Source organism: Camarhynchus parvulus, chromosome Z, assembly GCF_901933205.1.
Source record: "Camarhynchus parvulus chromosome Z, STF_HiC, whole genome shotgun sequence".
In the NCBI taxonomy this organism is placed as follows: Eukaryota; Metazoa; Chordata; class Aves; order Passeriformes; family Thraupidae; genus Camarhynchus; species Camarhynchus parvulus.
In genome coordinates this window covers 52,976,333-53,264,690 of record NC_044601.1, presented here as the reverse complement: position 1 = coordinate 53,264,690, position 288,358 = coordinate 52,976,333, and the positions used below count along the sequence as shown (strand labels likewise).

Genomic DNA, 288,358 nt, shown 5'->3' with positions numbered 1-288,358 from the left:
GTTGAGTTGTTTAAGTTAGGGTTAGGTGTTTTCACGAGCTAATGCTTCCATGTATTCTTTGCAATATAGCCTGGATGATTTCCATTGGCAGAGAAAAGTCAATTTGAAGTAATTGACTTAGATATGCAAGTATATAAAATTTATATCCATCATCATTTTTCTTTTAGGAGAAATCTCTCCATTTCATAAGTACTTGTCTTTGAAATATAGAAGTTTTCCAGAATAACTAGGTGATCTCAAAAGGCCAGAGGAGAGCTTCAGCATTTCCTAAGGAACACAACTTCAGGGAAGAACCAGAGAAGGTCTGAAAGGAGTAGGGACACCAATGGGAACTTTTTTTCAGATTTTTTTCCAGTGTTAGACATACTTTCTTTCCTTGGGATGAGTGGCTATTTCATTCTTCCTTCTCTCTGCCACACAATCTCTTTGGCTCAGCCTTAATCCTCATTATACTGTTTTTCTCTGTTATTATACTGTACATTCTTTCTGATCTATGTGCAAGTTTTTGTGGCACACACAAAAAGCACCCTAAAATAAGAGCTCAGCAGACTATATTCCTTTATTCCATCTTTATTACTTTCTCTTGTTCACAGCTCTCACACTCCATTCATATTGTCTGTCCCAGCTGAAGCCTCTGAGACTTTGGATTAACAGGAGTAAAGCCTTGTTAAAGGAGACTTTTGGCAGTTGGTCCTTGGACATTTCTGTGCTGCATGAATTGGTATCTACTTCTGTGAACTTCAGGTTTGGAAACAAACTGAATTAATATCTTGGCTTCCATGGAAAGAGACACAGTCGGGGTCTCCAAGAACAATGCAGTTGGAGGGGCCTAAGACAGGACCATTTGTTTCCCCAGCAAGGCAAAAGGATTTTCATGCACGTTTCCTACATCCTTTTTCCTTTGTTCCACAGATCTTATGGCCCTGTTTGCAAATATATATGTTTTTTCTTTCCCTGGAGCACACATATTGTGGGTGAATGCTGACCCCAATGACATAAGTGCTGTGTCACTCATTTCAGCAGGGTCAGGATTTCACATGATGCTTTCAATGTTTTATCATCTCTGCTGTGTGTTTTTTTGCTCAAAATATGGAATGTTTGCAAACAAGCTCTAATCAGAAAGCAATGAGTAACAACTGCATGTTTGCCATGATAAATTTGGTCTCATTAAGAAACAAAACTGTTAGAAAGCTTAAAATTAGAAGCTATAAACCTACAAAGTGCACTTCCAAATCCATTTTGGCATGTATTTCATTTTTTTCAGCTGTATTAATGTATTGATAAAAGAGGTGTAATAGCTAGCAATATTTCAAGTGCAGAACACAACCTTGCATTTTCACTCAGAAATGTGGTAATTGATATGCCCCTATATACATTCAGCATATATGAGAGAGAAAAATATAATACACAAGTAGTCTCTTTAAAAATTTTATTCATTGATCAATGCTAGTTATTTGATCAAAGCTTGATGGTAATTTTCAGTCATTTAACCAAATACCCACAAGATTTATTCTTTAAGAAAACTAGCTGGGAAAAAAATATGAGTGAAATATACAAAGCTGGAACTATCTTTCCAAGTTGTGAATCTGACAGACTTAATATGTGATTTCTCCATAACGGCACATTACTCTTCTTTTTTTGCTTTTTCTTCTGAATTGTCATGGACTGAGCATGAGCTATTTTAGATATTTCCTTGACCATGATAGAATAAGCTTTTTAAGCCAGAGATATTTCTGAAATAGTTCACAATCAGATGCACTTTCTTAGATTATTTATTTAAAACCAGATAGTTGCTACTCAATCCCATGTTTTAATTGTGCCCTGCCCTGTATTATGGATCCTGTTCCCGTGCTATAATGTTTTGGACTACGAGCACTGGCTGGGTGCTGGGTAGGTATCTCACCCAGACTGTAAAGAAGCTGCAAAGTAAATAAAGAGGAAGGTCAGCTGCAGATATTTGTTGACAGTAGGAAACAGCCCCCAACACCACAAGCTGTGGTGTACAACATGTTCCCTCGTGGATCCCAGGAGGCCACTTGGGCCAGAACTGGGCAGAGTACCTTCAGCGCTGGCTATGGTGGCTTTTTCTGTTTTATAAAATGACAAATGTTTGGTTTTTTCATTTACGAAGCATTGGATGTAAAAATAAAAAGTTCATTTTCAACAGCCAACATAAAGGGAAAGGGGTTTTCTGTTTGCCTATTGCCTAAGATAAGTGCCCGAAACAGGACTTGGAAACCACTGACTGTGCAGATGGAAAACCTTTCAAAGTCACTGGAAGCGTTTGTCTGGGCAGACACTTCCCAGGATGGCTAAACTGTAACCAAGCACCATGAGGAGGGAAAAACCGAACCCAGCCCTGCTGGTGGAATAACAAACCCTTCTGGAAGTTGCCATCCAAATATGAATATCAAAATGGGTAACAATTACTGTGACCCTGACTTCAGTAACTGGGTGAAGGAAAAACCAGGGGAAGGAAAGAGGTCTGGAAGAAAAATAATTTAAATATGGCTTTAGAATTCAATCTAGCTTTTGTGTTTTCTTACCACCAGCAGCGCTCTCACTTTGCTCAGGTACTCTCAATCTTTCTACTCAATGAGGCAAAGACTGCTTGATAACACCATCATTCATAAGACAGAATAGTCTGTCATAAAGTAAGGTGGTTTTTAATAATTCAGGGCTCTGATGTGCAGTCCCTGTCAAATCTCAGTGTGGCACTCCCTGACTGATTGTTGCTGCATCAAAGCCTCATTCCACAGGACAAGTTAACTTCACCCATCCATTTCTGCTCCTGGAGTAGCACAAACTCCACTCCACTGTGAATGTGGTAGCTTCTGAAATTGATGTACCTAGAATCACAAGCACCACAGCACTCTGTATCACCCTTTTCAGCACCCTGTTCTCACCTACCTACATTTGATTATAGATCCACACCAAGGAAAAGTAATATTTAATCTTTTTGTTTATTGATATTGCTTCTGTTCTAACTATTCCTATCTTGATTTTCTATGTGGCTGCAGAGAGACTTGTTTTTTTAATTGAAATAAAGGTGTTGTAAGAATGTGTTAATAGGGCAATTTTTCTTGCTTTTTACCAAAAAATGTATTAATAATTCACGAGTGCAGTCTCTGAAACCCTATTGTTTATATATTTAATCTAATATATACCTTTATAAATAGCTACGGTATATAAGGTCCTATTGTATCTTTATATAAGGGCTTTTTTTAATAAAGGCTTTTTTGCTTATCTTTCTGTGGTTCCTTGCTTTGAAAAAACCTGTGCCATCTTGTATTGAATTGTGATTAAATTAAACCTACTTGTAATCTGTTAGACGTTAATTATGAAGTGCATAAGTCAATGCAAAAGAAGCTTGTTCAGATGATTGTGGGGTTACAAACATACTGGGGTAGAAGTGTCTGAACCAGCTGCCAGGTCGCTAATAAGCTTATGATACATTTTTAAATTAGCAATCTGTAATTAGAAGATATAGCAGACATATGAAAATGACTTGATGTAATTTGTCTGGCTATGATGAACTGATTTTTCTGGCAAGTATTCCAGAAAGTTATCTTGAAAATCTGATGGCATGTTTTGTTTTAGTTCTATTTTCTAAATGTTTCTTCCTGATGCCCGATTGCAATTGCCCAAAAGCAAGGTTACTTTTACAGTTTGCTAGATAGCAGGCAGTCAGACAATAAAACAAAGGCTTTGACTAGAAGCTGTGGAGGCAGTCCATGCTTCAAACATATCACCACAGTTTCAGGAAACAACAGTTGTTGGCAATAGATAATGACACCCTCTGTACTGAGAAATAGAACCTTGTTTAAAAAAACAGTTAACAAAAAATTGAACATGCAGCGCGTTATGTGTACAGCCAAAGCTAAAGCTGTAAACATCAGGCACTACTGCCTAGCACAAGAGCAGTGTGAACCTAAGGACCAAACCTGCCTGGCCTCTGCACCCCAGTGTGATGTGTACGAGCTGTCAGTGCCCTCTACAGATGGAGGCAAGGGCTGTGTGTCAGCCCTGTGTGCTCTGCTCAGTGACATACATCACCTGTCAGTGCCACTTTTCAGCTCTTTGCACAGCCTGGTCAGCCTTAGGGGCTGCTCTCTGTGCCCAATCATGACTATGTGACAGGCAACAAGCAAGTCAGACCTCAGAATATAATCCTTAAGAAATATTGCTTACCTGGAAGACCTCAGTAAAAACAGATAGAGAGGCAAAAGTGTGATAGAGGACTCAGCTCTGCACAGACAAAGCTGAAAAGTGTGAGCATAGACAGGAACATATGCCTGGCCAAGGGCAGAAGGATTCCTGAGGCAGGATCCCTTAATCCACTCATAAATTTCCAGTGGGGACAAAAAAAGCACAGGAGAGCTGGTCTGATAGAAGAAGCCAATGTTTAGGAGCTGGGAGGTACTGCCCAAGGGGGCGCCTCACAGGCACCTAGAGGTTAGTGCTAAGGCATGTTGGGTTCAGAGACAAGACTCAATTTCTGTCACTGCGTGAAAGCGGACTAGCAAATGCTGGTTAGTAAATATGTTTAGTAAACTCTGCCACAAGCTGCTGAAAATTAGCTCTTCTGAATCTGGTAAAGAATGTGTTTCCAGCATAATTTTTTCAGGCTTTGTTGGTGTCTGTGTCCTGGGTTGACTATATGATGCTTTTATCCCCAGCCGGTCTAATTTTGTTTATGCCAAATAATAATAATAGGTTTTATACCTTTAAGACTTGTTGCAGAGAGTGAAGAGGAGAGAGAAGAAGCGCGCAGGGTTTTTTTCAGACACTGCACTCACTCCTACACATTCTTCCTCCTGACTTGTTGTCTGCGGATCAACAGACAGCTGGTCAGAGCTCTTTTTTGCTTTTAGTTAGTTAGTTTTAGCTGGCTGAGGCAAAGTTCCCTGGACTGTGTTTTTTCTTTCCCTTTTCTTTGGACCTCTTAGAACCTGCTCTGGACTGAATACCCAGGGGAGCACCGGCAGCTCGCACCTGTGGCCACCGGGCCGGGCCTGGCCTGGCCTGCGGCAATTCCAGCACCAGAGGGGACTGATCAGAGACTCAGTGAGCTGGGCTGCAACCCGGGATCAGGGGTTTTCTCAGTTGGTCATCTCTTTCAGAGCGGCAATGGGTTTTAGGAGGGGGGGGGGGAGTGATTGAATTTGTTTTCCTACCAGAGCCCCTTTGGGATTCTCCCCAAATTTGCTCTAAACCAGGACAGTCTGTCATTGCAAGACTGTAACATACATGGAGCTACTCTCTGTGGCTTTCCTGCTTTGATATCAGTTCTGAGAATCAGCCCAGCAGTGCTTTTAGCAGAATTACACCCGTGGTCACCTCCTTTTCCTGGACCTTCCTTCTGCCCATCTCCAGCTGCAGAAACAGTTATCCTCCCACCATGTGTTTTCAGAGGTGCTAACAATTGTAGGACACTTTGCAGGACTCCCGCCACTCTCCCTGGCCCAAAGTGCCCCTCCTCACACAGAGGGCAGGCACTCTCTCAAGACACTGATGTTTCAAAGCTAGCAAAGACTTCCCTCCTATTACATGGGGAGGAAACACAGCCTCAGGGGGGACAGAAATTGAGCCAAGGCTGCTGCTTGATGCTGGGGGAGGGGTTGCTGGCCCTGAGGGCTGAGATGGGTTCTGGTAAAGGTGGGGGCGAGCCACAGGGGCTTGGCAGGAGCAGTCAGGCCTAGCAGTAACACCCTTCCACGTGCTCCATCACCCACAAACAGAAAAAAGATGATGTGAATGAAGTAATTGCAGGAGATCACGCACAGGAAGCCCAGTATCTGAACTGTAGTGAACCTGCTGGGTTATGGTTTCCAGATTTTATCACTCACTTTTTTCAGCCAGTGACAGAGTCAGCCACTGTTCACATCAGTGAGGGAGTGAAAGTCTTGCCTTCGCCAAGTTGAACACCCGTTTGTGGCCACTGGGCTGCATGGTGTGAAAAGTCTCCTGTCATTTACCTCACAAAGTTAAAAGGGACTAATTTGTGTTGCAGCATCCTCTGAGACCCCCAGCTGTAAAGTGAGAACAATGGTACATTATTCTTTCCACTTTTATATATCTTTTGCTGTTTTCCCTCAGTTTTTCACAGTTTCTCTGTATTCCAGTACTGAGCCAAATCCCACTGACATCTTCTAAGATCTTCCTTCCCACAACCTTGGACAAGAACTGGTTCTAAGCCCTCCCACACCACAGTGACAGGTTCTATTGCACTATGGCCAATGACTGATCCAGTTTTGTGGTGTTCTGTTGCTTCTTTCCTGCGTATATATCCTCTATGAGCTTATTCTGCTCTGCTCAGAACTGTGGCATGGCTCCTGATCAATAATCAAGGCCAGCAGGTTGTTTTTCTGGAGCAATTTATTCCTGCCTCTGCAACATCTCAAAGTTCACAGTATTTGGTGCGTGTTAGTGCACTAAGCACAGAAGCAGAGAAACTCTGCAGATGGTCACTTCAAAATTGTTAGTTAAAAAAGAGCTAGAAAATATTTGGAAGGTGATGGAGTACAGCAAGCTAACCACAGATTTCTTCAGAAACACACCAGGTCCTTCTGTTACTAGAAGTCTGTTGAAATCCATAGCCAGAGTCCTGTTTGTTTTGGCAGATGTTAGGAGCTGTGTTAAAGAACTATAATTACATCTATTACAATCGGTATTTATATTTTTTGAGTTAACAATTAACTGAAAGAGTGAGATTATGAGCCAAGCTGGGAGGGGATTTAGCTGATTTGATCAACAAAACAAAACACAAAAAAACAGAAAGCAACAACAGACCCAACACCCACCCCCACAAAAAATAACCCACACACATAAATTTAAAATAAAAAAAATTTAAAAAAGAAGGAAAAAATCTAGCGAAAAAAGACAGACATTATCTTATCTGTATATTTGTATCTTTATAATGAAGACTAATTGGAAAACTGTTTCTCTGTGTTTAATATTTTAACTCTTAGAAATTTAATTTAGATAAATATTGAATAATGATAAAATTAAGCATTTGGGATTTAATAATTTCACAGATAAATATTTAAACATTTTAAGCTTTTGTTCTATTTTTTCTCATTCAGCAGACCTCTCATTCACTATCATTCTGAAACTGAATTTTTGTGTAATTACATGTTAACAAATGTTGCTTTATCCCAGGTGCAATGAATACTTTCCCATCCTTGTAAGAAGTAGAGCAAAATCCAATACAAATTATGTTTTCTACGTGGCAGTTTCCTGCTAAAGCTTAGTAAAGGTGTTATCTGTACAAATGTAGATACTTTGAACTGTTCACAAAAAGCTGTGGTGGTGTCAGCAAAGCTGTAAAGCTGGGAGGTACATTTCAAAGGTGGTGCACTAAAGCAGCAGCATCCAGCTCTAATGCACAGCACAGTATTTATTAAAATGCTCTTGTTCCATGGATCTATGTAACTGGAAGTTGTTCTTTTTATCCAGTCAATATATTCTTCAGTCAGCCATGTATAAACTCCAGATATGCTTGAATTTTTCACATGCTTCTCCAAAAGAAACAATCCCCCAGTACTGACCAGCACAGATTAATGGCCCACCTGAATCTCCCTGGAAGACAAATCAGAAGCAGCTGTCGGTGTGTCGATTTCTCACCAGAGGAGCATGCAGTGCCACCTGCAGTGCACAAGCATGTTTGGAAATGTTGTCTCCAACCTTTTCCAGCCTATGAAATGGGGCACTTGGCTTACATCATTTATAGGAGCTGGGTGAGGAATAAAGAGATGTTGCTTTTCAAACCTGAGGGAGCCTTCAATGCAAATGCTGTGGAGCAGCAGGGTGTTATCATAATTATATTTCAGAATACATTTCTTATTGTTAGCGTAAATTTATTCTCACCTCCTTATCAATTATCCCATCTGGATTCAGCACAGAGAGCATCAAAAGCAAGATGCAAACAACCCTCCTGGGTATACAGTTAATTCTGTACTACGCAGATGTTGACTTCTGGAAAGGACCAGATGATTGAGACCCTGATAGCTCTGCTTTTTCTCCCATATCTACAGGTCTAAGGAGATCACAATAGTTAATGAAATACACCTGAAGTTAATAGATAATCCCAGCTCAAATTGCCATACTCTTGATCTTGATTGGTACACTGACCTAAACTAAACAAAGGTTTAACAAGTCTTTTTTACAGCAATAAAGTCTCTCACAAATGTGGTTAAAATCACTTAAAACACGATCAGCCTTCTAAGATGTCTAACACTGCTTTGCTCCCAGTGAAAAGGGAACCATGGTTAAATATATGTCCCCAGCCCTTTGTAACTTTGCTTCTTACCTCACAAGTATCACTCAGATATCATTTTCTTGTCCCTGTAGCACACATGTTGGTTATTTTTGGGTCACCAGCATAATGTTTGTCAGAGCTTTTTCTATTGACAATTTTAAGAGTTTCTTCCAGAGACATTTCAGTGGCTTTCCTGGTGATTTGTCTCCCCAGCCAGCCACCTGGCAGAGTGTGCCAGGTTCAACATCTTCAAAAAAGTCAGGCAGAGGCAAAAGTTGCACATATTTATTCAGCTTGGCAGTACCATTCAGCTAAAAAGGAAAAAGAAAAAAGAAGGAAAAACAAGGAAAAACTAGATTTCTTATGCAGAAAGGAAGGGAAGCATCACATAGTTTCAATTATCTTTTAGTCTCATTTTACCAACACCTCCCTTAAAAATCACTTTTCACTACGTAGGAACTGATCCTGAGCTTAACTGTCCCTTTGAAAATTCACCAGACTTTCCATAGTAGCAGTACAGCAATTTCCCATCTATGGTAGCTGTAGTGAGTTCAAGCCCAGCTTTCCATTGGATACAGTGGGAAATGTAAAATCTACATGAGAGTTAGGTTGTAGGATCTATGTTCTGTTCACAAACCTAACTTGCCACTAAACCTCAGTGTTGAAACCAGATTCTAGTGCCTGACTGACACAAAAGTCTCAAACCACAGTGCAACGTGCCCATGAACAAAGATGAAAACAAAAACTATAAGCAATTAGACACAAAAGCAGCAACATAATTGAGGGAAAATCAGGTCTCAGTCTATTCAGACTGCCAATTTTTGCTCTGAGACATTCTAAAGGGGTTAAATGATTCAGATTGTCTGTGTTTTGTTGGCCTTTGCCTGACACATCCATCCTTCAGCAGAGGTCAGTAAATGAAAACACAGCCAAACCCTGACATATATCTTCAGTGTGCTTGGTAAGGGCTCATAGGTACTGAACAAACATTTTCAGTCTTATGACCACTGCACCATGGTTCATTTCACAGGTTGCTGTATGGTTCTCAACAGAACAATTCTGGCTTTATACCTTTCAAAAAATTCATTCCAACAAATCAAAAATTTATTAAAAAAAATAATCTGCAGTTATTGTTGCCAGTGCTGGTGGAAAGTGCCAAAGATGGAAAGCTTATTCCAAGCCATTGAATACTGCATTACTGGAGGAGTGTAGAGATGGGAGTAAGCTCTGCTACTAGTACTATCCTTGCTTCTGTATTAAATTCAAAGGATTTTGAGATATCTGTATCATTCTGGAACAGAGTTGTGATTTTCAGCTCCAGAAATATTACTTCCTCATGATCCATTTTGGTGTTGTGTTCACAGATACCCTGGTGCTCCTGACAAGTGGCCACAGGAGAAGCCAGTGAGATGAGCCTGGTCTACACTGACAATGAAGCAGAAGTAGAATTCTCACAAACACCTGGGGGAAGGAGCTCCTCAGACATGAACCATGATCAGGTGCTTGAGCCACAGATGCCTGTAGGTGTACCTGCTAGCACAGAGAGGGACACAGTTACCTTCCTTCCCATGTCATTGCTATGTCAAACCAGGGATACCAGCTAAATAATAAATACCAGGTTCTGGTCACAGAATAATAGAATAATAGAATGTTATGGTTGGAAGGGACCTTAAAGAGCATCTAGTCACAACCCCCTGTAAATTCAAATTCTTACATCTCCGCCCTGCTTTGGCATCAGATGATAATGTTGGCAAGGACATTTTCCGTGCTTCATTCTGCACTGTCCTGAGCCTCCACCACTTTGTGACCACTCCGTGCTCCTAGAGCTGAGTCTGTATGTCCTGTATGATCCACATTTTCACTTTACCTGCTTACACCAGAAAATTAACAGTAAGTTTCATCTCCATTTTTACTTAGTCCAGCACAAGCTCTAACGCTGGGATAGAGATGTGAGCCAGACTGCATAGCATACATCCCTTCAGCATTGTCTTTGAAAAATTACTGGAGAATGTGCTTTGTGGTTTGGAGGGGTTGCTGCAGTGAATGGATTAAAAAGAGAGTTTTTTAGAGCACAGAATGGGCTTGAAATATCATCTCTGCTCACAGAGCCAGTGATCCTCTAACTTCATCCAGATTAATAGAACCAAAAATAGACTATTCTGTGATACTGTTATCTAAACAATGTACTCTTCAATACCAAAGAGTAGCCAAAATGATCATCAGCAAAATTCCTTTCATAAAAATACAGCAGTATTTAAAACAATACCTTGAGGAGCATTATGTCATTATCAAAGGGAGGGGATCAAACTGACAATGAGGAAAGGTTTCCATAATCCCAAATATCTGCTGTTCTTCTTCAGGAATGGATGTCCGATGAGCTTCAAGAACAGCTGTCTTCCAATTCATCTATTCTGGATCTTACAGAAAATATAGGAAGAGAAAGTCACTACAGGAACTGAACAACATTTCTGAGGATAATCAAAAGACACTTAACACAACACCATTTTGTTTTACAAAAACATGATTAAAATCATTCATTTCAATGTTTTGACATGAGGTTCTTTTTGCCTCTATAAAATAATGTTTCTTTACTGCAAATGTAGTTTAGTGAAATAATCGTGTGATAACTGACCTCCAGAGATTTTCAGAGTTAGGAATTAATTTTGTGAAAGAGCTTCCCATCTTTATAAGGGGAGTTGCTTGCACAAGGACAGCTGCTACTGATGCCTTTCATTAATCTCTGAAAGGTCTCCTTTGCATCTATGACCTCATCCTGCAAAGTACTGAAACTTTGCTGGCATCAGTAGCACATCAGAACACATATTGACACTCAATGCTTATCCTGAGCATTATGCATATGGGTAAATGCTCTGCTAAAGTGAGTATCTTTAATAAGCTTTTTGTCCTTAGTTTTCTAAACCCAGGATTCAGCACATTAAGGAATAAGAATGTGTGTTGCCTAACCGAAGATATCCCAGTAGTGAATATTAAAAAAAAAAGGGAGAATGTTAAACTTCAAAGAGTTATACGTTCACTTCCTGCTAATAAACATTAAGAGTTAAGCAACTAATAAATTCCACTATGTTTCAAGCTCTATAAGTGTCATTAGAAATGTATTTGTTAACATTTGTCTTTCTTCATTTTGCCCTGCTTAACTTAATCCAACCCAAATATTTGACATTGCAGAATACATTCTGCTGGTTTCCTGTGCCTCATGTTCAGAACATAATCTCACTATAAGTAGGAACATTTATTCAAGTCAGAACAAAGACTTTATCAATACGAACTATAAATAACAATTTTCTTCATTCAAGATGCATATGCCACTGAAAGACATGATTCATTCATTTATACATGGCAGTTTGTTTGTGAAAATATCTGCAAAGGCAGTTCTGTAGTCCAAAAATTTCTCGTTTTATCTACAAAGCACATGTCCTCAGAGAGAATGATATGTCTCTCAAAACTCCATCTCTGTGACTCCAACAGGTGGTTCATGGGCCACACAGAGATTCATGTTGCTGAATTCATGCTACTTTGCCCAAGAAAAAAGTTATTTCAGACATTACTAACACATGAGATCCATTAATTAAGTTTTACATGCACTGCAATTGCACCAGGCATAGAACATGTGTTGGTGGGTTTTGTGTGAGCATTGTCTTACAGCTCAGGAGGAGGAAACCAGGCTGGTTCAGTTTGCCCCAACAACAAAGACTTAAAGTCAGACCAAAACAGTGTGCTGTAAGAAACGCAAATCAGTTACCAGAGTGCATTCTCCACAGAATCAGAGACAGACAATGCCCTTTCCACTGAACAGCTAACGAACCTGAATTTTTATAAATGTATCTGACTGGCTATCTCTGACATATTGACTGAAGAGTAAGAGACTCCAGATCCCATTAAAAAACCTCTAATTCCAAAGAGGAAGACTTGGTTATCTTTTGTAAATTTGCTAAACAGAGAATGCTAGGAATGAATATTTCTACCCTTACAATCAAACCTGATTCAGCTGAAAAGTAATGAAAGTCAAATTCACTCTGAAGAAACTGTGTCCTCTGTTTCAGACTAACACACAGAAGAAGGCTGGCCAACCTGCCCACACTGTGTTTAAGGAGGTCAGGTTTGCACAGGTTTACTGTAACTGTTTTCCTTTTAGATGGTCAAAATAAGAATGAAAAATTACAGAACTAAAATACAATTCAGGGAACATTTTAAGAAAAATAGGGCATTTTACTTCCTAATGTGAACAGTAGATGTCCCCCTTACCTCGAGTCAGCTGTTCAACAGCAGAGCATCCCACCGGGGGAAGAGGCACTTCTGCTCACATTTGACTTGTCAGGAGGACAAGGTTCCTGTTCACAGTCGTGAGTGACATTCTGGGTTTGTGAGCCTAGGTCACTCAAAATGAGAGGAATATTGTCCACACCTAATTCAAATTTATCTCTCAGGATATTTTGAGGCTTAATTCCAGGCATGCACATAAGATTTGTTTAAAATCTTTGGGATATATTCCCTTCTCTAAGACATTGCTTTTTCACATGCATAAAGAATTAATTTGGTCTTTTAACAGCACATTATTCATGCTGTAATTTTGGCAGGATCTCACTAACAAAGGTAACTCTGCAATGCAGATCAGTAGTTTATGGCAACTAAAAACAATGACGAGTTCTAGATCATTCCAGGGAGAGAACTGCAGCTTTTAACAACCTATTAAAAAAATCCATACTCACAATTCTTCACTTAGAGGCTTGCATACTGTGCCTCACTTCAATGACGAACTAAAATTGCCCCATTTTAAGATACTTACTCACAAGGTGCTGTTGTCAAAACCCATTGTTTTTCCACAAGAGTTCCTCCACAAAAAACACCTAAATTCTTGTCCTGGATAGCAGCCATATAAGGCCAGGAATGAGGATGCACTTCATGTCCTCCAACAATGTCCATGCAGCCACCTGAAGTGCAACAGAAGTGCAATTACTTTATGTGTTATCCAGAGGAACAGGGCATTTGAATATTTTTACTCTTAGGTGAGTACTTGCATCTTTTTAGTAGGGTAACAGCAATTAATGAGAGCAGGAGAGCAGAGGAGCTGTCAGGTGTCATAGCTGCTGCTATTTGTTGTCAGGAGCACTGTAAATTGCCATGCACTCATTTGTATTCAAATGTCCCCTACAGGAAGCGGGTTTGAAAGTTTTTACTAATAGCTCCCTCTCTTGAATTTTCCCTTTACATCATTAATATTGTGTTATTTTACTGCAGATTCATTTCTCAAGATTCTCTCTTCCAGTTTCTTTAAAACTTGCCTGATTCTTGAAACTCCTAATAAAACCAAATAAAGCCTAATCCCTGAATAACACCTAGATGTCTCAGGGTGTTCAATGCACTTGTTGGCTTCAAATGGAAAAAAAAGAAAAACAAAGAAAAAAAAAAAGTGAGAATAATTAAACTGGCCATCTTTAAGCTGGTGGAAAAAATGGGAGGATGAATGTAAGGGCAACCTGAAAAGGCTTCAGAGAACACCAGTGTGAAGGAATAGTCAGGGCATGTGGAATTCAAAAGTTGGTCCTAAACTGTGGATCCAGATTGAGTAATCTCGGGGCACATAAAGTACAAAAGTCACTCCTGTGGACCAAGGTACATCAGTGGCCAGCAATTGCTCCACAGAATTCTACTGCCCAGGTAACATCTTCAGTTGAAAGTCTGAAAAATATTCATATGTAAATTAACAAAAGCCACTGAAAACTGTCAAACATCGGTTATTTTACAAGCTATGGAATGTAGGATATAAAAGACAGACCAAGACCAGCCACACATATGCAAGACAAAGCAATTTGTATTTTGTTAAAAATAATTTTATGGGGTGCAGCTTTCAGATACAGAAAACCCTAGACTCTGAAACTGCCAAACACAAAACAAAATCCAATCTGTGGTCACAAAAAAAGATAAATTGGTGAGAAAGACATTTCTGTATGGTAGACCTCTGTGTCTGCGTGCATGTCTTGCACACTTTGCTGGTAAACCACTACAAAAAAACCCTGTCTGCCCTTGCGTGAAGAAGTTACAACACTTGCTACCCAATTCATTATCTTTAGAAATAATCTGAAATATAACCTGCCCAATATAACTAGCTCTCATTTTTATTCAAGAATTAAAGAATGGCAGCTCTCAGTCTCAATCTCATTGTTGAATGAGATTGTAGCATAGAAATGTTTATTTCTGCATCACAGAATCTTATTAGTTAGAACCCAGTTTGAAAACATGCACATGGTGCAGCACAATTCATGTTTCAGAAGACTCTTCCAAAGCTCTTTTAAAAGAAAACAAAGTACTATTAGAATTCATCACCTCTTAAAACAGCCAGCTCCAGTTCCCCCAAAGTCATTCTCCATTCTCCATCTAATCCCAGAATTATTCACTCCCTGGAGACAATCCATAGGTAATCTCTGCAAAGAGAGTCCTAAAGGCATAATTATGTTTGTCCTTTATGGCTTTGCCCTCCCAACAAATAGCTGGATTGGAAAGCAGCATAAGAGACAAAATAGGAAACAGATTCATGCTCTGGCCAAACAATAGAAGGCTTGTGTTCCCAGAGCATAGTATCTAATGTTGGATTCTTTCTGGCAAGTACTAGCAACATCGTAGAAGAAATGCTGATTTGCTGCAAGGCTTTGAGGACTCCCTGAGTTTACTATATCTACTTGTATTTCTGTGCTACTACATTTTCCACTGGTATCACGTAGCAAATAAATGGAAACAGGGACACTGAGTGAATAGCTGAGGCAGAAAAGAAAACCAGGTTAAGTACCATGAGGCACTGGTATTGGAGAAGGAAATAAAATAGGTATGCCCCACTCTATATTCTGCCCTTTCCCCAGCAAGTCCCTGGGAATTTGTCTCCCAGCCACTAAGGGATGTGTTCAGACACGCTGGGGTGAGACTGGGGATGTGGTAGCCCAAGCAGAACACAGGGAAAGTGTGGCAGCTCTGCCTTACTGTGCTCCTGGCAGCTGCCAGCTCTGCACCTCTGTCCTGCCCTCCCTTCCCAGATCGAGAAAACAGCCCTTCAGTTGAGCTGAGACTGCCTGAACTCAGTGCCAGCAAACCTGGAAGGTTTAGAGGCGCAGTTTAAATTGGTCTCCTGAACCAATGTCCTAAAATCACCTCTGGTGCTCACCTCAATCACCAAAGAAAGCAGCATGGAGGAAAAAGGAACAGAGCCACTGTAGAAGGAAAAGGGTCAAAATGACAGAGTATAAGATAATGAAGACCTCAGCACAGTAATGCACAGAAAGTGATCCTGCAGCCCATAGGAACCCTCCCCAGAGGCAGAGGCTGGTCACAGAACTGCTTGCACAACTTGTTCTCTTACTCAGGCAGCGGCTTCTGCCGAGCGAGTGGCTCTGCTTTGCAAGCGCTGCAGGGAGAAAGGACAGTGATTTGCTGTTTTGCTTACAATACCTCTCTCCTCTTGAAGACCAATTAAGTAAGCAACAGAGGAGCTAATAAAAGAATTTGACTTGAGAAGGAAGCTTTGCTTTGGGGTTTCCCCTTAAATGCAAAAGGCCAATAGAATCTAAACTTCACCATAAATTAAGTCTTTGCCACAACCAAAGGAGCCCAGCCAACTAATTGCACACCCTAAAATTTTATGTGAAATTTTCAGCCCCAGTGATGTAAATTACAAGAGGAAGATAACTCTCTGACAAAGCATTTAGGTACAAAATTGGTACTGGTTATGTGCATATCAATCTGATGTTTAATAACCGTGCCATCGGGGATTTTGCAGATTGTCACAGAGGTCATTCAGGAGCTTTCACAGAAAGTCATCAATTGATACTGAACAATAGTTAGGACTCCATATTTCTAATTCTAATTATCAATGTCAATGGATCTCTCAGAATTGGAAGGGATTTTTGAAGAAGCATGGATATGCTAGTACCTGTGGACTTTCAGAAGAAACATCTTTACAAGTATGATTTAGAAGTAAATAGAAGTACAACTAGAAATTGAAAAACAGCATAAACAGGCCATAGAAATTAGGTTTTAGATAGGAGGCATAGATTTACCTGTATCTATTTACTTGGAAAACATCTAGGAACATTTGCTAATGTTTTATTCCATGTCTTTCAAAGCAGATCAGGCAAACATAGGATGATACATGACAAGCCTCTTTTTACTGGCCATTGCTCCTCACATAGGTCCATCCAAGGATGAATCATTGTAGCACTACAAGATTAATCATGTCTGAGCATACAGGATTTTTGCTCACAAGTGTTCATCCTGATCATGCCTCTGCATAGTCCAGACAGGAAACATCTTCAATATCATAAGAGTGCTAATTAAAACATCATCAAATCAGACTTTGTCAAATAATTGTGACTGATAAAAGAAAGAATTGTACCTATGACACCTGGTGTCCAGGAGAACAGTGTAAAAAAGAATATCAGTGCTACAAAGTGATGATAATTACGGGGAATGTCCTAGTAATGAGAAGAAAAATTTAAGAAAATTAAATCTTGGTAAATCTGAGCTTTAGGAGTGCATGGAGCTGTCACCTTGTCACATAGGTGACTGTGTCTCAACAAAGACACATCAGTGACAAAGAGCTCCACAGTCTCTAAAATTACATCTACACCGGCCAAGTTATCCTCTGTCCCAGAAGGGAGAGCAACAGCAAATTTGAGCAAAGTCTATCCAAGGTCTTCTACAGGTGAAACTCACATGATGTTGGGCCAATGAGCTCAAGATATGATACAGCAAGAACGCAGAAGATTTCTGCAAGCTCTTTATTGTGGGCTCCTTTCTGCAGGTTGCCTGTTGTAGGGCTCAAGTCTTCAAGAAACCTTCCAGTCTGCGTGACAGTGACATTTCACTAGTCATAGAATATATAGGTTATAGAATAGTTGATACTCCAAATGATTTAACATTGATGCAAGTTATTTTTATTATTTGGGGATATATTTGCAAGACAGAAATTGTGCCTTTATAAGGCCCTAGATAAGACTTATTGGCAGAATCATAGAATACCCTGAGTTGAAAGAAGCCCCACTAGGACCATTGAAGTCCAACTCCTGGCTCTGCACAGGACACCCCAAGAACCACACCATGTGCTTAAGAGGATTGCCCAAACACTTCTTGAGCTCTGTCAGGCTGGTGCTGTGACCACTGTTCTTGGGAGCCTGTTCCAGTGTCCAATCACCCTGAGCTTTCAGGACTCAATTCAGTTGCCTAAAACTCAGCATTTAGTCACATTTGAGATACTGTGGGCTTTCCAGACACAGACGCAGAGCTGGCAAATCTGGCACGGCATCTTCAGAAGACTGACAGCCTTCTGCACCAGACCTAAAACACTTTAAGACACTTTAATACCCTTAGCTATAGGCCATGAAACCACACTCAGTGCTTTGTGAAAGCTCGGCCACTGCAAACCTAATGAGGTAGGATCAGATCCTGAAATGAGAAAACATCGTATTCCTTGGCCCTGAGGGTCTCCTGAGCAGAACAGATACTTCATTAAAGGAGAATGGACTGGAATCCATGTCTGACCTGGAAGCCACCTGAGGTGTCTGGAATGTATACAACTTCATGTGGACAACTGAATCAGCCTAAATTTATGTGAGCTGAGTCCCACTGTGTTTCACCCCTATACTTGTACATCAGTTCTCTGCAAATGCTGCAGACAGAACACAAAGAAGGGGTAGAGCCTGTCTTCACACCACAGCAGATGACGCAAATTCTCAGTAACACTTCTGCTGTAAGGTACATCGCTGGGGAGGGTTTCCTTGTCATGGTTACCCCCTTAAGAGGAAAAACAAAACCCACATCCTCTTCATTGATGCATATATATTGATAGATTGATAGATAGACATATATTAAAGAGTGAACAAGAAGGAACATCAGACAGAAATCATGGGTGCTTTCCTCCCATGGTACACCTTCACTGCTCTTATTCTCCTGGCAATTCATGGAGGTAAGTACATAGTTTAATACTGTTGGAGGTAAGTCCTGATGTACAGAATTCTAGTTAAACTAAAATGTATTAATGTAAAGGAAGTGGTCACAATTACTATTTGAATTCTTATAATTAGTTCCTCTCCACTGTCTGCATGTGTTTGGTCTTTTACACAAACAAAATAATTTCTGAATGGGTCTTAAGTAAAGCTGCAAAGCCCAAGCTGTTTGGAGGAGTTCTGGGTAGAAAACATAACGACTATCTCGTCTTTCTTTCCAGAGCCATACACATACCTTAAATGCTTGATTTTCACTTTTTCTGGAAAACAGATTCACATAATGTGGATTATACTACATAGTCTAGTTTCCCTGCACAATATTTAAGATATGAGAGATATGGGAGATTGTTAATCACTAATGAAAGCTAAGAAATTAACCATGTCAGTAATCTTCAAGAAAACAAATTTATGCAAAAGCAGCAAAACTTTGGTGTGGGGTTTTTGCCCAAGTTCACCCCACTGATCTAGTTTCTGTATTATTGAAATGTAATGAAGTAATTCTGCTGAGCGGTTTTAAAATTCTACCCTGAAGACCATCATTGTGACATAAGTGCATACTTGTGTGTCTGTATCCTTTCTAATTACAACAGCCATGTTTTCTAAGAGACTTGGAGTGTTTACAGCATTTGTCAGCTCAGCTGTGTGTCTTGTGACTTACATTTTTAGGTTTGTGTGTGGATATCATTGGAGGAAATGAAGTAGCACCACACTCAAGACCATTCATGGCCCAAATCAAGGGAAAAAGAGGAATTATTTGTGGAGGAGCTTTAATTAAGGAAAACTGGGTGTTAACAGCTGCACATTGTAAAGTGTAAGTTCTTACTCTGATTCAGAGATTGTCCTTAGTGGGTGTCTGATATCTCTGTTCAAGCTGGAGATTTAGCATATCTGGAAATTTTATCCATTTATCATGACCATGGTCATGTTCTGATTACTGTGCTTTGTAGGTTCTATCAGAAAATTTATTACAGTCAGTAAAAAAATATAACAAAGTGTACTGATCACATCTATTTCTGAAGAGATATCTAAAAACTTCTAGCTGCATATTAGCATAGAATAGCAATACTGAAGCAGCGAATTTGAGGAAAAGTTTTATCCCTGTTTTCTCAGTCAACTTGTACACTAGGTGAGAGGAGTGTCCAGCCTAAACTGCTGCTCTGAGAAAAAAAAAATTAATTCTTGTAATTTTATTCTATAAGAGATACACAGTTCACTGCAGAAAAGACAGCATGTGGTTAACACAGGAGCAAAAATCCTCCAAACAGATGACAGGAGACACTGAGAGATCTCTGCCTTGCTTGGTATGTTGGCTTGCCAGCCATCTTTTTTCTCCTGCCCAAATCAAGATGTAAATGGATATTTAGCTGTACTGAGTCCTTCAGCAAGGCAAGAAGTGAGTTTTGAATTACATCCCACCCCTACTTGCTTTTGTGAGGAGGACTGAAGCTGCGGCTGAGCCAGACCTCACACAGGCTCTGTCAACAGCCCGACCAGGACCAGCGAGCCACTGGAATCTGCAGACATCAGAGAAATGTATCCATCTCTCCTGACCTTGTCCAGACAGGGAGATCTGTGGGACCTACTATAAAGAGAGCACTGGGCCCAAAAGCTGTGTATTAACAGAAAGTAAAGAATGTTTCCAAATGAGATTCCATTTAAGAGAAAATACAATTAATTATTAACCTAATGATGGCTCAGTCAATAGACAGCTCTCAATAGATGAAAGAAAGGAGCGTCTGCTTCCCCAGGGTTGCATTTTCCACAACAAGACATGAATGAGTGCCAATATACACATCTCCTAGAATATTCTCCCATTCAGCTGTAGGATGCATTGTTTGCCCAAAAGCAGTTGTACCTGTGGTCAGTTAGTAATGTCTTCTTGGCCAAGGAGTGCTAGACTGCTGGTCTCTGTCAGAGAGCCACAGCAGGCACAACTCTGCCACCACTTAAGGATCTTGGAAGGACAGGAAGTTGCAGAAAAACCTAGAGAAGAGGAATGAGCTGTGTTCTCACACAGATTCAGAAAATGGTGTTGAAATCTGTTAGAGTAAAGCAATGGTACATTTTGATACAGTTAGAATATCTGAACTAACAGTGCTGTGGCCTATTTTCCTAGATTTTCAGCACAAATTACAGAGGACACAGTTGGTGAGACACGTACCCACAACAAATCTGGTGCATTCACCACTCTTTCGGTTCCCAAAAGGGAACAATAGGGATGGATACAGAGTCAAGTACCTGAAACATTTCTGTGCTCCTGGGAAGATGAAAATAAGATAGTATGAAGTTTGATTCACTGAGTCATATTTTTCTTTTAGCTGTTGTATGAACAGGGTCACCTTTTAGATATTTCTAAATTACTGTTGCTTTTCAGGCACAGGAAAAGAGACTGTAGCAGCTGGTCATCATAGCACCACATTATTACCAGGAAAAAATTTAGGGTTACATCAAAGTGAATCCAAATAACTATGTAGTCCTCTCCTCAGGAAAAAAAGCAAAGTTATTCTTGGAGCCCATTCATCGAATAAAAGAGAAAAAGAACAGCAAGCTTTTCAGATTGCAAAAGACATTCCTCATCCATGCTACGACCCCAGTACCAAGGAAAATGACATTATGCTGCTTCAGGTACAGATTTATATATCACTTATGGAATATACACACTACATTGAACTATTTTCTTCCTTCTTCTCATCTAAGGAGATGAGCCAAGGGAGTTTCTGGGGCCTTTTTTTCTGGGTGATATAGTCTGGTCTGCTAATCCAGCAGCCTGGGGAATTGGGGATGCACTGGTAACTAAGGCACTCAACAATTCCTGTAATGGTTGCCACGGCTCGTATATACATTCTGGAACTTGATCAAGATATTTCCGTTTCTGGCTTTTCCATAAAGGAATAAAAACACATGCAGATACAACATTTGGTTAAAAGTACTAACTTTCTGTCTGAAAAGGAGATCTAATTAAAAATGTCTGGCTTTTCTGATCTTCAATTTTGCCAGCATCAGTAATAACTGTTATTTTATCTTCTAAATGGTCTGAGAGCCAGAGAAGTAAAATAAGATGTTTTTTAGAGCTAATAGATCAGCAGAAGGTAAGTGAGTTCTCATGAGACAAAGAATACTCGTTTTCCCACTCTTACATTGATGACATAACTACTGTCACAAAGAATTGAGGAATCTCAGAAGGGATTGCATTAATTACCATAATGAGAAAGATCCAATGGTTAATATGTAAGGACCTCTGTTAGACTCTGTGCCATAGTACCTATTTTCCATATCTTCTACAGCTTCAGGGAAGAGCAAAACTTAACAAAGTTGTGCAAACAATCCCCCTGCCTTCTTCAGATGATGATCCCAAACCAGGAACAGTTTGCTCAGTAGCAGGATGGGGTATGACTACAAATCATCCAGTCAAGTACCCTACTGCCCTGATGGAAGTCAATATCACTGTCATCAGGAGGGAAATATGCAACGATAAAAAGCATTATAATGGCAAACCTGTCATAACAGAGAGCATGATATGTGCAGGAGCTAAGAATAAGGATTCATGTCATGTAAGTATATCTATTATGACTGCATAAATTGTATAATAAAAATAAAATATAATGTACCAGCATTACACATTTACAATCTCTGTCTCTCTTAAAATCAGTGAAGAATTTTATCAAATGTCAGTGAATTTACCAAGGCTTGTTCTTCGAAGCCTTAAAATCAAAACTTAAGATGAGTAAATTCACCTTCACAGCTTTTCAATATTGCAGATGTATCCAGGCATGGCAGATAGCTATCCTCATCTTCAGCAAAATGAGTTTAATATTAAAATGTCCACAAAACAGCTTGCAAGCCCATTTGCAAGTAGCTAATCTCAGTGGAACAACTTATTTGATGTCAGAAGACTTTGAAATAGGTTTTGCTGATAAAAAGCATTTTAGCTGGGTCCCAAGTCAAGTACAGAACTGTGTGAGAACTACCACATTTTAAAAGATTTAAATATTGCATTTTAAGAGGTTTGAATTTCTGGAGGCTTATACTTTCCATGAGGAAAGTTTTCAGCTTTTTTTCTTCATTTTGAAAGAGACTGATTCTTCCCTAGCACTGAACTAGATTCATTCCCCATTATGCACACTTGAAAGATTAGATTGAATTCTATGAAGCCTTTTTTTCATTTGTTTTGCTGCTGGAAATCCTAGTTTCCAAGGAGGAAAAAATGATCCTTAATAACACTGGCTGGCTACATTTTTATTTTCTCCATCTAACTAGTGAAAATTTTATTTAAAGGAAACATTTTTTAGCTTTTGTTGATTTGAATGACTGTATTTTCCCTTTTTTCTAGGGGGACTCTGGTGGACCTTTAAGATGTAATAATATTATGAGAGGCATCACTTCATTTGGGAAGAAGCAATGTGGCAATGCTCATGGCCCTGGTGTCTACACTCGACTCACAAAGCAACACCTTGTGTGGATAAGGAAAACCATAGGAGGGGCCTAACAGATTGGGTTTGGGCCACGTGATTTCTGTAAATGAAATGGGCTTTTAAAAACAGCTTCACTAGTCTGGTAAAAGAGGTATTCTCACACTGAATTTTGGCAGCTTGATGTAGTTCTGCTACAATGGCATTTATAGCTTACACAGTCAGCCATGGAGTCATTGGGGGTATTTGGGACTGAGGATTCCAACATCCCTGTAGTGCATGTTCACACTGAGCTCTACACGGACTGGTATTTCAAATCAAGGATCTAATCCTTGTTTGGGTCCTCACTCCTTGTTGAGTACATATAGCACTCTTCTGTACCTGGACTTCTGAAAGTTAATGGTGTCCTAGGTACAAGTACAGACACCTAAAAATCTTTGTTTTTCTGCAGCAAAGCTCTTGGTTTTATAGGTGTAGTGGATTGTTAAGCTTCAGAAAATTAAGTTGCTGCAATTGTGGGACATAGGTATTAATTTTCTAACTGTCTTGTATTTGAAACCTCTAGATTTTATCCCTTTATGTATGTTGCATTTAATAAAGCAATGGCAATAAAAATCTGCTGCTTTCAGCTGTCAATTTGTGTGGAAAGCTCTGTCTCTTGCAGCATAGATAGTCTATGTACTATCTGTAGGATCTGTTTACTGCCTTGTAATGTTCCATACATGTTAAATGTTTGCAAAACATACCAAAATAAGCAGCATTGTGTTTAAAAAAATTTCTGAAAACCCATGCTTCAGAGAAATTACATGACTGTATCAATATGATACAGCACTGTTGATAGTATAAAGCACTCTTAATTTTATGATGCCAGTAGTGCTGTTTCAGACATGCAGTGAAATTTTTAAGTGCTTCAACAAGCATCTGTCAAGTAGCAAATAGACCTCTTATGAAAAATGTTTTTGCCTGCTTCTGTATTAACAGATGGGCATGTCAATGCCATAAGCACCTCAAAAAGGGCTTGGATTTATTTTGTGTTTCTTCAAGAGGTGTTTACTTGGAGATAGGCATTATCTAAGAGAAAGCAGGGAACATTCAATGGTGGAGATATTTCGCATTGATTTTAATTTTAAAATTATTTCTCCATGCTTCCTTAGTAATTAAGCACTACTTACAAACACAATGGCACAAACTAAAACTTTTTTACATAACTGCATTTACCTGATGTCCGAGACAGTTATTTTCTCACAGAGAAGGAAGGGTAAAGATAAAGAAGGCCTGGACTGCAGGGTTCTCTACTGGAAGTTTTGATCAGGAAAAACATCTTTTTTTCCCTTTGTTACAAACGTTACACAGTCAGAACTTTCCATATTCCTATTCTTATTCATAAATGCTTTTTTTCACTCTTGGTCTGGACATACAATATGTACACACAAAGGGACACACAAACACAAAAGCAAAGCAGGAGCAGAGAAAAAGGCACTCAGACAAATAAGATTGCATCAGTGAAACTGAGAGGAGAATTTGACCTACTGACTGCTACCAACACCCAAAGCAGTGACTTGATTCTATGTTTAAACATGCAGGAAATAAGATATTTCAGATTTTTTTTATTCCTGCAAACTACCAAACCCCTTAGGCAAAAACTAATTCTAAAAATCTTCAGGAAACAAAATTGTCCTTATCAACTAGTAGCCCACCTAGGCCTATCTCACCCTTCCCGTACACAAGTCTTGCTTCATTTCTTTGCTCACATTTTCACTACCTTTCTTTCATCTTGCTGTTGCATTATTTCATCATTCTGCCTCCTCTTCAGCATGATTTTTCTTTCTCCCCAAAAGTCACAAACAGCACCCTTGTCAGTAGAAAACCCCTCTCAGTTCAAGTATTTCTCCATTTTCTAGATGGTGGTTCTGAGCCAAGTGCTGGAGAACCTTAGAGATCAGAAAGGATAGGTTCTGACCAAGGAGAAGTTTTTAATGCATGAAGAAATGAGCTACAGAAAAATGTGCAGCTTTCCTCTTCTATGTTGAAATTTAGGACCTACCCCAAAATACTTTAAAAATAGTGGGTTTTTTATGCGGATGTTTTTAGTGAATTGCATAAAATAAGCCTGTAGAATTGGACTTACACGGTAAAAACAAAATTTCACCCTCTGTCGCTACTGCCAGTAGCATAAACCTGTAAAAAAAAAGAAGCAGCAAGAGCAAAAGAGAACTGCATTTTCCTCTAGATGGGGAGGTCTGTGCTCAAGAGGCTTGATATGAGCCCATTCACCACAGACTTTCACCACTATGGAACGGAGCCCACACTAGCTAAGAAAAATGCTATGATAATTTGATGTTACTCTTTTCTTCTCAGTCTGGCTATATGAGATAATTGGAGGGAAGTAACAGGTATAAAGTGCATCATAGAAACTCACAGAACATGTACATAGGTAGCATCAAATCAGGTTGTGTAGGGGCAGAACTGGGCACATCTGCCAGACTTAGTGCTTTTAAGTGTGGGAACAAATGGATTCCTCAATCATAACATTCCAGATGATTGTTTTGTCATATTGATTTGCCTGAGAAGAAAGACACATGTACTGTATGAGCAATGAAGTTATTCTTCAGGCAAAAACTATTTTTGACCTCTGTGCCACCCCTGGAGACTCAGCTTTCAGTGGATACAGACCACAGACAAAGAACAAGTCGAGTTCTTAGAAATGGGTTCTGATTTCTGTCTCATCCTGGGCCTGAGCAACATTCCAGGCATGTAACTGCAGTGAGCTAAAAGAATGCCATATTCTACAGGAAGGAAGTCAGGATTTCAAATTTTGACCAAGACTTCATATGTTAAGACCTCTGCACTGGCAGAATGAGGAAGCTATGCAAGAATGTGGTGAACTTTCAGCAGCTTCACACTCTGCACATTCAGGAAAAAGCACTAGAGTATGCATTTTATTTCACTTGAAATTAGTTACAGTCTAGAATGTACACTTAGATGTCTTCTCAGACATGGTCACATAGTGGATCTACATGTCACACAAACAAGGTCCTCTCGTAGTTATGGGCTTTTGAAATCAGTGGCTTCTCCCACTTTTAGATAATGTGCTTAAATACATCTGGGGCTATACAGCTTGACTAGTCAACACTGAGCAGTTAGTAACTAAGAGATGAGAAGTTCTTAGGCTGAGAAACAGCCTTTCTTATTTTGACACTTCAGCATCCAACAAAATGTGTGCGGTTTCAGTATTAGTCAGGTCCTTCCATGCTACAGCCTCCCATCTTGTGTCATGCACCTCTTCCTATACTGGATATAAATGATATAAATATAATTTAGGTGCTGCCAAAGGAAAGAGAGAATTTCTGGGCAAATTAAAGAATGCATGAGCAAAGAGACTAATTCTACTAATTTTTTTAACATTCAAAATGGGTGGAAATGTTTTTAATATTCCTAAAACCTTTAAAATTATTTAAAATACTATTTTGAGAATATAAATCAGATTCTAATTGTCTGATAAAATCTCCAGAAACAAACTTGTTCATATTAGAAGATAGGCACAGTATAAACTATTTCCCACACTTGGACATCAGCTTCTTGGTAGCAATTTCTCAATTGACAACCAATATTATCATTTTTTGATCTTCTTTGAAGACCACATGAGATGACATGAGAATCCAGCAGCTGAGTAGCAGGTTTATTGCAATCTTTTACTAGCTAAAACACCTGAGGGGTCTCAACCTTCCAGAGCTAAAGTTAGCGACCACATAACTTGTGAGCAGCACAAGACGAGGTTTTAAAAATCAGGAGAACTAAAGACATGATGGTTTCACATTCATTTACAGAGATAACTTGTGCCCCTGTCTGTTTCTGTTCCTGCATTTGACCACAGTGTAATTTTTCACAGACTGGCACTGCTCAAGTCCCCTAATATCCTAATCTTTCCCAGCTACAGGAAACATTCTAAATAAATTTTCAGTTGTGAAAAAAAAAAAGTAAAGAAAAGAAAGGACTCCAAACAATACAAGTTTCTGAGCTCAGAGGGCTTTTAATGTAAAAATACAAGAATGAATCCTTACCCCTTGCCTCTGATCATTCCTAACAATGAAAGCAAAGGTGTTTATAGGCAGAACACAATGAATAGCACTACTGATCTGTATCTGAATAGCTTCTGAGGCCCAATCCTGACAGCCTTACTCTAGCTGTTGGCAGTCTACAAATGTTTCAAGGCAAACATATGTTAAAGTCCAAGCGTTTTATTCCTTGTGAGCACTAAATAAAATCCACAATACAGTGACAGCTGCACAGTTTGCTGGCAACCAGAATTGAACTGGTACCCTTATGAAATGAGCTAACAGTTGTGTTCGGCCCAAATAGCATGCTCCTATGCCCATCTGAATTCTTAATTGCTTATTACAGAACTATGCAAAATAATAGAATTATTATGCAATGGTTTTGTATTTTAAATCACTGTCTAATATAGTTGGTGGGTTTAAGGAAAGGAAGCAATTAAAAATCTAGTTAAGACATTTTAATAATTATGCTAGTTATTATTACCATTATGAAAGCACTAAACAATTCCCTGTAAATAATTTCTATTTAATTACATATTTAACGTAGAACTCTAGGAGTATTTAGACAGATTCCATACGACAATTTATGTGATACACAGAACAAGGCAGACCCATGAATTTGTCTGTGCTCATCATATTCTTTGAATTATTCAAGGCAATATACATGAATATGTGGTTATCAATGGGAATGCTACGGTAATGTAAAATTTATTGCAAGAATCAAAGATAAAAACAGGACCAAACACTTTATGCTGGTGCTTTACACAGGTTGGATTCCTTCCATGTTTGCTAATATAATTGAAATATACATTACATTATTCTTCAGTTAGGATATTTTTTCTTTAGGGTAAGACAAGCTACTAACATTTCACATAATAGACTGATAAGAAAATTTTGTTTTTTTAAATAAATTGTACTGTCCTTTGCCATGTTTTTATTGGAAGGAGGACACATATTTTGAATTATTGAATGGGCTGAACACATTAATCACTGGCTTTCAAGAAAAAAGTCACAAGAATGAGCTCAAATAGTTGTTATTAAAAAGCTTTGTTGCTGTGCATGCTCTCCCCGGACCCATGCTGTTTCCACAGACAAGACATCCCATCCACTGCAACAAAAATGAACCTGCTGTGATCTGAGCTTGGGGTTATATGCAAGACTCTCCCTTTGTTACCTATAAAATAAAACATGTACAAAAGAAAAGGAAAGATACATCAGAATTCTACACTGATTATGCCAGTCATTTTCAGCACCCACACTATGGCTTGTTCCACTTTACTGCAGCAGAGAAACATGCTGCATAGGATGCGGGAAGCTATCATGCTCTATTGACCGCTTTCATATTAATAAGGAGCTGAAGGAAATATATTCTTAATAGGGAGTAGGCTTTAACTGTCTGCACCACTTCAAGGAGACATTTCTGCCAAAGGAACACACTGAACCTGAACTATTGTTGTCCATGCATTCAAAACGTCAGTCTCATCTGTGCTTGGTAATGTCTCTCACTGCTGAGCTTTCCCATCTGGCTGCACAGGCCTTGCAGACAGCTTGTAGCAGCTGATCCAATAATGAGGTACTGTCTCCAGCTGCTCAGTTATTACTGCTAAAGACATCTTTTAACAGTGACTCTGCTGAGCCATTTAGTGGAATTGTGTTTTGAGTTTGTCTGCAGTTGTAGTAAATCTTGGGAGCTACACATGGAAAGCAGAAAGCAACCCAGTCTAGCAGCGCAAAGAATGTACCAAACTCGTTAATGTGGTTGTACAAAAATCTCACCCACAAGCAGACACTGAACTTGAACTGAAGGTAGAAGGAATCTGCACCTAAATTGAGACTCTCAAGAGCTGCATTTACCTCATAGACTTCCTGTAACTTTTAGGGCTGTGCCAATGCCAGGAAAACACGTGAGGTTTTCAGGCACATGGCAGCAAGAGAAATTTGAAGCTTTTTTCCTTGAAGTTACTGGACTTTGCCTTTTCTGGCTGCGTGAGTTACTGACAGTCACATTGGTAAGCTAAACCCCCAAGAGAAAAAAATCTTCTGAGTAGTAGTTTCTAAAGCAGATCAGATAAACCACATCCTTAAAGGAAGCATGAAAGTAAGAAGTCATGTGTGACATGCTAAAATGAATGTGAGCAACCTGTGTCCTCCCATCACTCATACCTGAGTTCTCCTTGAACACAAGAGAATGGCACTCCTTAGTTCAAGATACTGCAAAGACAAACATGTGAGGAACTGTGCAGCCCTGTGGTACCTGATGAAGGCCACTGTTGCCAATGCAAAGTCTGCCCTTAAATTGTGAAGCTGATAGAATGGCTCTCTGGAAACACTATGGCTAAATGCAAATACCTGCTGTCCTGGTGCTGAGCTACATGAGTTCCTGCTAAACTTTTTTGCTTGAATTTCAACACCACTAAATTATTTCAGCAGAGGTCAATTTTCTAGCTTTGCTCCTTCTTAAGTTATTGAAATATACAGAATCTTTGTCAATATTTAGGATTGAGATTTTACATCTCATTGAATTCCTTATGCTGTGTCTGTTCAGCGTCTGTAATGACTGAAGGAGGATGTTGAGTTGTAATCTTTGGAGGCACCCAAAACTATCCATAACACTGATTGAAATTTGATTTACAGTGTAAGTCAAAAAGCAGTGGAAGGCAATAGGGAGAAATCAGACAAGTTGAAATTATTCATTTTTATAGGTTTTGAGTGGAGTTTTCTGGGTTTATTTCATTGTTTCCATACCATGTCCAGGTCAGGTAACTTTCAAAGCAAATACATATTTTGCCTGCCTGTATCTTCTCAGTGATCTACAACAACTTTCCTAAGGAGTGGACATTACACCCAAAATTATTCTTTTCCTTTTCTTTTTTTTTTTTCTAGTAGATTACTCTGATAGTTCTATCAGAAGCATCTCAAAAACTGACCCAGTGCTATAAAAAGGTTACTTTTTATAACTAACTAAATAACTAAAACTAAAACTAAAACTAAATAACTAAAAAGGTTATTCTGTTCTGAATATGCTAAGTGACAGTAAACCTTAACTACTAAAGTGCCCAACTGGTGCTGATAGGTTTTCATTCTTAGCTGGGGTCTTCAGCATTTGCAAGAGGTTTATAAAATGAAATTCAGTTACAGTTTGTCAGATCATTTCTGTTGGTGTAAAACTTATGTGGTTAAAAGTGTCTGAGGTTGACTTAGAACCATCTAAGTCTCAATCATCCACCACAGCATTAGTTCTGATCATAATTTGATACATCCATAATTTTTTCCAGTATTTAATTTCTTATAGTAAGTTATTGGGAGTCTTCATAAGCAGGAATATGTCTCTGTAGCAATGATCTGGTCTTTTTTGTTCATTAATAACACCAGAGAAAAGGAGGCTTAATAGCAAGGAACAACCTCTGCATATGCTGTAGCCCTACAGCACCATGGAACAAGACAGGGCTATAAGGAACTCCAGTTTCTCTGTCAGAGTACAAGGGAAACACTCTGCGCCACATTTCTTCACAGCAAAATCCTTCATTAAAGCACAGATATGTCTAAATAACACATGGAGATTTGATTTAGATATCATTTGAAAGCTGATTCAGTATCCTTACATCATGAGATGCAAAATCATCCATCTATCTATCTATCTATCTATCTATCTATCTATCTATCTATCTATCTATCTATCTATCTATCTATCTATCTATCTATCTATCTATCTATCTATCTATCTATCTATCTATCTAATCTATCTATTTCTTTAGAAGGGCTGTTTACTTGTTTTCAACTCTTCAAAGTACAATTGCTTTATTGTTCCTATCTAAGCATGGTAACAACCTATTAGTATAAAAAAGCCCTCAAAACACATCCTCAGCTAGGTAGTAATAGCTCCAGCAAACAAAGTTATGCTGCTTTACTACAGCTGAGTACCTGTTCCTTTGTCTCCTAATATTCAAACTCCAGAAACAGATGTTTTCTCTCTGACTCTTACACCTCTCCTCACCCCAGTGCTCTGGGAATTTTTCTTCCCCTTCATCATTCTCTCTGCATTTAGAGTTTTGGCCAAGACTATTATTGCCAGCAAGGAAAGATGATGAAAAGTGTCTGGCTTCAAGACTATCTCCTCTTCCATCTCTTCTGCGTGGAGACAGAAGTGGTGAATGAGAAACAACAAACTGCTTCTGAGTCAATCACACATGGTGATGCTGAGCACAGCACAATTGCACATCCAGAGAAAATCCTGCTGCTCCTCTCACTGCAGAACCACCCTCAAAGTCAGTGGGAGTTTGCCAAATCAGCGCAGCTTTACAAAAAGAGCATAGCCAAAGTATGCAGACATTTCATAATTTCACCTGTGAATCTGCAATTGCACTTTGGATTATTTTCTCACAATTCATGTGCCAGACACACAAAATCCCATCTTTCATTCCACCTCGTGTAGCAAGGACTTTTGACTGCCAAGGACTCCAGGTCATAACCTAAAAAATAAAAATAAAACAGACGACAGAATAGATTAGGAGGTCAGATGAAAGAACAGAGGCATTTTAGCTTGGAGTCTAGCTGTTAAAATGAACTACAACAAGCACCCAAAATGTGCATTCAGGGCAGAGTAGGATCCCAAAACTCCAAATGCTGCTTCCCTTGCCCTTGTTTCATAGCCTACGCTGTCCCACATACCCTCATGAAACTACAGCTTCTCTGCTTGCCTTTCAGAGGCCACGGACTCACACGTCAGTATCAGAACAACCGAGTAGGATAGAGCCTTACTGCCTGAGCCAAGCCATCACAGAAGTCTAAGGAAAGTGGCCCACAGGGCTTACAAGAGACCTGGTTTCTCCCAGGGTATTTCCAGGATATGTCTAAGGCCCAAAATCTACCTAAAGAAAAGCTTCTCAGAGCTCAATTCCACATGTTTCAATAAATTTCCCTGACCCTTTAACCCCAGCACTACAGTCCATCCTCGGATCCTTTTGGGAGAACAAACAGCTTGTAAATACTCTACTCTTCCACCTATTATTAGTATTACCTGACCTATCTCCCACACAGACAGACACTACATAAAGAATCTTAAATAATTTCATTTAAAATTTCCCTCTTCAGATTATTTGTCACCAACAATGGCATGAAAACATGGTCAGGAGGGCAAAAGCAACCTCACATATCAAATTAATTGCAGCAGAAGTAGTTTTCCAAAACTCCAAAAATCAAAGTATCTTGTTTTCAAACTTCTATTACACCACCAAACTTTTCTGTGAAGGTACATTGATAGAAGAAATTGTGATAAACATTATTTCTGTTTGGCAATATATTTACAAAGGCCTACTAATCCAGTATCAAAACCTAGTAAGCGTATTTATTAAGACAACTGGTTTAAAATTAATTGAATTACAGACAGAGGAAACTAATAGACATCAGTAAGATGATTTGAAAAATTGCCTGAACAACATGCCTTCTTCATAGACTTCAACTGCTAAGAAAGGAAGGAACTGGTTTTCAGTGTCTGTGACTGCAATTTCACCCCAGGGTTTCTAGGCCAGATATTCAATGTACCACCTCTGGACCAAATTGCCAGCAACAGGTTGGCTAGAAAAAATTTCAGGCTTCAAATGATTTGTTTGTTTTGACAAAGACTCCCAACATAGTGCTGAGCAACCTGAACCTCACGGTGATGGGCAAATCCTAGTAGTGAACCACTGCAGACGAGAGCTGACAGCCTAGGTTTAATGTCAATGGAACATGAAAAGCAACTCCATCACACCAGTGTTTCTTCAGAAGCAAGCCACATCAGAGTGAAGCAGCAGAACAGCAGCATTTCAGTAAGAGGAAACACAGAACAGCTGTCAAAGCACACCCTGACTGCAGAGGTGACTGACAGCAGGAAGGAGCCAAGCAGCTGCCCCATTCCAGCCTCATGGAACACCTGCTGACTCTCAAGTTTCTTTTCCACAAGCTGTCTATGCCACTAATCTACACTCTGTTCAACTGCTGAGCCATTTAATGTAAACTATTGCCTGTTCTTCATGAAAAATCCTTGTGAACAAGGTGATTTTTGCCAAAGCCAGGTGTGACTCCACGCCCAGCTGAGAAGCAGTGTAAAACTGCATTGTTCTGTTAAAGGGCTTTCTGGCAAGTTATATGTATTCTTTGGTTCTGTCCCTTTCCTTGCCTTGTTTCTCCCTCCCACTCCAAGGTTTTAGAAAAATCTGCGCAGCTTGACACTGCTGCACCAGCTGCTTGCTAGGAAATGGATTCACAGTTCTACAGTATCATCAGTCTAATATACTGTTCCAGTATCATCAGTCTACCAAAGGCAGGAGGGAATATCCTGCCTGGAAGCACGGCTACTGATAAAGTTTAGCTCCTAGATACGGCTTTTGCACATTGATATGGGAGTTGAACCGAAAACACTGAAAATACCTTGTAATACATTTTGCCATTCTTTATTAATATTGCTTACATTAATCCTATGACAAGTCAGAAGAGATTCCTGCTGAAATTCACACTTAAAACTAGTATGACACTGAAATAAAATCAGCAAGTTTAATACAATCCTTCTGGGTATCTGAGAAACAGGTATCTGACATTATTGCAATAGATTTATTTAAGGATTTTAATTGTATTAATAAGGGTTAGTAAATGGAAACTTTCCCACAATGGCTCTTAAAGATTTCTCAGATACATATTGAGTTACTTAGATGCACTAAAAATGCACACACAAACCTGACTTACTGCAAGAAATGTCCTTGTGCTGTGCTTGTGTAATGGACTTTATGGTACTGAAATTTATTTACAGATTCATGATGATGTGCTGTTGGACTATTTTTAACCACAGCAATTACAATGTAATCCCAAAGTCAGTTGCTACTTTGGAAACTTCCACAGTGAAGTTTAGTGTAAGAATGCTGCTCTAATTTTAGTAGCAATTAATATTAACTCCATGCTTTTTTTTTTCTCCTTGTGCAGTTATTTTAATTCTCTCCTAATATTAGAATTATCTGGTTAATTTCAAACCTAGTAAAAGAAAATCTAATGCATCAACCATAACTGTAGTTCACAGGTTCACACTGAATTTTGTCATCAGTTTCTGCTCCAAAGTTCCTGCTGTTCTCACTGCTTTGGCCAGGAGGAAATGTGAACCCAAACTATTTTTTACTGCAGTGAGGTTATGCCACTTGGCACTGGCAGGATGTTACACCTGCATCCTTGTAACCTAACCCATACAGCATAATTGCAACTGCAGTTTATTAACTGTTTGTTCAGCTGGTATGCCTGTACCTCCTTGCACCTCCACCTCGCAGACCTCGTACAATCACAACCAGAACGTCTCGTGAAACCAAGAATAAATCTACCAACTGCTGCTCTTATCAAGAGATACTAGTTTCATTGTGAGTTACCAATAAAGTCAGCCTACCCTCGCTATTATCTTTCTATTTAAGTAAAACAGAACACTAACATATCATTTTAAAATCACAGAAGCATTCATCACGCACAAGTCTCTCCTCAGCCCCTTCATGTGTGAGTCAAAGATCTGAAACAGAAAGTGAGATGGAAAAAAACCCACAAGAACACATCTGATCTTTGTCATCTGAGCCCACATACTGAAATGATACCTAAATGCAAAATATTCACCTGCTACTAAAAATACACCCTTGACAATGCAAAGGTCAACCACTCCATCCCTTCTTGGGTTGCAGATAGCAATGAGCTGGCCTTCCTTTGCAGATACACAGCTAGAGACGTGTGCAACTCCTAACAGCTGTGCTTTGCTGTGCATTTGGGAAGACAGATGGAGTCTTGGTATCAACGCTGGGGCCATCTAAGTCACACACTCTTTCCCCAGCACAGGGCAGGCCTTGTTATTTGAAGTTCAGACCCACTGGAGACAAAACGATTTCAAGCTCGGGCTTTGCACAAAGCCAGTCACAGTCTCCAAGGCATAGTGAAATTCTGCAAGTGGTGACAGATTTTTGGAAGGAGAGTAAGAAACAGAGACAGCAGAAAGAGGTTAAATCCTCTTTGGCTGCTTTCCTGTCATACAATAAATCTACTACTGATTTCTATGATGGGGGAGAGATGGGGTAAGAGGTAAATCACATTTGAATAAAGCCAAGAAAATCAGCTAAAATGAATGGGTCATTTGCCTGAGTAAAAGCAGCAGGGCTCTTTCTGGGAGTAGATTTTACTACTCACCTGCTCAGAATACAATGATTCCATCCTCAATTACAGACAGGTGGCCAAACATATTTCTCAGCCTCTTTCTGGTTTCAGTGTTCCACAACTGCCAATCCAAAACAAACAAGAAATAAAAATTTGACAGCAGGAAGAAAGAAAAATTTGTTCCCTTCATTTGTTTACAATCTGGCCACTCCCCATTTCTGAATTGACATAAGGAAAACTTCAAGCTCATTTATTTCACAAGTAAGACAATGAGAACTTCCAAATTTCAATACCTTTATCAGTGAGGCAGAAGTCAGAGTGAATTGAAGGGGTACATACCTGTGAGTTTAAAGCTATTTATTTACAAGTCAGTCTTTATGAGTTCATACATGGAAGCACTGTACTTCAGTACCTTCAGAGTGCTGATTCATGACTGCAGCAGATAGGGACAGTACTTATCTTAGCATCTCAGCTACAGTCACACAAAATCCTCTTGTTAGTAATAGTGTCACATAACAGTAGGTACAGATAAATGTGTATAATCAGATTGAAGTCAAATTCTCAAATATGAACCTGTAAGGAGTGTTTTGAATGGTACTGTAAAGACGGTGACTGCTAGAGTGATCTTAGCAAAAGACATAGAAGAAAAACATAGCCTGTGCTAAAGAAAGTTTAATGAGAGTTCCTCTTACTGATGGAAAAATAATCTGGCTATCACTGGAAAACTGAATCATTGATTCAGCCATCAGCTTTTTTGTTTTAGGAGCTTCATTACATGTAGCTAATTCTGGATGTCACTAGGTCTGGATGTTCAGTAAGGTAGAATATGGTACTGGGAAGTGCTACATATGTTTTCAGCAGAGTTCTTCTGTAGTCTAGTCAACCTTTTCCATTGTTTCCATTAAAAAAAAAAAACAGTATCAAATAGTTTGGTAGCCACTTTAGATAAAAATGGAGAAAGACCAAAAAAAAGTTATCTAGTACTTGCAGCTCTCCATCACTGATCCAAACTGCAAGGCATATTCCTTTTTTTATCCAAGCCAGACATGAAATGTGTTTGGAACTGGGATTCAAATCAATGCCTTCAACGGCTTTCAAATCAGGAGTTTGTCCATTCCACATGTGTGCAGCAGGTCCTACATTGGCAGCAAGGCTCCAGCCCAGCATGTTTAGCTCTAGAAGAAAGCTACTAAAAATTACTGAAAAAAAAGTAGATAATAAGCTTGGGTAAGGGGCAGTATGGTTTGGGGGAGAGAGACTGTGGAAAAACATCTAGAGAATTCTTCTATGAAATATTTACTGGCAAGCATTCCACTTACGTGAAAGAGAATATCTCTGACAAGCCCCTGTAAGGGGCTTTGTAAGTCTAATCTCCTCAAATGTGTGTATTTACACAGCAGCATCTGAGTTACAGTTTACCCACTAGGATTTTTTAATCTCTCACCCAGGATTTTACATTGCCACATCACTCACCCTAACTTCTTCCACCAGAAATTAGGCTCCTTCTCCAACAGATACAGACCCAAAAGCACCCTTGTTCCAAGGTGATTTTTGTGGCTGAGAAAGACATAGGACAGAGTCTATACGGTACAGTTTATTCACCATCTTTGAGTTAATAATAACATTTACCCCGCAAATGGCAGGGGAAAATGCAAAAAGTTATTAAGGAAACTCTGCTCGTCATCTTCAGGGCTTGCTCAGTAAATGTATGATGGGATTACTGTTTCCATTGTCCCTGACACTGGGTACATTGCACTTGCAACATAAATCTCAGTAATAATTAGCTGCAGAACACCCTGTTATGTCATGTAGGTCAGCAGCAGATGGTGTACAACATTTAATACCAAACCAGGACATTCTCATTTTGCATGATCCCGAAGCAAAGAATGTGCTACCATAATCCAAGTTCTGGCATCATTTTTTGGTAACTGAAGTTTCTCTGGAGAACAGCTGAATCCATCAGCTGTTTAATTATAGACCTCACTGCTGCAGCAGAAATCATTTCTGTAGACCACTGTTGATAATGTTGTCAGTCTTGGGACATACTTTGTGCATTATCAGTGTATATCATACGTGAACATGAACCTTTATCCTGTTCATGGATATACATGAACACCTGCAAATCTATGTTGAAAAAATCTTCCCAGGGACAATTATAAACACATACACATAAATAGTTTGTTAGACCTTATGAAGCGCTCAAAATCTTCAGACATGAGATTTACATGTGTAACTTTTGAGTGTTTAATTTTTGCCTCCTCCCCAAAAAGACATAAGTGAGAATTTACAAGGTGTCACCCAAACCACAAATTATGTCACTGCTATCTTCCAAAAAAATATTTCAAAGCCCACTCAATGAAACTGCTGCTGTGGTTACTGGCTACTAGATAGCCAAGGCTGATTGCTGAAACATTTAACTTAATTTTAAGTGGAGGTAGATCTATTTGATTTGGAAGCTGTATTGAGATCTATAGCTGAAGGAAGCTGTATGAGGGTTATGTCCTGCAGCTTTTCCATTTTCAGTGAAGGGGACATAGAACCATCTTTCTTGAAACACACAGAAGAATTCACAGTCTGTGAAAAAAACCAACACATTGGAGGAATTAACTTAATTATTGCACCAGTCAGTAGTATGAAGCCTTCTTGCTCCAAAGGTGTGGATGGCTTCATGGTGGTAACATTCCTAAGCTCATTTTGGGTCCCCTCTTGACATCCTGTATTTGAAGATTCATCACACACAAATCAGTAACACAAAAAAACACCACCATTTTTTCTAAGGCCCAAGCCTTTCACATTCTCATTCTATTTGCCTCTACACAGCTCAAAGGAGGCTTGAAGGGCCTAATTTGTCCTGGGTAGGCTCAAAACACTAGACACACTAGACTAGGTAGAAGCCACATTTCACCAGTTTTTTGAAACCTCCATGCATTCAGCCAGGTAGAACCAAGAATAGACTCCACTATATTTTGTTTAATGATTCATATAAAATATGGTGGTTTTTATCTTTTTTTTTGCCTTTTGCAGAAATTGCTAGCAGCAGAATTGTTCCTGTGTGCCCTCCTGCTCCGAAACCCCCTTATACAGTAATTAATTATTTTACTGTCTGGGGTTTATTTCTCACGAATGTCTGTCCCACTGACACCTAACCACAGGAAAAGGTTTTTAAAACAAACGCCCTTTGATCACACCACACTGAGCTCACGACAGCACAGTAACGAGAAACAAAAGCCAATACAGGTGTGAGAAAGAAGAGTCATCTTTTGTGGTCAGTGCCCACATTAGGCTGCAAAGATTCCTCAGCACTATGAAAAAAAGCCAGATCATTAGTCTTTTTAATGATTTAATGCTAGATTTTTATGTGTAAGAAATTATATTGCGATAGCATATAGAGCAAAATGCTGAAGACCCACATTTTTGCAATTTTCTCTGTTTTATTTTCCTTCTTCAAATTATTCCCCAGAGAGTAGTAATTACAATGAGTCTTAAAAGTTTCAAGGGCAGAATATGATATTTATCTCTACAAATAACGTCTTTGTTTTAAAAAAGAATTCAACACTGATAAAGTGTTTGTGCTCTGTAAATATACACATACACATCCTACATAAAATTTCAATGACAGTTGTGGAAAACTTACATCAGAAATCCCTTCCATACTTTGTCCTTAACCTTATCCCCTATTCCAAAATTCAATTGGACAGACAGCAAATGTTTCTCCTCTTAATTGTAGTATTTCTTCTTCTAAAGATAAGCAAGTAGATTACAGTGGTTTTCTTCTGTGTCTAAAATTCTGTGGAGTTAATTAAGAAGGTTTGCAGGAATGACCTCAGGTCTGCACAATGGGATTTGTAACACTGCATTCTAAGCCTAAAAAGGCCTAACATTACTGAAATGAAACTTTGCAGTACAGAAAAAACTGTATTTCCAATATCTAGATATTTTATTACTTTTGAAAATTTTTCAAAGGCTCTCTGAATCCCAACAAGTAAAATAATTCATAAAATTTAGGGCACTTAATTGTAATATTCAATGAAGAGTAACATTTCTGAAACTCTGTATATAATTTTCTTCTTTAATGCTGGTAGCTGGAAATACACAATGAGACAGCAACAGATTAAATCATCTCTAACTCATTTCAGGATTCTCTTCTCTTGTGAGTAATTCATCTACCCCAAATCATACTGGTTACCCTTTCAGCTCTATCCACCTACTTCATGGGTACATTAATATGCACAACAGGCATGTTAATATGCATAACAGGCATATGTTAACAGGCATTTCTTAGTGGAAATTAAATTTCATTGTGTCATTTTGTTATTTTGCTTAGGTAGTAGTGAATATCACTGATTTTGATAAGATTTTGGCACTCACATGCCTGTGTCAATTCTCAAAATGAGACTTAGGAAGTGATAAACATCAGTACTGTCCCATCAAGCTACTCAATTAACAAGTAGGTAGGTGGCATCAAACCTGATATTCTTAAAGCCTATATTCATCTGTCATCAAGGGAAAAAAACACTGGGATTTATCCCTATACTCTTGTTATTAACTGCTCTCAAATGAGACTTATTTTCACTGAGGAAAGCAAGGAAAGAAAATACAAATCTACCACATAAACCCTAATTTCTTCTACAAGGGTTGAAATCCAGATTCATAAAGAGAAATAGCCAGAGCACAAAAACAAATCATCTGTCCAAGACAGAAGACACCAAAATATTAGTCTGATATTTAATGAACTGTATCACGCCCAAATAAGTATGGGAATGCCTGTATAATTTGTCTTCAGGTTCCCCTTGTTTTCAAATCACTTGATCATTCACACCCCCTAATGCCCAGTCAATCATACAACATTTTATGTAGTAAATTATCAACTCCCCCACAGATGAAACCAGCAGCAGTGCTAGGGAAAGTTTGGCCTTTCCCTGCAGGCGAGAGCAACAAAACTCCATGCAACTACCTCTGCATGCCCTGACCTCATGTACTCAACGTGACTTGTATCCCCTGCCCCTTCCACAGCACAGCCTTATACTGCTTGTAGTGTTCTGAAAGAGAAAAGCTAAGGGAAACTAATGTTTTAGGACCACCAGTGTATCAGATGGGCACCAAAGGAGGGCCAGGTAAAAAGCTAGGTGTTAACCACAGTGAAAAAGCTGGAATATTGTGTTCAGAGGTTGTGAGAACTCTAGAAACAGCTGTGGGCAGGCAGCTCTCAGCCACTTTGTATTTCTCTGTAACACTTACTGGAAGAGGTAGATGCACTTGCTTTTCCAGGGTAGATGCAGACTGTACTATCTTATTATTCAGTGTTCCTGAAAATTGGAAGGTACCTTTCCAGATGCAACTAGTATTTTCCCAGAACTTCACATCACCACTTTCTGCAACGCTAGAGCCAACCTCTGGGATCATTGGAAGCTAAGCTGAAGTGAAAATATGACTGAATTAAGTCAGTTGAAAAACATATTTATGTATAAATAAATATGTATAAACATATAAAACATATTTTAAAACACCAATCCCATCAAAGGACTCAACAGTCATTAAATAAAAGCCTCAAAACAGCCTGTGTCTGGGACGGGAAATGAATAACAAATACAGAATATCATATCATGTTCAAATCATATTGCTCTAACCTGAGAGACTCGAGACATTTTTCCTTCCATAAAACATGGTTTCACTGCTAATGATCACACACACTTAAACAAAGCTCCTTGATCAAGGCCACCTTAGCAGTGGAAGAAAGTCCAAACCTGTACATCTGGAGTTACTGCCTGATTCGCCTCTCAAACCTTAGTTACCTCTTGTGCTCTTCTGAACTGGCATTTGGACTAGTGTTATGAGCTTGCAGTGATGTTTCCTGGATGCTGTCAATAAATCTGTCTGGGAGGGAAGAGCAGTTCTGTGGTGCACACACTGCAGGGCCATTGATTACAGCATCACACCCCCTGGATGTCAGAGTCCTCCCTCAAACCAGGCCCGCAGACACTCAACTCCATGATCCCATTCCCTAAACCAGTGCTACAATATAGAGTGGAAAATAGCTACAAGGTATCTCTGAGGAATATGATCTTAAAAATTACATTAGCATTTCCTTGGGTATGAAAGAAAGAGATGATGCAGCAAAAATAAGGAGAGATCTGAATCATTAGGTATTTAACCAAGATTCAAAGACTCAGATCAACTCACACAGACAAGAATATCTTCATCAATTCCTAGCAATATGCATTTCTTCACAATGGTCACTGAGATTAATCCTCTGATGCCAATTTTCTGTTTGTTCTGTAGTTATTTATATATAGTAATGTGGAAATGCAGTGGATATTTTTACTAGCCATTCAAGATTAGTGAACTCTTTCTCTCCAATGTCTGTGAAATCCATCCTTCCACACACAGTCTGTGTCACTCTTCTTCAAAACCCTGCTGCAATCATGACAAGAAAGGTCTTGGAAAAACATAACTGGAAAATAGAAATGTTTCTCCTTTATATATTCCAGCTGTTCTACAGCAGGCCTACAGCTTTGGGAGGCATTTTCTGTATGATTTATACAGACAACTTGGCAGAGAGCTAATCACATTGCTTGGATATGTGTCCCTCTAAAATTAGTGCAGACGTTTCTGTGGAAAATTGATTGTGTATGCAAGGAAGTAATATTCTGTCCCACAGAGAGACCACACACACTCACTGGTATGTGAGAAGATTCTATTTTCAACAGACTATTCTCAACAGATCCCATTCCTTTATACTAACAGGCTGCACAAAGTAAATAGTCATTTATTACTGTATTTGAGAAGACAAGTAGATTTTCATATGGGTTTAGCCAAGACTGACTTTCAAATGGTTTTAGGAAGAACTTACATTTTGGTCACACCACAATGTATTGCAAAGATGCCCTATCAAGATTTAGGAAATGGTTGTAGTCCTGGATCTAGAACTCTGAATGTATTTGCTCTAACTCAGTTTCTACATGTAAGTTACAGCATAAGTCTAGGTTTACACAGAGTCCACATGAACCTCAGCACCAAGTTCAAGGTGCTGCCCATGGCTCAGGGCAACCTCCAGTATCAACACAGGCTGGGGGATGAACAGATTGAGAGCAGCCCTGCCCAGAAGGATTTGGGGGCATGGATGGATAAAAGATGGACCTGAGCTGGAAATGGGCAGTTATAGCCCAGAAAACCAATTGTATCCTGGGCTGCACAAAAACCAGCAAATTAATGGAGGTGATTCTGCTTCTCTGTTCCGCTCTGGTGAGATCCCACCTGGAATGCTGTGTCCAGCTCTGAGGCCTTTAACACAAGAAAGACCTGCTGGAGTGGGTCCAGAGCAGACCCACAAAAGTGATCAGAGGGCTGGAGCACTCTTCTGTGAAGACAGGCTGAGAGAGATGTGGTTGTTCAGCCTGAAAGAGGGACCCTGGGGAGTCCTTGTTGAAGCCTTTCAATATTTACAGGAGGCTGATAAGAAAGAGAAGTACAGACATTTTAGCAGGGTGTGTTGTGATGGGACAAGAGGTAATGGTTTTAAATTAAAGGAGGGGAGATTGACACTAGGTATAAGGAAGAGATTTTTTACAATGAGGGTGGTGAAGTAGTGCAATATGTTGCCTGAAGAGGGGGTGGATGCCTCATCCCAGAAAACATTCAAGGCCCAGTTGGACAGGGCTCTCAGCATCTTGATCAAGCTGAAAATGTCCCTCATCACCGCAGGTGGTTTGGACTAGATTATATTTAAATGCCCTATCCAACCCAAATAATTCTATTACTCCATTTGAACAGAACAACACGTACTCATCTTCTGAAAGATGTTCATTATAAGAAAAAAATGTTTTCTCTACAAAGCTTCATGGAAAGAGTTTATTATCTCATCAAAAAAGAGCAGTTACATTCAATTTCTCTGTTGGCTAGATTGACCTAAGACTATTAAAACAATTGGGTTGTTTATTTTAAGAGTTCTAAAATTTACTGACTCTCCAATCAGTTGATGGAGGGGAACGAGAGCAAAGAAAGCACTGTTTCCTCTTGAAAGGAAGAATTTCAATGTGACGGTGGTCACAAGGGTTTCAGGGTGAAGGAAGAGACAAGATGGGCTCCATGATCAGAAGGCTTAATTTATTAAGTTATGATATATATATCTAGTATAACTATACTAAAAAGAAAAAGAAAGAGGAGTTTCCAGAAGCTGCTAGCTACCTAACAATAGAAAGTAAAGAATGAATAACAAACCAGCTCTCTCAGACTGTGTCCGAGAGATCTCAGTTCTGGATTGGTCACCAACCCCAAACATCCAAACTGGGCCAATCCAGGCAGACCTGCCACACTCCACAGCAGCAGATAACCCACTGTTTATGTCTGGTCGCTGAACTTCTCAGCCTCAGCAGGAAAACCCTAAGAGAGGATTTTTCATAAAAGAAATGTCTGTGACATTTCAAGACTAGTTTGTTTATTAAGAAAATTAAGTGATAGTCCCAAGAATCAGGTTTCCCAGAATGGTATAAAGGCATGGTCTCTTTCCAGCATCCAGAGATGTTCAAGAGTACCACTATTACAAAGCATCAGACAACAACCCTAATTAGTCCATCAGTGCTGACATCACCTCCTTTTGTTAGAAGTTCAGCTTAATACCCTCACAGAAACATCTCAATTATATGAATTAAGGATTACAAAATGCTATAAAAAGGCTTCAGGTATGCATTTCTGAAGCAAGTTCACTCAATAGTTATGGTCAAAAGAATAATTATGTGAAATCAGCTACTAACCTCTTCATATAACTTTGGAACTGGTGCAATCCATGGAAGGAAAGAGCAGGAGAAATTGTAATCACTGACTAAAAAGCTCCATTTTAATATTTGAACAGTCACAAGGAGATAGCAGTAAAGCAGAGAAGAGATTTTGAGTGTCGTGTTATGGTGATAGATTTTCTGAAGAGAAACTTCTTCACTAATGAAGGTGAGTAGCTGAAGCATAGATTTATAGTCCAAAAAGGCATGGATACTGCCTTAAAAAAAGAAAAAAAATTGTGTGCCAGTGTTCACTACAAAGAATAAACTGATAAAATGTACAGCAATAGAAAATAACACTTAAACAGGAAGTGTTCTGAAGTCTTTGTTTCACATGTTAAGCAGATTCCTTGTGCTCTTTCAAACTTGATCAAAATCTGACCACCTATTTTCACAACAATATTCTCAGAAAGGTACTTTTTGGTAACTTTTTGGCATTTTTTTCATAGCACCTCCTTCTGTCTGTGTGATAAAACCAACAGCTACATCCTGAAGAACTGAAGCAATTATCTTTACACACACAGTGCTTATTAAAGCAAGTGGAAAACTGAGTTCATTCATGTTCTTCATGGATATTTATTTCAATATATGCTTTCTCTCAGAGGTAAAAAACCCATCTTGGGGGCTTCATTAGTTTAGTTTTGATTTTAGTTTACAGGATAATAGCCTAGAGAAAAAGAAGAAAAGCTGAATCAAATAAACAACGAACAAGTTACTCGTAACTTTTCTCCTGCAGACATTTCCTAAATGGACCTTCTCATGTTACTGTTATCCATGTCAATAAGGTAGTGCCCTCATAACTAATTCCAGGCCAAAGACAAAGCAAATATCCTGTCTGTGCATTTGAATATGGCATAACTCACCTATCACTTTTCTGTTTCAGCTCTCCTGGTATTCCTTCCTTCCAAACCTCTTGTAGCATGACTGCTAGGTAGAGTTGCTTTCATCATGAGAATTTCTTAGGCATCTGAGGTGTTAGTGTAAAAACAGTTTTAATGGAAAAAAATCCTTTTAAAAATGTGCATGGGAATACATGTCAAGCACTTTAGCACTGATTGTATAAGAGCAGTACTCAGAAAGCAGATCTGCACACTGAGTGGGACAGTACCAACACTGACATTTGGAGCAGTCACCCTGCTTTCCCTTTGTCAGTGAGAAAAAGAGATATTTCTACAGCGCTATTCATCTCCTTAAAGAGACATCTAAACAAGATCAGATTGATCATTCCCTTTATAAAGAATGCCTTACTACTGCAGCTCATGTCTGGCCTTAGGTTTATTGACTAGTTACATAAAATCCTGCTTGTTAGAAAATTAGCATCTGATTTCCCAGGACCACACAGGCTTTCAGCGCTGCTTGTAGAGGCAGCATGAAGAGCTTTCTGCTCTAGAAGACAGAAGGACTTCAGACTGTTTTAGAGCCAGAGTTTCCTAGACCTGAGCATGCATTACTGAAAAGCTTTGGTATTCTCCTTAGCAGAAAATAGAATTACGCTTTCTGACCATAATCATAGGAACATAATCCAGAACACTTAGGAGCATCTTTTATTCGTGTTCTAAATATTTCGATACTATAATGAAGAAGTCAACCATGTAAAGTTCCCTACATCTTCCAGGAAGCCCTTTGTGGACATGCATCATGCAAACCCTTCCCCACTTTCTCCTGGCGCTGCTGGAAGCGGCAGTCAGCACTCTCAGAGCTCATTCGACGTTCCATCAGCTCCCTCTGTTGCTGACGGGGAGAAACAGCCTCCCCTAGAAGCGTCTGCCCTCCAGACCGACTCAGAGTACTGGAGTTTGATCTGCACTCCGAATGGCCCTCCAGTAGACCCCTCCTAGGGTGTGTAGAGTGTGGGTGACCCCTGGGCAGTGTCCCTTTGTCAATTCGTGGAGCGTGTGAGAGGAAACAACCACGCGAGGCCAGCTCCTCCTGCCGTGGGCGCACACCACACCAGAGCCAGGCCTCCCTCCAGACTGGTCTGCAGCTGTGGCTGGGCCTGCTGGAGCTGCACACACGGTAAAGGAGAAGCAGAAGGAAGCAAACAAGAGGCCTGTATGAGCTCTCCTACCCTTTTGTCAGTTGTTGATAGCTTTTCCAGACATGAAGGTGCTGGTAAAGACCCTGTGGCCTCTTGCAGTCCAACAGAACTGAAAACCATTCCTTTGTGTCCCACATCACAGCAAAAAAAGGCTAGTATGCCAAAGACACTTCTTGGCTAGGGATAAGACTAGTTTTTTCCTCTTTCCTTTCATCCTTTCACCCCACTCAGTGTCAGCTGTCTGTATGGCCTGCTGCCCTAAGCTGTCTGCACACTGGGAATGGGAATTGTGGGTACAGCTTTCCTTTCATGACAGCAGCATGCTCCTGTGAGAAAATCACAGAATCAATTAGGTTGAAAAGACCTCTGAGATCATCAAGTCCAGCCTATAACCTAAACCACCATGTCAACTAGACCAGGGCATTAAGTGCCATGCCTAGTGCTTCTTTAAACACTTCCAGGGACACTGCCTCCACCACTTCCCTGGGCAAACCATTTCGATGTCTAATCACCCTTTTTGTGAAGAAATTCCTTCTAATGTCCAACCTAAACCTAATGGCTTGAGGCTATTTCCTCTTGGCCTGACACTGGTTGCCCGGAAGAAGAGACCGACCCCACCTGGGCACAGCCTCCTTTCAGGCAGCTGTAGAGAGTGATGAGGTCACCCCTGAGCCTCCTTTTCTCCAGGGTAAACACCCCCAGCTCCCTCAGCTGCTCCTCGCAGCACTTGCGCAGCATCACCAGCTTTGCTACCCTCCTCTGGACTTACTCCAGCACTTTGGTGTAAATTTAAGAAAGGAGGGGATGCTGTCCTGGCGCTTGCTGTGCCTGGGCAGCCCGCGCAGTCTGCAGCTCTGCACTGCCACAGCCCCGGCAGCGGGAGACAGGAAGCACCGACACTCACCTGGCGCAAATTCCCCGCCGCGGGCTCTGTCGGAAATCCCTGCCGGAGGATTTCCATCCTCCCTCTGCCCTGGCGCGTTTCCCTGCGCGCTGTCCCGGGGCTCCGCTGCCCGCGCTCCCGCCGCACCGAGCTCTTCCCGGAGCGCCCGCTCCCGCCCGCTCCCAGCCTGCGCGCGCCGCGGGACCCCGAGAGCCCAGATTAGCCACGGCTTCATGTCAGCCTGCTCTTAGCTCGGGCTGGTTTGGTCCTGCCGTGCCCGTGCCTAAGAGCAGCAGCCGCGGGTGCTGGGCTGGGCACGGCTCCGGCAGACTGTCAGACGCGCCAAGAAAGAGCGAGCAGACGGGGGGAAATAGTGCAAAGCAAACGTTTCTGTTCAGATATGTACAGCTGAATCAACGCCGGCACAGAAAGCCTGTGTCAGGAAAGGAAAAAGAAACTAAAAGAAAACCACAAACAAACAAACAAACAAAAACAGAACAAAAGATCTACATTTCTGTCACTCATGCACTAAAGCTACATGGCTGGCTTTTGACGACCCAAGGCACCTTCAGCCACATAGCAATGTAGGTTTAGGGGTATGGTGGCTCCTGAGAGAGGGACTGGTTGTCTGCCTGGAACCAGGCAGGTTCTCTGATCTCCACCCATGAAAGGGGACTTAGATCTCTTCTGATTCCTGAACCTTCTCACCACCACTGCAGCTTACTCATATCATTATTTTTAATGTTATCTTGTATTTTTAATATATTAAGGGATACTAAGTAAAGATTAAGTATTTTTATTTGCATTTTTTAAAATTCATTCATAGAGCAATTTGTGTCAGAAAACCATAAAATTTGAAAAACTATTAAAATGTAAGAGCCCGGACAATATTAAACAACATTTTTTGGGTTTCAGACAGATTTTGAGCAAGGTTTTTGTTGAGAGTAACAAAAGGAGACACAGTTAATATAATGGGCTTCTGGGTAATTATTATGTACGCCAGTATTATAATATATTAAGGGGTTTCTGTTTGTTTTATTTTGTTCTGAAATAATATTAGATGCAAATTGCAAACACTTGAGATGTAGCTTAGACATCAGGATGTTACATGGATTTTCTGTAACAAAACACATTTGTTCTTGCCTTTAAGGTCAGCATTAGTCACCTGTGCTTGCTTGTTGAGTGCAGCTTTGTTCATTTCAGCACACAATTATGTGTGTTTTCTTCCCCACCATCAAAACACCCGGCTCACAGGCCTCACTGCCAGGCAGAGACAGAGCCTAACATGTCCTCATATACAAATACTGAAACTTCACAATGTTTCCCAAGCATCTCTCTGTTTTGTAGAACAATGTGAAGCTGTCCCTATAGTCTTGTTAAACAAAATTAATGTGGATTTTAGCTATTTAGAGATTATAGAAAGAGTTGAACCCACCACTATGGTATTGTACAATTCAGTGATACTGGTAGTAGTACTGAAGTCACCAAAAAGGAAGAAACAACCAGATCCCAGGCTTTACATTCAGAAAAGCCCATTCTATTTCCATCCCTTAAAATGCATCATCTAAGTGTAGCAAGAAATGAGGGTGACAAAGAAAACTAACTGAGGCAGAAATGACTCTTCAATGGTGGTTTGCACTGGGAGGGAAAGAGTAAGCAGAGACTCACAAGCAGCAAAACACCACTGGGGCTTGGCTTAGGTCTGAGACTTTCAGCTAATTCTTCTCTCATGCAGACCTTCAACCTTACCATCTCAGTACAGCTCGTTGCCAGGTAGCCAGTAGCAATTAAGAAAGCAACCCATTTTCCATTATCATCCCCACTCTCAATGCAAAAAAAATTCCACATTATATTATCTTCCTTTATTAGGACAGCCTATTACCAAGGAGTTTTTCTCTGCTCCATGTGCTGAAAAGAGTTTTACACAGCTGTCTGTGATCCCGCAGCAGCTGATGAGACGCAGCGCTGAGTTTGTAAACAGGGTGGCTTCAGCCATCCTGCCTTTTTTCTACCTGAACAGTTGTCCCCCAAAATGCTTCTCCAAGCCTGCCTGCTAACACAGCTGCCTCCTGCATAGCAACTCCCCAGATACATCTGGGGGCCCAGGGGATGTGCTGGAGCTGCGCTACAAACTCAGTCTTGTGCCCAGCAGCTCTCATGACAGGGCAGACACACACAGGTCAGTTACACAGAGCAATCAGCCTCCTTAGGTGATAGTTACACCCTTTTCACTCATTTCTTCTCCCCCCTTCCATCCCTCTTCCCCCTCAAAAGATCCCGAATACTTTACATAAGTGCTCAGAGGCCCAGCAGGCACTGTGATATGTAACAGCTCTTTTGCAGCAGGGACAAAAATGAGCAGCTTGTTCTTTCCGGTCTGAGCCGAGAGTCTCATGTTTCAGCTCCTCCTTCGCATTCCAGGCCTGCCCAGGCTCCGCTCCAAAGATTTCAAAAATGGAGCCTCTCACAACTAGTTATCCTCTGAAATACTCAGTGCACAAAGCCAGGATCTTTGTTGTCTTCCTGTCAATGGTTTTGTGCACCACCATTCTCTGCCTGCTGCAACTCAGGTTTTTTAAACCTAAAATCAAAGATTTTTATTCTTTTGAAGTCAAGGATTCACGAGGAAGGATTATTTCCTTGGAGAAGTACAGAGGGAAAGTAAGTCATTATTTCACTTTTTCTGTCTTAAATGCATACTGACAAAAAATGTGCATGTTTCTAGGTAAATAAAAGGCTTGATTATGGGAGGTTCTGCCAGAGATTTGTGCTAAATTCCTGTTCTTCATACAGAAAGCTGGAGAAAACTTATTTTATCTATGCCTGTTCCAGGAATCAAGTATTAGATCTAGCAAACCAAGAAAAGAAATTGTATTATTTAGCACAGGGCAATACAGCTTAACTGGCAAATTGGTGGATTTTAATCTTAGTTAAGAATGTTGGTTTTGGATTTTGGAAGTTTATCTAGTAAATACAATTTTAGTGCATGTCCTAAATATCTGCTTTTTTAAATACTTATATATAAACAAAGCTGTAAGATTAAGTTTATGAGTTTACTATATATTTACAACAGATTGTCTGAAAGCAAATATCTTCAGCTGCTTTCATCTTTATCTGTTTAATGAAATGGTGATCAGACACATTATGTTTGGCCTTCTGACAGGAACCATCATGATAATGAGAAATGTCATTTTAAGGTTTAATTGTGATCTCTACAAAATCTACAGGCTTTTTCCTTACTAGACTAAATAATAGCTAATAACTAAATAGCCAATAACTAATAACTAAAGTTATTCTAACTTTATTTTTCTGAAGGCAACTTTGGTTGTAAACGTGGCCAGTTACTGCCAATACACAGACAAAAATTACATCGCGCTGCAAGAGCTGCACAGAGAGTTTGGTCCCTCCCACTTCACTGTGCTGGCGTTTCCCTGCAACCAGTTCGGAGAATCAGAGCCTAGTTCAAGCCAGGAAATAGAATCCTTTGCCAAAGGGAACTATGGAGTAACATTCCCTGTTTTCCACAAAATCAAGATCCTAGGATCAGAAGCAGATCCAGCCTTTAAATTTCTGATAGGTAACTGTTTTCTTTTATGTATCAAGCTGCTTGTAACCCTGGTAGTCTCATTGAATCCAGGCTGCATGCTTTTGTCAGGAAACATTAAAGTCTTCATAAACTATGGAGAGAAACAAGAACTTAGCATACAATTTCTCTCATTTTAATTTGGATATCAAAAATATGGGCTAAAGAATTGTGTCCTGAAAACATCAGTTTCTCCTCACTTCTTATAAAAATAGTCTGCTCTGACCAGCCCAGCTAGAAACATCCATTTTGCTAGAAATGCTAGAGCTAGAAACTCCCCCTTACAAAACCCTATTTCAAAGTACATGATTTTTTTATTATTAAAAAGATTTTTCTTATGGACGAAATGTAGTTATAGGAGTCATAAAATTACCAGAAGATTTTACATAACCACATGCAGATGAGATTTTTAGCTGGGTCCTATGTCCACCTTTATGTAAATTGTATTGTAAAGCAGGTTTACATATACTAGTTAGTTATAACCACTGATTTGTATTAATTTGTCATGTGAACTTCAGGACCTAGCCTGCAAAATCCTGCATGAGTACAGGGAGCATTTACAGACTTAGAACCTCATATTCTGATGAGCAAAATGAAATTCTCTCTCCCTTCAGTTGACCAAAGTTTCACAGACTCAAAGCCAACTTGAAAAGCCTCTCTGAATTTTCCTGATCTTTGACCAGGTTTTGAACTATATTGATATATGAAAGAAAAAGATAGCTTAAACATAACCGCTTTCTAACACACCACTTTACCCAGAAAATAAAGTAGCAGAGAGCCCAAACATGTATTCCATCTCCTGGCCTTCCAAGTCTATTTCACTCTCTCATAGTGCCTCTCGTTAGAGAACTATTTCAATATCTAAATGAAATGTTTCCCAGAACTCTTATGTGCTATATCCCCCAAGCACATACTTGGAAATTTTTTTTATTGAGGAATAATATAAGAGCCACCATTGTCATTGTAATTGTGTTTGCCCCTACCTCCACTTAGGGATGCTAGTAAAAACCTCAGGTAACTTTGTTGCCCTGAGTTGCCAGATGTCCTGTGGAATTATTGAGAGTTTTCCCTCAGTTCTTGATAGAAACGGCTTGAGGACAAAAGCGCCTGCTTCGTGTGATGAATCCAGATTCTGAATATCAGTGCCACCAGTGTTAAACATTGATACCTATAAAGAAAAAAGTTCTACTCAAATTTTCTTATTTGACATGCTGTTCACCTACAAGAAGGAGAAAGATCTTTTGGTACTTCAATATTCTGAAATAAACTTTTTATCTTTCTGCATTCCTGTGTTTCACATTAAATTCATGTGCATTTTCAATTAAAGTACCTGTTTATTCATGTTGCTATTTTGACAATCAGAAGGCTGAACATCATCCTATACCACCCTTTTGTGCCTGTGACTACTAGCAGCAGGATGGCAACAGCACTGTCCAATAATCTAGTGCAAAATTAGTCCGCTTGCAGCACAAGTGTGGTGCCAAACTTCAATCCATTGCTTTAAAAAATCCATTTAGGGTTCAGCACCATACCCAACCAAACACTTGTCCTCCAGTCAAAATCTACTGGAGCCTTTTTTGAAAGAAGCTTAATTAAGCCATCAGCAGTACAACTTCCTGCTCCCATCTCACTTCCCAAAACTGACACAAAAGTAGGGATTCCCTGAATAAATAAGTACCCCTCTTCCCTAGGAAGTATAGAATAGTAAAAGTAGGAACTCTTTAACAGTTTCACAGGAAGGGGGGAGCATCACTGAATTCTAGCTTTTCAGATCATTAGCAGCAATCAGTAAATCCATGCCCAGACTACTAGCAAAAAGTATGGTGGGGTTACTTCAACCTAAATAGTCAAAGAGTCAGTGTGGGGCCTGGAGACGATTCAAGGTGTAAGTTGCTAAAATTATCTGATTTCATTCTTTCAGATTCTTCAAAGAAAGAGCCTCGATGGAATTTCTGGAAGTACCTTGTTAGCCCTGAGGGTAAAGTTGTGAAATTCTGGAGACCTGAAGAGCCAATAGAAAGTATCAAACCAGAGGTAACATCATTAATCAGGCAGATTATCATGAAGAAAAGAGAGGACCTCTGAAAGAGCCATTAAACACCATGGGTATGCAGCCTGTCTATTCCTGAGAAATGTTACTAGAATCTAAACCATCAGGTGACTTTGCTACTTTTTAACTTTGGTGTTTGCAATTTGTCTGCTCGTTCTGGATTGGCTCCTGCTGCGGCCTCAAGAACAAGGGGGGTTACTGACACAGCGAGGCGCTCAGTGCACTGCAGGGAGGGACCATCAATTTGCATAGAGGGTTTATGATTTCTTTTTCTGAATTGCTGACAATAGCTAATTAAAATTGTCACCAGCAGGTAAATAGTTAGAAAGAAGGTTTATTAATAAATGACTCATATTTACACAGTTTTTTTTTTTCCCCATTACACCAGTAACACAGAGATTTTATACTCCATTAACATGTAATTGCCCTGTCATGAAAGACATGGGATCCAGAGACATCCATAGCAGGTTTTCACATACATAACTGAAGATACCAACTTTGCAATATCTTCTCAAGGAAGACTACTGAATTGAGAAGCTGCCAGTTGCAAAAAAAAAAATTGTACGTAGAAAATAAAATTATTAAAAGAAGTAAAAAAATTGAAATAAAGTTTGCTTGCTGCTTCATATTTTGCATATTTTACATTTAAATTTTCCAACACCTTTAAAGTCTTCAACATTCTCCATACATTTGTGCTGCAGTACAGTGCCTCAGATGTGAGCTCCTCTCCTCCTGGATTATTTCTCTTCTGACCTGGATGAAGGCAGGGCCTGTGTAAATATTCATGGTTGCTTACAGAAGGATTCAAGGGGCAACAAAAATCGAGAGCCTGGCACTCTAACAGACATCTTTCTGAGACTATTGAAAACAATGCTCCCCAGCCACCCATCTACCTCTCATCTCTAGAATAAAATGGCAATCTTCAAGTAGAGGTAGAAGAAGGGGATGCAGGCTCCTGGCTCAAGCCCCACTCTTCTCACCTTGCAAACCCCCCAGTCCTGCATACCCATTTCCAGTTCTGTTCCACTCTTCCATTACAAACTGCCAAGAGTTTTGATTTATCTGTTTGAATGAAGGGAGATATAAAATTTTAGTAAGAAACCTCACTCCAGCTGTCCATGCCTTGAAGAAGGGCTGATATAATAGGAATGAGAAAAACCTGTGTCTTAGTAGAATAGTGAAATTTTCTATATGAAAAGGATGGGTAGAATTAGTGTTGTTCTTTTGTAAGACTAATATTGGTTGAAAATACCTAAAGTGCTTCAAAATACCTAAAGTGCCTCAAAATTTTTCCAGTAAAGACAGCCACTCAACTGCATAAAAAAGGTGAGAAATTCAAGAGCAATTTTCTTAAAGGGAGAGTTTTTTTCATTCACTTATTGAATTAATAGAGAATGTCACAAAAAATCTATGAAGATTGAGTAATGATACTGATTTGGAAGATTAAACAAAGTCACTCTCAATAATGGCAAACACCTTTTTGGAAAGGAAATTAAACTTAATGCGTGACAATTTTATCCACCAAACTTCAGAATCCAGTTAAGGACTATGTAAAAGTCTCATTAGACCAAACAAGCCTGGTGCTGGTGTTTTAGACTAGATCTGCACTGCTTGCCATTGTCCTGCAAGATTCCACATCAAATCTGTGAAGACAGTGCCTATTTTTATGCTGAGGTTCTGCACTTTACTCCTGTCTCTTCCTGCATGTACAGTGTGAGAGCACATAGTGGGACACGTCAGGTGATTTTTGTCACACATCTGTGCTGCTTTGATGGAGCAGGAAGGGAGCTGAGATATGGACCCTCTCCCCTCACTGGGAGCAGTCAATAGGAACTAAGTGTCAGGACACAGTGTTTTGCCCATAAATGGTTGGGTATCTTAATTTGAAAATATGCAAGTTTAAAACATGCATGTCTGTTAATGTGAACTACCAAAGCTCCCTGGATTTTGTATCACTGAATAAAAAAGGGTAGGTATAAGGAAATGTTGGGTGCTGTTAGTGGAAGACTCGATGCCTGCTTTAGTCCTGGTACTGCCCGAGAGTTATTCTGCACATGAGAAATTTCACCTGGGTCCTTAAAACGCTTAAGATAAACAGTGAGGCATGATTTTCTTGTTTGAAAGGGAGCAGGAGGGAAGGAAATGTGTGCACCTTGTTTGTGACTCACTCGCTAAAGCTCATATTGTTTTCCAGAGGACACAGTGTAATCTTGAATATCTCAATGCCAGCATTAAGATCAAGTGTCTTTCCTGGTATTCAGAAATAGCATGTGATATTAGCTAACAAGCAGACAGAATTACTTAACTCACAGCTTCCTGAATCATATTCACTCCAGAGTCCTAAAGAAAGAAGATTTTGTCTGAGAAAACAGTCATGGATCTTCTCGTTCCACTATTAAGTCACATTGCAGTGGCACAACCATCTTCTGAAGAAATTTCAGTATAGGTACTGTTCAGTCCTGATTCTACACAGTTTAAGTTTTCCAAAATTTACTGTTAATTAACATTACTCAACAAATTAACATTCCTCCTTAACAAAAACTCCGTGTGTTTGTATTACTTATACATCATGAGACATGCCAGCTCTTGCAATATAATATTTAGGGCAGACCATTGAGAAACTAATCATTCTTTTCTTAAAAGTATGTTACAAGTTATCTGGTAAAAATGAAGCACATAATGACCAAATCTACACAAACTTGGAGAAGCAAACAAATAAAATGAAAGTCAGAATATGTTATTCAAACAAGCATTTATCTATAGTCAGAAGCCAAGGAAGTAGTGTGAATGTATGTCTATATAAATACCCACTTAGAGATAATTTAAACTACAGCATATAAAAATATAAACTCCAACATTTTAAACAGATTGAAACCTATTTCTTGGATTCTTGAACAAACTCCCCACTTTAAGATTAAACTTCCCTCCTATGATGCTTAACAAATGTCAGTCCATGTGTATTAAAGTTATTTTATTTCCATTTGAGCATAACTTATTGCATCTTTCATCCTAATCCTTCATTCCCATCTCAAGATTCCTTCACTCCTTCAGTCTGACATATCCTTATTTTCTAAAACAAATACCATTGAACTGTGAGCTTCTCTTTCCAAAAAGTTGCCTGGCAGTGAAAATATTCTAAATCCATTTCAGTCACCAGTATGTTCCTGTAAATTCAAGTAAAATACTTGTTTGCTGAGCCAACACATCAATGTTCCTTCAATACTTAGTGGTGTAAGAGAAACATGCTCATATAGGGTTCAAACCTGAAACTGTTGCTTAATATTTACATAATTCAGTAGATTGTTTATAAACCAGTTGGGGTTGCTATATAACTGCATGAAATACAACTACATTTACTTCTATACTCTCAGTTACACCCTATTTTAAACCCTGCATTCGCTCAGTCTGCATAACCTAGCGCACCTCACTTAGGTCAGGCACTGGACCAGCTAGGGACCAATGAGATATTTAAACAGCAGTGTTTATATTCTTGTCTGGACTGTGATGTGCTAATCTGACAGTGTAGTCAGTTGCTGGTGTGTGAGGAACAGCTAACTAACAATACACTGCCTAATCACCACACACAACAGTGGCATGGCTGTCACCCTGCACACCTTCACCAACACTGCTGCTCTTTCTCTTCACGGTCCATGGCACAGACAGCAGCTCCTAGATAAAACAAGAAACAACAAAGAGTGTCTTTGGCACTCTGTAGATGCCTAAAGGACCAAGATGAGGATAAAATTAACACTGATGGCTGTGGCAGCAAGTTTGGAGAAACTCACAGCGTAACATGAGTCAAAAAGATCAATGTGCTTCCAGCATCCATCCTTCCACACATAGTGCTATGTCCTGTTCATACTGTGTGTTTGGTGAGACTATGTGCAGTTGTTTTAATGTATTAATGTTAACAAATTAAGTTATCTGGAGAAGCAATGAGAGAGGAAAAACTCTAAGACTGACTTTTTAAATCACATACAATGGAAAGGTAATTATTTTTCAGATATAGTACTTAGAAAGCTAGTGAAAGTGACTTTAAGACATTGAGGACTCTAATTACTCAATTAAAAACAAAAAAAAAAAGAAAAAACCAAACAAACAAAAAAACACCTCTCAAAAACTACCAAGTTTTTTTTGTATTTGTCGAATATTACTATTAAAAATTAAAACATAAAATGCATGTGAAGTTTTTAAGTGTGCTGCTTTTGCTTTAAGTAAGCTCCCAAGAGCTTAAAACTTTTTAAAATATTTGAATTATTTACCTGGTTCAGGTATTTAAAAACTGCCTGTTACCTTGGTATCTCGAAGTAGATGAACACCAGAGTCTAAGAAAAAATTCTCACTGTTGTTAGAATAAAGGAAAGATACAAAATACCGTTTGTATTTGCCTGGCAGTCAAAGAAAGCAATAATCAGGAGAAACGAAAAGATTTCTTATACAAAAGTAGTAGCTCTCAATTTTGATGACCAGGGTATGTGGGAAAAGAGAGCAGATGCATGTTAGCTGCTGTCGGAACTTCAAGCAGCCAACATACACTGCCATCCCATCACACACAGCTGCACCACCTGCATGAATCCCTGCACCTTCCAAGGGAATTGCCTTGACACAGCGGTGAGCCAGCCCTGCAGCTGGTGACAGTGTAGCAGTGACTGCTGCATTAGGTACAGCAGTCGACTAGCAATACACTGCCTGCCAGACACAGAGCCCTTATGAGGGAGATGCCTCCTGAAATAATATGCCTGGAAATAGTCCTTAATTTTTACCTAAATTCCGCATTATTCACCTGTTTTAAGGTTCATGTTTCATATGTGTGTATATACAAGTTCAAACAGTATATAGTGTCAAGAGATAAATGTCACAGGTAGGTGTCTGACTCAGGAAGACCAGAGTAGAGCAATAGTATAAACCTTGTGTGAAGTTCCCTGGCTGTCCAAAACGAATTGGATAGTGTTGCAAACAGTTTCTTACCTTAGTTGTAGAAACATAGACATATTACCTCTTTGTAATGTTGCCAGCACTGGTAGTTTGTATCATATAGACCTGCTCCAGTCCTTTTCTCCGTGGGACATTTGCTTATGGCCACTGTTTCAGTCCTACCCTTAGTCTAGATGAGCCAGAGTCAAACTCTGAGTAGTCAATTTTATTTTGAAATTAGAGTTATCATTGGTTACTCCATGGTCCAACTTACCTACAGGTTACAAGCCACAGCACACCTCTCTTTACAGCCACCTAATGGAAAACAAACAAAGGTTTCAGGACTGAAGCTTATGAATTTAGTCTAGATGGAGGTAAAATTTTACCTCCAACATCCACTTTGAATGAAAGTCCTTTGAAGTCTCTCTGGAAAGAAGGTACTGATTTAGACACTTTGTATAAAATGCAATTAATATTGTGTTTGAAGCCTTCACTTTGTTTCTTCAGAATTGGTCTTAAATCACTCAAAATAAATCTTAACTCGATACAAAACAAAACATGAAACATTTACTTCCTTGAGTGCTGTTGCTGTTAGCAGCCACAGCAAGTATGGGCTAATTGAGTTCCTCTTGTTCCGCAGCAAAAGGCGGCCGCCTCTGAGTTTTCTGTGATGCTTTTGAATGAAACAATATGGAGTGCAGCTAGCAGCTGTGGACACATCAGGGACAACAGCCAGCTAACGTGCACTGCCAGACTGTTGCACTCTCTTCAGTTTGGGCCAGCAGCTCCCCTTCACCACCAAACCCAAAATTTTGTCTCCCAGAGCTCAGTCGCTGCTCACTTCAGCAATACAGCTTTTCCCTAGAGGGATCACTTACATAAAATACATATGTTGAAGCAACATTCTCAGCATGTTAGAGATTACATTTCTATACTGTCATATCTAATGGCAGTATGACTTATCTTCTGCTTCAGTGTTTTCCAGCAAGGTCAATCCCAAAGACACCTCCACTTCCCACTCCATCAGTTTGCATGTTACAGTCTTACTTGGTTTTGTGATTCATGTCAACTCCTTAAGGCACAAGCTGCCTGTATTTTACCTATTGATTACTGTTCAGTGATTATTTTTGTGATTAAAAAGTTTCCTACCTGGGTTCCTACTGTATTTGTGAGCTCTTTGTTGTGTCCCTTATCATATACCACCCTCTAAATGTAGGTAACTGAGTTTGCAGTGCAAATGGGAAGAGACTTCTGCAAATCTATACAACCCCTTCAACCAGGTCAAGTAACTTTTGCTTTTAAAGAGTAAGCAGTCCCTCTAGCGCACCAGGAGAGAAGCCCAAAGGTGTTTTTGTTTCCTCCCCTGAACGGATGTCTATTGACCGTGACTTGTGGTTTTTTGACATTGCAGATGCTACGCTTGAGAAAGTGTCATAAGGATTAATAGAAAACAATAGAAATTACATGTTCCGGGGGTTTGTTCAAAATCACCTACTTTCCATAGTTTCCTTCCCTCCTTCCTCCTTCTGTCCCCCAGAAAGGCGCAATGGAACTCTCAGTTCAGTGCGTACCAGGGAGTGCAAGGGTCTGTGCCTGTCCTTACCTTAGCGGCTCGCCGGGGGCTTTGCTTTCTGCTCCACTTCAAGTCCTTTCCAATCCTTCTCTTCTCGTCATGCTTGAAAAAAACCACAGAGACACAACACTTAGCAACCGCGCAGCTCAGTTTATTCACCCTAAATCACCTTCCCTCCAGCCTTGCTGCTGGCGAGGCTTCCCTGGGAGCCACGGCCCCGGGGCCAGGACGGAGGCACCGAGGATGACCGGTCCTCCCCAAGGCACCGGCAGCCCCTGCACCCCACTGGACGCTGTTACCAAAGCAAGTCCTCATCCCTCCTGCTCGTCCTCCGGGCGGGTTTTTCTAATTTCCACTCCGTCTCTGCCGGGGCTGGCTGAAGCCGCTGCCGCCACCTCAGGAGAGGTATCCTGACTGGGGCAGGATCCCTCCCGGGGGGTGGGCTCCTGGCGGGTGCGTGGCAAGCAGCCACTCTCATGGCAACCTGTGCGGAGGGAAACTTATAGCCCGGCCAGCCCTCGGGGCGCCGGTCCCCGCGGGGAGGCGGTGCCAGCTGCTCGGCCGCCCACCGCACCGTGCCCCGGCGCCGCACGCCGTCCTTTAAGCATCCCGCAGGGCGCCCGCCGCGGCGGGAAGCGCGGTCCCGTCCCGCCGGCGGGCCCGGGCTGCGCGGCGGCGGTCCCAGCTGGCGGCAAAGCGCCCGGGCTGCGCGGCGGGTCCCGCGCTCCGCGGGCAGGGCGGCGGCGGCGGCCGGGGCCGAGGAGCCCTGGCTCGGCATCGGGCACTGGCAGCCCGCCAGACCGACGCCCCGGGCGGCCGACACCTCGCCGAGGCCGCTGTGTCACCGCCCCAGCCGTGCCCCTCGGGCTGCCATCGCTCGGCCGTGCCACGGTCTGGGGCTGCCATCACCCGGCTCCTTCTGCCTCGGTAATGGGGCTAGGGCAACTTCACAGAATCACAGCTTCACAGAATCACAGAGTCAATTAGGTTGGAAAAGACCTCTGAGGTCATCAAGTCCAGCCTATAACCTAAAACCACCATGACAGCTATACCAGGGCACTAAGTCCATAGCATCCAATCCATTCTTAAACGCCGCCGGGGATGGTGTCTCCACAACCTTCCTGGGCAAACCATTCCAATGTTTAATCACCCTTTCTGTGAAGAAATTCCTTCTAATGTCCAACCTAAACCTAATGGCTTGAGGCTATTTCCTCTTGGCCTGACACTGGTTGCCCGGAAGAAGAGACCGACCCCACCTGGCCACAGCCTCCTTTCAGGCAGTGGTAGAGAGTGATGAGGTCTCCCCTGAGCCTCCTTTTCTCCAGGATAGACACCCCCAGCTCCCTCAGCTGCTCCTCACAGAATTTGTGCTCCAGCTTCACCAGCTTTGCTGCCATTCTCTGCCGTCTCTTCAGCACATGCTACACAAACCCCTCACGTCTCACATCAGCTGCTTCCCACTGCCACTTCGCTTGCTGTGAGGAGCCGGGCACACCGTACAGGGAGCGAGGTCTGCGGGGCAGCGCCGTTCTGAGGCACCCAAGCCAGGCTGTCTGAGGCTGAGGGCTGAATGCAGGGCCGCTTTGTCAGACTGAGCAAACGGCATCGCAGCCCTGTACACAGTTCTCCTCCGACGCAGGTCCCCAAACCCAAAAGCGAACAAAAGCCACACTACTTCGCCACCATCTTACACTACCAGATTCCAGAAATAACCTGCTATCATTTGATTTACATGGCAGGCAAAGGGAGAAGTTGTAGGAGAAAGTGTGAAGCATCGCTTAATGCCAGCAGATGAGTTGTTCGTGCATGTGCTTTATGGAAGTTTGCATGCCGAAGGGACAGCACACATACTTAGGCACTCACTTCATCTGAGAAAACCTGAGCACAAATTTGATAGGAGAAAGGTAAAACAGTTTTTCTGGGTTTTTGTTTGTTTGTTTGTTTGTTTGTTTGTTTGTTTGAAATATGGAGTTTAGTTAAACAAAAGAGGTAAAAAGAGATGAGTTGCTGGAATATGTAACATGTCTTTTTTTCAATGTAAGTTCATAACCATTCTTTTTCAGTCCTTGTCATAATGTCAAAATTCGGTGTGTCATCATCTAGGTTTTCAAGAGAGAGATTCAGGCAGACTCAAAGCATACAAAAGAGCACATTTTCCTCTTTCTAGCTTTTGGATGTTAGAAACAGCATTAAAAGTGCTCTCTTCTAAGACTAAGAATCAGAGTACCACCTTTTTAAAATATGCTGAAACTGTTCTTAATTTTCTTACTGTTTCTGGAAACCAGGAAAGATTTTCCTATATTTTATGGAGGAAAATAATTATTTGAACCAATAAAAATTTCTTCTGCAAAAAAGTTTCTCATATAATTTCTTATTTCCTACCTAATTCTATTTTGGAGCTGCATGCTTCACATCTGCAAGAAAAAACACCGTGTAAACAAGATGATGGAGGACTATACCGATGAATTTGTAATAAACAATAATTAAATATCAGTTGATGGAGTTGTTTTGCCAAAACAAAGTTAAACTATTTCAGAAACCTGCCACCTTATTAGCTCCCTTTGTGCTGGTAAGGACACAACAAAGCACGCCCTGCATACAAAGTGGCTGGGTCACTCAGCACCTTCTTAATGCTTTCTGTAAAACAAACAGCACACAAGGCTCTGCTAGCATAGCTTCACAAAGGGCTGCTTGCAATGCTTCAGTTCCTCGTTTAACTGAATGTGATTTTTTTTCCTACAAGACTTAACGTTTAACGAGAGCAGCCAAATATCGTCACCCTGCCTAACAGCAGACTCCGGCATGGGCTGCAAAGCCAGCTCGCTTGAACACTCAATAAATCAGCCACACTCAAGTGAAGTGTATTGAACTGTGTACCTATCAGACCAGTGTTTGAGGCTCTTGACAAACCTTTTTCTCACACTGAAAAGTTTCTTTCAGATGAGAAAACCTGTAACCGTGCAGTTTGTTTGACAGTGGGAGTAAAGAGGTTGCAGTTGAGAACTTTATGGCTGTAAATTGGAATGAAAATCGAAAATCTTTCAAAGTCAACAAGGTTTTATTTGAATTAATTAGAATTAGGATTAATAAATGCTGAGCAATTAATTAAAGAGGAAATAATATGACCCACTGCAACTGGTGTTACAAGCAGTGATTCCTACCTGTGAACCTTCAGCTCATGCATGCACACATGCACCATGAATGGATTATAATAAAAGATCTGGGGGTTTTTCTATAAAATTTCTACTGAACACTGATTAACAATGGGGTATATGCCAAGATATTACATTTGGTAGCAGCCTTAAGCTAAGTAGCTCCCTAGGTGAAGTCAGTGGTAAATAAATATAAGCAGGAGTGCCATGGAGAACTCTGAACTTCATGGTGTTTGTTGACGAGTAAGTGTTGGATTGTTGGGAAGGTATTATAACACCATTATAATGTATCCTTAATACATTCTTCTTCACTTGAATCACATGGTATTCTGGAAATTATGTGCTAGATAAGAGCTTTTTTGTCACTTTGAGATTGTAACTGAAATTTAAACAGAGATTTGTTCTAAAAAGTTGTACGTAGCTACGTGTATCACTTCTATAATGCTTCCAGCATCTCACTGATATGTCTACAAAGTGAAATGAAGTCATCTGAGTTAAGTGTCTTCATTTCTTTCTCACGATGGATTCATTTTAGGCTCCTCATTATGGAAGCTATACAGCCAACTGTCCAGTTACTTCATTTAAGTACTGGAAAAGTGGCTAAAACTTTGTAGCTCACTGCAAAACATTCCCAAACTGATATGCAAGAAATCATGTAGTTTGCCCTCACTGGCAGCAGATGGTGCTGATATCTTGTGCCTGGAACTACTTTGAAAGCTGGTATTCAGGTTATCAATACCATCATAACATTGCTTTTTCTCATCCATTATCCCTAAGGTTTTTTACTATAAAATTGCTGTCATCATCATGTGTCAGAATTTATTGAGATAAAATATAAGTTTGTAGTTTGAAGGTGAGGTTTGGACATCAGCAGCAATACTCACAACAATTAAGTACTGACTGAAACAACACGTTTTAGAAAAAGTTGGATTCATCACATCCAGGCTGCTGGAAAAGGACCACTAACACTTTTAGGACCCAAGCATTTCATGGTATGAAACTGAGGGTGCTCCTTGCCAAATGATTGCTGACAAGACGTGGTGGCAATTTACACCAGATCCGGGCAAGCAGGGAGATCTAAAGAGCTGGTCACAGAACATTGCCTTAAAAGCAGTAGATGGCAGATTGTTTCCATGACAGAGAAAGAGAGAAGTGAAGAAAACTGGTCTTTTACGTAAGTTTTTAAGAAACTTTTGCTTCAAAAAAGGCCTACTTTGAGAAACCTGGCTAGCTAAGGTGCACAGGGACTTAGATACCAAGGGCATATTGGATACTTATCAGAGATGATGTAGTCACTGCCTGTGACACTCAGGATAAACCAAGAAAGGTGTAAAAAATTGTGTTAAGAAAAATATCACCGTTTAACAGTGTGAGGGGTCTGATTAAGTTTTACCACCAGTGCGAGTTTTGAAATAGGTGGAAAAAAATGTTGAACATACAGAGGGGAAAATTTGTTACCATTTTGCAGTTGCAATCAAGATAGATTTCTGGGAACCAAGGCCTTCAACTCCCTGCCAAAGCAAAAAGTTATGTCCCAGCTTTGTTAAGTGCTCACTGAGCAGAGATCCTGAGACATGGGAACATCTTAAATTTTCTTCTTGTATTTCTTCACTGCTGTCTCTAGATTTTCAGCCAGTATACAGAAAGATCCCAATCTTGTTGCCTGCTCAGTGCTTAAGCTCCTCTGAGCGGGTCAGAGGAACATTTCTCACAGCAGTACGGACAAAGCCCTGGGCCTTTCTAAGTGGCTGACAGTTGTACTAGATGGTGGTTCTCATTTATTAAAGGGGGTTTTGGCCCTCAAGTATTTCTACCTGCAGCAGAAACCAAAGCAAGCAAGGGGAAGGAAGGAATCAGGAAAGAAATGAGGATTCAATTCATGTGGCTGTTCTCATCACATCATTTCACACTGCAGTGAGCAGCTGTTGTTTAGACTCCAGAATGAAATATTGTTGACCAGGTAACTGGAATATTCTGGCAATGAACTCAAAGCTTCCTTTTAGCTGTACAAGGAACGCAAAGCTTCATTTTAGCTGTACAAAGGAGAGGTAATTAAGAGGACAAGAGGAGGAAATAGTTCCTGCTTCTTTGCTGGGGCTTTCATTAAAACCAACAATTAACATCTCAATCCAGTACTCTGCTCATTAGAAATCTCCTATTACATTTATCTTTGCCTGCACAGTAAAAGTGACTGTGAACATGAGGGGAGTGAGCTCTAGAAATAACTATCCAATATTACTCTTCAGATGAACCCCAACACTCAAACATTAAGGAAAATTACATATCCTATGCAAACAAGTGAGAAAAATAAGGAAAAAACCATGTAACTATTACTTGTGTGCTGCATTCTGTCACAGTAAGAATGCATTATGTGCATAGACAGGCATATAAAAGACTGAATACTGGCTATATACAAATTTTTCTGACTTTTGCCCATTTGTGTCACACTTTTACCTGTATCTAAACCCCTTTTATTTCCAACACCAAATTCAGCAATAACAACCCTGGTTGGCAAGTATATAAGAGTGGATCAAAACTCTATTTAGGTCAGGGAGGAATTTGTGTCACCTGTTACTTTTTGGTTTTATTGGTTTAAAAAGAGAGAGGTGGAAACAAAAAACACCAATAAACCCAGGGCACCAAGGGATAAGTGCATTTTGATAAATTGTATTCATTTTCATGGTACACACAGTTGACTCCCAGGATTTCCAGTTTTAATGTGACCTTCAGCTTTCATAAAACAATAGTCTAATTCTTCATCAGCACACTACAGTAATTTCCTTGTTTTGCTTTTCTATGGACAGATCAAAAGCTGTCCTGCTAAGTCACCCATCCCAGGCCTTTCTGCTGAGTTTCACTCTTCAACGTGTTCTCCCTTTTTTTGTGCACACAGCTTATCCATTTCAGCACACCACTGCTACAGTTTAAGACACAGCTTACAGCATACTGGGATCCTGTACTGGCATTAGAGAGTGCATACAAGGTAAAACTACATTTTGTTTAGCCTTGGATAAACTCCAACCGAACAAAAGAACTTCTGGGTTCGTTGCCAGCTGCCAACTGTGTGGCTAAGCAATATTTCATCCTGGAATCCCGAGAGTCTGGATTAATAAACTGCCAAAATAGCACTCAGACGTGGTTCTTTCCAAAGATTCCCTAGCAGCTTCTATTGATAGCACAATACTTATTTCTACATTACTAGACCAAACTGTATGTTATTGTACAGTTAAGTATTGCAAAAGGTAATTATGCTCCGAATAATTATGAATTGCAACTATATCCAAGGCTTCAGGCACCTGCTGTAGGTGATTCCTCTCATGTTGTCTTGGACACAGGGCAAGGTTTCTAACACTCTTTCCTGGATAAGGGTAATTCACCATACAGTTAAAAGGGACTGTCATCTCTCAATGCAAGTAATTACTGACAGGTTCAGCTTCAACACCTATGAGTTCCTGAAATTCTGTTGTATCTCCATATAACTTGCCTTGGAAATAAGTCCCTGGTTTCACTTCCAAAGACTAATACTTAGGGAATCACGTCCAACTGTATTTTCAATATAGTTGAATGCACAATCTAAGTTTTCAGTTAAAGTGGTTTTTTAGGTTCGTTTTTCAGTTTCACTCTTTCAAAATGGATTCATTTATAATCATCAGATCAAAATAGTTCTTTACAATCTACAAATTTACAAAGATAATATCCCTCATCTCCCTATTGAAATAAGGACTTCAGCAAACCAGGTGTGCAGTTTTTAGATGAGGCAGGTTAAGTCATATTCTCAGCACTTACAAACTTAATGTCAAAGAAACCAAATTTGTACCTCATTCTGTAGGAGATGCTCATCTGTTTCAAGTCTTCCACTCTTTTAGGCTCTAAAACACTTCCTTGATATTCAGGGTGTAGGTATAAGTCAAATAATCTCTGTCAACACACAATTTGTAAAATCCCTTCCCCTCACAAGAGGTACAAGTCCATTCCAGCTCCTCTCAGAGACATTGTGAGTCTCTGGTCCTACAAGGACCTTGAAACTGCTGGATTCCTGATCCCACTCAAAGGCCCACTGAGAAAAAGGAGACTGTGAATTTCACCTGGAGATACAAATTTCTTCACAAAATTAAAAACAGAGGAGCCTAATACAAGCATACAAAAAATGGAAATACTCTAGAGACAATCAGACCAAAGAAGAATAAAATGGTATAACTTTTTGTTCCATACATATCTCTGTATCTTTTTTATTAATAACACCTTTCACACAGAGGCCAGTGTGAGGAATTCAGCTACTGATTTTACCCTCATCTCTTCCTTTCCTGTTTGTTCTGTTGGTATCCACTTGCTCTGCACTTCACACCCCAGAATATTCTGAAGTGTGTGTTGTCCATTGCTCCAATCATGTGAATGCATATTTGATAGCTTTAATTAGACTCTGAAGAGTAGTGTATAGAAGTGCTAAGTGCTTAGGGCACCAACCAAATGCAAAGAAAATAATACAAAGGAATTTCCTAAGAGAAAAAAGACCTTATTTAGGGCTATTAGAAAGCTGAGCAGTGGCATGTCATGGGTTCAGTAGTGATTTTTTAGCACTCTTTACCTCTCACTTTGAAAAATGGTGCAAAATGTCCCAAGCCCAAAACCTACTGGAAGTCAAACTGAAATATGTTAGGAAAGTTCCTTCACCTTTTTCTGCCCAGGATCCACCTGAGTTAGGGAATGACAAAGATAGAAACTTTAGTGACAGACAGAGACAGCCCATTAGACTACAGCGGTAGGCATGTTTATTCTGCTTTCAAGAGAAAACTCTGTTAGCCAGCAAGTAAACTGAAAAGTAAACTTCTCAGGCATTCAACATCAGCTGAAGGCTGGTTTTGCCATAAACACAAGGAGGTCAAGGGACCTGCCTGGGAAATTCAGTTTTTAGGAATAAATGGCAAGATGGACATTGTCAGATTTCAATGGATGTGCTCAATAAAATAGCAGCTATATCCCCACCAACCAACAAGAAGGAAACACAGGCTTTCCTAGGTGCTGTGAGGTTTGCAGAATGTATATTCAAGATCGCAAACCCTCAGATATCATGTGACATTTAAGAAGAATGATTTCAGGTGGGGTCTTGAACTACAACAAGCTTTTGAACACATGAAACAGGAGATTGTTCATGGAGTAGTCCCTGGGCCAGTCAGGACAGGATAAGATGTGAAAAATGTGCTCTATGGTGCAGCCAGGCAAAATGGTCCTTCCTGGAGTCCCGGTGAAATGTATCCAGGAGACTCAGGGATGAGCCCTGGTATTCTGGAGTCAGGGATGCAAAGGATCTGAGGCTTTCTATATCTCAGCTGAAAAAGAGATCCTTGCAGCTTATGATGGGATTTGAGCTGCCTCAGAGGTGATTGGTACCAAAGCACAGCCTCTTCTGGCATCCTGGCTGCCAGTGCTGGACTGGATGTTCAAAGGGAAAGTGCCTTCCACACATCATGGCACTGGTGCTATGTGGAATGAATGGATTGCTCTGATCACCAGTGAGCTCAAATAGGAAACCCAATCACCCAGGGATCTCAGAAGTCATCACAAACTGGCCTGAAGGTGAGAGTTCTGGATTATCATCACCAGAGGAGGAAAAGTTTGAACATGCTGAGGAGAACCTACCCTACAATCAGCTGCCAGAAAATGAAAATCAGCGCACTCTCTTCACTGATGGTTCCTGATGTATTGTAGGGACAATTTGCAAGTGGAAAGGCACTCTGTGAAGTCCTACACTGTTGAGGGACAAGGTGGATCCAGTCAGTTCACAAAGCTGAAAGCTGTCCAGCTGGCTTTAGGTATCACTGAATGAGAGAAATGGCCTCTGCTCTAACTCTACACTGACTTGCTGATGGTGGAAAATGGACCAATGGAAAAAGACCAGTTGGCAGTGCAAAGGAAAAACCATCTGGGCTGCAGAAGTGTGGCACCTCTGCCCAGGTGGAGAAGCTGGCTGTAAAGTACATCATGCACAATACCCAAGAGTTGGGCTACTGAAGAAAATCAAAGAGAAAGGTAGATTGAGGGGCCAAGGTTGAAGTATCTCAGGTGGATCTGGACTGGCAACAAAAGGGTGAATTATTTCTGCCTCAGTACCCATGACACCTCAGATCACCAGGGAAGAGATGCAACATCCAAATGGGCTCGTGATTGACAGGTGGACTTAACCATGGACATTCCCTGGTTATCCTATACTGTGGCAGATTGGCTACATCACACTGCCACAAACCCACCAAGGCAAGCTTTATGTGTTTACAGTGGAAACAACCAGTGGATGTCCCCAAGGGAAGGCATTTTGGATTAGTCCTGCCTCAAGCAAAGGCAAATACATCCATGGGATTGTTTTTTGCTTAAGGACATAGATGCACTTGCTGGGTAATGCAGAAGGATGGAAATATGATGTACCTCAAGGAGGGTTGATTTCTGGGGGAAAACAGTCTATAATACTGAATTGTATAATATTGGTTGCAGAATGACACTGCCACTGTATGCCACAACTACCATGGGCCACAAGGATGCTCCAGGTTCACAAATTGTGAGCAGATGCAGCTCACAACCAGCCAACAGCACACAAGCCCTCCTGCTCTGGAAGCTGTCTAGGGAGGGTGGAACACACAGTCATGGGCTACATGAACTCAACAGGCATCTTGAAGGGACAGCCATTGACTACAGAAATAATACCTTCACATGTACATTTTTATCTCTGTATCTATATAGATAGGCATATATATGTATACGTATACATATATATATGCCAGAGCCATGTGGGTCTCTCTGTCAGAGCCATGGGGGTGTGCCTAAGTTTTTGTCTGCCAGGTAAGGGATTCTCACATCCAAGAAGGAAAGGGCTGTGGGTGCCGTATTGGTCTCTGTCTGAGAAAGCTGTATGACCCTAGGTCTGCTCAGTCAGACACCGTGAGCATTTTTTGTGTAATCACCCTCTTTTATACATTGTTGTTAGTATGTATTGTTGCTGTTACTTTTCATTCTCTTATTTCATCGTTGTTTCCAGTAAATTGTTATCTCAACCTATAATTCTGCCTTCTCTTTCTCTCTCTCTCTCTCTTCCTCTCTCTCACTGGTGTGTGGGTGAGGTACTGGAGGACAGGGATCAGTTGCATGAAGCTTAACTTCCAGCTGGATTTAAATCATAATCCTCACAGGCAATCACAACAACAATTTACTGGGTGAAAAAGAGAATAGACTCAAAATCCAATGACTTGTTTTAGCAAGTGAGTTCTAATTGTAGCTGCATTATCCGCATTAGAAATCTGGAAATTTTACCAAAACTGAATGTTTTCATGTGTTTTACCAACACATGAAAAACCTTGAAGACTCTTACTAATTTATTCTTCATAGTATTTTATTTAAGATATAAAGTAAATATTGAACATAAATAGTCACTTGCTATCAGAGTTTGAACAGGTGCTAGGTGCAAGGCAGACTTTAAGACTGATTTTGCTGCAGCTATGAAATAGTTGTGCCAAAGCAAACTACAGCCTCTTTTGACCTCATTAGCTTCAGTTGTTTGTTGAGGCTGTGCAATGCAAAATGCAAATAATGGCTGCTGACCAGAAGTCAGTGTTTAGAAAAGATGAAGAGTGCTGCTGCTGTCATATGAAGAGGACTGAAAAATGCTTGCCTTTTCCTTGAAGATAGACATAGGGGTATTTTTATTTAGAAAAATATTCAGGAAAACAAGGGAATGAATGCCAGTGAAATTCAGTCTCTCTGCAATTGCTGAAGGGCCAACAGGAGTAGTTTAGTACTGCTGCTATCACTGATAACCATGTTAGAGTCTGGTCTCTACATGATCACCAAATGCCCAAGCCACCTCAATGCCTGCCTGCCGCCACACAGGATCTGTGGCAAACTGGCAGGAACATCAGTTGCATCTTTGTGATGGAATATGGGTGGGAGTTGCCTGAACCTGTGTGCTTCAGAAACAGTGACCAGAGCAATTAAATGACACCAAATGTTTGCCTGTGTTTACATACAATTTGATAATGAACATCAAAGCAAGAATATTTATATTACTGGCATGTGGAGAGTAGCTCAGACTTGAGAATGGGCAATATTTTCTCTTTATGATGCATTGAACAGCCCTAACAAGCCCTGCAGGAAAATACCATGCTGACACTCAGTCTTGGATATTGTCTTTTGATCAAGGGATGAGAAAATTGCTGATAAAAAAAGGCTTTCACAAATTCTAGCTATAACAAAAACGTTATGTCATTTCTAAATAACTCCATCCAGGTCTCTTCTGCCCTTTCCCCCCTTAAAATTACTAACTTAATTAATATGCACCTACTTACTAGAAGTTAGCTGTCTTTCTAGAGTGTAGTTTTAATCAAGCTGTCCCTTGAAGTCTGGTATCTTCCTGTAATTAACACCTAAGGGTTTTACCCACCAAAAAAAAAAGTTCCCAAGTATATATGAAATTGGTGTGCTTGTCTTCAACACATCAACTCACTAAACCCTTACCCTGGCATTCCAAAATTAAAAGGTATTTTTCTCTTTCACCTCAAAGTGTTCCAGTTGTCTGCAATTCTGCATCATCACACTTCCACAGCCACACATGCCATGGCTTGGCACCAGCAGGGAAGGGAAAGATGGAGAAAGCTTACTTAACATGAGCAGGTAAAACACTCATGAAATGTTATTACATCTATTTTATTTCTGCTGGGGACTTGGCTAGCTCCCTTTACCCATTGCATGGACAGTGCACCACCAGGGACAGAATATCACAGTGAGCATAAACCACAAACCAGGATGTTCTTCAGTTCAGCACACCTGCGTGTCCAGGGGTTCAGCACAGATCCTCTCCCAGACAATAAGCATAAAGCATAAAATATAAAACCACAAAATACAGCAAAAATTGGATGTGAGGGTTCCTAGAGGTAGTCTTCCAGCTTCTCCAAGGTCAGCTTCTGATGAGACAAGCATGAAACATGGGCATCAAGGGACCAGGATTTGCTCCCTGTGATCCCATCAATTCCTGTCTGACAGGAGTCCTTCTAATTTACTGTTGTCAAAACCAGTAATTTGTGCAAGAACTTTGCCATTTTTTATGCAGCTCCTGTATGGAAGTGGATGGATAAGTGTCAATTTAAAATGCCCTTTATAAATTAAAGGAGATGTATATAGTGTACTACTAGAAATACGTTTATAGCCTAACACCATGACCATGTTGCGTAACACTTTTTATCGGTGTCTATCTGTGTGTCTGATGGTGCTCCTGTGAGTCTCACTGAGAAACATCTTTGTAGGGGGAATTGTAAGGGGGCACAGTATTCCCCAATGAGTTGCAGCTGTGTTAACACCTGTAAGTAATTGAGAACCAGGGGCATAAAAGGGTGGAGCCGGACAAAGAGTCAGAAGACTGCAAGAAGAGCTAGGAGAAGGCTGCCCAGAAGATGACTGCAGAGGAAGACTGCAAGAAGCAGGAGAAGGCTGCCCCGGAGAAGACTGCTGCAAAGACCAGGAACCCCAGGAGAGGGTGAGGACCAGGAGAGTCCCAGAGATGGCTGCAAAAAAAAAAGTCCCAGAGATGGCTGCAGCGAGGACAAGGAGAGTCCCAGGAGAAGATGGTGAGTTCCCCTGGAGGGGATGAATAATCTCAGAAGAAGATTGACCCCAGGAGGGTAGACCCCAGGAGAGGGTTGGAGAAGCTTTGGACATGCCAGGGCTCTGTGGCAGTCTGGCAGCAATATCCTTCATTGGATCGCTGCTGGATTAGCTGCAGATGCTTCTGGCTGGGTGCTTCGGGAAAAGCCCCTGAGGGTCGAAAAAGGGTTGAGAGCCGGACATGCCAGGGCTCTTGGCAGTCTGCAGCAATATCCTTCATTGGATGGGTGGGGGGGGGGGGGGGGGGGGGGGGGGGGGGGGGGGGGGAAAAAGGGGGGGGTGGACTCTGTTGTTGTGATGTTCACTGTAATATATAAGTATGGTTGTAATGTTTAATGTATAAGTAAGTATTAGTGTAAAGTGTTTAGGGCTACTGTGACCCACTGGGACGGAGTGGGGGAGGCGGCATTGGTGAAGCTGAGAGTGGCAGGTGGAAGCCACAAAGAGGTCTAGACCTGATATCTAATCAAGACACCTGGGAATAGGTGAGCCACCAACAAGTAATGAGGGATTTGGTTTGGGATATTTAAGGTATTCATTTTGAGCTATGACCGCCTCGACAAGTAGAGATAGATGCTGGTGTAATGTAACTGGTATAATATATTACTATATATGTATAAGTATTGTCATATAATATATTACTGTAATGTATAAGTATTGTTGTAAACATGTTTAATACAACACATCTTGCTCTCATTAGCCAATTTTTGGCCTTTCTGATTAATATATCTTCAAATTAAATAGACTTAGAAGTACATTTATGATCATTTTCTACTACTTTTAGATTACATCTCAAAATTAACCAAGGATCCTCTTACCATAGAACATTATGAGTGAAAGTAATCAGTGGAAATGCCATAGCAGGTTCACAGAAAAGTGGGTTAAAACATATTTGTAATTCTGAAAAACTTGAAGTAGCAGCAAGATCAACAGTAGTCACAATCCAACAGGGTGGTTATTTCCTTTTTACATCCTACAAGATGTGTACACTTTTAGTGTGTCACTTCATTTCTGAGGAATTAATATTCCTATGAGCATTACATAATTGTACATATGTATATATATAATTGTACACACACACACATATATATATGTGTGTGTGTCCATATATATGCTATCTTTTGTTATTATTTTATTCCCTGCTGAACTCAGTGCAGACAGAAAGATTTTGTCTCTTCTATCTGCTGTCAAACCAGAGCTTTCATACAGGATTTTGGCCAAAGTGAGAAAGATCTGCAAAAATGTCTCTGAAGTCATCCCAGGGCTGAGCCCACAGCACCATTCCTGCTAGAAAAATGTCAGTGCTGCAGACATGAAGGACATCAGATACTCAATGACCACTTTTGCAGTCTCCTAGCAGCCATACAATTACATGTGGTGCTAGCAACAACAACCACTCACCTTCCAAATACACCTCTGCTTGCCAAAAGCACAACAGTACATGCAGGGTTTCAACTCCCCTAGGAAATCCCCTGAGGTGATAATGTGCTGTCAGCTTAACCATCATAGAGGCGTGTCACAGCTGGGCTGCTGTTAATGTGCGTGGACCCATGCAAGGATACTGGAAAAGCTGAATGCTGAAAAAATTATAACTTCACAGGGAGAAAATCCCTACCCTGGGTGGAGCAGCGTGTCACTTGGGTGCCACAGAAATATTAAAAAATCAGGTACTGTTACGTGAGTGTTATTACTGGCTTAGCTTTCAAACTAATGGGTGAAATGAAATGTTTCTCAGTGAGACTCACAGGAGCACCATCAGGCACACAGATACACACTGATAAAAAGTGTTTGGTATGCATCATGGTCATGGTGTTAGGCTATGAACATATTTTTAGCAGTACACTATATAAATCTCCTTTAATCTGTTATTCTTTAACATTTCTCTTTACATAAGTTAGTACCACTGACTAAGGTTAAAAGTAGCATGTTTTATTCCAAAACTTTGCATCACTATTCTGTCAGAGATGCTTTCTGCTATCTCTGCTCTAATTAAAGTAAATATGCATACTTGATGCAAAATGAAAACTACAGTAAATCTGCACAAAAAAATGGCAATTTTAAGCACCATTTAATAATCATAACAAGTACAAATATACATATACAGTTGCACACATGTACGATACAAGTACACTTTGTAAACATTGAGTGTAAAATTCCAGGATGGAGCAGCTGCATCGTGTTTAACCACCTGTGACGATCACTCTGCTTTCATACTGGCCAACTCCAGCCACTGTCTTGTCAGCTACACTTGTCTCCTCAGCTGACTAAAAACCTCTGGATAAAACCGGGCAGATCTTCGCTTAATTTCTACTTTCATTAGCAAGCTAATGATGGCAACCTGCCGGGCCAGGAGCCCCGGCGGCGCGGCGTACGAAGCCTGCAGCACAGGACCGTCTCTGGGGCACGGCGCCTCCGCCGCGCTCTCCCGTCGCTTCTCCGGCAGTCGGGGGAAAGCGCGAATACCCCTTTTCCAAGAGAAAACGGGGACCATGCCGAGGGCTGGGGTGCGCTGCAGAGGCCGCGCTCGCCCTGTCTGGCACGGGCGCCCGGAGCCGCGGGCTCTCAGCGCGGCACCCATCGGAAGCGGTGCCCGCCGGCGGCCGTGCGGAGACTGAAGGCGTTTCCCTGCGGGAAGGCCAGGGTGCGGATGGCGCCCGCCTCGCCGAGCGCGGCCCGCAGGCTGCCGCCCCCCTCCAGCTCCCCCGCCGGCGGGGCGCGGCGCGGCGCGGCCGGTGCGCAGCCCGCGGAAGGCGCCGTGCAGGCGCGGGCCCGGCCGTGCGCGCTTGGCTGTGGGGCTGCCTCCCGGGCTGTGTCCCGGGCTGCCCCCGGGGCTGCCCCCCGCGCTGCCCCCAGGCTTCGCAGGGCGGCGCGACACTTCTCCGACACGGCCCGCAGCATGGCATCCACGCCCTCCGCATCCTCCGGGCCGGCCCCGGCCGGGGCAGCGGCGGCGGCGGCGGCGGGCGGAGGAGGTAAAGGATGAAGAGGAGGAAGAGGAGGAAGGACTGTCCCGTCGGCGCTTTGCGGGAGCATCAGCGTCTGCCGGCGAGAGGGAGCGCGAGTTCCGCGATCTGCACCGCACAGCCCCGTCCTGTTTCGCACCACACTCTGCTCCGCTGCTCCATCCCACACCGTACGGCCCCCTCCCACACCCCACTACCCGGCCCCGAACCGTACCACGCTGACCCCCCCACTGCCCTGCTCCACCCTGCACTGCTTTACCCCACACCGTACCAATCCACGCTGCCCTGCCCCACGCCGTCCACCCCACACCGTCCTGCACCACACAACTCCCACAGCCTCACACTGCACAGTCCCATTCCACATCTCCCCCCATCCAGGCCCTGTCCCACCCCGTGCTGCCTCACCCTGCACCCGGTTCCCCCCTGCACCCAACATCACACTGTCCCCCAGGGACAAGACGGGCCACAGGGCAGCCAGGCTGGAATGGTGAGCAGCACTCACGTCAAGGACAGCAGCCAGCTGCCTGGCCTGACTTGCCAGCTCCTTCAGCTGCACGTTGCTCTCCCGCAGTGTCACCAGCTCTTCCTGCCTCTGTGTGAGGGTCTCCTGCAACTAGGAAGGACAAATGGGGAAAGGGGTGGTCGAGACAGCCACATGGTGCAGGAGCCAGGGGATGCTGCAGGCCAGGGCCCTGCAGCCGCCTCAACAGGATGTGACAGAACACAGTGTAGGCTGGGGAAGGCTTTGGGGTCCCTACCTGGCTGTTTGCCTCCAGGGCATCTCCCAGTGCTTTCTGGTGCTGGTCTGCCAGGTCCCTCCAGCGCGGCTCAGGGGAAGACAGGTTCTGTGGGGGAACCTGCACCAGAGCACTGCTCTGCAGCTGTGGGGTGCAGGGGGCAAAAGCCACCTCCTCACCAAGTGAGAAATCATAGTCAGTACAGTCCAGTGGTGGTGGCATTAGGGTGGCTACATCTGGAAGGAATAGCCACAAGTGTTAAGTGGAGGTATTCATGTCTGTTCACCCCAAACCCAGCACACCATTTCTGGTTCTAATCATCCCTCTGGAGGTTCCCTCTGGACATGTCCCTCTGAAATGCTTTTACTCTACTGTGACAGCTATGTATCCTGAATCTGGATTTAATTTGTCTCCTGTGGGAGAAAGCTCAGTGACAGCCCAGGTGTCTAAGGGGGTGAGCAAGAATGCACTACCTAACAGACTGTCCCATGGTGGGACAAACATGCAGTGAGTGGGCATCCAAAATTCTAAAAGCAAAGCAAAAAAAAAGAGGAGACCGAATGCAGCATGACTGCAGATGTGCACATGCAGATACATTTGGCTCAGATAAGGAAAAATATCTACTTACCAGGTATAAAATCACCAAGAGTATCCCTGAATTCCTGGAAATCAATCTCCGGCCCATCCTGGAAGCAAGGACCCTGGCAGGGGTGAAGGAAATGATCCAGTGAGCAGGGCCCAGGGCTCAGACCTGCCCACACCACTGCCCGTACTGTTTCAACAGTGTCTGCTGCCTGTGCTCAGCACCTTATCACAGTTCCAGCACCCCCAGGCACCGTCCCCTTGCCACTTGCAACCCATCTGACACATGGGATAAGACGCTGTCCTCTGCTGTGCCCATTTCACAGGTGGGAAACCTGAGGCTAGGGAAGTTGCCACCACCCATCTGCTTGAGAGAGCTACCCCTTCAGGTGCCAAGTGCAGCCTAGGCTGTTCTGAACAGTAGGTTTACCTGCTGCAGGGTCACAGGGCCAGCTGGGGTAGTGGGAAGGATGGGGGAAGAGGCTGCCAAATCCTGCCAGTTGATGGTGCTGAGCACTGGGGACAGAGACAACGGTGAGTAGCACGGGCAGGGGTGGACACAGCAAATCCCCGGGGCATGGCAAAATGAGAAGCACAGCTGGGGAACATCTTCGATGTGCATAGCCAGGTAATGCAAGGCTGGGAAACGGGGTGCAAAGGAACCAGGGAGGATACAGTGGGGTTCATGGAGAGGGGGAATACGGTGGGGGGTAAGGTGGAGGTATCACGGCTGGGGAACACGGTGGGGGAACACCAGAGGGGCGCAGAAGGGGGAACGGGGAAGGGTACACGCCTGGGGGTTAAGGCTGTCCGCCGCAGGCTCACTCACCCAGGGCGGGCACGGCGGCGGCCGGCGAGGCGCCGCTGCGGCGAACACGGGGCGGGGGAGCTCGGGGGCTCAGGGCGGCCGGGGGCGTCCACGCCGTGTCCCCGCCGGGCCGGGTCGGCTTCTTGGCTGGGCGGGCGGGCGGGCCCTGGACTGTGTTGGGGCAGATACTGCCGAAGGCTCGGCGGCGGCCGCCCTGCTCCATGCTGGCGCCGCGGCCCCGGCCTCGGCTCCAGCTCCGGTGCCGGCGGGCGCCCTCCGCCCCGCGTCCCGCTCGGCGCCGCCCCGCGAGCAGGGGCGCGGGGGCCGCGGCCATGGCGGGGCTGCCCGCCCGCCTCCGCCGTCCTGCGGGGCGCCGAAACCTCCCGCCGCCGCCCCGGGCCGCGCCGCCCGCTCCCGCGCCCGCGGAACCCTTCCCCGCGCCTGTGGAGCCTGGGCGGGCCGAGGGGCTGTCCCGCAGGGAAACACGAGCATAGGCGCTGCCTGCCCCGCCAGCACGGCCGCCCGGCCCCCAGCAGCTCGGTGCCGCGCTCAGCCCCGCGGCTCTCTGCCGGGCAGTGCGGGCGGCAGCTTGGGGGCTGGGCTGGTTTTTATAATGGTGTTTGTTAAACCTCTCTAAGGAATACGGCCCGTCTGTGTTGAAAGCCACGGGGGACACGGGGGAGGCAGGTGGAGGGTGTGTTATGTGGGAGAAAAAAGCCCGTCAATGGCATCTTGAATGTGCCGATCCGCGCACAGGAGAGGGTACCCTCGCACCGGCAGGGGGGCGCACCCGCTGCTGCGGCGTGTCCAGCCCGACGGGGTTGGCGGAGGTTCAGCTGCCCTTTATTCCCCCGTGGTGGTCTTGTAGGTATTTTTTATAACAGCAGCGTGGACAAGGTTTGCTCGTTCTGCCTCAGCACCTGAGGGCAGGCAGTACTTGGAGCGCCGCCCGGCGTCCGGGTCCCCCCTGCGCTGAAAGGTGAGCACTCCCTAGGGCAGCTCCAGGTGCTTATGAGGTCTTTTAACACGGCTTTTGTACACAGATACAAATGAAGAAAATGAAATATTTAACAACACAATGACTGTTTTCTGTCTTTGATTGTGCCAGCCAGCTCAGGAGCGTGCATCTGGATTATAGATCTGCTAGAAAACTAAACAAAAAAACAAACAAACCCAGCTGTTGTTATTATTCCACACTGTTTTCCTACACTTGTGTCAGTGTATTAATTTTTTTTTTCCCCGAGCCATGACCAAGCCAGCGGTGGCAGTTTGAAACGGGTGAAATAAAACCTCATTGACTGGCTATAGAGCAGGTATTTTTTTATTGCAGTACTGGAGGCAAGGGGGATTTCTTCACCTAACCCACCCACCTTTGCCAAGTGCTGTGGTTTATTTATACAGTAAGTATTGCTTAATATTGCTACGTCGTTATAACATCATCATATATGCACCGGAACTTATTTACATAATGTTATCTCATGGATATAAATTGTTCTGTACTGTGCTTGTGCTTCCTCAATTTAGGTGGTCTTGGAGGTCTTCTTCAATGAAGGCTTAAGGTGTTCCTCACATCTGAACTTTTCAACTTTGTCTTTGGAGCATACACAGTTGTGGTGTTCCTTGGTCTTTCTGGATCTAACTGGTCTAAAGTCTTCATTTTGTGGCTAATTTGCTTTACATTTGCTAATTACTAATCAGTACATCCTGTTGCTTCTCAATATAGCTATACCTGCCTATTTTTGAAACTATTTGTCTATTTTTGAAACTATTCACCTGGTGAGTTTCTGTTTATTTAAGCATTAAGCAACTAGTTAACCATATACTGGCTATTACATTGTCTAGAAAGTTATGATTCGGGTTATATTGGTATCTTATAACTCAAGATGTATAAGCATCTTGTAACTTTGACTCACATTACATAGGCATCACAGGGAATGACACTGTTGGGCATGTTTATTTTGTGGGGAATTGTGTTAAGTGACAAGGTGAATTCGTTATGGGCCAATGTGTTTCCTCTCCCAGCTGCATCTGCATTCTGCCAGCCAATAAACGTATAGAGGTAACAAGCAGAAAAGAGTTTACTCAATATTCAGTTGGTCCAGTTATCTTTATGGACCACCCTCCAATTAAATAACACAGCACGTGAGATTCAGTAAAATATTTACATGCTTGACTTAAAAAAATACAGCAAAGGGACAGTGTAGATAACATGACACATAAAATCGTTTGCAAAATGCCATCTAATTTTTAAGCTCCAATGACACTAAGGCTTAGTGGATCAGACTGCGCCGACTGTGGAGCACAAACGCCGAGCCAGAGCCGTCTCCACCACCACCCGCTGTCAGCGGTCATCCCCAAGCCAGGGGCACTTCTGGGCCACCTCCGAGGGTAGGAGGAGAGACAGGGACCGCCCGTTCAGACACACCAGGAGCTGAAGCTGGTCCATGCAGTCCCGCAGGAGCCCTTCCGGGTAGCCGCTGATTCGCAGGTCCAGGGGACTGCGGTGGCGCAGGAGCCGGTCCGCGAGCCCCAGGCTGCTGGCGGCCAGCAGAGAGGGCGCGTATTTGGTGAAGGCATAGTCAGCCAGGCTGAGCTCCGCGACACCCGCCGCCAGGCTCCGCGCGTCCGCCGCCTCCCCCGCGTCGGCCCCCCGAGCCTCCAGTCGCACCTGGCTGAAGTGCTCCAGGAAGAAGCTGACGGTGGGCGCCGCCAGGTCGAAGTCCAGGCGATGCAGGACGATGCACTCCAGGTTGCGGAGCTGCTGGCGAGTGAAGACATCGCAGCAGAGGGCGAGGAGCTCTTTCACGCTAGGAGGGTGCACCTCCACCTGCGGGTGGGGACAGGAGTGAGGGCGCTGCCGCCGGGAAGCAGTGCGGGGGAGCTGGCGCGGAGCCCGGCCTGTCCGAGGCCCCCTCAGGCCGGCCTCAGCGGGGGCAGCCGGGGCCGCCCCTACCTGTTTGCAGGCGATGAGCAGCGCTGTTACCCCCAGAAGCTGGAAGCAGTCGGCGGCCACCGGGGTAGTGGCGAGAAAGCGGTCGAGGATGTTGACGGCCAGGCAGAGAGCCTCCAAGGAGAGCCCGAAATGCCGGTGCACGGGGATGAGCCAGCTGACCAGCTTGCAGCGCGCCTCTGCCGTCACCTACGGCACCGGCAGTGGGGATCAGGCGCGGCCGACCCCGGGCTCCCGCCCATTCCCCGCCGCCGGCCCCGCTGTCCGCACCTGCGGCTGCCGGGCGAGCGGCTCCCGCGGCTGGAAGCGGCTCTCCAGCCCCTTGCGGGAGCGGTACCAGCTCTCCCCGTAGTCGCGGAAAGCCTGCAGCTCCTGCGCGCTCTCGCCCGCCGCCGTCCCCGTCCCCAGGCGCCGCCGCCGTGCCGGGCGCCGCGGGCAGCCCCCAGGGGAGCCGCCGGGGCCCCGGCGCTCCGGAGTGCCGCCGCACCGCCCGCTCGCCGCCGTCACCATGGGGTGGGCAGCCGCGCCAGGTCCGCTCCGGTCGCGGCACTTGCTATTTGAGCGGAGCGGTGGCCGCCAAAGGTGTCACGGCCCGCCTCCCGGGCACCCCGCCCCGCCCGCCCCGTCGCCTGGGCACTTAGGGGATCACCGTCTCCAAAACAAAATGCGAGCCGCCGAAACGTCTGTCTCTGCCGCTTGCCCTCGGGCAAACAGGCTGGGGCGGAGTCGCCATGTGGCCTCCCGACCACGGCCTCCTCGCTCTCGCGCGGCACAGAGAGCAAACCAGACAGCAGTGCCGTAAACCCACAAACGGCGCCAGCAGAAGCCGCTGCCTCGATTTTGCCATTACCAACGCAGGCGTCTCTCCAGCTCCTAGCAGTTCAACTCAGAACCTCGTGATCTTTAACAACTACCGATCACTGCCCGTAAGTAACACTTCCAGTGCAGGTCACCAGAAACAGCATAGGAGGACAGCAGGGGACAGATCCACGAATGCTGGAGCTCACGATGCAATCTGGGTCTCAGTTACGCTTTCATCCATGGACTATTTATGTGATGGGGCACTATTTTAAACAGTTAAAAGCAGGGAAATTAAAACAGTCCTGTACTCCAACCACCCATGTATAGTGTGTTATAGATGTGGAAAGACCAGGACGAAGAAAACCTCTTCTGGGTTAAGCACTGGGAAAGATGGCAGTAGGAAACAAGAGCTCCAAGAAGCCAACAATACAGAAGAAAAATGGGAGGAGGTGGGAAGTCTACAGCGTGAATAGCAGGAGGAGGAACTCCTCTCCAAAGTAAGGACAGAGATCAGGAGAACATGCTGCCTTTAAAAAACAGAAAGAACACACTGCAGACCACAGTTGAGATTATGGTGACAAAGATCCAGAGATACTGAATGGTCTTGTGTGTGACAAATGCTTTGAGAAAAGTAACACAGAAGTGTTAACACAAGTCTTTATTAAATAAATAGAGCAAAAGAGAAAGTTCATCCACCCAAAAGAATACAGGCACAAAAGTTGCTCATGTACACTGCAGAAGCAGAAAGCCAGTGTAGCATCTGGTTTTTTTTGTTTTCTGGGTTTTTCTTTTTTTTTTTTTTTTTTTTTTAAGTTAACTGTGCTTAACTGTACACCACAGTGTGACCTCCTTAATCTGTTTTACAGAAAACTGTTGCTCACACAGAAGATCGTGCAATTTCTCAGTTATTACAATATATCCCCTTGATTTATTTCAGTTATTTATTTAGAGGATTACAAAGCACAGCATGCTAGAGAAACACAAATAATAACTCTGAATTTCAACATTACCACCTATAAATGGAAAAAACCCTCTTATTTATCACAGCTGGATAAAGGAGAAGAACTCAAACACAATTCACACTTTCCCTAGGATTTAACCATTTAAGACCAACAACTCATTTGCAAAATTCAAAACCCAAATGAAAGAGCAGCTTGCTAATAACTGAATTACTGAGATATTTTTCTAATTCATGTTTCCAAAGGATACAAATAAAACATCTCAACCAAAACCAAATAAAATATCTCAATGAAAATAAAACATAGGAAATTGGTTTAGGGTACAGATTTAGTTTATATCTTCAATGAATAATATTTGCAGGTTTTGATTTTAGTGTGGGAATACTGAAGGCAAAGTTGAGATCTTAAAGTCTAAGATCAAAACTTCCTGTTCAAATGCTTCCTCGCCTAAATGGTGTTGTAAAAAAATCCCCAAAAGTTACTTCCTATCTCCTTTGAAATCAGGATTACCACTAAATTATCATAATGCATAAAAGAATAACAGATATGATCCCTGTTCCTTCAGAGCTGTTAGCAAACAGCTTTCCTTTTCCAGAACTGGTGTAAGCTAATGTGCACAAGATGGACAGCAATACCAGTTCTGCTGTGATAATCGAAATGGATAGGCTCCATGTATTTTGCATTTTTATGCATTCAATTTCCTGAATGCCCTTTCTGTACATGATTAACCTCTGCTGTATAAAATCTTTATTTTTCAGATTAAACAAAAGTTGTCATCTACAGTGTGCTTCTGCCTGTGGAGACAGTTCCCATTTAACTGCAACTGTCTAATGGCAGATCCTCCCCACCAATATATTCCTTATTCTTGAAAGCTAAGTTGGCAATCTAAAACTGTACTTCATAATTAGAAATAGTGTGGATAGGTGTAAGATGAGACCATCTGATTCATTAAGCTATTCAGTTAAGGATTATTCAGTATTAAAGAAACAAGAAACAAAGGATCACACACAGACATCCAGTCATTGTGAGCAAGTGGAGTAGGAGAGAACTGCCACTGGAAGTTTCCATTAGGAACTTCTCTGGTATTTCCTTGAAGACAGTCAATGTGAATTTTGATCAATAAGAGGAGAAAAAACACATAATCATCTCTTGAAGGGGGCCAGGAGAACTATGCAAAACTTAACATACAAAAAAGGGAGAGCAAAATATAGTACAGTTGCAGGAGTTGCAAGCATCAGGGTAAACAGGGAGGAATAACTGTGTGAAGAGGCACATCCTCTTCTTTGGGAGGAGCTGCTGGTCAGTACACATCTCGCTGAGCACTCATTCACAGCAGTCCATACTATCATCTTATAGATGCTTATAGAGCATCTTCTCAATGTAAATCATACAGAAAAATTAAGATTTCTCTAAGATGTCTTGGTTTAATACTGTAAATTTACAGTTCCAAAAAAAAACCCACTTAGGTAACCCATATGAGAAACATTTGTCTTCTGTTTGCATAAACAGAATTCTACTCAACTGAGAATCAGGATCGAATCTTCAATCATCAGTACACACTGTACTGATGCTATGATTAGCACATTAAGTTAAAAAAGAAATGGCTGTGAACAGGTCCTATTTTGAAAAAACTGCTTGCAGTTATCGTTCATACAGCCAAGACAAATGGCACCAAATATAGCGTAAAGGCTAAATATATCCAATGTTCATCTTAAAATTGATAAAAAGAAAGGCTGATCCTATGCAAAATCATGCAGTCTATCCCCATCATCGCTGATATCAACCACACTAAGAATTTAAATACTTCCAATTAATGTTGGAATGCCAATTTCCCCTGCAATTACTGAAGCTCTGTTTTGTTACTGATTTCTGATTTCAGTTACCATTTTCGGTTTTTATCAGCTCTTTGATGATGTATAAGACCTTGTCATCTAGAAAAGAAAAAAAAACCACAGAGTGTGAAAAAGAGCAACTTGATTCTCAAAATGCCAAAAATAGTAAGAGAAGTCTAGCTCTTGGCAACTTAAAATTCTAATGTTTTAGGCTATGCCAGAATCTACAGCGAAACACATGATTACCATTTGGCAAGCAGAAGGACAAACAGTATGTACACAGCACATCATCATAAAATTATCTGATGAACTGCTGATGACTATTTCAGTATTCCACAAGAGATTGGGAAAGTTGTGGGTTAACTCCAGATACATCAGCACACAGAACTCCCTTTCTTCCCCACCTACAATATGCTCCTGAATATCCAGTGTCCAAATTTTAAACTGCGCTCCGCTATCCCTTATTTTTGGGAACAACATGCCATTGGTTAACCTAGATTTTAAGACAACTCGCACAACACTTATAAATCATCTATGCCTAGGACTCCCTACACATAATCTCAATTCTATTTCGAGATGCTTGCCTCACCATTACTACCACTACCTTGAATGCTGTTACCAGGGATATCTTTAAAATGGCAGTTGTGCAGATCTTTGTACATCTGAGGTGAGCCACCCAATACATGCAGGGTTAGTAATGACTTTCTGGATGCTTCTTAATGGAACTTTCATGTCACACAAGCTACTGTGTGAGGATGCAGTGTACTAATTATTCCTCAGTTTTGCTACAAGGTCCATTTAACAAAGAGTAATGCCAGCAATAAGTTACCTTCAAGTGACATTTTGGGATTTTCAAGCTTCTTTTTCAAAACAGACTCAATGAGAACTCTCAGCTGTTTGAAAATTACTGCTATCTTAACAGGAGCCTATAGAGAAAAGACAAACATTTCATCATCAGACATTTCACACCAAAATACAGATAAAAATTTTGCTCTACATATAAACAAGAGTTTATAACAAGATTCCTGCAAACATGATGCACATATGTTATATTTAATGTTAATGATAATCATGATAGATAGTACACTCATTAAATGACTACGCTTACATTATGCCATAGCTTTAGGCACCAGTTCTTCACAGTATCAAAGCCTGAAGAACAGCAGCTGAGAAGGGTAACTTAGAATGTGTTCCCACACAACCAGCATAAGAGAAAATTATTACTTCACCAATAAGCTGCCCAATTAATTGCCTTTTTACCCGCCAAGGTAAAAAAGTTCAAATTACACTTACACCTGAAATAAAACAGCTATGCATTTGCCTCTTGGGAGGTCTGCCAGGCCTCCTGACAAGGCAATCACAAGCCTTTTCTACATCTCACTATGAAACTGGATATCCAAACATGAATCTGCTCCCAAAAATATTTCATTTTATCCTTTCCTCCCTATTTCAATCTTTATTTCATTTATATTCTGCCCTTGGTACAACAAGTAGCTGCTACAGCAGAAGCACAAAATGCAAGGTATTTTGCTTAGCATCTCAGTAGAAATGTAGAAATTTTGAAACACTGTAAGATATGATTAGCCCAGTGTCGTGGGTTTACAGGAAGCAGGTTTTCTGGGAATGGAGTGGCCAGAGGCCAATAGGTGTTCAGATTCTAAAATTGACACCAGGCTTGGCCACTGAGGGTGGATGCGCCTCTGAGAACACAGGGGTTAGAAGCAGAGCACTCCCTTGGGCTCTCTCTCTGATTTCCGGCCAGCAAAGAGGCAAGGCCTCCCCTGCCCGGCTTCAAGCTGGGTGGGGGGGGGAAAACCTGTGGCCCGGCAATGGTAGGCCTGACCCCTCAGGATGGAAGGGTGGTGGAGGCACCAGGAGGCGTTGGGCAGCCCCCCCCCCCCCAGGAGAGACAGAGGGAGAGAGGCCGAGAGGATTTGGGCAGCCCCCCCCCCAGCTAGAAGATGAGAGAGAGAAAGTTGGTAGGGGCCTGTGGCCTTGAAGTGATATCGGCTGTGGAGAAGGAGGGGGAAGGGGGGAGTGCAGCAGGGAAGGAGCCTGGCCGCGTGCAGGAGTTTGTTAACCCCTTTCTGGATGATGAAGACCTCACAGAGAATTTGGACCTTTCCCAGAGGGGAGATGGAGTGGATGATAAAGAGGAAATGGGCAAGTGAATGACAGTTGGAGCAGTGAGTGAGGCTGGGAGAGTAAAGAAGAGGCTGGAAAGAGATGATGGAGTAGCTGGTTGCTGGACTCTTTTTGGTACAGCCATGGACAGAACCATGCTTCCTCGCGACACAGAGGCTGCATGCAGGGGGGAGGTGATGGCTCAGAACTGAGAGGGTTCCGTTTTGGAGACTCCCCGGCCCCAGGGGGTAGACAAGTATGGGGGGGACAAGAGGTCCCGAGAGTGAGAGAAAACTGTGCTTTTTCGGAACTGGTCAAAGCACCCTTAAAAGGACAACCCTCGAAGCAGCTCTGATCCATGCGCAGTGGTGAGCGTGCTGGGCATGCAAGGAAGAGGTCACCATGGCCCCAAGAAGGACTCCTCTCCTCTTGATGGACTGAAATTGAGTATTTACAGGGTGATGGATGGAGACTTGAAATTTGGAAGATGTATTGGAAATGTGGTGGGGGGAGGAGGAAATGTTTTTGTGGAGTTTTCATTTTTCAGGTGTGTGTGTGTGTTTTGTTTTTTTTTTTTCCTTTTGTAGTTTAGTTAATAAACCTTTTTTTTTTCTAAGCTAGAGGCCTGCTTTGCTTATTTCCTGGTCACATCTCACAGCAAACACCAGGAAAGTATATTTTCATGGGGCACTGGCATTGTGCCAGTGTCAAACCATGACACCCAGCAACTGCACAACTGTAGCCATCCAGGGACCAGAAAAAGAATTTCTAAATCCACAAGGGACCTGCTTGTTAAAATTCCCTGTTCGTGAATATCAGTGAATTAAATTAGATGACGGCTTACTTGGATCAACAGACTGCAAAAAATTGTTTTGCTGCTTACAGTTGTCTTTGAGAGTAGCACAAGGCCCAGAGCACAGAAAGAGCACAGAAAATTGTAACCATGTAGCTGCCTGGATAACATAACTCGTCATTTATCAAAATTTACACAGGATCTTTTTATGACAACTATTTTGTCTGCAAAAATATGCTAGGAAAGTGCTCTTAGTTTTCCAGTTTCCAAGTAAAACTTTTACATGCAGAAAGGAAAAAATCAAATCAATAAAACCAAACACCCCAAAGCCAAGTAAGCAGCTATTTTACAATTTGGATTTTTTTTTCAAACAATTCTGTCTGCACTATAGAACAGTACATACAGTAGTGTGCTAAAGATAAATACGTAGTTACAAGATTGTAAAATTATAAGAAAGGGTAATATAAAAACAGTACACTCCTCTGCTTTTAGTACAAGCTTTATAAAAAAAGGTTTAGTCTGCATCCATTTTCAATACCTTTTCTGAAAAAACACTTTCTTCTTGAGAGAGGGAACTGATTTGTTGCACACTGCGTATGACAAGTCTATTATTTTGAGTGTGATTTATTAAGATTTCATTATGTCTATATAAAATTTCCCATCATTACCTTAAATTCTCTCCCCTTTCTTCCCTCTTGTCTCCATCTCCCATACACGGTGATCCGAATCAAGCTAATGTATCAACTATGTAGTATGAAAGCTCATGGAATCACAAAAGGTGATTAGTTATAACTCCAGCGCACCTGAAAATGGATCCAACCATCAACTGTCAGGAGACGCTCACGATGCTGGACTTCTATATCCCCACCAAAAAGCAAAATGGGAAAGGGGGATATTAAAGTAGTTTCTCTCAAATACACCTTGGCATACCTCACCTGCATATAAACAAACACAAACAATTTAAAACATCAACAAAAAATCCCAATCACGTAACATTCTACAACACTAAATTTGATTGCTACTTCTACAAGCAAGAAATATACTTTTTTCCTTTTTCAAGATGCAACCAAAACAAGTTATTGCAATCAATAGCTATTTGTCTGCCTTACACCACATAAAAAAACTCATTCTAAGTAAGTGACAGGTTTATATGCTAGAAGCTAGCTAAAGCCACAGTTATCTTCTTAAAGCTCAAATAGAGACATAACATTAACCTAGTGGTGTTCATAGAAGCAACACTAGCAGAAGTAGTAACTCTACTGAGGCAAAAGGCAGGCAAAGCTCTTTCATTATACATTCTTCTTGGGAACTATTTTATCAGTTTAACTATATCCACATATGCACATGCATAAATGTGGTACACAGAGACACACACACTGCATGAAGTATGGGGCTCAGCATATGCTGATTCTGGCTTTGGAACATCCTGAATAAAGACAGAATGGGGTGAAATGAGTTGTAGTGAGAAGAATGGACATAAAAAGAGTGCATCTTTATACAAAAGTGCAGGTTTAGTTTGCCCCACTCTTCATGGAATAACTTACCCACCCTTAGCTGCCGTCTTGTCATCACACTATGATGTTCTTGGGGGTCAGGAAATATTTTTAATTCTCAGAAAATACTATCACTTTATATGCATTAAAAAGTCTAATACTTCCTGCTTCTCCACAGTAAATCCAGCCATTAAACAACTGTCAAACTTTTGTTGTACCAGAAGTATAACTAGATACAAACACTTCAGTTTAGCAAATAGCTGACAAGATTTTCAGTTGAAGGGGAATAAGTTAAAAAAAATGCAACTCACTTAGGGAGTTTAGCTGTCCATTACAGAATTGGCTCTTTTATTTTATTACTGGTGTATGTCAGTACCAAGTTTCAAAACCTCAGAACAGTAACAAAGCAGACTTTGAAAAGTTACTATTACATATTACTGTGCTATTAAAATCAACAAGACTGTATTTAAAAAAATCAAAGATACTTTTAAGTTAAATGATACACAGAAAATGACTCCCATTTATAGCTACCAGCTTCACCATTAACAGATTTGTCCATGATCTTCAGCTTCACCTTCTTTTTCTTCAGCACTCAGTTGACCCACTTTTATGGACTTTAGGATCATTAGATAATAACACTCTTTAACAAAAAACAATTAGATATTAAATAACATACACTAGTTTGAAGTATACTAGAGGCAGAATTCCATCTTTAAACAAACTACTAGCTACATTCACTATCTTCAACTTACCTTCTCCTGGTAAAGCAGCCATCCATAAGTCTGCAAGTCACGATTTACAGAAGAGGGATGAACTTGAGCTTTACCCTGAGCAGTTTCTACCGTGCAAGCCAGCTTCTCTGTAATATCCACAGACTTTGCATATAGTATTTTTCCTACGTTGTCATACAGCCCTGCAGTCAACACAGCTTTAAGAAGAGCTATTTCACTGAGAGACAGGGACTGTGTGGCTCCATTTCCATCCCCTGCACACTGTGTTGAAGGTGCTGTAAACCCTGCTGCTCTGACCACCCTTATGAGTTCTTGCTTCACATCCTGAAATTAGGATAGTATTAGTAAAGTTTTGAATTAAAAAAGTTACATACTCCACTTCAACAGCAGGAAATGACAGTTCATCTGAATGATTCATGCTCTTCAGGGAAAATCCCTTACTAGAATAATCACTTGTATTTTCTGCAGCCACACTGGAATCCTAGCTATTTCTATGATAAAAATATTATTTATAACAATCTGATATTCTGCAAATACTGAATCTCTACCTGCAGTTAAAATGAAAAGATATATTTGCATCAAAGATCGAATTCTACTTAGAAGTATTCAGTCACCCAAACTTAAAAGGAAAGATCAATAAAAACAATTTCTCACCAAAAATAAGAGGCCATTCATGTACATTTGTGGCTCATCTTTCAAATTAACTGTTAATAGATATGTTATTTGATATCAAGAACAACATAAGTACTTTAATTCATGAAGTTTTGATTCTCTGATGAAAGTAAGGCCTAGCTTCTCCAAAGGCAGTGATACAAAGCTGTTTACCAAAGCGTGCATATCCGAAACTCAAATACAGACGCAGCTACCTTGATTGAGAGTGTGTATTTCATCAGTCCCTAAATTCCACTTGCTTTTATCTTGTCTAAATAGCAACTGCCATATATCATGCCTTTAAAAGGGAACAACATTTTCAGAGGGAAATTTTAACAAACAACTTTATGAGTACAGAGCATAATAAGTTTTACCTCCAGAGTTAACAGTGAAGTCCTATTAAGGAAATTCCTTCTGCAATAAGTCATTTCAGCACGATACCCCCCTTCCTGTCGGGCCCTTTTCCACCTAAGGAAAAAATAGTGAGTGTCTTATTAGAGCAAGAAACCCATCAAGACTGTAACAGCAGAAGAGGCGCTAAGTTAAAAAAGAAAAATGTGTTTTGAAAAGCATTCTCCACTCTAAAGTAAGCTGTATTAATGAAGATGAAGTCTGCTGGTCTAAGGACACTCTAAAGAACATGACTGTAAAGTAGATTTGACAGATACTAACAACAATACAAGGCAATTCACTCTCAACCCCCACACATTTCTGTCTCTCTTCACAGTCAAAACAAAATTCAGACTTAGTGGTAATACCCTAAAGAGGAAAAAATCTGTATGTCATTTTATACATTTGTGCTTTATCAAATACAAAATATTCTGGTCAAAATACCACAAACAGCAAACAAAACACTAGGATAAACTGACACAGTAAACTTCTGTATGTAAGCAGGCATAGTTAGAAGGTATTGAAAACCAAAACACTAAGCAAACTATCCATTTGTGTTACAGTATTTGGCAATCTATTGTTACTCTGAACAGAAAAAAAACTTGAAATGAAAGCAGTTTAAGAATATTAAGGGTTCTTTACATAACTGCATTATGTGTTATTTGCTACTAGTTATGAGCATAGAAGAATCATCACTTACCCTAGATAAGCGTTGTAGATTGTTATATGGTCTGAAACTGCCACAGCTAGAGATGATTTTGCAAGATTTGCTTCATCTTTTCGACCAATAGGTGTAGTAAATGGGGATTTTTCTGTCATAACAGCAGCCAAAGTTGCCTGCAATTTTTCAGTACACATCACTTAGAAGAATTTTGTTATAAGCTTACAGATTTATAACACAAAAATAGCCTGAAACTTTCTTGTATCATTATCTTGGAATTATGGGCTTGGGTTGCAAGGAACCTTAAAGATCATCTAGTTTCAAGCCCCTGCTTTTAAGCCCCTGCTTTAGACAGGGACACCTTCCCCTAAACCAGGTTGCTCAAAGCCCCATTCAACCCAGCCTTGAACACTTTTAGCAATGGGACATTCACAACTTCTCTGGGTAACCCATGCCAGCGTCTCACCACCCTCACTGTAAAGAATTTCTTCCCAATACTGAATCAAACCAAATGCTCCTTCAGTTCAAACCCATTCCCTCTTGTCCTGTTACCATATGCCCCTTTAAGAAGTTCCTCTTCAATGCCCTTCAGATACTGAAAAGCTGCAATTAGGTCATGCTGAAGCCTTTTCTCCATGTTGTACATCCCAAATTTTCTCAGTCTCCTCAAAGAAGAGGTACTCCAATCCTCTCTGATCATCTTTGTGATAAACTCTGGACTCACTTCAGCAGATCCACATCTCTTTTGTGTTGGAGCCACCAGAGCTGGATCCATCACTGCAGGTGGGGTCTCAGCAGAGCAGAGCAGGGTCTGTTCATCCCCAGCACGTGCTGCTATCTGGGGTTGTCCTGCCCTGGTGCAGCACCAGCACTTGGCCTTGTGAGCTCCATATCTGCCCACTTCTCCAGGTCCCATTGGATGACATCCCATCCTCCAGGTGTGTCAAGATCACCACTCAGTTTGGGGTCATCTGCAAATTTTCTGAGGGTGCACTCAATCCTTTGTCTTATGTCACTGATAAAGATATTAAATAACTCTGGTCCCAACACAAACTCCCAAGGGCACCACTTGTCACCGCTGTCCATCAGGTCACTGGGCCCTTGACCACAAGCCTCTGGATGGGACTGTACAACCACTTTCTTATCCATCTAATAGTTCACCCTCTGAATCCATCTCTCCCCAGTTTAGATGGGGGACCACAGTAAAGGCTTTGCAGAAATCCAGATAAACGCATATGTAGCCTTTCCCTTGTTCACTGAAGTGGACTCTCCAGCACAGAAGACTACCGGGTGGGGTCAAGCAGGACTTGCCCTTGGTTAAGCTCATGCTGGTGTCTTGAATTCCCTTTCCTCCAAGTGCCACACTATATTTCTAGGAGGATCTGTTCCACGATCTTCCCAGGTAGAGAACTGAAGCTGACAGTTTAGTAGCTCCCAGGGCCCCTCTTTTCTACTTTTTTTAAAAGACAGGTACAATGTTTCCCCTTTCCCAGTCACCTGGGACTTCACCTGACTGCCATAACAGTAGCTGCCGCAAAAAATCTGGAGAGCAAGCCTGATTATCCACTGTGGAGAGTATGTAGGAGTTTAGAATCATAGAACCACTTTGAGCTGGAAAAGACCTTAAAAATCATTGAGTCCAACCATAAAGAACACTTGTATTATTCCCCTTCATGATGTCTGGGTGCCCTCACCTTAAAGTAAACATTTTAACTTGCATCATCTTTTCAAAATACCACATTACAAGAAATCAGATTAATTGCAAAGAATAAATAATTTCTATACCTTTTAAAATACCATTTTTTTCACTCACCACAGGATCCAAGCAGCCAAATATAGCACCAAATATAAGCATTTTGCCAATCTTTACATTAACAGGAAGGGCTGCAAGGTGCTGGCCCAATGGAGTCAGCTTGGGCTCGTTTAACTGACAAGCGCCAATCTTCCTCAAGAGATTCATTGCATTACCAATTACTTGCTGCTGTGGTGGATCTAATGCTCTAGAAAGAAAATCTTCAGGAGAGCCAAGACTGCATTTCTGTGAAGTAAAGGGACATATATTTCAATATAAAATTTATTATAAAAAAGTAATCAAGTTATCTAACAGCTACACAAAAAACTGGAAAGCTGATGTTGCATCAAAAGTTGACATTCCCTCCCGACCGAACAAGCATCTTGCTTCCTGGAAGGCTGACATGCCTGACATTAGGTTAACAAAACTTCACAGTTTGGAAGGGCTTCATATGGCATGACCACTGTTCAGAGAAGTGTGTTACCAGTGATCACTGATAAGCAGGGGACTCTCAATCCTGATGGGCTGCAGTTCAACCCAGCACTAATTTCCCAGGTTGCCAGTTTTCCCATGGACATCCTACTCACTTAAGACATGGTGATAGGTAATGGAATTCCTCCCTTAAACAGAAATCAATTAGAAGGCTATTAACAGAGTTTAAAATTGTCACTCTGATGCAAACTGGAACAATATTTATTATCACTATTCTCTGAACAGCATGCTCGTATTTTACAGCAATCAAGTGCTGAGTTACTCCCTGACCTGTATGAGAAGCCCCACTAAGTAACTGCATTGGGCTAGGTTTGTAGTAACAAACCTTTTCAGCTACTAGGGTCAATAACTCCAAAACAGGCAACAGTATGAAGGTGTAATTCGCCCAGAGGCATGCATAGTATTTTTAGCTAACAAGATGTGTTGGGCTTGTGTTGCCAGGTTTAGGCAGTAGGCGCTGCATGGGTGAGTTTGGTGGGAAGCTGAGAAAGCAGCTTTCCCTATATCTAGCCAATGCCAGGTAGCTCCAGGGCAGACCCACTGCCCAAGGCTGAACCAATCAGTGATGGTGATCATGCCTCCAGGAGAAGTTACTGCCCAGAAACAAACTGCAGCCAGAGACGAGGAGGTGAGAACAAGTCTGAAGATACTAAAAACAGTGAATAAAGTAGGGGAAAAGGTTCTCCAGCTGCTACAGCCCATGGTGAGGAAGGCTGCTCCCCTGCAGTTCATGGAGGTCTGTGGTGGAGCCCACACTCAAGCAGGTGGATGGCCTGAAGGAGGCTGTGACCCCGAGGAGAGCTCACACTGGAGCAGGCTCCTGGAAGGACCTGTGGTGCCTGATGAGAGGAGCCCACACTGCAGCAGGTTTGCTGGCAGAACTTATGACCCTGAGGGGGATCCATGTTGGAACAGTTAATGAAAAACTGCAACCTGTGGGAAGGATTCACACTGCAGAAGCTTGTAAAGGACTGTCTCCAGTGGAAGTGACCCCAAGATCGAGCACAGGAAGGAATTCTCCCATTCTCTGAGGAGGAAGCAGCTGCAGAAATCTGTGATAAACTTACCAAAACTGCCATTCCCCATCTCCCTGTGCTGATGGAGGATAGGAGGCAGGGAATTGGGAAATAAAGTTAAGCCCAGGAAAGAGGGAGGAGTATTTTTTACTTCTCATTAACCTACTCTAACTTAATTGGTTACAAATTCAATTGATTTCCATAAATCAAGCCTATTTTGCCTGGGACAGTAACTGGTGAGTCATCTCTTTGCATCCTTATCTCTAGCTATGAGCCTTTTGTTATATTTTCTCTCCCATCCACCTGAGGTGGAAGGTAATAGAGGAGCTTTGGGGCCACCCAGCATCCAGTCACGGTCAACAACCCACCACACAAGGTTAGCCATTCTAAAACCAAAAACTGTACCATAATATGAAGGCATAATTCCTCCAAAGGCACACGCAGTATTTCTGGAACAGAATATTCCATGAAGCTTTCAAACCTGCAACATCACAAAATATATATTCAACTAAATCTTTGAATTAAACTTGTAAATCTGGTTTTTACCTAGTCATTCTTTGCAGTTTTTCTCTTGAGGGGCAGGGAAGGGAGTAGCATGGCCAAGCCATTCATACTTTGAATTAAGGTATGTGTTGTGGCTTTGAAAACAAGTTTTAGTCAGAGAGAAAAAGGCAGGAAACCCCAATTTCAAAAAAAGTCTGTAAAATGCTTTCAAACTGAAAAGCCTTTTAGGGGGCTAAAAGGCACACTTCAATGGTTAGATCAAAAGACTTCAATGTTAATTCTTTCTCAGCTGAAAGTCACTTTAGGTTTTCAAAGAAGGAGGAAAAAGGTTATTCCACTGCAGTAACAAAAACTAATTCTGCAGTGCCCCTATCTCATCCATAGAGATTACCTCCTCAGAAGCCTACAGATTTGTCTGATAAAAAAGTCAAAGTTTAGAAGGTAAGGTTTGCACACATTTGATGTAAGCCAATCAGGTGGTGTAAAAAATTGATGTTCTGCAATTTCCTGTGCTGCACTTTTCCTTTACTTGTGAAAGTTTTTTTAAAAAACACACTACAGAAATATTAAGAATAAAATTAACTTTTTCAAAAAGTGTGAAAGGCTACTCTAACACTTTACACATGTGATACTCATATTCTTGTTTTGGTTGAGTTTTTTCCAGTTTTATCTTTCTGGTTTGCAGTAAGTAAAGTGATTTTCAACAAGAATTTTTGGATTTACACAGAAAAAAACCATGGTATCGATGTGATTTACAGAATTTTGCTAAGTTTACAATACCTGTCTCTTGTGTACATTCGGAAGCAGAACCCATCCCTAACACGGCCAGCTCTTCCTTGTCGCTGCAGAGCACTAGCTTTACTAACAAAGGTCTCTTCCAGGGAACTCATCTGACTGCTTTCATGATACCTTAAACATTATAAAGCAGATTCAGATTTCAGAAATGAAATTTTCATGTATAACCTGAAGACCAGCATACTGACAATATATCTAATGAGCAATTTTTGAAAATACATTTAGTTTTGAAAACCAAGCATATCTGGGAGGAACTGTATATTATAATAGCCTGAATACAAGTCACCAATGAAAGCATAAGAACTGGAAAATGAAAGCTTTTTTATTTCATCTCCTTGGCAATTCAGAATCATTCTAAAAGATTGTGTAGGGATTTTCACATTTAAAGTGAAGAAAAATAACTTTCAAAACCTGAGATGGCATAAAAACAACTTTCTTCATTTTTAAAACAGTACTTAATCATAATTATCCATACATTATATCCATTATCTATGAACTTCCCTTGCTCTTCTCACCATTTGAAACTTCAAACATACATCCCAAACCTGTACCCAAAACTGCAAGCTTTTAAATGAGCTTAGCACATTTCTGCATCCAGAACTCTAATTAATAGATAATTACAAAAAGGATTGCTCTAAGTTAATAAAGATACTACAAAATCCTTGCAGCTCTATCCTCCAACTATTTACAGTAATCACAGTGTGACTGATGAAAATCAAACTCTCACCTATTTTCTTTTGTTCTCCCAGTATCAATTACAAAGACAACATCTGGTATTGTGATACCCGTCTCTGCTATATTGGTTGCCAAAACAATCTGGAAAGAGAAACATAACATTAAATGAAGAACTGGAATGGTAACAGGTTTCAATCTTTAAATTGCTATTATGCAGTAAGTCTGGTTAAATTTTTTTTACCCAGAAATGATTCCTTAAATAATCTGACAAATAATGAAAAGCTACACGACTTGGAAAACGGTCTAGTTTTCCCCAAGGAGAGAAATTAAAAGTTAAGAAATAATTTCACATTCACATTTTGCTTTATAATCCACCAAAATTACTGCTTAGTACCAGCCAAAATTGGTCAACATTTAATTACATAGTTTGGCAGTAAATAAAATAGTATTTCTCCAAGATGAAAGCCATAGTTACTGGCTAACAATAGTTAAAATATAGGTAAGTAATAATTGAGGAAAATTACAGAAAAATTTTAGGTTTAAGAATTTGTCCAATTCTGTCAATATTTACACAGCATATTATCTTCTATCCATTACAGACCACTAAAATAGAATTGTTTTTTGAAGAGAGGAAATTCTAGGAACTGTTGTGTAATTCTGTATGATAACAATTCAGAGTTCACCCACAGAAAATTTCTCTTTTCAATTCTGAACTTTGTAAATATTACCTTTCTAATACCAAGAGGAGGTATTGTAAATGCAGCTGCTTGATCTTGTGTTGAAAGAACAGAATGCAAAGCTATCAATCTATGCCTAGAACAAGAAATTGTAATAATAAACACACATTTATCAAATAACATGAAGTAAAAATATAAGACCAGTATAATGACAACATATGGAGAAGAATAGACAATTGAAAGAGTAAAAGTTTGTATGATTACATATGAAAGTCTGCTTCATTGTTTTATTGCAATAGCTAGAAAAAATAACGTAATTAGTTCATAGGGATGTTCTCCCATTCAGTAAAAATGCAGGAAAAATAGTAATACTGCCAAACTGCTGGTTACTTTACAATAACAGTCTAGCAATAAAGGGAGCTAGCTGTTTGAAAATCCAAGTTTTTTAAATTGTGCTTCCAAGAGAATGACCATTACAAATACATGCAACTTTGAGTAATAGAGGCCTTCAGAGATGAGACCACCACAGAGACTGGTAGTTTCCTTCTCTTCCAGACCTTTACATCTCAGTCCATTCACAAATATTTAGCATTTGACTGCAATTGTTCCTTTTATGCAGTTGTGCTGCTAACTTTTAGTTACCCCCCAAAAATTTTTGAAATTATCTGTCACTACAACCCTAGATCCCCCATCTGGATATGTTGGTAGATCCAGATGCTCTGGAGCTCTTCTCAGGAAGTAGTCACTTCCATGTAAACAGTAAGCCACAGAAATCTGTATCCCAGGTATGGCAGCTTCCATACTCTAAGAAGCGGAAAAGAAGTAGTCAAGTGCTTTTGATTACATAAATTTGTTGAAGAATAAAATAGAAAGTAATGAAAGAAAATGTACCATACCATTCCTAAGTATCTGTCATTGTTGCTTGTATAACTTTTAGACTATAGCAGTAAGAGTACATTTGCATTGTAGTAAAAGTACATTTGTAGCACCATTAGCTCAGAGGTGTAACTCTCACTTGCCTTTTACCAGAATAGCATACCTTAGCGAATGTGTTTGTTGGGTTGTAACTTAAGAGTATTAACTTCATAAAAAATATCTGCATTACCTGTCGTGCAAGTTAAACCTTCTGTCAGTTGAAATGAGATCATACAGCTGCTGGATATGAGCAAGGCCTGGTAAAAAGATCAACACAGCACCTTCAACATTCTTGAACTGGGGACTTCTATCTGCAAAATAATAGCACAAGCATATAGCTAAAACAAACATGCATGGCAAACAGTTTCATAGAACAACAGGAAGGAATGCTAGGCCCCGTGGTTAATGCTTCTTAGGATCTCTCCTATGAGAATGAAGTCAAGTACTTCATTATAGAAGTAGTAGAAAGCAGTGGAAAATAAATCCAAAGGACAACCCCAAGTACATAAACTTCTTAAGAAGTGGACTAGAAGTACCTAAGTATGCAAGCAATTCCAAAATAAGTTCAAGGTTGATCTTGTAAGGGTTCATATATAAGATAGCCTGCTGTGTACGATTGCTATACTTCGCATAGTAAGTAGTCAAATTGATACCAGATCCAGACTGGATTGGGATATACTCCTAAAAAACAAGAGTAAGCAGAAAAAAAAAATCACATTCTTAGTATTTTAGAAGAACATAAGAGAGCAGAAGTTGAATTTGCCATTCACTTGAAACAGAGATTGGGATAAGAGAAATGTAACTAATTTCCCACCAAAACCTGTGTGAGTTAGATTAAATCACAACCACTTACATAATGTGTAGAAGTATCTACAACTGTTAAATGATATTCCAGATTTAAAAAAAAGGTAAATATTAAAGTCTGTCCAAGAGGTAAACAGTCCCCAACTCCATATCTGGCATTCAACTGGTATCAGTTCAAACTGGGATAACAAGATGTATACACTTCTTTCAAAACTCCAATTCTGGGGTGTAAGAAACTAGTTTCACCTTTTCCCTCTCCCTCACTTCACCCTTCTCCACTAATGCTTGCAAGGAAAATTAAGAACGAACTACATGGCAACTCCTGCAGTGTTTTGGTACAGGAAAAAAGAAGAGTTAGCAGGAGAGATACACATTTGATTTTTTTCTAGACATCTTACATACATAGCATAGTTTCTAAATTAAATGGCACTATTGTAAACTACTTCACTGTTACTCAATACACACTTAAGGAAGCTTGACACCACATATCCTTCTGTACTGAAGGAAACCAGACTACTTTTCAACATACATATAAGTGCTTGATTGCAGCAAGCTAAATTTTTAGAAGTTTTGCACAGCAAATCGGAGCAGACAGGTATCTTCCAAAAAATACATAGTCTAGATTAACAGCCTATGCTGCCAAAGTCAGATGGCACTGATAGAATTTCCCCTTCAAGAGTTTTGATCCAAAAGCACATACAGCTGTCTCTGCAGAGTACCTAAAGATTAACCATAACCTGGTTGAACTAATGAGGTCTATATAACAATCTCAGGTAAATCATCTCATTTGGCATGCCAAGTTGGAGGATCTTGGGAGGTTTTTAGCTAAGGAAGGATAAGGCCTTTTCTCTTCTGTTCTTAAGTTCACAATGTAGGAGAATTCTTCAGGGGGGAAAAAAATGGTTTCCCTGCTGCTGCTTATATATCCAGAGCTGGTCATCTATGAGAGACCTCAATGTCAAATACAGCAAAATCAAGAAAACTATATAGGAGTTGGAGCGACAATCAAAAGGGTGAAGCATTCATAAATATTAGTAGAAGTGCCATTGTGTCTGTTTTTTATAAACTGAGTATCAAATATTCATTTGGTATTTTACAATCCAACCACAATAAATTCAAAGGAACCAAAATGATTTAATAATAAAAACCCCCAAAAGGTTCCAAGACAAAACTAAAAATGCCTGTTTCACCTGGTGCTTTGTAGTGCTTCCTCCTTTACCCGTAAAACTTATTGTTACTTCCTCCTCCTCCTCCAAGAACTTCTGACAATATTCTGAGTCCTTCTCCAGAACGTAGCCAGTTGCTTCAATTACATCTTCAACATGGAAAATCTTTAGTGAAATTCAAAGAAAAAACATGAGGCACGTAAAAAAACTAATCAGCAACTTTTTTCATTTTTTAAATCTTACATAACAAAGTTGACCAGGGCCTTAATGTTGTAATAAATCTTGCACATTTCAACTTAAACTGTCATGATTTTTGAAAACCTAGTCTTGGAACTGCTAAAAGTTTGTTAATGGGCTTCTCCACCTGATCACTACATAACCTTTACCATAACCTATATAACACACATAAGAAAAACTTATGCGTATTATAACTTAAAACTTATGCGTAAGAGTGCAGTGACAAAGGTACAGAGGGTGTGAGAAGAATTCTTTAATGCTTTCCTTTCTACCTAAGCTGAACAGAGAAAAATCAAAGTGTAACTGAGGGGCTGACTGTAATCAATAAATCCATCACAAAAAATAGTACAGCTACGTACTCCAAAGCCCTGAAGCTACTCTATATTTTCATAAAAGAAAATGGACTACAAGTCCTTGAAATACTTATTTTAAGATCTATATTTCTGGTTAAAAAAAAAGTGATATATTGTCTAGATACTAACCAGGCAAACACTGTAAACATATATACAAAGTATCTTGCATAATAAAAGTAAACATCTACCTACCTCAACTGGGTAGCTTCTCCCTGAGATCCTTAAAATGGGACAGTGTGAGAAATAGCTGGAAAACTTCTCACTGTCTACAGTGGCACTCATTAAAATCAGGTGCAGGTCTGAGCGTTTATGCAAGACCTCTCTCAGAATAACTAGCAAGAAATCAGACTGGACACTCCTTTCATGTACCTAGAATTAGAAAAACAGATCTATAGCAAGAATTTAGTACAGATCAAGGCCCAGAATAACTGTAATTTCTGCACAATAGTAAAGAACTGATAACCTCATCAACAATAACATGAGATATACTTGACAGGAGACCATCTTCTTGAAGTTTCCGAAGCAGGACGCCTGTAGTACAGTACAGCAGTCTGGTGGCTTCTCCTGTTCTTGATTCCATACGAATTTGATATCCACACAGGGAATTCTTAAAAAAAATACATTAAAAATATAGAATAAATTAAAATAACATACAAGCTAACAACATTCAAAATTAGGTGAAATTTAGTAGCTGTCAGATTCAGATTCTGCACAAGTTGCTAATTAAGTAGTATAGTGACTGACTGCCTGTCGTGGGTTTACAGGAAGCAGGTTTTCTGGGAATGGAGTGGCCAGAGGCCAATAGGTGTTCAGATTTTAAATTGACACCAGGCTTGGCCACTGAGGGTGGGTGCGCCTCTGAGAACACAGGGGTTAGAAGCAGAGCACTCCCTTGGGCTCTCTCTCTGATTTCCGGCCAGCAAAGAGGCAAGGCCTCCCCTGCCCGGCTTCAAGCTGGGCGGGGGAGGAGAAAACCTGTGGCCCGGCAATGGTAGGCCTGACCCCTCAGGATGGAAGGGTGGTGGGGGCACCAGGAGGTGTTGGGCAGCCCCCCCCAGGAGAGACAGAGGGAGAGAGGCCCCGAGAAGATTTGGGCAGCACCCCCAGCTAGAAGATGAGAGAGAGAAAGTTGGTAGGGGCCTGTGGCCTTGAAGTGATATCGGCCTGTGAAGAAGGAGGGGGAAGGGGGGAGTGCAGCAGGGAAGGAGCCTGGCTGCGTGCAGGAGTTTGTTAACCCCTTTCTGGACGATGAAGACCTCACAGAGCATTTGGACCTTTCCTGGAGGGGAGATGGAGTGGATGATAAAGAGGAAATGGGCAAGTGAATGACAGTCGGAGCAGTGAGTGAGGCTGGGAGAGTAAAGAAGAGGCCGGAAAGAGATGATGGAGTAGCTGGTTGCTGGACTCTTTTTGGTACAGCCATGGACAGAACCATGCTTCCTCGTGACACAGAGGCTGCATCCAGGGGGGAGGCGATGGCTCAGAACTGAGAGGGTTCAGTTTTGGAGACCCCCCGGCCCCAGGGGGTAGGCAAGTATGGGGGGGACAAGAGGTCCCGAGATGAGAGAAAACTGTGCTTTTTTGGAACTGGTCAAAGCACCCTTAAAAGGACAACCCTTGAAGCAGCTCTGATCCATGCGCAGTGGTGAGAGCACTGGGCATGCAAGGAAGAGGTCACCATGGCCCCAAGAAGGACTCCTCTCCTCTTGATGGACTGAAATTGAGTATTTACAGGGTGATGGATGGAGACTTGAAATTTGGAAGATGTATTGGAAATGTGGTGGGGGGAGGAGGAAATGCTTTTTGTGGAGTTTTCATTTTCCAGGTGTGTGTGTGCGTGTGCATGTGTGTGTGGTTTTTTTCCTTTTGTAGTTTAGTTAATAAACTTTTTTTTTTCTAAGCTAGAGGCCTGCTTTGCTTATTTCCTGGTCACATCTCACAGCAAACACCAGGGAAGTATATTTTCATGGGGCACTGGCATTGTGCCAGTGTCAAACCATGACACTGCCATACTTCCTCACAAGTACTTTACTTTGTTGAGAAAGGAAAAAATAATGAAATTTTTCCAGAGTGGCAAGAGCTGGTAAAATCAGCGTTGTTTGCAGGACCCTGACAGTTTCAAAAATATTTTTGTACAAATTGCCCTAACAAATAAAGCCATTCAGCTTTCTTCAAATAACAAAATAACTTATGCTGGAAAGGGCCTCTCTCAAAGCAGGGCCTCACTGAAGGCCAGACTGGATTGTTCAGAGCCTTATTTGGGGGACTTTGCTTCATCCCTAGTGGTGGTGACACAACAGTCCCTGGGCAATCTGCTCAAATCTTTGACCATCCCATATATGAAACACTGTTGCTTTATATCAGCCTCTGAAGAATTTAGGAATCATATATGGGTATCTACAGGTTCCCAGGTGACAAGGGAAAAAGAAACAACTGACATACCAAGAGTCCTTTTTAAGAGAAAATAACATCTAATTGTTTGGTTGTATAAGAAATAGTGTTCTCACTTTTTGTCAACAATCCAGACCCTTGTATTTGATCAAGACAACAAAGGAATTAAGACACTTCTTACTTTTCCTCCTGGTCCTGATTCACAGCCTAGCTCTTCACAAACCCTTGTTGCCAGGCTCACTGCTGAAATTCTTCGGGGTTGTGTGCAAACAATGTTGCATTTTTTTGATCCTTCATCCAGCAACAAGTCTTCCAACAAGAAATGCGGCACCTGGGTACTCTTCCCACTGCCTGTTTCACCAGCGACAACAACTACTCGATGTTTTTTAAGAGTTTCTACAATAGAGTATCTATGCTTAAACACAGGTAACTCCTGCCTCTCTTTCAGAAGCCTCTGGTATCTAGAGGAACTCTGCAGCTTCTTAAACAAATTCCTTGAAGGTTCCAAATTATCTGCATCTGAGGTCTCAAGGGAGAGACTATTGAAGTCCTCATCAGGAACCAAGTTTTCCCAGGAATCTTCAGGACCCTCAGATAGTCTTGGCTGGTTTTCAGACTGTAGCTGTGGCTGCTGTTTCAGTTTATTTAACAATTTAGCAATAAAGGTATCACGTGGTTTGTTGGTTTCTATCTTGCTTTCCTCTTCCTTTTTCTTTTCAATATCCCTCCATTCTAGCCAGACATCTCGGTAGGTAGGAGGCAGCAACTGATGAACTGACTTCAAGTGAAAAAAGCAGAAAAAAATTATATTACGTACTACTTAGTAATATCACTATTTTTAGTATTTTTTGTGTAAACAAACCGAAATGTTAAAAAGATTTGACAAAAAACAAATAGGAAACCGTTCTAAATACAGAAACTATAAAAGCAGTAAAATAAATGTCAACAATATGTCTTTATTAGCTTTCAGTTTTTACAAGTCTGAAAGTATAGCTTTAACAAAAAAATCTTTTCTGCATGCTGCAAAGCATACACACAATTAGATAAAAACATGAGATATGTATGGAATGAGAATATGTAATGGAAGCAAAGAATTTAATGGGAAATACTGCATGAAACTATTTTTAGAACACAACTATAGATACATAGCAAAAAAGTGCAGAAGCAGATTCGAAGCCAAGAACAGTAATGCTGCTAAGAAACTTACCTGTCCTTTGGTTAAATGGTAGAGTGCCAAAGTAGCAGCTAGATGTTGTGCTTGCATACTATCTTCTGTTACGATTGTAGGACACATTGCCATTACATCATCTGATGACTTGATAATCCTGACCCTTAAAGAAAAATTTCAAAAGCAGTAATCTCAATTTTCTGCAACCAGTATAAACAGAAAATACCTGTATGACATAACATTTTCAGCAAATATTCCAGCAGTGAATTTGTGGGGTTTTTTTCATTTTACAAATATCTCCATTTTCTTCAAGTCAGAAGCATTTGTATACATACAGATTACCACTAAGGTTAGGTGCTTTGGAAGAAGGACTCAATGTTTGTGTGCTTGTAACTACTTGGGATAGATCAAAAGGACACTCAACAGCCTAGCAAGATGCAAGCATCTGTTTAACAGATAAACAGCAGTCAGAGCAGGAGCCAAATCTCCCATATTCTTAGGGATGGCAGTCTGTTAGTAGTTTTTAGCTTGAGCAAGAAAACAAGCTCTTTTACTTGGTTCCTTCAAGAAACATTGCTTACTTGTAACTTTGTGTCTATTTTATTCATACATGGTAATATTCTACTCTACAACTCTGTATTTTAGATTTGATTTCTAAAATAAATTTAAGATACTGCACTATTTTGCCCATAAATTTATGGTAACTTTGACACAAATTTTTAACTTCCACTTTATTTTAAACAATTTTCAGAAGGGTTTTGGTATTCATAAACTTGAATCTCTGATTTAATATGTTACTTTGAATAAGAATACCAAACATAAGTTGTTCAAATCTATCTCACAAGGGTGCTTCAGACTAATCTTTCATTCAGCAGCACACAAATAAAAATAAGATTCTAGTGAATGAACCCATAAAGCAGGGATAAGGGGTTTTTGTGATTTTTGTCTAGGCTAAGCATCACTTTTGCAGAGCTATCCAGAGTAAAATACTTCCCGAAGGGACTGACAGAGAGTTTGGGTTAAACACTGTATTGATATAAGTCTCTATCAACAAGAGGGAATTGACAAGAATGTTTATTTTCAAATGAACCAAAAGACAAATGTAAAGATTACAGGAAATACATACCTACATTTCCAATATTTTCCAACGGGAATTTTTTCGAAAGAGGGATTTGGGCTCTTTGGAAAATTCTTTCTGCACCAGTCAATCAAGAACTGTTTTGGAGATTTACCAGTCCAGCTTCGAGCACTATAATCAAAATTTCTTATATCTAGTGGATCTCTCTTTTTCACTGTAGGAGCAGAAAAATACATTCTAAAGCCTCCTAAAATCTATTTTACAGTCCTTTTAAGTAATTTTTACCTATTATTCACATATATTCTACTAGATAGCACAATTATCTGAAATATTTTGCAGAAATACAGGTATGGATGCTACATCACAGAAACTTCTGCTTTTCCTACAGAAGTATCTGGCAGAAAATTAATGACAGCATTTTGTTATCTTTGATCATCTAGTAATTTCAGAAGTTTCATTAAAGTTTGGTTATTAGAAAATATTTTCACAGTTTGAAGATTTACAATGAAAATAATTCAAAAATATGAGAGTGCGACTGAAACAACAATTAGCCCTACAACTGAAAAAGATAAAAAAAGAAATCTAATTTTTAAGACATAACAGCATGACAAAAATAGCTTTCAATGTAATCTGCTAAAACAAGTACAGATCCTTTAAAGTCAGCTTGGTCAGTGAGACAGACTGTATGCAGATGACACCTAGTTGGGTGGGAGTGTTGATCTGCTGAAGGGCAGGAAGTCCTGGCAGAGGGATCTGGACAGGCTGGATCATGGGCTGAGGCCAGTGGTGTGAGGTTCAACAAGGCCCAGTGCCAGGTCCTGCCCTTGGGTCACAACAGCCGCAGGCAGTGCCACAGGCTGGGGCAGAGTGGCTGGAAAGGACCTGGGGGTGCTGGTGACAGCAGCTGAACATGAGCCAGGCTGTGCCCAGGTGGCCAAGAAGGCCAATGGCATCCTGGCCTGGATCAGCAATGGTGTGGCCAGCAGGGCCAGGGCAGGGATTGTCCCCCTGTGCTGGACACTGCTGAGGCCACACCTCCAGTGCTGTGTCCAGCTCTGGGCCCTCACTGCAGGAAAGGCACTGAGGGGCTGCAGAGAGTCCAGAGAAGGGCAATGGAGCTGGGGCATGGTCTGGAGCACAAGTGCTGTGAGGAGCAGCTGAGGGAGCTGGGGGTGTCTATCCTGGAGAAAAGGAGGCTCAGGGGTGACCTCATCACTCTCTACCACTGCCTGAAAGGAGGCTGTGGCCAGGTGGGGGTTGGTATCTTCTCCCAGGCAACCAGGGAACCATTGCCTCAATCTGCATCAGGGGAAGTTCAGGCTGGACATTAGGAGGGATTTATTCACAGAAACGATGGCCAAGCATTGGACTGGGCTGCCCAAGGAGGTGGTGGAGTCACATCCCTGGAGGCATTTAAGGAACAACTGAACTTTGCACCCAGTGCCATGGTCTAGTGAACATGGTAGTTTTTGGTCACAGGATGGACTCAATCTCAGAGGTCTTTTCCAAGCTAATTTGTTCTGTAAAGGAAGTCCACCTTCCTTTCCCACAACCAGAGCTTGTTCATTCAGTACTGCAAACCTAGCAAAACAAGAACTAATTCTGGAAATTTGTGGTATTATTCAAGCTTGTACTGAACTACTTTCAACACACCTTTGTCTTCCTTTGCAGCACCATCAGGTTTTTCAAGCAAACTCAAGTTCAAAGTGGTTTCTGGAGGTTGAGATGAGGGAGTTTTTTTCTTTTCATTTTGCTGTTGGTTTGAACTCTTTATAGCTGGATTAAATACTGGATGTTCCTCAAGTGCTGCCATTTCTGCCAGAGAGAGAATATAACTTATACCCACAAACTGCTTAAGAAACAACTGAAATAATTCATACTGAGTACCCAAAACCAGAACTAGTGAAATTTTACTGACTTTTTAGAATTTGACTGAGAAAGAACAGATTCAGAAAAGCCTTCATTTCACAAAGTGGCGTAAAAGATAACAAAATTATTTTCAATTCAACCTGACTCCAAGATTTAATTGCCTAACAAACACTCAGACCAGAAAATAAAACACAGGTAACTTGCATAGCTCTACCTTGCTGAATTCTTCTAATTTTTTCTTGTGCTGCCTTCTGGCCTTGCTTGTCTTTGTCTTGCTTGGAAATGCTTGCTTGTTCTTTTGCTTCTGAAAGCTTGGCAGACAGATGTATATACCTCTCATTCTATTTCAAACAGAATTATTAATTACAAGTTGAATATGGTATGCTTGTCACTTTCAATGACCTTCATGATAAAGTGTGGGTTTTTTACCCTTTATACCAAGCTTATGCAATGAGTTTTTATTTAACTAACAATCAAAATCTCCCAGAACTTGATAGTAACTCACTCAACCTCATGGAAATGTATTTTAAATTTTTCTTTCCCACATATGACATTCAACATTTTCAACGCAGTACAAATAATAAGGGAAAGAAAAAACAACTTAGAAGAGAAGAAGCTTCAACAGGTTTTCCTTCAGTACTGCGATACATTACTGGTAACATTAAAAAAGTTTTCAATCCCCAATTTGTAACACAAATTTGTAAGAAACAGCTCCACCATATGCAGATGTACCAGACATATCAGTTTTCAGAAAGACTCCCATGAAGCATTATTCTGTCTTACTGGGTCAAATTTTTCTTCATCTGTCTCTTTCACAGACTCATCCTTCTCCTCATCACTCTGTTGCTCGGCATATTGCAAAATCCATTCCTTCATAGTCAATTCTTTCTCTTTCCTCACATTTGTTTCCTAAAAAGAGCAATATAAGTTAAAAGTAATGATAATGTATGTGAAAGCAATGCTTTCTTCTGCCAGTACCTAGGAATTACTATAAAGGTTTTATACATAAGATATATATATATATCTGACATGAAAAAAAGCTTTCTCAACCAGGGTGAATATCCCACTATACATCCAAATAGATCTTAATACTAGAATAACTATAATTACTATAAGGAATGAAATAATTTGCAGGGCATCTTTTTGTTTTCTGCTTTAAGATTAAATACCCACAAAAATCAAAACACTGACAGTACACAGGCAAACTTACACCCTCATAAGTTGTAGAGAGTGCCATATATACATAAACAGAATAAACTCATTATAGGATAAAATTAAGAAATTAAGCTATAGAATCATAGAATGGTTTGTGTTGGGATGGACCTTAGAGACCACCAAATTCCAACCCTCCTGCTATAGGCTGGGACAGCTTTTACTAGGCCAGGTTGCTCAGAGCCGCACCCAACCTGGCCTTGAACACTGCCAGGAATGGGGTATCAGCAGCTTCTCAGGGCAACCTGTTCCAGTGTCTCATCACTCTCAGAGAAAAGAATTTCTTCCTGATACCTAATCTCAATCTCATGAGATTCCCTGTGCTCTACCACAAAAATGAACTATGAAGAATCTTCTAGACTCCACAGGAAAAATACCTTTAAATTACCATTCCACTAAAATTAAAATGCAGGTGACAATTATTAATCACACAACATTTTCATAAGCTTTCTACATCAGTGCTGGAAATCAATGCAACTCCTGTGTTTTAGAAAGTTTTGTCATCTCTTCCCCCACAACCCAAGCAATTACTGATTAGATTCTCAGATTACCTTAGTTCCAGGGCCATTTTCTTTCTTTTTGTTATCTTCTAAGTGAGGCGGCATTCCACACTTTGACACAGCAGAACAAAATTTTGCTCTAGGTTTCTGCTGCTGTTCTTCAAATTGCTGGCTAAAACCTTCAGGCAAGGCATCTTCAAAATAAAAAAGGAAAAAACATGTCACAGAAAATAATAATTACAGGAAAATACTTTAAACTCTGCTGGGAACCAACTGGAAGAACACAAAGTGAAATAAAAGTTAGGCTTTAGCATTTATATAAAATAGTATATTTGCTTGTTGGACATTCACAGAACTCCAAGTGTAGGACCGCAAGACTTCATGCACTAGAATACAGAACCAGTCAGCCGTGCATGTAGGAGAGGAACACTGTTGCAACTACTAGTCTTAGAGGAACATTGTATTTAATTACTATTGTGAAGTAATAATGCTACTGCTTAGCACGTCCTATTTCTCTTCTGTCAAAAACTATTTTCTGTAACTATACTCACCATTGGGAAGGTTCAAACAAAGCCAATCAAGCGCAGAGTGGAGATCACCCCCATATAAAAGCGTATTTTTCATTGCTTCTTCAATGTGCTCAGTCTTGAAAGAGAATCTTTGTAAAGCCATGTATACATCCTATAAATAAAAGAGCTAAAAAGATTAGGATTTAATCTAGCAATCTAATATAGGCTTCTAAAGTTCTATTTCCCACATATCGGAAAGCCAGCATTAAAGGGAAATAATCACCGCGCATTAATGTAACAGAAAATTCTGTTTTGCAGAATTTATATTTTCTTTTTAAATATGCACACATAGGTATCGATAAATCTATATTTCTGCCTCTCTCTCCACAATGTGTTTTCTAGCTAATTAAAGACATACCTCCAATTTTCCAGTTATATAGAGCAAAAACTGTAGGAAACCAAAACATTCAGATTAAGTATTATTCCTCTATCTTGTCTGAAAGCTCTTGATTTTAGCTCCTGAATCCATAAAGATGTGCCTTTCTTAATAAGCATACTCCTTGATTTGAGTGACTAATCACTAACATAACTACTGAAAAGCATGCTGTATTGGCTTGTGCCACATACAATACAATTATGTAATACACACAAGTGGAATATGACGCTTGATAAAAATTACAAAAGAAACTATTCTAAATGAGAAATGAAAAGCAAGATTTTTAATTGTACCTGTAGTTTCTTTGCAGTTAGTCTTTTGGAAATCATTCCTTTGTCCTCATTTTGGTTTTTATGGTTATTAATCACATCGATAATCCTTTTCTCCAAATTACCATTTATCATTACCTGCAAAGAAAAAATTAGTCGATACAAGCTAAACTTTGGAAGTTTTTTATGACATGTCAATGCACTTCGTGACTAAGGATGTAACAATGCAGAAATCTCTCTACCATTCAAATTCCAATATTTCAAGCTTTCTGTAATTGGCCTAAACATCTCTTATGAAAAGGACACTTTTTCTTCTGCAAGCTATACACTTTCACTTGAAAGAGAAGAGTTCGTTCCTTATTACCAAGAAAGCCAATTCACATTTTAAAGGAAATTTAGTATGTTAAGGGAAATACTGTAAGCAAAATAAAATTTTACCAAAAAAAAAACAAGGCCTTTCTCCTCTGGTCACATAAAGTAATTTGAACATCAAGATGCAATCTGTGATATCCTCCTTCCAAAACACCCTTAAAAACAAATTATGAGTATAATAATTCTAATATTTAAAACTTTTCTGAAACATGAACCTATCTTTAGCTGCTACTAAGTTTGTTATATAAAATCGATATCCTTTCTCTGGCAGGAAGAAAGATCCATATGCACAGCAGAAGCCCAGACCTAACTCCTAAAATAGTCTTGCATGCAAAGTATTATTTGTTATTAAAAAAAAAAAAAAAAGACATTATCCTGTTGCGGTAATTTACCCCTATTACTTAAAGGACACCCAAAACCCTAAAGAAAATCAAACTCACAATGGTCAATTGTCTCATATATTAATGCAGTTTACATGCACAACCTAATACTGAAAAAGATCTGAAGAACTATTTACTCAGCTAAAGCAGTACTATGAAAATCAAAGTTGTTTTACGTAAAGAAGATACTTGCCTTAAGAACAGATTTATCTAGATTTGCAGCAGCATTGGAATCTGTTGTTGAACCAAAACTGTAAGTTTTTGGACCTGCAAATTGCAAATAACCATCAATTACACAAAACCCACAGAGAACTTTGTTTAACATAGCTAAAGCAGACCTAACATAACACAGGTTAGCGCAAACTATTACACTAACTTGCCAGAAACTTGCAGGTACTTAACAACAATAACCAAGAAAGGCCTTGAACAAGGAATAGTGAAGAGGGCTGTGACAAAACATAAAATTCAAAAGGTATAATGTGAGGAAATGGGATTGACTGCTCACTCTCTGAACGCTGAAAAAGGATTGCCAAATAGGGAAGTAAATGGTAATTTCAAAACAAAGTAAATGGCAATTTCAAAACAAGAAAGGCTGTTGAGGATTTTTTATTACAAAGTGCATAGCTATGAAACAGAACCCTTTGCCGCTAAAGCCATGGACAGTAGATATTTACTGAGGTCCAAGGGCAGAGAGAACAGCTTTGCAGGGAAGAAATCAATTGACATGGGAGAGCATTGAAAAAAGAATTACATATGCTTCAGGGAGACCCCTACATGTCTGATTTGTTCTTACCTAGGTATCTGCTTTTGTTCCCCACCTAGGAGAGAGCACTGTCTTACAGAAGCCTTTGGTCTGCTCTGGTCATTCCTAAATACTTTTCATTTTACAGGTATTAAAAAAACCAAACCCTAATTCACAAAACTATTTATGGTCATTAGAATGACAACACACAGCTGCTCCCATCACTTTCAGAGCGTGTGTACTGCACAGGCAGAAGGAAATTGAGCAAGGCCACAGCTTCCACCACTCTGTGCAGCTGCATGCTGCTCCAGGAGGGACAGCTACCTCCCAACAGGTGGGCTGGGCAACTCATCCGTGCTGGCCTGCCTGCAGAACAGCTCTGGAAGGGCCTGCTTTGAGATCACACCAGGTATTGGTAACTGCACTTCAGGAAAAGCACAGTCCCCCCTGATCAGGAGACACAAACAGCTGCCAGCACTCAGGACCTACTCACTGGCACTTACCAGCGGGCTCTTTAAAATATACCAAATTGGCTTTCACTTACACTGACTCATTTTTCACCATAGTATACAGCCTGAGAGAGAGGCAGGTTATTTTCTGAAGAGGACTGAGCACCACGGTTATTGGAGGAATGGAGGACACAAGAAATACACAGAGCCCACCTTTGTAAAAGCAGAATGCATGAATAGGTTTGGGAGGCTTATATTACCAGATTACAAGACTTCTTAACTACTGGGAAAGTCAGATGCCCTGGCTATTGCACGATTTGTCCATGTCTGCAGCAAAAGCTGTTCTAATGTTATATGGTATCTGAGCTACTTCTGGCAAATCTGGCGTATTAAAAATAGGCATCCCACAGTGCTTCAGAATAATAGTTTTTCAAACTGCACTCAGAACAGCCATCCGTCATCTTATCTAACAACACAGAAGTGCCTCCAGTCCTGTAACAGGTCTTTCAAGAGAGAAAAAAAACCACCCAAAATAATCCCCAATCCATATTATATTGATTTTGATAACATACAAAACAAATACACCAGAAGCTCTGGGAAAGTGCTGTCCAAACACTTCCTTCACAGCAACTGCTGATAATCTAATAACAAGACTTTCTGTAATTAAACTCAACACATCGATGCCACCAAGACTTATCTGCTCAGGGACATCCCTGACAGCAGAATCACAGAATAGCTGCAGTTGGAATGGACCTCTAGAGATCATCCAACCCCATATAGCAGGATCACCTAGAACAAGGGACGCAGGAATGAATCCAGGTGAGTTCTGCATGTCTCCAGAGAGGGAGACTCTGACCTCCCTGGCAGCCTGATCCAGTGCCCTGCCACTCTCAGTGCACAGGAGTTCTTCCTCCTGTTGAGGTGAAATTTGTTGCGTTACAGTTTGTGCCTACTGCTGTTCATTCCGGGCAACACTGAAGAGAGTCTGGCACCATCCTTTTGGCACGTATCTTTGAAATATTTATATACATTTACGTGGGCCCCTCTCACTCTTCTTTGCACTGCCCCAGCTCCCTCAGTCTCTCCTCATGAAGAGCCGCATTATCTTTGTGACCCTCCACTGGACCCTCTGCAGGGAGGAGCCCACAACTGGACACAGAACACCAAACGTGGCCTCATTAGGGCCGAGTAGACGGGCAGGAGCCCCCTCCTTTGGCCACCTAGACAGAGAAGGCAGGCTGCAGCCAGGCCCAACAACCACATTAGGAGCGGCGCAATTCCAGCTGCCTCTCCCGACGCTGGGAAACACCAGCAGCCCCAATGGCCGGCCTCTCCTGGTAACGCCGCGGTCCGCGGCAGCCGCACCCCCAGGGGCTCCCTGAAGGCACTGCCCCTCCAGCCATGGTACCCTCCGTCCCCCTCCGGCACGGCACAGCGGGGCACGGCCGCTCCCGGGGCTCCGCGGGCCGCGGTACCTTGTTTGACACGCGGTTCCTTGGAGGTGGGTGCTGGTCGCGGCGGGGCGGTGCGGCCACCGGGCTCCGTGACCGCGGCCACCCCGACCTGCGCGGCGCGGGCGCGGGCGGTGGCGGCGGCGGCCGCATGAGCCGCGCTGCCCGCGCGCTGCTTCTTGTTGCGGCCGCCCATGGCGCCCCCCCAGCTCTGCGCGCGCGCACATCCGGGCACCGCGATAGGCGCGCCGCCACCGCCTCCCATTAGCCAGCGCCCCCGGCGCACGCGCATGGGCCGCGTCGGCTTTTCGCAGATCACCTTCCGGGAGGGGAGGGCCACGTGTGCGCCAAGGGAGAGCTGCGGAGGGGTTCGGCATCGGGACCGGGACCGGGACCCAGACTCGGTCAGAAATCGAGATCGCCATCGAGCACGGGCCGTGCGGGCGGCTACTGGTGCCAAGGCCGGCGGGAGCCCCTCGGGGGCGGGATCGGAAGCGCCCTTCTCGCGCTAAGTGTGCGGCCCTGCGCGGGGCATTGTGGGAGCGCGGCGGCTAAGATGGCGGAGGCCTTTGGGGATGAGCTCTTCAGCGTGTTCGAGGAGGACGCGGCCGCTGCTGCTTCTGGCGCCAAGAAGAGCAAAACGGGCCCCGCCGAGGGTGCCAGGAGGCCGGGGTAAGGGCGCAGAGCTGGGCTGGGGCAATTGTGGCGGCGGGGTGAGGGCTGTAACGCTGGCCTCGGCTTCTTCCGGCATGTTTGAGCTGCTGAACCCCTCGGGACTTCGGGAACGTCTGTCAGTGTCTGAAGGGAGGGTACTAGGGGGATGCAACTATGCTCCTGATGGTTTTGCCGAGCAATTGGACAAGAGATATCAGACCAAAACTGACCCACAGGAAGTTTTACCTGAACGTGAGGAAGAACTTCTTAAGTACCTGAGTGACTGTGTACTGGGACAGATTGCTCAGAGTCTGTGGAATCTCTCTTACTGGACGTATTTAAGTCCCGTCTGAATCCGCTCCTGTGCAATGTGCTCTAGGACGGTCCTGCTTGAGCAGGGAGGTTGGACCAGATAAGCCGCTGGGCTCTCTTCCCACCTGACTGATTCTGTAATTCTGTGACCCATTTTCCCAGGATTCCTGGCTCTAAAGCCGTAGCCAGCTCTGGCTCTGTGGCCTACTGGGGAGTGTGGGGACCTGGTGGCCAGCTTATTTGGGAGCTGATTTGAAATCCCATAGCTGTTTTTGTGGGTCAAGTTACCTGGGTTGTTCCCCAAGTGCATTGGCTAACAGTTGCTCTTAAGAGCTTTTTTTCCTTGACAATACATAAATGAAGGAGGCAAATTTTAAGTTTCTTGTGTGTTTATGTTGCAGGAAAAGATTGGAAGAAAAACCTTCAGTACCAGCAGCAATAGTCAAGCCAAAAAGGGAAGCTGAGATTGATAGTACTGAAAATGTCATTTTGGGGAAAAAACCGAAATTGGAAGATGTTTTATCAGACGATGTTAAGTAAGTGCTCAGCTTAATGAGTAAGGCAGTCCTAGCAAGCTGCCTTGACTAGCCATGTGCCAGTTGGGAATAGCTGATATAAAGGAGTTTTGCAGTGTTTTCCTGTAAAGATGAATTTGCACAAGTTTGGTTTTCCATTATCTGTTTAAGTGAGAAAGTGCTGCCAGTGCAGCCTCAGCAGTGATGAAAGTTGGGTATATTTAAAATAATACTGCACACCTGTAGGCCTTTGCAGTAGAAAGTGTTCATGAGTTTGTAGTTACTGATTTGAGTTGGTGACTCATGGTCAAAGGCATTGTGTTGATTTCACACAGAGCAGGAGATGAGCTGGAAGCACATGGGCAGAGGCAGGCTTGCTGTGTACTGTGACGTTGAAAGACATAGGTGGCTTGGGATACAGGAAAAATAAATTGGCAATTAGACAAGGCTTTTGAGGGATGTAAGGTGGTAACTGCACTATCATTTGGTCTTTCATCTAACTTTTGTGAAGTTCAGTGTCAGATTTCTGTGAGAAGTTCATGAGAAGACTTCTCAAAACACTGTAAAGAGTAAGTGCATAGAAGAAAAACAGAACCAGAGCCAACATTTTAAGTAATTTTCCGTGTTATCAGTTATTATAGTGGTATCAGTAGAATGTACACATCAGAAACAAACAGTTTCATGGAAGGAGACTCCAGTCCCTTCTCATGGCCATGACAGAAGGAACTGATAAAGAAAAGAGGGGCCTTGTCCTCAGCATCCTTGGGATGCCTTAAGCTGCTCTTACTCTGTGTTGACTAGTAGCATGAGTACAGGTCTTGAATTTTGTTTCATTATATCTAGAAAAAAGTCCTATTTAATCATAAAACTTTATGTGAGTAAATGTGACCCGGGTGCTGTTTTGTGGTACAATTTTTGAGTCAATAGCTAAAGTAGATTTATATGGTAGCAAAATTTTAACTTTGAGGTAATAGTCCTGGTAGTAACCTCTGCAGCCTGTCCATGCCAAGACTCCACATCCTTTTTTTATGTTGCAGTTAAAGCAGATGTGAAATTCAACATGTTCACTTTTATTAAAAACAGGTTTTTTTAATACTTTTTGGCAATCCTAACTCATATCTTTTTAGTCTGACAGATCTGATGCCTCAAGTAAAAGTGCAGTCTGTGGAAACTGTTGAAGGTTGTACACATGAGGTGAGTGCTGTGAAAAAGCACATGAAAAATACAGACTTGTAACACCTAATTGTGTGTATTTAAGAAAGCATTGATAGTTTGTGTTTTTCATATTGCCAGTATAGTAGTATTCTTTATTCTTCTTGCAGTTGTTATATCACAGAATTACAGAATTTTTTAGGTTGGAAAAGGCCTTTGAGAGCATTGAGTCCAGCCATTAACCCAGCAGTGCCAGGTCCTCCCCTAAACCTTGTCCCCAAGTGCCACATTTACACGTCTTAAGTGGCTTTAGTGATGATAACCACTTTCCTGGACAGCCTAGTCCAATGCTTGACAACTCTTTTCTAATGTCTAGTCTCCCTATTCACAGTTTAGGTCATTTCATATTCTCCTGCTTGTTACCTCAGAGGAAAAGTTGCCCCCCACCTGGGGATGCCTGCAGTGCTGCTTAGAGCTGTTGTGGCCCAAGGGCAGGACGTGGGACTTGACCTTGCTGAATTTCACACCATTGATCTTTGCTCATTGATCCAGTCTGTCCTGATCCCTCTGCAGAGCTTTCCTGCACTCCAGCAGATACAGTATTTCATACAGTATTTAAGACTGTGAGGAGTTTGAAGTCTGTAGCTGACACTGAGCATGCACAAAATGCACTCAAACAAATCAGTAGGATATCTCACCAGAAGGAGTTTCAATCATGCTTACAATACAATGAGTGATTGTGAAAGAATTGATGGTAATATTGATAGGTTTCTATATTTGTAAGGTACCAAGAGCATTTAAGAAGAAAAACCTACTTGTTGGTACAACATGTTTCTCTTTGTAGTGTGATCAGTGCATTGAAGTATTCTGCTATTCTGGTTCAAGTATGAAAGACTTTCTTCTAAAGCTGATTACTGTTGAAAAATACATTTTGGTAAAAATGGAAAATTATATTTTTTTATGTGCAAAGTAATAAAAGCTATCAATTTTCAAATTGTGTTGATGGACATAGATACAAATTCAAATATGAGAAATACAAACTATCAATGCTTTCTTAAATTAATGTTTTCTTGAAGCATCCTGCATCCATATATGACTATCAGAAAGAGTTTGGGTGAAAATCAAATATGTAAATTTTATCTTCTTTGTTAGGGCTTTTTTATCTTCTGTGCTGTTTTCCCAAGCTAGCTCAAGTTAATTAGGGTCACATTCAAGGTCTCTATATGATCAGACTTCCATAATAAGGGAACTGTATATACAGTTGCTGATCAGGGTTCTAAAACTCGTATGTGTGAAATTTTTGTTGTTTTGAGATGTCTGTTAAAGGTTTGCCATCACATAATGACAGAAGAGAGCTTACTTACTTAAAGTGAATCAATACTAGGTATTGGCCAGGAATGGGAATGTTACCAGCATAAATACAGTGTATTTGGAAAGGGAATATTATCAATGTGAGCTCAGTAATTGCTTCGAATATCCACTGGCCAGAACACATGATTGTGTTTTGGCTGAAAAGCTGGTGTTTCAAGGCAGGTGAAGCAGTAATATCTCACACAAGACAGTGGAGATATCAGAGAAGTGAGAGAAGCAGCGCCGCTTAGGCAGGAGAATATAAAGATTGATTGAAAAGCTCTTGAGAGGAAGGAATGAACCCTTGACACACGAGCTTGTGGAAACAGGATAACTGAAATTCAGATTGGTTTTCATATACTTCACATTGCCAGAAATGTCACTGCTGTGGACACAGAAATCTGCAACTGTTTTTATTTTAAATATCTTTAATAGGTTGCGCTTCCAGCAAATGAAGAATTCACAGGTCTGAAGCCAAGAACTGGAAAAGCTGCAAAAGTATGTGGCAGATTCCATTTATTTTTCTTTTTGTACATGCTTTATACATAGTAAGTGAGAGTAGAGGGAAAATTATGTACTTTGAAAGTAAGATCTGTAAAAGATGGTCTGTCACAAACTGATGTTTTTCGATTTAAAATTAGGTAGAAAAAATTATGTGGTTGAATGAGGTTGGATAGGCTGTTATGATATTCTTTCTGTAACATCAGGCAGGGGCAGCATTCTAGTTCTCTTCCTAAGCTGATAAATGAGTGAAAATTCAGTCATCAGGGCAAGATTTTAATTTGCTATGAGAACAAGACATAAGCAAAGGTCTTAGGTATGATATAAAAATACTTAAATACAAAGTCATTGCATAATAGTGGGTTAAGATCAGCAGAAATTACAAGTGTCTGTAGGATTTAATTTCTTCCTCTAATTTGCACACTAGGTCAGTGTCTTGGTTTGGAAAGACAGCAGTCCGCTAAGGAAGGCAGGAGCCTCTCCTGAAATGGAGAATGTAAACCCTCCCCACCCCTCCGAATTGCTATAATTTTAAATTAAGGGGACCCCAGGCAAAAATAGGGGAGCAGGAAATAACAGTTCTTTAATAGGGAAGAGAAAAAAATAATAAAATAAAACAATGCAGTACACTGGAACAACAGTGACAGAGTCAGAACCCAACCTGACACCCTGTGGGATGTTGGTAGCAATCCAATTGGAAATGTGGCTGCAGTCCTCCTGAAGTATCAGGTGTGGTTCTGTTGGAGCGAGGGGGATCTGTATAGAAGGATGTAGTCTTCCTCTGAAGATCCAGGGGAAGAAGAGGCAGCTGCTGTTTCTCTGGGGAATCCCGTGGAGAAAGTGGTGCTGGTGTCTCAAAACCTCTGGATTATATCTGGGTAGCAGTGCTTGGCTCCTCCCTCTGGGCGGAGCATCTCACAATGGGATGTTATAGTTCTTCTCAGTCATGCACTGATATTCAATAGTCTGTTATCAGCAGATGTCCCCTCCCGAGGGAGGTGTGAATGTGGTCATTCAAAGAGAGAGATAAGGCAAACTGCCCACTTGACAAAAGATAATCTGCCATACAGATGGTAATTGAAAACATCTTGCAGTTGCAATCTGGAACAGTCAGTCAGAAAAGTAGTTAGATGTAAGCCTGTCTTAAATTTCTGTAATGTTTTTGCTTTTTTCTTCTAGGAATATCCATTTATTCTTGATGCCTTCCAGAGAGAAGCTATTCTTTGTGTAGATAATAACCAGTCTGTGTTGGTGTCAGCTCACACATCAGCTGGTAAAACTGTTTGTGCTGAGTAAGTACTTTTATAACAGGCTCTAATGAAAGAACAGTGTGATGTCCCTTCTTTCTTGAACCATCAGTAGCTGTTATGTCACAATTTCTTGAAACAACATTTAGTCCACCAGTGTTAGAATTGAATTGGCTACTCTTGAATATAAAAATTACATCTTCCATCATTTAGTGAGTAGTGAAATGCTTAATTTGTGTTTAAGCTTAACTTTTATTTTTAAAGTGTCAAGCTGTTACTGTATAAATTGAAATGGAAGTTTCTTCAATACAGGTTCTGTAAATCTTGAAAAAATACCTTTCTTTCTAGCTCCTGGCTAGAAGTAGTAAGGACTTTCTTTTGTGTGGTTTTGTTGGTTTTTTTTTTCTTTGTTAGAAGCAGTGGTTTGATTTAGTCAGCAACTTGTCTGTCAGGGTTTGATTCAGACCTGAAATAAGAAATGAAATGTACATGGAGATTATTAGAGCGTGGGTTCAAATAATAATAGTTTTGTTGTGACACAGTTACTTTTTTTTTTAATTAAACTGCATGTACTCTTGTTTCCATAAAAATCGGCTGACTTGGTCTTTAAAGATCTTTCACTCTGCAGAGGTGCATATGTAGTTGAACTTAGTAGTTCTACTACTTAGTATTAAGTAGTAGAACTTAATAATCTGGATAGGAAATGCTAGATGTATTAGAGCATGGATTCAAATGATGTGTATCATTCTCTTGGTGTTCTGAATTGCACAATTTATTTTGTTCTACGGCAAAGTAATACGCTCTGTCTTCCTGACAGCTGTTAGTATGGATATTGCATCAGTTAATGTGGATATTGTTTGAATACAGGTATGCAATTGCCCTGGCTTTGAGGGAAAAGCAGCGTGTGATATTTACAAGTCCAATTAAAGCTCTGAGTAATCAGAAGTACCGTGAGATGTATGAAGAATTTCAGGATGTTGGTTTGATGACTGGGGATGTCACCATTAATCCTACAGCTTCTTGTTTGGTCATGACGACTGAGGTAAGACAGACATTAATTCTTGATTGGTGTTTTCTTCTACCCTTTTTGATTGGGAAGGTCTAATTTTAAAAGACGAAAGTGGCCTAATTAGGGTTGAAAATGTTTAAAAGTTCATTATGACTCATTTGAATGTTTTAACTTTTGATTATTTAAAAAGTTAGGTAATCTCTGTGAATTTATGCTTTTGAACTGTAAGTCAGGAACTTCTGATTCTAATGTGGAGAAAGTCAGAATTTAATGTCCTACGTGCTCAAGACACTGAGTATTCTGTAGATGTAAAAAACTGAAAGTCAGATTTCCTAAATGCTGTGGTCAATATTTTGTTCTAGAAAGGCAAAATAAGGAGGGCAAAATCATTGAAGGATAGCTGATTTGTTCACAGTAGGTGCTAGAACTCTAGGAATAGGTAGCTTTTTCCCTTTGTTGATACAGAGCTTTGTTGTATTTCTGTTGTAGAAATGCAGCCATGAGTTGAAATTTTCCTCTTTTTGCCTTTACCTCAAAGGAACAGGCATGATTTTGGTAGGGAAATTTTATTAAAGAGATTGAGTGATTTGAATTCTGACAAAAGATTTCCTCCTAATCACAGAGAGGTTATCTATTAGGATGAAGTAAAAAGAGGTCTTGGCAGAAGTAGATCTGTAGAACTGTAGCAATTACTTGACACTGGAAGCTTGGGTAAATACTTTGTCTCATTCTTCTGTGTTCCTTTCAGAGAAACCAGTTTTTCTCAGGTAGTGAGATTGTTAGATTGGAATGAACTTGGAAAGCATCTCAAAACCTATCTTTAAATGCTTTTATGTTTTTTTGCAAGATATGATTTCATATGTCCATGTAAAAGTGAACCAAAAATTCTAGCTGTTCCTTACTGATGTCCATGTAACATGACTGTTGTTATTTCATGTGGAGGGACCCAACTTTTACTTCCTTTTCTAGATCTTGAGAAGTATGCTTTACAGAGGTTCTGAGGTTATGCGTGAAGTCGCCTGGGTTATTTTTGATGAAATTCACTACATGAGAGATACAGGTATCCTATATATACTATTTTTATTTTCAAATATTTGTATTTTTTTCCCCAAGAACAATTTCTTTTTCTTTTGAAGAATTATGTCTAATTTTCCCTTGTAAAATCAGTCATCTTTTTGTATAAATAATTCTTAATTTGTTTCCTACTGAATTTATGTAATTGTATGTTGCAGTTTGTATTTTCTTCACCAAAGCAGAAATTACTTTGATGCATTTGATATGCCCCATTTGTGTAGAGAAGATTTGTTTGGGTTTTTTTTGGTCTTATTTTGTTTTTAAGCATGCTGTTCTTTGGCTTCAGGAATGAGAAATTGCTTTAATCACATACATTTCCCATATGCTTTTCCATTTTCAGAACGTGGTGTGGTTTGGGAAGAGACTATTATTTTGCTTCCTGATAATGTACATTATGTGTTCCTTTCTGCAACTATTCCAAATGCTCGTCAGTTTGCTGAATGGATCTGCCATCTTCACAAACAGGTAATATTTCCAATAATTCCTCTGTGCTTTTTGTCTTGTGGCTTAATGTACTGTGTGTTTGGTTGATAATTGAGCCTCTGAGTATCTTTTTAGTAATTTTCTTGCTCATAGGTGATAGTGTAGATCACTCCTGGCTTCTCTGGCTGTATTCCTACTTTTGCAGGTATACTGGCTAGTCCTTCTGAATGGCAACATCAGAACTGTTTCTTAATGTTTATTTTCCACAATTATTTAGGCACCTGCCTCTTTTAAGCAAACATTCTGAATTATGAAACATGGTGAACATACAGTGATTTTCTGAGGGCTGGTAGAATTCGACCGAGGAGCTCTGTAAAAGGCCACGTAGAAATCAAAAGCAAATCTTAAATTCATGGAAATACTATATATGCTTGCAAGCAAGTGAGAGAAGTGTAATTTAAGAAATCTATCCTGTCCTGTAACCTTTAGGTTTGAAATTCTATTCTGTTTTTTTTTCTAAGACATGCATTTATAGCAAAGACTTTGTGAATTAGAACCAGGGAATTTCTTATCAACAAGAAGTTGGTCCAATTTTAAAACTATTCTGGAGATTGATTCTTATGTTGTTTGTAATGAAGGGAGTATAGTATAAAAAGTGTCTTTTTAAGTTTGGCACAAAGCCTCGACTTTGTTTTGCAGACCATTAGATGGTGGGGTTTTTAAATGCAGATTTATGTAATAGTTAATGTTTAAAGGAAGTGGGATTTTTTTCCCTAAAAAAGCTTTCTTAATGCATCAAAACCTTAAATGCTGATGAAGGTCTACTGTGAACCTTTCCTAGGTGTTTCAATAATGCTTCAGGCTTTTTCTACAAAATACAGATTAACAGGTTTTCCTTTGATTTTAGAAGATGTTAATAATTCAAGTCTGCATAGTAATGCTGAAGGAAATACTGTCTTTACTTTTTGTGTTCATGAGAAATTTTTGTAGCCAACTTGTGTTCTAAAACATTTGCAAACTTTCATTTTCTTAAGCAATGTCATTAGTACAAAATCCATATTCAAGTAAGAAAATTTGTTATCTTAGTTTCTGAAAGCCTTGCTTTATGGTTTTTGGGAGATTGTATTTTAATAGTAAGGTATTGCATTTTTCATCATGCAAGTGATATTACAGTGCAATTATGAAATATTTATGTGAATTCTTTCTTTATAGCCTTGCCATGTGATTTACACTGACTATCGACCTACTCCACTGCAGCATTATATATTTCCAGCAGGAGGAGATGGACTCCATCTGGTTGTTGATGAAAATGTAAGGAATGCTCAGTTTTCTGAAAGATTGTTTTCTTCACTTAACAGTGAAAAGCTTGAGCTCTTGCAGAATTTGGATAGGCTGTATAAAGGATGTTTTTGTTAAAATTAAGTACAAGTGAGTAATGGTGATCTCTGAATTGCTTTTAGATTTTTGGAGTCTTACACAAGAAATTGGTTTTATTATCTAATGTCATGCAATCAGCTGAGTAATACTTCCCTGAGATGTCTTAAGTGCCCACATCCTTGTTTGTTTTCTGTAATTCATACTGCTTTCTGTAAATCTGCAAAGTAGTTGAAGTTCCTTGTACTGTTTCTCACTCAAAAGAAAACATAGTGTCATGTAAATTTGGCTTTAGTTGAGGGACAAAATATTTTCATTTCTTTAGGTGTTTTTGAACTAAAATCTTGCTTAAGATTTATCATTAGCTCACTCAGCAGTTACTAATGCTGCAGACAGTAGTGCTGCATTTGAAGATATGCCTTCATTGGGCAGTGTAGTTTTGTGTGGACATTCCTAAAAGTCAGTTTTAGTACTGTGCCATTCAGCATGGCATGTAGAGTGGTGGATAGAACAATGAGCACTGGCTTCAGAGACACACCAGTGCAGTTCTGAGCTGTGACACTGGCATAGTAAACTCTTTTAATACCTTATGCATTGTTTTTGTCCTCTTACCTGTGTATATGTGGGGTAATGGTGCTGGCTGGGCAAAGCACTAAGTATTTTTAAGTGGGCTGTGTAAGTAGCTATTTACAAAGTTTGTGTTTTATGTCTAGGGAGATTTCAGAGAAGATAATTTTAACACAGCTATGCAAGTGCTTAGAGATGCAGGAGACTTAGCAAAAGGGGATCAGAAAGGAAGGAAAGGAGGAACAAAAGGTGAGTTTGAACCCATTCTGAGGTAATTTTTGGTACGAATTTTTTTCAAAGTTCTATGCAAGTTGTGCTTGTGCCTCAATTACTCCGTAAGATACTTTTTGTTGTAAAATTTAATTTAAATTAATGTAATCTTTCTGCAGGTCCTTCAAATGTTTTTAAGATTGTGAAGATGATCATGGAAAGGAATTTCCAACCTGTGATTATTTTCAGCTTCAGTAAGAAAGACTGTGAAGCCTATGCACTTCAGATGACAAAGTTAGATTTCAATACAGGTACAGATAAATCCAATCAAATTCTATTCACAGATTCAGTTTGGTGTGAAATACTACTTTTCCTGTTGAACATTTTGTGTAAAACCAAAAGGAAAATACGCTTTTTTCAATTTTTATGCTGGTGCCTTGAGCTGTATTCAGTAGGAAGGTATTGGTGCACAGAGTACTTGGTCATCACAGGGTCAGACTGTCCTTCGATTTTAAACTCTATTTCTTGCTCCAGTGTGCCATTTATCGTAATAATAACACCAGAATTCCTAGAAGATTCTGTCTGTAGTGGGAGAAGACTGATCATAAAAAAGTATTTCCCAAAATTTTCATGTAACATTCATTAGAAAAATAATATACTTGCAAAGTCCAAACAACTATAACAAACCACTAGTCTGTTCTTTCTCGACAATGCATTCCAGTTTTCTTTATTTCCTTCTTCCCCTTGCTTCTCAAAGTAAAAACCAGAATGTAAACAAAGATGATTTTTTTAATCTTGGCTAAGACCAAGCTTTGCAAATAAGTTTCCACTCAGTGCTTCTTGGAAATCTAGAATTTTAACAAAAATAAGGAATTTGTTTGTAAATTTGTTGTACTGTTTCATGTTTGTGAGCTGTTCAAGGTTCTTGCCTGCTTATTTGGTCCAATCTTTGCACATTTTGTTTTGGTGTGGCAGAATAATGCAGGTGTTTCTGTCAGAAAATTTAAAGATGCGTGTAAATGCAGAGGTGCATTTTCATGTTTTCTTCAGAAGCACGCCTTTGAGTGTATATTCTTGATATTCGTACTACTTAGTGGTAAGGGTATAAACTTCTAAGAGTTAACAGGAAAGAGCTTCTATGTCCATGCAGACAGGGATTAGTAGGTAGAAGAGGAATAGGGCAGGTTTAAGAAATAGGGAGCACATAAGACTGTTAAATCCCAGGCTTTGAGGTGGCTGATGTTTGGACTGTTCTAAAAGGTTTGGTCTACTTTTCTTTTTCCTGATCTTCTGCTTTTGGTTACCATCTGACTGCTCTAGGCTTATTGAAGTCTTGATTGCCTGACCAAGTGTGGGTGGTTTTGTGTAGACTTCACAGTATTCCATTCAATTTTTACTGTACACTTATGTAAAAATTAGAATGTGGTACCACTTTATTTACATCTGGTATTAGCCTTCTGCATTTTGTAACAACTTACAAATTGCCTTCTTAGATGAAGAAAAAAAAATGGTTGAAGAAGTCTTCAATAATGCAATTGATTGTCTCTCAGATGAAGACAAAAAGCTTCCTCAGGTGAGTAGAGTTTGGAAAGGATTCTTTTGAATAGAGCTGAATTGCTGCTGTCCTGTTTTCTGCAACTTGTAAAGTTGTGGGTGTTGTGTAGGTGGTACAGAAATTATAAAACTGGATAATCTCGTTAGTCTCCCCAGGTTTTAGTATCTCCTGGATTGCTTTTTGTCATTATGAAGGAGGTGATAAGGATTCCTTCCACTTGTAATTCCAGCAGATTATGTATGTCAGAATTAGCAGTGGAGTTCTTACCCCTTGTTTCATTTTTTCCAATTATGTTGAAATAAACATGAGAGTTTGTAAAGAGGTAGACCTGGGTTAAAAAAGTCTGAAAATATTTCAAGTGGAAGTGCTGTATGCACTTATCTGTTTGTTGGTTGCTGAGGCTTCCAAAAAGTTGCGTTGCGTTGATGCATCTCCAATCTCATTTATTGTATAATGCCTATGCGTAGTGATGTTTTCCCATCTTTACAGTGGAAAAATACAAGTTTCTAAGCAGAATATTACAAGATTGAAGGGGTAGTTATTTTATTTTAAACTGGGGAATAGTGAATTACATGAATGCAAAGGCAGTGTTGAGGCTTTCCATACAACTTTTAGTAACAAGTGCTAAAATTTGTTTGCTGGTCCTCTGTATCTTTCTTCCCAGGTTGAACATGTGCTTCCCCTTCTGAAGCGAGGAATTGGTATTCATCATGGTGGTTTGCTTCCTATCTTAAAAGAAACCATAGAAATCCTTTTCTCGGAGGGCCTAATAAAGGTATTGTTCAAGTCCTTCTGTAGTTTGTTGTGAATATGAGGCTGGTAATCCTGAAAATCCAAGTGTGCCTTAGCTCAGGGTATATGCTAGTATTACAGTGGAAATCTTGCAATTGCAGCTGTATTTTTAAGTGTTCTAGCTTTTATTTACAAGTATTTGAACTTTCAGTGTCTAACTTAAATATTTTCTTCAACTATTTTATGTTACATCTTTCTCCTGTAAATGACTGTGGACATTTACCAAGCTAATTGTTGGTTGTACTAAGGACAAATACTCAGAAAAATGTAACCTTAGGTGAACATTGTGGTGTTTTTTTTGGATAGCTAACTCCTGTTTTCTTCTTGCAAACTTGAATATTGAAATTAATTACTATTATTGATTAATATAATTTGCACTCCATTATGTTTTCTTTCTGAGTTTTTCACATGGACCCATCTATTTAGTTTTTTTACTTTCCCAGGAGAAATAAGGAAAGGCAAAAAGATGGTTTTGGTCCAATTTTTAAGTATTGAGTATTACTGTGTTCCCTGTATTGACTGCACAGATATATTAAAATCCAGAGAGGTTTTGTGTAGTAATCTCTGACTATTTTCATGTTTGCTTGAGATCCTCTTTTTTTGCTTGCTTAACTTCAGTCTGTTTATTTAGGCCTTATTTGCAACAGAGACTTTTGCTATGGGAATTAATATGCCAGCCAGAACTGTGCTGTTTACAAGTGCCAGTAAATTTGATGGAAAAGATTTCCGATGGGTAAGTGATAGAGAGATTCTGTAGAAAAACTGAATTATTTAAACCTTATTAGGATTAAATTCACTCTTAATGTGTTCACCTCAATTTAGTAGAAAATACTTTTTCTTTCAAAATCTTTGTGTCTCATCCATTCATAGTTAATACACAGATTTCAGAAGAGAAGGTTCCTCAGATTATCTATGAGATTGTTTAATAGATACATCAAAAGGGAATTAAATACAGGTTAGCAGCAGTCATTGGATTATTCTAGGACTTCTGCACACCTTTTCCAAAACTGTGATACCCAGATATTTTATTCTGTATCAGAGAACTCTGAAGAATAAATGGGCTTCTTGTCCTATCATAATGATCACTGATTTTGACAGACTCAAGAAAAGAGGTCATTGACGTTGGAAGAGTATTGTTTTCTTACAGCAGGACTTTTTGCATAATTATAAAATTTTAGACATTAAAACTGAGTGTGTGGTTTACCTAAAATAAAAATGAGGCCTTGCAAGTCATTGTAGCAAAGCTTTGTAAGAGCCAAGGCTCATCCCTCAAAGGTGGGAAAATTGTTGTGAACAGGATAATTGACTTTACCTATGCAAGTTATGAAGTAAACATTCCTTCAATCTTAATTTAGGGTGTTCAGTTTCACTATTCATTTTATTGTATGTCTGTAAGTAAGAATGGGTTTGCTTTGAGATAGAAGAAATGTGGAACTTCTGAACTTAGTTAGCACAGTTTGCTTAAGTAATTTTTAAAATCTGACCTAAGGTGAAACTTGGGGAGTCGTTGAGAATGCAGTTCCGCAGATGACAAAGCCCTTGTTTCATAACTTGCTGAGACATAGGTAATCAGTTGTAGTTGCTTCTTGTCCATGTCCCAGTTGTTTATGAACTCTTAGATTTCACAGGTAGGAGGCATAAAAATACTCCTTTAGCAAGTATCATGTATTAATGTTACTCTTGAATAACCTGAATGAAATGATGCGTTATTTGAAGACGATTGAGATGCATTATCAGTATGTTGAAGATCTCTTGTATCTCCACCATGCTCAGCAACCTACCATTATAAAAGACATTAGTAAAATGGTTTTTGTGCTCATTAAAAATGGTGCCCCAGGATACCAAGCTATAAGAGTATTAGTTAGCTTTTACTGCTGGCTTACATTGGTCGTAGTCATGGATTTATATTGTTGTTTCATGGTACATACGACTAATGAAGTCAATCTGTGATAACTGTTTGAGAACTTAGATAACTCTTCTTGTTGTACATCATGTCACTTACTGTGTAATTGTAATCAGCACAGTATGAGTTCCTGCTATTTTCTTTATGTTGGTTAATTTCTTTTTCTCATTTTATTGTAGATATCCTCAGGTGAATACATTCAAATGTCAGGTCGCGCAGGACGCCGAGGTATGGACGACAGAGGAATAGTAATTCTTATGGTGGATGAAAAAATGAGTCCAACCATTGGCAAGCAACTTTTGAAGGTAGGAGAGACATTGTTTTGTTTCTGTTCTTCCAGAAGATTATGCTCACTTGAGTAACGTTATGTGGAAAATTATTCACCTGAGACAAGAAGATCATGCAGGTAGAAGATGACAACTCCTAAAAGTAGCTTTTAGTGAATTCTCATAGGAGTTTGTATTGTGAAACAAAGTCAAAAGACCAATATTATCCTTATTTCTACAAAAGTAGTATCATCCTTTGAACAAAAGGGCTATCAGGCAGGACAAACAGAACTCTGCTGTCTTCTTAGTGATAGGACTACTACTGTAGTATTCTGTTTCTTGCTGACTGCCATCAGTTTAAGGGTTATGGTGAACTAAGAAAAGTTTTTAGCTTTCATAGGACTTACTAAATTATTTGATTCTGTGTTGAAATAAAACTTTGTTAATGGACTGTCGGTGTGATAGATGAAATGGACCAGGTCATGCAAAAATGAGGTACATAGAATAAAGAAGAGTGAAGTGGCTGTCAGTGTGCGAAAATCAGCTTTGGAGAAATTGACAGTTCTTGCAGAAAATATTGAAGTTTGAAAATTAAGAGGTTGAAAAAATCACTCAGGGTTGAGATGGGCATTAAATTACAGGACTTCCAGAAACTGTAATGGGAGTTGTTACAGATTATCACACTAATAATGTGTTTTTTCTTGCTTTATAATTTGAATATGAAAAACTGTACTCATTATGCTTCTATTTAAATTCTGTGGCAAAAATAACCACAAAGAAATATCTGTTGTGTGAGTTGCCTGTCTTAGGCTGCTTACATTAATTTTGCAGACATGCTAAAATTTAAAAACTCGGGGAGTTACACTGCACTCTATTTAGGAGCTTGTAGCCTTGGTGCAAGTAGCAGGTCATTTGTGTTAAAACATCATTTACAGTATTACTAGACTTAGTATAAATTGTGGGAATCATCTCAAGTCATCATCAAGTTATGCTAACAAAAGGCATAGAGTTGTTGCCAAAAAAAGGAGATGCCAGTGGTTTTTTTCAGGCAAATTAAGAACAAGGGGAAAAGTACCTACATGGCTGCTGTTAATTATGCCAGTGTGGATTCTTTGTTGTGTGTTTTCATCTGTCAGCGCTACCTGTTAATCCATATTATAGTATATCTGAAAATATGTACATTACATCATTACATGTACCTTCTGTACATCAAGAAGGCAGTATTACCTCCTTAAAGTCAGAATTTTCATGAATGCTGCATTATGGCTAACTACTCAGAAATCAGTAAAATGAATTTTAGAAATATTCATGGTATGGTAGCCTTAAGTTTTTGTGTTAATTTCTTATTTTGATTTAATTTGTGTTTTGTCAGTGGACTGTACATACATTTATTTCTTCACATGCACTCTTAATGCATGTGCACGTCTCTGAGATGTATGAAGACTAAGTTTTTTAACTGTGTTTTTGTCATTTTTAAGGCTGTTGAAGAAAACAGATGTAATTTTGTGTCATACTTACTTTTAGCTGAAAAAGAAAGAGAATATACAAAATGAGAGAAGCAAAAGAGAATCTTTATTAATAACATTTATAAAAAGTCCCCAAAAAAGGTTAATTTATAGGAAATAATTGTTAATTGCTTAAGAAAAAATGGTATTTCAAGTATTTATCTCCATACTTTAAGAGATTATAAGCTCACCCATTCAGAACGTGGGGTTTTTTTAAAGTTTGAAAATCAGTAGTTTGAGAACTATAGAACTTGATCTGAATGAGTTAAGATAGAGGAAGACAGAGTAGATCACTTACTTTATTTTGATACTATCATTGCAGTTTTTGTCTAGATTTTAAGGAAACAGTAAAGAATATTTCCTTCATTGAAACTACAAGACCTTTGATTTTTCCTCCTTTTGAATTATAAGGAAATAAATGGGAAAAATAATCACTTTTGCTATGTTAGATTTTGCTTCTTCTCCACTGATCTAAATGAATTAATGTATTTCATTCATTTTTGACGCTACTTCACTTGTAAGCAAAGACTGACTTTTAGAATTTTCTGAAAAAGTTCAGAAGTGGCTAAAATGAAGATATTGATGTTTCTGTAGCTTCTGTAACTATTTAGCCAATTGCTATATAGGCAGTAAAAGTAAGCTTATATGAAATGAGCAGTACCGCACAAAAAGCCCCTTCTTATTTTCATTCTTAAATACAAAACACGTAGAGGAAATTCCATGTCAAACAGGCCAAGAAAATCAATACAGGATAAAAGTTACATAATATACATTATATTTACATAATATGTACAATTCATAGTCATCATTAAGTATGTCTCAGATTTTCCTTACTGATGGTATTTGTTGGTAGTAAGATCGTGGTCGTGCCTAGTGGTAGTATTCTGCTTTCAGGATAAGCTAAAGATTTATAGGAAGAACTCCAGAAGAAGTAAATTAGCCTTCTTGAGAAGGACAGAACATTTACATAGAACATTTTTGTCATAGCTCTTCAACCCTAATGTGGGGGTGTCTGATCCAAACCGTTTCCTGAACACTAGAGCAAAACATCTAGGAATCCTGTAGTCAGCTGCCTCCTGCTGTGGTGGGTGAAGTGAGAGCTTCGAGCGACTTGGTACCAGCAGCGTTGCTGCAGCTGTGCTGCTTGGCTGTGGCACTGTTCATTGCGACATTGTGTACAATATACCAGACTTAGATTCAGCATTCCATTCTTAGATGGAGTTCTTACCAAGCAAGTTTTGTAAATATTTCTTAAACTCAGTAATGTACATTTGTCTTCTGCAGTGTAAGTAGCTTTGTTTATTCTTAGCATGTAATTGACCACTGAATAGTTAGTAAACTGGTGACTTGCATGAATCTGTAAACTCAAATGCTTACAAGACTATTGATGCAGCTTTCTGAAGATGGTAAATTATAATTGTACATTTGCATGATACTAAGAAGTATTCTATTGGAATTTTTTTTGTTTGTTTCCTTTCTTAAAATCTACTTTTTCTTACTTAAAAGCTGTTTACGTAGGAAGTTATTGTGTTAGTTTAGGTAGGAAGTCTTGATGCAAGATAGCCTTTGAAACCAGCGCAGCATCTCTCCAGCTGGAACTTGGCCATGGTACAAGGATGCGTTCCTACAGAGAGAGTTGCAGTGGTAATTTGTTATGTCTCTAAAAGACAAAAATCTTGAGCATAAGATTCTAACATAATCTCTAATCATGTTACCAGAATGGATGATTGTACTCTGAAAATGTTGTACGCAAGTAGGTTTTTGAACTTTGAATTTGAGCCTATCAGTGCATTGCATCCACTTACCTTATCGCAGGAAGAGAAAGATGGACTGAAAAATTCAAAGAAAACATAGAATCATCAAGGTTGCAAGAGACCTTTAAGATCACCACGTCCAACTGTCAACCCAGCATTTACCAGTGCAAACCCTAAACTACTAAACCATATTACCCAGAGCCAGATCCATATACCTCTAAAACACCTCCAGGGATGGTGATTTCACCACCTCCCTGGGCAACCTGTTCCAGTGCCTGACCACCCTAACAGTGAAAAAAATTGTTTCTAATATCTAATCTGAACGTACTCTGTCTCAGTTTAAGGCCGTTTCCTTGGGTCTCCTCCCTGTAGGCACAGTAGAAGATACTGGACCTCACCTTACTAACAGTCTCCTTTCAGGCAGTTGTAGAGGGCAATGAGGATTCCCCTGAGCCTCCACTTCTTGAGGATAAACACCCCCAACTCCCTCAGGTGCTTCCCATAAGGCATAATCTCTAGATGCTGCATGAGCCTTGATGTCCTTCTCTGGACATGGTCAAGCACTTCAAAATCCTTTTTGAGGTGAGGGGCTCAGAACTGAGCACAGGACTCTGAGGTGTGACCTTATCGGCGCCTGTCCTTTCCCCAGCCCTGCTGGCTACACTGTTTGTAGTACAGGAATGCATTTGTCTGCCAAGGTAAAGAATACTTTAATATGCTTTCTTGTCTTTTGTCTATGGAACATAAAGTGCCAAGCTGTAGGAGATACTCCACTAGCTACATCTAGTTCCTTGGCAGGACCTTCATTTTATAGAGCTGGCTATACTGGCCTTATTTGGCCTGTATGCTGCTGTATTAGAAGTCTCATTGCATTTTATTTTAATTCTTAAATTGTTTTATTGTACCAGGCAAATGAGCTCAACATCAATTCAGACAGTTCAATAGTTTTCTCTGCAAACATCAGCTTAGCATGTCATTTAGTTGTGCTATGGTGCTTTGGTTTGACGCAGAAGTTACTTCAAGGGGGAAAAAAAATGCCTCAGGAGTTGAGAAATTTACCAAATCCTACATCAGGAGAGAAATAGTTCACCTGGAGGTAGGCACTAATACTTGTTGGAAAAGACACTGCGAAATCTAAAGTAATAGATTGTTACTAGTGGCTTGAGGACAGTAAAATATTCTTCTGAAGTTGTGACATGGATGAGAATCACAATGAAACAAGTATTTAAGTTACTTTGTAAAATGTATTTAGATAAAAAATAATTTTAATGTGAAGTAATTGTTTTTACTGTAAACTGCCAACCTTTTCTTATCCTTATGAAGCATGCATTGCAGGAATTTTCCAGGCTTTGATTCAGGAAGGTATTTAAGTCTAACCTTAATTTTAAATCACCTTAAAGTCAACAAGATTCTAGCATGAAATCACAGAGATCAGGGAAATGGACAATCAAACACCTTTGTGAGCCGGGTCGCAGTTTTGTATATGATTATGCAAGCCAGCAGATGGTACAGAACAGCAAATAGCTGTTCTTGCTGATGTTTGCAACTAAAATGTAGGAAAATGAGGTGCATCAAATGGTGTGCAAAATGGTTTGTCATTCTTGAACTTCACCTCAGGGTTTTCAAGATCCTGTAGCGCTAAGCTAATAGGTTTTATTTATTAATTGTGGTTGCTGCTTTAATACCACAAAATACTTCAAGTTTTATTAGTTCAGTCTGTGGAAAGCAGTTTTTCTCCAGATTTTTGGAAAATTTACTTTGGTAAACTCATCACTGCAAATGTGAATTCATTTTGGCTAAACTAGATTTTTTTCTTTGCCTTCGTAGCCTTAAAACAAAAAGGATAGGTTTGAGATGAACAGATGAGAAGGTACTTTTTAAAATTTAACTTGATACTAACATTTTATAGAAGTAGGTTGTCTTTGCTAGGGAACACTTTTCCTTTAAGTTAAAACATACTGCATATTTACTGAAATTGTAAAGTGTCATAAAATAAATATGTCACTGTCCTGATACCTACAGTGGCAAATCTGTTGAGGATGTCAGCTAGTTTATTCTTGAAGATAGAGATACTATTTGCTTTTTCGAAAAACAAGAAGACAACAACTTGGAGTTACCATCCTGAAGTAAAACTAACAATGGCTACAACAGTAGCCTTCTGTGTTAGAGAGGGTAAATGACTAAAAAATTCCATCATTCAAAACTAACTTGAGAAGGTAGTATTTGGAGGCGAGAGAAACAGAGTTATATTGTTTTCTTTTTAAGTCTCTTGTTACAGCTGGAGCATTTGTTGAATGCCTCTGAGGTATTTTCACCAGCAAAGCTTGCTGGAGCAGTATTTTGCCACCCACAGTGGCTTCTGTTTGTCCTGGTGTAACTGCTTTTGGGGCAAAGCAGTGAGCTGGATTGGTAATAAATTTGTGCTTAAAATAGCCATGTACCACTGTCTTTTGAAAACAAACTCACAGAAGACTTTTTTATTGATTTTACAGTTGTGCTAATGTGCCTCAGGGTAATTCTGCTATCAGTGTAACTGCATAGGGTTTTTTTATAATTCTGAGAGAGACTGAATATTTGTGTGATTATTTTATTACTGATATATGGAGAAAAGCATGTTGCTATTTCACAAGAGGTGTTTCTGTGTCTTACAGACATGTCAAGCAGTCACTTTAATTTCTATTTAATAAGTGTTTTAATTGAAATTTGTGATGGTGACTGTTACAGATGTCTAAGTCTACCTATTTTCCCCTTATGACAAAAAAACAGGGAAAGATCTTTTAGTTATTACCAGTTTGTTCTGTTCTTTGCTCTTTCTGTAAAGTGTTTTTGTTATTTGCTTTCTGGAAACTCATTGATTCTGTGTGTTTCTGGAAACATTGATAAGCAAATGAAACTGTCACTGGACCAAAATGGTGTAAATTATGTCCTATATTGTATTTAATTTCATCATTGTGAAAGATACTTTATTTTGCTTTGCAAATTAATTTGTTTCAGACAGTATTTGCCATTTGATGTTCCCATGACAGGCCGGAGAACAAGAATGTTATGTGGAGAATTTGTTCCTCTGTCTTCATGGGAACAAATTTAAAAATATAAATATTTTTTTCCGTCTGTAAGTGATAACAGAAGGAGTAACTCTTACCAAATGTATGCCTTGCTCAACACTAGATGCCATTATGCAGCAATCACAGCTCTCACATCTCTAGTTAGACAGGGCTTCCAAGTCTTAACAGTAAAAAAAAAAAAGGAAAAAATACTGTTTGTATCAATTCCATACACTGATCTTCATCCCAATCCTTATCTTTCTTGTTTATGTGGGCAAGAAATGGTTATACCAGTAAGTACAGAATCCCCTGTTGGATTGTTTGGTTGTGTTAAGAGGAGGATTGATTCTGAAATTATTGGCAGCTAAACAGGGAACGCTGTATAGCAGCTATAGTTTTCACATTCTTGTACTTTTTTTAGCTTTTGACTAAATTATTTTTGTAGCGAATTGTTTATTATTATGTTCCTGATTTTCTGATTTTTAACATTATCAGCTTAATCCAATCATTCTCTTGCATATATCTAATAACCCAAAACTCAGAAAACTTGAAAGGGTGCTTCTGTTAAGTTAGCTTAAAATTTTATGAGAAGTGGTTGCACGTGCAAAGGGGATCATTGATTTCTGAGAACTTTAGTTGATATATGCAGACTGTTCTCTTTATCCAGGCAATTGTCATCCAGAGAGATGGAAAAGCTTGCAAAGTTATTCTGCTTTCTAAAAACTATTCAGAAAAAAAATCTCATACTGCAGTCTTGTTAAATTTTTGAGGTGAGGGGGCCTGTCCTGTATGAAGGAATGAGAGGCAGGATTACTTGCAGAAAAGGAGGCTGGAGAACTGGAATGGTAATTCTTCAACAGCAGTAAGTCATGGAGGCAGTGCATATTTGAAACTGACTTCTTGATGCCTGTTCAAGGTAGTCTTTCTCATCAACTCTTTTTGCAGCTCTCATAAAGTCAGGCTTTTACTTCATCTTCTGCATTGAGTGGTTGGTGGTTCTTCCTTACGCTGATGTGGAGCTTTTTCTATGGAGACAAGGGTGAAGCTTTCTCAGAGACAGAGAAATGCTGAGGCAGATGATGGTGCAGCTTAGCTTGTTGAAGAGAAGGTTGATGTATTTTGACAGGAGGCCCTTTGGCAGAGGATGAACTAAATGCTTCACAGTATTTTTAAGTAAATATAAAGTAATCAGTTTGGGAGCCAGTGGCAAAAGTGTTGAGCAGAAAAAGGGGTTTCAGGAGGAGATAACCATCATGGAGAAAATGTAAGTTAAAACTGATTTATGTCTTACTATATCTTGGCAATAAGCAAAATACAGCATAGTTGAACACTTTATACTGTGAAGACTCTTTGAAAGTAAGTTAGGAAGGAAAAGCCTACCTTTTCCATTTTCCTGTCAGTAATATATTCCATCTTCCCTCCCCTCCTGTTACTTGCTTCTTTGCATCTTATGTGTCTGATAGATGACTTTAGGTAAGCACTAATTGTCTCTTCAGTAATCATGGCTGTCTTTAGTATTTGCCATGAAAGGCTGATGGGCTACTCATGCCTTGAGTGTACTTAGTACAGAAGAACAACGGTATTTTGGTATAAGGTTTTCTAACATGGATGTAGTTTGGATGTTGCTGCTGAGTAAATGAAGCAAGGGCATACAGGTGATTGCTCCCTGTGAGGTGTGAGTCTGCTGATAGCCTGGGGTAGTAGGTAAAGACTAATGCATGAGGCAGAACTTACTGGCTGTGCTGAAGGGGTAATACAGTAGAGCTGCAGTGGAGCATATTTCATTTGAAGAAGTAGCAGTTTCAGTTTTCAGATAAAATAAGCTTCTCAGAACTCATGATTTCAAATGTATTGCTTAGAGAACACTGAGAAGACAGAAGTTTCTGAAACTTGGAGAAAGATGTGTTTATGAGATAATGGAACAGGAAAAATTCACCATTTTTGCCAAAATAGGATTTGTGTTTTAACTTCTATGTCTTAATAGAATGAATGGTCATATTTTCAAATGGTAAAATGTTGATCATGTGTTTAAAATAAAATTGCCACATCGGCAGCTGGCTCAAACATCGCCTTTCAAGTAAGGCTTATGTAATCTCTGAACTAGCTGGCTTTTTGTTTGTTTTTAAATCACTCCTTCATATTTGAACTCTGCTGATTTTAAGAAAAGGTGTTTGAAGTGAATCTGCAGGAATTGTTTGGTCTTTCTTGGTGTGTTCTGTGTATATATTGTAATTTTATGAGGTTCCTTGTTTTCTCACGTAATGATCACATTTAGGTGGGAGTGTGACGCAGTTCTATTCTTTGAAATAGTTTATGAGTCTTGCAAGCATACGATAAAGTTTTCCCTCCAAGATGTCAGGAATGGAAAGAGGATTTGTTTCATTGTGTGATCAGAGCAGTCATGCAGCAGCTTCTTGCCAGATCTCTAGTGCCTATAGCCAGCTGGTGAGTGTATTCCAGCTTCTTTAGCTGATGCCTGACTAGAGCAGTGGACGCTGCAGTAGGAAAGAATCTGGCCACTGTTAGCTGACACTGGCATAATTGCTGTGCCATTCTTCAGTAAATGTCATTCTTTAAATGGCTTTTTTTGTTATAGAGAGGCAAGCTTTTTATGGAGTGATAATTTCTCTTTCCTAGAATAAGTAATATATTTAGAAAAATGGACAGGAGGTTGGTACGTACATAATCCTTTTTGTCAGGTCTAAAAAAAAAGCTGTGCTACATATTGGTTAGCATCAGCAACAGAAGTTCTGTCATCTTTATTTGATATATCAAACCAGAGGCATCTGTAGAAACTTGAGCACCTCAGCTCCACTGTTGATGTTGTAATTAGTGAGACATTTCAGGTAGTAGAAACCTATCTGTGGTGATGTCAGAACTGACAGTATTTTTTAAAGTACACATTTCATGGTCTAATTTAAGAGGTATTTCTGCTCTGAGATGCAGAACACTTGAGGTAAAAATGTAGATGTGAATTTATGATCCACTAAGTGATGTAATCTAGAATGGTTGAATCAGTGGTCATGGGAAGCAAAACATTAGAACATGATTTATCCAAACTTTTTACATGTATTTGTGCTGGTACTTTTGGAGTATAAACATATGCGGAAAGCTTTTCTGTAACAATTGTGTTCTTTTCTGAGACAAAATAATGAGGTAGTGAGTAGGATTCTCGCATTTGCAAGGTAATCTCATAAAGCTCTGTCTCACATAAAGCAAATGGGGTCATGGTATTCTTAAATCTTTTACATGTGAAGGAGTTTTGGATTCAAACTGTCTCTTACTCTGATATCAGTGCATAAATGGATGTAGGATCTGAATTCCTGACAGTACCTTTAAAATTGAAAGAAAAATGTGTGCACTGTATTATTGTCATTTAAAGTCTAGTACACTTGGCTTGATCTGGAAGACCACTGGATTTGAATTTCAGCATTTGCATATATAAACAAATCATCAGTTAATTTTTTTAATACCCAGTGATTTTTAAATTCGGTATATCAAGGAAATATCTGGTCATAGAGAAAAGCAAATAAATTGGTTGCAAGAAGATGAAAGTTTTAGGTAAAGCAACTTTTGAGCTTTAACAAAAGGCACAGAGTTGCATGTTTTCTAGTGTCAGCCTTTCTTAGCGTCTAAAATGTCTGATAGAATATGTGCAACTTCAACAATCATGTAGTGGTATGAAAAATATGTTTTGAAACATCCTTCTTTTCTTGTTACATTTTACTTGTTATTTAAAATGTTTAATCATAACTAAATTTACTCATAGGCCTTGTTGAAATGCAGTTCTTGTTTAGTAAATCTCTTATATTTCATATATACATTATTTTAAGAGAATAAGAGGTACAACTCCATTGCAAACTGTTGCCCATTGTCTTTTATTATACTTTCAGATTAGATTTCACTTGCCATTTTATTCTTTGTGATTTTTGTTGTTTGTGGATAGCTTCAGACATCTAGTACAATTTTTATCAGACCTTGTTATTTTTCTATCTTTGCCTTTTTTACATTTCTTGTAAGTCCAGCCCTCTTTAAGTCTCTGGGAAATTTTGTTTTGCAGAACACCAAAATTGCGCTTGTTTTCTGTTTAGGAATTCATGAGAGTTTAGTTTTTAAAAATAATTTAAATGCTTAATCACTTAATTATGTTACATTGTTGGAGGTAAGTGTATTGTCATAAGCATTTCAGGAATCAAGGAGGTATGATAATCTACATACTCGTTAACACCTTCAAAGAGCTCTGAAATATTTGTGAGATCTATCTTGGTTTTATAAAAAGCCTGTTTATGTTGCTGGTCTGCTATATTCTGTCCAGCTGTCTGGTGCTTCTGTTTTCCCCTGCTTTAGTTGCACATAAGCTTTAATTTTCTATTTCATAACTCCTGAATTTCCCTTGTATCCTTTCTGAAGGACTGTCTGATACCCGTTCCTTTGAAACTAGTGCTACTTGGATGAAAGGTTATGCACTGCAGTTGGGCAGTTCTGTACTTCAGAAGTGTTGGATCTCTCTCATCTGATTTCAGCAATTTGGTGTATCAAGGTGGCCTTCTGTGCTGACATTTAAGTGAGAGACAGTTTCTCAGGCTTGCCCTTGCTTGGAGAGGCTGTGTATTCTGCTCTTCCAGATGTCTTTGGACACTGTTCAAGTGTTTTGTTTGTTCTTTGAATTAAGTGGTTGCTTTAGTCCATATCAGTTAAATGTTTACTCTTTTATGATAACAAGGTTGTCCTCTTGTGTAGAACATAGTAACAGCCAATGATGAATCAGAACCAAAGATGCATTTACTTAGTCCACTAGTCCTTTTTGACAGAGGACAGTAGTAGACATTTTTAAAAAATAAGAATGGATAAAGAAGGTAGTGGTTCCCTGTAATGCTTTCTCAGCATCTTTTATTCTTAGGTTAATCAAAATACCTGTACATACTGCATTGTAAAAAAAAAAAAAATTAAGATCCCAGAATGGTGGGGGTTGTAAGGGACTTGTGGAGGTCTTCTTTTCCAAAGCCATGGCTCTGTCAGGGTCATCTAGAGCAGGGTGCCCAGGACCATGTCCAGAGGAGAGTTCACAGCTTCTCTCAAGCTACCTGCAAGTTATGTTAATTTTATAATGAGACATAATTCAAGTTAAAGAACTACCAGATTGCCTATTTTTGTACAAAATTCCCTAGATACCAATGTAATAATGTAATCAGTATATCTTAACACTTGCAAATAAGGTTTTTTTTTCCAGTGTTAAAATAATGGATTGCTTTAAATAGCTAAGTAACTATTACTTTCAAGTTAAGATGATGGAATCCAAAGTGTAAACTACTGGAAACATCTAATTTTTTTACCTGTCCTTTTCATTCAAATATAATTTATAATATCCTAGCTGTGATATGTACCTGTTCAGTACAAACACTTTTATATGTTCAGCATAATAAAATTGTTTAGGATTTTATGCAGTATGTAATCTAAATTTAAGACAAATTGTGCAATTCATCAAAGCAGCTCCTCATATGAAATACTGCATCATGATTTATCCAATGTGTTCTTATATGCCACAATTAATTTTTTTTTTTCAAATTAAAAATGTTCTTGTATCTTGTTCAGGGCTCAGCTGATCCCTTAAACAGTGCTTTCCACCTGACATACAACATGGTACTGAACTTACTTCGAGTGGAGGAAATTAACCCTGAATACATGTTAGAAAAATCATTTTATCAGTTCCAGCATTACAGAACTATTCCAGAAATTGTGGAAAGTAAGTATTGCTGCATGTTCTCATGTGAGTAGGTATAATACATGGTAAAGTTGGGTATATTTATTATGCTTTATTATGCTCTTAGGATTTTTTACCTGTGCAGTTTTTGTCTTCCCCGACAACGGTTGCCACTACACCATTTGTTGCCGAGTTATAGTTTCAGTAATTTCCTCTTGTTCTTAGGACCTATACTGATATGTGCCATCAGTTTATGAAGAGAGCTTTCCTCTGTGAGTCAGACAAGAATGATTGTCGCATTACTAAACTATAGGATGGGAAGAAGGAAAAACAATTTAAAACTTCCCATGGCTCATTTGAGATGCAGGGAAAAAAATCTTAGGGAAGAAAATCTTTCACCTTTTCATATCTCAGTACAAGCTGTAAAAGGAACTTAAGTGGATTGCATTCAGAGTACTGTAGGTAACAAATACTTAATTATAATACAGGGAAAAATTCTGAGAGATCTGGGACTTTAATTGCACTCCACTGAGTAAGTGTGTTTTGACCCATAATCCTTGAATAGCGAGTTTTCATGAGCCAAAGTCAGTGTCTGGAAATCTCAACCAGTGTTTGAGAATGAGTCTTTCAAAACTTAATCCAGGAAAATTATAAGAACATGAGAGGTAATTACGATTATTGAGCAGTTTATCTGTTAATTTGTTAATTGAATGTTAAGAGAGAAAGCATGCATATGCATGTAGCTTTGATAGCCATGCAGAGGGAGGGTTTCAGTTATCTTTCTGTTAGTTTGCAGGTGTAGTAGTAGTTAAATATAGTATTTATTTCCCTTTTCCAGTTGGCATGCCTGGATCTTTATTCTGTCATTCCAGCATTGATGTTTAAATAGAAAAATGGAGCTGAAGAGCATTTTTCATAGTTCTTGGACAGTTTCAGTTTAGGCACCATACTGGGCATTAGAATTTTGTAATCCCTTCAGCTGCAATTAAAAACACAAAGGAGAGAATTGGCTACTTAGACTAAGGAAGAAAATATGCCATGAGTATGAATGGATGGCTTATTTCTTCTAAAAATTGGCAGGTAAAAATAAGGAGCACTTCCCTGAGTTGTCTCTAAAGTCCTAGTGAAGTGGGACTTCCAGGCCACTTATGAGCCTTCAAAAACAGCATGTAAGAGGATGAGTTGGTAGAGAGGAAAAAAAGATTTTTTTATAATCTGTTCTTAGTTTTTGTTTGCTGGTGATAATACCAGAATAAGAGAATGAATCATAATCTTTAGAATAAAAACTGATTTGCTTAAATAAGGCATAAAAATATTGGAGGAAGAAAATACTGATTTTTCAACTGATAGATCAGAGCCTAAAACAAGTTAGGAGGACCATCTTCTAACAACTCTCCTCTTGTTGAAACATATTTTTAGAAGATATCTTTGAGCAATCTTATTTTTGTAGGAGGAGATAAAAAGCAGTGGTAGACCTTTCTACAAAATCACTGCAAGTTTTAATGTGGCTTCTGTGCAAACCTAGATCAGTTATTCCTGGATAATTGGGTGCCAGCCTTTTCCAGTTTCTCAAGCTTGTTTATTTTAAGAAAATTAACACTGGTATTTAATTCAGTGAACAGATTTACAGTTTTCTAGCTTTCCAGAGAATGGGTTATTGTAAGTAAAAAATTAGTACTAGAAGTGGTCACAAAATATTAGTCATGGAGATCTGAAAGTGAAACACTGATTCCTCAATCTGTGTGCAGCTATTAATTTTCATGAGATTTTCCTTTTCATTACAGGAGTCAATAATTTGGAAGCACAGTACAACAAAATTGTAATTCCCAATGAAGAAAATGTGGTGATATACTACAGAATCCGCCAGCAGCTTGCAAAACTGGGTAAAGATATTGAAGAGTATATTCACAAACCAAAGTACTGCTTGCCCTTTCTACAGCCAGGAAGACTGGTCAAGGTAATTTGATTTTTCTTTTGTTTTTCATTTCTACCTATTTGTGAAATCTGCAAGTTTCATTTGTGTCTGCCAGTTTACCATCTTGAAAAATTGCATATGTCACACTAAGCACCAATTTTGACATGTGTTTCTTTGCTAAGCATTCAATAGTGCATTAAAATAAATACTGTTTTCATGATGAATAGTAGTCCACGACTGCTGTTGTAAATATCAAGTGTTGTGCTTGCAAGGATGTTGTTACATGTTATGTTATAACATCTTGTAATATTTCCAGGTGAAGAATGAAGGTGATGACTACGGATGGGGAGTGGTTGTTAATTTCTCTAAGAAATCAAATGTTAAGGTAAAATACACATTCTCTCAATTACCAAAATATATACCTGACTGTTTTTTTCTGAAAACAAGACAAAACTCCTATTTATTTATAGTTCTCAAAGGCAAAAAAATGTCCTTTTACCCCAAATTTACAAAAAGCTCTGAACTTCCTGAAGTGAAAGTGTAAAGAAATAAAGCTATAGAGGATGAAGAAAACTTCTGTGGAAGAAATGCTTGCTTGTACATAGCACTGAAAATGTTTCAAACTAAGTTATTTCTGAAACATTGCCAGTGCTAATTTAAGTTGTTCATGAGAAAGATACTTTAATGTTTTCTCTCAGAAAATCTACAGAAGCCCTAAGAGAAGGCTGAGAACAGTGGGAGACTGACATTTAGCTCTATGAAGAAGATTATCTTAAGCTAGCAAACTATGCTTTGAGTCCTAAATTAGGACATGAGACAGGGAATTGCTTGTCCTCTGAGATGTTGCCATAGAGTTGGAAAATTAAAATACAAAGAGAGCAAAACAATAGAAATGGATCTGAGGACATTTGGAAGAAAAGACAGACGGCAGTGATGCAATAGAAGCCAGACTTCCAGAAATGCATTTTCATAGTTGGTCTCTGTGTAACCCTTAGATGATATGTTGGTCTCCCTTTCAAAAATGTTTTGAGCAGCTACTCAGCTCTGTAAATGAAAACCTAAGTTACAACCATATTCTTCTGTGATAGCATTTTGGCTGTAATTTTAGCAGAGCATTGGCTTTATTTGCTAGGTCTAAATGCAAAGTTGTATTGTTAAGTTCTGGTGGTGCCTGTTCATTGTGGCACCTTTTGGTGCTTTTCTAATATATAGTCACTAAAGAGGAAATGAGAAAAATGTGTTCATACAGAACTTACTAGAAGAGATTCTGTTTTGTTTTCCATCTTCCTTTTGAAAGTCATATTTCTTTCTTTTTTCAAGTTCAAAAACTGGGCCGTTACTGCTGTTGCTTAAGTCTTTGGTTGTGGATTGCTTTTCTCGTAGAGACACACAGCAATAAACCAGATTGTCCCCTAGTCCCAGCTTTCTCTGTGAAATTGCCAACTTCTGTGTCACTTGGAGGCATTTCTTCTACCTGTGTCATATTTTATTCACATATATATTTGCCTTCCCCATATGGCCTTTCTCACTGTTACATAAACCTTTGGGCTTGAATATTAGCTTTGAAATTATGGACTGTTTTGCAAGAGATGGATGTGACTCCAGCAGCACTTTTTTCATTAGGTTGTTCTAGTGCTGGACTGAATTTTTCCTTCTGAGTGTGTGGATGGAAAGAATGACAATAGGTGCTGGAGATTAAGGAACAAACTTAAAGCTATGTAACTTTTAAAGTCAGTATGAAAAGACTAGTTTCTGTGAGCAGAGGCAAAACAAATTACTTGAAGAAGTTATTGTTTACCCATTTTAGTGTCTGTTCAATGCATTTTTGTCCTGAGACACAGATGTCATTCCCCATTACTAATTAAAGTATACAAGTATACTTACTTATTACCGGAAAGATATTACTTATGCTGTATCTTTAGACCTTCATCCACTTCTAAGCAGAGCAGTGCTTTGGGTTTACTTTTAGGAATTATATTGAATTCAGACTGTATTGCTAGTTTAGTTGCAAAATTTTCTTTGCTATATCATAGTTCCTAAATCGTTTTTTAAATGAGAAATCTGTACAATTAATAATGAATTTCGGGTTAAAGTATGTCTGTATTTCACATAATACTCCTTATTCTTTGCACTGTGAAAGCAAATGCATGAGCTATGTCAATTATGTTTATTATTAATTATGTGTAGATGCTTTTCCAATATGATTAGACAAATCAGTGTTCCATGAAACTGTCAATACAAACAGCGCTTTCCTGTCTACTGTTGTTCAGAATAGAATTTGTCTCAAGCAGGGATGCTTGCTATATATTCTGCATTATAGTAGGCAGCACAATAACAATGTCCTTTTGAATTTATAAAATCCCATAGAAGTTTTTGAGTGAGAAATTTTATTTCCACTGGATTGTGCCAGCAGTAAGCTAATGCTACTGTTGTGCTGTTGATTATTATTTCATCCCTGATTCTAGACATGAAATTTTTGTCTCTTAAAAATCATTGATACCAAAATTTGAGATGCTGCAGTTCTGTCTTCCCTATTTAGATTATTATAATCCTTTTATATTTATAATGTTTACTACATAAACATCTCTTTTAGTGCTGTGTCATGGTCATTGAATTTTCCGTAAGTTTGATATTACTTATCTGGGACTCTGAATTTGTTATTTGTTCTACCCTTCTTGGTTCTGGGGCATGACCATCTTTCTTATTTTGGTTGTTTCCGAACACTTGAAGTGAGAGCTGTTTCAGGGCAAATCTAAAATCCTAAGAATTCAAATGATTCTTCAGTACTCTGCTCAAAATGGCTTAATTTTGTCCTGTGAATTGATGCAGCACGAATTAAATAATCATTTGAACTTGATATTGCAGAGAAATCTGTGGCTAACAAGTGTTTTAAAGGTTCTAGTGTGCTTTTATTCTTGCATATGGAAACATATCCATTGCTGTTCTAGGGTGTAGTGGTTTTTAGTACCTATACTGTTCTAAGAAACGCATGGAAGGAAACAGTACACGTTAAAAAAAAGCAGTTGTAGATTGACTCACATCTAGTCAGCATTTTCTGAAAGATGTTGGTGTGTGTAAACTTAAGGAGAGTAATATTAGCAGCAGATGTTTATGATTTTTATACTCCTGCTTTACTAGTAAGTTTACAATACAATCACAGGTAGAAATATTTTTTCCTCTCTTTTTAGACATTTTCTAGACAACTCTAATTCTAATATTTTCTGTAGCACATTTGTGCAGCTATGAGTTTAGTCTCTACTTCATTCAAGTCAGCATTGTGCCTTCCCTGGTTTTGGCTGGATGCTGATCTGGTACATGTGGGTGTTTTAAAATTGTAATTCAGAGGGTGGCAGTGGTTTGGATTGCCTACATTGCTGTGAATGCTTTCTGCAAATGTAGGATATAACTCAGAGGAACAGTTTCTTCCTCAGCAAGTAATTGTCATTTCTTGAAGAAATAATTTAGCTTGTACAATAGGATAACCCTGTTTTTCTCTTTAGTTTATGATGGCACTTTCTCATAGCACTTCTGAGAATATCTTAAAAATGCTAGCTGGCATGCAGTGAAATAAAATAGTATGTTGTAGATTTGTAATGAAAAATATTGCCCAGTAAAAATGAACTGAGTTAAGATGGGATTTTGAAAATAATGTTTTCTTTTCCTCTTGTATTTGGAAGCAAAAAGCTTACACATGGTATTTTAAAAGGTGATGTCTGCCTTTTTTGTTAGGCCTATAACTTCTGTTCGAAGTCCTGAAAATACTTGTTTATAGTAGGAGTGTATTTGAGCAACCCTAGTGCATGTTGGTCCAAATAACTATTGCCAGTCTTTTTTAAAGCAGTGTGTAAAAAAGGTTATGGCCTTGTGAACAGTAGTCTTTAATCACCACATCTACATGTTCATGTTCTTTAAATTAATGTCAGATGTTATGGGTACAGTTTGGGTTGTGTAAAGATGCACCCTGCAAGATGCAGCTCTCTGCTTGCCACAGACACAAGCTGTTATGCTTGAAAGATTTTTCTGTGGTCTTGGTGTCTTGGTTGTGCGTGAAAACTTGAACCTGCAAACCTGCAAATGAAGGAGATCCCCTAAATTTTGGTTTTGTTTTTTTTTTTTCAAATGCAAAGTTCAGTACTGCTAGCATGGTGCAAATATGCATTACAGTTTTAAAACATACTGACTTACTTCAAATGAGCTACATACAGAAGAAAATGCAGATGCAGCTGAAACTTCAAGCAGACTTTATGCTACTCTGGCAAGGGAGTATAGGGGAGGGCAATTTTTTCAATTGTGGTTTTTCTGGGGTGGGGGGGGAGATCTTCCAATCAGCTCACCAGAATGTGGGTTTTGAGAACGTATTGCAACACTGAGCTGATACTCTGTAACAGACATAGCTCATTCCATACCTTTAATGTTGGAGAAATCATATGTTTTTCATTCATTCCTGTTTGTATTTTAAAATAACTGCTACAGACCTGCTCTTTTTCTGTACCCTCAACAGTCAAATTCCGATGAATTGGACCCATTGTATGTAGTCGAAGTGCTCCTGCACTGCAGCAAAGACAGTTTGAAAAATTTTGCTACTGAGTCTGCAAAGCCAGCCAGACCTGATGAGAGAGGAGAGATGCAGGTTTGTTATGTGTTTTTATTCTCAGTAGTTCCTTATAAACTTTCCCAAATCTTCATTTCCAAACTATTTGCACACTCTGGTAAAAGAGGGACTGATGCATTTAAAGAAGAGAAAGAATCTGTACACCTAGCTTTGCCTTCTTAATAAATGACAATAATATATTTTTAGTGGTACCATTTGACAGATGCTTTTTTTTTTTAGCAGTATCTTGTCTCTGGAACAGAATTCCTTTTTATTTATGAAAATTATTCAGGCTGGAAAAGATTTTCAAGATCATTTAGTCCAACCCTTGAATGCCATCTTATCACATCACAGCACAACGTGCCACATCCAGTTGTTTCTTGAACTCTTTCAGGGAAGGTGACTCCACCACCTCTCTGGACTGCTTTGCAAAACTCTCTCATTCTAAAAATAAATTGAATTTTTTTTTTAGTGAGAATATTTACACTATTTAAAATTTTCAATTTGAAACCCTATATCAAGACAAACAGTTATGCTGCCTTGTAATTTGTTTGCAGGTTTGTTCTCAGAAACTCCATTTAAACCTTGGAGTTTAATGTAGTAGTGATTCTTCATGGTGTCATGATGGTTTCTGTACTTAGGAAAATGTATTTTCTGTCTTGATGTTCTCTGCTGGTAGCATTCTTAGTTAAGTATATGACAATAACTGGTCTGGTTTGGATCAGAAGAGGTATTCCAACAAGTAAGACTCAAGGTAATAGAAAAGGTGTTGTTTTGTTTTCAATTGTAGTCTTTCTCCAGATGTAACTGCATTCAGAATTTTCCCATTTGGACAATTACTTTTCTTCTTTATGAATGCTTTAGGTCATTAGCCGCATTTTCCTGCTTTCTGATATTCCTTTATCCACTACTGTGTTCTTGAGCACTAAGTTTTCCTTTTCCCTTGAAAAGGTTTTGCTATGGACCAGTAATAAGAGGTACGTTTTTTACTGATTTATGAGTTACTGCACTCTCTTTGATAGGTTGTTCCTGTTTTGGTGCATCTTGTCTCAGCTATCAGCAGTGTCCGCCTCTACATACCAAAAGACCTGAGACCTATTGATAACAGGCAAAGTGTGTTAAAATCTGTACAGGTAAGTTCCACTAGGCTGTGTAAGTACTCTGCTCTGCTTAGTGAGGTACTCTTAAACCCAAGGCAGCTTGTTCTAAAGAAATTTGTGTAAAGTTTCTGTCACACCTTCACCCTTATTCTTTAAAGGGGTTGGCAGCCACAATGTCAATTGTTTTTCCTTGTCAAGTAATTTTAAACAGATTTTGAAAACTCCTGAAACATTGTATAACTTACATTACAACCTCCTGTGTCTCTATAGTTATGCCAGTTTATTTTTCTGTTACTTATCTTAAGAAAAAAACCTTTTTCATCATTTTAGGAGGTACAGAAACGTTTTCCTGATGGAGTACCCTTACTAGATCCTATTGATGACATGGGCATCAAGGACCAAGGGTTGAAAAAAGTAATCCAAAAAATAGAGGCATTTGAGCACAGGATGTATTCACATCCTCTTCACAACGATCCAAACTTGGAAACCATATACAAACTTTGTGAAAAAAAAGCACAGGTAAAGATACAAACCAAATTACTTCGTGTTTAGCTACAAAGTGGGGGGGGAGGTTGTCTTTCTACTTGCTTTTCTTTTTATTTGCAAAGCCCAAATCAGCTCTTTTAAAATTACTGAATCTCAGTAACAAAATCGCTGAGTTGGTGGTATGCCCTTCCTTGGTACAGATGTATGTGTGAAAAGAAAGCTTCAGAGGAAATTTTCAGGAATTAGAAGGTTACAGCGGTCTTTTTCACTGATTAGACATAGCACAGTGCAGTGTAGGAAAAGTCATCATAGATTATTTTAATTGATATTTTTTAATGTATTTGTGCAAACTTAAGTTGAATTGATGGGGCTTACTAGCTTGAGGAGCATACCAGAGAAATCATTGTGCTGCTCCTTCCTGACCTGACTCTCAGCCTGGAAATAATTACTTATTTTGTATAGAGTTGTACTGTCTTAGGCTGAAATCAGTTATGCATAAAACCAGCTCTCATATTTCTCTGCTGCTTGAGAAAACAGGTTCTCCAGGAGCCACTTCACAGAAGTGAGGTGGTTCTGGAATGGGCAGCACAGAGTTGCATGTGGTAAGACCTGATGGACCAAACAGCTTTTTGTGAGGGTGTCTGCTGTAAGGATGTAGATGGTGACTGTGATGAACTGCAAGCCACTGGAAAAGTTCTAATAGCAGAAAATATGCCTTTGGCTTACATTTCATTGAATAATTGGTTAGCTAGACTTAGTATAGGTCTTAGAAGATGAGCGCTCACTTCTCAACAGAGAATTTTTTGTCATTTAGTGTGGACTGATTTGGTTTCTTTCCCACTGTGGGTAAATAGCTTAACTTCCCAAGCTTACCAGAGATTTCAGTAGGTAAATGGAGCTGGTTTTTTTTACTATTATTATAAAATCAGTTTTGAACCTTCCTCTTAGAATTCTTAAGCAAGTCAACTCGTGAAGTAGTATGGTCATATACCATTGGTCTGAGGCCTTTATGTAAATTAAACAATGTCTTTAAAACAGTTGCATCTGTTAAGCCAGCAAAGTGTAATTCCTCTTCTTCTGGCCCCCCAGATTGCTATGGATATTAAAATAGCAAAGCGAGAATTGAAGAAAGCCAGAACTGTCCTGCAAATGGATGAACTCAAATGCCGCAAGCGAGTTTTGAGAAGACTGGGGTTTGCCACGTCTTCAGATGTTATTGAGATGAAAGGACGGGTTGCTTGTGAAATCAGCAGGTAACTGGCTTCTGTGCAAACTGTTCATTGTCGTGTATATACACATTGTTGTCCTTGCTAAAATTAGTACATTATGTTTAAAGTTTTGAGAAAATTAGAAAAGGGTTCTTCAGAGACAGTGTTCTGTGTAATAAAGGTAATATGCTGATTCAAGCAACGTAAGTAAAGTAGCAACTTAAGGACAAAATACAATAGGTTTTAAAATTAAAATGTAGACATGAAAATGGCAAAACAATAGGCTATTTTTGTGCCTGACTTGGGTAATAGCATGTGTTGTACATTGCATGAAGGGAGGGTTTTGATTTCTGTGGTTGACATTGAACCAGGACTGTTGGTACAGTCACTCAGAAATGAGTGTAGCAATGATTGTCAGCAGTTACCAAGTCACTGACAGGTTTCCAATAGAGCACAATTGCTTCCATAGGAATCTGTGAAGTGATGCATTTTACTGTAATACATTTCTCAGGTACATATATATTGAAAAAGGTGAAAAAAACCCATGAATCAGACTTTAATATCTTATAGTGTAACTCAGATTTTGGTAGGATTTTGTATTTTTAAAAGTCGCAGTGACTGCTGTACTCCTTGTCTTACAGGTAAGTTTATTTGATAGCTAATTGCCTTGCAAAATCTGATAGCAAGTGGGGAAGCTGAATCTGAGTTTTATCTACTTCCTGACTGACTGGAACTGTTTGAGTTAAACATCTCTTTTTTAAAAAAAATCATACATTGTTTTTCCCCCATCCTATGCATTTTTTGGACTAGCTCTAAAAATAGAGGTGTTTTATCCAAATAAGTATGTTTGGATTTTGTATCTGCATCGTGTAGTTACTTTTATTATTCATGATTAAGTCTTTATTCTTCAAGTAAATTGAAGCAAGTTTGTTCCTTTCTTCAGTATTTTGAAAATATCCAGTTGAATTTTTTCTAAGCAGCAACAGTACCAGTTTTAGTCCTTTTCTGAGTTACCTAACTCCCTGGTTGGTTCTTTCTGATCTCTTGATATTTTGTCTGATAGAAACTGACTAACTCAGCTATTCATATGATCTGTCAGGAGAGCTTTATTGTAGTCCAGTATGTGCTTTTAGCTTCTTTAAAATACTGTTGCAGTCTCTTAATCATTAGCATTCCCCTTAAGAAGCTGATACACTTGTTTGTGTGTGTGTGTATTTTGTGTCCTGACAGTAAAATAAGATGCTGTTTTTTAATCCATATCCAATTACTTCACAAAACAGATTAATAGTTCTTCATTTAAAAATTACATATCAGTAAGTCTTTCCCCTAAGCTTCATCCTTTTTATTTTAGTGCTGATGAACTACTCCTGACGGAAATGATGTTCAATGGTCTCTTCAATGATTTGTCTGCAGAGCAGGCAACTGCACTACTCAGCTGTTTTGTGTTTCAAGAGAATGTGAGTTACTTCTTCAATTCAAGAACTCTAGACATTCCTGTCTTCTAACAATACTGTTTTTAATTCAGTTGCAGAAATTGGTTGTAGTAGTATGAGCCATTGCACATTTTTGATCACTTCCTAAGATGTTTGACATGAACTCCTATTGAACTTAGCAAAAACATTTCAGCTTCAATGCAAAATCTCTTTCCTCAAGAGACACTCCAAAAGTTGTGTTAAATTGCAGTCTTCCTCCTGCAGTGAAGCAATATCAATAGATTGTCAGCATATGTGCTGCTATTAATACACACACACCCCTCCATATAACTGAAAATGTAGAATTATTATCTACATTGATAATAATGTAGGAAGATGCTCAGCAATGACTGCACCCTGCACTCTGGGATGAGCATATATTTAATCCTCAGACATGTCTGTGTTACGTTACATGGTCAGTACCCTTGACCATTGATTGAAATGGCAGTACCATATGGAATTGATACCCAGAAGGCTGTTAAAATCAGACCATATGTTTTTAAAAGCATGGGCATTTAATACTAGATGTTACTGTTTTCCACCTGCAAGCTGTATAGAAGGTTAGTATCACCCCAGAAAATTAGTAAAAATAAACTTCCATATGAAATACTTTTGCAAGTAGGTAGCAAGATGTGACACTCAGTTTGATTCTAAATACAGAAAAAACCACTAGCGGCAGATGCTAATGCATTCAGTTTGTTATTAGAAGGGAAACCAAGGTAAGCCATTGTTAATTAGAATATTGGGATTCACTCAACAATAGTACTTGAGTCTAAACAGCTAGGACATTAAGATATTCCTGTATTTTGAAGCACCATATTTTCATATATTGCCACTGATGCTTAAGTTACTAAAAACATTTTGTATTCTTAAAGAAAAGCTTGTGACTGTCAAAGTAGTTAATGGCAGTTCATTTGTCAGTACAAAAGTATGATACAGCTAAATAGAGGGAATTTTGGAAGTATCCAGAAAGCAGGTGCTGCTTTTCATAATGTTAGTATACTATACAGAAAGATTTTGTTTTCTGATCTGGTTTGAGGAACAAACATTTGGGGAATTCAGTAATTTAATATTTGGCACTAAATACGTTTGAGAATTTATTGGAATAATGTAGAGTGGCAGTATCGTGCATTGAACTTCTGCTTTTGCATTTAATTTGGTATAGAGCAAATGTGTGGGAGCAGTTGAGTTTGTTTATTATCTTCTTTTTCAGTCCAGTGAAATGCCAAAACTGACTGAACAGTTGGCAGGACCACTTCGGCAAATGCAGGTAATTAGAAATCTGTCTGAGCTCAGGATTAATGTTAACACAAGCAAAGCTCATGAGTAATGTATAGTAAGTGTAAAGACCTAATTTTGCATCATCAGTGAATTCAGTTGGTACTGCATGTCATTTTGCAATGTGTAATTAATAATATGCTATATGGTTTGCAAGAAGTCTTTATGCTAATTTAGAACATGGCTTTAAAATTTTTATAAGCTTGCTTGCTACACTGTAGATTCTTAGTGTAGGCAGACTTCATGTAAACAGTGGTTTACTTTCTGATTATGAGTAATTTCACACTAAAAAGAAAACCTCATCCTGTAATGCAGTACTTAATCATGTGCATGTCTTTTTGTCACTTACTCTGGTTAAGTGTAATACAAATACAAAATATTTTATGTTAAAGGAGTGTGCAAAAAGAATCGCCAAGGTGTCAGCAGAAGCAAAACTGGAAACTGATGAAGAAAATTACTTGAATTCTTTCAGACCCAACCTAATGGATGTTGTGTATACATGGGCAAATGGAGCTAACTTTGCTCACATCTGCAAAATGACAGATGTCTTTGAAGGTAGGCTAATCAGTTGTTCTTTAGAAGGTATGAGTTGGTAATTCTACAACAGGGAGTGGTAATACTGAATAACCTTACCGTAAACTCAGATGTATTCAAGCATCTGTATGGCTAAAATCAAGTGGGGAAAATATTCTTTACTATATGTTTAAATTTATACTTAAACACTGATGATGATTTAGAATCTAGAATCCCTTTTTAAAGGGATATCTCTGTATTCTAAAAACTTTCTATAAAAGTCAGAAATTCTAAGCATTACAACAAAAGGTAATGCTTACTTTTTCTAGTTACAGGGAAAAAAACCATGTTCCAAATGCTTGTCATCAGGAAGTACAGGTCTTGCATTTGTCCTCAGTATAGTTGGTTTTTTTTTTTTTTGGTATAACCAGTTCTTCCTGCTGACTTAACGATGACAGAAGTGAGAAGTGGTAACCAAGTCTCTCTTTTGAATAGTTTTGCACAGAAGCGCAGTGGAGATAGTTGCAGTCTAGATATAACATGTCAGGTGGATTAATTTGGTTCCTAAAACTGGAGTACTAGAAACTGCCTCTTGAGGAAGAATACTTTGTTTTCACTTTTAAAAGTATGATGATTTACAGGCCTGGTATTTTGAAAAAACACACTATCTAAAGGGTTGTCAGACAACAACGGTCAACACTAAAGGTCAGGCCAGAATGAAAAACCAGTGTGTTGGAAGTTGTGAAGAGTAGTTAGAAGTCTTCCTTTTTGAAGTTGTTAGTGTCACTGTTGCCTCCCTCAAATGCTGTTTTCTTCTTCACAAAGGTTTGCAGATTCCCTTACAATAAGGGAATTCATGCACATAATTCATGCATGTAATCCAGTGCATAGACCCAGGAATTTTCTGAAGAAAGTTGCTTTTGAGCAGTACAAATCCTGGCAGTCTTTGCTTCTGCAGTCAGCAGATTCCTCCTATTTCAATGAGTATCTGAGACTTCCATTTGCTATGGAGGCAGCCTGAGTATGTGGAACATTGAAGCAGCTGGCTTATATTTTACATTGATACTTTAATGTTCAGAATACACTGGGCAGTAACATTTTCCATTTACCATGTTTGTACTAAGACAGTCAGCTTTGTTCTACTCAATAGTGCCAACTTCCTCAAAATTAGATCTTAGTGGCCTGTTTTGAGGTCATCTCTTGTAACAGGGGTTAATGCATGATTCTTCCCTTAACTTTCAGTAGACTGGTTTTCTGTGCTTTCTGTCCCTGTCCAAAAGTAAGGGAAGCACTTCAGGCATCCATTGTTGGTTATGTGTGCCTTAAATGGATTGTGTTCCTAAATCCCAGAGTAGTTTTCCTTGGTTATCCAAGTTTTCCTTGGTTATCCTGGTTTTCTGTGCTTTCTGTCCCTATCCAAAAGGAAGGGAAGCACTTCAGGCATCCATTGTTGGTTATGTGTGCTTTAAATGGATTGTGTTCCTAAATCCCAGAGCAGTTTTCCTTGGTTATCCAAGTAACTGTAGTGATCTAAAAGAAAATCAGAATACAAAATAAGCCTAAGTGTTCCAAGAACAAGAGTGTTTGTCACAAAGTGGAGTAGCATTGATTTGCTTATGAAAATACTTTAAGATGAAATATGTGGTGGGAAGAAATAAAAATAAGAGCAGCTTTTTAAAGCCATTAGGAAAGAATGCTAAACGGAGTTAAATATCCTATCTGTTAACTGCAGACCAGCTCCTGCTTTATGGAAGTATAAACAATAATAATTCATTTTTAAATTGCAGTTTTCTTTTTCTTGTACATAAAACTATGTCTGCAACAAGCCCAGCTACGCTGCCTGCAAACAAGTACTCCCTGGAACGGCTGTCGGGGTTGGCCTTGTAAATGGAGACGAGCAGGATCTTTGACGGCTGAGCCAGGGCCTGCCACAGTGTAGCACAGCCATGCTTGGGGCAGCTGCCCTCAGGTCACTTGTGTTGGTGTGTGCCCTGTGCTCAGCAGGCTGTGGGTGGGCTTTTCCATCTCCTGTCATTGCAACAGGTTTTACAAACCGCTGCTCTTACACAAACTGTTCTCACTGTAGAAACTGACGTGGCCTAGTGAGCCCCTATGAATGCTTTTTAGAAGAGAAGCATTAACTTTATCATGTCCCACTGTCCCCAGAGCTATGAACAATGATCTTTTCATATTGTTTTTTTCCCAAATATTACACCTTAAGGGGGTAATAGAAAGGTTGTAGAAACCAAACCCCCTCCAGTGAGCAAGAGACTCAGATCTTCCCTAGATTTGGTAGCTCAGAGCCCCATCCAACATGACCTTGAATGTTTACATGTATTGAAAGGTCACAATAAGGTCTCCCTGGAGCATTCTCTTCTCTAGGCTGAACAACCCCAACTCTCTCAGCCTGTCCTCAAAGGAGACCTGTTACATCTCTGATCATCCTGGTGGCCCTCCTCTGGACTTGCTCCAACAGGTTGATGTCTTTCCTGTGCTGGGGACCCCAGAGCTGGATGCAGCACTGCAGGTGGGGTCTCATGAGAGCAGAGGGGCAGAATCACCTCTCTTGCCCTGCTGGCCACACTGCTTTGGATATAATTGGCTTTCTGGGCTGCAGGTGCACATTGATGGGTCATATAGAGCCTGTCATCCAGCAGCACCCCCAAGTCCTTCTCAGCAGGGCTGCTCTCAGGCCCTTCATCCTACATTTACCCATTAACAGTTATTTTGCCTACAGAAATTCTGACTCTCGGAGATGCTGCTGAAGGAGATGACCAAACAGGATGCTGTTTGCTTGTGGCCAGAAGAGCAGAAGCATTTACAGTTGTTTTGTGAAATTTGTAGCAGTGACTTGGGCTGAGCCACATGTGAGGAAAGTTCAAAAAGGAGATAAATGCATAATACATCATAAGTGGGTGTTGGGTTGCAGTGTAGGAGCTGTGGCAAGATGCTTGTGTGTATTATTGTAACCATGCAATGGCTTGTTAGAGTGGTCCATGGACTCTTGAGTAGCTCAGGATTGGTAGGATAGATCACTTACTGTTTTACTGCCTTTGCCAACAAAAGAACTAAGGCTTATAAAAAACAACCCCAAAATAAACCTGTGGTAGTTCTTGAAGCAGCTAAGTTGTGAATCTCCTAATGGTCTATGGTATTTGAGGAAGTTTTAACAAGTTCTTGAAAGAAAAAGTCAGCTAGGAATTACTCAACAGCCCAGAAAGTAGTATGATTAGATATTAGTTAGAGAATGTAAAGACACAGTCGAAAGGACAAGCATTTGGAAACAGCTTCAAGGAAATGCCTCACAAAGAAATTTACTGTGCAAACAGAAACTAAGTTTAAGACATTTGGCTTCTAGATAAATTGACCAGTGTTGTAGAAGGAACGATAACTTTGAGTAATTCAGGACCAGTTACATGATGTGGCACAACGTTGTCCCTTGCTCTTTCACACAGGTAGCATAATTCGTTGCATGAGGCGTCTAGAAGAACTGCTTCGGCAGATGTGCCAGGCTGCAAAAGCCATTGGGAACACAGAACTGGAAAATAAGTTTGCAGAGGGTATGTACTTCACTTTCACAGTACATTAAGCAATTTTAGAAGGAAAAGTGATGGGGGAAGGGACTGCACAGATTGTGAGGACTGAAGGTGAATAGTTTTGTAATGCAAACTTCTCATGTTGACATCGTGGTAAACAGCACCATTGCTGTTGTATTTCCAGATAACATCTTTATTACAAAGTCTGACTTAAAGGGTGGCTAAAAATGGATGTAAAATGACTTCCATTTAATAACCTGTAACATGCTTATAACTGTTCTTTAACTAGTGGTTGTGGCAGTTAAGACTCTTCAATATTAATTTTTTTTTCCTTCTTAATAGGGATTACAAAAATCAAGAGAGATATTGTGTTTGCTGCAAGCCTTTACCTGTAACAGCAGATGTCTTCCAGAAACTATACTGACATGATGGAACAAATTCATCAGTGTCACATGTGGCTTCCATATCAAGTAATTCCTTTTAATGGTGTTTACTTAAACCACAGTTGATTCAACAAGGCATGTACAAACAGCAGTGTATGTAATATAACTTGTTACAGTTTTCAATAAAAATTTACAATTGTAATAGCTTTCTTTTAAGCAAGAGCTTGAACCAACAGAAATTTAAAGTTTAGATGTACAATAACTGTGGTAGATATTATTATATACAGGTGAAGTGAGCATCCAAGAGCAGCAGCAGTCCCTTAAAGGCAATTACTTATATTACAGAGTTAGACTTGTGAAATTGTTTTCATTCAGCAATATAGGTGATAGGGGTCATTCTTCATGGTTGATGATTGCTGCCAAAGTGATTTCCATTTGTTGGAGTCTCATGTAGGGTTGTATGGGAATCTTCTTTTGGTTGAAATGTACATCCTCTCACTTTGAAGAAGTCTGACACATACACAACCTAATTGAACAAATCAGTGTTAACCGTTAATCAGTGTTAAATTATTCCTGCACTCACAAGTCTTTGAAACAAGGGCTCTGCAGCAGGCAAATTCTATGATCAAAACTAATAAAAAGCTTCATCAGTTTAAAACATTAGAAAATGGCAGGGAAGTCTTGTACAAAATTCAGATATCTGTTCTTTCAATAGCTTTTTCACCTTGCCATTGACTATTTAGCCACTGATGGTTTAAGCCAAATTTAAGGCTTGTGCTAACTGCCTGCCTTACCAGGCACTGCTTCATTACAACAGCCAATGTTTTTTCTGTAATTTAGGTGGAACAGAACAGGAGACATGGTGCTTTAGCTGGGCCCAGCATCTCTAAGGCCAGCTCTACCTATGTAGTCCTTTCCTGCAGTCTTTTAAACATACCACCTCACTTCTTCACAGCTAGGAGACATCTCCCTCACTATGAGACAGGTGGTTGATCCAATTCTGCAGCTTGCTGTCTTCCACTGCTCATTTCACAAAGTCCCATAGCAGATGTGCTGGGCACAGTGCTACCTGGAGTGCAATAAGTGAGAGCCTCACATTCTCCTTTCCCTTCCTGTATTATGTCTTCCCCTCCCACTAAAACCCTGAGAACTGCAGAACACTTGAATGTCCATGGCAGAAGAAACAATCTCCCACCACGCTGGCAGCTGGCTGATGATCCAGCACACTGCTTCAGCCACAGACCAGGGGAGTTTCAGCTTCCACTTAATGCCAGATTCCCTCAGTTCAATTTAGTGATCTATTTACAGTTGCTGTGCTGCTATGCTCTAACCTCAGCTTGCTGGTTTTGGAGAGGAACTCATCAGTTCTTTCAGATAAGAGTCTGAGGGTGGTGGTTGGTGCTAGTGTATATTTTTTAAAATAATTTCCTGACCTTTCAACTCTACTCTCTGTAATGCTACTTTCTACTCTTTCTTGTATTACCAAGCACCTTCTGAATCATCCAACATCCTTGACTAAACTTGTTTTCCCTAATAAAAGTGTGCTCACCTCTTTGATCTCTGATGTTTCTTACTCTCTGTACTGTTTCTTTGAAAAAGGGGTAGGATTATGCCAACATGTTGCCATTTAGTAACAGCTAATGCAGCCTGTATGATTTCTCAGAGCTGCTCCAAGATTTGATTATTGATTGCAATTAGTAGACAGCTTTGTCTTGAACCCTTCTGAGAAAGCTGACAAAGCATTTATTGTGGAGGTGGTTCTTCCCAGCTGAGCCTCAGTTCTTGATAACTGAATCCTTCAGTAAGACCTCAGTTTGTTCCCACTGATCCAGAAGTCCTAATTTATCTATGGATGAATTAGCCATTGCACTCTGGTGATACCCAGTACAATTGTTGTCACTAAGTCAGCTGGACCTGCTGTGACGAGTTTAGGCAAGTGTCTGTTTCCTGGGATAACTTTATCCTCATCAGTACAGCCAAGCTTCACAGGTTCCTTGTTGTGAACACATTTTCAGTACTAGGGAATGCACACAAGAAACGGTGAAGGGCTTTAGTTTCCCATCAGACTGAAAAAAAAACACTGTGTAAGATGGCAAAGGCAGAGACTTTGGTGCTGTACTTATTCAAGGCCTTTTCCCCCCCCATTTACTTTATAAAACTTACTTTATAAAACACACTTTATATTATGTTCTCTGCTATTGTACTTCAGATTTCAAATGTGGCTAGAAGCAAAAAGCTTGATGTATATAGAGAGGCCTTGGTTTGCAGTTACCATTTCCATCTTGGTTATTTGAAAATCTCTTGAGCAGAGACAATGTCATGTTGTCCAATGGCTAAAACTACCATTTACCTCATTGGCCTGGCCTCACTCCCCAAAGTACTGTTGCTACAACCAGTTCAAGGAGTTGTTTCCCTGTTTCAGCAATTTCTGAAGCATTAGAAATACAGGTTTGCTTTCCTGTGAACACAGCCTGCAATTTTTTAGGTCCATTTCATAAAAGCAGCATTCACACTCACCCACCCCCTCAGGAATTACTTACAATGAGCACAGCTACCACTGCGCCCTGGATAAGTCCGGTTAAAACATCACTCCAGTGATGCTTGTAGTCAGAAACACGTGAGAGACCCACATAGATAGATGCAGCAATAAGACCAAACTGTAAAGTAGGACGTACAAGTCTTGCCCAGTCTCCTTTCATTCTTGCCTGAAGATAAAGCTGAAAGAAAAAGAGAAACAAAATGCAGAAAGCACAGATACAGTAAAATTGTGTTGGGTCTTTTCAAAGAGCTGATTGAAATTTTATTGAAATAATATTCACAGCTGTTCTAGGTGCTATAGTTATACTCTTAAGGCTGCCAAGCCAGGGTTTGATAGTTTTGGACTTTAATTTATATATCACACCATCATATTGTTCCATTTGTACCAATGTGACAAATGAGTATTTTCAGGATAAAGGTCCTGGTAATACTAGAGCCACTTAAGGCTCAAAAAGAATCCAGTGGAAGTCAAACCAGTATTTTACTCCTGCATGAACTACAGGTAAGCCTTAGATAGAAGATAGTTTACATTTACTATACATAGAGTTGACAAGTTTTTAAACTTCATTCTCAATTCTAGTCACCTTTAGTATGATCAACTTTTAGCATAGCATTGTAGCTGTAGCTAAGTATCAGAACCAACTTGATGTAACGATAGCATTTCTCAGTTATCACTGGTATATTTCACTGAGCTGTGTTCCTCACCCTTTTCAGCTGCGTATTAACCACACTGCCACTCTGGTGGATATTTGAAGTTCCCATGTATTTTCCCTCCCCTCAGGTCTGCTTTTGTTGTGTATAGCTATGTTTTTGATGTATTATCTCCATTTTGCAGTATTTATTACTTTCCAATCTAATCCAAGACCCCGCCTCTGTTTCTTCTGTGGTGTGTCTAGGATCTGTCTGTCCACATCTGTCTAGCTCTCTAGTTTCTCCAAATTTCTGTTAACATAATTGAATTTATTCTGAAACTTAATCCTATCGCCAAAGAAAGCACCATAGTTACTGCATTCACTAACAATACATTTGGAAGTATATCTTCTCAGAGACACTTAGAAACTTCAGGCCAAGGACAAAACCTTAGCTGACAGTCTTGAGAAATGTAGAAACCAACACACAAGCATCAGGCACCAAGGCAGCACACCAAACTCCTGGTAAAACCCTCCACTGCCAACTTCAAAAGACATGGCTAACAGAGGAGCAGTACATTTACCATGTAAATACAGGCACAGAGAAGACACTGTAGATGCAGAGGTGATACTTTCCAAAGTTAAACATTTGGGGAATGTTTCTCTTAGTAACTTACATCATAATTTTGGCATGCTGACATTTTCAGCTATAAATGGAGCATCAAAAACAACCCTATTCATAAACAGTTTTCTTTAATAGTAAGGTCAGGGTAGAATCAGACTCTAAAGAAGCTACACCTAAGACTAAACTGAAAAATAATTTTTCCCCTTCAAATTGGTGGGCACTGCATATTTCTGTGGGCCTCAAACTCACCACTAGGGAAAATACAGTTTAGCCACTTCAGAAATTACCTGTCACACCAAGTTATTTTAACAAAAGGTGTTTTAATGGACTTACTATGATACTGCTTCTGGATTTACCAACAGTAGAACAGAACACTACAAAGTGCCTGATGGAGCAGAGGAAGGTCCCAGGAGCATATGCTGGTAGCCTGAAGAGCAGGCTGATGATTTAATACTGGCTGTACTTCGCTCTTTCCCTATTCCCACTAAATTTTCCTGAAGGCAGTTAAAATACCTTGCTGCAATGAAGTTTTTTTTTCCATATAAACATTTTTGGAAGTTTGCAAAGGGTGTATAGCCACAGTAGGAAAAAAAAAGGTTATGCAACCCTTTTGCAGATATGTGAGAAAATAGGTTTACTTATGAACACAAGAAGAAAATGGGGCAAGGCATGTAAATGCCAACTTGGAAGGATGTCAGCTCAGTGCACTGAATGATCAATAAAGCAGTCTTTGCCCTTAGGCAAATTCTTTCTGCTTGAGAAAGCATCAGGCAAGAAATTTGGATTTGACATCTATGTGAAAGCTTGATTTCTGTACTTTGAGAGTAATCTCCCATCATGTTCTATCAGCTGCAGAGCAGAGCATAAGCAGCTGGCTATAGACTTCACAAATTCTAGATGATTCTTCACACCATCAGCTCCTCTATCTGTACAGGAAACGGCCAAAGGTCTTTTCGCACCTTCTACAGCAAATAGATTCACAGTGTTCTAAAACCAGGCGTGAGAAGGGTGAGAAATGATACCACAGATCAGTCTTAGGCTGACTGATCACTGCTGTGTTTAATTTCAGAAATAGCAACTGTCATTCTGGTTACAGTTTGTTTTGGGTTTTTGTTGTTGTTTTTTTTTTTTTTTTGTTGTTGTTAAGTTGAAAATAATTGCTTATTAACCATCTGCTGCTGTAGGAGTGTCGGGGGGTCTGCACAGTGGGGACGGGCAGAGACGACAGATGTCTGAAGCCAAGTCGTGGACTTGCAGTTTATTGCAAAGGGCCTGGGTGCAGGGCCCTGCTGGGAGCTGCCAGCCGCAGCTCGGAGCAGGTCTGAGAGAAGAGAGGGGTAGAGAGGATGGGAGGGTAAGAGCTAAGACAGTAAGTAAGTAAGTAAGTAAGAGCTAAGAGAGCAAAGTTCCCATTACAATACAATAAATCATCTTCTCTGTTGAATATTCTGATTCTCACTAACCAATCTAGTACAAGATACAAATCCTATAGCATTTACATACAGCCTATAAGAATCACTATATTACCATACTGTGCTACATTTTAAACCCTAAAAACTCCTCCTTGGACCCCTTCTGCCAAGCTGGCAGGGTCTGCTCTGACCCTTGGACCTGCCTGCAAGCAGAGGGAATTGTTTCATCAAAAGGGGATTACCTTCAGCAGCCACACCATTGTTTTCCCGTTGTTCAGTAACTAAGGGGTCTCAAAGGTTGCCTTCATTTCAATCTCGCTTATAGTTTCTATATTCTCAAAATCTTTTGCCAGGCAATCATATTTATAAGGCTTTCCTGTTCCATCCTCCCCAACATGCTGCAATAGCAAATGCCATGTTATTTTTAAGCCGGTAGTTTCAAACTGATGCTGCTTTTAACAGGCTCTGAGTTGTGCTACCCTGCCAAGCTTCTTCCCACTACTGTGACTTGCTCTTAGAAAGACAACAGCAATGTCTGGCTGCAACAGGCCATCAGGTCCATGAAGAAAAATACACCAGCCAAGGAGAGGAGGATCTTTTGCTGATGATTCATTAAATGTAAATCAAGGTTAACACTGGAAGTATTCAAAAATTTCCTTTATATAGTATTAGCCCTTATGTAGAATTAAATGCACAATATGGAGATGTCCTAGCTCCATGCTGCATTAAATCTTGCTACTATTTTGACTCTGTTGACTAACAGAGTACAATAGCTTCATGCTATTTACAGAACCTCCTCCTTTATGGCATACCTCAGGTTCCTTTGTTCCCCTTTGAAGTCATAGGATAGCCTTAGAGAAAGAAACCAGAAGCAAATCCCTGTCTCCCCACCCAAGCTTCTTTTCTAGAAAGGAATAAGTATATAAGAAAAACTTCTGATCTGTAGAAGTTTTTCTAGAAGGTTTTTCCTGTGGCTTTTTGTAGAAGCCACAGGAACTTTAGGAAAGCTCACCTGGTAATACTACTGAAATGCCTCCTACCAGCATTTCCCAAATTGCTGAGGACAAATTTGTGAGCCTATGAACACAGCAGAAGCATCCCAAGCTGCTCTGGTAGTGGCCCACTCCTGTCAGCATTTTGACCATGCCAGCTTCCCTCCACACTGTTCTGAGCATTCTGATCCTTCAGCAGTTGTCTTTTAGCTATGCTCCATTGCTCTCCATTCCCCCATCCTGCTGCCTCTTGTGTTTGCTTCGTTCATTCCTTTTAAAAGTGCAAAGAGATTTCACAAGACTTCTTTTTAATGGGATTAAATAATCTTGAGGTTTTTTTCCCTACTAGTTTACTCCATAATGAAAATATGTCCTCTATGCCACACACATCCTGAACACAAATTTCTTCTTAATCTATGGTCTAGTACTTCATTTCTAAAAATACAGACAAGCAATGAAGACAAACTCACAGCTACTTTGTGGCTTCTTGCAAGAAGCCACAGACATGAATGGAAGGGTCTCTGCAACTGGAGAATTATTTGCTACTCCACATTTCTAGCATGGCTTTTGAGCATTTGCTCTTTCAACAGAGCAGTATTAATTTACATAAACACATGCCTACCTAATTTGGAAGTACAGTGATTTGTGTTTCCTACATGGACTTCGGGAGGTGCAACCATGTGGCTTCACAAGGAAACTTCCTAACAGCTAATATGATTCTTCTTCACTTTAAGGGCACAAAATTCTTTTAAATCTACCAAAACCTACTCAGTTCACCAACCAAAATTATATTTCAGATATTTAGTTTCAATACCTAATACTCCTTGGTTATTTTCATTCAATACCTTCTCCTATTTTTTTCAAAACCCAATTATACAGAAATTCTGCACTGCAAAATAAATTTGCCTGTTAAGGTATGGGAAATCCTCCCGCACTTGTTCAAGAATGGATGTCAAAAGGAAGAAATTTGGAGAGGGGAGGGATTGTGGTGGTGTTCCCCCACCAAGTAATAGTACTACTTGTACCAACTGATTTTTTCTGATACTTTTCAAAAACAGATTTTCTCCTGATACCAGAAGGCCCCAGTAATTGCACTTCCTACAGGGGTCTTGTCCTAAAGAACAGAAGCAATGCACACCTTCCCTTTAGGGACATACCTATTTTCACTCTTATTTCTGTCTCTCCAACCCTAAGGGAATCACAGCATCATTAACTTAAGAGCAGAACAGTGAGGAAACAGCTTCCAAGAGAGAAAATTCCCCTGTGACACAGAGAAATGAAAACGCTTCTCAGTTTGTCCAAGTGCAAGTAGTGAGACTCTGGAGACAAAACAAAGGTGCAGAAAGTCACCTTTGTCATTTCTCGTGAAATAAATCCCTACTTTGAGAGACCTCAGTAGCTGCTACAAGTTTAGAAGCGAGCAAGTAAATGGCATGTACTTTACTTAGCTTAGCATTTACTATTAGTCATGTCTGTCTTTGTGGTATCTGCCTGAGCAGTACAGAAGAGCCCTATGGCATTGCTGTCTAGGAGGCACAAAATACTGCTGTGGTTACAGTCAGTATTTGGAGCCATTACTGGCACTGTTAGGAAAGCTCATACTTCAAAGCAAGTCTGCTGACCCAAAAAGTCCCAAGAGCCACAAACCATAGGGATTCTTCCCAAACCAAGAAGCTCTGATTTAGGAATGCTTAAGCACACTCAAGTCCATGTGCACAAGTATGTGGTTTGCTTTTGGATTTCGGAGGTGGAGGGAGTAGATATGGAGCCACTGTGTATAGGTGGTTTTGTTAATGAGGCAGGGGTGGAAGGAAGCGAAAGCACAGGAGGCACCAGTGTTTTGAAGTCTTCACAAAAACAGCCTTTGCACTAATATGAAAGGATGGGGCAAAATTTTTCAGAAGGCTGGGATTAGGCATTAACAGCTGAGACTCCAGGCACATTTGTAAAATAGGAAAATTTCATTTTTACGCATATCCTAAGGATGTCCTTACAGGAGACAATACCTCCTTGCTAAGACTGTGAAGTCTTCAGTTAGGAAGCTGAGAAGATGCACAGAGTGGCAGAGTAACTATTCACCCTCCAATTCCATCAGTAAATACACACTGTAGCCTTTCCTTGAGGAGAGGGCAGTGCAGCAGTCACACTACAACACACTTGCACCAGACACAGTTTGCATCTGAGCATCTTTGATAAAAGCCCTGTTGAAGATTGCAACTGCAAGATGTTTTCAATTACCATCTGTATGGCAGATTACCTTTTGTCAAGTGGGCAGTTTGCCTTATCTCTCTCTTTGAATGACCACATTCACACCTCCCTCGGGAGGGGACCTCTGCTTATAACAGACTATTGAATATCAGTGCATGACTGAGAAGAACTATAACATCCCATTGTGAGATGCTCCGCCCAGAGGGAGGAGCCAAGCACTGCTACCCAGATACAACCCAGTGGTTTTGAGACACCAGCGCAGCTTTTCTCCACGGGATTCCCCAGAGAAACAGCAGCTGCCTCTTCTTCCCCTGGATCTTCAGAGGAAGACTACATCCTTCTATACAGATCCCCCTCGCTCCAACAGAACCACACCTGATACTTCAGGAGGACTGCAGCCACATTTCCAATTGGATTGCTACCAACATCCCACAGGGTGTCAGGTTGGGTTCTGACTCTGTCACTGTTGTTCCAGTGTACTGCATTGTTTTATTTTATTATTTTTTTCCCTTCCCTATTAAAGAACTGTTATTTCCTGCTCCCATATTTTTGCCTGCAGGCCCCTTAATTTAAAATTTATAGCAATTCGGAGGGGTGGGGAAGGTTTACATTCTCCATTTCAGGAGAGGCTCCTGCCTTCCTTAGCAGACTGCTGTCTTTCCAAACCAAGACAAGCCCGTATTAAAATATGGTCCTCCAAGAGAATGGACAAGCTGAGACATTCAGGCTAGATTCTTGTATAATGTTATAAAGCAACTGAAACCAAACATTTAGACAGATACACAGGGATAAGTGATACAGGTAAGTGATCTGCCATCCTTGTCATAGTCCTGTTCAGCAATCCAGACACCTCTTCCCTGCTCAGACTAGGCAACAGCAGCGAGAAAGGCTCCCTTCAGAGATTTTCAAAGCCTTCTCTTACATCTATAAATGTTTTCAGAATAGCTCTTCCCTTTCTGCTTGTTATGGGAAACTTGAGAGATGTCTTCATATAAAAGCCAGTTTGCATAAATGCCGTTACTCAAATAGCTTTTATAAGAGTTATTCATCATATTTCAACCAGTACAAACACTGGAATTCAAGGAAATACAAGAAATCCAGTAAGCAGTTTAAAAATTGCAGTTCTGAGCACAAAAGAGCCACAATATGTGTGTCATATACAATCTTACATTTATGCAAATATTACATAGAAGTGCAACAGCTTATTTTGTACCTGGAAGAACTGCATCTATGAATAAACACAAAGCTGTAGGCATCAGCCAACAAGACACCGCCTGCAAACCAGAAATGTGGATAATGTCTCTCCCATGTACTTTTAAACACAGCGGGCTCACATCCAAACAGAAAACTGTATTCTAAAAGGAATACAGAGCCGTAGAAGAATTCATGAGTCATTCATGAGCTGGGCTTCTAAAAAAAAAATTAAAGGAATAAAAAAAAAAAAAGGCAACTTAGACTTTGATGCCTGTCAATACATTTTGCTTTTTTAATGAGATCACCTCCTTTTCATAAATACATATTTATGACCCTGGTCAATCTGCATTATTATATGTCTTTTGTTTTATTTTGATTGGGCAGAAAATAAGAAAGAAAGAAGCAACAGTTCAGAATTAGTTCTTCTCCTTCCAGTGAGTGAAAAAGATACAGGTCTGCAGTGCCTTCAGGGTGGGAGTGTGCCTGAGCTGCTGTTCAAAGGGATGGTATATCCCTATTACTCTCACCGTATCTGTCTTCGCTGTGTTAGCACTGATGTTTGAACAGCCCTGCAGGGAACTGATCTGTGGGAGAGCTGAACTGGGGAGGAAATGGCTAAACCAGCAAGAAAAGGCAGAATATGTACTAGTCAGGGCTCTTTAAGATAGCTGCATTCTGCTGTCAACGGCAACTGATGTGCAAAAGCTGCCTCCTAAGCAATGGGCATTAATTCCTGTTACTAGTAACAGCTCAGCTTTCAATTCAATATCAACACTGTAATCAATCTGTTCTAAACAAATACTACTTGTCCAGTGAGCAATGGGGTCATTTTGGGTTTTAATCCTCCAGCCTCAATTTGGCTGTACATTGCCAAAATAATTTCACATTGACATAATTTTTACTGTAGAGCAGGATAAACAGTAACATTTTATTCTGTTGCAAATTGGAATACAACACTTACCGCTTTTCTGATAGATAAAAACTGCTGGAAGTTAGTACTTTAACATTTACTAGAAGAACTAGAGCACTGCAATGTATTGCTTTCAGCTCAGTCCTAGAGGAGCCAGTTCACAATATTGGAATTACTAGTGGCCCTAACTTCCAAGCAAACCACGGAGAAATCAGGTTCTTTTGTTTCCTTACCATAAAAAGTCTAAATAACAATATTAAAAGAATATTAGGAGCACATACCAGTAGAAGCATGAGTGCTTCCATACTTGAGCCTTGCAGCATGACCAGTTACCCTTTATTTTTTCATCTGCTGAAAGTAAGGTACTTGATACTATGCACAGCTACAGCCAAACAAAGCATTTTCTGTAACACATGTGTTTTCATTAGTTTTGGAAGACTAGTCCTCAACTTTCATGTGGGCAAGAACACAATAAAGACAGTTCTGTAGCTCTAGTTTTTCAAAAGCATTTGCAAAAGTGAAGAAATAGGTGCTGTGCAAACAGACATAGCTAAAATACTGTGTTAAAGACTCTTGTTTGAATACTGTTTCACTCAACCTCCCATACCAATTAAAATCAGTTTGAGAGTTTGAGAGCAGAGGTTGACTGGCACATTTGGGAGCACTGAGTACCAAAAGCAGCCTAAAGCCTGTTTTCACTTGTGTTTATCTTATGATCTCTCTGCAAAAGAAGGCTGTCAGTCCCAGCCACTGAAACACCAGTTACCCTCCTCTTCTCATCTGTAATTCCATGTGACCTTGGATACATAAAGTGTTCCCAATGACTTGTAGGAGAGCCACTCAAGTTACATTGTGCAAGATTCATCATCCCTTTTTGTCCCAAGTCTAAGCAGCACAAACACGCTGCCATCCCCAGAATAGCAGTGCCTCTTGGCTGGGTTTGTGTAGCTCTATTCTTCATCCTGGGATAGGCGCCGGCAGGGAAGTGCCCAGGCCAGCCACAGCCAAAACTGATTCTGTTACAGAAACATAATCCTCAGGGCCACACCCACTTCTGCCAACTGTTCTCACTACCGATGGCCGCATGCATTTAGTACTTTAATTTAAAATAACTTTTTAAACATACTTAACTTGAAAAGTCAAAGCAAAAACTGCCTGCAGCATCCCCCCCCTCTAGGGCCAAGGGGCTAGTTTGGTCACATGGACACTGGTAGAAGAGCTGTTCTACTACACTTGCTCTCCCATTTCCAAACCAGGATTAAACAGTTCTGATTCAGGAGTGGTCATGCCAGCTGTTTAATTGTGGAAAAAAAGGAGGAGCATCAGGAGAGGACAACACAGATAATTTGGGATCCATCATCTGTTATTAGGTCACTGGACTCCCACATACTGTTGCGGTCAAACTCCCTCTAGCCTGCACACAAAGCTGCTGTTGGCAGAAGCTCTTACCCCAGAGATAACAGCTCTGCCTGGACCCAAACTAACCCATCTAGCTCTGCCAAATGAGTCTCAAATTCATTCTCCACCATAGCTTCCTAGACTGACAGACTGCAAGAAGGTCTTTTTCTGGGGTTTCACTAATTCTATGTTAGGAAACATAAGAAACTTAACTTTAACCTGGGAGTGGGCTGAAAACCCAAGCTTTAAATTTGTCTAGCTAGACACAACAGCTTTTTACAGGTGCAATGACCTCTGGGCTGTGAGAGCAACAAATTATGTATACTGCTGCTTATTTAAACAGATGGATAATATAAACTATTTAACATTTCCATGCAACAAAGAGTTAAAGTAGAGAATTTGATGACTAATACAGTGAGTGGTGTTTCCATGTGTGGCCCCTGCTATGAGATGGAACATGCAGCATAGGATTATGTTCAGAATTGCAGTTTTTTCTCCTGATACCAGCAAAGCCCTGCAGTCAGGACTCAAATAATTTTGGCAATCTCCTGGCAAGCAGAAGAAAGGAATACTCCTTAGCATAATTCGGACTCTTGAAGAAATCCAAATGCTTGCCAAGTCAAAAAGGTCATAGAATCACAGAATTGTTTAGGTTGGAAAAGAGCCTTGAGATCATTTGAGTTCAACTGTTAACTCAGCACTGCCAAGTCCAGCACTCATTTATGTCCCCGGGTGTCACATCCACACTTCTCTTAACTACTTCCAGGGATGGCAATTCCACCATTTCCCAGAAGTAGCCTGGTCCAATAGTTGACAATCTTTTCCAAGTACTCCCATCCTGTTGCTGGCTGCCTAGGACCCCATCTGGCTACAACCTCCTTTGAGGCAGTTGTAGAGTTGTAAGGTCACCCCTGAGCCTCCTTTTCTGCAGGCTGAACCCCCAGCTCCCTCAGCTGCTCCTCCGAGGACTGGTTCTCTGTAGAGTCATGGATTCACCTGACACAGCACACGCATTCAGCAGCTACCTTTTAAGAGCACACTTTCTGCAGTACACACCAACACACACACACACACACAGACACACACACACGCACACGCACACACACACACACCCACACACACACACACACCCACACCAGACTCCTCCAGCTGCCCCAGAAAGCAGTATGCCAGTGTCCAGTTATCATTAACACAGCCTCTGGGTAATGGCACACGCTAACAGCCTGTCCTGCTGGTGACTCAGCCCGTGGCTGCAGAACGGGTGCAGGGCACAGATGAAGCCAGCATCAGAGTTCAGAAAACGAACAAGGCATCAAGTGCTGCAGGTTTGGCTTGGAGCCAGCAGCAGCACTCAGCCTTGCCACATGGGCAAGTGTGTGTGTGTGTTTTCTTCACCTTCCTGCACTAGCTGTCCTTCTGAAGACATCTGAACTCGATTTGGTTTCTTGGTATGCTCTAAGGCTATGCTAATCAGCAAAACAAAAACAGGAGCCATTAACCTTCTTCAGATGTCCCTACAATGGCCTCACGGCAGTTTCTATGAATAATAAATAATCTTATTACCAGACAGAAGGAAGTAGAAGTCTAATCTCCACAAAGCCTCTTATTTTTACTGGGCAATATGGCTCAGCCAAAGACAAAAAATGGGTGCAGAAACAGACAGGGCTCTGGAAACTCACTGACTAATTAATGGAAAACAAACTGATCTACAATGAAACACTTCCTGTTCAAATATCATCTTAGAAGAGTTAAAGGCATTTGTAACCCTCTAGTTTAAGGATGCTACTAAGCAAAGCCATGTTTTGCAGTTACTACAGAACTGAGTGAACAGAAGGACAGCTCTGAGCACAGCAAGTGTCTGAACCAGGACAGACACAAGGACAGGATTTATGGTATTTTGATGTAGCATGCATAGGAAGGGTTTGATTTGCACTGACTTGCCACCTACCCATGTGGGAGGTTGCCAAGAATCAAACTCAAAGCCCCAAAACAGCTAAGGTTCATAATTTCCTCTTCAAGAATTTCCAGACAAGCTCTTTGCATGGATTCAAAAGAATATGCCACAGGCACTCCAGAAAGCATTATTCAAGCCACATGAAGTTAGTAACTTCAAAATAAAGAACTCTTTACTTTCTTGCCAAAGGCTGAATTTTTTCCAAGCCCGGTAGGTTAACTAAACAAGGTCTTAACTCCAGGCTGTTCAAGACATCTTCTACTGTCTTGTATGCATCTAGAGAGTTGTATTACCTAATGCGACCCATTACCTTCAATTAATAGTTGAGAATTCTCCTGACCACCACCATTTACCCAGGCTGCAGAAGAACATGCCTTACACACATGGGACAGAGGTAAACGCTCAGACAGCTCCAGATCTCTGACAGACATCTGTAATCCAGCCAGTATGAATTATAAACAATACACATTGCTACACACCTACCAAGTTTTTTCTTATCTCCAGGTTTGTCCTTCTGTGAGATTTAAATATCACGTTATCATGTTGTTTAACAAAACCATGTGAAAAGATGTTGGATAAGAAGGGTCTGACTGAGCCCAGAGGGGCAAGTCAGTATTAGGGTGCTCTCTGTATAGCAGAAATTGCTTCCCTGTACAATGGAAAGAGTGGGTTTGGCTTCGAAGCACTATTATGAGTGGACCCATAAAATTTTGGAGATTGCCAGTCATAATGAGCAAAAACACTTTAACAGCCAACAGGAAGTCATACCACCATATTTAAGTCAAACCCAGGATATAACACTTTTATAAACTCTTTGTATTTACATAAGACTGGTAAGCAGGAGAGACAATCTGAACAGGTTTAGCCATAAAAAAACCTGCATAACAGATCAAAACTGAACATCAAGCTTCTGAGATAGCTTTATTTTAAAATAAAGCTTAAAAACTACCTAAACCATATTGAAGAGCCACCCCTTCCGTGTGTAGTTGTTGGGGTTTTTGTTTAGTTTGAAAAATTGGTTCACTCACAGTGGATGTTATACTAATGCCATGAGAGAGTGAAAAAATTAAAATGCAACAAAGACAAAAAAAGAAAATTTAATCCGACATCTGTAAAAGTAATGGAATGCATATATTATGTTAGTAACTTATGTCCAGGACTAGTGTTTAATTTTCAACTACATTAACAACAAAATACCATAAAGTTGTTAATACCTTCTATGTTACCACTTAGCAGGGGGAGAACAACAAAATCAGTCTTCCCTAAGAGGGAAGATTATTTGTCCTAGTTTACTGGAACAATTTCAACGAAAATATAGTAATCCCTAAATGAAGTACTTCTGCATTGATCTTATCACTAATATTTACTGTCCCCTTGCTTTCCTCACTCTTGCCTCTCTGACCCTAAAAAATACAGAAAAATAAAAAGGAATTTGAAAATTCAATTTGATCTGCTGTTTTGTGTTTATGGGCCCAGCCATACTTGATCTGTGTTTAAGGGTCTTTGCTTTATTTTAAAATAGGCTTTGCACATCTCATTAGATCAGACATGTTTCATTATAGATTTTTATAAGGCTTATAAATTTAGAAGTATTATAAGCCTTATAAATTTTATAAGGTTTATAATACTTTAAATGTAACTAAATTTAAGTAGCATCATCTTTTCAAAACACACTTGTCACTGGGCTCATTTTAGACACAGCACACAAGCCAAATACCATATTATGTATTCTTAGGCATACTGAACATCATTCTACTTCTTGTCCCAGTATCACCACCCTTACAACTCCTACTGGGAAGTCTTTAACTGTACCAGACAAGCATCCTACAAAAGCCATGTCCCTTGTGCATAGTAGCCAAGTAAATATTCAGTACTGGGTAGCTAACAGATCTTTTGTTATCACTTAGATGGAAAGAGCATACTTACTGCTACGAAGAGCAAGCAGTACATGGAGAATGAAGAATGGCCAGAATAAAATGATAGTCTGGAAAAGAAAAGATCAGACATCATCAGTTTTCTTTTACAACATTCAGTCTGCAGTGATACTAATATATATTATACAAGTGAACTGGTAAAATGCAAACATGTCTATACTACTCTTCAAGGAGGCTCCCTAGGCACACCACACAGATTTTGACCAAGACTACAGACTTCACTACTCAGCAGTTATCCTGTTCCAGAGTTAAGCTGATCTCTACATCAGGCAGTAAGTACTGGACTTTTGACTGAAGTTTGAACAGCAAGGGAACACATCTTCAAAGACAGTAACTAAGTGTCCTTTAATAGTTCATCTTGACAAATGCCAGAATACTTTAAATACATTTACTTCTTAGAAGTCCTTATAGTCACAGTATATGTATGAATATAAAATCACATTAATTACCCCAAAACAATCACTTGCATTTAGTCACCATCAGTAGTTAACAACTAATATCTAGTAGTTTATATTACATTTGTACACCTTTGTGAAATGTATGATTCACACAGACCCTGATTATTTATTATTGAAAGGTAGGGGGAAAGGCAGGAATGCAGTTTACTAGCCAGTCAACTGCAAAAGATGACACTTCATCTAATTTGCAGAAGTGATTTGTACTTGGTGATCTCATTGAGAGTGTCAACACTGCCTTCAGCTCCCAAAGGCTTGGCAACTGACACTGGCAGTCCAGGATTCCTCTGGCCAGGTCCTCCCTGCACAGCTGGTTTTGTGAGGAGCCACAGATGTAAAATAAATGTCACCCACCTCTTCAAGAAAATAACACAAAATGTAAAGACAATTTAGTCTTAAGCAGGGAGATGCAAGAACTGTACTTGGCACTACTTTTTTCCATTTTATGCACAGAGCCTTGTAACAGTGCCGCTCTACAGGCCACCAGCCAGGTTTCAGCCAGCCTTCTGTGCAGTTTAACTACACAAGCCTCAGCAGAGCACTCCCCCCTCAGCAGTTTGGCATACAAAAACATGCCCAGCTTAATAAAGTTTCATAGCTCTGCAGTCTGATCTCTACCATATCCACCAGGTCCCTTGTTTTGGTGCCTTTGCCAGGCAGAGACCCAGAGGCCAGGGAAACTCTTAGTCAAAGAAAACATTTCCACTCTTTGGACTAGGAGAAACAAAGGCAGCTCTGACATGCAGCAAGATAATGAGGTAAAAGATGCCCTGCTCAAATACCACAAAGAAGGCAATGAAACTGTCTTGTGCACAAGTGAAACTGCAAAACTTCCTGAATTATTTAGCATGTGTAACATTTAGAAACTGCATCAGAAAAAGTCTACATAGGTTTATTCCAGAGGTTTTAGAGCTTTTCGTTTATGGTTGATTTAAAACACTGGCAACAGCTTTTGGTTTCAGAGGTACTAAATAAGCAGTCTGAAATAAGATGACTTTTGTTTCACCAACTGGTATTTTCCAATTAGCTTCTTAAAAAGAAAAATTTTGACAATGTACCAGCTTCAGATGTTTAAAGTTCAAAACCATTAAGACTACACTGTAGCTAGAGATCCCTTTTCCACTCTTGTACTCAAACACTTAATATTTCTGGGCAGGAGTCCACGATGAAAACCAACATAACAAACATTGTGAAGAGTCCTGTCCTTCAGACATGTCATCTGAGAATGCATACCATGCTGTTCTACAGAAGATACAGAATAAGGAATTCTTGGCTCCCTAGACAGTACTTTATCCAATAGCTCTGGGGCTATTCCTCTTGGCCATAAGATGATATTTTCTACAACTACTGAAAGCAACATGTTGCCAGCTGAAGGAATTTAGAAGACTAGTAAATGATAAAAGGAAAAAATACCATTCCTTCAGTTTATTTTAAATGTGTTCTTGACTACTGTATTTTTTGTTTCAGGAATTTATTAGCCTAAGGTACATGTCCCAGGTTGAAGATTTCAAACTTTGAATGCATTCTTATCTGGCATAGATAAGTACGCTCTACATGCGCTTAGCACATGAAGTATTGCCAGAAATACAACTGGGACAAAGTACTGATCCACCCTGCACACAGAGCAATCCCAGTGAAACTTCTTTGGCAAAACTGCTGTCTCTAGACTTCTTTAAGAAAAAGATATTTTAAAAAAAACTTAAAATCCTTTCAAAACACTAAGATCAACAATGAAAAATTTCCCAACAATTCATCAGCACATAAATAATGTCTTCCCAAAGCCAGGAGAATGTCATGTCTATCAGACCAGCCAAGCACTTGGCTTCTTTGTGATCCTACGGCAAGTGCTGGTTTGCCACGAGCCAGCAATAAAATGGCATAGACAATTCTCCAAATCCCTACCTTTCACCCGTGAAAAAAAGGCTAACTTATCCCAATAGAATTCACACATCAGATTCCAAAATATCCTTTCCAAAATAGTCTTAGAACAATATCCGGTGAAACTGAAGTATCATGAAATAGAGCTGGCAAGTGCAGTCTTGATTTGATTGTTTCTGAAACAGCCAATTCTGACATCAAAAAAACAGTTTTTCAGAGGTCCATGTCTTTCACTCCATCAATACCTACCTCCCAGACCTCTTCCTATGTCACAAATATGGCTTCATTTTAGCAGGAAAAAAGCATAGCTTTAATTACTTCCACTTGGACAACATATTATTCCCAAGTCAGAAAATGCCTTAAGTAGTATCGTAAAACCAGTTTCAGGTCTCAGCTGAGGTTTAAAGTATACTCCTAGTTTCCAATGTACACAGTAGAGCTGGTCCTCATAAAAAGGTCTTAAAACAAGGTAATTTAAGGACTGTTTTGCTTTCTTGAAACTTAGCTTGGTCATGAATTTCACATGGTTTCCAATAAAGACAAAGACAGTAAAAAAGTAAAGACACAAGTAAAGACACAGTAGTTCTTAAAAAGGTGGCCATAAGATTGACTACAATTTATCACTATGGTTCATTACTGAATGTCTGCATTTTTAAAGAACACTGGGAAAAATAATCAAAGTACAAACAATTCCTACAAAAAGCATATCAGCTGAATGACTTTGTTATTTTAGCCTGGATTTCTAAGCCCAGATAAGCAAGACTAAGAGAGATTGCCGTGGAAGACTTGACAAATGACAAACTTCTATTACTTTTCATGCACAAGGCCAGCTTAGCCCAGGGAGCAGAGCCAGCCTGACAGGTTATGTTTCTTCAATTAGTAGAAAAATTGAACATAGTACATAGCACATAAAAGGATAATTTTTCTTTGACTGTGACTTACAAGAAAACATATGTTTTAAGTAGTAAGTTTTGCTTGGCATTATTTTGTAAAGTACATGACTTCTTAAGGGAATTACTGACCCTGGAACTCAGTAAACAAGCTTGATGTCTTGTCTTCATTTAATATCTTCACATGAACACCTGAATGTGCAGAAACTTTAAGGCAAATGCAGGAATCTGTCAGGGAAATTAACAGCCTTGGGAAAGACAGGACTAGAGAACAGCTAAACACATTTGGTACAATGGTGAGAAATTAAAGTAAATTACAGTAGAAAGAGATATTCCACAAGAAAGGGCATCCTGTGTTGCTTCAACAGACCTGTCAGAGGCTGATAAGGAAATCTTCCCAACGTAACTACAGAATTATGAAATGATCCCTTAGAGAAAAACAGAAAGCTCAGCAAAACATTATGCACACTCCCATGTCAAAGCAAATAAATACACCCAGCTGGATTAGCCAGCATGTCCTTTCCATCTTCAAGTTCCCTGGATTCTCCCAGTCTGACTCAAAGCTTCCACTGACATTTATGTTACCCATTCCATGATCTGGAAGGGAATAAATGCCAGAGTGCTGCAGCTCAGCATGCCTGTGTTGAGTAAGCCAATGCTTGTGACAAGCAAGCCACATGCTTGTCAGTGAAATATTTCTAGTATTTCAGTGCCGTGGTTTAAAGTCCTAGTTCTACACTTAAACATCACATTCTTTAAAGTCAATTTTCTCTGCATTCAACAATCAACTTGTTTTCCCAAGATTCACTCTTTCCTCATGTGCTGGACTTGCACCACTACAACTTACAAGATCAGTGTCAGCTGCAAGTTTTGAGGACTCTGAAATCAAGCCCTTTTGTCATTATTGCAAAGAAAAGTTGAAATAAATACAAAAGCAGTTAATCTACTGAAAAATATAAGGAACTACTCAGAACCCAATGTTCCAAATTTCTCCACTTTTTTTCCTTGTCTGACTGTAATTATACCCACACTTCAGTACAAAGCCACACATTTACACATAGGAAATGCTGCAAAAGCCTTTCCAATTCAGTAATCCTCCTCTGGAAAATTTTACTGGCAGTTTTTTCAACAGGAGACCTAACATTTAATAGCAAATATCTTGCACAATTCCATAACCATATCTGGGGTGAAGGGTGGATCCACTCAGCTCGGCTTTATGCAGCAGCAGATAGTGAGGAAGCTGCCGATGTCATGTAATGACATGTAATACACTATTTGATACTGTGACCATGTTTTTGCAGACTTTCCACTTTTTTCCTTTTGCAGTCTATCACAAACAATTAAATTTCCCTGCTTATCCTACTGACATAAACCCAATCCAACAGGTTCTAAGAAGAGATAGGGATTTACCTATTTCTAATCACCTTCCTAACCGCCAGCCTTTGAAACAAAGGCTGCTGATTGTGCAAGAAACAGGAGTATAAAGTAACTTTTTCTCAAGCTCAGCATCAACATGAAGTAGTTTTAATTAGCATTAGAGTACTGCAAAGGTTGTCTTAAGCGGCAGATTGACCACATTCTAGAGCTGGTTAAAAGCAGGATTTGATGGGGGTTTGTTTCTTTACGCTCTGGGAATTGAAGAAATTAACTGACAGCACATTCAGGAGTGCAGATATTCTGTAAATTTTATTTGAACAAAAGTATTGCACACCGATGGAACAACCTAACAGAGCAATGACTACCTAAACTAGCTATTTTGCATCTGACAGCAGAATAACCAGTACTAAAAAGTTTCATACTGTTACTGTTTTTTTACTTTTAAAATAAGCAGCAATCTACCCGTGAACTTCCAACTTATTTTTTTTTTGAGCAAAGGGGCAAGCAGTTACCAAATCTTGCCATTTATGCCACACAAAAACATGTACATTTTGAGCTTTCAATATTCCAAAGTCCATCAAAATTCCATGCTGCAACTTCCTTGTGCACATTGCAAAACTATTACAAAACAAGTTATCTTTCAACGGTTCTGATTTTATAATTTCATTTAACTTAATGCAGAAAAGGAAAGTTTAACTTTCCATTACATTTCCAGGTAGCCTCCTCCAATAAGGAAGAAAATAAAAATTATGACTTTGTTTACTTCTCTTCGTACTAATTCCATCTCAGGAAAAGACTAAAAGTGAAAATGGCAGCAAGAGGTATTCAAACCAACATTTCTAAAGACTAGTAGTTTGCTCTCACATGCACTAGAACACTCCTATTCTATTTATTGTGTCTGCATAACTTACCCACAATATGTTTTTGATTGGCAGTAGTGTTATTTTTCGTAAAGGAAATGAAGACAGAAAACTATAATCTCTATTAAATCAGAGATTTATGTGCTATTCCTACTTTAAGGAACTGCTTTGGGTGAAGAAGTGCTTGACAAGTATGCAGGACACATCCTTCAGCAGACTCCTGTAATCTTCAAAGGGGAAAAGGAAAGGAGGCAGTGGGAGAACAGTTAAGGGGATACCTGTTCCTGCAGTATTGTGTGGTTGATACAGTTATACACACCCCAAGTTTTATCTTACTATGAGACTTTTTCCTCCTGTTACCTTAGATATAAGTTTTGCAAACCAGTGAAATTCTGTGAATGAGAAGATGCATCTACCTGCTTGGTTGGTCACAACTAGCTTCCAAATAATTTTCAGGATGCACGGAACACAGGTACATATTTTGATTTCAAATGACCTTAAGCATGATAAACTACTTAAACAGATTTCAAGCCCAGCTTAGTCTGAAAACCATTAAAGGGGGAAGGGTTCTAGTTTCAGTCATGAAAATGAATGTTATCTATCACTGCTCAAAAGGTCCAATTCACGCTAAGGCAAAGGAGATGTAAGCTCAGAAACAAGATCCAGATTGCAGAACTGCATCTCATTTCATTAGAGCGTGTTCACTTTCCAGATTCAATTCTCCCTACCACCAGTCAGTTTCTGTTGCAAAGGCAGCTCCTTTTGCTCCCAGATCAAGTACAGCCCCATTTCTACATGCACTGCCAGCCTAGAATCTTCTAAGGCTTAAATATTTAAAGGCTTTTATTCACTACCATGACTCATTTTTCCTTACATGTAAAATTATGTGTAGTTGCCCTGACTAAGTTCCTTCTCAAACTTCTCAAATACGATTAATAAATTTCACTAGGTCTGCAAGTGTTCCCAACCCAGCCACATTATATCCTGAATAGTAATGGCATAAGGGTTAAAGCAGTGCTTAAGGAAAAAGCTGCACTAACTGAACAGTAGTACATGTGTGAACTTCTCTTCCTTTCAAATGCCTTCATATCCAAGCTGCTTCAGTTGTTTTCTGCGGGGTTTTTTTGCATGTACATTTTCAGAAGTGAAAACTAGTATATCAGCCTCTGATGAAAACTCCCATACATGGAAATTTCAGTAGTGTAGAGCACTTCACAGGTTGAAAGCTCCATAAAAAAATAAGCAGTCCTATATACAACATACCAGTATGTCCCCAGTAAACACATAGTAAGTCTCTGGCATGTCAAATTTCTGATTCATGATGCTGATGGAAACTGCCAAGCGAGAAGTAATCCATTTAGTTATGCTTGAATCATTAAGTGCAGGTTGGTTTTCAACAGAGCTTTAAGAAGTTTCAAACCAGAATATTGGTACATTCTATGAAAGCCAAGTAATTTTAATGCAAAATAATACTTCACTAGAGAAATACTCCCCCCCCTTACTGACAGGCAGGGAGACAGATAAGGAGAGGGACAGACAGGTCATTTAATAGAGATGGGTTAACTTAAAGTGAATGTTCAGACTCTTGACTTAAGGTTAAAAATTCCAGAGCAAACCAGTTGCTATCTAATGAAACAAGGGAAAACAAAAGCATTCATTTAAATAGAAGTAAATAATGCATAAGCCTTGAAGTTTTGCAAAGGTTTTTTGGAATCGTAGTTGGTTTTTGTTTTAACACAGTTACAGTTTTGAAGGGATACACAGAACAGACATCACGAGAGTTTCACAAGTTTGGTTGAACTTCAAACGAAGTTATAAGGGTCAGTCCCATACCAGCCATCTGGCAGAGCACCCTGCTTCTGGGAGCAGCTCAGTGATTTATCTGCACTCACAGCTCATGCAGGGCTACAACCAGAGAAGGAGATATGAACAAGGCTGACAAATTCCTGGCACATGATTGGTAAAGGGCACTACCTTGGCAATTGTGTTGAAATAAATTATCAATGTCAAAACAGTCAGCTCTAATTTCCTAAAAACTTCTTTGAAGATTACATTTTGAATTTGCAATGGCAGACTGCACATAGCTTGTTTTGAGCACAGTCAGCATAGGAGCAATACATCAACTGAAGCACGGAACTATTTTTTCCTTTAGACATCTGAGTTGTAATATGAATCTGTACATTAGTAATACAATTATAATTATGAACCTTGACAGCTGCATTATCCATTACCACAAACAGAAAACTGATAGACTGAAATTAGAGAGCTACAAATATCCAAAGTTAACTTAAAAGGAAGTGTTTCACACACATACACATCCCTGCTGGCTGTGCAAGTGTGTTTTTGGGGGACAACAAAGCTCGGACTGCACAGGGTGTCTCTGAAGAAGCAGCCTTCTACAATATGGTGTAATATTTACCACTTCAGTTTCAAAGGTTTAATTTCTATGCATGTGCTTAGTGAGCTGACAAATAATCTAGGAGGGGCACTTTCCTGGACAGATTCCTGGATCTGCTTTGTCATGAGATTTTCAGTGTTGCTCCCAACCCAGAATTCTGAACTTTTATGTCCCACTGCAACATCCATACTCAGCAAAAGAAGCAAAAAGAAAGTAATATCTAACAAAAGTAATATCTAACAAAAAGTAATATCTAGAAGTTAGTTACTGCATTAATGTGACAAACGCGCACTCCTCAGCTAAAATGTAGTACATACTGCTTTCAAGAAAAATTTGTAGTAAATTTGGAAAGCTTAAGCAGGTAGAGGACTGGAGGACAATTATATATAGGGAAAAAAATATTACACTGTACAAGAATTCATACTGAGGAGAATTAGTTTGACCATTGTTAAAGCAACAAGATACAACAAACTTGTACTGCAAACTGCAACAAAATTTAACATCCTTAGAAGAGAAGGCCACTATCAACCTGTGTGAATATGCTGGCATTCAGTTCATTTTCTGAATATTCATACCATGCTCTGTTCCTCCTTCATATTCACCTGTCCCATTAAGGGAAAATGTGAATTTTTGAGAACAATAAATAATGACTTTGTTCTAACTTTATTCTAAAGCTCTGAAATATTAAAGCATGTTCTCTGAACTGGTTAACAGCATGACTCAAACTTCAGCTACAAAAGGCCTTAACAACAAATTCCTTATAATACATATTAGAGAAGATAATTACAGCAACCACTTTAAGTTCATCCACTGTCACTACTCATTTGCAGATCACCCACAGCACTGCCATGTGTTCAGAAACAAAACAGGGTATGTAGGCACACAAGCACTGCATGCACACACTCTTAACTGCTCAGTTAGAAACTTGCCATCGTACCTAGAACTGTTTGCTTAAAGGGCCAGTCTTTCAAAGGACTGTTTAGACATATTTTCACATCCTTCACTAGAAAAGATCTGGATTTCCCACTCCCAGCTTTGCAGCGTATTGACTAAGGAAGAACGTGTTACACTTACAGCCCCCTGTCTGCTACTGTTCTGCATCTAAGAGCAGGATACTGAAGCACTTTACACTCCTGGAATAAAAAGGCTGCTTGGTTTATATGATGAGTATAGATCCCTGCTAAGTAGGGGATCCACTTTCTCCATTTTAATGGGCATAAAATAACTGGGAGGGTGAGATGTTTGCTACATGCATCTTCTTGCCCTAATGAATACTGCCCCCTCTACTTTCAGAAACAGAAACCTGAACTGTCTCCTTGTACAACACTGAAACTGCATTGTTATGGAAGTAGTATCAATATATCAGTTCCAAAATGTGAAATAAGTTTTGGAATTGCATTCCTGAAGACTAAGTTTTATTATATTTTTTTTAAAACCCCAAAAACTGGACCCAGCAATCACCCAGGTTTGAAATTCAATCCAGATTTTTCAGCTGCAGTCGGAAAGGACAATAAAATTCCACCACAAGGGGACATCTGGCATTTATAAGATCCAGATCTTACATATGAATGTAACAGAAAGCCCTCATTTCTGCGTCTCAAAAGAAGAACCAAAACAAGCCAGCAATACCTCAACAGTAGATGTTTTAAGAGACAGGAAGGCCTCCAAATCTACACCTTAAATGAGAGCTCAATAAATAAACCTCAGAGTAAAAGTCAGTGAATTGAAGGTTTCAAGAAATTAAACAATATGTTGACCCTTCTCCTTTTAACTCACCATAAGGTACAGCTGGAGAGGCATAAAAACAAAATGCAGATTCATTAAAGAAGGTCAGCAATTAGAAAGATCTCTTCCAGCCTCCAGGTCCTCATGCTTAGGAGCAAAGCTGAGCGAGGAGAGGTAGTATCTGGCCACAGAGGATCTTACCAGGATTAGTAAAAAGCCAGACAAGCCCATGAGTCCATGAGACACACATCCAGTCATGCTGAGGAAGGCAGATGATGCCATAATGAGGCTGTCGAGATACCTCTAAAAAGCCATGTGAAGGAGCCAGCGTGTCCCTCCCATGGTTAAAAAAATGAGCACTCACAGGGCTTTGTCAAAATTCCACAGCTACCTTCAAATTAATGAAACATTTAACCCATTCTTGCCAATCACTGTTATAACATCTCCACAGTCTTCAAGATGATGTGAACATTGTAATAATGGGGGGAAGGTAACTCAAAAGATATACTCAAAAGGGTAGAAAATTATCTCTTAGGAGAAACGAGAGAAGCCAGCAGATTTATTTTCTAGAATAACTTAATCCTCTTTATGGTGACATTTTATAAAGTTTTTTAAAAAATAGCTTTCACCATCATTGGAATAAAAATACTTATCTCACATTAATCCAAAACTATGATGAATAACTTTATAACACAATAACCAGGTATCTGAATTGATTCTTAAACTTGAAACCACTAAGTGGATTTGTGTCAGTCTGTTTCAGAGACTTACATACCCACTATGGCACAACAGAAAACCAGGAAGAGAAGCATTTTGCTTTTAAGGGTTGTTAATTCAACACAGCATTAGCAAATTTGTGTTTCTCATTCCTCACTGAATACAGACATTGTAAACTTGTTTTTTCCCCCTACATTATTACTGCAGGAAATTATTTTAAAATAAGAAAATGAAAAGAAGTACACTCTAAAGCTTTGAAGTTCTAGGGAGGCATCATTTGCATGAGCACTAACTACCACATTATTACACCCTAGTATATTATCATCCCTGTGAAATTATTCAGCAGACACTGAGTAAGAGTACAGCACACTTCATGGTAAAATACTTATTTTTAACACTTTGTGAATAAAAATGTAAGTTTAAATAGTATCAGACTCAATATACCTGACCTTTACACAAGGCTTTAAAATGCAGATTGTACAGCCAAGTTTATAAAATTATATACATTTATACACACTCAGCAAAGTGACAGCACAATCCTAAATTAAGTTCTAAAAATACTGTAAGCTCTATACAGTACCTTCTACATTGTTTGAAAATTAAGTAAGACTAATTCAAATATTCTTTGAATCACACACAACTTGTCAATACCAGAAGCTTGGTTTGGGGGTTCCTTCATAGATTTTGTAGAGTTTTTGTTCAGTTTTGAATCTTTCTTTGCTGGGAAGGCTTAGGGAGCTTTGTTTAATTTTGTTTTAGGTTTTACTTCTTCTAGAAAGAACTTAATAAAACTGGAGAGAAAAACCTATCATCATTACTCAGTTCTCAATCGCCTCAAAAAAAATCAACAGAACCTTTACTTAAATCTTTAAATGTAATTTTTTTGAGATTAAATTTTACAACCAAGAGGAAATACTCATTCTTCGCTTAAGATGACAACTAACACTGACCTTTACCAGGTTCAGGTCCATCTAGTCAAATGCGTTTCCTGGATTCCAGATCCTGCTTTCTGGAGATTACAAATGCTTGCCTACACAAAGGCAACCAACGTTGAATTAGCAATTCCTGATTGCCAAAATGAGTTGGGAGCCACCAGTTACTATTGCCACACCATGGTTCAGTACATCCCAATGACAGAGTCAGGAGGCACACTATCACTGTCTTGAAATCTTGAAGCACAACATATTTCAGCTTAACTGAAACAAGTACCTTATAAAGTTGGCTCTTTTCCCCCTCTGCCAGATGCTAAAAAATAAGTATATTCTAGACCAATCAAGTGTTCACATACTAGAGGAAAAGAGCAGCTCTTGATGCTCTCCTTTGTTACTATACTAGACTCTCAAGCCTCACTGCTCACACACTCATTTCGGACAACCAGCAACTACAGCCAAGTATACTCACCACAGGAATACTGAAATACTAATTCAGAACTGCTGCAGAACACCTGTGGTTTCTGTTCAGTCGTTTGGATGCAGGAAAGCTAACAAACAGGACATGTGGCAATCTGCCATGGACTGGTTAGAGCAGACAGGTTTGGAAATACACCTTAGCTAACAATAACCAAGCAAGAAACCATCATGTGTCCAGTAGCTACCTACTGCTCCTTGAGAAATTTGGGTATTTTGCCAATCCACTCAAGGCCAGGCCAAGGTATGCAGTGGAAAGCCAGAAGAAAAGGAAGAGGAGCAAAAATGAAAGCTGCAAAAGCCAAAGAGATCAGAGATTAGTAAACAGTGCTCGCTCACACCACCACTCCATCAGGGTTGTAGCCTGGCACACCTACCTATTTTACTGAGGCCTGCTTTGCCTATTTGAAAGGTGAAACAGCCAACTGACTAGTCATTATCTTTACAGGTGCTAAGGAAAGTACCCTAAAGGCAATTCAGCAGCACTGAAGTATATACCAGTACACTAAAAGTGACATGCTAATTGCAAGCACCAGTGACAACAGAACACCATGACTTTGATCTCCTGTCATTTGTAGACACTAAAATTTGTGCTTCTACATCTAATTTAATTTTCTGTAACTAAAACAAGCCAGGTCAGGCATCTTTATTGAGTTACTGCTCTTCATATTTATTTAGAAGGAAAACTACATGGCTCTACACAAAACCAGCTGACAGCAAACCTAGCAACATCTCCATAAAAGCTTGAGATGGCATTTCAGTACAAGTCGTTCACGTCAGGAGAGTGCCATTCAGTAGTATACTGCAAGCTTCTGTGACTAGCTTAAATTAAATGACAAACATTGCCTGAGGAATGGATTGCCTTACAAAGAGGCATAGAAAATAAGGGCATGTTAATATTTAACTAGAATTTTTTTACATAACCAGTGATTGTCATGAATACTTTAGAGATCTTTGAGTGCTACAAACTCGGATGTATATGTGCCCACTCTTACGTGCATCTTTCAACAAATATGAATCAAGATTTACCAAGCACACCACTGTGGTTTTTATCCTCTGATTACTGCTGCTGGCTCAGCAAAGCAAAGTGCATACAAAAGTGCATACTACAAAAGTTGTCAAGGAGAGCCTAAGGTATTTAAACCTGAAAAGGACTGGATTGCCTTCAGCATGATGTATAGCAAACAAGATGCCTCAGTCTACAAAAATTGGTTTATTAACCTCAGGTTAGATAAGTGAAACTGTTATAAATAACTATGGAGTTGTTAGCCTTTGCTACCATGTATTGGCTTTTGTAAATTATTAACGATTTTGATATAGTACAGTTTGTAATCACATTTAACTGCTTTTGATATAGTATAATTTGTCAGCTTTTTGTGGCCAATGCTCTGGCCCCTATGTAGCTTGTATTCTCAGAACATCATTTATAGATCATATTTTAGTTTGTGAACAGTATGATAAACATATTATAGTTTCAGCTTTCACAAAATTTAACTTTTACAGAAGTAGCTGCAGAAGTTCCCTACAGAAGTAGTGAGATAATAACTAAGGCTTCTATTTTTGTAACTAAGTGACAATAATGAGAATAATTCAGATATATTTGTAAAATAGCTAATGTTGATTGAAAGTACTTGTGGAAATAACTAAAGCTGTCTGCATAGTCAGGTAATATTCAAGGAATGGATGTGAAAAGGACTCCTGCCCCTGACCCCTTGACTATTGATAACTGTTGCCTGCTGAAAACATGAAATGGGGGCCATGGTGAGGAAGTGACACATGACTCTCCAAAAGACAATACACATAACTGCTTGTACTCTAAAAAGCAAGTCAAGGGTTGAACCAAGCTAAAGAATTCCCAGAACACGTAAATGAGTTCAAAGAAATGTTTGAATATGTGTAATTTTTATGAATATGTATTTGACCAATGCAATGGGAAAGGCATATAAGAAGAGTTGTTACAATTACCAAGTATGCCTCTAGCTATGGCTATGCACCCAGCAATGTCTACTGTCCCTTTTGGCTCTTATTAAACCTTTAAAATAACTTTTAAAGAGCGAGGCTCATTTCTCACAGAAAGCTTTCCAAAACTAACTGTAATTCATGGGCACTTTACTCCTTTAGACAATCAATCCTAAATCCATCGATTTATATTCCTGATAAGGCAAGCATGTATTCTAATACTGTTGTTGTCAATGAACAACAAAAACTAATTACTGTTTTTCTCTCATGCCGCCATGTTATAACACAGTAAACATATGCAAAAAGTTGGAAACATTTACAGATTTACATGAAACAGTACTGGGACACAATATGCAGTATGTTTGCCTAAAACATTCTCAGCCTCCTACCATAAAACTTATGGGCTTCCAGAAACACAGGCTATTTTCTTGAGGTTTGTCTTCCAGAAGTTCCTGCAAGTGGTGTTTTGAATCCACGCTGGACCAAACATACATATCCCAGTACTACAAGGAAATTATACAGCTTATTCCTTAATCTTCATGTGGAAAAAATAAACTACTTCAAATGTTTCTTCTTCCAGTTTTACTGTTAAGGAAAGCACTGATTGATTACCTAAGTTCTGTACCATTTCCAAAGTACAATTTAGAAGCTTCCATCTTACACCCATCTCTTCAACACACACACACACACTTATTCTATTTCAGAACAAGAAGTCTAATCTACCCAGGGATGCTCCCTACTGAAACTGTTTTATACTTTTCATTAGTAAAAATCATAAGGAAAAATGAGAAGGGAAAAGATAACCACGATATACAATATGAATAAGGGAAGCACACATGGAATTTCTACACTGTCCTCATTGTTTTAAATGAAAAAAAAATTAGATCTGTCTTTTTGACTGTACAATCAAGCATGAATCTTTAAAAACATTCAAATGCAACCTCAAGTTTTACTACTACAGAGGAATAATAGCTTCAATTTAGAACATATGATTTTACATGCAACACTATGACTGTCCTGCTTTCATTCTTCCTTTACATTTCTATCTGCCTATTTAATATATGCAAGTAGGTGGTACTACGTGTGCCACAAAAAATTTTGTCAACTGATATGGAAATTAATCTCTGGGTTACAGCTTGAGAGACTACTGACCTCTTCCAGCTTCCTGTAAAAAACTCCCTGCAATCCACCTCTCTCCTCTTAGTGGGCTATTAACTGAAAGGTTAATGCCCTTGGGCACTTGGCCTCTGTGTGGGCACAGGGCCCAAGACCATCAGAAACCCTGGAAGATTTACCGGATCACTGCATCCAGGTCATACACCCCTACAGCACAATATCCCACTTTAAGCTATCCTACCCTTCTTTAACCACTTGCTACCTTCTAGTATACAGCTTCCTGTGCATGCAAAAGCCTCACCTGACAGCAGAAGCCCCACAAGCAAGTACACGCTCAAGTGAGCACTTCACAGCAAGCTCTGACCAAACAGGAGAGCCCTCTCACATCACTCTACAGGGGAAACAGTAGCAACAGAAAAGGAGAACATGACAGTAGTTGGAAATACAAGCCTAATAGCTGATCAGTTAAGAGATGACAAAAAAATCTTGTTTCCAATATAGAAGTCTGAGATGTCAAAACACAGGGAAGAATGCAAGGTAAGCAATCACTATGCCATTGCTCCCCCATTCTATTCTCATACACAAAAACCTATTTTTTTGTTTAAGCATAAGCATACTCTTGTTTTTCCAGCATCCCCAAAACCCAGGAAGACTATTTCAGGACCATTTCAGTCATTAAAAGCAATTCAAATTTTCTCCACACTCCTCTTTACACTTAAGAAGCACTTTTAGACTCCTGAAGAAGTTAAACTAAATACTTGGAGCTGGCTGGCTGGCTCAGTGGGACATAGCAGCTTCTCTAAGAAGCCACCCCTGTATCCCCTGCCACACATACCCAGTGTAGTGTTCTACTGCCTATCCATGCACTTGCTCCTCTACCACCAACAGCCATTCACATTTCATCAACATTTTCCTACGGCTACAGAAAAAAAACCATGCATGCTACTGGAGAATTATAGGGAACACATGCCAGAAGAGCAAAGGAGCACATAGGACAGTGAGCACAACTATACACCTCTACTTTAAAACCACACAAAAAGAGATGTTCTAACTAAGATGGTATATAGAACTTCTGGAAAAGGAAGTCTCTGTAAAGGTAAGGTCACTTAAGCCATTCAAATGACTCTGAACATTTCCAGCAGCACTCGAACACTGAGTTTATAGCATGATGACTAAAGTTTGAAGTTACTAAAGAGGCTTTAGTCTTGTTTCCACAGTATCTTGCTGCAATTGAACTGGCAGATAAGTATTTAAGATTAAAAAATTCTTAATAATGAGAAAAATTGATAGTGTGATTTTAATAGTCCTGCATATATTTAAATGGATGTGCAGTTTTTATTTGCTTTCATAAACATTTCCTTTGCTATTCTACATCCAATTTCTAAGATAGATTTCAAATTCTTCTCTTCGTTGGGATGCAAACATTTTAGAAACACAAATAAAAGCCAATTGAAACTGGAAAAAAAAGACAATCACCCATAATGCAATTAGGCATTTATCTATACATTAATATAACAAGCTTTCACAAATTCGTAAAAAAACAAAACCAGGGTTTAGACAGGGTTTAATGTTTAAAATTCATTGCAATAAATTTATTCTAGGAGAAGCACAAAAACTGCAGCAGCATTACCAAACTCATTGCCCCAGGTTAACAAATATGTTATACAACCAAGTATACAAGGGCAGTCAGACTCACCTTCCCTCATTGATTTTTGCTTTGTCCCCATGGCAAGTGAAGTTCTCGATGTAACCCAGGCTGCAGTTTATCCGTGTCCAGTCGGGCTGGCACACAGCAATGAAGTGCGGGCGCAGCCTACCTATGGAGTACTTGGCAATGTCTGTCAACGACTGGCTAGCAGCTGCCCCAAAAATGAAGGTCCCAATGCCTTTGTAAATAGTGGCTATGTAGTTATTTCTGACAAACGAATTTGAGTGCAAATTATTATAAAAGACCGAGAGAGTCTCTCCTACGATTATCTGAAAAAGAAATAAGGAGAAAAAGTTAATGATAATAACATTAAAAGAAAAGTATTATGCTATTTTTGTTAATACTCATACATACGGTTTCAGAAACTATTTTTTTTTACAAACATTAAGCTGCAAATCTAAGTTTTCCAAGAGTTAGCAGTAACCATGTCCAAACATTATAAACACTTTCACACAGAAGAGAAACACCTTTTTACTTTACCCCACCTCATGTTGAACTTAATAATATTATTTTCAGAATACTTATTAAAACAAAGCTTTGTCAGAATAACAATTAACCATATTGCTTGGTATGGCCCTAATTAGAAACATTTTCTCCTGCGTAACTTCATTTTACATTGAGTCTTCTTCAACTAACTTGTAGTGAGTATAATTTTTCAAAGCTTGTTAGGTTTTTCATGAAACCAGAAACTGTTCTGAAGGGTTGAGACTCTATATCCAGATCTGACAGGCCAGATGTTTCAACCAAGAAATTTCCTATTCCTCATTAAATTAAATCCTTTGGAGAGAAAAGAAAACTAATGAGGGAAGGGAAAGACAGGTCTTACTGAGGCAAGATTTTTCATCCTACATGTCCAAGATACATGTATCAAGTGCTGGCAGAAAAGCAGATCTAATTTTGTTTTCTTGCAACTTCCATCTTTTGCAGAAAGTAAGTTTTTCCTTCTGCCAGATACAGAACTTCAGATAATTTGGATATTGAACCAGTTGGTCCCATTCTGTACAGAAAGAATCAATTAATACAGATTGTCAGGTATGTGGACGACTGGATGTATACATGTAAAGTTACCTTGAAAAATCATGTAAAAACTAAAATTATAGCTCTGTCTATCACTTGAGATGCTGGGTCCTGGATCCCAGCAAAGCAGAGCTGTGGTGAATGAAGCCATTACTTGGACACTGCCATCCAGGCACATGGAGCGACAGCTTGTCAGAGGCTCTGCACATGAAGGCAAACAGACAATACTGCCAGATGGGTGACAATGAGGCTTTACACCCTCCACCACACCCAAACACGGGCTGAAGCAGAGAAATACCAGAACATGGACTAAAGCTGAGAAAGTTTTCAGTAAAGTACATAGACACCTAATCCAGAAAGTAACCTCTTAAGTAAGATGACTGAGCACAAACAGCCATGACAGATAAATAATGAATCCCTTTCAAATAACACTGCTGCAAAACCTGCAAGAAGGTCACTTATCTCAGGTACCAAAAAATTAGTTGATGTCAGCGCAACTACTACACTGGACAGACATCAAAGAATATTCATCTTCAATAATCTGACTAAGCATTGAGTAAAGGACACCAATATTTGCTTTTACCATCTGACTATGAAGCAATCTTGACAGAAAAGCCTGATTTCACAATTTAAAGATATCCCCTGATGTTATAAAAGAAACTTAGTTAGCTAAATATTCATACGGGCTCAAATGGAGATTGGATTAATCCAAAGGGAATACATCCATTTAAAAACTATATGTAGTGGAGTCTTTTCTGACTCAGGAAGCCCCTGAGCTGCAAATGGCTGGTAGCCAAGTACTGAGGGCAATACATCAATCTTCCCATGCTCTATTCTATTCTTCCTCACTCAGCTGTTTTAGCTGCTCTAGAAATGAAATAAGCTATATGGGCTTCAGTTGTGACCAAGCACTGATGCTCTCAGATAATATTGACTACCCAATGGTAGTAACAGGGTGAAAAAAAAAAGTCTTATCCTAAAAGAGGGGATCTTTAGCATAAGCCACTTGCCAGTTAACAAAACACACAAACCCTCCCTCCACCCAAAATTTCATCTGCTTCAGAAGCATTTCTGTAAGTTTTTGAAGCAGCTTTTCCAAGAAGAGGGAAACCAGGCAAGTCACAGCTTCAATTCTCAGAACATACTTCTACACTTGCAAAAAAAATTCCAACCAAAAGCAAATATGAGTTGAAAGTTGACCTTTATGCTGGAACCTTGATAAAAATCCATGCAGTCCCTATGCAAGGCAGAGTTTGATTATCATAACATCCCTCCTGATTGAAACCCATTAGCCCAGAGAAACAGCTGGTCAATACTGAGGATTACCTTTAGCTGTGCCTTTTCATTTTTGGCTCCTAAATATACTTGAATAAATATTTATACACCTAAAAACCTTATTTGGCATAAGGAAGTTGTAACTCTGTTCAAAGTGTGGCTCTGATGAGTTTGGATGCCACCCAACAGAACCATCAGAGGAGACTGAATCTTTTTAGCACATCTGGACAGGGATCTTGAGGCCCCTGTGGGAAGGGCCATTGTAGGAACTGCAGCACAGCCCCATCAGACCTAGGACATGAAATGGGTTACTGAAGAGGCCCAACTGCCCCCTCTGCTCATGAGGACACGTCCCAGCTATTTTTTGCCCCAGCACTGGTATTCTTCCAAGAGCCATTTGCACTCCATGTAGTCAAGGAAAGTTGCTGTTTTCTGCCAGGCTAAGGAATTTCACCAGCTGATCCTGGCTCAGACAAGCCACAAGAGGTGGCAACAGACAGGGTAATAGCAGGACCTCAACTTTTGTCCATACATAGTAAGATATTAGGTTAGCTCAGCTGACAGCATGTAATTAAATATTAGCGATACAGAGTCCCTATATGCTTGAGACAGTTCAGCTGACCTAGGAGCTGTGGTCAGAGAGAGACCCCAAATTGGTAGTCACAGAGACAATCTGTCCAGCTCACTGATCTGGTGTGAAGAGAAGGAAAGAAGAAAAGTACCCTGTTTTCAGCCAGGTTAGGTGCAGTATGAAAGCAAGCCCCTGCAGTAATTTAAATGCAAATGGGCCCACAGTTTTATCCTGATCTTCAGGGAAACATCCAGGGGAAAACTCACCTACTTATTCTTTTTATTCTATTCATGCTTTCGATAACATCTGACTGGAAGCCATAATCTTTCTTTTAAATAGGCTAGTATCTGTTGTTACACTTCCACACACAGAAGTACTCCCAAAGATTTTGTGGCAGATAAAAAATACTGACTTAATTGGTCATGCACAATGATATTCTGAAACTAGCAGGTCCTGAAATAAAAAGAATTGTGACAGTCACAACACATTAGTGTTATTTTCAACAAATATGGTAAAAAATTTTTATCTCTCAGATTATAGAATTAAGCCACCATAGTCCTAAGGTACTATTTTTCTGTTCTATAATTCTAGCTGTTTGACTTCAATTAAAGAAAACCCTTTAGTTAATCTTGCCAGACCACCATTTCTACTGCTTTAGCACCTGGCCTAAGGACATTATTTTAGGGTTGAGAAATCTTACAGATTAGTTTTGTAAACCTGTATTAACAGATTACCCCTCCTCCCTCTTCCCCACCCCCACTGAAATAAAAAGCAAGGAAGAAAAGTTTAACTTACAACAATTACACTGAAAGGAATAATTATTCCCGCTAACAATTTATAAGAAATGGTGTCCTCTTTGTATGGATACCGGATGGATTCATCACTACAGAAAACGCCTCTCTGGAAAGGGGTACGTCGTGAACTGAGAATTGCAAAAGGCAAGCCAGCTGGCAAAAAGGAATACAAAATACATTACAAAACCAAAACAAACTGGCGATGATCACACCCCCACATTTCCGAAGAGAAGTGCATGAAGAGGAATGGGCATGCAGGAAGTTAGAAGGTTATGCACTTCTCTTGGCCAATGACTACTGCCTTGACTTTGTAGCTTCCAGGAAGGATTGCTGAATGAAGGAGAGCAAGGCAGGATTCCTCTCATCCTCATGTTTGTGGCACTTCAAATGCAGAAGAATGCCAAAACCAAGACTGAGTAAATAGCTCAGTGACAACCACTGAGGTGCTCAATCTCCTGCTACTGGCACAATTATCAAATTTTTCGTTATATTCCAGTGAGCAACAGTTGCCCCTGTACACCTTCTCTGGACAGCTTTACAAGTCAGAAGAGCATGAATTGCATTTCACGAAAGCAGAAAAGGAGGTGCTTTCAAGGGAGCGCAAGTGCAGAGGGAATACTTGGGAATATGGAGAAAAGGAAATTACACATGCACATGATTCCCTCACTTCCCCACACACTGGATGTCTTCCTAGAATGACCTCCAGCCTCAAGCCATGGAGATTTTATTCCCACCTCTTCCACCAAAGAGGATGCCTTTGGCTTAATCTAATACCTACAGGACACAATACTAAGCTGCACAATGCTGCATGCTATTGCATGTCAAGGTACCCACAACACAAACCAAAATTAGTCATTCGAACAGCAAAGGTTTTTTCAAAAAATTCAAAATAGGATACAAATTACCATAAACTGATAGAATCCCATATCTAAATCCTTTCCTCCAACTGATAGAATCCCATTTCTAAATCCATTCCTCCATCCTTAACACATATAAAACATCTGCACAATCTGCTTGTGTACAGGGATGAATACTCTTGGAAAGAAAAGGCTGTATGTAAAACAAGAGCTGGAGGACCACAAAGAATGTTTAACAAAACAAACAAACAAACAAGAAAAATGCACCAAAAAAACAAAAAACCCCAACAAACAAACAAACAAACAAAACAAATAAACAAAAAAACACACAAAAAAACAACCCACCAAAACCAAAAAAACTTTAGCTTAGGCATGTGGAGCCCAGTAGCATAACCCTTGACTTTATGCTCAAAATTCAGTCGTGTTGCACATAAAATGCATACCACTTTAAAGTTACACAACAGAAGTTATCTGGAAGAGACACTCCCATCCAACGTTAAGGGATCAGAAAGATAAAAACAGCCCCCATCCTTCCATCCCAGCAGAAATAAATGTTGTTGAAGTCACAGTTCTCTCCTCAAGACCTCTGGGCCAAGGCATGTGTAAATAAAACTAAAGATGTAAAGAGCAGGAGAAAAAGTGAGCAAAAGGAGATGCCAAGCGTCAAGAAAACTGTTAGGCAAGAGACCTAGGATCCTTTCCAATCCTCTTCCCTCTTTCCCTCCAGCCATGAAGTCCTCCAAACTAAGCCTGACTCCTGGGACCATCACAAGTGATATAACTGGGATTTTACAAACAATTTACTATTGGTTTTGTTCTGCACACCAAAAAGTGCTTAAAAGAATACTTCAGTTTGAAAACAAAAGAACAAATAACAAAATAATGGCTCAAAATGTGAAAATTTCCCTGAAGTGAACTCTGGTGAATGACACAACCTTATTACTTGATCAGGCAGTTATATATAGGTCTATCATGTGGGCCCTTGCATTCCAGCTCAGCCTGTTGCAGAGAACCAGGTACCCTCTGTACTGCTGCTGTCATTAAACCAATAGCATGCAAAACCTCCCCTCCAAAAGTGGTAGAAAAAGACCCCTATCATTGTCAAGAGGGGTTGTTTCCAATTCCATGCCAGCGGGACTACAACTGACACAGCTCTGGAAGCCATCCAAGCACACCAACAAAGCAGGAGGACAGCAGGATGGGCCAAGAGCCAAGCCAGAGCCTCACCAAAACACTGCACCATTCAGCTACCAGCCAGTACAAAGCCTGGGAGCTGGACTCTGCAGTACAGCGCAAAAACACAGCCTTTCCTAATAGGAAAATATTCCTCTCCCTTTCTCTTAACAGGAAGAATGTCAGGGTTTTGAAAAACACTGCACATTATTTTTTCCCTCCCCTTGTGTTGGTATTGTGACATATGTCACGACACACCATCAGTTGTTTAGTATTTAGCTGACTTGGGTCACGGTTGAGGCAGAAGCACGTGCAGCCATGGTGAGGAAAGGTGACTCGTCAACATAAGGCTGTGGTGTTTCCAACACCATTTATCCTACAAACTAGGTATGGAATGAAAATTTCATCATTTGCCCTGCACACATACTAACACCAACATTCCAGACTGAGTATGTGAGAAAAATTTATTGTTTGGACCTCCGAATATAGAGAATTAGGCATATACAGATAAAAGTTTCTCAATTATTTACATGGTTACTTCTTTAGAGTTGGTAGTTCTGATTATCATGGTAAAGCAGTTGTTCACAAAATTAAGTTCAACCCAAAAAAACCTTATCACAGCTTCAGCACACTGCCACAAACACCTGTGGTTACAGTTAGATAGTGTCACTGACATTGAATCACTAGTTCTGCATCACCCATTTTAAAGACCTGCTCTGTGAATAATGGTGTCATGGCACCTTACTCCTCACTTCCTCTAACCCGCACCTGGATGTTTTGGCTTCTCAAGGTGAGAGACTGGAAATTTTCAGGATGATGGGGTTATTCAGGGGGAGCTTTTTTTAATGTAATTTCCATCTACTAAATCAGAAATAAAAAGGTGTGTGGAACAGAAATGAAGTCCCTCATGCAGTGAGGATCTGTGTTCTTCCACGCTGAGTGAAGCTGCTTGAAATGTGCGTGCTCATTCTTCAGTAATATTGAGATTATGATGTAACTAGCCTGTAACTGCACCTTCCTGTATCCAGATCATGGAAACAAAATACCAAACCACTCCAAGTTTGTTTTTGTTTTATAAGCAAGTATGAACAGCTAAAATAAAATTGTCTCCTCTTTCGTAATTTCTTTCCACCTCCTTTACTTTGAGTCTTAAAAGTTCTGGGTATCTATGTGGCAGCCATTAAGAAACCATTAATTGGATGAGCTATGCACTGAAAAATATAGTAAACATAACAAGTTTTCAGTTTCCCCCAGCTGCACAACAGATCCAAGAAGTAATTCCACTAGTCATTTATCTTATTGCTGTTCTCAGCACCTTTCAGTGTTAAAAGGATACATGCTCCATGAAAGCTTGAGAGAAAAGTTTTAATTTCTAAAAAACAGATTACAGTATAACTGATCAGATTAACTTAACACTGTTAAACTGTAAACTGAAGTCACAGAATTACAAAATCTGTAATTTACCTCTGGCTCAATTCACGGCAGTCATTAGCCTGAAAAACCATGCTAGTAGGGGCTTTTGATATCTTTTCGGTTAAAGTATTCTCCAATGTCAATACCTAATCCCTCAGAACACGCTCCATGGAGCAGGTTTAATTTACTTCTTTTTAACATGCATGGATTGACTTCACTATTATTAACTGGTGGGAGAGAGCAGAAAAGTAGGAGTCAAACCAGAGGGGCATCAAGTGTTTCTGGCATGTGAAGCCAGTAAGAGAACCTCACAATACTGAGGGTTCTGTTCTGTTTTAAATAAATCAGCAAAGTATGCTTTTGTGGGTTTTCAAGGTGTTTTCATTTCTAAAATCAAATCAAAATTATTTCAAATATATAGCTTAAGTATTTTCTGCAATGGAAGCTTCCCTTTGAGACAATAAAGGGACAGGAAAAAATAGTTTAGCTTTTTCATTACTGCAAGTAGAACAAGCAAGCAGAAGAACGGTCATTAAGTGATAAAGAGGCAAAGTTTCTCACTGTACCAAGAAAAACAGTAGAGTTTCCCTACAGCTGGGATAGACATGTTGCTTTTTCACCCTGACAGATATCATAATTTCAGAAGACAGGGATAAGTTTTTGCATCATGACGGCAGTTTCCTAAGCATGGAAGCTCCTGGCACAGGTGGGCAGGATACGACTGAAGATACCAAATGATACTTGTCTTTATCTTTACCACCATCACTAGTGTCAATGTCTTTAACTTCACAGATACAACTGAGGAAAAAATGTTTACTGTAGTGTAGGAAGCGCTGTACTTTGACAGCAGATTTATTCACACAAACATCCAAAGCAGTTTCCCAAGAAAAAGTAGCAAAGATTCAACAGCAGATCACTGTGAGAAGAAATCCGACTCATCCGCCACAGGCACCTTGCCACATTCAGTTAAAAGAAAGGTCCCACAATATCCTACAAATATCCATTTGTATCAATCTTCCCTGAAAGCAGTAGAAACTGGGGAGTTTAAGTACTCCTTTTACGTAAGAAGTGGAGACAGCAGAGGAGCAGTAAAGGTTCTCTACTGAATAGTTCTCATATGACAATTCCAAAAAGCTTCCCTGATGTACACCTCATCTTCTAAGCTAGCTGTAATACAGTGAAGAAATTGCCTAAAGGGACAATGACAACATGTATGTGAGGAAGAATTATACAGCTGGGAAGAGGTTACCTGTAGGGTAATCTCAAGGATAAAGCAAACAAGCTGGTGTTATGCAGTGCATATGCATTCCTAATGAATAACTAGCAGATGTACTGCTGACAGAGCTGGCAATTCCTTGATACAGTGGAAAATCAAGGCCAGCCAGTTCTGCCTGCAAAACAACCCTTAAAGACTGAGGCAAGCGAACATATGGAGATTTGTGCAGTAATGAGTCCAGAGTCATGCATTTGGAGGTTAAACAACTCTGTTGACTTGGGAGCTCGTCAGTTCAAACTAGGAGGGGGAAAATAACGTAGTTCTTGTGGTAGTCGTACATCAGTATAATAGCATGACCATTAGACAAATCTTTTCAAAGGCATTAACACTTCTAAGCCATTTGACAAGAAATTTCCTCTGAAACAGTACTCAGTCAGAATTGGCAAATGCATTTATGCATTTGGTTTTAATTCATCTGTCTGAAGTGCAGAGAGAGAAGGACTGCTAGGATACAACCCTCATCTCAAAAACGAGAGTTGGGTTTTGCCCAGTTCAACAGGGTCTAAGGGCTGTAAATCAGCCAAGTGCATACACAGTAGATATTAGAAAAAAGAGCAATACTGATCCAACAAGCAACCAAGAATTAAGGAACTACAAACACAATCGGTAATAAAGGTATAAGGAGAAATGCAGGTTCTGAAATGTTTCAGTCAGAATACACGGAGTAGAAACACAAGTAGCTCAACTGATAAGACTACGTATTTTAAGCAATTACTGTACCCTTGTCCAAAAGTATGACTCATACAGTATAATGGATTAGATTTCTTCATAAGCTGGAGTGATTTCTGACTGATTATGTTAGTTTTTTTCCCATAAATATCCTGTATAACACAGATCTATTTCTGTCCAAATTTCTAATCTTGGTTAGGTTTCTTCACTGGGCATGAGGCTGTTCTCTCCACTAAAGCTGGACACATTACCACCCTGCAGAGAGAGAACATCAGATCATACACCTCCCTCGAGCCATCCTTCCCACCCTCCTCAGGAAGGATATCACTTGGCGTTTATCCACGCTGTAGTTCACCAGCTGTGTTACTGCCATCTTTTGTATTTATTGCTCTGAGTTGTCTAGTTTGCTGCCTCACTGCACATGCTCTCTCTCCTCCAGGGCACTTATGACTACGCTGAATAGGGCAGACTCCCAGACAGCTCTACTTGACATCTTCCTTCCTGGCAGAGGACAAGGAGCACTTACTCCTACTGCTCACTTCTCACTGTTAAGTGAATTATTTGTTCATTTCAGGATTCTTTCTCCAATCTCATAACTATTTCGTTTCTTAATATTTGGTTGAAGTACACATTTGAATATACACATCTAAATAATGAGATTTTCTAAAAAAAAGCTGCTTTAGCCTGAGGTCCCCATCTTCCTCATTTATCACAGGGATTAGGATAGGAACAGATGTGATTGACACCAGCAAACAGTGAGTATGTTACTGACAAAGTAGCTTTCAACATCTGTGTTTAAGTGTTGGGTAGTAATAATCTTTCTCCAGAGTTCTGAAACAAAACAAAATTTAAAAGATTTTGTTGTCTTCTCTCCCAGCACCTGAAAAAACCTGCCACCACTTTTGTACTGTTATCTACTGCCAGCTTCATTCCTGTAGCTTTAAACTAGATGTGATTCCTAGACTTATTTTTTAAAAAGCTTAAGTAATATTTTGAGGTTCAAGTCTCCTTACACCAAAAGGTCAGATACAAAGTAGAAGTTAACATTTTCCTCAAATATGCTGTAGATGTTTCATTACTAATTCCACCAACAAAAACATCCACAGTATTCATTACAACATTAGAAATACTGCCTGGAAAAACACCCATTTTGTGAAAGTTTAGTTAAAACTTTTAAGCTGATATTACTGCTCACATTCTGTGAAGGTTGGGTAGAGTGTCAAAACCTCTTTGCAGATTAAATTAAGACTTTGGCTTCTCCTTAGTATAAGAACAGGGCTACTTTCCATTTCTCATAAGAGTTTTAGAGTTCAGGAGAGCACCTACCAAGAAATGAACCATCATGCTACAGATCACTAAGTTCGATAGTTCCATTTCTTGGCATTCTCCTGAAAAGGGGGGTAAAAACCACCTCTTTGCATGAGCACTTCCCTGCACAATGCAGAACAGAAAGAGGTACAATAATGTGAGCCTGATGAAGGGAAACAGGGGAGGCAGCACAACAAGGAACACTCTCTGCCTTACTTTCCCTGTTGCTTGTCTCTGGTTCCTAGTGGAGATGCTTCCCTTTTTTGACACCCCCTCCAGTCTCTGGTCTCAGTCCTAAATGTCAACAGCACAATATTAGTAACTGTGTGTCAGACTTGAGAGAAAGAAAAATCTATGCCATAGACTGTTTGGGTTTTTTCCTTAAATTACAAGACCTATGTAAGTTACAATTCTTTCTATCTACATTTCTTCCTATTCCATTTTACCCTTTTGTATATTCTACTAAATAATACTTTTAAACCCCCTCTATACCAATGTGACTGCTTGGCTTTCTCATAGCTGTGACCAAGCTTCACTCAGCACTTTGAAAGCCCTTGTCTGGAGTTCCTCCCACTGTCAAAATGCCAACTGTCTTACTCAGACAGTATGTGCATTCTCCATCACTGTACTAAGAAATGTACCCAAAGGGCTGAGGAAGGCACAGTACCAAGTATACAGGGCTAACAAGCAAGTTGCTACAGTTTATTTACTTAAAATACAACTGCACTTGGTAAGAGTGATTTGTACACGTAACAGAGGCAAATGGCGTTCCTCAGATCTTTCCTCAACTGATTTCAACCCCACCAGAACACACACACCTTGGACACATCAAAAAGTGAAGCCAAAAACTGGATGCTGCTCCTTCTTAACATCTGCCCCCACAGCATTCATCTCAGCCAGGAATTACTCATCAATTCAACAACTCAATAAAGTGCATTAACCTGACATTAAACCTTTACAGAGTAAAACCATGGATTATTACTACTATGTTGGCTTTAAAAAGAGAAACAAAAAATTAGCAGTTTATTCCTCAGAATAAGGTTGGGTTCAGAGATAATGCTGATCTGCAATACAAGGCGAACAGTTAATATCAAGTAGAACTCATGACAGATTATGAAGTTCAACAGCATCACCCAAAAAAGTCTCCAATGCTATAAATACACCAAAAAACATAATTAAGATAAAACATGAGCATCTTTTCAAAAAATTTACCAGATAAGAGGCAGTCTTGCTCAGAGCATAATAAAAACCTCTTACAAGTAACCTGAAACTTAAGAGTCAAGTTGAAGTCCACCCTAGGGTCAAACAACAGTTTTAATTTCAATTAGTTGCACAACTAACAAGAGTGGGTCCTAAAGCTTTAACACTGCTGAAAAAGTGAAAAACACATCTACCAATCAACAGTCTTCAACAAGTTTCATTAATCCCCTGATTTAATAATCTCCATCACAGCAGTAACTACATTTGTCCATGAAAACAAACGAAATTAGCTCAGTAAGTGCTTATATTGGTCAATGTAATAGCTGCTGTCAATAAAAGTCTCCCTTCAAAATGCATCCCTTTCATAAACAGCATAAAAGATCAGTTTCTTTTGCCATGAAAGAAATCAGTAAACTGCCTTCAAAGTATGATTGTGCTAATCTGTAGGAGGGAAAGTTTCAGTCAAAACATTGTTACACATGCAATAAGCAGACATTCCCAAAAACATTAAGCCTAATGCCTAATATGTTAAAGCTGGCACAGGAGCAAAGCTACCTAGGTCCCTTTTGGGAAGTCATCATGATTCAGAGGACATTTTGCCACACCAAACCTAGGAATGTTTTGATTCAGCCCTTTTTTGTTGTTATTTAATCTACTTAGAAATCAATGTAACTAGCTACCCAAATATCTTTTGATTGGCTTCAAGGCAGAGAAATTAAGTCCTACAGGCCCCATCATGTTCCCTTCTCTCAAAGAAGGTCCAAAGAGCAGTGCTTATCCCAGAGAAGTGACTTAACCAAAACTCTGTTTACTAACAAACACTTCCCTGTAAGGAACATCAGCATTTCCATTACTTGTTTTGGTAGCAACAAGTTGTGGAGAACTACTTTGTCTCCCAGAAATTCAGTGCAGGCCTTTAGCTGAATTAGAAGTTCTGAACTCTTCTCTCTACATCAGTCCATCATGTAATAGAAACCTACCAGTGGCTTGTGAGCCTTCAGCTGTGGGACAGAACTGCCAAGCAAAGCCTTACCAGGGAACCACAGAAATCTTAGAACAGGGAGCAGACAAAACTCAAAAACTCTGAGGTTGCTCTGTTGTTCTGCTGCTCTGATGAGAAGAATGGTTTTTTCAGAGAGGTTTTCCTTGCTCTGTGCTTCTTCCTCCTCCCATGTCACCTACCCCTGGAGCTAAGGCAAGCTGCATGAATGCCACTAAAGAAACAAGATGACTGGAGGGGAAAAAAAAATCAGTTTGGATGTGAAGTTAAAGAGAAAAGCCAAACTGAACCGGACACCTACAAATATACATGGTTGGAACCTCACTGAAAGAGAAAAGGTATTGACATTAATTTCTCATTTACACTTGAAAAGGTTGGTCTCATGCAGACAACTGAAGACCAAAAATGTCAGGCCAAGTACATTTCTGAGTCTTCCTAGAGCTGCAAGCCATGGACAATGCCTAGTCATGGCTTTTAAATTGCACAGAATTACTATCTAAATATATCTAAAATACTTGGCAAGATAGAAGTATCAGAAAGATCTTCTGGGGTTCCTTAAATGTCATATATAATGAATGTGTGCTGCTCTAGACACTGGCCTAAGCCATCTAGAGAGATTCAGTCTTCTAGACCACTACCAAGACTTGTTTGACCCTAAATCTCAAAAAAGATTTTAATTAAAAAATTGTGGTTCCCACCCAGACAAAGAACAATTTGGAAAATTGAGAAGCATTACATTAAGAAGTGGCATTTGGAAAAGAATAAACACAAATTTCTCAGACATTTCATTTCCTGATAAAAGGTGGTAATGGTAAGATTCAGGCTACAAATAGAATTATGATTCCTAACAGTATTTTTTTATTTTTTAAGATTCCTGAGTTTCTAGCACATCTTGTAAATTTTCATAAAATGTCATAAAAACAAATTCATATTTATGCAACCTAGTTTCTTTTATGTACAAGAAACCTAATAAAATATCTATGTATGTTTTGGTTTTTTTGGGGTTGGGTTTTTTCTCTCTGAAGTTATTTTATACTTCAGGCCTTTTATATTACAGGCCTACCCCAACAAAACCTTTTAGTATTATAATTATTATTATACAGCAACATGTTCAGGCCATTTCTTATTACATTCTGAAGACAAGCAGGCCCATCGTGCAACAAGGGGCATATGCCTAAAAAGAGTCTTACCAGTTAGGAATGAGTATCATGTTTGATGTAGTCTGATTAGACAAGAAAAGTCTACACAAAAGTGTAATTTATCAACTCTAGATGAAATTTTTGTCATCAATTCCTTCATTGTGGATTCTGTCCCTTTCAGTAAAGTCTCCTGTCAGAACATCTATTTTCACTAGACGGGGAATAATCAGAGTTATTGCCCCAAAGTCTTTCATAAGTGAGCTGTGTTCCTCTTGAGGGTATTGAATCTGGAACACACCACTTCCAAAAGCTTAAACCACCTTGGAAAAAGTCTCAAGCCTCCAGTGAGCCAGACCAAAACAAAAAAACATTCTGAATTCAGATTCCAGACTGATCAACTTTCCCTGTCCATCTTGACTAAAGGCACTCTTGAAGAGAGAAACCATTCAACTGGAACCCACTTTCAATTCAGAGAGCTGTAATATTCCATGTCTCATACTCCCTAGATCTATAGCTTACTCTAGCCCTTAGTTTTCAGTAGCTATGGAAAATTCTTCACCTCTTGCATGAAGTGGTTGTTCCAATTATAAAATTCAGCTTCCTGCACGAAGACAAGCAATGAAAATCCATTGTGTAACTCCTATAAAAGTATCATAGCAGAAAAATACCAGAATAGACTGCAATTACTGATATCTAATTTTAAGCTGTAACTTTCACTACAAAAGTTATCTAAAATTATAATAGTCCATACCACTCTTTAAATGTGTAGATTTTCATGTGAATTAGCTCTAAGTCAGATGTTTCTCCATGGCTTTAGAGCCAGGAAAAAACACACCCTCCATTGACTTTATATTACATTGACTTTATATTACATTCAAATCTAAAAATGCATGATAATAACAAAAAAATCAAGCAATTAATCAGATTATTGAACTGCAGCTGGAACATTTCTTTAGAAGTCCAAAAGTGCACAGAGCTGCAATTGTTAGTTCACCTGTACCCGTATCAACCAAGGTACACAGGAAAACTATTGGAAAATTAATTTTCCCAAAGGTGTGCTGAACATATATGTACTTGTCAAAGTGACAAACTTTCCTTAAAAGTGAAACTATACTAGTGATTACTTGTTGTGTCAACCTCCTACTTACTGCAGAGGTCTAATGGAAGCTTTAACGAATAAACAGTAATAGGAAAACCAGAGTAATGCATGTAGAAGTTCTGCACACTCACTTGTTTTAAATTATTGTCTTCCATCCTTAAAACACTTGATATACTTCTGACTGATTAATACATCTTATCCATTAATCAGATAATAAAATACTATCATCATCTTTCACATGGCTTGATCAAGTACTGCAGGGACAAACAAGATGTAGTTTCAGGTTCAAGACTTATTCTGCACCATTTAATTTTGATTCATCAAATCAGCTCAAACCTTACTAAAAACTGGGATACAAGCAGGCTTAAAATATTGTTAGAAAAACCTACTGAAGAATTAAATTGTTCTTTGTCAAAATCATGTGGTCTTTAAAACACTGAGCCTCTTTTCTACAAGCAATTAGATTTTCAGTCTCTGTATCCCATTTTATCCCACTCTTCTTTAATGAGTAATCACATTACTTTCAAGCTTAGAAAAAGCTTCTGAGTCAAAATTAGGCTTATTTTTGTAGAAAGTACATGGTAGCAACAGTCACCAGTTATAGGCGTGTGCACTGCATTACAGTGCCAAGTTTTAACATCACAAGTGTTTAAGCAAGCTGACTAACCCATTCTGAACAAGAGATGTAATCATTCCATAACATTTTGGAAGACGTTTTTCCTCTCTAGTGATAAAAGCCTAGTCGAAATACACTTTTTTTCTGTTCCTAAAGCCAATTAAATTAGCAACACTAGTAGTTAGAGATTAGTTCCAGATTTTCTGTGCAAACAATATCAACAGCACCTTTAACATGCATATGACTATATACATATATATATCTATGGGATTTTGCCTATATAGACTTGCTTCAACTTATTTACAGTGCTTAGCTCTTGGAAGGTATACATTTTACTCCCATCACCAAAGCTCCCTATATATTAGCTACTTACAGAGAAAATGGGCAGGGTGAACCCCACTGTGTAGAGGACAGTGGATGTGATGGTACTGTCATGGAACGGATACTTGATGCTGTCATCATTACAGAAAAAGCCTCTCTGATACGGTTTTATTTTGGCCAAGTTTAGAACACCAAGGGGTAAGCCAGCTGTTGGGGGAAGGAAAACAAAAAACAAAAACAAGAAATACATGTGGTTAAATCAAAAAAAAAAATCATTTCTAATCATGCATGGAGGAAGCTACCAAACATGCATAACTCAAATTTCCTAAGTATCATGCAATGCACACACTTACCAAATTCTGTTTATAGACACTTCTCTTTCAGAACACTACTTCAGAAAGACTCTGAGGTTACCCATTAGGTACAGAGATTAAAAAAAATACAAAGTTCAAAATCTTCCATCTAATAAGGTGAGTTGCCACAAAACTACACCGAACCAAGATTACATTCAAGAAAAAGCCTTTGCCCCTCACATGACTAAAGAGTTATTAAGGGCAGGCAGCCTTTTGTCCCTCCTCCCTCTTCCACTACCCAATGACCTCAGCTTGTATCTAATTTTCCAGCCTTGTTCTATACACTATAATGTGGTCAGTGTTTACAGATAAGACAAAGAATAGCCACAGGTTTTGTCATGGTTAGGGAGTTAAAAAGTTAATGCAAGTAGTTTTCATGCAGGTAATGGGAACAAAAGAACTGCAGGGACTCTAATGGACAATTTGAATGGATTGCACCTTCCAGGTAATGAGATTATACCTTGAGACTGCATTTATACAGTTTTTGTACACTTTAGAAAATTTCTGCATGAAAATATACAAGTTATTAACATCGCAGCTGAAACCTCGGTACAAATTACAGTTCTCCGAATTTACACACTGTGATATATTACCAATTCCCTCTCTTACAAGTCAACTTGCATTATACTGACAGTCATGCAAAAGAAGCCACTAAGACTTCTGATATTCAGGTCTAACTTATTTCTGATAAGAACCACCTGCCATGTAATACACATATGCAGGAGCCATAAGCTCAGGAAATCCAACTTCTTTTTATTTTACTTCGTCATAAAATCTAAGGTTTGAAAGGACCTCCAAGATCATGAAGTCCAGCTTTTAACCAAATAACACCATGCCCACTTTCTCTCTTTCCTGTGATCCACTGAGTAAGCAATAGATTAGAGCGGATAAATTACATAACGTTAAATCCCCAAACAAAACAAGATTTTGTTTTAAACCATGGTAAAAAAGGGAAGATAACTATTTTCCCCAACATCCATGAAATATGCAATTCTGCAAATAGACACTCTATATGTAAATTAGAGGGTGAGTGCCATTACTGAAACAGAAAAGACTCCACAGTATATAAACAACCTGCTGTACTGAGAACAAAAAACTTCTCAAAGAAGTTAACGTGATGAGTGATTCCTTTGACTTCTGGTGACACCTGTTGACTACCAGGTAAGTAGCTTAAAGGTGTTTTAAGTACACTTATTGCTATATAATTCATTAGAAGAAAAGACATATGAGTGAAACAGCAGGAACAGAGTGATAAATCCAGGTCCCTTCTTTGGGCTGCTGAGTTGCTGTGTAAAGGCTTGTGAAGGGCATATTGAAACTGTACATGGTAGGTAGCACCCCAGCTTTCAAATCCTCTTCCTCACAAGGAAGCAGTTTGGGAGTATTTAAAATCCCCTTAGGGAGCAGAGGGAAGTTTTTTCCACAAATCATCTGAAACATGAAAACTGTCCACATTACTGATGCTTACCATCCCATATAGAAAAAGTGAACCAAAATACAAGAGGCATTAAGCTTATTCAACTTCAAGCACAAAGCTTTTCATTATGTAGCATGGCATACCATTGAATCAATTACATCTCAAAGGTCTCTCGCCTTCCTTCTGCTTTAATGATGGAGAGAAGAGCTAAAGCTTGCACAAGTGGCAGACAGAAGCAGATGAAACAGAAATGCAGCCCTTCAAACATGAAGGGGGCTACACTGAAGAACTCAGAAAGTTCACTCTGACCAAGGGATTGCTGTATGACTGCATGCATGGAGCCAAGTTTCAGCTACTCTCAAGGCCATGGCAAGATTCCACTAACATAACGTAGAGTCCATGCTTCCTGTCTCTACTTCTGCTGTTGCATACCCAGCAGGATGATGGAGTGGTAATCCCATTACCTATTCGATACAATCATATCTTCTCAAACAGGTCACCAGATTTTCACATACGGAAATATCACGTGCTCATGATTAACTTAAGCAGCAGCTTGTGTTTTGCATAAGTGGACTACTTCACAGACATAAATACCCGTCTTCCACAAAAAGCTGCTACAATCCAATATCAAGAACATATAATGAACTTTTGACCTGGGAAGGGGGGAAATGAAAAACAGGAGATAAAGAGGTCAGATGAGAACAGTTTCAAAGTGACTGCAAAACTCATTTGTATCGCCTACATTAAAAGAATACAAAAAACCCCTGAATTTAGTTATACATCTTACTGTATAACTAAATTATTACAGCCCATTTCCATTTTTTTCATTACTGTTAAACTCTTACTGTAATCTAAATGATGCACTGCTTTCCAACAGTGGACTAGAAGATTTTGTGAAGTGATATTCAGGTGATCATTAACCTACCCCAAATAGTGGCAGCATTTTTACTGTTGCCCATTTTACAGGGAGAGAAGATGAGACATAGTACATGTAAGCAAACAGTCCTGAACTTTTTCACTGTAAGCAGAAAAAAACCCCACCACTAATGTACATACCAGGCCAGTATTGCCATCAAAGGTGCCAAGCATTTCCACGACCTTTAAGCAGGCTGAACTTCTGAGGAATGTACTTATGCTCAGTCAAATTAGCTTCTACAAACTGGAACAAAGAGTGATCAAGATCTCATGCAAGATCACCAGGCTAAAAGGCAATCCTGTAGATTGTGGAGCAGCTCTCATGTCTTATTCTCTGCTCAGTAAACCTCCTTTTCCTTTACACCTAGCCAGTACCAGCAGTAACCTCAAGGCGCTCTTCTGAACCACGCAGCTTTGTACCTTAAGGGATCATAATGGCTTAGTTGTTACTCATATCCTATAAAGCATGACCGTCAGCTGTAAAAAGACTTATTTGAAGTCACCCATCATTCAGACTGGAACATAATAGAATTGGATTTCATCTACTCTCTGGTAAAAATTGTGCAGTGTATCTTGTCAAGAACTAGCGACTAACAGATTCCGCACTGTTTTGCTAGGTAGTAGCAAGAAACAGACAGCTGTCCTCTGACCTTTCTCTCCCCTTTAATTATAAAGAGAAAACAACCTGGTCACTCCAGTGCTGTGTGACTTACGAAAGGACAGACTTCTGCAATGCTCACATAAATAAATAGCCTCTAGCTAACCCATGGACCAGGCTGGATGGGGCTTAGAACTACGTAGTCAAGTGGAAGGTGTTCCTGCCCATGGCAGGCGTACTGGAACAAGATAATCTTTAAGATTGCCTCCACTCAAAATATCCTATGGTTTTATAACCCTGAAAGCTACAGATGTAGTAATAAAGTTGATCAGGAAAAGACACTCAAAAGATTTGAAGCCTTTGCCTATGAAAGAAAAGTAAACAAGTTTCATACACATGAATAAGAAAAAAACCAACCCACAGTAAAGAGGAAGACAAAGGCAGGAACCATGCTTGAATTACTCAGCAGGGATTGCAGGGACAGAACAGCCTTTAAGTTTTGGGCTAGAACTGTTAGAACATGGCAACACACATTTGAACAGTTACATGAGTTATGCTGAGTTCACAAGAAGTTTCCAACTCTTAATTTGTAGGTCCAAGCCAGTTGCCGTGTAGTTTCCACTGACAACCTACAGTAATTCACAGTAATATACACAGCCTTTGGGAACTATTTGATCACATCTACCTGGATGACACAGCATAACAAACGCCTCTAAGAAGGGAAGGAAGGGAGGTCCAGGCTAGGAGAATAGGGAGGAAGTCCATATGAGAATGATCCTCCACCCACAGAAAATATGTTAGAATGTTAAAAGAATGTTAAAAATAAAACACCAGTACCCAAGGGGATAAAGTGAATTTTCTTCCCCAAAGAAAATCTGCTTAATCAAAAATATCAGTTTACTATATTTTAGTGGGGTTTTTTAAGACTAAACAAAAAATAAATAAATTTTTTATAAATAAATTCATAAAATTTATCCTACAAGTGGAAGTGATGAGTACCAATCCATCATCTTTTCACAATGTGTTTGTAACACTGCACTACTGTTCTGATCTGTGGCATTCATCACACTGGCAATTTCAGAGTTAGATGCTTAAGCTTGGAGTCAGATTCTGAAGACTTCCAGGTGTCCATACAGCTTTGGCAGCAAGCTGCCAGTTTTTCTTAAACAGGAGAAAAGCATTTAGAGCCAAATTAGCGTCTTTTACAACAGTTGCCATAAATATTAAGATCAGGAAAGAATATTATTGTTTTATATCTAAAAGGAAAGAAACTCTTAAAGTTTCTAACCACTTCAGCAATACAGTACTACCTAGTTCTCAACCAGATGCAGTGCTCACAAAACTTGGCTCAGTTTTCAAGACCACCTAGACTGTCCTGTCCCTCCCCCACCTCTGGCCATTCCCCACTACCCCTTTCTTGCCTTGGCATTAGTTTTCACACCAACCTGTCCAAAAAGACAATCCCATGCCCACACAACATTGTTTTTTCAGAGGCATATGCTCATCTGGCCAACTGAATTACTCTAAGAGCTGGCTTAAAGGACAGAGTAAGAACATGTAGCCAAGGGTTCATACCTTGGTCATGAACCATTATGACAAAGGACATAGGACAGACTGGGACAGATCAGCTTCAACACCTCAAGAAACTGCATCTTAATCAGTGGTGCTTCCTTCTCCACAATTTTAAATAGTACAAAGGAATGCATTGTATTTTGTAAACACAGGTTAATTAACCCATTTGGCCTCCTTATCTGTGCAAGCGACTGAATCTCCACTTGAGGTTCTGTGCAAACTCATGCTGAATTGCTGTTTCAAGACCTCCAAGGCAATATTACTCTGTACTCCTATCTGGTCTTCAATCAGGAAGTTCTCTTCAACAAAGCATATTATCATCTAGGAACTGGGAGAAAGGCAGTTACCCCTAAGGGATACTACAGCAAATGAGAACATTCTAGTTTTATCACTAATTAAAGCTTTTTCTTCATGCTGCAATGAACTCACAAGTAAATGTTAATTAAGAGAACCTGTACTGGACTAACATGAGACAGAAAACTTTTTATGTTTCTCTACACTTACCCTGAAGAATATGATCAACACATTTTGCACTTGATATACTGACAAAGTCAGCCTCAGGTTTTGTAAAGAAATACACAGTTTATAGTTTAGTTAAGGAGTGCCAAAAATAATTCTACCTGTACCAAAGAAACTACAAAACACATCAAATTATATCCTGAAAACAGATGAGCAACTTTTTACAGCTTACATTCTTATTAGGCAGATGATACTGTTAATAATCCCACAGAGTCATTTCAAGCTAAACCTATACAGCTGTCAATTACTACCGACAGCAAGAGAGAATTTAAGATATCCCACTCTTTCGCATGTGTTTTTGCTTTTATTTTCAGACAGGACAACCATGTTGGGTTCACTCTTCATTTTTCAATGTACAGGCTGGTGTGAAGAAGTAGGCAAGAGATTTAAAGAAACTCAGGTCAACTTCATGCTACTGGAGAGAGTTTGGAAACATCTGTAAAAGGTACTGCTCTCTGCAGAAAAGGAGACAGGCTGAAATTCTTTTTCTATGAACAGTCAAGAGAAAGAATCAACACCTTTTAAAACAGGAGGTTCTGGGAATACAAAAAACTACCAAGAGAAAGAAGAGATTAAAATAATGAGAAAGCATTTAGACTTTTGATAACTACAGGTAAAGAGTGTACAAGCGAAAAATCAGTGCACTATTTGCAGTAGCTGAGACTACTAAGTGGGTAGCCCACAACTTACCTCCCAGCCACTTTAAAGAACTTTATCTTGCTTTTCTACACTAAGGAATGTGAAGTATTTCTAATACCAGCAAACTGATTGTTCTGATAATGCCAGAAGCTGTGATAGGCTTCAGTAAACAGGATACATGTATTTAAAAGCATGAACAACATTCTAATCTCTCCTACAACTCTACTTGCAACTTTATGCTACATACATTTTTATTTGTCCTCTAATCTATGACTTGGCCAGCAGAGAAGACAGATCAGCAATTGAGCAAGTTCCTTGCCACTTTTTGTTATGCCAGGAAAGGGTGATGGAGGCAGGAAGCAAAGGAAACCTTCCTCTGAGCTCAAATGGCCTCAACACAAGCGTGCAATTTCCAGTCCAGTCATTCACTAAGACAGAACTACATCATATTACAGTTTCTCTGCATTCAGCACTCTACTACATGGGAGCACTAATTTAGTTATCTATAGCCCCAATTAATTAGAACATGTCAAGACTCTTATTTAAAAACATTAGCATGGACTAGTGTATTCTCCCTTGTATCTACATTTCAATTTTAAAAACTGCCTTTACAAGCACTAAATACAGGTTACTCTAAAACCCATGCAATTGTCTCTGCTGTGAGCACTTAGAGAAGTGCAAATGCAAATTTAAAAAATGCAGAAACAAGACAGTAATATATTCTACCCTGCTCTATTACTTAGAGAAACATACACCAGACAAGTGAGCCAACTGCAGGTAGCAAGCAAAGACTGTGCCCTGGGCTCTGCTCTGGTCAGGGGAAGAGAAGGCTGAAGCTGGTCCAGGGATGGACACACACCTGGAAGTCATCAGCAGTTCATTCAGTGTCCCATTACTGACAGACCTGAAAATATTAAAGACCCCAGACTAACAGCTACAAGACACTGTGGGGTGCAGAGGCAGAGAGGGACGGAACAGGGGAGGTCAGCAGTTCTCTGCACTGCAGTGCTCCTCAAGGGGTTAGTTAGTTATGGGAAGAATCCAATACTCCAATCCAATACTCTGGCTGCAACCAGAATAAAGGGTGACTTCCCTCCTGTATATAATCCCTCCTGTGCAGGAGAAATTAATATTTCCTCACTGCTTGCATTACATGTTCAGCATCAAATTCAGTTAAAGGCTTTGATGGTACTGTATGGAGAATTAAAAACAATCTACATGCCCTCAAAGATGTAGATTTCTGCACACAATCCACCTAAATCATGCCACTTACAGACCAGGAGGACAACACAGCCAAAGAAATGGAACTATCAAGGTCAGCTGCTCGGCAAGACAGGGAGGGATTTGCTTTTTTTTAACATAGATGACACCAACTCCGAATGTCATTCAAGACTACTTCTCTTTTAAGCACCAGAAGTTGTAACTATTTTCCCATTTTAATCTTTGCTTTGTGGGAGTGCACAACAGGAGGCTTTCAGAGTATTTCAGCTATAACTACACACCCTAACTTGAAATACCATTCAGTCTCTAGGAATATAATAGGCAATTAGTTGACAGGAATGTAAAAGCTCATTTTCCAATGAGTCCTACAAGCATAACAGTATTTTATTTAAACAGTCTTTAACAAAGTCATCAGTGCTACAGAGGGACTCAGAATTTCCATGACATTGTGTACCCTGTCATACACCACGTCACTTTACACTGCACACACTGCTGCATGCCACCATATCTAAGAGAACAGAACTTCATTTTCATGCAAGACTGAAGTCTGTAGTGTCTAATGGCACATTGTAAGAACAAACTCTATAGAAAGCTCAATCTAAGCAGATTTTAAAGGGAAAAGAGACCATACCCATATATTCTTGAACTATCAGAGCAGTTCTGTTTTGTACTGATTCTGAGAGGAGACTGCCCAGAAAGTCCATTATTTCAGAATCTGGAAAAAATATTTATACAACATTGCTCTTGACACTTGAGTACAATAAACAATGCCACAGAATAGGAAGTTTTACATATAACAGACCAGGTGCTGCTTTCCATTTGTAGTAGAAGTTACCAGCATTAGATTTGTGATCTCAAGTTTCTATGTATTAAGGTATATAATTTTCTAGTGTTGATGATTGGACTCTAACATTTAAAGAAGAGATGGGAAGAATGAAAAGAGTGTGCATGCAGAAATAGTGACCTGAATTCCAGGATCTCCACTAGTGTTAGACCTAGCCATTATATTGGCTTGGAGTATTTTAGCTGAATATTAGTACTGCAGCATAGGCTTACCTAACAACATAAAACTGAAGCCCAGTTTCCACAAGTCAGCAAAAAACTCACTCAATGGAACATTAAGGAAAGCACACACTAAGTAAAATAATGACTAAGATGATTTTTGGAATTTAATAGAGCATAGTTTCTGACTATTTGGCAGGCTTGATTTCACTGTCTGCCTTCTGTACCCCTTAAGGGCCATCAGCTTGCTGCGTATCAGAAGTTTTCCCTGGTTATAATTAGCAGTTTATTCTCTCAGGTCTCTCCACCACCAGCTTCCAAACCACCCCTTCAGCTTAAAATAAGCACAGCTCACTGCCCTTTCATGCCTCAAAACAAGGCAGACAAATTTAGACATATGCATTTTCCTTAACATCCCAGTAATCCAGTTTCAGAAAATACTGCACCTATTGCTTAGTTTCAGTGACTTAGTAACATAAGACTTCTTGGCAATAACAGAACTAAGTTAAATGGACAAAAATCCACTAATATTAATTTGAGGTAAAAATGCCACTGTATTCTACAAGAGGCAGAAGTCATCTGAGATGCAGAAATTTGATATGTAATTCCTTCTACACTTAGGCAAAAACTGAGCATAATTCCTGTTTGGTACAGTTTTCTCCTTTCCTAGGAAAGGGATCACAAAAAATTGTGATCCTTCTTCCAAATTAGGCATGGCTAAGTAACAAACTGAAGCAACCTTATGAGACCCAAGGAAACCCCACACAGCTCCTCTGAAACCTGCTTATTTAGCAGAGGTAAAAAAAAGGAGAGGAGGCACTAAAATCTAGGCTATGTCTAGAAAATCCATTGTTTCCTCAGCAGCACCACAGACATAACGGTGTACTGATATGGCTCACCCTTACCTTTTGCTTCATTAAGCAGCATCTGGGGGATAGACATTCCAAGATGTTGTCCTGATCTGACACACCTGTATTTTCTAATCTAAAATTTTTTAAATCCTTCATTTTCCTGTTGCCAAATATCAAGACACCACATGAATGAGAGATGCCAAAATGAGCTAAAGTACAATACAAGTAAAACTGAAGTGCCTTCCCAAACTTCTGAGTCAGACCACTTCTCGGCCACAGCTTTTTAAAGATTAGTCAATACAGTCTATAACAGAACAAAAGCAGCCTGTTCTTGTACTGGTCATTTCCTCTAACTAAATATGGTAACAGAAAAAGTGTTGGTAAGTACACTAGAAAGTTTCAACATTACCTTTCTATATCACAATTTGTTAAAGAAGTTTATTTGGGTCAATTTTTGGCTTTCACACAAACAAGCAGTCTTGATTTTAACAGCTCTATCTGACTGTATGAGAAGGATTAATGCACCAGAGAATCTGGCAAAAGCAGAGCAAAAAACACAAAGCAGGTTTATCAATAGACAGTTTTGGTTCTGTACCTTTGAGATCAGTCTCCTAGCTTGAAAAATTAAAATTCCTCCCAGAAAGTGGGTCAAGTCATTAGTAGTCAGTTGTTAAATAAGAGGAGACAGGCATCAGATCCTTAATATAAGTAGGATAATTTTTTTAGTTTTAAAATTGCAGGATTGAACTGTTCTGGCTGGTAAATTGATTATAAATCTACTCAGAGGAAGGACTGAGAAATTTATTGTTACAGCTGAAGTGACTATCTGTTTTAGTGGAGGATGCCCCTATTCATGATGGGGGGCTAAAACTACATGGTCTTTAAGGTCCATTCCAACACATTCTATCATTCCATGACTAGTGTTTTTTGATGTAGTGGCAATAATACAGATTTCTAAAAAAAAACCCCAAAACATTTGCAGAAAGTATCCTAAGGAAATCCTGCTTCTTCAAAATAGCTTTAAATTATTTTAATTCTTGTCATAAAACTAGCTGTTTGCTAGTCATCCATTATCTGCATTTCTAGCGTCTGCAGATTTTTCAGTTGTTTTCAATCAACTACTTTACCTGAATAAAACCTAAGAATTATGAGTTTCTTTTGCAGGACAGGGGATAAGGAAGAGAAGTACCCTCACCAAACCAAGCAGATACAGCAATTAATCAATCTCATTTTAAAGCCATATTCCTGTGGGTGGCATATCTTGCCAATAGGCTTCTATGCAATTCTGTTCAGCATTTTTTTCTTTTTTCCTTCATCCAAGGTGATTTTGCTTTAATTCTCCTGGACTAATTCTGGAAATAGGATTATCAATTGTGAGGGATAGTAAATCCAAGTCAGTTGGCATACTACAAGACTCAAGTTCTCTTCTCATTGGGTACTTCCAAGAGCCAGGTCACCTCTTTGTGCTACCTGCCTTCCACTGCTGCAACAGTCACAGATAGAGGATTATCACAGCTTAATCCCTTCATCAGCAACAGTGCTCCTACATGAAACTATGCAGTAGCAGGCAACCAGTAATCAACTCTTTACTTCCCCCCACCAGGGCTGTGATTGTGCAGCCTTCAGACCAAGCTGCTTTCAGTCAGTATCAGTTCATGCTGCCTAACCCTTTAAAGCCAGGAGGCATGTTGCATCAGCTCAGTACAGCATAAACAAGCACTCAAGCAGTACAGAGAGGAGGCAGGAATTCTTCAGCTATGAGGGATTAGCTATTTTATAACTTAATTTTAGTGTGACACTTTATTTTCCACATGAAGTGTCAAAAGCCCCTCCTCGCAAAGGTCACCACCCCCATGTAAAAAAGCTGCAAGAGCCCTTCTGACTGTTTAAGACTATGGAAAAAAAATCACCAGGACTCAAGCAGCTGGTAAGGAACCCAAGAGCTGATAAGCATCCTGCTCTACTATGCCAAGAGAAAACAATATAGTCCTGAGTTCACAATTTGCCTATTGGGAAGGCACCGGAAGGTGAACTAGGATTCACCTATTGCTGTAAAAAAGTAAGTGCAAGAACTCCTGGTTTTATGTCAGAAGTTAGTACAAGATACACAACAGCAAAATCTGGCAGAACATGAACCAGACTGCTGACTTTGAATAGTGTTTATTAACTAATTGATCTCTTACCTAAAGTTTTCTGCAGGCTTCTGATCAAGAGGGAGTGAGTCTCTGGTAAAGCATCTTTCTTTATGTTGGGGAAAATAAAAAGTGACTAAAGTGACTGTTGCAAAGAAGAAAGCATATTAGGAGAGGGAAGATTTTCCCAGTTTCAAGTAACAAGTATGTCTCCAATTAACTGAGAGTGTCAACTTAATAAGTACAGGTCATGGTACCTGGTGGAGAATGTCACCGAAGACAAACTGCTCTTTCACATGTACCTGTTACAGCTTTACAATGTATTCATGAACTAGAAAAAGTATTTAGCATCCACATGATGTGGAAAATACAAACGGTGACACATATGTCAGTGAGTCACAAATAATAGCGGAGGAGTTTTTATTTGAACTAGGGCAATCAGGAAGTGCTAACCCACATAGAAGGAGCCTTCCCTGACTGCACAGCAATACCTTAATTGTCACCGAGACTGCAGCCTCCAGCGACAGCACAAGTAAACACTCCCAAGAGAGGAGAACAGCTCTGAATGCAAAACAATATGCAGGGTGTGCAGGGTGGTCCAGCCATCCCACCCCCACAGGTCACACCCTGCAAAAGAAAACTCACTCCGTCCTGTATACATGCATCTGCTGTTTAGCATGTTGTCATTATCACAAAACATTCCAGCAGTCTTTAAACAGCAAGCTGAAAGCAATGTGAGAGTTTACTATTTCTAGATTCAGTACACATGTCCTTCTGTTTGGAAGGACGGAAGTCCTTCCCTTACTCAGAGGTAGTTTCATTAAAAAAATAATAATTATGGTAATGTATAAATAAGACTGCCATAATCTCACCTTCCCCACAGTCACAGGGTAGGACATGGAGAGGAAGAAAAAAGTAAATAGAAAAGTGAGTAGAGCAGCAAGGGCTTAATTCTTTAGAAGGCTTCAGTTTTTCTCATCTTGGGTTGGACATATTCTTGCATTACACCTGCAATCCCATATGGAGAAGTACACTCCCCAATTACTTATTATTATAAGTAACAAGCTTGTCAGTATTATTATAAGTAGTAGGCTTGTCAGTAATTGCATAGTCAGACAAGGGACTAAAGTAATACAGTTGTGTTGTATTGCACCCCTGCACTCAAGTTAGGCATGAATTTCAACAAGTACAGACCAGACGAAAGTCGTCCCAGAGTTGTCACAGAAAGTGTTTTCCTTAGGGCTCCGGTCACCTCTGCAGAGCTTCCTTTAATCTTTGTCTTTCTGAGAGTCTGATCTAAAGATAAATGTATTTAGCAGTTCTTCCACTGATTGCAGGAATATTGTCATGTGTTTCCCAACTTTGTTCTTTAAGCGTCGTTTACGACGAACCTTAATGAAAAAGGAACCTCATTGCAATCAAACAAACAATGGACCTGTAAGAGTGGCACAGAGTGTATATGTGTATATATAGTGCCTAATGAAAACACCACTTGCAAGCTAACTAATTAAGCTGTTCTAATAAGCTGTCATTTTTTGCATGACAATTTGGAAGTGTAATAAACCATAAGAACCAAGCCTCAGCGTCTACCTGTGAAAAACGGTTTTACTACTGTTGAAAATGCCAATCTCTGCCATGCTATATAAAACATCTATCAGTAAACCTAGGAGAGACAAGTAACAAGAGGTGTGAGGGAGAAGGAAATCCTGCAGTCCAGGCCACTCATGTTTTCCAGTGCCAGAAGCAGCTGAGCACTGTCTACTGGAGCATGGGGAGTAAGGCAGGTGCTGCCTGCAGCACTGCAGAGCTGCATGTGGACATGCAGCACACACACACACACCCAGCACTGCAGATCAGCATACATGGAATGCAGATACAGCCTCCTCACACTATTTGAGGACAGATACTGCAGAAACCTGCAGCTTTCACTTTTTTTTAGATTGCGGAATATAAAGATAATTTAATGCTGAAACACCAGTGTTATTTTTAGAACAATTATCATGCTGGTAAGAGGGAAGGAGTTGTTTTCTCAGGGCATCAAAAACTGCTTTCCCTGAATTTTCTCTCCTTTAGTGGGTAAAAAGGCAAATGGAGAGATCTTCCTTAAGGATAATTAAAATAAACTTAGACTTGAGTCTCAGGGAACCAAATTGGGCTAATTTTAAAGATGTTTTTACCTCCTACTTCCCCCCCCACCTCCTCCTCTTTGATGTCTTTCTTATTCTGTTACCTTGGCTTCATCTTAAGCATGTCACATCCTTCAATAAGTCTGTCTAAATCAAACGACACACACGCAAAAAAATCACAGAATAGCTCTTTTTTCCCTTCCCTTTCCTTTGAAAGATTTATGCTGGGAAAGTTGAAACCACACAAAAATGGCTTGACTAAACCTGGAGCAAGTAAGTCAGACACACAGTAAGAATCATGCATTTCCACTGCAGTGAGTTCATGGGTGTGTCAGATCACTGCAGCTCCAAGTGGTATGCTTGGATATCACTTAGGCTTCAAGTCCAACATTACCGAGACAATAAAACTAATTTTTCTTCCCCATCTGCTTTGGAGAAGATATAAACAGGAAGAAAGAGGAGAAAAAAGAAAAGCTCTGTATTAAGTGACAAGAGTTACCTTGAGGATTCTGAGGATGCTACTGGTACCCCTTTTTGTGGTAGCATGGGCTACCACACCAAGATTGAGGGTTCAGTCCTCAACTGAAACTGGTCTTCATCGTTTTTAAACCTTCAGCTCTGCAGGAGGCCTTGTAGTCTTTGCAGTGGAGATACTGAGTATCATTTATCCATACCAGCAAGTCACTTTATCTGGGCAGTTACCTCTGTCATTTGAGCACATACCAAAGTGCACAGGCAGGGGGAAGGGCAAGGGAAAAACTGAGAGTTAAAGTCCACAAACAACAGGAAATAATTTTTTTTTTTTTTTACAGTAAAAAAGTTAAACAGGCCAGTCACAGGTAAGACCTATGTTCTTCTAAGGACCACAGCCACATGAGAGGCAGGCAGAAGAGGAAGAGAACTTGGTCCTACACCCAGTATCTTTCCCATTCTGCAAATGGAAAATCTTTTTATCTCAGCTAGAGTTTCACTGAAACCTGTAACTCAATGTGTTTAAAGTTGCAGGTGTCAGGGAACTTCATATTATGCACTGCCTGCAGTTTTCAGACTTTTCAGGAAGTAAACAAGCCCAAGGGAAAATAAAAAGTCTGGCAACCCTCCAGCACACTGAGGTACCAGATAAGTGTATCTGTGATCCAAATGCTACACAGGGTGAGGAGGAGAGAAGGGAAAGGTTCGCAAACTGCTGTTACACTGCAGGACAAGGTCACAAACCTACCCTCCCAGGTAATGATTTGGGACAGTGAAACCCTTATCCTTTCAGGTAGGTAGATGACCATCAAGGTGTACACTTCTGCAGCCTTACTTTCCATATATTTTGCTTTCCTTGATTACTCAAGATTACTTGCAATATACCCATATGCTTCATGCAGACCAAACCATGTGTATAGTGCAAAATTTTTGTCTAATTATAAAGATTTTGTAATGACAATTATCCAGACAGACAAAACTGTTTCACTCACCATAAAGACAGCATGAAAGTCTAAGACTCACAATAGTAATTTGATAAAACTCCTGACCTGAAAAAAGATTGCTCCCAGTGGATTACATGGATCCACTATCATTTTGCAAAAGCTCTCTCTCCTGTAACATTACCTCAGAGCAATGTATCATTCATTATAATTTTGCTTTTTAATGGCATTTAGCTACAGGTACCATTGCTATTTGAAGCATCCAGCAAGAGGAAAATGTCATTATGCTTATACTGATGCTACAAAAAATACTGATCAGCCAAAATATTCAGCCAAGCAGAAATTCATGAGCTAGGCCTGAACACTATCCACTGAACATGACAAGAAAGTGCTTATATTACTGAAGTAGTGACATTATTTGCTTAAGAAGCAAACATCCAAAATCAGCACTTCCTAAGACCAAAAAGTACATCTCCAGAGCGTAAAGACACTCCCAGGCTCCCAACACTGAGAGGTGCCACTTTACGAAGTGAAACTGCCCCTTCTCTGATCGGCAACTGACACCATTGCTCTTTACACTGTCTCATTATATAAAAGGTGAGTTAATGCAAATTGGCAGGACACAAAATAGTTTCAATAGAGACCGAAATAGAATAAAGCAGTTCTGGGAAGCCAATATCTGGGCTGGCCAGGACAAGCATTGCAGCGCTGTGGCAGTGTGCTGTGGCTGTGTCGGTTCAACCCCTGGCCATCACCGAGGCACGGCTCCTGTCCGACACCCGTCCCTCCCTGCCGCACACGGACACGAGGGCGCAGACACCGCGCTCTAATGAATGCCTCATTCCGCTTCCAGCCTGCAGCTACAGCGGAGGCTCGGTGACACCGCATTCAGCTCAAGCCTTACAGCGAGCCCCTGCCCTGCTGCCGAGCGCCGCCGTGCCTCTGCAGCACCCGGGATGGATGAGGCGTGTTTCCGTGATGACGGCCCCTTCCAGGACAGCTTCCCGACTCGCTCGGGATAACAAACACATCCCAGGCTGCAGGTATCTACCAGACAGCTACCTCTCCAGCACTGGCTTTTGCCACAACCCCTTTTCATCTGACAGAGGTGGTTACGGAAGGAAGAGTAAGGACATCAGAGAGAAGAGGGAGCTTCAGATGTCAGTGGATAAGCTGCAGCAGCTCCCTCCCCCCGGGGCTTTCCCTTCCCCTCCCGGCCCACGGCAGCGACCAGATCCCCCCGGTGCGGGCGCGGAGCGGGAGGCGAGGGAGCGAGCGAGGGGCGGCAGGCACGGCGGGGGCTGCGGGCCAGCAGGAGCCCCGCTCCGGGAGGTGCCGGCGCGGCGGGGAGGGGCAGGCGAGCATGCGACCAGCGCGGTGCCGTGCGGGGGGGAGCGCGGCGCCCCGGGGGCGGCTCCCCCGCTCCTCCGCGGCCCCCGACCTACCCAGCAGCACGCAGAGCACGTCCAGCGCCACGAAGGGCAGCCGCGTCCTGTCAAACATGCTGGCGGCGCCCGGCGGCAGGCGCGGTGACAGCCTCGGCCCGAGGGGCGGGAGCGCGGCGGAGGCGGCAGGGAGGGGCTGCAGGCGAGGCGCTCGAGAGAACGGCCCCCCGCGCTCCGGGCACCGCTGAGCAGCCGCCGCCGCCCGCACTGCGCTACTGCCGCCGCCGCGGGCCCCGCGCGCCTTTAAGGCCGGGCGCGGGCGGCGGGAAGGGCGGGCGGCGGCGGCGGCGGCGGCGCCTCGGACCGCCCTCAGTGAGGCCCCGCCCGCGGCCTCGGCCCCAGCCCGCGCCGCCAATCGCGCCGCGCAACGCGCCGCGCCGAGTAGGGCTGCGCAACGCCCGCGCGCCGAGCGGGGCCCCGCGCAATGCCCGGGCACCGACCTGCCCTCACCTGGCCGCCCGGCCCGGCCCGGCCCGGCCCCGAGGGCGCACGGGCCGTGGCTGGGATCTGGGAGGGAGAGGGTCGGTCCTCCGCGGAGAACACGGGTAGATATTATTATTATAATATTATAATATTATAATATATTATTATAATTATTTATTATAAGTAGTAGTACACAAGGAAAAAGCTGTTGCCACGTCTGGAATCACAGAATCTTCCCTGCTGGAAGGGACCACAGTGGGTCATGTGGTCCAACCTGCTGGCTCAAGCACCAAGGACAACTTGGCTCCATCCTCTTGGCACCCACCCCTTCTAGATATTTATACACATTGACGAGTTCCCCTCTCGGTTGTCTCTCTCTTTTCAAGGCTGAACAGGCTCAGGTCTCAGTCCTTCTTCGTGAGAGAGATGCTCCCAGTTCCCTAATCACTTTTGTTGCCCTCTGCTGGACCTGTTCCAGGAGCTCCCTGTCTCTGTTGGGCTGAGCAGCCTAGAGCTGGGCAGCCTACTCCAGATGTCGCCTCACCAGGACTGAGTAGAGAAGCTGGAAGAGTGCTGGAAAATTGCAAAAAAAAAAAAATTACAAAACAGCTGGAAGCAGAGTTTCAGCCCAACCCAACCCAAAGCAAACTTTTTCCATGTTAAAACCTTTTATTTGGAAAGAAGACACCAACACAAAGAAAATGTTTTCTGCATAGCCACATTTTTATTTTAGCACCATTGATGACACACGTGATGGTTTTATTCACCAGTGATAGGGCTGTTGGGCACAAACGTGCAGCTCCTGCTACAGACCACATCTGTGTTTTGTTCAAGGCAAGTGCAGGTGGGATGAGTAGTGCTTCCCACAGAAGACCAGACGTAGCTTTTCAGCCATTTCTCATGTATTGCACTCCCTAATTCTGTAAACAGCTTCACTTTGTACAATATCCTAACAGCCGAATAACAGGTTTGAGGGATCAGCAAGAGAGACAAGTTCTTGAGGTGGAAGTGCCTCACTGAACATGTTGTATCTTCAACTGTGCTGCCTAAAAAGGCACATAAAGTAGTTCCACATAGAATATATAAGGAAACTCTACATAGTATAGGAGATACACGAGATCCCAATTTTGTCTCAGTGCCTAAGCATCATCCCAGCTACATGTCAAAATGGACAGTTCTAGAGATTAAAATTACCCTTGATTTCTTTAAGTGCAGTGTAAAGTAAAGAGCATATTTCCCTGTGCAACTGTCCTGGGATGGTTTCATGGATGTAGAAATTCCTGTTGTCTTAAAATGCATGAAGTAATGGAACATATTGGAGCACAACCTGGCAATGAGGAGGACTGGGCTTATCTTTATGAGAACTGCTGCTGAAAGAAAAGTGTGCAATCTGCTCTGCTCCTCACAAAGCAGGGAATTGTTCACGAGGTCTTAAGTCAGGAGTAGATAACATCCTCAAAATGGCGAGGTGGTTAGAAAAACCAGAGGACAAGCAATGCAAACATTTCACACACAATTGCCATAATTGCTTTCTTCAACCCAAAAGCAACAGGCTAATCTTGTTCAGGCGCTGCAAACAGCCCCCTTGATCCACACCCCTATGCAGTAAATTAGAGACCTGAGAGATTGCACTAATTGAAATGGATCTCTTCCCAGAAGAATGTGAGCAAGATAGCGATTACACTTAAAAACACCTGGAAATTGGGTTGCAGCAGGGCATTCACTGACAGAAATTAATCACACTTTATTGTCTTGCAGTTTCTACATTTCTGTTTCACCCTTGAGATGTAGCTTGCCTGAGGAAAGAGGCATCCCTGCAACCTTCTACCAGAATCCAGGAAAGAAAGCAGTCGCTGGCTCCTCTCCAAATTTTCCATTGCACAAGGGATATGAGCCTTGCTATTGCAACCCTATTCTCACCACTTGGCTTGCTAGGTGTTGGAAAACCCCAGCTGAGCACAGTTTGGGGGTTTGGGTAGCAGTGCACAGTTCTAGGATCTCAGAAGGCTTTTCCAGGCCTTCTTATTCAGGCAGGTATTAACCATGTAAACATGCCAACCCAAGCACTTCCAGCCTGAAGTACTAATCAGATTAGCAAAACCCTACATTTACACGAGGGCTATGTTAGCATAAGTACTGGCATTTTCAGATATGTTGTTATTCCATACAAAAAAGGATGTTTTTGTGTAAACTGAAGAAAGAGAAAAAAACCAAAGCCTGCATACTTTAGTACCTTTAACAAATGAAAGGGTGTTTGCAGTAGCAACAAACCCAGGGTGGCAGAAAGAGTAAACTGATGCTATTTGATTAGAAAGCATCTGGAGCAGTGTATTCCAGAGGGGATGGATGTTGGCTGATTATAAACACATATAGAAATCATGTTCAGCATTGGTTGGAGGTTTGGGGTTTTTAACTGTACAACAAATATACGAGAGCCTCTAAGTTTCAGTTTCTCCTGATACTGTGGAAGCTTTGTAGTGTCTCTCAGTTTCATGGCATTTTTACTGCGTAGGTTTGCTTGGTAGCTGTCCCTCACAGCAAAGTGCTAACTACTGCCCCTGCTCTTAGCCACTATAGTGACCCAGTGCGATCAGCTCATATGCTTAACTAAATGCTAAAGAAGAATTTTGAACACAAGTAAAAATAAAGGCAGCAGACGAAGCTCATAATTTATGTTTTCTCATATCCCTTAATGAGATTTACATGTTAAGTTAGTCTTAACATTACTCTCTAGAATTTAGACTCTTCAAAATATCTTCCCCTTTCAGCTATTCTCTTGTTTAGTATGGTTATTTAGTTGGTTTGTTTGCTTGTTTTTAAACTAGTATCTTTTTATTTATTTAGAAGGGCAGTGAGCAGCAGCAAACACCAAGACCAAGTTAAAGCCCTATTAATGTCTTTTTTTCTTCTGTTTCTTCTACAAATTGTGATCCTCAGTGTTTCGACCATTCTTCTTAGAATTTTTGTGTGTACAAGATTAAATTCTCAGGAAGTTTATCATCAGTCTCTAGTGGTACTTGTGTGATAATCAATTAGTACTGACCCAACAGGACTTTTAACTGCAATTAAAATTCATATGGATCAACAGCTTTAGTAAATGATGGGATTTTCCCAGGCTTGTTTCTCTGTAGCTTGTTCTGGGGTGGGAGTCAATAGCTCTGAATGAGCTGTTACCACTCAGGAAAGGGATGAGAGGGTCACTGTGAATAGTTCTGGGAAGCCGTCTTCTGAGTGCTCAGAGGGAGAACACCACTCCAACCATAGCACTCGGAATGCTATTAGGAAAGAGAGCAGTCTGACAAATCTCATTATGACACATTCCTGAATGCCAGAAATCCCACATCAAAATGGGCAAGTAGAAGCAGAGAAATCACAAAGTAAAGCAGAAAAGAAAGCATTTTAGAACTTGTATACAACAGTTCCAATGTAGCAAAACCAGAACATGGTATTTCAACATTTAAACAGAGAGGAAAAGTCTTTATGAACTACAGATCTAGAAAATCATGAAATATGTGGAAAAGGTTAAATGGGTAACAAGCATTCAGTACTTTGTATCAACTAAGATCTAGGGAAAACTTCTACATGATGTTAGAGCACAGGACTTTTTTACATCAGAATATTCTGTAATGTTTTGCCTCTGGATACTGTGGGGCACAAAATTACAAAGGAACAAAGAGGCATTAGGTGAGTTCATAGAGGATAGGTCAACAGATCATGGCAGTTTCAGAAACATCCCTCTTCTGATTTCCTACGTTTAGAAAGAACTGCTGGGAAACTGTCATTCCATAGCGCCTGTTTCTTAAACTCCCCCATAACATCTGCTCCTGGGCACTGCTGCACAGTTTTTGGCTGGATGGACTTGAACTGAGTCAGGTCTTCATATGTTCAAAGCCAGTCTGTGTGCACAGTGTAACACTGCAAAATGCATTAGTAATAGCAGAGATTTAAAAGTTCAGACATATTTGTAATGTTCCATCAGTTTCAGACTCTGCAACACTTTTGTGTGGCTGTTTTGAATTTATCTGCCAAAACCCCACTCATGGAGTAAAGAGAACAAGGAAAAAAGTTCACAAGATAGCCCTCCTGAATTTATCTTTCAGGACACAGGATTTGCCTCTAACAAAATTACATGCTCTGCTATAGGATAGTAGAGACCTGAACTCTTAAGTCAGATGAAACCCCTTGTACAGAATGTTTCAGGAAACAGAATTTAGATTCCACCAAAATATCTTAGTCTCATACCTCTTCTTTTGTTTGGTCTGACCATTTATTTGTTTACTTTCTTTTGTGTCTATGTCTCATGTTTGTTTTGTTTTTAATAAGGGAGCAGTGAGCAATAAAGAACACTTATATTTCTAATAAACAAAGTATGAGGACTTTCCTGTCTTCTCTCTTTTAATTCTTTTTATTTTAAATACAGATGACACTTGTTTGGGTACTTCATCCCCACACATATCTCTTCAACTATTCCCCAGAAGATCCTACTGTCAGGCTGTCTTGAGGTTGTCACCTACAGGAGAGTTCAGATATGTGAAGGGTTCTGCTCCCCCACTTTTAGGTCAAAGTTGTACACCATTCCCACAAGAGATCTGTTTTAGTAGAAAATATAAGTTATTTCTAAAGATTAGCCACAGAAATAAGGAATCAAGCAGACCTCACCAGACAACATAATAACATATTTAATATTCATGCCCATGTAATGAGCAAAAATGCATTAAAGCCCAAGTATATAATTTTGTTTATATTTTATGGTGTGTATCATACAGCCTCAGAGGATCATACAGCATATTCTAGAGAAAACACTTCAGGCTACGTCTACACAAGTTAATTAAGTGGGGCCAACTCACACTAAACAGGTACTGGCTCATGATGGTACTGTTTTATGTTAGCTCAGAAATGGTGTTGTTCAGAACTAACTATCACAGGCTGGGGAGCATTCCCCATGGCAATTTTGCATGCAGACATGCTATTTTGATAGGAAGAAAAGCAGTTGTGTGGCCATCAGCTATGCTCTACCAGTTGGCCTTAGGGCTAAGAAACTCTCTCTGTTGCTCTTTATTCATTTTCATTATTTGTTTCAATTACAAATATTGCTCTGAAGCAGTAGGAGATTCTGAAAGGAGGAATCTCTCAAGGGCACTCACAGAATGTTCATCTCTGAGTGAAACTCATTAAAAAGGTCTTATGATTATTGCAAATTGGAGTGATTTAGAGGCTGCAGAATTTGTGTCCTCTGGCTTCTGATTTCCCTTTTCTTCCCTTCTTGATGATGCTTTCCTGTCAAAGCAATTAGCAAAACAGAGGTAACTCTGGCAGCAGTCATACATCTCAAGAGGTGAACTTCAACAGGCTAAGCAGTTGCACAGGAAGAATTTGCCACAGATGTATTAAAGGCACCCAGTTTTGACCCATCACACACCTAAAGTGGTAACTCAGCCTCCTGCACCTGGTTCTGTGCATGTTTGCGTACCCGTATATCTGTTTCAACAGAGAGAAGAAGATAAGCTTGGAGGAATATGTGTGTCCCTGCAACTCTGTCCAGGCGTGCTCCACTGGCAGATCAAAGCTGTGCATCAGACTGCAGCAGCTAAGGAGTCTGTTCCCACTGCTTCTCCCTGCTTGGCAGCAGCAGACCCACCCCTGACCTGACGCCCAGTGCTTTAAGCAGGCACCAAACTGCAGGGAAACCATTGCCAGACAGCAGCTTCCAGTCTTGTAGCACTTGAGGATGGCCTGGATTACCAGTAGAAGCACCCCTAGAAGTACAGCATGGGAGCACACACAAGCAGAGAGACCCAAAAAGAGGTACATCTAGGTTTTTCTCCTGGCCCAATGCTTGAGCTGCTGCTGCTGCTAGGAGGATGAGCCACCTGACTGCTGCCCTCTGCCCTTCAGTGTATCATTTATGTTGGTCTTCAGATCAGCAGTGATCCCTTACCATACACATTTCCTAACACAGTGGATTGAGCCATTACAATACTCCTAAGTCATATTCATCCACAATTTACTCTGAAGCTAAGGCCAAGCCAAAATTTCCAGAATGACTATGGAAATTTATCTGTAGCAGACCTTTTGCAACACTGTTAGTCACAGTGCTATGCTGTAATAGTTATCAACACTGCTTTTGTTTCCTCTCCACTTGAGATTTTATTTTCTAGTGTCTAGATCTGAAGAAATTTATTCACAAGTTTATAGCACTTAATTGTTTTTTCAAGAAATTGGAACTGTGTTGGATAAAGTTAAACCTTGGACATATCTTCCTTACTGATATAATATAGTTACAATAGCCTAGCCATGTAAGTGATGGCAACTAGAAAAATAAATGATGAGGGGGCTGAGAAAGTGAAATAACTATGGGCGAATTGTCACCAGAACCCTAAAACTGGAAGAATGAAGTAAAAAAGAAACCTGCTTCAGTACAGATTGCAGAGCATATTTATTTATTGTGCATCTGAATTATTTCTCATAGGGCATAATCAGGGCCAGTTCCTGCTCAAAACACAATTAAGAATGGAGGAGAATAGATCAACAGATGATTGCAACATTAATTATGTAGAATTCTTCCTCAAAGCACTATGTGAGTATTTAGGTCCTTATACCTAATACCTTAATCTAATGGAAGCTTTGCTTCTCCATCTTCTATAAAATAGTATTTGATTCCTTGAAATAGTCATCAGAGTTGAACACAAAACGCCACAGCTAGAGCTGCTCCAACACACAGAGTGTTCAGTTACTGAAACCTTACACTTCCTCTTAGTTTGCATTCTATACCCTGAGCAGGAAACATGGGATTTCACTTCACTGTCTTGTCTCTTTAGATGGATTCACCCTCATGCCAATAGCAGATTCAGTGCCTTAAAGCACAAGTCAGTGTCTCCTCTAATCTGCTGCCAGAGCACAGAATGTCCAGATTATAATTAGGTCCTGACCACTTGGCATTTACTTTCATTACACTAATGCTGTGAGGCCCCAGTAAGATTGAAGTCAATTGTATTATGTGCTGTGCACCCTCACAGCCACTGCCTGAGAAACCTCACAGAACAGGGTGAAAGAATTATTTCCCACAGCAGAAAAAAGAGCCTTCATTTTGTTGCTGTTCTCCCCAAGGCATTAACCCCAAGAGAGAAGAGGAATAAACCTGTCTCAAATGAGTCATCTCTGCAGAAGAAAGCATAAAAATATTCTCTTATCTCCTGTTTTATCTTTCCTTTCCACATTGCTGCTTCTTTCCCAACCAGAATAAAAACAACATAAGAGTGAAGTCAGCCCTGGGCAAGGACGCTGTAGTGTCTGGAGCACCAGAAGCAGTGGAAGCAGGCAGGAGTCTCACTCTGTGCTCTGGCTCCTGTACTCAGAGCAAGCACTTGGCAAAGGTGAGGAGAAGGATTACATCTGTCAGAATAACATTTATGGGACCCAACTCTTCCAGGAATTGTTTAAAATCCACATAATGCTTCTGAGTGTTAATGCCTGTATTGGGACGTTTGCATTAGCAGATAAATGTGCAAGAACACGTTTCCAGACATCTGCCTAGTGATCACATATCTGAACAGTTTGCTGAAACTTCATCTAAGGTCCGTGAGGTCCTTGGGCTCCTGAAATGATTTCCAAGGTTTGTAATAAATTGTGCTGCTGAAGTGTACCATGGTTAAGCAATTCTTGCATGATAGAAACAATATGTGGTGCACTGCACTAAAACCAATCAGTGTTACTTTAACTTTCCAGCCTTCAAAAGCTTTCTGAAGGGAACACAGACACACAGAATAATTTCATATGTATAGATGCTGTGAAAAAAAGAAGAAAACTTTTGTGATGATACCACCAAATTATCATCCCCTCAGTACAAGACTAATGGATGATATAATGCTGATCATTGTGCATTGTATTAGTAAGAAGTGAGGAATAACAGTATAGTTTTTAAGGTAAAGGCAGTCTCTAGATTTCTACAGAGCCCTGGTTGAATTGCTTACATCCCTCCAGCTAGGTCCATGATTTTTTAGCCATGTCAGAGGAGGGAGGACTCAGAGTGTGCAATGCCACAGGTTTAAGTGGTGGTGATGTCTTGGAAGGAGGGATGCATCTTCACACACAAAAGGCATTGCAGTATTGTTGAGTTTCCCTTCCTGGATTGCAGGATTGCATCAGAGTGTGAATAAACAAAGAAGTGGTGTGGGTTTTCGGGATCTTGGGCTTGAGTGGGAATGCAGGGCATGAGCTAATATACGCCATGTGTCTTCCCCTTCTTTCAGGCAGGGAAAACAGTGGTCCAACGCTGCAGGTAGGTACTGTGAAGATAAATGTCACAGAAATGTCACAGATACTACTGTCATGGGTATAGATTCAGCTTGTTCAGTTCTCTAACAACATTATTCTTGTTGTTGTTATTATTATTAAAATTATTAAATTCCCAAATGATAATCTATTATCAGACTACACACACACTGTACATAGTTTGTATGACTAAAGCAATTGAGACACATAAAAAGACCTTGAATTTGTTGAAAATAGGCAAATGGGGAGCATCCCATCCCAGACTCAGGAGCTGGCAGAGGGTATGTGCTGCAGTCATTTACTGTGAAACTGAACTTCATTTTGCTTAAGAGTCCACAAAGCTTGTGATAAACTAACTTATGCTGGAGCAGCCACAGCAGGCTGGCAGAAGTACCCAGGACTGAGCATGATTTTTATTGCTCAGTTACCTGTACTCCTAAAAAATTTTTGTAACCATGAATCTATGTAAATTCTGTGTTGTGTTTTACGCTGTGTTTCTAGGCTTAATAAAATTTAAGAGGAAAGCTATAGGAAGAAGTAGGAGGGTGCCTACTTACAGCATATAAGGGCAGGTCTATAAAGCATGTTACACAGTTAAAAAGTTACATGCAATGCAATTTTAAGGTTGTATTTGCCAGGTATGTTCATGGTATGGCTTGTGTTCTGTCAAGTCATTTGTATGGTCTTTGTTTGAAAATTATTAACTAGTTTTCTAAAATAATTTTTAAAAAAAAGCAAAACAAAAAAAAACCCAGTCCTGGTTAGAAATCAGGCATCACTTTGGTATGTCTTTGACTTTGTCACATGTAAAGACAACTAACAGAATTGGTTCTGTAAGGCTGATTAGGAAGACCTCTGATAGATTGTATCTTTACTGTAGATCTGCTCCACATGTATTATAGAAAAGAAGGGAGAACTCACTCTCCCAAATCCTCGGTCTCTCATTCGAGTCCTTTTACTACTGGGCTGCTGGACGTGGGCAGGACCTGTCTGCTTCCCGGCTGTGATTCAAGGGACAGTTAAGCAAGGCAGAGCTCTGGCTATTCCTGCTCAACCACATCAGTAAGACACAAAGGCTGGAGAAGCCCAGCTTTGTGCATCTCCCTTGTTCTCACCCGTGAGGCAGGCTCTGAGCACTCTCATGACCCCAGGGATGACTGCAGACACGGGAGGGCTGGGTCCCAGACATTGTGAATAAACCAAAGTGCTGATATCTAAAAGGTCTGTTAGGCACTGAAGACTTTGTGAATAAGACTCGGCACTGACACCATCACAGACCTGTCAGTCTTCATCTGAGAGCCTTCCTAAGTGTTACTCATCTTTGCTGACACTTGTTTGCTGCTCAAAAGTCCAATCCAATACAACACATCTAATTGTTTGCAAGATGGGAACCTTCTCATTTGTCTGCAGTCTGCTCTGAGGACAACCACATTGATTTTTCTTGCACTTTTATAATTTGGAATACACTGTATTTAAATGGGGGCTGGGGAGGAAGATAAGGAGAGCAGGTGGAGAAAGAGAGAAAGACTGTGTGCATATGTGCATATCTGTATTTATCAGATTAAATAAACATATTTTAATAAGTTGATAAGAGAAGGACAATTCAGTTTGGTGCTAGATTTTAATGTAAGAAAAAACTGCGAGATGTTGCCAAGATTATGGCATTGGTTAGAGAGAGGAACCTTCTGCCATCAGTGTAGTTCAGAGTCCTGACTGAATCCTAAGGCTCCAGAGACAGATTTGCAGTTCTGGAGATAGAAACAACCGTCAGTGGGAGAAAAGAAAGGAAGCAAAGGAAATGCAGAGGCATCTCCTGGTGTGCTTAGTGCATGCAGAGTTCATATGTGATTTTATCAGTATTGCTGTCTGGTTTTGCAAGAAACATCTTGAGACAGAACAGTGAAGGAGTACTGTACACACGGTGGTGTGGAGTGAGAAGTGGGGGAGCTTCATCTGAAGGCATCAGGGAAGTCAGTCAGTGCAAGAGCAGAGGTGAAAGGCTCACTGGGCAGCTCTAATTTAGAAGGAAATTAGTGCATATTACAGAAGTGTTTTAAATAATGTTTCACGGGGGAAGAAAATACTGGATTGCATTCTGGTTTTTTGTAAACAGGAGGAAAGGCGACCAAAATGGATTAGAGTACTCCAATATGAAGATCCTGGATAAACTAACTCAGCTTCAGCCCTTTAGGCTTTCTCAAATGACATGACAGGATATCTAGCACAAAAACATGCTGAGAAAGGTTCACATTCCAGATACACAGTGACTCATGCACTTCCAAAACAGTGTTATAACAAGCTGCTGTCCAAATTTCCTGCTGTATTACATGTAATGCACGTTCAGTGGTGCTGCTGGCACACTTCCCTCTGAGTCTGTATAGAACCACTGCCTGATTCAGAGTTAGGAGACCACTGTGCAGCCAGTGCTTCTGTCTTTGCAAACAGATGTGAAACAAATGTCCCAGTTCCTTGTAGTCCTCAGGATCCTTTTACAGATGCCAGAGTCCAATTAATCTCTGACACAGTGACTGTGTACAAAGATGGACACCTACCTTCTACATTTCTGTGCCGTTCCATCTGATTACAACAATTTTCAGTTTGATTAACACTTATCTGTGGGAAGAAGTTAGGGAAGGTGAATGGGAAGTAGGAAGGGAACATTACTTCATATAGTTTTTCTTTGTTTCAGTACCTAATGCAATGGTATTGTGTCTTAATGCTACATGTCCTTTTCCATGGACCTTCCTTGCACTGTGTATTTGAAAAACTCTTACTAAGTACAGGAAACCCTGTGGAGAGCGGAGAAGGAAAGTTTAAGAGGAGAGAATGATAAGTACTGGCCTTAACCATATTGATATGAAGGGATTCAGTGATGCCAGTGATGTCTACTCCACAAAGTCTGGAGTAATCTTCCTCCATGGTGATTTCTCTCTGTTCTCTTTTTTCTATTCTGGGCCTTACTGTGGATTCTGTAAATTCTTTCTACTGAAAAGAGGCCTTTCAGCCTTTGAGAAATCTTGACCTATGTAGGCGTTTACTGCAGCTTGTAAAATGGACTAGAAGAAAGGGCAATAATAATGAACAATTAACAATTTCGAAAATGCAAAAAATAAGAACCCCGAATACTGTAACATGGGTTTTCCCTAATCTTTAGATGCCATAAAATGTAAAGCAAAAGCTGTGTTTTGTTTTTCTTTCCTTTTAATGTACTGATGGACCCCTTGAACAAATGACATCATGAGGCTTTTTGTGCTTTCCTAGTAAAACTTTTGCCCTCTGCAAATGCCAGTGTTTCATACCATGCAGAAATCTGGAAATAAAGAATTCTATCCTAAGGGCAATTTATTCGAATTGATAGTCTGGGTTGAGTCAAGTTTGAATTTCTCCCAGAGCACATTACCTGTCTCCTGAAAAAGAGTGAATTTCTCAAGGTTAGGTGTTGCCTATTGTATGCTTGAAAACCACCTTTGTAGATTTGCATTGAGGAAAGATGGTATTTTAATCTGGTGGAATGCTTTACATATTCATATTGCCTGAAGGCTGGAAACTTTTTATCACCAGAGGAGTAGCAGAGATGACAGTAAAGATACAGTTCAGTCAATGGAAATGAGATAAAAGCAGTTGCTGAGACCCAAATTTTCTTCAAAATGCTTCCCCCACCGCCTCCATCCCACCCCCCTCCCCTTTTTTATTTTTCTCCTTTCATGTGAAAGTCTGGATGTCTTTTTTAGAGATGTACTGATCTGCAAGGTATGTTGTACTGGATCCCAAGGACAGCTCCAATAAATAGGATTTGATCCCTGAATGGACTTTGGATGTAAATACGGAAAAGAACTTTTCATGGCTATAAGGAGAGAAGAGTCACATGCCATGTGCTTGCAGCTCTGACTAAGCTAACTCCCTGCAGCATTTCATACAGTATTTCCTTTTCTACAGCATTCTTACTGGCTAGGTCAGAATTCATTTTTTGGCAATGATGGTTTCCACAGATCTTACTCTTGGAGATACAACTCTCTCTCCATTAAACTATTCTGAATGGCAGGGCAGTAAAAATCAGGCAGAGTGCTGAAGAGGAACCTAAATCTGTTATCTTTTTTACTCTAGAGCTAACAAGTCCAAGACAACCAGATGACAATCTGGTTTAGTCCTGTCTTGGATGATCCAGATTACTTCTTACAACTGTTCTTTTTTTTTTTTTTCTTTCTTTTTTGCAATGACTTTTCTATAACACCACCCTTAAAAGCCTAGTATTAATCAGACAGGCTAAGTTGCAAATAGAGATACTGAAAGATGAAGAAAGGATATGGGGGGGCATTTATACTAGTGCTTGTTTTCTGTTTCTGCAGAAACAGGATCCATAAGGTTTATGGATGTCTGGAGATCTCTGGGTGTGTTCAGCTATACTCCGATGCACACAATAACTGGGAAAATTGCTGTTGCAGCCCTGGAAAAGATGACTTTTCTTCACAATTACAATTCATTTAAACAACTGCAAGACACAAACCTGAGATCACAGCTGACAACACAGCAAATAATTAGGGATGCTCTACCTTCTGGGATATATTAATGAGTCATATTAAATAGTTATGCATTCACATTACGTAAGAATAGTTGTGTACTCCATTACATGACACTAAAAAACCCAAACAGACAAATAACAAAAAAGAGAATAATGCAACATGCAAATATCTTCGAAAGGAAAATAAATAAAAGCTGTAGAATAAAGAGTGCTATAAAAAGTGGTAAAACTGTTGCCAGAGACCTTGTAGCCTTTTGCACAGGTTTACAATTGTGTTTGATCCTCCTTCTTTGGTTTCTCATGGGACCCTTGTCCAGCTTTGTCATTCTTTATTATGAGACTGACATCAGTCAGCTGGTTTGTAGCCAGTTGCACTAATAATAACCTGGCAGGGAGTTCAGAAATTACTGGAACTATTTGGTCATCTTGAAACTGAAAATGAAGGACTACTCCAAAATTCTTGAAGGCAAAAAATCCCACTCTTAAATGCCTTTTCTATAATAACTGTTTCACAGCACAAAAAGTCTAAAAAGTTCAGATTGTTTCAGTTTATTTAGTGCTATGTTGGCCTTAAAAGTTGTAAGGATTTCCAGCCAACAGAACCCATCTCCTCCAAGAGGGATCCATTTAATATTAGCAAATAAAAATACATATTGTGGAGGATCCAAACCTTCAAAACTGTAGAAATAATTTATTAAGGAGAATTACATTTCGTACCACATTCCCTACAGGATTCTATTTGTCCCTTAAGGTTAATAGTCTAACGTGGAACCATTAACAGAGTGGGTAGGCTTTTGCACCAGCTACATGAGCATAGTGTGTGATGTATTTGCATGTTTGATTGCCCTACTTGCAGGTTTTTTTTAAAAGTTCAGCTCTCCTTTGCTGAGGTCATTCATTTACAGATTTGCAGTTCTAACCTCACTCCACAGCAGTATGTAGTGACTGGCTGACTGCTTTTGAACATCTGCCTGACAAGAGCTTGCTGAAATTTGGGAGTATCTTACTAATGTTCCTGTGAAGATGGAAACACTGAGACAATGTTTTTCTCTGTCTTCGCACCTCTAGGCTTTTGGGTGGAACTGCACATATCCTGATGTAGCTTTTGCTAGCATGCTATCTTTCTATTAATTTTCTGTTATTTCTGTGTACTCAGTAAGGCATTTTATCTCCTTTGGAAGTCTCCGAAGTAAGAACAGCAAAGCAGTCCACAGAGTTACATCAATCTTAGTGGAGATTTTCTATTTGGCAGCTGGAAGGCACCCCCCTCAGGTGTGAGTGTCTGGATACAGCCTGGAGCAGCCATGGCTGTACCTGTGTTATGTCCAGCTCAATCCAGCCAGGATGCTCCCACCCCTCTGCTGGCAGGGGGCAATGCACCTCTGGCATTTGCTCAGGCCAGGACACAACCTGAGTTCAATATCCCTAGGATGTTTCACTGTTCCCGAGAGCCAGGCTGCCAAGCTGACTGCCACCACAAACTCATCCTCTTGGTGGACTGGATATCAAGGGGACCACAGAAGCCACTGATCACAGCCCAGCACACTTCATGACCAAAGAGTACCACAGGGCTTCAGGCAACAGTGTGTTGGTGCATGTTACTGTGCATGTTGTGTGCTAGTGGTGCCCCTTCCAAAACAGACAGAATGTCTCTAGACTGCTAAAAGAGACTCACTATTTCTGCTTGAGTTGTGCAGGTCAGTGGCAGCTCTGAGTGCCCTGATGGGCTACACAACTGTCTATTCACCTGCTGAAGAGCTGTCATCAGGACTGCCAGCACAGGGACAGCTGGCAGTGAGGATAAGCAAAAGTGGACTAGTGAGTCTAAAATGCAGTGTGATATAATGAACAAGTGATGGGGCTGATGGAGAAGGAAACGACAGAGGATGGAGTTCTGAGTCTTCCATGATTTCATATATACTTTGGCTAAATGTTTTAAAATAAATGTGGCCAAAAAATTCACAGCTTCTCTCCAGCTGTCTGTTGGCTTGAGGTTTGTGGCTCTAGTCAGTAACGAAGGTAGTGAATCGCATGGAAATTCACACAGCACGTAGAAGAGGAAAGATCTTTTAAAGCTCTGTGACTGTTTCTTACAAGTGTTTTTGAAGAGGACAGAGTGCCCTTAGTGGGTTTTTTCTTCCCCAGAAATACATGACAACATCTACAAACAACAGATTATTCACCAAATTTAGCAGTTAAGCTTGGTGCATATTTTCCATGTGGCTCAAGTGCTATAAAATACTCCACAGAGAAATGCTACTGACAAATAACTAACATGCAAAGAACAAGTACATAGGGGCCCACAATGCAACGACACACAAATCCCAGAGTCTGAGTAATTTTTTGCCCAAGGAGTCAAAACAACAAACCAAGATCCACCCTGGAATGATATAGCGTGCTGAGAGTACTTCAGAGGTGTATTCCTGTATGAGTTATCACTGCATGAAAAAAACCAAAACCAAACTAAACAGTACCCATACTCCCCACCCCAAAAAGGGAAAAAAAAAAAAAAAAAAGGCACTTCCCTCTTACCTACTCATGTCCCATGTTTTACTTTGGAGCTCACCATTTCAGTGAGTTTTTTAAAAAGTAAATTTATTATTTCACACTCAACAATACAGCATGCAAACTGTGATGCAGGTCCAGCTGCATCTGAATAACAGCTGCTGAAGTATACCCAGATCCTTGCATGAAAAGCAGAGTCCTGCTGTTTCTCATGGAATCTTCCCTTAACTGCCAAAATCTTTTCAAAAGCAACTTCTCCAAGGGCTGAACCAGTGCCCACTGAAAGCAAAGGGAAAGATTCCTATTGATGGCAAGCATCCCAAGTAAGCCAGAGGTCTAGAATGCCCTCGCCAGAAAATTGTTTATGTGCATTTTGATGACTTCTAAAGCTTCTCTTTTTGTAGTTGTCTTTCATATGGATCTTACCATGCGATTCTTTTCCAGTCACTTCACATACTGGATAAAGTAAGGTTGATGTGTTTCTATTCCTGATTCAACAGAGAACATAATTTTATCAAATTAATTTTTATGAGGCCTGTTTTAGTCACGGTGCACAGGGAAGCATATGCAATATTTAAACATTCTGCTGTCCAATGGCCTGATTTTCCCTGTATAAACACATGGGATGAAGGTAAAAGACTCAAACATGTGCTAAAGAAAACGATGTGGTGCCCTCACAATAAAACCATAGAAGCCAGGTTTTTCACAAGCTTACTCTGTGGTTGAAATTTACTTGCAGTTTGTCCTCAGAGGTAAGGGTAGACATTCCACTGCAGATTGGGATTGTGGAACGAAAGGGGACAGTCTCCTAAACTGTCAGGGAAGGTGTGGAAGCCTGTGGTCACTTCCATTCTCCTTTGATGCCACTAAATGGCAATTTATAACCAAGGTGCAAATCAGGTGAACAAACCTGTCTGAAAGGGGTTCCTTGGGGCAAGAGTTATCTATGAAAGCAGATAGGAAAGGAATTTTAAAAAGTGCACCTTTAGGTAAGAGCTTATTTCTGGAGAAGCTGAAGCCCATCACTTACTGCAATTGCTACGGTGGGGTAGCTGGCTGCCTACAGAAAGTTGTATAAACACGTGCACTCAGAGAGCAAAAACTGTCTCCTTCTGTTATTTTTTAACTAAACTTATTTTTTTCTGTCGGAGTAGAAGCATGAACAGTTCATGCAGTTGCAACTCATATTTTCCATGTTTTTATAGACCAAGGTTGTTTAAGGACAGATCAGTTAGTTTAAAAAAATGCAACACCCTCCTGCCATTAATAGCAAATTCTGTTACATCTTTGATACCACAACTAATTATTCAGAGAAGAAATCACAATTAGCAAGAGTTTGGCTGTAGAGTTTACCCCTAACTTCGCACTCCTTTGGTATACAGTGTATCAAGAGGACAGACAAGATGACACTTGAACCTGAGCCAACCCTGTAAAAATAGGGAGCCAGTGGCATCATAAACGCTGGAATTATTTCAAAGGCTTGATAAATCTAGTCTTAGGAACACCAGTCAAGAGTAATCTGCTCATGGCAAGTTTCTAAGAGGCAGGATATGATCTTTTGTCTATTGTTGTGAATCTGGCTGTACCCTAAATAGCAGCTATATTTCCATAACAGAGGACTTTAGTCATGCAAATCCTCCCCCTCGGGCCCAAGGATAGCAGACAGGGTAGGTGAGACTCAGCCTTCCCTTAGTGAAGCCGTGTTACACCTCTATAGAAGAAATGCAGAGCAACCTTGGGCTCTTCCAAATTCCAAACACACAAAGCCAGCACAAAGTGTTCCTGGAAATCATCTTCGTTGTCTCTGCCACTCTGTACCAGCCAGATCCTTTGAACTCTTATGCTCGAAGGTGAAGAGATTCCAGGAAGAGTTTACTTAGGCTAACTTGGGCTCTTATTATTAAAAAAAAAAAAAGAAAAGAAAAAAAAAAGAAAAAAAAAAGTATTAATTGAAGAGAGAAATAAAAAAACAGCTAACAGCCTTTCCTCTCTTCCCATGACAGGCCTGTAATTTGAATCCCCTGGGGTAAATCAACCTTCTTTTGCTCTAAGAGAAAAAGCCAGATGGGCAGTGGGGCAATGTCCCTCTTTGGTATGGCATTTGGTATCTAGCCTGGTACTCAAATGTGTAGGCATTTCCCCTCCCCTCCTATTGCAGCTGAATGACTTTGCTGTGTTGATTTGAAACGACCTGACTAATCTCAACTTCCTCTAACAGTTTAATGAAATGTCAGAAGTTAACAATGTTCACAGAATTGAAAAAAGGCCATTCAAACAATTATGAAAGGAAACACATGGACAGCAGTTTTTAAACAGTTTTTGGGCTATTGGAAATAATTCAATGAGCTTTAGCCAAGCTGCAGTACAAGCATACTTAGATGTGACCAAAAAAACCCTGCATTTTTCATCTGGACTGTCTAATCTATTTCAGGATTACAAAAAGGAGGTATATAAGAAAATCCATAATTAGGTAAATTTGAAGAAAAAGAGAGACCCTTTCTGCCCCTCTTGGATCATCTGGTGTTTGGAAATACAAAGCACAGAGCAACTGTTATGTGGCACTGGTTCCACCTCTGAAATTACAGCAGGCAGAGGTAGCAATGACCTGGCAAGTTGAGTCCTGCTCCTTTCCAAGAGCAGTTGAACAGTGTTCTCAAGTGCAAAGGAATTAAATACACTGATCATGGTTCCAATCCCATAGAATACCAACTCAGAGGAAAAAGCTTACACTGTACTCCCCCATTAAGCACAGTACAACAGGCTAAACCAAACACATCAGTGCTTTGTCTATCGCTAGTATTTTACTTCCTATTAAGAACTTATTCAAAAATCTACTAAAATAGCATATTTTTTACTGAAGATGGCTCCCAGATTTTGTGACCTGCCCACAGGAATTATTTTTTGCTTCCAGCTGAAGGAAAGAGAGACACTATCTTGTTGGTAGCAGTACCAGTTACTGCTAAGCACTAATCCTTCTCCCATTATTAATTTTTCCTCAGGTAGGTATCTTCATATCTGTTATAGAGGTGACAGATGTTTAGTGCAGTTTTCCTCTGAAGCACAACATCCTGTAAGGCACAAACACACTTTCCAGAGGCTAGCATCTCTCTCACCTCCCTCACTACCATTTTACTGCAGAACCTGGAGATTGCAGCGTCAGTCTGGCTCTTGTACACAGGAGCCTCTAGGACTTCCCATAGACTGTACATCCTAGCTTTGACTGTCTCCGTATTCCAGGAAGTCTCTCCTCCTTCCCATCACAGCTCTGGCTGTGATGTAACTCAGTTACACTGCTGCTGCCTCTCACCTTTCCAGACATTCATGGATGGATGGACATAAATTTTGTTTCGTAAACTCTACAAAAGAGTGTAATCAGCCTTAGGGCTGACTACATATCCTTACAGGCTCATTAACACTTGCCCAGAGTCCTGTGCTCAAAGCTGGGAGATGCCAGGTTAGAGCAGTAATGGGGAACCAACTGCTCTGGCAACCTTCAGACTCTCAAGCTGACTCCCTATGGAAAAAAAGGCTCCATGAGCATGTAAAAGAAGACAACCCTTGTGCAGAAGGGTGGAGAAGTGAGCAGCCTGAAGGTTGGGCAGGCAAGCTATCAGCACCACAAAGAGTTCAGTGCTGCAACCAAATGCCATTATTTTCATGTATTTTTGCACAAGGCATTGGAAAGGCTGAACCTCTAAGAAAACAGGCAATGTTTCATAAAATATCCTTCCTGAGACCCTCTGTTCACATGACACAATGTTTGAATCCCAAATGCTCATATTTGCTGCACAGGTCTTTTTGAGCTACATGATTTAATACATTAACATTACATTGCCAATCCAGAGAGAATGGGAAAAAATTATTTGTAGGAACAGATGCAGCTGTGAGAGACTGGAAGAACAAAGGAAAAACTGAGAGCCAGTAAACATAGGAGAAATTATGAAGACCACTAGAAGCTGGAAGGAAGAATCTGGGCCACAAAAACTTTACAAAACGATGCTAGGCCATTACAGAGAATGCAATGAGATTAGTACAAGCATATAGGGAAGGTAGTTCTTTCTCGTGTCCTAAGAGAAGACAGACTTATAAGCCATAGCATCTGTCCTTGTATTTAGAAAAGAATTCTGTTCATCACAACACTCCCACTGAAAAACTAATCCCTTGGCATCAGTGCTCAAAGTGTGTAATAACCTACAGACAAGTCCACAAATTCACCACACAGGCATGTCCACAACTGCTCTTGGAGCTTCCTGGGAATTCCCCTGGCTACTTATGCTTTGGCAATGTTTGAAGGTCGTGCTGGGTTAACGCCTTATGTATCCTGAGATCTGGATTTTAGCATGATGGTATCAGCACAGAGGACTAACTGCAGCTGCTCAAACCTCATGCAACAAAAATTTCAGTTTGCATCACTGAGTTATCACATAAAATGGAGGGCTGGATTGACAGAATGCAATGAGTTAGGGATGGTGCCAAACGAGGAGCCTGGTACTGTTAGGTAGAAAACCTTAGATTCTTAGTCAATGCCCAGAGCCAGAAGTGTTTCACCTCACAGCTTACTTCAGCGAAGTTCAAGTGCAAAGACATAATTCAGTATTTCCAGCAGAAATTATTTTTCTTCTGTGAGAAGGTAATAAATGACATCTCACAATACACGACTGGGTCCATGTATTACATTCTTTGCTTTGCTAAACTACATGATGATATCCTGGAACACAGAATCTAAGGAAGTAAAATTAGCTGGCCATCACTGCAGATGAAGTGTGTCTTTGTAAACAACTACATTTTGTACTTGCACAAAAAAAAGACACTGCAATCTACCTCTGGTGTTTTAGGGCATTTACGCTTCCATTAAATTTTAAGACACTATTTAACTCAGGATGCTGACAAAGAAGAGAATCCCTGAAAATGCCAATCTACTTACACACTCCTGACTTTCTTCTCATGCTTGTGAAAATCTCAACTGCATGTAGCAAAATTAAAAAATACTTTCTTATAAGAAAGTGTGCTTAAGGAGATGACAGTGTAATGAAATATTTGCTATCACTCTAATGCTTATCAGTTTGTAATTCAAATCAAAGGTTTTTACAGGCTTGTATAAATAAACAGTGTAGCAAGAATCTATCTCTGTAACACAGAGCTAAAAGTGTCTTCTATAAATGTTGTGAATAATTTCCTTCTAAATTTTAACTCAGTCATTGTACATTGCGTAACTGAAAAAAGAGAAAGATACAAGATGCAATGAGGACATTTCACCAAGAATTCTGTCTTTCTTAGGAATTTTTGTTGACTACTAGATCCTAAGAGAATTTAATTCTGCTAAAATCAGTGGGTGTTTTACTATCAGCTTCAATAACAAGGATATAAATAAAGGAATCATATTCAAATGGAAGATGGAAGGCTATAATAAAATTTAATTACTTGCACTCATCAGGGCTTGTACCTAAATTAAGCACTGAACCTATAATAAATAAGCACAAGAGCTTAATGTGAATAAGCCAACAATAATAGGAAATCTGTATCTTTTGTCCTTTCCTTTTGGTTTTGAAGTACTTCTCTTGTAAGAGTCTACACAGGACAAAATGAAAATGACAAGGATGGGGCAGACAGTTCTCTCTAAAACAGAACACATGATGGATGTATTCTCCAATTCTTATTTAAAGGCACAGAAAGATTCACAAGAAAAGAACAACCGGAAATAATCACTGTATTCTGCAGACAGTATTTCAAACCCATAGAATCTCGTATTTCATACAAATCAAAGGATATTTAGGAAAGTGAGTGTCCTTTACACAGTTTGAGGAGCCCAAATAAAACATATAGATTTACATTACCGCCAAAAAAATTCACATAATTTTCCAGAGAAGCATGGTAATAACTTAGGTTGTTTTTCACTGTCTTTCTGATGAAAATATGAACTCTTGCACTGCAATGTAATTATCTTTCCCAACTCCTACTTCACAAATATTGCACCACTCCAACTTTTTTCTTCTTTTACTTACTTTGGAATTTAGTATTGCTCAAAGTTCTCTTTCAATTATTCTACATTTGTTGATTATTTTAATGCACTGAAAATCTGCACAAAGAGGAGTTTATACTCTCTCTCTCCAACCACAAAAATTACATTCCACTAGTTTATGGCAACTTAATTACTGCATGTTTTGGATTAAAACACAGAGTTACAGCAGGTAGATGAAGGAAGGTGTCTATGTGCTTATGCATGTACACCCTCTTAATTTGTAAACAAGAATTAAAAAAAACCAAACAACTCCACAACAAAATCTTCCCAGATTCTTCCAGCTTCTGCTAAAAATTATTTAAAACTTAAATTCTTTCCCTTCATCCATGATTCTGAAGACTGCTGGCTTTGTCTCTCTGCTCACATCCAAAATGTGTAGTAGTAGTGGGAGACCACCAGAGGAAGACCCTGCAAGGGCAAGCCTGTGATGAACAAATGCTGTGTACACCATACATCCATAAAAACCACATGCAACTCCTGACAAGACAACTTCACAGCACATAATAGCCCAGTAACAGAGTTGAACTGAGGTCAAGCCTGGAATTACTGATTTTAATTGTCTTCTTTTAATTTTTTTTATCCTCCTGGCTTTTTTGTATTGTAAGATCACAAATAAGTTGTGTACATATTGGTTCTGAATAAAACACTGAAACATGAGTTTATTGTTTCTCATTGTTGGAATTTCCTAGAGGAAAAATATTGCCAAAACAATTTAATAGCGTATTCAAAATTAAGAGTGCATTTTGACCCAAGTGACTATAAATTAACCCAAAAAAAAAAGAAGGAAGACAATAAATTCTTCATTTTCCAAACAAATCAGGAAAATGACTGCAACAAAAGAGCATTTCAAAGAGTCAGTGAACAATACTGAGAAAGTATGTCTGCTCATCAAGGTAAGGACAATTCATTTGGAGGAAAGACTTCCACAGCTTGAGGCTGGAAGCTTTGTGTTTGGAGAAATGTGCTGTAAAATATTAAAATATTTGAGAGTCGTTAATTTTTGATTCACCTTCAACAAAACCAGGGGAACTGTATCACTCAAATGCGAACCATTTCACTTCTCATAAGATTCCATGTGATTTCAGTGAAGCAAGACATGTTTCCTGTAAAGCACTTGCATGATGTGTTTTGAATTTGTTTCAAAGGTGAAGCTTTTCCCAAGATCCCCACATTGAGGACGGTCCTCATGCCTCACAGTGTTGCTCAAGGCTGTTGCCAAATATCGCAGTACCAATTGTGACAATCACGGGAGAAAGGGGAGTTTTCACAATAGGAATTGTGCAATCAGATTAGCCAGTCCAAGGAGGATTATAAAGATGTGAATAATCAGTGCGGGCCACGTCAGCTGCCCAGCACGGTGCAGGGAGATCATGTAGATGAGTGATGGATACACGAACACGAAGGCCAGACCACATGTTGCTCCAGAGTATCTGAGGAAAGAGAGAGAAGAGGGGAAGAAAAAAAGAAAAAAAAGAATGAATGCTTTGCCTTTATTCTTATTTCTTGTTGTAATTTCCCCTCACCAAACCAATGAACAATCTGGATATCTGCAATCACTAAACATCAATTTTTGTTCCTTACTGACCTCTACACCCTTCACTAGCACTTAATTATCACCCTCTGTGTTGTTCAGCCCCTTGCTTGCTTGTACCTGCGTTCTGACACAGCTCTGTCCTTTCAGTCACACCCTGTGATGCTGTTGGGGACTAAATCCCTTACTTAAGACTTGATGTTTCTTTGGGGAAATTTGTCAACATGCAACAGAAAGAGACTGGACAGTGCATCCTCTGTTACACATCCTTTACTGTCAGAACTGCAAACCTCATAGCAGCCCAGCCATCTGAGAACACATATTAAAGCATTTAAATATAGAAATGTTCCTGAATGTGCAATTCTTATTTTAATTTATTTAATGAGCTTCTAGAAATCATTCTTCAGACATAAAAGGAACAACATGCCCTTCTGGTAACATGATCAACCACAGCAAGGGAAACATTTAACTGCTCTCTTTCTAACCCATCCCTTGCTTACAAAAATGTTCTCATTATTTTCATCTACTAAGAAGCCAAATGTTATTAAGTAACAACATATTTTTTTTCATATATTTGAACATTCCTTTCCAAGGAATGATCAGTCTAACTTGCAAGCATGCATGTTAGACTGTATAAATTTATCTGCTGGAAATCCACTGTCCAACGTGCTTGGTTACTATGCACAATATAGACAAATTAGATAAGCACCAGTTTGCAAAAAGAGATATGTGTTGCACAATGTTTAACCAAATTAGGCATCAGGAAGAAATTCTCTCCTGACAGGGTGTTGAGACATTGGAATAGGTTGCCTAGGAAAGCTGTGGATGTCACGTCCCTGGAAATGTTCAAGGCTGGGTAGGATGGGACTCTGAGCAACCTGGTCTAGCAGCAGGTGTTCCTTGCCCATGGCAGGAGGCTGGAACTTGATGGGCTTCAAGGTCTCTTACAACCTTAAGGTCCATTCTAGCATTCTAAGAGTCTGTGATGACAATTTAGTTGACCATCTCTATTACTGGAATACAAAAAAATTTACTACAAGGAGAGACAGAAGAAAAAGAGGAAATGGGAAAAACCCTCAAAGACCAGCCACTGAGCAAAAGTAAGTTATTTTGCTACTTTGGTCAGACCCAAACCTGTCATTCTGGTTTTATAATTGCAGATTTCAGTATTTTTAAACACCTCCCTCTCCTGGTTGCTTTAGGAAAGATGCAAACCAAGAATAAATGACAATGCATATAAATATGTTGACGTCAAACATAGTAAAGTAAGAGTCCTTATTATTTCCTCTAATATTTTCTAATTATAGAAATCCAACCTTTTCAGCAACATAGTAAATCTAAGATATCATTTAGAGGCACTTTGATGCCACTTGCTTTCTTGGATTTTTATTATGGACCTTCAATCCAGGTTCCAATGGTCTTAATACAAAACAGAAACTTGAGAGAAGAACACAATAACAAAGCAACTTTTCTTCTGGCACCACATTTTTTTATGAGTAGAGTTACAAAGTCCTGAAGTACACCTCCAGTAAAACTCAGCCACCTCAGACAGAGAGGCAGAATAACAGATGTCAGAACTTTGCCAGCTGATTGTTTACACACCAAATCATTATTTACAACTTAAGAAGGCATAAGCTTCAGAAAATATAAAGGTACAATTATTAGTGCTCTTTTTCAACATCAAGACACAAACGTAGTAACACCACAGGGAAGCTCACTGCAACCAACACTCACCTTATGATACCTCCTATATTTGGATAAAATCTTGCCATTGCTACTCCAGCTCCTACAATGGCTAGGTTCAGGATAAGCACATGGAAAAGGCTACAGGAAAGTGAGAAAATAGTGTTAACATGTTTTATTTATTACAAAATACCACCACTGTCCTTCATTTACTCTAATATTTAACTGGTACAGGGATGGTGTTTGCATTTGCATGACTCACTCTATTAAAGCTAATTAATTTCACAGCAAACATGTCATCTACTGAATATTCAGAGTGCGAATTTCTAGTATTTTGACTCAAAATATTCTTAAGAAATAAGAATGTGCAATTTGGCAATTCTTACAAAAAATATCATACATGGTACTCAGCACTCAAGTATTTCAGATGGACATTCAAATACCAAAGAAACAATACTGTATAACTTAATTCCCACAAGAAAGAATTAGCTTGTTCACAGAACGATTTGAATTGCTCAAAGTGAGCTAATGGAAACCAGAAGAAAGGCAAAGATGCATCAAGTGGAAAACATTACAAACACTATTAAAATTTGAACTCTACTGCATTTTGATAGAGGACAAACATTTAAAATGCTGGATGTCTTACAGTATAGGAACTGTAATGAACTACCTTGCTTCTATCCAATTTATGCTGAATTTTTTTGCTGAATTTGTTATTACAAATAATTTCCTGTTGCTTTCCTTTTGCATTAAGGATGAGAAAAATTGAGATTTTCTGTTCTGCAAAACCAGCTTTTACTGCAACAGACAAATTCAGTGCAGTTATGCACAGAGCTGAGACTCAGGAAAGTATCACTTTTCTTTCGGGAATATGAAATGTTGGCATATTTTAGCATAAGGTAAAGTCAGGAAATAGAATAAAAACCTGTGATATTTTGGTCACACAGCTGTTTCTATGAAGGGAAAAAAGAATTCTCACAGAGGAAACATACATACACTTACAGGTTTTGTTTATTCTTCTGGAGAACATGATTTCCTAAAATATACGAAACCTGTAAGCCAAGGCTAATTTTTTCTTCACTGTAGAAAGTATGTGTATTATGGAGGATCTAACTAACAAACTTTTAAAAAGTGACAGCTTCCATGGCTATGGCTGAAAGGCTGCCTGCCAGTTTCCAAGTTAGGAAGAAAGATTAAAGACATAGAACAGTCTCATTTAAGTTCAGGGAAATGAAGGTAATTAAAACACAAAGGAATAATTTTAGCAACGGACTGTTTTTAACCTTCAATCTTTTAACATTTATTTCAAAAAGACAAAAAAATTCTTCAATTTTGTACATGACATTTTAACAGTGGTGCAAGAGGAGTACCTTAGAGATCAACAATTGCAGTGAGACTGCAGCAGCTGTTTAAGTTTTTTCTGGATATAAATCTGGTAAGACCTCATGAACAAAAAATAAAATACCAAGAATCAGACTTCTTAGGGACCAAATGTGTACACCTTCTCTAATACTGCTAAGGAAAGCCAGTTAACTGACCTGTTCACAAAAAAGTGGCTGCCATTAAAAACTACTTCCTGTCTCCCTACACGTGGCAGATCACAAATCTTACTATCACACAACTGAAGCAGAAAGTTCATGGACACACAAAATGACAGTACTTCTTCCATTCTCTTTTTGCTAAGATTATTTTTTTAGCAAGAGGGACTAAAACCAGTGCAGGCTTACTAATTCAAAAATCTTCTGCAAATTTGTGTCAGTTCAGAGTATTTTAGTAGAAAACCTGAAAAATCTCTGAAGTATTTTATTCTGGCATGCTTTGAAGACGTGATTTTGTTGTTCAAAGCTGTTGTTTTAAAAAAAATACTTCTAGATTCTTTTAAATTTTGAAAGCAAATAGGGGTGTCTGTATCTTTGGTGTGAAATGAAACATTTTTCAATTTCTTGATCTGGGAAAGGATTATTGGGTTGAGGGAGGGACAATGTGTTCTGGCTCAATTGAAAACAATTTCTCGAAAGTCCTCAAATGCTGACGTCTCCAAAGCAATTCAGTACTTGCATAGTAATGCTTTGCAGTTTTCTCTGTCAAGATTAATCAGATTCCTCAAGAACAATACCAAAATCTGAAAGAAGGTCTGAAAAGGCTTTGCACCTATCTGTTTCAATGTGAAAGATTACACTGCTTTCTCCCCTGGAACATCCTTGCTCCTTTCTTTACCTTTTGAAACAGCCTGAGTTGTAACCATGACAGTGGACAACAGGTATTTAACCAGCAAACCCTTTCTTTTACCTAGGCAGATAGTCACAGCTCAGCTCATCTCCAGGATGGAGAAAAAGTCTTGATCTTGATGGAGAGAAAGGCATTACCATTTATGAAAAAAACCCTACCCTTCTGAAAAAAGTAAAATCTGATACCTAGGGCTACAAGTAGCTACATTATTTGAGGCAGTACTTTTCTTAGGACTCTAGAGCTCCATGCAGGTGTGTTCCAGACAGGACAAGCATTTCTCATAGCCCGTGACATTTTAATAAGTTCTGAATTGCTCAGGTTTAGCCTGACACTGGCTTACAGTAAAGTTAATACTCACAACACACTGCAAAAGGACAGTCAGGAAAACAGCATTTGGAGGCAGGGGAAATAACCACACCACTGCTTATTACAATTATATGAAGAAAAGTATTTAGAGGACATTGGAGATTAGAAAAGATTTGGCCTGTTTGTGCTTAATCACCCTGGTCACATACAGGGGTTTTCTATGTGGTGTAACTTTCCTCATCACGGTCAATGGCAGCAGAGTTGGGTGGCCCATGCCAGGGCTGGACTGTCTGCCTGGGCAGCCTGGATAGGGCTACTGCTCTGAGGCACAGGTTGGGCTGCCTGAAGGAGGCTGTAATTCACAAAGGAAGCACATCCATGGCAAGTCTTTTCTATTCTGTCCTCAGTCTCCATACTCTCAGCTGGGCAGCTGAAGATTCTAGCTCTTTTCTATAAAGAGAATCACTGCACACCTGCAAAAATCCTGCAACCCCACAAAAATGGTAAGGGAAAGGAGAAGGGAAAAAATTAGAAAAAAATGCAAGCTTTCCCCTAAGTCTTACGTTTTTCTCTCCTGGCAAGGTTAACTTTTAAGATTGACAGAGGGGAGAAACAACCTTGTATGCCAGAAGATCATTAAAGGGCTTGCTCCATCAAGTTCTCTCCCACTGAATGGCAGCTACTCGTAAGTCACTGAACTGCAGTGACCACATATATCTAATTAACTTTGGCATCCTCAAAGTAAGAATCATGTCAAAAACAGTGAAACCAAACCCTAGCACAGGGGAAAATTAAAGACAGAAACTGATTTTAAATCCCCCCAAGTTTTAAGTTCTCTCAGAAGTTCAAGACTCAGCATGGAGTCACAGGCTGAACGCACACAATAAGGGAAACTGGAAAGCAAGGAAAGAAGAAAACCAGGATCACCCAAGTAAGAATATTTGAGAGGCTTCTGTATCTAAAAATGCATTTTCTTCCTGGAAATCTCACTCAAGTGGCATTGGTCAAAAGACAATCAATCACAACCTTTAAGAGAAGCTAGGCAGAAGTTAGAGGAAGAGCAGACAAGTAAACATGCATGCAAACAGAAGAAATGTATTTCATTGCATCAGAAGACATATGTCTGTGGGAGAACTGGCAGGTCTGCTGGGCTACCATGGAGTAAAGGGATGACAATCAATAAGGAAAGCTAAGTGATTTTTGTCTATCAGCTTATTTAACCTCTCAGAACAGGAAAGATGTTAAAAAGGTTTTAAAAATCATCAGATGACTGTTTAAAGCACTTTATGCACACTATATAATTAATCAAGGGAATCTCTGTCACAAATATTACTGTAGGAAAGAGCCAGTAACAATAATAAAAAATTGGCTTTCTGTACACATAAGAAGATCCAGAGTCAAGCAAGAAACAGCAGATAAAGCACACGCATCTGGCCCTAAATCAGCTGTTAAATGACGCCATTACAAACATATCTCATTTTAGAAAAGAAAGCAATTACCCAATACATAAAATTTTGGCCTTCCTTAACAACACCAGGGAGAGCAAAGAGAATGAACAGTTCCTTGGGTTTTGTCCCAGTACATCCCTTTCCCTGTTGTAATCTGTTTACTAGCACACATTTTGCAAAATAAAAGAAGGAATTAGGATGCCTTTTCTCATTTCTAAATCTTTTGTAGGAAGTAGAGAAAGGCTGAAGGATTTGTGGATTGAGTGCACCCTCAGCACCAAGCTGTGTATGATGCAGTGGACATTCTGGAGGGAAGGGATGCCATCCAAAGGGACCTGGACAGGCTTGAGAGGTGGGACCATGCAAACCTCAGGGAGCTCAACAAGGCCAAGTGCAAGGTCCAGCACCTGCACTGGGGCAATCCCAGACACACCCACAGGCTGGACAGAGAAGTGATTGAGAGCAGCCCTGAGGGGAGGGACTTGGGGGTGATGGCTGATGGAAAACTCACCATGAGTGCTCCCAGCCCAGAAAGCCACAGGAATCCAAAGCAGTGTTGGCCAGCAGATGAGAGAGGGGTTCTACCCCTCTGCTCTGCTCTGCTGAGACCCCACCTGAAGCACTGCATCCAGCTCTGGGGTTCCCAGCACGATGACAAGGAGGTGTTAAAACAAGTCCAGAGGAGAGCCAGGAGATTGGGGAGAGGGCTGGAGCACCCCTGCTATGAGGATGGGCTGGGCAAGGTGGGGCTGTTCAGCCTGGGGAAGAGAGGATTGTGTGGGGACGTCACAGACATCTTCCAGTATCTGAAAGGGCCTACAGGGAAGCTGGAGAGGGATTCTCTGACAGGAACTGGAGTGCCAGGGCAAGGAGGAATGCATACACTCTGAAAGAGGGAGATTTAGGTTAAATATATGGAAGAAACTCTACTGCGAGGGTGATGATACACTGGAACAGGTTTCCCAGGAAAGCTGTGGATGCCCCACCTCTGGAAGTGTTCAAGGCCAGTTTGGATGGGGGTCTGAGCAACCTGGTCTAGTGGAAGTTGTCCCTGCTGATGGCAGCGGGGTTGGGACAAATGATCTTCAAGGTCCTTTCCAATCCAAACCACTCTATGATTCTCTGTGATGATGCCTGTAAGAAGACTGCTGTGTCTAGCATGTCTACATGTGTCTTTGAGTTTAAGATAGGCAGAGACACAAGTCACTGATACATGTACATAAGAGCAAGGAGAATCCTCTTTCTTAGAATCAATGGTGCTTTTGCTCTCCTCCTGACTGTTGGAAGACAAGGCTCCCATTCCCTTTCAGACAAGCAATCTCCCACTGTTCAGCTTATGTCTATTGGGAAATCTGGGAGTAAAAAAAGTTACATATTGTCTGTTTAAGCATTTATGTTTGGAGAGGCTGAGCTGCTTCATCACCCAAGACTATGGGTTAGTAGGATACACTATAGGTACGCAGCAAAGAGTTGTTAACAGAAAAATAGCACTACAGAATAAAAAGCGTGACACAAAAGAGATGAAAATCAAGTCTTCAGACAATAAAAGCTCCTTTGAAGATGAGTATGCAGTTTCTCATTATCATCAAGTTATAATCCATGGTTTTCCAGAAAAAAAAAGGATATTAATTATGATGTTACTTTTGGTAGATTTTGCCTTTGATTAGATAAAAAATCTAGACTATAAATTCCAAAACAGGAAACTAATATCTTGGTGCTTTACTATAACCACTTTCAGATAAAGAAAAAGCGGTAAAACCCAGAGAATGAAATTGATCTGAGCAATACAATCACACCCAGGAAATAAAAACTATCTGGCAGCCCTGTAAACATGTGTGAGATCAAGCTATTTGCTTTAAGTTGCATCCATACAGAATTCCATTTATTAACTCAATGGGTATCTGTTAACTCCACCCACAGCAGCATCAGGAATCCACACCTGCAAATAACTGCTGATGTGAAGGAGCCTGGCTTTTAAAACCAATGAGCTTCCATGTGAAGCAACCAACAGCTTAAAAATGGAGATAGGAAAATTTCTAATGGAGACTTGGACTGAAGGAGGTGTTTCTGTTAGGGGTTTCTGACTTTGTTGTTTTTGTTGTTTTGGTTGGAAAATTATAGTCAGAAGGCAAATTTACAACATTTCTCTCATCTGCTTTTCTGAAGAAAACTCAATATAAGAAAGATGCATCTATGAAAAGATATGTGATTTAGTATATAGAATCACAGAGTTAAATGAGGCTAGGTTGCCAACAGAGATCCTGCTCTTTGCCTCCTTTTTCATCCTTTGGGCTCACTACTCATACAAAAATTTTCTCCAGGCATATGACCCAGGATATTCTCCTCCATATATTCACCTCGTACAGACATCTAAGAGGTAAAGCATGAATCTATACAGATCAATCTTCTTATTGCCCAAGAGCTGTTAGCCCTGATTAATGAGGATTTTGAGAAAATAATCCAATTATATTAAACTATTAGTAGAGTGCTTATTTTCCTACACAAAAAGCTACAGAAATCAATATTTCCAAGTAGGTTGTTCAGAGTAAATCAATAGGTTCTCCAGTAAGATACCAGTCTATGTCAATAAGAGCAAAAGCTTCATATTTGTAAAACATATCCCTACAAAATCAGCTCTGGAGAAAACCAAAAATACTGAAGTTTTTCCTAGAGAAGTGATAAAGTGCTACTAAAGGAGATTTGTCATCTTAGGTGACTGGTGAGAACCAGTCATGAAGACATATTCAACAATCAGGCAGTAAATCTTTACTATCCTCCCACAGACATGTTCTGTGCTTGCTACGAGCCTCCAGTAAGTCTTCACTGCATAGAAAAAAACAAGGGCTGGCCTTGTAAATGCACAGAAGACAGAACCTGAAGGTTAATTCAGTGATTTCTGTGCTGTGTTTGAGACACCTGGGATGCCAGAGAGCGAGAGAGAGCCCATCAGCCAGAATATGCTACCTTATCACTACAGGTTGGAGAGACTTATAGGGCTTCCTAGAAACCATTTTTAACTTCTCAGAAGCTTTAAATACTTCACTACAAGGAGTCTTAAAACAAAGTAAATTTAAAAATGAGTGAAGCTACCCACAGGACATCCTGGAGACAAGAATCAAGCAAGCATTTGCATCATCAAATTCGTCATACCACGAAGGCTTAAAACAGCAAGCTGGAATTAACCTGAGAAGAGACTGGCACAAAGCTGCAGGTTCTGGGAGAGCCCGTGAGGGAAACGAAAACCATTCTGGTCAGAGAGTAACTAGAGGGAGGAGATAGGAAAAGGCACATCCACATAATATAAAGGACAAGACTATTTCCCAGTGGCTGTGAAATCCATCTTTAGCACATATATAAATGGCCTTGTTTCCAACAGTAACTTGCAGCAGTTCCTAAAAACCCCAATGTTGAACTGCATACAATTCCGAGTCAAAAAAAGCAGGCATTTATTTCACTGCCTAATTTTAGGCATTCAGTTTCTAGAACCTATTTCAGGACTCAGAAGAAACCTGAAACTTGGAACAACATCTCTGCAGACCTGAACTGCTGATGCCACAGAGGAAATACACATTCCTTTCTGAGATTTTTTTTTTTCTTTCCTCCATCAACAGTAATTCACAATACAAAATAAGAAACTTGGAGATTAATGGCAACTTCTCAGCTGTGACAAATTCAGTACTCCAGTACTCCAAATAGAAATGTCCTAGGTTTTATTTAAGAAACCAAACTAAAACTGAAATCTGCATCAGCTCTTCCCTGGAGTACAGACACTGTACAAATGCAAGGGTGTGGCTCATCTCTGAAATTAGCATGTGAAAAGCTATTTTTATAAGCATAGCAGCAGCCCAGATAGCATAACTAACAACTCACTTAGCTATTAGCTCTGTTTAAAAACAGATGGATGATTACTAATCATGCACAATCAAAACAAAGATGGCATGCTGAAAGGTTAGTATCTGGAGTATATGTTTTTCACAGCTTAAAGATTGCTAGATTAAATGCTCCTGGACTAAACAATTTTTTTCCCTGCACAACTTTTCTTTTGTCATATAATCGCATAACCCAAAGGGAGTGTGTTGACAAAATTAATATTTATTGATAAAATGAAGAGCTAAACTAAAAGAACCCCCCCCACCTTATTCTGCTCTGTAACAGTCCTGATCTGCAGGCGTGCCTATTCACCCTGACTCTACAAACTCTATGAAACTAGCTTATGAAATGAACCTAATGCACAAAGAAAATCCCCAAAAACCTAGCCAAATTTCTGACAACAGAAAGCCAGTTAAACAGAGTGTGCCAAACTATTGTCAAGAAACAGACTTCTTACCTTGGGTAAGCATTTCCAAAAAACTGTCTTAACAGCTGAACTCGTGCCAGATAGCCCAACAGTGGGTATACAGTCATCATTTGGAACAGTAGGAATATTCTTGCAACAAACGACATGATGTCATCACTGGGAAAGTTATCTAGAAAATTCTAAACATATAAGTAATGTTACACATCAATGGTTGCTTGTATACATATATCTGCTGGGTTTTAATATCTATATGCCAGAAAGAATGGGACAAAACCCAAACAACTACAATTGCTAAATGAACTCTATAACATGAAAAACCCTCTCCCTCTTTTACAACTGCCTTGCCACAAAATAACAACCAATTTTTGAATGTTACTAAGCAGATGTCAGGGTTAATGCCAGTATTACATAAAGAATTGCTTTCTGATCTTCTGAACACCCTCAAACAATCCAGGCTTTGGAAAGGCCACCTGACCTTTAAGGCAGATGGATTCATACGCTCCTTTTATCTATCATACCATACCTACTTACTAAAAACAGTTACTTAGTGAGTAAAACTGCATTACATACAAACGAGGAAGGGACCATACACTACTAGTGGGAACATCTGAAAAAGTATTATAAGACTTAAACATCACAGAAATATATAAACAGCTTCATAAGTACTTGAGATAGCTAAGAAAATAAATTGGAAGAAAATCATGCATTGCATGTTATTTAAGTGTGGATTTCATCCTGTGAAATTATTTCAGGTGGTTAAAAAAACAATTTCATTGTTTAACAGTGGTACCAGTTCTAACTAATCCACAGTCAGAGGAAGCCTTTAAATGCTACCTTATTGCTAAATATTATGCCAGAGCTATAGAACACCTGGCATAAAATGGATCCCCCACTGATACTGCTATCTCTGAAGCAATTTAGGGCGTGGAAATCAGCTTTGCCTAGAAGCAGATAAAGAGTTTTTGGCCTTCACAGAGTATTTCATGTGGTGCTATTATCAGGAGAACTCTGCTGGAAAGGCTCACCAGTGTCAAACTCCAGAGGTCAGACTTCAAACGTAATTGCAGTGAGGACTCCTATCTAAACAAGCTTGCTTTCACATTCTATTTCTTCTGGAATCCCAATGAGTTACTGCACACACTTCTCAGGATTAAAGAAGCTATAGAAATGAAAAGCTCAATCGTTCACTTGCTCATTTGGGTCCTTCATCACTTTCACAGAGTATTTATTATATGTTTGGTTTTCACTGAAATATTGGGAACCATTTATGAATATAAATGAGATAACACAAGCATTACTCATCTGTTTGGTAGTGCCCACAAGGTGTCCCACCAACTGACCACAGTCAAGTGCAGATGTTCCCACCAGGATGAATCATGAAGCAAGATGCAGTAACTGGCGTTTTTTTATTGTGTATTTATTAAAAGGTTAAGGACAAATATGGTATCTTGGCATGTATTAGGAAGAGCATTGCCAGCAGGTCGAGGTGGGTGATCCTGCCCCTCTACTCAGCCCTGGTGAGGCACATCTGGAGTGCTGTGTCCAGTTCTGGGCTTCTCAGTACAGACATGGAGCTCCTGGAGTGGGTCCAGGTCAAGGCTACAAAGATGGTCAAGGGACTGGAGCACCTCTCTCACAAGGAAAGGATGAGGGAGCTGGGCCTATTCCTGTTTCACCTCATCAATGTATACAGGTATCTGAAAGGAGGGTGCCAAGAGGATGGATCTGGCTCTTCTTGATGGTGCCAAGCAATAGGACAAGAGGCAACGGGCAGAAACTGATGCACAGAAAGTTCCAATTGAAGATGAGGAAGAACTTTTTCACAGTGTGAGTGATGGTGCACTGGAACAGATTGTGTCCAGAGGTTCTGGAGCCTCCCTCACTGAAGATATTCCAGAACCATTTGGATACAATCCTGTGCCACATCTTCTGGGATAGCCCTGCTTGAGTAGGGAGGTTGGACCAGATGAGCCACTTTGGTCCCCCCAAAAAACCCATCTTGTGATTCCTTGAAATATATACTACAGTAAAATATCTCACCTGTTCAATACATTCTTTGGATAATGGTGGAGAAGGAAAAGATGCAAAAATTATCACTCCAACATACAGGTATGTTAGTCCAACCAGGAAATATGCAATAGAGAGGTCTCTCACCTGAGGAAAAACAAGATTTTATTTTGGCCAGCACTTACACACAAAACCAGATGAAATAAAAACCTCATAAGAAGATTTCTATTTCATGTATTACTGTTACTTTTATATGCATTACTTCCTTATGTTTACTACTATCCCTTGTACATTTTTATTTTAACTTCCTACTACTTGGATGGAGACTTCAGACCTGGTTCTAATCAGATCAGAAGGCTGCAATACCCCAAAGTGGACCTAGACATGTATTGTTTATCTCTCAACATACAAAAAAGGCACTATGAATGAGATACACCAATAGATGTAGCATGTTGTTTTTTATGCACTAGTTATTAAAACAAACAAGAAATTCTTACTTTCTTACATTCATCTATTCCTAATAGGACCTTTGGAACATAGACACACAGAAAGCCCTATGTTAAATTTCTTGTCATAAATAAAATCTTGCAAAGACATCGGTCTACCCAACTGCAGATGTAATACAAAGGAATTTAATCAGAGGTTTTAAGGAAAGAGTGTTGAAGCTAGTGTCCTAAATCCACATCTAACTACACTACATACACTTAAGTATGGATTTAAACCTAGACTTCAAAGTTCAGTTCTGAAAATTTTGGCTATCTTTTTAAGGTATATAATATATACAAATATTTTCCACAAAACAAAAATAACCACACATTTATTACAGGAAAATAACTGGCAAAACTAATTAAGTACTTTATGAAACTAGAGAATTCACATATACATCAGACTGATCTCACAGCAATGTACTTACTGAGTTATTCTTCTACATAAATTCCTTCCTTTGGAAATAAAGAGGGAGACCATTTGTTTCTAGTTATTAGCTAACTAAATTCTGTATAAGTTTTGTTACAGTACAAAACACTCATCACCTTACAGAAAACCATTTGTTCAGCTGCTGCTAATCATCAGCTTCTCAAAGGATTACTAGTAATGTTTCAATACATGACCCTATTTTCTCAAGACTGAGAAGCAAGTCTTACTAGCCCAGGCATAGCACCAAATTATTAGGATTATACTGGTTTCCAGAGCAGGGTGATAATTGTCACCTCCAGCCAGCCCACTGAGCAAAGCTTCCTCACATCTGTGCATGGGAATGGTTCCCTAAGTGCTTCTTCACATTATCTTATTGACAGAATAAGCATATCCTACATCACTCCAGGCTTTGCCAAGGGCAAGGCAATCCCCAAGGAAATTATAAAATACTAGATTATGAGTTGTGAGGGAAATTCAGATGGAAGCCATTTTTTTGTGAAAGACGTGGAATCTCCTATTCATTTTGCCAGTGTTTTTGGCGTAGAAGATTGCTGTCTGATAAGAAATATTATTTGCCTTTTAGGGGCCGACGGCAAAAAGGAATCAGTGTGATTTGAACATGTTCCAGGGTCATGTGCCATCCTTCAAGCTCCCAGCAGCTGCACATTTCTAGCTGCAACCTCTTCCTTCTTCTGACCACTTAAATGCACAAGGAAGATGATTCCCTAGACTTCACTCTCCTCATACTGGCCATTGAGTAAGGACCATCAACTTTCATCAGAAGCTGAGCAGTAGCCTTTTCTTTAAATTATATGCAGAATTTCTCCTTGTGACATGAGAAGCTGCACAGGTTTTTATATATCATCTACATCTCCAAAAGCACTAGTGCCCACCCACTTTAAGAACTAATTTTAAGAATATTAAATATGAGCATCCAATTTCTTGCAGGTATTTATCAATAACTTCCATTAACTGTAGGACTCAAGAGACACAGTAATGTGGTTTTGTAAAGAGATACAGACTCTCATCTCTTTAGGACAGGACTTGGACAATTTTTCAAAACACATCCAGTGTGTTTTGCACATCTTAATGCAAATCATCTGCCAAAACCTGCTTTAAATCTGGTATTTTAGGTGTAGTCCTGGCGCATAAAAACAGTATTGTAACTCACAGTTGTTATTTGGACTCTGCTTACACATAAGTTCTAGAACCAACTGTAAAACTATTTTTGCTGTGATGAGTGCATGCAGTTGTGAGGGCAAGAAATCTGACATAAAATTCTTACGGCTTCCTTTGGACATGAAAAATGGTAGATAGGTGGTGTGCCATTACCTCCAACAGGTACTTGCACCAGTACTAACCAATTCATGTTTCCAGAGTTCTTAAGGGGGTATGCCTTAATCTGCACTGAAACTAAGTGCTGAGATAATTCTGGTAATTTATTTTCATAGCATGTAACACAACTATTTTCTCCAAGTGTTGTCACCATACAAAGAGTACTCAGATTTTGATCTAATAGCTATTAAAAAAGAAATAGACAACTTGAAAACCTGGGTTTTATTTTTTTCTCAAACATCCATCAGCTCCCTTCCAAATACATGCTTCTGTGTATAAGATGGCTACCTCTGTACAACAACATGGGTTTACATAACAATAACATCTTTTGATTAATGTTCATTATTCCTCAAGAGACCTGGGTTCACTCCCTAAAGACGTTGACAGTACTGTTTAGACAGCCTAATTCCAGAAAAAATCAAAGAATACATGGGGAGAGATAAAAGGATTATTTTAAGTAAGAGCAATACCTACACTTTTTTGTTTTAAATTTGATACTCGAGGCATTTACATTCACACAAAGTGGACATTGCTGTGGTGAAAGCTGCCTAAGCATAAGAATATAGCAATTCTTACAGTCACAGTTTAAGAATCAAACTTGTAGAAAAAAAAATGTTGGAAGCAGGAAGTATTTGTAGAATCACAGTGGGAGTCTCAAAGTATCTAAGGTAACATGCACGTCACAGTTCATAAGGATCACAGCCTGATCCCTGCCATACCCTTCTCAAACACACCTGAAGTAACAGACAGATTTTCAGACAGAGCTTGGAGAGCATATGTTAGCTGCAGTTACTTCTGACAGGGAGCTCTCCTGGTCAGATCCACAGAACAAAAAAGTTGTTAGAAGTGCTGCTGGAAGAAGAGAAAATTGGGTGATCAAGGCCTGCAGCAGCAGTAGAACAAAGGAAGAAATCAGCCTCCTAACAAAAGGATGAGTGTGGAGCTAACAAAGATAGCCCTGAAAGTACAAGATATTGTATCACATCCACAGACCAGTCAGTACTCAGGTGCTGGCCGGACCTGCAGCACGGGATTTGACAGGGCACAGAGGAGGCTCTGTGGCTCTACGGACATTTCTTACATGATGCTGCCACAGGCTACTTCCAGGCCTTGATTTGCCTGCTGGATGCCATGGAGAAAACAGTTCACTTCCTTCCTCAGTACCAGTGAAAGCTAGTTTGTGGAGCTGCTTCTTGGATGGAGAAGCCTGTATCAGTGCTTAGTAATGATTACCAAATTTGAAATACCCTTTGATCATCCCATTTCAGACTAGTCTTTTCTCAAGAGAGATGCTGTCTCCCTAATATCTCAACAGGACTTTGATCTAGATCATAAAAATAGACTTCACCTGCTCGTGCATCAAGGGCAAGTAGTAACATTTAACTGGATGACAAAAATAAGTACTTCACCAGGATGGATGATGCTGTGCATAATTTTGGCAGGAAACAGAAACCAATGGTATGGCACCATCAATGGGAGCTCAGTCTGTTTACAGGGAATAAAGTGTCTCAATACTGCAGAAAATAAGTACCATTTACAGCTCCATGCCTTCTGCAGTTAATACCTAGACAAAAAACACCTCCCCACTCACAGCCTTTCTCCCAGAGATATATCCACAAACAACTGTCAAGAGACAGCACTAGCTTATTTATGCCTGTAGATCATGGTGGGCTTGTGTAGCATCTATAGTGTTGCTCAGGGAAACTGATCACAGACATCAATCAGGAAAAAACTAACCAACCAAAACCCACACCTACACTCCTTTTTGTGGCTGGGTTACATTTCCTATGCAAATTGTTTTTGAACCATTTGACTGACACTGTACAAAAACTTATGCTGATAAATACAAGGAGGCAGCAGCAGTGGGAGATGAGACCAGGAAGGTCAATTCTGAACTGCAGACTAAAAACCTGCTCACAGGGCTTCTCCAGGCTGTGCTGCTGACATGTGGCTTACTCTGGTGCACTGCTCTTCTCTTCTCACACCCACACCACTGTACAGGAATAGCGGCCAGAGCACTCCTCCCCCATGTGTATTTTAGCTTTGGGCTGTGATGCACGCCTGTGACCAGAATGGAAGCTGCTATTGTTTTGAATTTCTGACTCCATAAGAGGAATGTTATTGTTTGTCTTACTCTCTTCCACCTCCCCAGAGAGTTGCTCTATGACCTCTAGTTTCAGTAAGTTTTGCTCAAGACTAAAACAGTGCCTTTCCAGCTTGCCAAGTTCTGTGCCTTTTGACAGAACACTGAGGGGATGCCATGTTAGAAGTCCATCAATAAAACAGTGAAGTTTTTATCCAAGGAGTTATGTCAGTATCAGATACTGGGAGCAGAAAGCATCTTGTAAATATATTGGAAAAACCCCCCATGACTTATGACAGAGGGCAAGACCCCTATACACATGGAAATCTCCCACTTAGCCCAGCAGCTTAGTGACATAATCACAAAACAGCTCTTCAAGAGCACAGGTACTTCATTAACATTTGCAAAGCACTTTTGAGACCTAGGTGAAAAGCTCTTGTACAGCTACAAAGAGGAAAGGCAATCTCCAGCCACATAAAACTACTACAAGAATTACACAGAGATTTGTTTTCCCATTAGAAATCTTTCCTGCCATACTTCAAAGCTGTCCTTTCGAAGCAATTTGAACATTCTTCTGCAATGCAGAGCTTGAGATCCATGCTACGGCTGACTCAGAAATTCAAGTTAAGCTCCAGGGAGGGTATTAGAAAAGCTGATTCAAATGCACGCAGCAGTTTCTTCCTCCTTCACACAGGAAAAGCAAGCTGGAGAACACTCCAGGTGCTGCTCTTTGCATCTGATTGCTTGCTTCGATGTAAACAGAGGGGGAAAATACACAGGAAAACCTTGAAGATGGAATGAGGTATCAGCATATAAAGCTGATTGCTGGTGATCTAGCCTTTAGAATTTGAAAGCCACAGTTAAAGAGAAATCTTGCCCTTCTCCACATCATAAGATTTTCTTAAGGAAATGAAGAAAAAGCTTACTTAGCTATCTTTGTCCAGACCTTCAGATGTTAAACTGATTTCTGAGGAGCCCTAAGCCCTCAGAAGCCTTCCTGGAGGAGACTGCACAACCCCTTTGCAGATACATAATTCACAAGCTGGTCTTGATTAACAGGTAAAAGGAAGTAACTAGGCAGACTTTTAAAGCTCTAAGAGGTAATCTCATTGCATTGGTACATAATCTGCACTTCACTGTCAAATAATCAAATCTGATATATTTTATCTGATGTGCTGTATAGGCATCTGGTTCTTAGTGATGCTGATTCAGTAGGGGGAACAAGAGGTTCCAGAGATTCCTTACAACCTCAAGCATTCTGGGATTCCATGATTTCATTACAGTTTTTCATACAGCTAGTATTTAAAAATCTTCTTATGTTATTGCAGGTACCTTTACAGCTAACATTTTAATGAAGCTGGACAAGAATCCTTGGAAGTAGGGAGGAAAAAATAAAATAATAAAAATAATTAGAGTAAAAGTTACTCTCAGACTCTGTGTATTGTATTTACTCCACTTGGTATTTTTAAATGGGACGATATTAATAAAGAATGCAATTCCATCTGGAGGAGCAGTGCTTAACTTTTTCAAGGGCAAAACACCAGTTCAAAGACTATATATCACAAAGCCTCCTGATCCAGGTTTCAACGTGCCAGATTTGCTAAATTGTGCCAAGTTTCTCTACAGACTTTGACTAGAATTGTGAGACAAAACTACTGAAGCAACTCTGAGAACAGGCATTACCTAGACCTTGAAACTACTGTTCAGGATTCTGCTAACATCAGTCACATACCAAATATTTCCCACCATTTTTCATTCTAAAATTGGTCAGTTTTCATTGAGTCCTACAACACAGTCAAGTCATCTGCCTCTTGTGTGCAATTTGGCCATTTAATACCAGCTGGTAAGTTTGGGGCATTCCTCAGGGCTTTTATGTAAATGAATTTGTAATTTATCTGTTACTCCCTCACAGCAAGGAAAAGAATGTGTAACTTTTTTCTTATCAAATCACAGGAAAATACTACCGTTGTCTGGCAATGTAGAATAAATAAGCACAGTCTTGTGAAGTTACTTACATTGTTTTCTTGATTCCTGTTATTCTGAAGAAGTGTGATGACACAATTGTGGATGAAGAAGGCAAGTGTTAGAACCCCTGTGAGCTGAGGGAACAGAATTCTAAACTCTAAACAAAGAAGAAAAAGTGTTTTAAAATTACTTCTTTGAAACAAACAATGACAAAAGGCAGACGACATACAGTGCTGTGGACAGTACTGGCAAAGGCATGAACCTCCACCTTGAAATGGGACAATCTATCTCATATCTGACCATAGCCAATGCAGATACTTAATCAGGAAGTACAAGAGGTATGAAGACAGTAGCGACTATAGAATACACTTTCCAGCAAGGCTTCTCTGATAGACTCCAACCATCAGCGATCACTAGGTTAATTTAAGATTGGTACATACAAGGTTCTCTGCTCCTCAACAGTTTAACTGGAAATCATTTGTGAAATTGGAATTGACATCAGTGAGGCTGTATACGTATGGGTTCCTGAAGAAGAAGATGGAGGGAACGGGGCATTTACCCTGAGAACACTTTTAGTTATTAAGAAGTTGCTTATGCTACCAGAAGAAAAATTACATCTGTAGATATTTAAGAGGTTCTGCTTACAAGACAGGGCATAAAGAAAGGCAAAGCAATTTCTTATCATGCTTCACAGCATGTATGAAAAGAATTTCCTTCTTTTCTTCATGGGAATAGCATTGTTCTGCTTCTTTTAATACTCAAAAGTATTCTTTTAATACTCAAATGTTCACAAGATGGTGGTTCTTGAAGTGCTGCAAATGGTCTAGGAATTCACCAATGCATAACACCATTAAAGCATCATCCTAGTTGGTATTACCTAAGAATGTATTCACTTTTTAGAGCGCTAACAGCAATTAGAGAACCCTAAGATAGTCAGCTTCTGAAAAGCATCCAGAAGTATAGCACGACACTCTTCAGAGGTTCACAAACCCTTACAGAACAAACCACAGAGAGCTCCATGCAAACATATTTAAAATAGACTTCTGCAAAGTGCTATGAAGTTAGGAAAGTAAACACACTCCAGGCAACTAATGGAGGGCTTATCCAAACTGAAAGAACAGGCTTTCCCTAGAGCTGGTTTCACTGTACCTTCAATATCTAATTAGCATGATGTGCTACTGACAGAATTGAGAGCACAGGCGACTTCTGGCCTCGACTTCCAGGCTCGTTTTCCATGCACTACTTCAATCTCAATAATAAAAAGCAAACTGACAGTTTCAGAATCTCTTGGAAGCTGTATTTTTATGCATTAGCTACCTGCTTTTTCTATCTCCTAGCAGTAGGAATTTTTGCCAAATTAATCAAACTACTGGCTGCTGTATTTCTCAATGGCTTGCAGCACATGCGTCACTACAATCCATTTTTCTCATTTGTTTCTAAGAACAGAAGAAGGGATACTATTCTAATGTTCAGGGGACAGCTCCCTAGAGCTAACTGGTCATAAAATTCTGCTTATTGTAAAGGATGGGGAAAAGCCAACTAGGACCTAACCTTTGTTCTCTTATTCCAGGTTTCTTAAAAAAGAAACTTGATCTCTTTAGGCTAGCTGTTCAAGCAATACCAAATGCTTCTTGTTTATAACTATGGCATCTCACAGAGGAATTTATAACAGTAATTTGGAAAGAACAAATAGGCATCAAACAACCTTCAATAAAAACAAAAACCTACTGATGGGTACTGATGGGAAAAAAAGAGCTAATGGGTGTTTGAAAGAGAAGAGCAACTAAGATTATGGCCTAAAACTTGAGATAGACTGGGAAGTACAGGAAAACTGTACTTGCAAATTATGATGAATGAGCTATTTCATTTAAGCAAGATGTGTGGAGAACTTAAATCACCCTTAACAGTCAGTCTGTCTACAGCTTGTAACAGTCAGTCTGTCTGCAGTTTGTCATTTCTAATTCCTACTGAAATAGGCATGATCTGAAACTGGTACAACTAGAACTTAAAATAACATAGGTGAAACAGGACTAAGGTAAGCCCTCTGCCATAAGAGATATGTTGAAGATTCCTCTGATAGGCATTCCTTCTCTTCCCTACTGTTGACATTGCCTGTTAACTAAGGAACATCACTGGGAAAGGGATTCCTTGCCACCTGGTCTGGAGGGATCTTTCCTCTAGCTGCAACAGCAGACAGCATTTCTTCTATTTATGTCTCAGAGGTGTTAAAAGGTAAATGAGAAAAAAAAAATTAAATCTTAAACTCACCAAATATATACTTCACCACTGCATTTTAACTATCTTACCTGGTACAAAGAATTCATTCTCTGTAAACCAGTTGAATTCTAAGTGTATTCCCAGATGAGCAGCCTTTACTGTAACCAGAAAAACTAAGTAGACAACTGAAATTGTACCTGGAAGAAAAAAGAGGCAAACAAATACCATGATATAGTACGAAGTATTTATTCAGGGTTTAATTTCTCCTCCATCCATCTAGTTACTAGTAGTCAAACAGTTATGGTTAGTATTCATTCCTAACAGAATACTAGGTCTAAACTTCTTTTTTACTTCTCTTATAGGTCAGAGGGAAAAAATAATGCACATGCACACAACGTAAACTTCCAGCAAGTTTAATAACTTCCCAGTGCTGGTGACAGCAGCGGAAGTACCCTGTAATCCCTGCTGCTGGGCACGTAGGTCTTTAGGCACAAACAGACCAGTTCCAGCTTCCACTGCCAGGATTTCAATCTAAGTGGAGACTGATCATAGCACTCCAGCTATTACAATGTTCACCTACTTTTTGAGCCAAACAGCTCAATGGAAAGTGAAATTACTGCACTTCTGAACTTTACACTGGGAGCTAGAAGTTGGTAATGACCCTTCAATGCTACTGATTAAAACGTTGTGTTAATTGTAACTTTGGATAATCTTCATTATAATATCAGATTTGCATTCCATCTCATTGGTTAAGAGGCATCCAGCAGGCACCTGCACAGCTTAAGGACTAAAAATGAGATCACAGATGGGTATAATGCCTTGCTGTGTATACCTGTGGAATGGAGGGTATATGGTCTCGTGTCAGATCATTTGAAAGAGATAAGAGCAGAACAGTAACTACCTAAAAATTGAAGGAAACTGAACAACAATAATTAAGGCTACTGCAATGAACCTCATGGCCAATAATGCTGCTAGTGAGCAGAGAACAGGCAAGTTCTCTGTAAGTGAAGACAAAACTCCAGCATTTTAACCCAGCAAGGTTAAAAAATAAACAGAAGGAATTTTATGATTTGATTGATAATCTCTTGAGCACAGTCAAGAAATTAGGAAAATAAAAGGTTCTGTATGCGAGTTTCAGCTAAAAGACTCTGTAGTTTCCTAATGACTTCTGTTCCCACGGGTATCAAAATAAGTAAAACTCTACTGAGATAAATTTCATCACCTCAAAATTGTCTTCCATTTTTAATTTTCCTATAAACTTCAAGGTTTACAAAAATTAAGGCAATTTTGAACACATTCTCAATTACATAATAATCTATTGAAGCAATGAGTAATTAATATTCTGGTTTTTAAATTTTTTTCTACATAAAACCCAAAAACCTTTTGCGCAGAAGCAGTATCAAGTACCCAAACTCCCATGTAGTATTTCCATTTAGAGGTTTCAGCAAGAACAAACCCAAGCTCTGATAAAGTGTCACTATGGAACAGACGAACAAACTAGACCTTCAAATCCCTGTCCTCTACCACCTTTACAATGCATATCCAAGTTTTTCAACCTCTGATCCACATCCAGTTTTCTCTTTCTCTTCATTGTGGGCTTCAGTGCTACCCCTCAGACATCTACTCCCTGAACTGTGACCAGCTCCACCCAACACGCATATGCTTTACTCACTTTACCAGCCCACTTTACCACCTTGGCAATCTACCTCAAGACATGTAAGCAGGAAGTCACAATTGCTTCCTCGGCAGGACAGAAGAATCCACAATATTGGAAGATGGGACAAAGAACAGCAGCAGGTCATACTGACTGACTGATGATGTGATTAATTAATCACCTGATTGGCAGAAAATTACTTCAGATCAGAAGCAACTGCTGGTTTGAAATGTTTACCAGAGGAGGAAGAGTATGCCCAACTATACCAAGGTAATATGTATCAAATGCTGCACAGTGGTATGTACAGAACCATTTGGGAAAATTTGTTGTAGATGTAAGGGAACTTGTTTCACAGTATTATCAAACAAGAAAAAGGAAGAAAAGGAAGAAAAGGAAAGGAAGAAAAGGAAGAAAAGGAAAGGAAAAAAAGGAAGAAAAGTGAACTCCCTATTACCCGTAAGATTCAAACAAAGCAGCAGACAAAGCCTGTGGGGTTAATAAACCAACCAACAACCCACTTCGAGGCACAATATGGGCTGCCACCAAAATACTGGAACAGTGGCTGGAAAGCTGCATAATAGAAAAGGATCTGGAAGTGCTGACTGACAGAAGCTGAACATGGGCTGGTAATGTGCTGACAGGTGGCCAAGAAGGCCAATGGCATCCTGGCCTGGATCAGCGATATTGTGGCCAGCAGGGCCAGGGCAGGGATTGTTCCCCCCTGTACTGGGCACTGCTGAGGCTGCCCCTGTGACATGAATATTGCCAGTTTTGGGCCCCTCATGACAAGAGGACATTTTGATGCTGGAAGTGTCTAGGGAAAGGAAATGAAGCTAATGAAGGGTGAGGAGCAAAAGTCCTGTGAGGAGCAGCTGAGGGAGCTGGGGGTGTTTATCCTGGAGAAAAGGAGGCTCAGGGGTGACCTTATCACTCTCCACAACTGCCTGAACAACTGGCTGTGGCCAGGGAGGCTTGGTCTCTTCTCCCAGGCAACCGGTGACAGGATGAGAGGAAATGGCCTCAAGCTGTGCCAGGGAATGTTCAGATTTGGAAAATGTTCTTCTCAGACAGGGTTGTCAAGCTTTGAAACAGGCTGTCCAGAGAAATTATCGAGTCACCATCCCTAGATGTATTAAATCTGCACAATGTACAGATATAGCACTTATGGACGTGGTTTAGTGGTGAACTCGACAGTGTTGGGTAAACAGTTGCACTCAATACCCTTACAGGCTTTTCCAACCTAAAAGATTTTATGATTCTACTCACTGGAGTAGTTTTCACTGTCTTCTATACACTTCAGTCACAGGGAATCAATGCTTTAATAGTATTTGTTACCTACCTAGGACATTAAACTTTGCAAAGAAGGACGGAGACTTCAGATTTAGCAGAGGTAGAAGAACTGCAATCAGATAAAATGGTACTGTTTTTGATTTGTCCCACCATTCCTCAAAGAGTTCAAAACCTGTTCTGTTGCCAGAAGAGAACATCACAGTCCTGTTCTGTGGTGGGTGATCACTAGCAGCACTTGGACAAATGACTGGAAGAAAGGAAAACAAAAACATCCTCAGATGAAAAGGGTTTTACTTCCACAGAATATACAGAGCCAAGAGCTCGCAACAGCTGGTGTGTTTTACCTACTGAGGACTGCTCAAGTGCAGCGTTCAGTATCTCAGTTCCTAACCTGTTCATTTTTTAAATCAGGAATTCATTGCTAAGATTCCACTGCTAGGCACCTTGCACTCTAATCTGACAGAGGTACAGCTCTCCCAGCTAAACACAACAAAGATAATAATTTATCTGAAGCCCAAGTTGTGACACAGGATCATCCTTCAAAGTCACATACCTGTAATGAGGCCTGTTCAGTGCCCATGTGCACCTGCTGGAATCAAGTCATAGCAATGCTCCCCTGCATCTGGCTGCATATTTAGCACCCTAATCTGTCCCTGCACACTTCAGTAAGATATCAACCGATATTCAAGTGCACTGAAGTGCCTAAATTACTGTAAATTGCTCTAAAAACAAACTAAGGATTATAAGAAAGCTACTGTTAACAACTGGCAGGTTGAAAATCCATACACTGAACAAAAACACTCTTGTCATCTTTGTGCCATGACAGGGGCAAAGTACATCACTGTCAGACAACATAACACAACAAATTTAAGATGTAACAGTGTTACAGTGCTCCAGTAACACAGTAACACTGCTCCAGTAACAGTGTTAAGAGGTAATGTCATACTCCTTTTACATGGAGGTTGATCAATGGCAGCACCTGAACAAGTGATTGGAAAAAAATCAACCAAAAAGACCCTCTGAGGAACACATGCCTATGAAGCTCTGTGTTGAAATATAAAATTTACTGTTCTCATAATGTCTTATTTAAAATCTTGGCATCCCACAATAGTTGATAGTCACTATCCTACATTGTCTCTATTTCTGTTCTGTCAAAAAAGGCAAAGGCATAAAAAACATTCTGACAATTTCCTTCCTTAAAAGAGGATTGTTTCACAAACCTTGAAAAACACTTTTGTTTTTACTGATCTCCTTGGTAACCCTGGATGTCCTGTCAAGAGTCACTTGAATATCTGACAGCCCTTAATTTTGTGTAACAGCTGCTTTAAATCTAGTTGGTGGAGGATAGTGTGGAATATTGTTTACTTTGCCTCCAAGTTATACCCTCTGCTGCATAAGCATGGGAGAGAACAGCAGAAGGAGAGAGCACAAACTGGTGCCTAGCTGGTAAGGACTGTTAAAGGAGCAGGATTCAACACTAGCTCAAACACAAATCAAATGGTTTTCAGAATTATTTCTCAACTCCTTTGCCAACTCCAACACCTGTTCTTCAGAAACACAGCTGCAGCTAGTGTTACACACAGCTGCCCAGCTGGTACTGATATGTTTCCCCATTCCTCATGCACTCAGGGTAGAGAAAGCTTTCTGCTTCCTAAGAATGCAGTACGGATTCCGTCACTATGACAGAGGCAGAAAAGATTCAGGGGTTGACAACACCTGCCTTGCTTTGCTCCTGCCTTCATTCTACATTATTCTGCCTACTTTAGAATTTGGAACAGACCTATGTCCATACCTGACTGCAGTTTCTTCCCTTAGTTGTGCAAATGTCACACTCTCCAAAAGCATAAGCAGAGGTGCAAGTAGCCTGACATTTGTTTCTTTTTTGCACTCAGCACCAAAAAAACTGTTCTTACATAAGTTTTTAAAAAAATAATCTTGCTGCACAACTTTTGAGCAGTAAAGTTGCTCCAGTCAAGATTTTAAACAGTAAACAGAACTAAGGCGCCTCAAATTTATGGTGTGAAAGTTAAAATTCCTTAAGGCAATTCCTCATTGCACAACTACTGTTAAAAAGTTAACAGTAATGCTTTTAAGGAGGATGTATCTGGGCATACAGAAACTTGTAACTGGCTCTTTAACACTTATTCTCACCTCCACTTTTTGAAGTTATTTTTTACTTCCCCAGTTATTCAGCTCTCCAAGTGTGTGGTTATTTGTGGAAGTACAAATCCCAGATAGAAATGTGCAGTTTTTTAAGAAACACATAGTTACAACTTATGATATATAATTTATAACTGGCATGTGGTTAGGCATTGAAACATGATGATTTACCTTTAAACCCCCACCCAAAACCAGTAACACAATACTCTAAGTGCTTCTTACCTTTGTTACTTCCATTGGTGCCAGGAACAATATCTGTTACATTAATGTCATGAACAAAGTCTGCAAAGAAGAAAATCTCACTATCAATGTCCCATACCTGCTATTACGTTTTCATCTGTTAACTTGACTGAAATTAAGTAAGAAAATATTTTGGAAAATTGTATCAGAGGAACAACATAGCAGCTTTCATTCCTCCCAGACCCAACTAAAGTTTTCTACTGTACAAGAGTTTTAAAGTAAATACTCTATTACTTTCTTCTCAGAAGCCCTGTCCATTTATAAATTTCCAAAGACTTCCCACTCCCAGGATTCCTGTTCCACAAGCACACCTCCACTCCTCCCAGCTACTCAACAGTGTTGAACAGGGGCCAGTGAGAAGATGCATCTTAAATCCAGCCTCTTTGGGGACAGAAAGAAAGACCATGCAAATATAGCCCTAGTCCAGACAGTGTTATACAGAAAAAGCTTCCCTTAATCATTTTCTAACATTTTCTTTTTCAGAAGAGGCTCTGTGGAATGCTTTTTCCATGCTTCCATGGGAAACCCTGGAGAAAGGTTAAAGCCTCACTGTCATACAGGAATCTCTAGTAGTGTTTTATTTCCAGGACACTCCTGTGCTACTTTGCTGGTATACCACACCAGTTATTTCCAAGATTCTGCAACCTCACCTTTTTAAGGGTATTGGATAGCAATTTCATTATATTTATGCATTATGTGTATATATACACACAGAAAATGCTCCATCAGCTTGAAAACCGAATTAGTGTGTCACTGGTTAATTCTGCTTCTGTCACTGGTGAAGTTTTGTTTCTGTTGCATGTGGGCATGTTATGCACAGAACATCAATTGGGGCAGTTGGCTTCAGATTTTTTAAATGCAATTAACAGCAGCTTGTTTCTCATAAAGAAAGCAAAAGGTCTTGTGGCAAGAAAACTGTTTCCTCTTTCTTTATTTTGATTTATGACACCCTGAATCACAAGTAAGTTTCTTGTACTTACTTCTACTAGTTTAGAGTATACAAAAATCAGAAAATTTAACTAAAATCACAATTTTGTGTTCTTAATTTTAAAAAAAGTACCTAGTGAGAAGCCATTAAAATTAATAGCTCTTACAGAATTAAAGCACTTTCAAATTTGTTATAGATGTCAACTTCTGTTTCTTCTGTATTTAAAAAGCAGTTTAAGACTAGCAATTGAATTTGTGGGTGTGGTTTTTCCCATTAAACAGAAACTGAACAAGACCATGCAACACCATGTTAAAGACATGATATTGCACTCAGCTAACAATTCTTGCATTCTTTCTGTACTACAGATTTCTAGACCATCTTCCCACAGAAAATAAATTTTCCCCCACCTAAACTGTATGTCCAGATGTTTTTGTATCAGAATTAAAGGAAATATCATATTATGCATTTTATTACCTAGTAATTAAGTATGAAAGTTAGGACAAGAAGCCAGCAATTGTCATCTTAGACCAAACAACTTAAATAAGAACTCCAAACAAATAGAGGTAAGGGATAAAGTAACATGCCAGTCCCATGGAAAAGCAGGGCTTTTTCCTACAAAATAAGATCTTCTCACCATTTTAAATTTTATTTATGCCATTTATAATAATAATGCCATTTATTAGAACTGGCATTATTTAATTTAGAATAATTTAAGATTAATGTGGTAAACTTTTTTGAAAAAAACCCCAAAGTCTAAAATGAAACATCTGTAACAACATATAAATTAGGTCAGCTATAAAATTCATCAGTCACTAACCAACACAGTAAAGTAGGTCCTATAGGGAAGATGGGAATTCTAATTAAACACTGTTGAACAGGCTTAAATGTCTGTGCTGTTATTTGCCTCAGAAATAACCTTCACAACAGAATATTTTAAATCTTAGCCAACCTAGTCAACGCTATGAGTCAGACTTTCAAAGCTCTCAATTCCATCACCAATTCCCACAACTCTACATTGATTACAGACACAAATGCTTGTGTGCCTGTGCATGTACCAGGGTATAAAAACCCCACGTGTTTTATTTTGTAGCAATGCCACACTAAGAATCATTTTTACTGCAATAGAGTTCATTACTTCCTCATAGATGTTTACAAAAACTTCCTATATGGCAATATTTTAAGTGTATTTGTTGAAATCTATAATGAAACTGTGTTTTTTTTCATTATCCTGAATAATTTCAACAGCCTAGCCTGTTATATGGCTGTTCAAATAGATACACCCATGCAAACAAAGGGGGAGTGAAAATAGAGTGGAAACAAGCAGCCAGGTTTAGGTTTTTTAAACTATACCAAGAAAACTACACTTGGAGAGAAAAATTTAAAAAGTGGCTTTGACAACACAGAGGACTTTGCCCGTAACACCACACATAGTTACTTATTCTCAATTGATTTTTCATGCAATGTAGCAGGAAAATCAAGATTACGTGAAGTGGACAATCCTTTTTCAGTATAAGGCAGTCTTGATCTTTACAAAGGATTGCTGTAAAACTTAAACAAAAATGTATACTTACTGTATATAAATTTCCCTGTGTTGAACAAAAAGTTGGACATAAGCACCCAATAAACAACCATGGCTCCAACAAGTGATACCATAGAAAATAAGAGGCTTGACCATTGACCAAAGGATCCAAAGTAATACTTGCAAACGTCTGGGAATTCCCAGTTTGAGGTATCTGTTAAAGCTGAAAAAGACACAAAACCCAAAAATATATCTAAACAAAATGTTACATTAGGGTCAGTAGAACTATTCAGGACAAAATGTGGGTTTTTTTAAGAATACTCTGACACACATTCACAGTGCTTTCAAGGACTAAGAAAATTGACAGTAACTTTAAAATATAGCACTCATTAAGTGTTCGAATGAAGAAGCCTAAAGTAGACAGTTTTATTGTGGCCATACTACTATTTTGAATATTTTCAGAAGCGCTGAAATAAGACATGGCAAAAATGTCACCATGCATTTGCAGCTAAAGCCTTTTGCAGAAGTTATGGCAAAGCAGACCAGATCATTAACTATTCCTCAACCTATTCCTCTGCCCTGAAATGAGTTCGGTAACAAACTGACAAAGGTCTTAATGACCTTTATTTGAGCAAGTGAGATGTTAGTTTGTGCACAAAAGCACCAACCAAAGAAGAGCCCCAAGGTGAGTTTTGAACAATAAAAGTACATTCTAATTAGAGCCACTGTCAGTGACTGCTTCAGCTGCTGATAGTACTGAGAGGGCTTTCAACACAGAATACACATAAATATCAGGGTAATACAGGTACACAACGCAAGGGGATACAGCTACAGCCCATGCTGCTCCACTGTGCAAGTTGATCAGATGTGTAGAGAACTGGACAGTGCTTATGGAGAAAAGATGCCTCTACCTCCCAAAGTCCCCAAAAACTTAGTAAGCAAACATCTGAAATCCTGCTTGAGAAGAGATTGTGTTTGGTTATAATACCTAGGTCCCAAGAAACAGAAGGAACATCTAATAAGGGAAGACAGTCATTTAGCACACAGAGCTTAGACACAGACTACAAAAATAGAGATATTCAAAGAACAGCTTTTATTTGCAGGTCAGGTCTAACACATAGTAAAAGACACATGCAAACGGAATCTAATACATATTGGTATTTCACACTTAAAGTATTTGCACGATGAAGCTTTGGATTTCTTACGTATCATTTGCCGTGATTTCACAACTCTGTAACAGCAATAAAGAGTCAAAATGCCCATCAATAAGATGAGAATAATTCCAGAAGTGAAGCCTGCCTGTTAAGAGGGAGAAATACAGTTCATTTTATTTGTGAATATGCCAGAAAAAAAGAAGAGTAAGCCATGTTGCCAAAACATTTTCATATGCATACATTTTTCATAGTTTACCTGTTTTATTCCCCATGGGATACTTAATATGGATGTACCCATCATGGTATTCCATATCATAAATCTAGGAAGAAAAAATCCAGTGAATATTTTAAGAACCATTCTTACTTCACACTGTCTTAGTTAACAACAGTTATGTTGTTAATATAGAACATTCAATAATCATGCATATTGTGGCTATTATAGGGCAAGGTGTTTAACATACATTGTCACTAGACTGGAGTTTTTACCATAGCCATCTGTGCAACTGTCAACTTTAAAAGCAGTTCCTAATGGACTGTACACGTAGATTTCATCAGGAGCTGGGAGGACATGGTCAGGAGCAATCTAACAAATGGATAAAAAACAAGATTTATTAGTAACATCAATGTAACTAATTGCCCCAAACACAGCAAGTCAACTACTGTAAGTCATGGGAAATTAAAATTAAAAAAAAAGAAAGAAAAAAGAAATAGAAGGTTGTACTGTGCTAGTTCTCTTCCTGGGGGGGAAAGACCAACAAACAGTTGATAGAATTTCTAGCTAGATAGCTAGAAAAATGCATTTTTCTTCTGCAAAATGTGTGTAAGCACACTATGAACAGATCATGCTAGCTCAACAGTTCAGTTACTGCAGCTAGCCACTGCTTTAATCTCATAGGTGGAAGAAATCTGGGCAGCCTGGATCAGTGTTATAAATTAATGCTGTTTGTATATTTTCTTTTAATGGTGAAGGCATTGCACAAGAAGTAAATAACAAGCTTGTAATAAAACCTTTTGAAGGCACTCAGCTACCACATACTTGATTCAAAGCAAGCTGCAGAACAACTCTCCCCCAACCTTTAGTCTTGCTGCTTATATAAACCCAGGCTGTGTAAGACCCAACATGCCAGAGGCCACCCACTTAATTAGGCCCTGTCTTTGCCTTACCAATGCCCTGTCTGCAGGGGATGTGAGCCTGCTATAGTAGTGAATCCGCTTATTCATTGCTGAAGCTTCATCAGTGACTCTTTGCATGTCATCATTCACACTGACTATATTTGTGGGCTCCACGTGAAATGGTCTAAAGGAGGGGAAAAAAAGGGAAGAAAGGAAAACCCTTAAAACCATGGAACACAAGATAACAACTCAGAGAGCAGCTCAGCAATACTCAGAATGGTTTTGTCATTCATTGACACAAGGCAAATGACAAAATATCCATGAATGCCATTGAGGGAAGTTGCCATCTGTGAAAGAACTGAGTTTATATCCATATTAAAATGGCCTCCAGCCCAGATTCTGTGGAGCAACTTAACATCAGACCTAATACCCAGCTGTTAGTTTTCCACAATGAATCACACAGAGAAATACATGTTAATGAGCTTGGGCAAGCTTATTAGTGCTTATAACTGGTGTTGCCAGAACTGGTGATGAAGAACAGAGGTAGAAACAGAAAGCGTTGAGAATGCAGAAGCAGAAAGCACAGAAAGAGGAATGAGCAGTGGCAGTGATGACCACATACAAAAAGATTAGGAACTACCAATCTATCTGAAAACACTATATGGAACTGTGTGGGGAAGGAACCAAGCCCAAATAAGTCCATGTGGTCATACATATTTTGAAGTCAAGGCAATGGGGAATGGACTATGACTCCCTTTCCTCTACTCCACCTGAGTTAGACTGCAGGCATGGTCACAGCTGCTGAAGGAGAAAACAGGAACATCACATGCCCCTCATTTTCTCTGCACACACAGAGACACAGAGCAAGCACAGTGAAAGCTGCTCCTAAAGCTACACCACCATACACCTCCATGCAAGGAGCACTACCAGACAAATGTGTCTGAATCATGATATTGCTGAGATTTTTTTTTTCTAACTCAAGTATAATTTACTTCCATATTATGCTCTTGCTTAAAAACAACACTGACTCCTAGCACGGAGAGGCTAATTTCTTAAACGAGACAGAGGACACTGTTGTCCTCTAAGCCTTAATACGTCAGCTTTTTTTTCTTTCAGCAGTAATTTAATTTCTAAAACTACCACAATGGCTTTCTGATCTTCCTCTTCCAGGCTGATGTTTAAATCACTCATAAACCCATAGAAGTAGAGATCACAACAAACTTCCAACTACTAACAACAGAAACTAGGTCAGCAATAAAGCTATGCCATTTATTCTGTAATATGAGCAAAAATCTATTTGAATTTACTGTTTTTCAGTACTCATTTCTGTTTCAGACTACAAAGGAACTTGGGCAACCCCTCCAACCCCAGCTCTCAATAACATCCATACAAAACTTCCCATTCTTTTTCCCAATGAATCGTTTACTCATTCGTACTATGACACCACATGTTATCTGTAAGGAAGATAAGAAATACAGTCCTGAAGTTCTTTGCTCTGTCTTTGTAAGACAGGAAGATAGGTTCCTATTCCTGTTTAAGGGGAAACAGTAGGTGGGAGTATCTATGAAAATAAGAAAACCTGACTCACAAAAGGCAGAAACAGAGAATACAAACTTCCATCTCCACAAATTCATTCTTTCTTTTATCTTAAACTTAATTCTTACATATTCCTTCATCATGAAAAAAAGGCTTAGATTTGCTAAGTTGTCTCCTACTTACTGAAATGAAAATGAACACTTCTAAGTTTTTAGAACGTTCTCAATTGACTCTTCTTCCTATGATTATGACATAATGGGGAAAATATGTGTTTTATGTGTGCGCTTTTGTGGTGTTCTTATAAACAATTTAGAAAGATATCTCAATTTAGCAGAAATAAATTTTAAGCAATAGCTTTACTACCCAAAACACAGGCACATGGGGCTAGCTCACTCCACATGTAGGTAATATACAAAAATACCCATTGACTTTCAGTTCCAAAGGACTTTACTCATTTTAGCTTAAAATTTATTAGGTTGAGTGAATCATTGGACATAGCTAAAAATATTTCATTAGAAGACCTGTAAAATAAAGACTGTAGTAATGAAAACATAAAAAATAACTTGTATAAACTTGTTTAAATGCTGCCCCACCTCCGGTCAGCTCTCTGCTATTTTCTTTTTGGATTGCTGACATGCACTATATTTAGAACACTTAAGTGTTTTGCTAATTATACAGCAACTGCATAGTGTAAAGACCTTCCTCTCTTTCCTCATTTCCATTTAATATTATTAGTACATCCCCATGAACTTCCACTGCAACTGTGGAAAGGTTACAGTGATACAAAGTCCACATTTTGGTTAAAAGTGAGTAGGCAGATCTGTGACAAACATTTCTTTCAAAATGGTGTACAACAATCCCTAGCACGGATGTTAAAGAAAATTCTTCCAGAGTGTAAGACAGCCAGAGATTATTTTCTAAGGCAATGCAGGTGAAATCCAAGGATGATTTAAAAATTAAAGTAACAGAAAACATGCATACAACATCCTATTTTGTGGGGAAAGCCGTGTTGTCAATGACCAAAAAAATATAAAGAAAATAAACTATGTGTATTAAAAACCTATCTGTAGGTAAGAAACTGTTCAAAGAAAGACATTTCATCTTCTTCAGTATTATGAACAGAATCTGGACTAAAGAAACAACTTACGGTCTAGCACATAACAAAAGGGTACAATCCAGAATCTAATCTATGGGTGAGGAAAAGAAAATAAAATTAAACAATCCCTATGAAATTGTAGGTACCTATTGCTTCTGCTTCCTGACTAGAGGGGTTTATTGCTGCCAGTACTTTGGTTACTTCCCCTCTTGATCCCTGCTACTGTGCATCTGTCGAGAAGGAAAATTTTGTAAAGCACCACTTAATTTGATTTCTTCCAGGGTACCACCACACCACTAGCCCTGCTGAGCAAGTGACTGCCAAAACATACTGACCACCAATCAATTTTATGTTATTTGCAGGTCTCTCTGGAAACATCAATCAGACTTAGAAGCCGTGTGAGCAGGCTGGGAGGCCTGCTACTTACCTACCCTGATCTCCACTAGGAGAGGGTAGCATATTCAGGATGAAGGTCAAGGTACTGCTCCCAGCAATACCCATACAAAAGAATGGTTGTAGGCCATACTCAAATGGGAGTCTGAGAAGCTCTCTCAGGGACTCAAAGAAGTTCTCAAAGACTGAGATTTTCAAAGCCCAAAGCAGGTAGGATATCATTTGGGATATATTTTGAAAAACTCTGTTTAGGGGCCTTATGTCTAGCAGGCAAGCACCAGCAAGTATTAGCAAGCACATAGAAGTATCAGCAGCTACAACACATTTCTATTAAAAAGTCTGATTTATACAAGCAATTATATCCTATCTCTCACGTGGCAAAATGCTTATGAAAAGAATGTTGGACAATGTGATCTGGGGGAAGGGGAGAGATTACACGACTGTGATTATGATGTGAAACAATGCAGACAATTTCCATGCACTGAGATAAACTATAACAGCCCTTTGAATTTCATACACACTGAAAGACACAATTACAATTACTGTTTCAGCAGCTAGCCAGAAAAGCAGTGCTCTTTTACCAGGGCAAACACACCAGTAAAACAGAGTTGTTTTTCCACAGGACCATGAGAATGGACAACTTGCAGGACCTCATGCAGGAGGTCCACATCTTCCATACATTACAACTGGCAGGTGTATTTTTCAGAAGCCATTCCCAGAAAACCTACAGCTCCACTCGTCTTCTCTTGCTCTCACAAAGGGACAGTTAATTCTCTAGAGCTGGTCCAGGAAAAGAAAGAAGAGTGCTTCTGTCAAAATTTCCTCACATTTTTAACTTCAGTAGCAATTTTGTAAGCAAAGAAAATGAAAAGAGATGCTCATGATTAACATTGCTGCCTTGTGATAAGCAAAGTTCAAGTGTTAGATTTGGAGGGCTAGAGGGAACAGCATAACAAGAACACTAGTCAACTATGTAAAATTTTGTATAAGGGTGCTACATTCATCTTATGTAATTACCAGCAATGTACTACATCTTGTAAGGCAATGAAGGAGTAATACTAACACATACCTCAAGAATTTTCAGACCAAATAATACTACTTTTCAAGTACCTTTGCTGAAGTATTTTTAAACATCAAACAACTGGTTCTTGAGAACTGATAGAAAACATGGTAAGTATTCAGCTATTACAGTATAATTTTTTGTATCATTATGTCTTTTAGCTCTACATGACAGTATTAATGACTTTAGACAAGCTTTTAATTTTTAAACAAATATAGAAAATCTTCTTTACAGGATGCTTTACAATTTCTTTCCTCCAAACAGACCACAAGGAGCCACTTCAGCTTACTGCAGAGATTTCTTTGACACCCCACATCAACAATTTACTTTTTTGGGATGCAATAGGATTGTTACAGAGAAATAAAAACAATGAAATTCGTACAGCTTTATTGCCTTACTGAGTTACCAAATTATTATAGGAATGCTGCAAATGGCACAAGACAAACTAAGGAGTAAAACTGATTCACTGTATTGGAAACTAAGGAAAGGAGAAGAAGTAATAAGACTAGGTAGCTATTTCATAATTGGCAACTACATATCTGGATAGGAACACCAGGCACTGGAACAGGCTCTCTAGGGAACTGGCCATGGTACCAAGCCTGTCAGAGTTCAAGAAGCATTTGGACAACAGTCTCAGGTACATGATCTGGTTCTTGGGGTTGTCCTGTGAAAGGCCAGGAGTGGGATATGAGGATCCATGTGGGCCTGTTCAACTCAGGATCCTCTGTGATTACAGGTATCTGTGTGCTTCTCTTAAGGAAATCTGTAACAAAGAATTCCACAAGTGACTTGGTTTTTACTTTCTAAGCTATCTGAATTTACTGAAGTATTAAACAGTGTGCTTACAGTTATTTTGTAAGATCTTCATTCTCTTTGCAACACACTTTTCCTAAATTTTTCTGCATTTATATCACCATTATAGTAATTACAGCATGAGAAACACAAGTTTCTTAAAATGTTGGATGCAGAAACTAAAATAATCTTTTGAAGCATAATGTCATTGCTTGCACATTTTAACAAATTAGGAATCATAAGCTTTACCACACCACACTTCAATCATTATTCCTCTTCCCTGTAAAAGACAAAAGCTATTTTACTCATCACTTACTAAGAAATATGAAGGTTCTTAATTAAGGTACAATTCTTTCCAATTAATAAGAAGCAATACTAGGAATTCACAAAAATGTTGGCAAAATAGAAAAACAGAGATAAACAGGGAAAGCAAGCAATGGTGTAAAATGATCACACGTTGGTGTGGAGTAGTAAAGGCATAATTAATGCAGAAAGGATAGATTTGCACAGGTTGTCGACCTTCTCCTAAGTTAAAAGAACTTTGAAAATAGAGGGAATCAACCACTTTTGCATTAAAAAGGCTTCTCTGCCATCTACAGACACTGTTTAATTTACTGCTGTTTAATTTCATTTATTGATGCCTCCTACATTCTGGTAACCTGGGGGACTTCAAAAAAGAATAGGAAAAAAAAGGCAGAATGCTTGATCCCTCTTTAGCAGGAGGCATTGTCAAGTTTTTTCATATGCAAAAGAACCAGCACAAAACATCAATTGCTTCTTTGAAGGTTCAAGTATTCCTGACTGACAACTGCAGTATCTGTTGACAATGGACAGATTTTAAAAGCAGTTTGAAGAAAACAAGAAACACCCTTTTTCCGTACAATAACCACCAATAAGCCAATGCAGGAATGATATTCTACTTTTTAAAGGGAGCTACAAAATGGAAAAAACACACTGAATACGGTGAAGAAAGAAGAGCAATAACATTCTCTTTAATCGGATTAAAAGGGGCTTTTTATTTCCCTCAAACTTGCAAAACAATGCTACACAAAGTAATTTACAACACTAAAAAACAATTAGCTTATTGTTCTTATGTAAACACTGAAAAGCACTCCTTTCAAAAATCCCAAATCCTCCAAGCTGTTAAGAAAACCAGGTGACTATGCAAATTCCTCAAATGTCAAACAAACCCAAACAAAAGTATAGAACAGCACTAAGACAGACAAACAGTAATTACTACAAATCACACAGAACACTTGAAGAGCTATCTCAATCAAAGCAAAGCTACCAAGCATTCACTTGATATCTAGTTTCTGAATACCAAGTTAAAAAACAGGAACAAAGTAAGAGCAAAAACACACTGCATTGTACTACTGCATTTTTGCTACTGGATACTTTAATGCCTAACAATTCTCATTCTCAGGAGCCACTATTCCCTGAAGGTATAATGAAGAAGCCCTTCAAACTGTCCACTTGCTCTGACCACGACTGACACAGACTCAAACGGCCTCTTCTTCCTTATTTCTTCTTTTAAAGTGTGGGGGCTGCCTGCTCTAGTACAGAAGTGAACTTCAAGCTTGCTTGACCCCTCTATTATTTCCAGGCCTTTCTGATATCCCAGGCCTCCTGCCCTTCATCCTTGTGCCTCTGCATACTTGGAAGGCAAAAAGGCTAGGACGTGGCAAATGGGAGAAAGAATTCAAGAGAGGACATGCAGACAGATCTGCAGAACTGGAGGCTGTGAATGTGGGCACACAATCCAAGCACACACTTCTGCTTTTAGTAAGGGAACCAAATGCCACAGGCTATGATCTTTTAAGAAGTTGAGTCTCCAGACTTGAGAAATCACAGGGAAAAAACCCAACCACACAATATGGAAACAATATCTAACCTCACTCGGAAAAGTGAGTCTTAGCATTTAGGTGTTTCAGAAAACCTCTCTTATTGCTACTCCATCATCACAACACTTGAAACCCACTGCTCCTCAAACAGAACACATACTTCCTCCAAAACAATTTATGTTTAATTTGCTCCCGAAAATCATACATACAAATTAGCAGTCTTCTTATGACAGGAAGGGATAAGATATTTCACAAAAAGAGAAAGATTTAATTTATGTTCATTCACAGTTGCCTTTGCCACCCTGCAAGTACTCTACCGTTTCCTAGCCTTTATAAACACAATTCTGTATGCTCCTAGACCTGCGCTCCCTTTGGTCTTCTGGAATCACTTAGACCCTTATCCTCCTTCCTTGACTCGCAGAGAAGAGCTGTTCATAGCCTCTCACAGCTTTCCAAAGCTGGAGGCTGATAGCATCAAAGGACTATCCTCAAGAACTTTTTTTTTTGCTGAAGCAGCCGCTGACAACAGGATTTTGTATGCAACAGTGCCATCTTCAGTTCTTTCAGGAAAACTGCTTTACTGAAATATGATGGATGCAAATAGGAAAAAATTAACCACAAATTGGTCCAAGAGGTGCTACAGTGCTATTCCTTCACCTAAAAATGGAAAGCTTCAGCTAGTATTAGGAGGGCAGATCCCATTCTGATCTCAGTTTTGGTTCTACAACCAGCACACAAAAAATCTTAACTGCAGCACAGGAAGTCCTTCGTTCCAAACCCCTTTGTTAAACTCTTAAGAAAACATGTAAAATAACAATTTGGCTAGAGTTACTATTTTTGAAGGCACAGTAATAATGCTGGACTGACAAATTTTTCACATTTGCTCACTCTCAGAAAGCACTACACTGTTTTTCTTAAAAGGCAGTAAAGGCCACTCAGCTCACCTAGTACTAGCAAATAATGTACTTTTCCAGCATCACCTGCAGAACCCATACAGCACCATCAACACATACTAACAGCAACATCAGGCAAACTTGCTTGCATAGTCTCAACATTTCAGCTAGTTGTTCTAAATAAAAAAAAAATCACGCTCCACTATAGAAAAAAAAAATCACGCTCCACTATACACACACATGCTGTTCCATGTTTGAAGAGCACTTTAAAAGCCTCACGATGAGTTCTTAATGGAGAACTCTCTCTGCAATGATGGTAATAGAAAAACCTTATCCTTATAATCAAAACATAGTAAGAACATCTGTTCACCAGGTGCTTGGAAATAAAATACTATCATATAGTGACAAAGTAGGAACTGTTTGCACAGAGATCCTGGCTTCCAAACTTTAATCTTCTGTCTTCGTAGGATTCTGTTGTCAAAGACTAAGATTAAACAACTCTTTGCAGTAATTCTGTAGGTACATCTTTCCTCATACCTTTTGCACTTATAGTCTTCTGGATTAAACTGTATATTCATGATTCCATAATTGCTTTCATCACCTCCCACAGGAACCAAGATAGGTTTGGTATCCTCTTCCATATTTGGTGAATATGTCTCCTTTTAGATTCTGTCAGTTACTCTGGCCTGAAAAAAGGAAAAAAATAAATTAGTCCACTGAGTTAAGCAAACCTATGTCCCTGCTATAAATTTAACACTGGTAGAGCCCCATGATTTCACAAGCTCCTGGGCTGAAAATCACCAGTAAATAACTTCAACATGCCACTTCAGAATTCTCATTCCATCATGAGGCATGTACGGTGGGGACAGTATTTTTTAAAACACTCTATCCAGCCCTTAATCTCTTTTAGCACCACAACAAGGCAGTATGAATTAAATATAAATTTCTGAAGGAGCTGTATTTCTAATATGTAATGGCACTGCTGAGAACAATCTATCTGTTATAAGAGCCCACTGTTTCACTAAATTACTTCAAACTTTGCAGCAGACACATACGCAGTTTATTCCAGTTCCAGTACATTTCCCATAATAAGGATCAGATGATTGCAGTCTACTGTGTCCAGGTCTTTTGAATAAAAGGTAATAAAGGGTTTAATAATGCATTAATAACAACTATTATATGCATTTAAACCACTCCTGGCGAAAGAGTGGGGAGCAGATCACTTTTAAACTAATGGATTTCTACTCAGATTGAATTACAGGCCTCACATGGAACTTTCTGTGGTCTTTGTGCAGCTCAACAAACATAATGAGCTTAACAGCTTTCATTTCTGTTATCTCCTGAAGAATTCCTCAGGTAGGACTCCTTCAAACAAAAATGTCAGAAGCCAGGACACTTTCAAACAACAATGGTAGAAGTATCTGTTCTTCCATCTTTCAGAATGCTTTAAAATGCTAGGCTGATGGAAAGACAGATGACAACCAGAGCTGGCACAAGACAAGAAAGGGTAGTGCTGCCTGTTTGAAACCCGGAACGGCAATGGAAGAAGACAGAAAGAATAAGGTGTGTATGATCCTTCTGCATCCTCACAGAAATACACCATAAAGGCCCAATCTCAGAAATCACACCAACCCAAGGTAAGCAGACACAGTTCTATCCCTTCCTAGATGCATACTGTCAATCCTCTTCCATTAGCTTATCCTGCTAATACCCCTGGCAAAAAATCAAAACAAAACAAAACAAAGAATCTGAAGAGGAGGGTGAAAAATGAAAGTTATCGGTTTTCAACCATATCTACTCTCCTGGGTTGAAAAAACTGCTGCAGGATGCATGGGAAAACACTGATGGACAATGTGGCAGGAACTGCAGAAGCATTAAGATTGGCTCAACCTGCCAAGGAAGTGCTTTTTAGAAGACAGACACAGGTAATAGCTCTCCGCTCTCAAGGGGAGGGGATCAGTAAAGGACCCACTTTATGAAAATTCTACTGAAAGTTCAAGTCCCGCTTTCACAGCTCAATGGCGTTTATGCAATCCCATACTGAACTGGAGAAGGAGGACTGACAGAGATGAAAATTAGCCATTCTTTCTTTTGCTTTAAACCCACATCAGTGTTGAGTTTGGGGGCTGTAATCTGTACACTTGCATGCCTGTGCAAGGGAGGGGATAGTGCCGTAGAAGCCATTTCATCTTGCAGTGCTGACAGATTCCTTGTAGTTTCAACATCCACAACAAGAGATTTGAACAGTTACTAAGTTTAAAGGCATGATTTTGAGTTTAAAGAAATGATTACATCTTCGTCACTTCAGCTCTCTGAGAGGATACAATATGCAAGTGGTAATAATCAAGGCAATCTTAAGAGACGTACCAGCTGACAGCATACTTTCTCCTACACTTCCTTTTTTCTGTTACACTCCCTAAAGCTTTATTCCTCTACCTTTTTCAGACCCTTTCCAAGGGATCCTCTTACCACCCTTAACTTACTGCTTTCTCTCTTTTGCCACTCCAGCCTTCTAAAAAACATCAGTTTTGATTCTTTACCCTGAAGTCCTTCTTACCCACAATACTGCTTCTGGCTCCTTGGCCCCAGCTAAGCATGCTCTCATCCTTCTCAGCTCCTCTGGTAATGCTTAGCAAATGGATTTCTGCTCCTCATGTTCTTTTTATTTTCTGTCTCTCCTATACATTGTCAAAAATTGCTTTCCCAACCCACCTTTACTAAGCACTACTTAAAAAGAATTCACACCAATATTTTTACTTCTTTTCATGTGACATGGTGTTCCTCTCCAAAATCTCTCTTTACAGATACCCTTTTACATACTTCTTTTCTACCGCCTCCTCTTATTTTTCTACAGCTCTAGCCTTTCTGCTTTCTCCCTACTGATGCCCTTCCAGTTAAAATTTACCCTGGTTCACATGAGCTTCCTGCAACAGCTAAATAATTCTGAAACAAAAACACAGGCCCTGGAGATTTCATATACTGCTACAGGCATCCACCCAGTCCTCTGCCACTCCAATTAAGATATGTTATTACCCTATTCTATTCTGTTCTATTCTATTCTATTCTATTCTATTCTCAACTGAACATCCTGTGTTCATTTTATGAACAGACAAACCTAGGTGTCAAACATGATCCCCCTCACTTCTGCATTTTGCATCTCTCTTAAGAATTTACATCACACTTCAGATCTAGCCATAAAAGTGCAGATAAAAATTTTAATTCCTAATGCCTGAATTGAAAATTTGAAATAAATTCAAATCCCAAATAGTCAGTGTTTTTAGCCAGAATCTTCCTGAAGACCACAGTATAGAGATCCCTTCCTTCCACAGGCCATGGTTTGTGAGACAGATTAAGCAAACATCAAATGCACATCCCTTCCTTAAACCGTGTTAATACTTGTGCTTTACGAGTCAGCCTGATAAATGCTGAAAACGGTGATCACCAGTTTGATTTTTTTCTGCACTACTGCCGTAAAGAAAGAACCCAGATTTTCCAGTATTCCGTGAAGAAAAATAATCCTTCACACATATATCATGCACTAAGTTTGGCTTGACAGCACGATTTGAGCCTTGTGGAGCTGGTCCTCACTTGACTCATTATGGTCAATTAGAAGCTGGGTCTGCAAAGACAGTTTTATTTTTTAAGTACCTGTTGTTGATAACAATTGAGTTCATGACCAGCAAGCTTATGACCAGCAAACTGGCTACTCTACAAGCAGATGCAGCTATGACACGTGAAGACTGGAGCTGGAGCCAGTATAGTTTAAAGGACAACTGTAAGCAGAAAAGCAAAATTAAAAAGAATTAACCAGGCTAATCTCTCCTTTATCTATGCCTACAGAACATTCTATTGTTCTGCAAACTGAAGCACTACATCAGAAGGGCACGAAAAGGAAAGAAGGGGGTCAGAATTTAATAATCCAGGTTTCCTGTTGCTGGTCATAAACTGTGAAGCAACACCTAAGTCTATGCAAGTTATTTTTCCCCAGTCTCATTCTGGACTACACTCCACATGACTTAGAGATGGTAATCTGGACCTTTAAGCCTCACTGGCTCAGCCCTATGAGTTTCTGCTTTCACTGTCTTCGGGTTCTCTCAACCTGGTTTCAAAGTCTAAAATCATGAAGGAGTGAAGACAACGATATGGTAGATTTAGAAACCTCACTGTAGCTTGTGATCTAATAATGAATGTTAGCACTGGATAGCAAAACCCTATTAGTTGGCTTCCACTGTGAATTTAAAAACAGCAGTTTATGGCTCAGTTTTAAATGTGTGTGATGAAACTTTAAGATGAGACAGATCATTCAGAGCTACAGCCCAGGCCATGCAATAGAGCTAGCAAACAGGTTTACCCTGGCGGGAACAAAACTGTGTTCAGTTAGTCCCATAAGCATGGACTGTGCCTTGCTGGTGTTTATCAGAGAACCACTCACAGTGGGCAGGAGGAGAAAGGCTGAGAGGATCACAACTCCCACAGCCTCCACTATGCCATCATGGCGCTGTACAAACAGCAGCTGGAGCACTGAGAGCTATTTATACTTCATTTATTATTAAAAGTCACAATTTCTGAAAAGCACCTCACACTCATGGTTTAAATACTAGAATCTGCTAATCAAAGCATTTCGTTCAAACACCGAAATTATTTTTTTAAAGCACCACTTGGAGTAATCTGGTCTTCTCATAAATTCTGAGCAGGATGAATACAGTTCAAGGCATAATACTCAAGCAAGCTCCAGGCTGTGCACATATGAGAAATAAGCACAGTCTACACTGAAAGACGAGAACTTCAACACAGGACAGCACAGTTCCTCAGTTCCTGGAGCGAATCCGCAGTCAGAAGGGACTGAAAAATGCTACATTATTCATGAAAGTAGCAGCATACATTAAGAGCTCCTTAAAACGGGGACAGCATGCCGCCTCTTGTGGCACCTTATGGACACCTCAGCTTGTCCATACTCTCCTACAACTGAAATGGTTAAAGGCGATTGAAACTGTATAAGCAACGTAAGTTAGCAACTTTTTGAAGAAAAAAGGACTTTTGAATACACAAGCTGAACCTCTGCTGAGCTTTCGTGTAACTCTGACTGAACGAACAGATACATGGTCAATGCCAAATGATTAATCTAACTAAAATTAAAAAGAACCAGCATATTCAACTAGATTTGTCTTCGACGGATAAAGCCCGTATAATTTATATATGTGAGCACTGCAGATAAATACTTACAGAAACGAAACACTATCACCTTAGGCTAACTTAACATTTTAAACACGATTTTTGTTTTTAACTTAACGGGTTCTCCCTCAGGGCCGTGAAAACCGATGTAAACATTTCCCTGCTTCACGGACCGCCCGAAAATCTCCCATGCTGTTCTTTTACCTCCACCCCCGCTCTGACGATCTGCCCGCGTCCGCCCGAACACGGCGTGGCCGTGGTCAGTGCCCTGCGGCTGGTCAGTGCCTGCGGCCGGCGCGGCTCCTCCCGGCCCCTCCGCCCCGCGGGTCGTGCCCCCGAGCCGCGCGGGGGGCGGGGGATACGCAGGAGGACACGGAGGGGGAGCCGGCAGCGCCGCCGCCTCCCCGCGCTCCAGAGCCGCCCCGCGCCCCGAGACCCCCAAGGCCCGCTCCCGCCGAGCTGCCCCGCCCGGGCGCTGCCGCCACCGCCCCGCCTGACACGGCTCCGGTACCTGCGGCTCGGCCCCGGCGGCGCGGCGCTCCCGCCGCGGCCACAGGAAGCGCGGCGGCGGCTCCGGGCGTGCCGGGGCTCCGGGCGTGCCGGGCCGTGTAGTTCCTGGAGCGGCTGCGCCGAGGAAGCCGCCCAGGCGCTGCGGAGCGCAGGACTACGATTCCCAGGAAGCGGCGGGGCGGTGTACCCGGGCCGCCAGGCGAGGGCCTCACCGTATGGACAAGCGTGAGCCGAGTGCCGGGAAGAAAAGATTTGTACTCGCTGGTGTTGGCTGATGAGATGCCGCTAATAATAATAATAAGCAACAAACGAACACCACCAAAAAGGAAAAAAACTAAACAAAACAACACCAAACCCCTCCCCACACACTCATTTGCTTGCATGCTTTTGCGGTCAGTATAGTGACAAAATCCATACATGACCCGTGCCAAAACAAACCGTACTGGTCTTCACGTGACTGGCTACGGAGTGATCTATCCAGGGCATCCTGACCTGCTCAGCGAGGTGTTTCATACTGAGCAGAGCACACTAAGCAGACTAAACAACAGGGACAGCATGCCCAGCAATACATTTTAGAAATTCACTATTATTAATCCTGGTTTGGTTTGTTTTCTTTTTTGGGTTTTTTTTGTTTGGTTGGTTTGATTTGGTTGTTCCTGAGTTCCTTCCTTTCTTAATTTTTCTTTTTCTTTCTTTCTTTCTTTCTTTCTTTCTTTCCTTTCTTTCTTTCTTCCTTTCTTTCTTTCTTTCTTTCTTTCTTTCTTTCTTTCTTTCTTCCTTTCCTTTCTTTCTTTTCTTTCTTTCCTTTCTTTCTTTCTTTCTTTCTTTCTTTCTTTCTTTCTTTCTTTCTTTCTTTCTTTTCTTTCTTTCTTTCTTTCTTTCTTTCTTTCTTTTCTTTCTTTCTTTCTTTCTTTCTTTCTTTCTTTCTTTCTTTCTTTTCTTTCTTTCTTTTCTTTCTCTCTTTCTCTCTTTCTCTCTTTCTCTCTTTCTCTCTTTCTTTCTCTCTTTCTCTCTTTCTCTCTTTCTCTCTTTCTTTCTCTCTCTCTTTCTTTCTCTCTTTCTTTCTCTCTTTCTCTCTCTCTCTCTCTCTTTCTCTCTTTCTCTCTCTCTTTCTCTCTCTCTTTCTTTCTCTCTTTCTCTCTCTCTCTCTCTCTCTCTCTCTCTCTCTCTCTCTCTCTCTCTCTCTCTCTCTCTCTCTCTCTCTCTCTCTCTCTCTCTTTTTCTTTCTTTCTTTAATTTGGTACTGCTTAAATCAAGTTGAGATAATCCTTTTCATAGTTCCATAGTTAAACCATGGCTAATATCAGAATCTAGGGGTATTTATGGTTCATGCTTGGAAAAACTGCTGAATTGCAAGGAAGACAGCAGAGAGCTTCCCCGTGTGACAATATTACAAAACAGGCTACACACAAATCACCCCCTGTACTTCCTGTTCAAGTAAA

At 39.9% G+C, this 288,358-nt stretch overlaps 9 protein-coding genes across 13 annotated transcripts; 3 read left to right on the top strand and 6 right to left on the bottom strand.

Annotated features, from left to right (window-relative positions):
* Nucleotides 1-18,166: 18,166 nt before the first annotated feature.
* On the top strand, nt 18,167-22,753 carry LOC115915459 (granzyme A-like). Its single transcript, XM_030968892.1, has 5 exons — nt 18,167-18,227; nt 18,934-19,078; nt 20,754-20,892; nt 21,552-21,818; nt 22,598-22,753. Exons 1-5 carry the CDS (start codon nt 18,167-18,169, stop codon nt 22,751-22,753), a joined length of 768 nt encoding a protein of 255 aa, XP_030824752.1.
* A 5,015-nt stretch (nt 22,754-27,768) lies between these two features.
* Nucleotides 27,769-46,806, bottom strand: CDC20B (cell division cycle 20B). Its single transcript, XM_030969460.1, is given in 13 exon segments — nt 27,769-27,905; nt 28,895-28,904; nt 31,075-31,200; nt 31,490-31,515; nt 32,210-32,415; nt 34,913-34,940; nt 34,943-35,000; nt 35,864-36,078; nt 37,501-37,593; nt 40,204-40,288; nt 40,816-40,891; nt 44,521-44,608; nt 46,593-46,806. Coding segments are annotated over 13 exon segments (1,362 nt in total).
* Nucleotides 46,807-49,002: 2,196 nt separating this feature from the next.
* On the top strand, nt 49,003-53,690 carry GPX8 (glutathione peroxidase 8 (putative)). Its single transcript, XM_030969344.1, has 3 exons — nt 49,003-49,232; nt 49,887-50,148; nt 52,076-53,690. Exons 1-3 carry the CDS (start codon nt 49,026-49,028, stop codon nt 52,237-52,239), a joined length of 633 nt encoding a protein of 210 aa, XP_030825204.1. The 5' UTR covers nt 49,003-49,025; the 3' UTR covers nt 52,240-53,690.
* Nucleotides 53,691-74,044: 20,354 nt separating this feature from the next.
* On the bottom strand, nt 74,045-76,606 carry MCIDAS (multiciliate differentiation and DNA synthesis associated cell cycle protein). Its single transcript, XM_030969459.1, has 5 exons — nt 76,594-76,606; nt 75,811-75,883; nt 75,204-75,418; nt 74,948-75,058; nt 74,045-74,521 (listed from the first exon to the last, which is right to left on the bottom strand). Exons 3-5 carry the CDS (start codon nt 75,402-75,404, stop codon nt 74,045-74,047), a joined length of 789 nt encoding a protein of 262 aa, XP_030825319.1. The 5' UTR covers nt 75,405-75,418; nt 75,811-75,883; nt 76,594-76,606.
* A 1,904-nt stretch (nt 76,607-78,510) lies between these two features.
* CCNO (cyclin O) lies at nt 78,511-80,032 on the bottom strand. The gene is made up of 3 exons (XM_030968970.1): nt 79,793-80,032; nt 79,526-79,711; nt 78,511-79,399 (listed from the first exon to the last, which is right to left on the bottom strand). The coding sequence occupies exons 1-3, from the start codon at nt 80,030-80,032 to the stop codon at nt 78,914-78,916; spliced, it is 912 nt and encodes a 303-aa protein (XP_030824830.1). The 3' UTR covers nt 78,511-78,913.
* A 934-nt stretch (nt 80,033-80,966) lies between these two features.
* DHX29 (DExH-box helicase 29) lies at nt 80,967-112,807 on the bottom strand. Of its 2 annotated transcripts, none has more exons than XM_030969094.1 (27): nt 112,529-112,807; nt 109,761-109,834; nt 108,840-108,953; nt 108,153-108,282; nt 107,653-107,795; nt 106,673-106,798; nt 106,104-106,230; nt 105,674-105,835; nt 104,069-104,234; nt 102,982-103,105; nt 101,956-102,552; nt 99,847-99,990; nt 99,576-99,752; nt 98,818-98,958; nt 97,360-97,504; nt 97,014-97,134; nt 95,960-96,044; nt 95,284-95,372; nt 94,542-94,670; nt 93,663-93,738; nt 91,771-91,995; nt 89,997-90,133; nt 89,281-89,374; nt 88,277-88,579; nt 86,835-86,966; nt 83,944-84,040; nt 80,967-83,213 (listed from the first exon to the last, which is right to left on the bottom strand). In XM_030969094.1, the coding sequence occupies exons 1-27, from the start codon at nt 112,632-112,634 to the stop codon at nt 83,158-83,160; spliced, it is 4,020 nt and encodes a 1,339-aa protein (XP_030824954.1). In that variant the 5' UTR covers nt 112,635-112,807; the 3' UTR covers nt 80,967-83,157. The 2 variants fall into 2 exon arrangements, with proteins under 2 accessions (XP_030824954.1, XP_030824953.1); XM_030969093.1 differs by lacking the exon at nt 112,529-112,807 and adding an exon at nt 112,234-112,408.
* MTREX (Mtr4 exosome RNA helicase) lies at nt 112,740-157,163 on the top strand. Its single transcript, XM_030969095.1, has 27 exons — nt 112,740-112,881; nt 113,577-113,711; nt 114,818-114,884; nt 116,628-116,690; nt 117,873-117,985; nt 118,808-118,982; nt 119,919-120,009; nt 120,364-120,488; nt 121,659-121,757; nt 122,534-122,636; nt 122,777-122,908; nt 124,091-124,170; nt 124,817-124,927; nt 125,576-125,677; nt 127,027-127,152; nt 139,009-139,159; nt 140,902-141,074; nt 141,349-141,417; nt 145,534-145,662; nt 146,646-146,756; nt 147,054-147,242; nt 148,299-148,462; nt 149,769-149,874; nt 151,103-151,159; nt 151,560-151,722; nt 155,136-155,240; nt 155,559-157,163. The coding sequence occupies exons 1-27, from the start codon at nt 112,766-112,768 to the stop codon at nt 155,609-155,611; spliced, it is 3,108 nt and encodes a 1,035-aa protein (XP_030824955.1). The 5' UTR covers nt 112,740-112,765; the 3' UTR covers nt 155,612-157,163.
* On the bottom strand, nt 154,721-220,001 carry PLPP1 (phospholipid phosphatase 1). 2 transcript variants are annotated; one of them, XM_030969098.1, is made up of 6 exons: nt 219,813-220,001; nt 191,541-191,692; nt 187,871-188,151; nt 171,386-171,443; nt 158,140-158,316; nt 154,721-156,125 (listed from the first exon to the last, which is right to left on the bottom strand). In XM_030969098.1, the coding sequence occupies exons 1-6, from the start codon at nt 219,868-219,870 to the stop codon at nt 156,000-156,002; spliced, it is 852 nt and encodes a 283-aa protein (XP_030824958.1). In that variant the 5' UTR covers nt 219,871-220,001; the 3' UTR covers nt 154,721-155,999. The 2 variants fall into 2 exon arrangements, with proteins under 2 accessions (XP_030824958.1, XP_030824957.1); XM_030969097.1 differs by lacking the exon at nt 191,541-191,692 and adding an exon at nt 203,663-203,817 and having other exon boundaries at nt 154,722-156,125.
* A 21,220-nt stretch (nt 220,002-241,221) lies between these two features.
* SLC38A9 (solute carrier family 38 member 9) lies at nt 241,222-286,978 on the bottom strand. Of its 3 annotated transcripts, none has more exons than XM_030968627.1 (15): nt 286,918-286,978; nt 281,772-281,920; nt 273,675-273,807; nt 272,972-273,093; nt 272,767-272,830; nt 272,562-272,655; nt 271,409-271,579; nt 268,892-268,951; nt 266,559-266,756; nt 263,655-263,762; nt 261,399-261,505; nt 255,084-255,197; nt 253,074-253,222; nt 244,815-244,904; nt 241,222-242,979 (listed from the first exon to the last, which is right to left on the bottom strand). In XM_030968627.1, exons 2-15 carry the CDS (start codon nt 281,873-281,875, stop codon nt 242,814-242,816), a joined length of 1,680 nt encoding a protein of 559 aa, XP_030824487.1. In that variant the 5' UTR covers nt 281,876-281,920; nt 286,918-286,978; the 3' UTR covers nt 241,222-242,813. The 3 variants fall into 3 exon arrangements, with proteins under 3 accessions (XP_030824487.1, XP_030824488.1, XP_030824490.1); XM_030968628.1 differs by lacking the exon at nt 286,918-286,978 and adding an exon at nt 286,611-286,814; XM_030968630.1 differs by lacking the exons at nt 281,772-281,920; nt 286,918-286,978 and having other exon boundaries at nt 272,997-273,093; nt 273,675-273,716.
* Between the last annotated feature and the right edge of the window lie 1,380 nt (nt 286,979-288,358).

Coding starts and splice junctions, on each gene's coding strand:
- SLC38A9 (XM_030968627.1), bottom strand. CDS start 281,875: ATGGAAGAGGATACCAAACCTATCTTGGTTCCTGTGGGAGGTGATGAA. Junction 261,506..263,654: donor GAATGAATTCTTTGTACCAG/GTAAGATAGTTA, acceptor TTCTTTGTTTAG/AGTTTAGAATTCTGTTCCCT. Junction 242,980..244,814: donor AATATAGGAGGTATCATAAG/GTGAGTGTTGGT, acceptor CTCTTTCCTCAG/ATACTCTGGAGCAACATGTG.
- GPX8 (XM_030969344.1), top strand. CDS start 49,026: ATGGAGCCTCTCACAACTAGTTATCCTCTGAAATACTCAGTGCACAAA. Junction 49,233..49,886: donor TGGAGAAGTACAGAGGGAAA/GTAAGTCATTAT, acceptor ATTTTTCTGAAG/GCAACTTTGGTTGTAAACGT. Junction 50,149..52,075: donor AGCCTTTAAATTTCTGATAG/GTAACTGTTTTC, acceptor TCATTCTTTCAG/ATTCTTCAAAGAAAGAGCCT.
- DHX29 (XM_030969093.1), bottom strand. CDS start 112,405: ATGGGCGGCCGCAACAAGAAGCAGCGCGCGGGCAGCGCGGCTCATGCG. Junction 96,045..97,013: donor AGGTTTAACTTGCACGACAG/GTAATGCAGATA, acceptor TTCTTGTTCTAG/GCATAGATTGATAGCTTTGC. Junction 93,739..94,541: donor CGAATGTACACAAGAGACAG/GTATTGTAAACT, acceptor GTGATGTTGCAG/GTTTGAAAGCTTCATGGAAT.
- MTREX (XM_030969095.1), top strand. CDS start 112,766: ATGGCGGAGGCCTTTGGGGATGAGCTCTTCAGCGTGTTCGAGGAGGAC. Junction 116,691..117,872: donor GAACTGGAAAAGCTGCAAAA/GTATGTGGCAGA, acceptor TTTTTCTTCTAG/GAATATCCATTTATTCTTGA. Junction 139,160..140,901: donor TATTCCAGAAATTGTGGAAA/GTAAGTATTGCT, acceptor TTTTCATTACAG/GAGTCAATAATTTGGAAGCA.
- LOC115915459 (XM_030968892.1), top strand. CDS start 18,167: ATGGGTGCTTTCCTCCCATGGTACACCTTCACTGCTCTTATTCTCCTG. Junction 18,228..18,933: donor TCTCCTGGCAATTCATGGAG/GTAAGTACATAG, acceptor TTACATTTTTAG/GTTTGTGTGTGGATATCATT. Junction 20,893..21,551: donor ATGACATTATGCTGCTTCAG/GTACAGATTTAT, acceptor TATCTTCTACAG/CTTCAGGGAAGAGCAAAACT.
- PLPP1 (XM_030969097.1), bottom strand. CDS start 219,870: ATGTTTGACAGGACGCGGCTGCCCTTCGTGGCGCTGGACGTGCTCTGC. Junction 203,818..219,812: donor CGTGCTCTGCGTGCTGCTGG/GTAGGTCGGGGG, acceptor TTCCCCCAACAG/CTGGCTTACCCCTTGGTGTT. Junction 171,444..187,870: donor GCAAAAATCAATGAGGGAAG/GTGAGTCTGACT, acceptor TTTCTTTTCCAG/ACTATCATTTTATTCTGGCC.
- MCIDAS (XM_030969459.1), bottom strand. CDS start 75,404: ATGCCACCACCACTGGACTGTACTGACTATGATTTCTCACTTGGTGAG. Junction 75,059..75,203: donor CCCTGGAGGCAAACAGCCAG/GTAGGGACCCCA, acceptor TGTCCTTCCTAG/TTGCAGGAGACCCTCACACA. Junction 74,522..74,947: donor AGCTGGCTGCTGTCCTTGAC/GTGAGTGCTGCT, acceptor TCTCGCCGGCAG/ACGCTGATGCTCCCGCAAAG.
- CCNO (XM_030968970.1), bottom strand. CDS start 80,032: ATGGTGACGGCGGCGAGCGGGCGGTGCGGCGGCACTCCGGAGCGCCGG. Junction 79,712..79,792: donor CGCTCGCCCGGCAGCCGCAG/GTGCGGACAGCG, acceptor CCGGTGCCGTAG/GTGACGGCAGAGGCGCGCTG. Junction 79,400..79,525: donor TGCTCATCGCCTGCAAACAG/GTAGGGGCGGCC, acceptor CCCCACCCGCAG/GTGGAGGTGCACCCTCCTAG.